Source organism: Podarcis pityusensis (assembly GCF_964106645.2).
Source record: "Podarcis pityusensis genome assembly, chromosome: 7".
NCBI classification, from domain to species: Eukaryota; Metazoa; Chordata; class Lepidosauria; order Squamata; family Lacertidae; genus Podarcis; species Podarcis pityusensis.
Genome location: NC_138031.1, coordinates 69,274,545 through 69,494,335, shown reverse-complemented (window position 1 = coordinate 69,494,335; position 219,791 = coordinate 69,274,545). Strand labels below are relative to the sequence as shown.

General features: G+C 44.4%; 4 protein-coding genes and 2 long non-coding RNA genes across 13 annotated transcripts; 3 read left to right on the top strand and 3 right to left on the bottom strand.

The window, feature by feature from the left end:
• Positions 1-5,395: 5,395 nt before the first annotated feature.
• Positions 5,396-92,671, bottom strand: DROSHA (drosha ribonuclease III). 2 transcript variants are annotated; one of them, XM_081014625.1, is made up of 32 exons: positions 92,562-92,671; positions 90,641-91,515; positions 88,266-88,358; positions 87,304-87,529; positions 85,977-86,118; positions 84,727-84,878; positions 83,181-83,261; positions 82,003-82,089; positions 79,535-79,621; positions 77,940-78,011; positions 73,973-74,054; positions 70,686-70,760; positions 68,911-69,080; positions 66,286-66,410; positions 64,137-64,236; positions 61,979-62,086; positions 59,284-59,391; positions 58,035-58,173; positions 55,638-55,698; positions 54,709-54,768; positions 51,716-51,815; positions 42,693-42,795; positions 36,581-36,651; positions 34,505-34,549; positions 32,395-32,552; positions 30,534-30,639; positions 24,865-25,006; positions 21,067-21,149; positions 20,479-20,582; positions 16,529-16,621; positions 15,632-15,678; positions 5,396-5,831 (listed from the first exon to the last, which is right to left on the bottom strand). In XM_081014625.1, exons 2-32 carry the CDS (start codon positions 91,504-91,506, stop codon positions 5,701-5,703), a joined length of 4,017 nt encoding a protein of 1,338 aa, XP_080870751.1. In that variant the 5' UTR covers positions 91,507-91,515; positions 92,562-92,671; the 3' UTR covers positions 5,396-5,700. The 2 variants fall into 2 exon arrangements, with proteins under 2 accessions (XP_080870751.1, XP_080870752.1); XM_081014626.1 differs by having other exon boundaries at positions 90,647-91,515.
• A 280-nt stretch (positions 92,672-92,951) lies between these two features.
• LOC308481981 (UPF0489 protein C5orf22 homolog) lies at positions 92,952-106,092 on the top strand. The gene is made up of 9 exons (XM_081014892.1): positions 92,952-93,197; positions 94,032-94,177; positions 94,558-94,707; positions 96,247-96,691; positions 99,291-99,353; positions 100,319-100,440; positions 102,589-102,655; positions 103,537-103,676; positions 105,522-106,092. The coding sequence occupies exons 1-9, from the start codon at positions 93,093-93,095 to the stop codon at positions 105,661-105,663; spliced, it is 1,380 nt and encodes a 459-aa protein (XP_080871018.1). The 5' UTR covers positions 92,952-93,092; the 3' UTR covers positions 105,664-106,092.
• Positions 106,093-106,849: 757 nt separating this feature from the next.
• On the bottom strand, positions 106,850-123,979 carry LOC308481994 (N-acetyllactosaminide beta-1,6-N-acetylglucosaminyl-transferase-like). Of its 5 annotated transcripts, XM_081014912.1 has the most exons (5): positions 122,629-123,979; positions 120,881-121,022; positions 117,756-119,040; positions 114,204-114,290; positions 106,850-112,412 (listed from the first exon to the last, which is right to left on the bottom strand). In XM_081014912.1, the coding sequence occupies exons 3-5, from the start codon at positions 118,699-118,701 to the stop codon at positions 112,222-112,224; spliced, it is 1,224 nt and encodes a 407-aa protein (XP_080871038.1). In that variant the 5' UTR covers positions 118,702-119,040; positions 120,881-121,022; positions 122,629-123,979; the 3' UTR covers positions 106,850-112,221. The 5 variants fall into 5 exon arrangements, with proteins under 5 accessions (XP_080871038.1, XP_080871035.1, XP_080871036.1 ...); XM_081014909.1 differs by lacking the exon at positions 120,881-121,022 and having other exon boundaries at positions 117,756-119,232; XM_081014910.1 differs by lacking the exon at positions 120,881-121,022.
• Positions 123,980-133,974: 9,995 nt separating this feature from the next.
• MC4R (melanocortin 4 receptor) lies at positions 133,975-163,757 on the top strand. The gene is made up of 9 exons (XM_081014996.1): positions 133,975-136,048; positions 136,913-137,010; positions 138,255-138,301; positions 139,278-141,631; positions 141,812-142,167; positions 143,508-143,612; positions 143,959-144,548; positions 160,902-161,070; positions 161,645-163,757. The coding sequence occupies exon 9, from the start codon at positions 162,025-162,027 to the stop codon at positions 163,024-163,026; it is 1,002 nt and encodes a 333-aa protein (XP_080871122.1). The 5' UTR covers positions 133,975-136,048; positions 136,913-137,010; positions 138,255-138,301; positions 139,278-141,631; positions 141,812-142,167; positions 143,508-143,612; positions 143,959-144,548; positions 160,902-161,070; positions 161,645-162,024; the 3' UTR covers positions 163,027-163,757.
• A 5,900-nt stretch (positions 163,758-169,657) lies between these two features.
• On the top strand, positions 169,658-172,519 carry LOC308482166. Of its 2 annotated transcripts, XR_013989107.1 has the most exons (4): positions 169,658-169,709; positions 169,850-169,970; positions 170,774-171,939; positions 172,388-172,519. It is a non-coding gene; the product is annotated as an uncharacterized lncRNA (long non-coding RNA). The 2 variants fall into 2 exon arrangements; XR_013989108.1 differs by lacking the exon at positions 169,658-169,709 and having other exon boundaries at positions 169,756-169,970.
• Positions 172,520-182,315: 9,796 nt separating this feature from the next.
• LOC308482160 lies at positions 182,316-193,586 on the bottom strand. 2 transcript variants are annotated; one of them, XR_013989100.1, is made up of 3 exons: positions 192,799-193,586; positions 187,227-187,348; positions 182,316-182,350 (listed from the first exon to the last, which is right to left on the bottom strand). It is a non-coding gene; the product is annotated as an uncharacterized lncRNA (long non-coding RNA). The 2 variants fall into 2 exon arrangements; XR_013989101.1 differs by having other exon boundaries at positions 192,809-193,586.
• Positions 193,587-219,791: the final 26,205 nt, after the last annotated feature.

The following is a 219,791-nucleotide window of genomic DNA, read 5'->3' as shown; positions in this document are numbered from 1 at the left end:
TGGATTGCAGTATGAATTCAAAACAAAACAAAACAAAACCCTTACCTGTTTCGTTTGTGGTGTTGTTTCTGTGCGCACGCCAAAGAGCAGTCAACCACGTGAGCTGCCACCTAGAATCAGGAGTGATTCTGCCCATTTTCCATTTACCCATTCCATTTGCCCATTCTACCATTCCATTTACCCATTCTACCCATTCCATTTACCCATTCCATTTACCCATTTTCATTTACCCATTTTCATTTACCCATTCCATTTACCCATTCCATTTACCCATTCTACCCATTCCATTTACCCATTCCATTTACCCATTTTCCATTTACCCATTCCATTTGCCCATTCTACCATTCCATTTACCCATTCTACCCATTCCATTTACCCATTCCATTTACCCATTTACCATTCTACCATTCCATTTGCCCATTCTACCCATTCCATTTACCCATTCCATTTGCCCATTCTACCATTTGAGCACCACATCTGGTTCTCAAGCACCATTTTAAGTTCAGTTAAAAGTTCAGAGCGCGTACTGAGCAAGTGGATTTCGCCGTACTTGATACAGCAGTAGAGAAGCGCATTCGGCAGAACGTCACCGCAGCTGATGCTCCCCTCCTGTCCTTGATCTCCAGTATTAACTGATGCTTCGCCCTCTCCCGTACGCTCAACTGGTAGAAGAGGTCAAGGCTTGCTGCTGCCATAGAGCTGTGGTGCACCATTTCTTCCCGGAAAAGACCGGGGCACCGCAGTGCTGTGTTCAGTTTCACAGAGCAGAAGCTTGAAAGAGCCAGGTCGGCCTTTCCATTACATGCTTCTCAGTGTCCCCAGATGAGCAAGGGAGTTTCTGTTGGGATTCTGAATATGTGCAGCTTCACACAGAGTCAATCAGAGTTGGCCAACAGCCAAGGCAATGTAAAGGAGTATAATCTGCCTGGTGATACAGAGGCATGGAGACAGCTCCATGATTGGTCAAGCTCTCTCATGGGAATAATGATTTATGGCCTACTCACTGGAATGTGGTAGTTGGAGGCGTTGGAGGTTGAGAGTTGTGAGTCGTGTAAGAGAGAGCTAGTCGAAGATCCGTGTTCTGTTATGTTCCTGTAAATAGTCCACTGTATATAATAAACACCTTAACTACAAGTTACTGGTTCCTGCTTTGTCCATCCTGTCTGCAGCCGGTTGCCAATTGCTTTCGTGAACTCTGCGTATACTCTGCTAGGTCTAAGGTCCTGCAACAAGTCAGAAAGTTGCGAAACACCAATAGTTTCAAACGGTGCAGCCAACTGAGCAGCAGGATTTTTGTTACGTTTCATGGTCCAAAGACAAACGAGCCAATATAAATTCAGTGTACAGAGGTCTGGAGGGTGGCAACACGAGAATGGGCCTTCTCTGCAGTGGTTCCGAGTGTGTGGAATGCTCTCTCCAGGGAAGTTCACCTGGCACCTTCATTATACACCTTTAGGCGCCAGGGGAAAATGTTCCTTTTTAACAAGGCCTTCAGTTGATTTGATTTACAACCTATGCCCCTTAAAAATGTGGGGTTTTTGGGGGGGTGTTATTGGGTTGTCGTTTTTATTTTTATTATGTATTTTGCGGTTTTATATCTTGATTTTATTCTGTGAACTGCCCTGAGACCCCCGGGTATATGGCAGTATATAAATTCAATAAATAATAAAAAGAATAATACAGGCAGCCGGGCAAAAAACATGGTTGAATTGTTTGTGCCCCCATGAGCAAGTTGGTTTCTTTCTAGCCAATAACCACACTGACCATGGGGTTAAAAAAAAAAAGCAGGGTTTGCTATCAAAGGATGTGTTTTAGGCTCCCCAAAAAACTTATCCGCCCGGTCAACTTAAAGAGTTTGGCGCCATAGCTACCAGTTTTGATGTAAGTTGCAAACATGGGAGCGCAACATGACCGGAAAGTTCCAAAACATTGACATACATCATCTGGGATAAGTCCTGGAAGACCTACTCCCTGCCTTACAGGTCTTGTTTTATACCTAGCCTGGGACTGACTCCAGCCACAAAAGCTGAGGCCGCTGAACAGACTGGGTGGGGTGCTGTTGAAGGAGGAGGTTCTTGCTGGTTGGTTTGGTTTTTTTGGAAGTAATTTTTATTAAATATTTTCTTAAAATCCAAAAGAACGTGCAATGTCTCTTGTCCTTTTCCAGATCAGTGTCTCTCAGTTACATTCTTTCTTTCTTTTTTTTGCCAGTTACTGTAGCTTTTATTTTATTTTTTCATAATAATTTTTATTAAGTTTACATTTTGCCAAAATCACAATCCATGACATAATCTCATCTCCAAAAAACATTGCTCAAACTGAGCTTCGATTTCCCCCCATCCCACTCTCTGGCTTTCATAAATTTTCACTTACATCTTAGCATTTCTATAACCACCTATTTACATTCTTTTTATCTTAATAAAATTTACCTCATTAATTGTAAATCAGCTTCCAATATTAACATTACAAAATATTTTAACTCAAACCTATAAGCGTTTTCAGATAGTTTTGGCCCAGAAATGGAAGCAGCAGGAACTTCCAACACTGGAAGAATGCCAGACCAAAATGATGGAATACGCAGAATTGGCAAAGCTGACAGGGAAGATCCGAAACCAGCACGACAAACTGTTCGAAAAAGACTGGAGTAAATTTATACAATATATGAAAGAACATTGTAAATGTCTCTCAGTTACATTCAGCGTAAGACAATGCTGTGATGTCTTCATTTTCAATTGGATGATTTATGTGGAAATTATTCCATTTGGCTGTGTATTACAGTGGTGCCCCGCAAGACGAATGCCTCGCAAGACGGAAAACCCGCTAGACGAAAGGGTTTTCCGTTTTGGAGGTGCTTTGCGAAATGAATTTCCTATGGGCTTGCTTTGCAAGACGAAAATGTCTTGCGAGTTCCTGCGGTTTTTTCCCCCTCCCCCCCCTTTTCCCAAGCCGCTAAGCCGCTTATCAGCTGATCCGCTAAACCGCTAAGCCGCTTAACAGCTGATCGCTAAGCTGCTTATCAGCTGATCTGCTAAGCCGCTTGACAGCTGATCCGTTAAGCCACTAAGCCGCTTATCAGCTGATCCGCTAAGCCGCTAATAGCGCTAATCCGCTAAACCGCTAATGGGCTTGCTTCGCAAGAAGACAAAACCGCAAGACGAAGAGACTCGCGGAATGGATTCTTTTCGTCTTGCGAGGCACCACTGTATTTGATGTTGTATTTGCAGTTCATTACTACTTTTGTTGTTGTGCATTTTTTAATGTTGCCAGTCGCCTTGAGCATGGTTTGAACCAGGGGGCCCCAACTTTTCACACCAAGTCGTCAGCAAGAGCACTTCAATATGGAACCCGCGGGCCACACCTTGCCTTACAGCGTGTGGGGAGGAGAAGCAAGACCAAACTTTGAATTCCCCCGGATAAGCCAGATCAGCAAGACGCCAGGCTTTGGGAAGAAGGTGCAAGGCTCGGGCAGGGTCCTAGAGTCCTTCCACCTCCTTCCTCAACCGGGGAAAGTGCTAACTGGTACGGTTACCAGATTTTTTTCATTGAATCTTGTTATGCCTATCGGCGTGGTTGCTCGAGAGCGAACAGGCAAGATCCCCACTGGTCTTTTCAAAGGCTTTCTTATTGGTGCAAAAACATCTACAGTGCAGAATGCCTCAATTCCATGTCTTGCTCAGTCACTAGCAAAATCTGAGAGTGGGCAGTCCTTAAACTTTCCCCAGCAGAGTAGTCTCTTGACCCCCATCTGACGCCTCCCCTCTCTGCGCGAAAACCTAATGCGCAGGGAAGGCTTGGGTAAAGGGGGACCTCCCCCCCCCCGCTTTGCTCATGCACGGTGTCTTGGCTCTTTCTTGCATCCTCCAAGCCCTGCATCTCTTCCCCACTAGAGGCGGGGCTTCCCTCCTCCGCTGAGGAAGTGCTGCTTCCCACGATCTTTGGAGGCTCTCTGTAATCCAGCTGCCCTTCCACCTCTCGCCTCTGAGCTGATGACAGTTCCCTGACAAATCTGGGGACACTTTTTTATTTATTTTTTTGAAGCTGAGTAGCAACAGGTAGTCAGTAGTGGGGATGGTGAGGCAAAAGACCCTGGGCCCAAGCACACATGCATATTGTATAAAGGTGCAAAGCCCTTCTTTCGCACCCTGTGAAACATAAATGCAGTTTTTAAAAACTGGGCAACGGCGGGCTGCCCGCTCATGACTCCCGGGCCTTCCCCAATCTCCTTCCCTCTTTGTTTTGACAGATCAGGGGAGGCTTGGGAGACACAGGCAAGTGGCCGTTGCCCAGGAGGGGCCAGCCTGGTAGTGCAGTTGGTTCTGGCTGGCTTCAAGAGCTGCTCGCTGCTTTGGCGCAGGAAAAATGGCAGGCACCACGGCAGCGAGCAGCTCCTGAAGCCAGCCAGAGCCAACTGCGCTAACAGGCTGGCTCTGGGCTGCTGAGGCTGCCGCTGCCACGTTTCCTGGGGACAGATTTGCAAATCTGGGGACATTCCAGGGACGGAATTAGTCTGGGGACAGATTTGCAAATCCGGGGACTCTCCTCAGGAACCGGGGACGTCTGGTAACCCTATCTCCTCACCCCTCCTTCCCAAAACCCAGTGATTACCTGGCTTTGGGAAGGCAGTGTGAGGGCTTGGGGGGGAGATGTTGCCAACGGCCACCGGAAAAGGCATTGAGGAACACATGCAGCCCTTGGACTGAGCGTTGGGCCACTCTGGTTTGAACTACATACAAATAAAATTACAGTCGTACCTTGGGTCCCAAATGCCTTGGAACTTGAACGTTTTGGCTCCCGCAAACCCGGAAGTGAAGTGTTCCGGTTTGGGAACTATTTTTGGAACCTGAACATTTGATGGGGCTTCCGATTGGCTGAGGAGCCTCCTGCAGCCAATCAGAAGCCGCGCTTTGGTTTCTGAATGTTTTGGAAGTCAAACGGACTTCCGGAACAGAATCCCTTCAACTTTCAAGGTACGACAGTATGTATGTATATATGTACTTATGTACTGATTGTGGAAATACCTTAAAGAAAATACAGGACAGAGGATACACAATCTGCACACTGTGCACATTATAAAAAACTCTTCTTTTTTAGATTTCGCTTACGGATGACGCTGTTTATGGAACCCAGCGTTTTGGTTCATCTCTTGTGAATGATGCTTAGATTTTCCTCATTTATCCTGTTGTCAGGTGCTGTACTGAGGAAACATTTCTGAGCTAGATCATCTCATCTCCCTGGATCCAGCCCCAGCACAGATTAACCCACGTCTTTCCAGTGGTAGCACAACCCAGACAGAGATCAAGGCGAGATGGTGGAAGCAGCATCTCATTTCTGCCTTATTATTTCCCATGATTAAAGACTCCGACGAACACAAAGCTTTTCCCTTTTTCAGAGACGGTTACCCGTTTTGAAATAAAACACTTTATTATTCCGCAAACTCAAGATGGAAAATAAAAAAGCACAATTCTTCAGAAAAAATGCTAAAAGAAATTGTTTCGTCAAGCCTCGTGAATAAAACTTTACTAGCTAAAAATGGAATAAAACACATTCTTCTTTTTTCATGTAAAAAGTAACAATTAACATGAAACATGATTTAATGAGCAGACTTCGTTCATCCTTTACGCAAAACTAGGCTATGTCTCCACAGGCCCACATCAAAGTTATTAAGCAGGCAAATCCACCGTTTGCTTCCATGGCCTGTACTTATTTCCGGATGTCGTCCGCTTCCTCCAGCTCTCTTTCCTGATGCTCTCGTTCCCACCTCATTTCTTTAAGCTCTTGCCTGTACTTTCGTTCAATGAATCGTTTCTGATGGGCCATCTGAGGAAAGTTATCTGAGGCAAGAAGAAATGTTTCATGCGTTAAAATAAAGGCCAGGCTTTCCGAGTGTGCATTATTCTATTACACCAGGCAGGATAAGGAACATTTCCAGCTACGGTCATGTAATACGTTTACCTATCACACTCACGGTCAAAATTTCTGTCAGGGTGCGGAAATAGGAGACTTCACCCAAGGCTTCCCAGAGAGTTTCATGAATGAAAAGAGCATTGTCCCCAGCCAAAACGTCCCCCAAATTGTACTTTGCCAAACCTTTATTAAGCATTACAAATACCTTGGAAGTCGAACGGAATCCGTTCCAGAAGTCCGTTCGACTTCCAAAATGTTCAAAAACCAAAGCGTGGCTTCTGATTGGCTGCAGCCAATTGGAAGCCGCAGAGTCCCCGTTGAATGTTCGGCTTCCAAAAATAGTTTGCAAACCGGAACACTCCTGGGTTTGCGGTGTTCAGGCGCCAAAACATTCGAGAACTAAGCTGTTTGAAAACCAAGTTACGACTGTATAAAAAAAAGGTAAAACTAAAGGGAACCCTGACCATTAGGTCCAGTCGTGACCGACTCTGGGGTTGCGGCGCTCATCTCCGCCCAGCTCCGAGGACCTTCTGGCGGTTCCCTCACTGCGAGAGGCCAAGTTACAGGGAACCAGGCAGAGGGCCTTCTCGGTAGTGGTGCCCGCCCTGTGGAACGCCCTCCCATCAGATGTCAAAGCAACTACCTGACATTCAGAAGACATCTGAAGGCAGCCCTGTTCAGGGAAGTTTTTAATATGTGACATTTTAGTGTATTTTTCATCTTTGTTGGAAGCCGCCCAGAGTGGCTGGGGAAACCCAGCCAGATGGGCGGGGTACAAATAATAAATTATTATTATTATTATTATTATCTTGCTCTATAGGCCGAGGGAGCCAGCATTTGTCCGCAGACAGTTTCCGGGTCATGTGGCAAGCATGACTAAACCGCTTCCGGCGAACCAGAGCAGCAAACGGAAACGCTGTTTGCCTTCCCGCCGGAGCGGTACCTATTTATCTACTTGCACTTTGACATGCTTTCGAACTGCTAGGTTGGCAGGAGCAGGGACCGAGCAACGGGAGCTCACCCCGTCGCGGGGATTTGAACCACCGACCTTCTGATCAGCAAGTCCTGGGCTCTGTGGTTTAACCCACAACGCCACCCGCATCCCATTACGACTGTAAAGGCCATCATAAAACATCCATATATAAAAAAAATTAAAAGATGTGTGCTGGCTGTGTCAAAATGGCTGGGAGCCAGTGAATTAACAAACACAGGACTTTGCCTAGGGACTCAGCGGGCAGCGCTGTGGTCTAAACCACAGAGCCTCTTGGGCTTGTTGATCAGAAGGTTGGTGATTCGAACTCCCACGAATTGTTGTTCTGTCCCAGCTCTGGCCAACCTAGCAGTTCAAAAGCACACCAGTGCAAGTAGATAAATAGATACCGCTGTGGTGGGAAGGTAAACAGCATTTCCGTGCGCTCTGGCTTCCATCATGGTGTCCCGTTGCACCAGAAGCGGTTAAGTTATACTGGCCACATGACCCAGAAAGCTGTCTATGGACAAATGCCGGCCCCCTCAGCCTCAAAGCGAGATGAGCGCCGCAACCCCATAGCCACCTTTGACTGGACTTAACCATCCAGGGGTCCTTTACCTTTACCGTACAGCTGCAATTATAATGTTTTAAGTGCATTATACACATGTGACCCTAGATGGCGCTGGTGAGCTAATGGCAAATTCCATATATAGATTTTAAATTTTTTTTAAACATTTTCACAGCTTTTTGTATATATGTGTAGCTTCAACCTAGGTGATGCTACTTCAGAGCAATGCTATACCCTGGAGACAAAAGCAGAGCCAACTTATTTTAGTGCTGTATTTTAATCTTGTTTTTAAGTTGTATTTTAATCAATTGTTTTGATACCTGGTGTTAGCAGCCATGAGCCCAGTCTTGGCTGGGGAAGGCGGGGTATAAATAAAATTTATTATTATTATAATGAAAGCTGTCTCCAGGATCTTTCCAAGTCAAACAATGGGTGAGTGGGAAATCATGTTACCCAATAGCAATGGTTGTGTATGTGTGTGTGTATATTTATGTATATATCAACAATTTGAATCTGGCTATTTATTCCTCCATTTGAAGATCCTACCCAAATGTACTTATTGAGCAATTTGCGAGCCTCTAACATGAAACATTTTAGCCAGGGGGGGAGGGGGGGCAGAATGGAGTATCCTTATGGAAAATTTGTAACAGATCAGTGAACTATGCTGGAAAAGTCTCCGTACTTTGGGAAGATATCCTTTTTCATCAAGGACAAGAAGGGCTCCATCTGGTGCTAATCAAGATAATCTCCCCCATTACCACCATAATGGGCATCAGGGAGGGGCGGGGGGAAAAAGCTGTTCAGCTCTTAAAAACCAATATATACAATTGAGAAGCCAACAGGAGTTAATATATACTGCTCGGCAAGAGCGGTGCAGAATAAGGTAGACAAACACATCATCCATAGTGGCGATGCCAGGTGGAAGGTCGCCGGCGAAAGCGTCGCCTCCGTCAGATGTGGTGCCAGATGAGAAATTGCTCTTTGTGATTGACTTGCTAGTGCTGACGCAGAAACAGCTGGTGTCCTTGGGAAGATGAGGCTTTCAGGGACATTATAGGAAACACAGCTGATGCAAGAGGCTGAGGAGGAGGCTTGAATGAAGGGCTCAGCCACTTCTGAACCCAAGGCCGTCTCCATAAACAAACAACCTCCTCTTGCAGAAGCGATTCCATTCTCTCTCCCTCCCCTTCTCCGGGTCTCTCTCCTCAAAAGATTGGAAGGTGCCGCCAGCCGCTAAGTCTCTGGTACCGCAAAGGCACTCCTGTGCAAAGTGTGGTCCTTTTGTACTCTTCTTGCAGATCTGATGTACCAAACTAAGTGCCACTTATGGACGACAAAAGTTCGGTGAAGTCTCCCGCTTGTGTTTTCCCCAGAATCGCTTGAAAGCCCTTGTCCTCGTAAGATCTGAGTCGCCCTGACACACACGGCGGGTTTAAGAACCTCTGATGGCTTTAGACGGAAGTTCTTGTGGGGGAGAGACTGCACCTTCTGCTATTTCGTCGTTTTCCTTTCCATATTTCGGAGGCTCTCATATTAACTCAGGGGAGTACAGAAGGTGAAAATCTTGCATGTGGGGCAGAGAGGTGAGACTTCACATGCCACATTGGTGCTCCGTATTCGTACACAAAAGGAAATAATGGAAAGAAATCATACCGTAAAAATGGACCTCTCTCAAAAGCGCACATTTTAAATGCACCTGTTTAAAAAAATGATATTAATTCTTCCAAGACAGCGACTGAAGGCTACCGACTGTTTGGCTGATGTAAGCAGATGAGCTCAACTCTTGATAGATAAAAGTACGGCGACTTTTGCCAGAGATTTCAACGAGATTAAGAGTTATCTGGGGTTGTAGCACAAAGATTTAAGTCCCTGTTTGGCAGCAGCTTGCGGGTTTTGCAATCAATCCTGCAAGGTGAGCGCTCTGGCTCCCATCTAGCAAAGCGCCGACTTTATTTTAATCACAATGCCTAGATCATGAATGTCAGTGGAATGACTCGTGTGCCTGAATTTAAGCATGGGCTTAAGTGCTTCGCTGGACCAAGGCCAGAGAGCTCAGCACTTCACTTGACCGACTCACTGCCAACTAGGCCTGAAATATTGTGACTTTTTGGAGGGATTATGCTTACAAAGGGGGAGAGGGCTAGACACATAAAGGAACACAGAATGGAAAACCTGCCATCACTTTGCTGAATTTTCAAGGCTGAAACTGCACGCTAAATCGCTTTACCTTGAGCTAATATGCTCAAAGCAAACACTTGAGGGCCAGTTTTGCGCTTACTTGCTTACTGCCACATCTCTCCTTGAGCCTACGCAACTGACACCACATTCGTTTAAGGCCAAGAGTGTAAAGCGCAATGCGCTCAGAAACTACATGACCTGAGGTCCCCTTACCACAAATAACCTTCCAACTTATGTCCATATCAGAGAGGGAAAGAAGGACCATCACTGCATTTTGAAAAATAAAAATGACCCGCACAGACTTCCTATATGTTTAATTATAGGTTTCTGAATACCCTAGATGATTATGATATTATTATTATTATTATTATTATTATTATTATTATTATTATTATTATTATTCCACCCATCTGACTGGGTTGCCCCAGCCACACTGGGCAGCTTCCAACACACATAAAAACATAATAAAAACATCAAACATTAAAAGCATCCCGATACAGGGCTGCTTTCAGATGTCTTCTAAAAGTTGTATAATAATAATAATAATAACAATAATAATAATAATAATAATAATAATAATAATAATAATTTATTTATACGTATGGTTCTTTATCCCCTTGACATCTGATGGGAGGATGTTTTACATTGCTGAGAAGGCATTTCCCTCCAAGTTTCTTAACACTATTATACAACTCCATTGTGTGACCACATCTGGAATAATGAGTACCGTTCTGGTCACCTCACCTCAAAAAGGATATTGGGAAAGGTTTGGGAAAGGGCAAACAAGATGATCAAGGGTCTGGAGCAACTCCTCCGTGATGAAAGGTTACAGCAATTGCGGCTTTTCAGTTTAGAGGAAAGGCAGGCAAAAGGAGGCACGGAAGACAGAGTGCAGATTTTTGCGTGGCGTACTTTGGGAGAAGTGTTTCCTTCTCTCTCTCCTAACACTAGAACTTGGGCATCATCTGGTGAAGCTTGACATTAGACAATTCAGGCCAAGCAAAAGAAAGTTGTTGTTTAGTTGTTTAGTGGTGTCCGACTCTTCGTGACCCCATGGACCAGAGCACACCAGGCACTTCTGTCTTCCACTGCCTCCCGCAGTTTAGTCACACTCATGCTGGTAGCTTCGAGACCACTGTCCAACCATCTCGTCCTCTGTCGTCCCTTCTCCTTGTGCCCTCCATCTTTCCCAACATCAGGGTCTTTTCCAGGGAGTCTTCTCTTCTCATGAGGTGGCCAAAGTACTGGAGCCTCAGCTTCAGGATCTGTCCTTCCAGTGAGCACTCAGGGCTGATTTCCTTCAGAATGGAGAGGTTTGATGTTCTTGCAGTCCATGGGACTCTCAAGAGTCTCCTCCAGCACCATAATTCAAAAGCATCAATTCTTTGGCGATCAGCCTTCTTTATGGTCCAGCTCTCACTTCCATACATCACTACTGGGAAAACCATGGCTTTAACTATACGGAGCTTTATTGGCAAGGTGATGTCTCTGCTTTTTAAGATGCTGTCTAGGTTTGTCATTGCTTTTCTCCCAAGAAGCAGCCGTCTTTTAATTTCGTGGCTGCTGTCACCATCTTCGCAAAGTGCATAGTGAAACAATGGATTTTGCTCCCTCAAGAAGCGATGGCTGCAAACTTGTGGTAGCCTTAAAAGAGGACTAGACAAATTAATGGAGGGTGAAAATACTCGCTCCGGTAGCTGTGATACGTCTCTAATGTCCAAGGGACATGGGTGGCGCTATGGTCTAAACCACTGAGCCTCTTGGGCTTGCTGATCAGAAGGCTGGCGTTTCGAATCCGCACGATGGGGTGAGCTCCCATTGCTCTGTCCCAGCCCCTGCCAACCTAGCAGTTCAAAAGCATACCAGTGCGAGACTTCCGGGTCAGCGCCATCGGTGAATGGCGGAGTTCCTCCGTTCGGAGGAACGGGCTCCGTGGAAACTGGGTCTTCCCGCCGCGGCGAAGGTGGGGACCCGCTAGAAATCCCAGGCGGAGGAAGCCTGGGAACGTGGGGTTCGGCAGGGCACCAGGAGCGCCCCCCTACTCGCAGGGAATCCCATTTAGGGGCTCCGGAGCGAAGTGGGGTGAGAAGCGCGGTGCTGCGAACTGATTGCTACTTTCACGGAGTGAAGCCGCACAGCCATTGCGGAGAGCGCTGACTTTTTCCTGTGGACAACTGGATTTAAAACAAGTACCCGTGAGTAGAAACGGAAAATTGGATCAAGAAATTTCTTAATTTGGTAACGAAGCGGGAAGGTTCAAAACAGGAAGTCTGCCTTCCGCTTTTTGTATATAGACTAAAGCAAAAACTTTGTAAGCTAAAGCCTGGAAAGCTGTCAAAAAAGTCTAAATTTCCTTCATTTAGAATTACTGAAACCCCCTTGGAAGCAGGAGAAAAGGGGGGGAACTTTGTTCAACCCTAGCAGGAGAGGGAGTGAAGAAGGATAAGTTTCCACCGTCTCTAACCTGGGAATGGGGTGTCAGAGACAGAAATTGTTGGAGAGGTTCATTGACTGTCAATGGACTATTTTGACAGATAGCTAAAGAAGAGAAACAAGCTGACTCCAATGTTGCCTTTTGCATTTTAAAGAAACAAAATATCTGAAAAATATCTGAAAAATGAAAGTAATTTTCCTTTGTTGGACTTGCCTAAAAAAAATGGATACAAACAGAAATTGCCTCCTCTAGAGGGAGCTTGTCAAATTGTTGCTGCAGTACATTTGAGGGCTCAACAGATGTGAGATTAAGACCGTGGGAACAGGCTTTTCTGACCTTGACTAAAGATGAGTTGGAAGGAAGAATGGGTGCTTGCCTTATGCAAGACAAGTGCCCTGCTGGAACAGATGCATGAGAAGATGGACTTGATGAATGAGAAAATGGATTTGACTGTTGCAGTTAATAACTGTGGGCAAATAGGGAATATTGATACAGAAATTATCCAGGGACCAACTCATGAATCTGTACTGACTGGGCAAGTGCAGAAGATAATGGAGGAGGATGCGGTTGCACCCCAAATAATACAAATGGAGAGTCCTGAGGCCCTACAGGAGTATGAGCCGTTGTCATTGAAGATTGAAGTTGGAGTGGGCCAGGGGGCGTCTGGAGTTGAGGAGGTTCCCAACGTTGGAGAGACCTCGGAATATGCTTTTAAATACTTTTTGGACTATATTGAGGATTGTGGGGAGTGGGACTGCGGGGAATGGGCGGGTTTGATGAAGGGAGATGGAGACAATTTTGGCTTGGAATCCCCCAGAGGCCTACCCCTCAATGAGAAAGGAAAGAAACTAAGAAAGAGACCAACAAAAGACAAGGAAAAGGGCAAGTATAAACAAGAAGAAGAATTGCAGAAGGGACATGGAAGAGACTTAAGGGCCTCGGACATAAGGCTTCCAGGTTGATGGACTAGATGGAATGGACAGTAAGGACTGACACGATCCGAGACCAGGAAGAAGGGACGTTGGATGAAGATTGGAAGAAAATTTATAAAGAAAATTTTCTATTTGGGGAATTGGCTAAAAATTAATGAATACTAGGGAAAATGTTGGAATGAAACTATATGACTTTAGCAGAAATGATATCAGGAGTAATGTATATTTGATAACTAAGATTCAAGCTTTAAGGTGTTTTAGGGTAAGATAAGGTTAATTAAGGTAATGTGAATAATAGAATATGGGGAAAGATGGAAAGGATTGGTTGAGTTAATTATTAGATTAAATTAGGTTAGGATAAATTTTTTAACAAAAATTGAGAAAGATGGAAAGAATTTGCTGAAATAACTAATTAAACTAGAATACAAAAAGGGAGGTGTGAGGAAGTCAATGAAACAAGCAAATGGAAGTTTTAGATATGTAATCTGGGATTTGTGTTGTTTTCTTTTTTCTTTTTATCTTTTTGCTGTATTGTTGTATTGGTTTTTGTGTTTTTTCCTTTTTTTTCTTGTCTATTACAGTGTTGCTTTTTAATGTTTTTTCTTTCTTTTTATAATTCTGAAAACTACTAATAAATATTATTTTTTAAAAAAACCCCAAAAGCACAGCAGTGTAAGTAGATAAATAGGTACTGCTGCGGCGGGAAGGTAAATGGTGTTTCCATGCGCTCTGGTTTCCGTCATGGTGTTCTGTTGCGCCTGAAGAAGTTTAGTCATGCTGGCCACATGAGCAGGAAAGCTGTCTGTGGACAAACGCTGGCTCCCTCGGCCTGAAAGCGAGATGGGTGTCGCAACCCCATAGTTGCCTTTGACTGGACTTAACTGCCCAGGGGTCCTTTACCTTCTACCTTACTGTTCAAGGCAGTCTGCCTCTGCACATCAGCTGCTGGTAATCACAAGTGGTCAGATTGCTTTTGCACTTGGGTCCTGCTTTTGGACACATCTAGACGTATCTGGTTGGCCACTGTGAGAACAAGATGCTGGACTAGATGGAGGGGCCACTGGCCTGATCCAGAAGGCTCTTCTTATGTCCTATCATTTATTTATTTATTTTTAATTAATATTTATTAAAGTTTCAGAAAAGAAATAAAATCACATTAATAAACAAGAAAAATTTAAAAAGAAAAAAGAAAAATACACAATACAAAATAGAGAATACAAAATACAAAAAGATAAAAAGAGGGGAAAAAAGTTAAAAACAATTCCGTCTTTTCATAACTTCTTTTACATTTACTTGTTTCCCGGACTTCCTCATACCTCCCTCTTTTGTATTCCAGTTCAGTTTGTTAGACCAGCAGTTTCTTTCTCTCCTTTTTAATCCCAATCCTTAATCTTAATATATTGTGACATTAGATTTTTACCTATTTAAAACCAATTTTTCCATTCTTTTAACCTTTTTAATCCTAATCCTTAATCTTAATATATTTATAACTTTAAAACCTGTACAGCTAGAAGCCACTTAACTTCAACATTTATTCTTGTCCAATTGACCAGGTAAAGGAACAGGATATTTGAACATCTGGACTCTCTGGGGTGCATATTAAAAAAGCAGAACTGATTTACGGATTGCAATGCTATCTATCATCTATCTATCTATCTTATTAAATTTTCTGTTTTATAATTTAAAGTACTCATGTTTACATCCTTACAATATCAATGACTTTCCTTCTTCTCTTTGCATGGTTCATTTTGCATATCATAAATCCCTGCATATTTTACAAAAACGATATTCCATTATTACATCCATCAAGATTTATTTACACTGTTGAATTTATCCTAATGCTGCCAGCGTTTTCAGCTGTACGCACTTATTTCCCGTATGTCCAAGAAACATTTTCCAATCTTCTCTAAACGTATGCTCTTCTTGTCCTCTTATTCTATATGTTAAGTCTGCAAGCTGTGCGTATTCTGTCAACTTAAGTTGCCATTCTTCTTTGGTTGGGACTTTGCTCGTTTTCCATTTTTGTGCTAACAAAACACGGGCCGCAGTAGTGGCATATATAACCTTTTTTTGACACCTGAGAATTTCAGTCTGAATTATTCCCAACTGAAAGGACTCTGGGGTTTTTTTCTTTGGGGGGGGGGACAGATTGCAATGCTTTCTTGGCTATCCGAGTTGGGTCATAACAGAGTCTGGTTTATTCTCTACCTGGAAATGCGATCTCTCATTTCACAGGGCGCCACATAGCCGTATCTGCTTCTAGCCCAGAAAATATTGTCACTGTGGTCTAATGATAGAGCGATTTAAAAGACCCGGCCATTAAAAGAATAATAATAATAATAATATTTCCACGGCTGGCTTGTTGAGACCCACTTGCCAGGAAGCTTGTGTAATGGCTCTGCCTCACTGGGGAGGGGAACATTTTTGATTTAATCCAAATGTGTGTGTTATGTAAGCAAATTTTCAATTCAAAATCATCTAAAATGGAGGGGGAAGGTGGATGGGGATGCTGGTGCTGACTGCCATTTGCTTGTTTTATGTGTACTTTCTCTCTCTCTCTCTCTCTCTCTCTCTCTACCATAGGTAATGCTTGCACATCCCCTGTCCCAACCCCCAGAACAAAATAACCCAAGAAAGCCTCTTACATTTTTCCAAGGCATCCATTGCTGCGCACATCTCTGCTTGCTGAATGCTGTTTTAAAAAAAGAAAAGAAAAGAAAAGAAAGGAAAGGGGGAGAAATCATGGCAAATGTATTTATGGGGTAAACTACAGCTTCCGAGAAGCAACCACTCTGATGGCTCTGCTGAGACTAATTCTTCAAATAATCATTGGGCACTTGTTCCCATAAAAACCTTTCATGCACAGGCACACACACAAACCCGTTCCAGCGAGTTGTTTTTAAAACTTCAGATCAATACTACTAAGATCTTCCCCTTTCATAATTCTTCGGCGAATTGTTTTAATGAAAATATTAAATTTAAAACCGACCGACCAACCAACAGGCAAACTCTACAGCTCTAGAAAAATGGATGGCGATATTACAGCAAATAGAACACTTTCCCGCTAATATTTTATTAGGAATTATTTTTATCTTATTCTTAGAATCAGTGCAGTCTGGACAAGGAGGTGATCAATGGAGAAGGAAAAACTCTTTAAATATTATTTATCATGCAGCTGGCACCCTCGCTGTGCAGTCCCTAAGATGCTTTTCTCATTCATCTTCAATACAAACCTACAAAGTGTGTTGCTGTTCTTCCATTAATGGAAATGCCGGCTGGGAGAGACTAATCTGTCTGAAGGCTGCTCAGAAAGGCCATGGCTGAACTAGAATTCGAACGCAGGCCTTCTGTCCCTGGCACTCTAGCCATGGAGCTATAGAGGCTCTCTGCAACATCTTATTTTGGCCAGATACAGACTTAAATGGGAGTAGTGGGAATTCTAGCATTCGCTTTCTTAAGGAGCACCATCTAAATCGCCAAGGGATTTCCCATAGCTCTCAAACACCTGTTTAAATAAACGTGTATTCAAAAATTTACCATACCTTGGTCCTTTACCGCATCCTATTCTTTCGCCTTTAAAATAAACAGCTACGGTGTATGTCCTGGCATGAGAGGGTCCGACTGTTTGCAGAGTCCTAAGTCCCAGGAAAGACAGTAACACACAAAAAAGGTCACACTTTTGAAAGCAGGACTTACTAAGGCCTCTTAACAGAAATGCCCCCCTGTCTGCAAAGATTAATCATGGGATTGCAGACAAACAGCACTTTATGGATTACTTTACAAGGCACTGCAAACACGTCATTGCTTTAAAGTGAAGTATTTATGTACGCTTGGTGTAGAATTATAGGCATTTACACTTTTTGGCAAATTCAGATCTTCGGGATAGAAATATAAGGTACTGTGACAAATGCTGTCGCTCTAAATGGCAACTACTGCAAATTGCCCCATCAGTAACGGAAAGTTGCAGGATCTGTCACTACTAACCAGGCAGCTTTCCCTTTGGACGAAGAGTTTGATATAAATCTGCAGCCATTTTAAGATGAGACACGAGTTCTCAGACAAACGATAAATTTGCTTCTCTTTCCCGTCTCCCCCTCCGATCCATCTCCAATGTCACGCTGAGTATTGGTTCTACACAGTATCAGCGGTTAAGGTACATTTAGGAAACGCTTTACAGCGGAAATAAACAAATGGCGGCTTCAAGTCAACCAAACAGCCCATCCCAAATTGCCTATGGATCTAGACATTCTTTCCGCCCGCCACGAAACAAGACGATCTGTTGCAAGAGAGGTGCCGGACCATTCGAATGTCAAAGTTTCATTACTGAGCTACACTTTAAAACAGTTTACAATAATCCTTCCATCCGTGCCAGATCCCAATTTTCTGTCCCTTTCCTGTGGCCACGAAACAGAGTCCAAGAGAAAATGGTACAACTTAAAAGGCGGGATGGATGGATCATCAAAAGATGGAGTCACCAGTCTCATTGCATCTCCAACACTTATCTGATTCAGTCTTATACATCTTAGCAAGTCTACTCGAAGTTAGAGACCATCTGTAAATCATTTTCAGGTAGTTCTCCTTCAAGGAATAACATGATGTAAAAATTTCAGATCGTTTCCCCCACAGAGATTAAAATCTATATTGTGTCCTATATCTATTGCCCAGCGTGTCATGGAGACTTTGACAAGCTCGTCTTTTGTTTCCCATTCTGATAACGTTTTAGATAAAAGCTTTTCTTTATTTTGTAAAAGTTCTTTTTTCAAATTGTGAGCTTTGGTCCAAAAAAACCAGTTTCCCTGTTTATTTTAAACATTTCATGTAACTGATGATATTGTAGCCAGTCTGTAACATGGCTCCTTACACTTTCCATTAATCCCAGTTTAGGTTCCCTCTCTGTAAAGTATAGCAATTCCCTGTAAGTTGTCCACTGTCTATCCTTATTAATTCCCTTTATTGTAATAGCCTCAATAGGAGATAGCCACAAAGGTGTCATCCTTTCCAGCAGATTTGTACATTTCTCCCAAACTCCATACAAATTCTTCCTTGGAATATGGTTTGTAAAACTTTTGTAAACTGTCGCCTTCCCATACCGTAGACATACATGCCAGCCAAATTTTAAATCGTGGCCTTCTAGGTCCAGGATGTCTGCATTATCCAATGTAATCCATTCTTTTAACCAACACAGGCAGGAGTCACCAGGGGCTCAGAGCAGCTTAGGGCAAACTCTAGTGCTGTCCTTAAAGGCTCCCTTCCTTCCGCCCCCCCCCCCAGCCTTCTCCAAGATGGGGCTCCCCAGATATGCAGTGGTACCTCGGGTTAAGAACTTATTTTGTTCCAGAGGTCTGTTCTTAACCTGAAACTGTTCTTAACCTGAGGTACCACTTTAGCTAATGGGGCCTCCCGCTGCTGCCACGCCGCAACCGCGCAATTTCTGTTCTCATCCTGAAGCAAAGTTCTTAACCTGAGGTACTATTTCTGGGTTAGCGGAGTCTGTAACCTGAAGTGTTTGTAACCTGAAGCATCTGTAACCCGAGGTACCACTGTAAATGATTACATCTCTGACTACAGTCCATGCTGCCTGGAGCTAATGCAGGTTGTGATCCAAAATGTCTGGAGGACACCAGATTTTGGGAAGGCTGCTTTGGGCTCCAGGTGAAGGACTGTAGATCATTCAAATCTGTGGGAAGAAGTCAAGGCTAAAGCCTGTGGAGACTAAAGCTCACCGGCCCTGGAGTCCCGGGTCCTCTCTGGTGGGGATCCTTCTGTGAGGGATATGCACGTTGCAATGCGTCACTGAGTGGCCCACCCTGGCAAGCACGTCCTCCCTGCCTCTGTGCAAACGCTCTGGCATCACACGCCAGCCAAACAGGAGCGTCTCCATTCTCATCCTGCTTCAGCTCAAGAACGGCAGAAACGGAGAACGAGAAGGAAAAGGGGAGGGTTCGCACTGCCTCTTCGCTGTTCCCTGAGTCCATCGAGAGATGAACACCTGCTGCACTCTGGCTCTCTTTTCCCTGCGTCAGAATATTCCTCTTGCCCGCTGCAATGGGCGCTCTGCCCCAGGAGCAGGCAGAAGGTAGATGTGGAGATCCCTGCCGTTTCCAACGGCCAAACAGCAACAAAAGAGCTCATTGCACCCCACAAAATTAAGCTGCCAAAATGAAGAAAGATTGAGGTGGCCGTGAGTGGATCTTTGGAAAGGCCTGTGTGCTTTCTTCCATTAAGCTGGAGTGTGGTGCTGATAATGCCAAAGTTGCAGGTTCGATTCCTGCATATTCCTGCATTCCAGGGGATTGGACTAGATCAGTGTTGGCCAAGCTGTTTTGGGACTACAATTCCCATCATCCCTGACCACTGGTCCTCTTAGCTAGGGATGATGCAAGTTGTGGTCCAAAAACAGCTGAAGGGCCAAGTTTGGCCAACACTGGACTAGATGATTCGCAGGGTCCCTTCCAACTCTGCAATTCTATGATAATTTTCTCCTTCTCTCTCACACACACATATGCTATCTCTAGATTCCTGGGCTCCAAATTCTTTAATATGAAGTGTATGTCTAAATCCTTAAACCTCTTCCTCACTTCCACTGTGTATTCATAAGGGAATTGATGCTTTTGAATTATGGTGCTGGAGGAGACTCTTGAGAGTCCCATGGACTGCAAGAAGATCAAACCTCTCCATTCCGAAGGAAATCAGCCCTGAGTGCTCACTGGAAGGACAGATCCTGAAGCTGAGGCCCCAATACTTTGGCCACCTCATGAGAAGAGAAGACCCTGATGTTGGGAAAGATGGAGGGCACAAGGAGAAGGGGACGACAGAGGACGAGATGGTTGGACAGTGTTCACAAAGCTACCAGCATGAGTCTGACCAAACTGCGGGAGGCAGTGGAAGACAGGAGTGCCTGGCGTGCTCTGGTCCATGGGGTCACGAAGAGTTGGATATGACTAAACAACAACAAATGTCTTTTGCACAACTTCTAGTTGGAGGATCTCAGGGACTGAGTTAGAAAAAACAACACCCAACAAAGCAGATCTTGCAAGCCTGAAGTCTGCCCACTCTATCAAACATCATGCTTTTTGAAGACAAGCAGCGACTCTGCTACCAATCCCAAATGACTCCGGAGAGTTACACTTGCAGGAGTTACAGAGTCTGCTTAAAGCAGCAGTTCCCACTCCCTGACGTGCGAAGGGAGGCACTGAAAATATTTTGTGGGTGGGCGAATGCGAACTTATCGGTGAGGATCAAATGATCACCCATCCACTGAATTAAGAGCCATCCCATCTTCCACACGCAGCGGCTCTCGTGACTACATTTGTGGCGCTTGAAGCTGAGTTCGAGATCGAAAAGGGGAAACGGCAAACTAATCCCTTCTTTAAACAAAAGGCAGAGGGTGCTTAATCCGAGTCATACGGATATGGAGACAAAAATAAACGCCAAGTGTGGAGCTGAAAATGAGAGATCGGCTCACAAAGTTATAATGAGAAAGGCTTCTTACTTGTAGAGAGGGATGTCTGGCTCCTTCCCTTCTGTTCGGAGAGTTAAGCAGCATTGCTGGAGCTGGGATTTTGGATCGTTCCAGTCCTGGTTTAAAATGAATTCCTATAATGCAGAGAAATAACAGCAGGCTCCAATTAGAGGAGTAGGAAGAGGCTGGAAACAGGGTTAAAAACAGGAGTTTTGCCCCAAGTTAATGTTGTTGTTTTTTGAAGTTTATACCAAAGTACATGCATGCAACAGAAGGTAAAGGTAAAGGGACCCCTGACCATTAGGTCCAGTCATGGCCGACTCTGGGGTTGTGGCGCTCATCTCGCTTTCTTGGCCAAGGGAGCCGGCGTACAGCTTCTGGGTCATGTGGCCAGCATGACTAAACCACTTCTGGCGAACCAGAGCAGTGCACGGAAACGCCATTTACCTTCCTGCCGGAGTGGTACCTATTTATCTACTTGCACTTTGACGTGCTTTCGAACTGCTAGGTTGGCAGGAGCATGCAACAGAACAAAGGTTTTAATTATCATAAAGATGGGACTCTGTGGCAAACCCAGATTTGTTGCTGCGTTACGTACAAAACTCCAAGCTGTCCTACCTTTAGTCGTGGGAAAAAGCAGACATTCATGAAGGTGTGGACGTATTCCAAGTCCTTGTCTATGTACAGAGCAGCGATAAAGGCTGGAAGGGAGAAAAACCAAATATGCGAGTAATGTTATTCGCTGGGTAAAAAGAGTTTACACTTGCAGAGAATCTCTGGTGTTCTCAAGGTCTCTCATGGCAAATATTTCTGAGCTAAGAACCCGGGCTGCTCAGCTGCTTGAGTGCGTCTTAAGGGGGGAAAGGTGACTTGGCAAACACAGTTTTTGACCACTTTGGGAACAAGGTGAAAAACATAACGAAGAGTTAGGAGGTCTGTTAAGGCCCCAAGCAGAGAGGGCACCCAAAAGGTGAGAGTCTCCAAAAGGGAAAAGAAAATGAAATAACAGAGGGCTGGACCACCGATTTTCTGTATCATCAAATAACACGGGTGGAATGGGATTCAGTCTGTGAAATTGCATGTTCTGGGGCGAGCGGAAGGAACTCAACCCAGTCCAGAAGCACATAAAAGGCTTAGGGAGGTCATGTTGTAGAGGGTGTGATTCTTCTAGCCACTTCAACGGCTGCGAGGGTCAACTGACCTCTTTTGGGGAAAAGGTTCCTAAGGGTTATAGTTCCACGAAAGTGTCTCTTGCTTTTAATTCCAAAGTGGGAGGTGTGGGCTGGCCACCGTGGAGCAATCTCATAGCAGTGTTGCACTGCCGCATGTCTAATCTGACAATTTACAGCTTCCATCTAATGTGGGATGAAGGCACGAGGCCACATCAACAAGTCTGCGGTCGACAAATAAGCACATCTGATGCTCAGAGCGGCACGCACCCCCCTCCACATGCTGGCTTGTTAAGTCGGGAATTGGTTATGTGAAGTAGGTCACATTCCCAACAGCCTCTCCCTCCTAAAAAAGGTAAAGGGACCCCTGACCATTAGGTCCCGTTGTGACTGACTCTGGGGTTGCAGCGCTCATCTCGCTTTATTGGCCGAGGGTGTACAGCTTCTGGCGTACATGTGGCCAGCATGACTAAGCCGCTTCTGGCGAACCAGAGCAGCGCATCGAAACACTGTTTACCTTCCCACTGGAGTGGTACCTATTTATCTACTTGCACTTTGACGTGCTTTCAAACTGCTAGGTTGGCAGGAGCAGGGACCCAGCAAAGGGAGCTCACCCCGTTGCGGGGATTCGAACCGCCGAGCTTCTGATCGGCAAGTCCTAGGCTCAGTGGTTTAACCCACAGCGCCACCCGCGTCCTCTCCCTCCTTAAGACCCTTTAAAGTTGCATTACGCTATGGGCGTCCTTCGTACAGTTGAGCAGATGGTCGTCGCAGGGTCTCACCAAGAACAAGGTTGTCCATCGATTTACATGTGTCCACTCTGCCCCCCCCCTTTGCTTCTGGGTCGGTGTTCAAACTCTCAAAACATAAATCCCTTGGGAGACCAGACTAGAATTAACAATGTCATGAGTTTTGTTCATGAAAAATGGAAAGCAAATAAATATTAAGCTACGTTTCTTGGTTAATGCAGAATTATGGTATGAACCCCTTTTTGTTCGTTGTTTCTGTTGTTTATTTATTTATTTCCCACCCATCTGGCTGGGTTTCCCCAGGCACTCTGGACCGCTTACAGGATATATAAAAATAGAACATTAAAAAACAGAATATCCTACACAGGAAACCAACCAACCAATAAATCAATAGAAAGCAATAATATGAACAACAATGCTGTCCTTTTTATGAAACAGGAGACCTCATCTCCTCGACTTACTCCTAAGAACCCCATTCACTCTCTTCCCCAACCCCAGACCCACTAAATGCTTTAACTGGACAGATCCCAATTGCTCCTTAAAAGCAATTGCTCCTCTAAGAATTCCTTTCTTTCCTCATGCAGTTCACCACAGTTGGTCTAATAGTAATAATAATAATAATAATAATAATAATAATAATAATAGACAATCTGGTCGTCCCCCCAGATGTTGCTGGACTACAAAACCTATCATCCACGGCCATTGCTAATCCTGGCAGAAGCTGATTGGTGTTGTATTCTAGAAAATGTGGAGGACACTGGGTTGCCTATCCCTTCTCTAGTACAAGGTCACTGAAGAGCAAATCCTGGGCTCTGCCTGTAACCTCTCCTTGACAAGGGCTGAAAACTGAGTCACTGAATTGTCAAAATCTGAACAAATTAATGAAGCATTCTGAAGAGCTGGGGACAGAGTCTGGACTTCTAAATCCTGTGGTTTAGCCAGCAGACTATAACTTCTAAGAAATAAATCTCTGCAAAGTATACACTCCCAGTGCTTCGGATATCAATCACGATTGTTTGTGAACAACTTCCATTTACTAAAAGGATTTGGCAAGAGACACGCGACCTGCTCAACTCACAAAATGTATTAAAATGCTCTGGATAGAGATTAACTTCCTTGGCCTGTTATTTATTGCCACTTCACTTGCACTGGAAGCAGAACCTTAAAAAAACAAATAAACTTTTCAAAAAAATTAGCTGAAAGGGGATTTAAACTTCACTATGGGGGTTTACGTTACCGTACCTTCAGAAGCAATGCCATTTATGAAACTGCAAATTGACTGTATTTAAAATAAAATAATAAAGAACTATTTCCCCTTTATTTCTGTACTTGCAAAGGGGCACCTAAAAGCAGGTGTTACTGAATGTTTGCTGTTCTGCCGCATGCTATGTAATGCTCATGATCTCTTTAAGATGGGGATAACCCAACATGGTGCCTGCACTCCAGGTGTTGAACTACAACTTCCAGCACCCCAACCATTGGAAATTCTGGCTAAGACTAATGGGAATTGTAGTCCAGCAACATCTGGGGAGCACCATGTTGGTTGCCCATCTTAAGAGATCAAGAAAAGGTGGCATAATCACATGTTCCCTCTTTCCAATCCTCCTTCCCTCTGGTGCAAACTCCTGCACAGTCCTTCCCCAATGTGGTTTGCTATGGCCAAAGTTCTTAGTAATGATAATGATAATAATAATTATTATTATTTATACCCCGCCCATCTGCCTGGGTTTCCCCAGCCACTCTGGGAGGTTCCCAACAGAATATTAAAAACACAATCAAACATCAAACATTAAAAACCCCCATAAACAGGGCTGCCTTCAGATGTCTTCTAAAAGTCAGATAGTTGTTTATTTCCTTGACATCTGATGGGAGGGTGTTCCATAGGGTGGGCGCCACTACCTAGAAGGCCCTCTGCCTGGTTCCCTGTAATCTCACTTCTTGCAGGGAGGGAACCTCCAGAAGGCCCTCGGAGCTGGACCTCAGTGTCCGGGCTGAACAATGGGGGTGGAGACGCTCCTTCAGGTATACTGGGCTGAGGCCATTTAGGGCTTTAAAGGTCAGCACCAACACTTTGAATTATGCTCGGAAATGTACTGGGAGCCAATGTAGGCACCAACATTGAATAACAGGTGCCGTAACTTGATGAATTGATTAAATGTAAGTAAGTGAACAAACACATGCCAATACCTCAATACAGACACACAGCTCAATATACCTTTTGGGGAACGCAAAAGAAATGCAACAGAACCACAGTTTAAAGAAACAAAATCTCCCTCCAAGCTGCACCTTGAACTAACGCCATGTGCATTCTTGATGGATTCCACAATCCACCAAACCCACTTGGTGTTTTTTTGGGTTTTCTTTGTTTTTTTAAAAAACCCAGTATCTCTTATAGCACAGAACCTTGCCTAAGGACTTTCTCACTTCTGCTATCTGCTGTCCCCTTTAGCGTCACCCCTGATTTGCTTTGGGAGGAAACAGAAGATGGTGGCACTCACATTCCAAAAGATCCGCCAGCGTCTTCGTCCGTAAGGCCACGGGGCGCTTGGTTTTGTCGTTTGTAATGGCGAACTCCTGCATGCCCAGTTCTTCGGCGACTTTGGCCTGCGTTCTGTTGTTGACCAGGGAGCTCCGCAACAGCTACCGACACAACAGAGAGTGCTCAGGTAAGAACATCCCCAAAATTCTTGAGAGGAACCATTTCCCCAGCCGTTGCTTGGCAAAACAGAAGAAACCAAGTCACCTCTGCTAGATTTTGTTCCTACGCCAAGTTGCTGCTCATGCTAACCACTTAATACCAGGGATCTTCTTCTGATGCTGATCTGTATGACCCACATGGTCAACTGCTCAGTCCCTCAGCCCCAAAGTGACGCAGGAGAAGAGTTTCTCATTCTCTCCCCCATGTTCCTGCGCCATGTTCCTGCCGATCAAATGGCTGCTTTCAAATGGGAGCGAGGGGTGCATGTTCCTCTAATCTTTTTTGGTAATAATAATAATAAAAAAATGTATTTATACCCTGCCCTCCCCAGCCAAGACCGGGCTCAGGGCAGCTAACAACCAATAATAAAAACAAGTTGATTGAAATGTAACTTAAAAAACAAGATTAAAATACAACATTAAAACATTAAAATGCAGCCTCATCACAGGAGGAGAAAGGAAAAAAGAAAGAAAGAGGGGAAGGGAGTCAAATTGATTCTAAGCCAAAGGCCAGGCAGAACAACTCTGTCTTACAGGCCCTGTGGAAAGAAATCAGATCCCGCAGGGCCCTGGTCTCATGAGACAGAGCATTCCACCAGGCCGGAGCCAGTGTTGAAAAAGCCCTGGCTCTGATTGAGGCTAATCTAACTTCCTTAGGGCCCGGGACCTCTAGGGTGTTGCTATTTATGGACCTTAAGGTCCTCCGTGGGGCATAACGGGAGAGGTGGTCCTGTAGGTACGAGGGTCCTGCTACAGGAATTTGGAGATCACTGGAGCACCAGGCAAGATTAGTAGTTAAGCATGACTTGCTGCAGCCCTTATTCAAGAAACCTGGGTGGCTGGGAAGTCAGAGGAAGAGCTCAACAAAGGCATTGTCGGTGAGAATAGTAGATGGGTGTTGAAAGAGGTTTCTCACCTGGGCACTTAGGATGACACCCCATAAGGAAGACACCTGGTGAGGCACCTACCAGAACAGGACTAAGAACATGGGTGAGAGGGAACAGCCAGTGTGGTCTGAGTGTTCCATTTATTGCATGGTATATATTTCATTATAGCCTACCTCACAGTACAGCCTACCTGGAGTACAGAGGAGGGACCACCATGTTGTTCTGAGCTTCTTAGAGGGAGGGCTGTATGGAAACCAGATTGATGTTCGGTGGGGTGGGGATCCAGAAGTGATCCACTACCGCCTCATTTTGGGGAAGAGGGGTTTAGACACAGCTGCATGCTTTGCATGCAGAAGGTTCCAGGTTCAGTCCCCATTAGGGCTGGGAAATCCCATGTCGGAAAACACAGACTGAAGCCGCCAATCAAAGTTGGTGATGCTGAGATGGATGGACCTGGCTTGACCTAACGCAGCTTCTCGTGACTCTACGGCTCCCCCTACAGAGCAGGAGCGACGGAAGGAGTCTCAGAAAGATGTCTATGACAAAAGTGTCTCTCGCCAAACGTTAACGAACTGAGAAAATGACTATGAATTGAAAGTGGAGACAAAAATGTACCTTTCCCTTTTGATCTGTTTGCTTTATAACACACACAAAAACTTTAATAAAAACTAATAAGAAAGAGGAATGCAAAACACACCAAAGTGGTTCAGATGTAACACCAAAACATGGGTTAGGGTTACATAAATGGTACCCAACGTGTTGTGTAAGGTAAAAAGGCAAAGGACCTCTGGACTATGGGGTGCGGCACTCATTTCTGCTTTCAGGCCAAGGGAGCCAGCAGAAAGCTTTCCAGGTCATGTGGCCAGAATGACTAAACCGCTTCTGGCACAACGGTCCACCATTACGACTGCCAGAGCACATGGAAATGCCATTTACCTTCCTGCCGAAGTGGTACCTATTTATCTACTTGCACTGGTGTGCTTTCGAACTGCTAGGTTGGCAGGAGCTGGGACAGAGCAACGGGAGCTCACCCCGTTGTGTGGATTCGAATCACCGACCTTCCGATCGGCAAGCCCAAGAGGTTCAGTGGTTTAGACCACAGCGCCACCCGCATCCCTGAAATGTTGGGTGCTCCTTCCTGTCCACAGCTATCCTCTCCCTCCTTTCCTAGCTTGAGGCAATCTGTAGTTTATCATTTGCTGCAAACTGGCAAACCACAGTTTGCGCTTATCCTAAGATTATACTACAATTTGTCTTAGGTCAGAAGCACCCGACTCGTGTCCAGCTTCCTGTTGAAGCAAGCTAATGGGCAGAAAATATGCCAAGCTCAATTTCTCTTGCCGACAGAAGTATGCTCTTGCTTCCACTGTGCATACAAAGCAGAGAGAGCTTCTGTGTAACTCGCTAATGATGGAGGTGCCTAAGGTGCTGCTTACATATAATCCTCTCCAATTGTCTAAAGGATGTTGCAAGAGCCGCGGTAACAGGCGGTCGATTTATCGCTCTCATCCTGGATCCGTGAATATTACTACGGCTTCAGCCAATTTAACGTAAATAGACTTGGCAACATATAATCCTCTCACACCAGGCAAAGCGAGCTGGTCCCCAATGTGTCCGTCGCAGGAGGACTGCAGTGTTAATTGTCAAAAAATGCAGCCACCTGTGGCGACGAAGAATTAAGTACTATGAGAATCGAGAGCCGGTTGACAGGAAGAGAGGAGCCCAGTGCTTTAATTAACAGCAGCCACTTTCCAAAAGAACAAGCACGCAACTTATTGTTGGGGCAACGTCCGCAGCGAACCAGCGGCTCGGAAAGCAGAACCTAATGGCACACTGCAATTTGCATAGGATGCGAAGGCTGGGTGAACAGCAGAGGTGAAATTTCTGTGAAAGATGGAACGATACGGGCAGGGGCTGGCAAAGCACGAGAGCGGGGCGAAACGAAACGTTAACGCGCGCCCGAAACATAAAAGCAAGTTTTGAAAGCTTATTTCAGTCTGATCAGATGAAAGGGAGCTCGGGAGAGGGGGCAGGCCCGCTGATAAGGAAATTTAACATGTCATATTTATTCATCAGAAGACAGAAGGGAGACAGGCTCAAATTATGCTTAAGAGAAGGTCTCGGGCAGAAGGCAGAGGAAGGGGACCGAGGGAGAAAGCGGTGTGGAGGGAAAACGCGCTCGCTGCTTAAAACGTAACTTTGGTTAAACATTAAAATGCCCTGCCACTTCAGCAGCAAGTTCAAAGAGCACTCGGGTCTTTGAAATCAGGGGTTAGCCTTCCTCGGAGCTACTGGCCGAGTGGAAATATGCAGAAGAGAGCAAAGGAGAGGGGGGAATGGAAGGGATGGACAGCATAAAGTCAAAACTGGATCTTTGTGCTGCAGAACCCCTAAAAAAAAGATTCATTTGCATTCGGAAAGAAATTTCTAGGAGAGGCTTCTCCTTCTGGCTAGCACAAAGGTGACTGATATAGCATCATTATATGTCAATAAAAGCGAGTTTCCTGGATTGTAGTCGCACTCCAGTCAGTGTAGCAAAATGGCGCCCTAACTATGCAGAAACTCAGATGTATAAGCTTGGCGCCAAAGGATTCCTTAAACTGGGGTTATAGTTGCCCAGACAAAATGCCTGGTTGCCATTCTGGGGCCAAGCAGTTCAAAAGTCGTGTTTTCCAAGACAACCTTTGGGTTCCTTAAATTCATCCTGATTGCGCAGCTAACATATAACGGATAGGATTCTACAGGGTGGGGTATCGGTGTGTGAAAACACTCAAGATCCAAGGATCCCCAGGCACGCATCTCCAGATGGTGGAGGCGACTGGTGCCCTCCTGGCCAATGGGCATCTTCGCTTACTCGCAAGTGGTCGATAGCCAGGTGCAAAAAGCCCCTGGCGAATTTCGAACGCTGCAACCATGGCTGACCTTTTTCTTTCTGGCAATGCACAGGCACTGATGAGATTATATCATTTCTAGACTGAGCACTGAGATGAAGTTAGCTGTGTTTCGTCTTATCTCTTTGATTTGCCCTCGCTGGGCTGGATGAATCCCTAGCCTGAATTAAGATTGCTGGAAGAAATATCAACAACCTCAGATATGCAGATGACACAACCTTGATGGCAGAAAGTGAGGAGGAATTAAAGAACGTTTTAATGAGGGTGAAAGAGGAGAGCGCAAAATACGGTCTGAAGCTCAACATCAAAAAAACGAAGATCATGGCCACTGGGCCCTTCACCTCCTGGCAAACAGAAGGGGAAGAAATGGAGGCAGTGAGAGATTTTACTTTCTTGGGCTCCATGATCACTGCAGATGGTGACAGCAGCCACGAAATTAAAAGACGCCTGCTTCTTGGGAGAAAAGCAATGACAAACCTAGACAGCATCTCAAAAAGCAGAGACATCACCTTGCCAACAAAGGTCCGTATAGTAAAAGCTATGGTTTTCCCAGCAGTGATGTACAGAAGTGAGAGCTGGACCATAAAGAAGGCTGATCGCCGAAGAATTGATGCTTTTGAATTATGGTTCTGGAGGAGACTCTTGAGAGTCCCATGGACTGCAACAAGATCAAACCTATACATTCTTAAGGAAATCAGCCCTGAGTGCTCACTGGAAGGACAGATCCTGAAGCTGAGGCTCCAATACTTTGGCCACCTCATGAGAAGAGAAGACTCTCTGGAAAAGACCCTGATGTTGGGAAAGATGGAGGGCACAAGGAGAAGGGGACGACAGAGGACGAGATGGTTGGATAGTGTTCTCGAAGCTACCAGCATGAGTTTGACCAAGCTGCGGGAGGCAGTGGAAGACAGGAGTGCCTGGCGTGCTCTGGTCCATGGGGTCAGACACAACTAAACAACTAAACAACAACACATAACAATGGTACTTATTCAAAGATTGGTTTGTCGTGGTTTTAAGCGGCTTATTGTGCCATGCCCTGGGACCACGTGTGATAAAGGGGGGGGGGGAGCATCAGTAGGAAAGCCTTTCTATGGTGGGGGGTATTCGGCTAGGGTAGAAGGATTGATTCTAAAGGGCTCCCATTAAGTTCTATGGGTCACAGTAAGCAAGTTGCAATAAATGTCTAGTTGAACAGTCGAGAGACCACCCGACACTTGCGTGTTACTGAAACGAAGCAGCTATTCTTCAAAAGATAGGCAAACTTGATTTGTTTGTTGCTTTGAGCTACCTATTAGCCCTGAAACCGCCCCCCCCAAAGCATTCCTACAGACCTCATGTTCATAGTATCTGTCTACCCCAAGTGCTTGCTAATGAAACAAGCGCTACTTGTAGTTTTGAGGTGGAACAAGTTAATCGCAGCGGTTATTAATGCTATTGACCTGCTTTAAAGAAGATAAGACATCATGCCTGGGTGGCATGAATCAAAACTTTGTTGATTGCAGCTGGATTCGCATCTTCAAATTAACAGAACCTTATTAAGAGCAGGCAGGGCACTGAGGTTGTGGATCTTCATTAAGCCCAGAATAAGTCACTTGCTGCTTCTACAATTCCTCTTCTCTTTCCCCCTGCCCTCTGTCTCTCCTGCCCCCTCTGACTCTGCTCTCGGAGAAGAGTGACAGGTGGCAATCTCACCGTTAGGTGGCCTTCATGATGATCCGGGAAATGTATGAATAAATACTCCGTGGCCACCAGCTGCATTATGGAATCCCCCAAGAATTCCATCCTCTGATTGTGGCCCCTGAAACAGAAAGTGGTAGAAATCAATAAAGTTGATAAGATAGAAAAACAAGCCTTTCCTCGTTACAGAACTACATGTGCGTTGGGCTCGCTTTGGCAGCACGTAAGCTAAAATTCGAAGGATTTAGCATGGCTCCTGCACAAGGCATTTAAAGAGGAGTGGAAATTTTTTATTGAGTATATGGGAAGCAATTGTGTACAGTTGAAAACGCTGGCAGTATTAAAGTAAAATTGACAGTATAATAAATATTGAAGATAGGAGAACAGAACTAGATGGATATATCAAAATATGCAGGAATGGTGGGAAAGTGAAATGAACGTTGGAAGGGGAGGGAAGTTGATAAATGTATGGTAAAATAAAAAATGTTTAATTTGTGATATAAAATTTGAAAATGTAATAAAAATATTTTTAATATATAATATATAAAAGTATACATAATTATTATAATTATATTACATTTAATAATAATAATAATAATAATAATAATAATAATAATAGAATAATAGAATAATATCACAGTTGTACCTTGGAAGTCAAATGGAATCCCTTCTGGAAGTCTGTTTGACTTCCAAAACGTTTGGAAACCAAGGCGCAACTTCCAATTGGCTGCAGGAAGCTCCTGCAGCCAATCGGAAGCCACAGAAGCCGCATCAGACGTTTGGGTTCCAAAGAATGTCCACAAACCTTTTTTTTTTTTAAATGATATTTATTAAAAGTTTAAAAATTACAGAAAAAAGACAACAATACAAAAGAAAAAAAACATAAAAAAGCAATACAACAATACAGCAAAAAGAAACAAAGAAAAAAACTAAAACACACATCCAATATTCCATATCTTTACTTCTGGGTTCAGGAGCCAAAACGTTCAACTCGCAAGGCTTTCGGGATCCAAAGTACGGCTGTATAATTATATTATAATATATAATATAATTATCTATAAAAAGACCCCTGTGTGTGTGTCCCCCCAAAAAGCACTAAACAGGTGAGTCATTTCAAATAGGTTTCAAATATTTCTACAATATTTTTGTCCTCTTAGATCATCATTCCTGTCGCCCAACATGACTTGTGAGGGTCTCATGGTGGTTTCCCTCGCATTTTATTAGATCTCTGACCTTCCCGTCTCCACAAGAACTGGAGTCTCCCCACTTCAGGAAGCCACCCCCAACTCATAGAGGGTGACAAGGACGAAGACTTGAGGGAAGAGGGAGAAATGGTCCATTTGTTGGCACAGCTCCTTCCTCGGCAGTTTGACCGCCTCGTTCTGCACCGGCTGGCACTTCCGGGCAGCGTGTTACAGTGATCTAGTCAAAGAACGTGTGACAGTGATCCAGTCACGAGGTTGGTCTACCGTGGTCAGGCAATCCCTATCCAGGAGCATCCACAGCTGGCAAACTGGACAAAGCTGCCTGTTCGGAAGAGAATGCCTGAGATCTGTTTTAAAACTTTTCAATGCATTCTCCAGGCCTATTTTACAGTTTAGTTTTCCGCATTTTAATTTTCGTCAGCTGCTGTAACTGTTCTGTTTCATACACCATATTTATTCAGGTGCAATGCACACCTTTGGGGGGCCAAATTACGCCTCGGAAATTAGAGAGATTTGATGGCGCCAGTCAATACTTTTCTGGGGTTTCAAGGTTTTGAAACTAGAGGTGCACCTTAGATTCGATGGCGCATTAGATTCGTGTAAATACGGTATGTTCTAAAATGAAATAATCATAAACTTTACCGGGGGGGGGGAGCACCCAACAAACTCACAGGGTTAGGTGGTTAAATCCGACAGTTCTCAAAGTGAAAGCCCGGGCCAGAAGCCGCACATGAGTGAAAATTACTCCGATGGCTTCCTCGAACTCGGTCAGTTTCTGGAGCACAGGAGATGTCTCAATCAGCTGTCGGTCAGTATTGGACTCTTGCAGCTGTACAGAAATATGAACGCAGAGGAACAGCGTGAACTTAGAAGAAAGATTTAAGGCCCAATTTAGGAAGCTGGAGCTGACAAAATAATGAACACTGTGATTTTTACTTTGCAAATTACCGAGGAGACATAGGGCCGAAACACAACAAAGCAGATTTTCAGTGGCTACTGCACATTACCTTAACAAAGCCTGGACCACAATTTTATTTTTTAACAGGCTGAAAGGCAGCAGATAATTCTGAAGCAAAAAGATCAACGTCACTAGAGCCTTTGAGCTCTCTGGCCTTTACTGCATACGTTCAACAATGTTATTTTTTATTAGCTTTTCTCAGTTGATTGATTACACCTTTTGCTATTTTAGTGATTTTTTTTATTTTAAAAAACTGGCCCTATTCATGTTTTCTGTTGTTCCACTGTCCTGACAGCAATTGTATGCTGAGGATTAGAAGGAGATAAACATAAATAATAATTTTTTAAAGGAAAAGTCTTGGTTCAAATGTTTCTTTTATATACAGTCATACCTTGGAGCTTGAATGCCTTGGCTCCCGAAAAAATTGGCTCCCGAACGATCGAAACCCAGAAGTGAGTGTTCTGGTTTTCAAACAATTTTTGGAAGCCGAACATCCGAGCTTCCTGCAGCCAATCAGAAGCCGCCCTTTGGTTTCCGAACGTTTAGGAAGTCGAATGGACTTCCGCAACGGATTCCGTTCGACTTCCAAGGTACGACTGTGTGTGTGTGTATAGCAAGTAACTTCAGTATTTCACTATCAACTCCTCCCCCTTCTTTCTCTAATTTAGTATTTTCAAATTAAACTATTTCAGCGAGAAGCTAGCAGGAACGCTGGCTAAATGATAATACAATGCTCATATTTTGGGGTTTTGCAGGAGCATAATTAACATTTTTCAAAAGGGTTTTGTCCTCATTTGCTGAGAAGTAGTTTTTCTATGGGCAGATCCCGAGTACAGAGAATTCTTTCAGCCATCATTTAGATTGAGTTTTTGCAACGGGAAAAGGTAGAGGATTTCAACTTCTTTGTGGCCCTTTCACAAGACTGATAAAGTCATATGTGGACCACCTACACAGGTAGTTTAGAACGGTGGGATTTCAGCATGAATCACTTATGGTACATGCTCATGCCACTCATTCTCACAAAAATACTGAAAGTACTATTCGTTTCTAATACTATTTGGAGTTGGAGGAAGAGAGACCACTGCCAGTGCTTACAGATTTCCTGGTGACCTCCATAATGTACGTGAAGGGGATGGAGGCATTCAAAAAATATAAAAAATATAAACACCAGATGCATTATTTAATGGTGTTGTTGAATTTGAGATGATGTCACCCTTGCCATTATGCTCAATGAATAGGCATTCTTCCCAGGAAGCTTACTGTCAAAAGCAAGGATGACTTCAAACTAGGAATCCCTGTGGTCCATTCACTACTAGGGCTGCTGCCCAGGGAGAGAACTGGATCCCAGGTTCACCTGGGAGAGTCACTACACAGCCCAGAACGGTCCTGATGCTGAGAGGAATCAGGAAGTAAGAGGCCGACCACGTGATGCTGTCTGCTAAAAAAGCTCCCATTTTTGTTGAACTCTTCCACTTGGGGAGATTTTCTAGCAAGGAAGATGGTCTGGTTATTTCCCCCCCTTTTGCCACCAGACTATAAATCTGCCACTCACCTGTCCTGTGTCTGCCACCCACCTGCCAAATTACTCCCTGCCTGTTGCCTGAGGTACTCTGAAGTCCCTGCCCCCCCCCGGCCCGAGCTCTCGACAGTTATTAGCCACAAAAGAAATTCACAAAGGCCATGTGCCTGCTAGCTGTTCAGAGATGTCAGCGCAGCTGAATGCTGCTAAAAAGGCATCCTTGGGAACGGGGGGGGGGGGGGAGGAGAGAAAGAAGAAGAAGAAAAGCACTCTGAAATTCCTTACGGAAAAGGGAGACACTTACTTGAAGAGGGTGCAGCGGATAATTAAGCCATACTTCCCGCAGGTCCTGCAAACATCGAGAGACGCTTTTAAAGCTCACGGGAGCCGTTTAACAAATTCCACATTGCTAAATAAAATGTCATTCTGCGAAGTACTGAAATGGGCTCAGATGCTGACTCTGCTTTTTTTTTTTGCGATTTCAATAGTGCCGGCAAGCTAATTTTTTTGAAAGCGGGCACTCTCTGCTTAAACTGCCTGTAGCGCATCCATTTAGTGCATATCCATTAGGTGGAAGGAGAAAACGAACACACACACAATTCTTGAACTATGTAACAGGTTACCTTCTCCCCCCCCCCCTTTTTTTTTTTTTGCTTAAAAGTTTAGTAAAAAGGATAAGAGGATAAGAACCCCAGCCTGAAAGGGACATCTTACATCTGAAAGGGAGGGGAAACCTCAACACAAACCCAAAGAACGTGACCACATAATACAGTAGGATTCTATTATACTCGAAGGCAGATGCATGCACAAAACCAATTACATCTTAACACTTATGTTTCAGGGCTGGGATGCAGGCAGCTGAGTCAGTGAACAGCAGAAGCTGTGAGCCCTGGCAGGATCAGAGCCAGGGTAGAGCAGTGGTGAATTTTTTCGGGGGGGGGGGGGCAAAAGGGCAGTCACCCCGGGCACAAAATTGTTGTTGTTGTTTAGTTGTTTAGTCGTGTCCGACTCTTCGTGACCCCATGAACCAGAGCACTGCAGGCACTCCTGTCTTCCACTGCCTCCCGCAGCTTGGTCAAACTCATGTTAGTAGCTTCGAGAACACAAATTTCGAGAACAAAATTGTTAGGGGCGCCAAATTTCAACACCTGGTGCTGCCTCGATATAGCTGTGCGCTTCCGACACTGGGATCTGCTGAAAACATCTTCTGCGTGTGAACCAGGAAGTGACCTCTCCAGGCAACTGAACAGCTCTTCTTTTCTTATATTTGTGCCTGCAATCTCTTGGGTGGCGCATGCGTGCTTTGTCCATTTCTCTCCCTCCCATCCCCTGGGCTCTGGCAACCCATGCTACACCACTGGGGTAGATGAGAAGAACTGCATGTATGTGTTGAGGAAGCTCAGGAAGGCCGGCTACTTGAAGGGTCTTGCCTCAGCTGATCCATCTCCTTCTCCATGCCTTTTGCTTTTCACTTACAATCACTGTCGCCTCCTCGACTTCCCCCACTCCTAGACACTTTCCTACCCCAAATGACCTTTAAGGTCCTTCGCAGTTTGGGACCAGAATACTTTTCCCCCTTCACGTAGATCTGTTTGGAATTTTAGATCTTCTCTGGAACCCTTTCTCTGAGCATTCCCACTGAGTTAGGGGCAGGGCAGGGCCTTTTTCAGTGTTGGCTCCCCAGCTGTGGAATGCCTCCCCAGAGACGCTCACCTTGAGCCTGCCTTGGTGTCATTCGGGTGTCACACAAAGGCCTTTTTATTCTCCCAGGCCCTTTAACCTGTTTATAGCCTCTGCAACATGGGTTCCTATGCTGTATTTATGTTGTTTTTACTGTCGCTGAATATTAAATAGCTTTATTTCTGGTTCTGATCCCACCCACCCCCGGTGATAACTCCATTATAGGGTGGCATTTAAATACTCTTCAGGGTTTTCCAAACTTGGCTTCCCAGCTGTTTTGGGACTACAACTCCCACCATCCCTGGGAGCTAAGGATGATGGGAATTGTAGTCCGACAGCAGCTGGAGACCCGAGTTCGGGAAACCCTGCTCTAACCAATTGAACGAATGACTGAATGGGTGTTTGCTGCAGCAAGCGGGGGAAAGAAAAGCAGGGCATGGGGCGGGGGGAGAAGGGACAAACACTCCCTGTGCTGCTTCTGAAAACCACCCCGCGCATCCCTGTTTTGCTGCAGAGAACACTTAATGACAATAAAAAAAAAAATGTTGCTGTTATATAAAGCCAGGATGTTCTGAAAAGCAGGAAGCCTTTCTGTTTTCCTTTGAAACACTCCCTTTAATGAACCACAGCATAACTCAAATTGATTCTGTAAGCAAGAGACGTGTCGGAAGGCGCAACGAGGCTATGGATAAAGTCATACCTTGCCGTTGAAAAGCAAGCGTCCAAAGAGCTGCTTGGCTTCCTCCAGGCTGCCCTCCAAGTAAACCGCCCCTGCATGACAAAATTTGCCGTAAGATGCGCATTAACATTCAAGAGACTGCCGGTAACGCAAGCTGTGAGCCTGAGCCAGGAAGAAAGAAAATGCCTAGATGTTCTGGTGAGAGCAGGAGGACAGAATGAGATTATAATTATTGTTTCTTGAATTTATATACCGCCCTATACCCAGAGGTATAGAGAGTGGATTTTTTTTCTTTCTCTGTGGCAGGATCCACTGCTGGCTTGAGCCTTGTCTACAGTCATCAGACAAACCCTGACAGAATTACCCCCAATGGATTACCCCTCAAAAGAAAAAGAAAAAAAGGTTCTTCATACCTGCTGCAAAGGGAATATTTAAACAGCTCAAAAAATAACCAAAGACTAACCATTTTTAGCCGATCCTCTCTATCTCATCCCTATCCGCTGTTCCCTCTATCTCACCTCCCTGCTAACGAACCGTCCCCCTTAAGAAACAAAGGGATTTAGACCCAGACACACACATAAGAACGCACAGTGGTACCTCGGGTTAAGTACTTAATTCGTTCCAGAGGTCCGTTCTTAACCTGAAACTGTTCTTAACCTGAAGCACCACTTTAGCTAATGGGGCCTCCCGCTGCCGCCGTGCGATTTCTGTTCTCATCCTGAAGCAAAGTTCTTAACCCGAGGTACTATTTCTGGGTTAGCGGAGTCTGTAACCTGAAGCGTATGTAACCTGAGGTACCACTGTACTTGAGTGGCACTTCCTTATTATTCAGTCCTGGTTTGTGAAAGTCTGCTGCTTTGCGACGACCCCTACAAATGCCAAACGAAACGCAAGCTTCCCTTTGCTATGCTTGGGGCCGACGCTCCACCACAGCCCCACGTAGCATGATGCATAGGTAAAGGTAAAGGGACCCCTGACCATTAGGTCCAGTCGTGGCCAACTCTGGGGTTGCAGCGCTCATCTTGCTTTACTGGCCGAGGGAGCCGGCGTACAGCTTCCGGGTCATGTGGCCAGCATGACTAAGCCGCTTCTGGCAAACCAGAGCAGCGCACAGAAACGCCATTTACCTTCCCGCCAGAGCGGTACCTATTTATCTACTTGCACTTTGATGTGCTTTCAAACTGCTAGGTTGGCAGGAGCAGGGACCGAGCAACAGGAGTTCACCCCGTCACAGGGATTCAAACCGCCGACCTTCTGATCGGCAAGTCCTAGGCTCATGAGGCATACAGACGACCAAAATTAAAATTAAAAAACCACACACACACACACACACACACACACACACACACAGACAAGATGCCCTGGCTTCCCTTTGCCAAATAAATGGCAGCTAGATCCTAGGAGAGACAAAAGTCCCAAAAGTGCTGGAATCAAACCGCTCTCCCCCCCCCCGTCCCCTTTATTTTTTTAAACGCTGAACATCAAAGCGTGTGTAAGAAGCGAAGCAGAGTTGGAAAGCACAGCTTCCCCCACCCACAACCCCCTTATCTTGATCTGACGAAACGCAATATAGCCCAAGGCAGAACCCAAAGAGCTAGAATCTATTTTCTAAGGCAAGGCAAAATGCATAAGGATGAGATTCAGGCGGTTCTGTTCTGTGTCATCCCATCGCTTGCGAGTTTTCTTTTCTTTTCCACCCCTCTTTCTCCTCGTCTCCCTTTTCCTCCAATTCCCTCTATCTCGTCTCCCTGATGACTACCCGTCCCCTTGAGGAACAAAGGGATTTAGACTGATATTACCCTTGCTGGTACCTTTCCCAGGAAAATCAGAGGCTCACTATGTCAGGTTCCTATTGGAAGACTGGACAAACGCTAGAACATTAGCAGCGGCAAAGTTTTTATCGGTGGTTGCAAGAACCAATCATCCCTATCTTTAAGTCTGAACAAAATGCTTGTTTAACCTGGAGGTAGGCTGTCTGAATTGTGCATTGCTTTGCAACGATTTCTTGGGTCTCTGGACTGTAATAAAGACTGATTGATTGATTGATTGATTTAGACTAACAAGAGGTCCATAGAGCATCAAACTAGGAGGCCAAGACCAGAAGACGAGGACCGAGTGGATCCAGCTGCTGCTGCCATTATTACTAGCAAGGGCAAGGTGTGATGGGGACAGCCTCTTCCAAGACAGAGTGGCGGTACAGCAGCAGGCGCGGGGGTAGCTGATGGGGTGCCCTCTGGACGTCATTGGGCTACAACTCTCATCATACCTGACCATTGGGCTACCTTGGTTGGGGCTGATGGGAACCTACCCAGACCCTGAGATCATCTTCTGAGGCCCTTCTTCATGTGCCTCCTTCTTGAGAGGTCTAGAAGAGGGTGGCAACATGAGTCAGGGCCTTCTCCGCAGTGGCTCCCCGCCTGTGGAATGCTCTCCCCAAGGAAATTTGCCTAGCGCCTTCATTATACACCTTTAGGTGCCAGGCAAAAACGTTCCTCTTCAACCAGGCCTTTGGTTGATTTGGTTGACATCCAATGTGGCTTTTTTGAGGGGGGGAGCGTTATTGGGTTGTTGTTTTTATTGTGATTACGCATTTTGCAGTTTTACATCTTGATTTTATTCTGTGAACCGCCCTGAGACCTCCGAGTATAGGGCGGTATATATACTCAATGAATAAATATAACATGAAATTTAAAAATCGGACACCTCCTTGGAGAACACCATCATAGATGTCATCATCAGACACAACGAGCCCCTTTAGGAAGGCAGCAAGGCAAAGTATCATTTATCAATTGGCATTCGAAATATACAATAATAAGAGTACATTCATTTGTAAAAAAGGAATATACAACAGGATAGACAGGAAGTCCAAAGTGTTGGTACATATATGATTTTGGAATAGGTTTTTGTCCTTGTTTCCTTGTTTCTTTTCTTTAGGTATATAAACTTTGTATACATGCTGAAAATTATATTATAATAAGCCTTGTAATGTAATAGGATAAGGTTTACCGATGTAGCATAAGAACGTTAATAAATTAAAAAAACTATATATATAAATTAGCATTCACCATTTATCAATTAGCATTTCCCCCCCCTCCTACCCCCTTCATTATTCTGACTGCTTTGGAATCCCAGGGTGTTCCCCCCCCCAACACACACTTTTCACTATTTTAGCAGTAATGGATCCATTCCGTTTCTCTTTCCCTTTGTTGGTAAACAGGGTACTCCCATTTCTCGACAACGCTGCAATGCTAATCTCCCTCCCCCTCCTTGTGTGGCGTCTTTCCTTCCTTGCACTTTATTAAACCATCGCCCTGCAGTTAATAAAGCTGTCGTACTTAATGATTTTGCTATCTCTCATCGTTTTTCTTGTTTTGCTCTTATTGAAACATGGATTTCCCCATTAGATGATGCTACTCCTGTGGTTCCTTCATCCAATTCCTTCTTCATTTCCCCACTCGGCTTAACCAATTGGTTTCCAGCAGCAGATATGATAGGGTTTTTATTTCTCCCCTCCCATTTGTCTGTTTCTTCTATACTTGTACTTTTGTTGTTTTTTAAAAAAAACGGCATAATTCGTCTTTCCCCCTTTCAATCTCCACTTAGATGCCCTGCTTCTTTTTCCTCGTCTGCTGCCGACTCTCTTTCTCTAATCTTCAATACCTTTGATTCTCGCTGAATCACAGAATTGTGGAATTGGAAGGGACCTTGAGGGTCATCTAGCCCAACCCGCTGCAGTGGAGGAATCTCAACTAGATCATAATGACAGACGCTACCCCACTCCTGCTTCAAAAACTCCAAGGAAGGAAAGCCCACCACCCCTCTCTCGCAGGAGTCTGTTCCACTGTTGAACACTTGCCATCAGAAAGTTCTTCCTGATGTTTAGTCCGAATCTCACTTCTTACAACTTGAAGCCATTGGTTCGAGTCCTACCCTCCGGAGAAGGCTAAATCAACCTTGCTCCATCCTCCATGTGACAGCCCTTTAGATACAGTGGTACCTCGGGTTAAGTACTTAATTCGTTCCGGAGGTCCGTTCTTAACCTGAAACTGTTCTTAACCTGAAGCACCACTTTAGCTAATGGGGCCTCCCGCTGCCGCTGCGACACCGGAGCACAATTTCTGTTCTCATCCTGAAGCAAAGTTCTTAACCTGAAGCACTATTTCTGGGTTAGCGGAGTCTGTAACCTGAAGCGTCTGTAACCTTAAGCGTCTGTAACACGAGGTACCACTGTATTTGAAGATGGCTATCACTCCCCACTGAAAGTTTTATTTCCTTCTTTCTTTCTTTCTTTCTTTTTGCTGGCGTTCCAGAAGATTTTGTCCTTAACTCCCAGCTATGTATTTACCTTACTTCTGTCAGACTCCCTTACTCGTTCCTTTAGTGCTCCTTTTTCAAGCTGGTAGCCTACAACTGCATTTTCCCACTCCCAGCTTCTCTTTCCCAGTTTAAGATCTCTGCCTGCCTTTCAGCTGTTTCTTAATGAACGATGCCTGCTCCTTTTCTGAAACTGAATTCATTTAAAACTGAATTTTTGATTTATCCTTTGAGTTCTGGCTCTCATCTTTCCTCTTTATTGGTTCTGTCTCTATTTCTCCTGAAGAAGTATGCACTGGAGGCTTCTTTTCGACTGATCTTCCTTGTCTTTTTGCTAGAGCTAATTCTCACCGGTCCCAACATTTAAGCATCTCCCAGCATTCCTTTATTTCCATTGCTACTACAAATACCTTGCCTACTTCTCTTACCGGAAAACACTTGGTCATCCTTTCTCTTAACTTTGGCCACTCTCATTTATTTTACATCCTGCAGCTCCTTTGCTTTTTACCAAGGGTTTTCATCACCTTCCTGATCTAGCCTAAGGCCTATAGGGAAATGGAAGCCAATTTAAACTTCTTTTTGTGGATGTTTCCATGCTACGGCTCCATCTCATCTTCCTGCTTCTCGTTCCTCTATACTCTTCCTTGTTCTTTATGTTCTAAAGGCACTTTCCTCATCAAACCCAAAATCTCAGCAGTTTCTCCTCACCTACACTGTTTTTCTCGTTATTCCAGATCGTTGCAACGCCATCCCTCTTGTTGCTAGAACATCTCCATCAGATGTCATTTTTTAAATAGCTTTTCGAGTCAGGCGTGCTAACCTCTGGTCTTTATCCATTAGTTAATCCCCTCCCCTGTCACAGTTTCCCTTCCTATTATGTTCCTCCTTCTATAATGTCCAAGAGACTACAAGCCGGCAGACAGGGCCTACTTAATTCCTTATACCGAACAGCACTTAGCTTTAAAACCAGTTTGGAAACCATTCCATTACTGCTACTCAGAATAACAAGAGCTTAAACAGAGGTCAGCAGAGCCCAAATCCAAATAAACATGCATTGGGCTTGTAACCTTAAATCCCACCAGCATAATTTAGTTTAATTTTGTTCAGTTTAGCTCATAAATGTTTTGATGACCTGGTATTTGTACTTATGCCAGAAGTCAGATGCAATTCCTCACAGTAGGAACCGGAGAACTGACTTGATGGATCACAGCACAGTCATACTGGTCCATATTCTGTCTCAGGTTGGACTTTCTTTCCTGGCTTCATAAACCACAACTTATGTGGCTGGGAATGAGCACCACTGATTGCTCCTCCTTCATCTCCTCCCTTCTCTTTTCCAAGACAGGCACTGACTTCAACGTTTCTGACTGGGAGTGGCTGCCAAGACCATAGAACACCAGTCCTGAAAGATCTACATTGGCTCCCAGTATGTTTCTGAGCACAATTCAAAGTGTTGGTGCTGACCAAACTGGCTTAGTCAACAAACTAGGCTGATAAGACGTGATCTGATTCTGTTGCACGAAGTGAGAAGCGCTTCGCCTCAATGCTCATTCCTGGCTTCATAAACTGTGGCTTGTTTGAACCGGACTTCAGAGTCCAAGAGAAGCAAGTCGCAGGTCCTGGTAACCACACAAACAGAGCACAAAGATGACATCCTGTCTGTTAAGTTTGTCTTGAGAAACTGATATTCATTTTGCTACCACGTCGAAGAGCCATTTGCGGACTTATTTCCAAAGCAGAAATTCTTACAGATACGGGGAATTAACACTGGACAAAGCACACAATTAGCATGACAAAAGCCGCAGCGAAGGTATCTCACCTATCAACGCTTCAAAGCAGTTGGCCATTGCATGACGCAGATCTGATTCTCGACAAAGATCAGGCCCGTGAGCATAAAGCATAAATCGATCCAGCTCCAGCTTCTACAAAAGACCAAGACAGTTTCTGTAAGATGAAAGAGGCCCCAAACTACAGACCAAACACACTGTGGAGAAAAACATGGAAGACACACTGTTAGGGATATGTAAACGTTAGGGCATCTTCGGACAACTTGTTTAGTGCTGAAGGTCAAATTGGAAACACACAATGGGCTGGAGAGCAAAGCTAACTGGCCAATTTACTTGCACATAATTATTATAATTTGCATGACATTTTGATGAATGTAGTAGATGCCAAATTATAGTTGATGGAAATGTTGCATTAACCCCACAGTACTCACACTCTGTAGAACGGTATCCTCAGGAAGAAAATGAAGCCCAGCCTTTTAAAATGTCTTTAGTGTTAGAAACTGAGATACGAAAGCTAGGAGCTAAAGGGCGCCTTAAACAGGGGTTAAGAGCACAACAACGAAATGTCTAGGCGCGCTTTTTTAATAACAAGAATACAAAGCTGAAAATGAACGAACTGCAGCTAAAATATTATGTTCATTTTTCACATGGTCTAGTCCTTACCCTGCCCACTCCCCTAATATTCTTAAGAGGGTCTCTTCTCCTGTCTTCAGAGAGTAGCTGGAAGTGGGGAGGCAGAAAAAGGTCCTCCTTTCCTTCCACTCTGCGGTTTTAATCTGAAATTTTAGGCACAGTCCTGCGCCCAGAACTCAGAAACCGCTCACATTGATGAAATTCCCTGTTGCAAAATGCACCTGGAACAATGGGAGTTTCAAACGCTGGTCTTTAGAAAAGGATACAGAAATTGGAAGTTGAAATGTATTTCATATAAACGTATTTTGAAGTTGCCTCCCGGGTTCTGATGTTAATCCTATGCAGATATTCTCTACGTGGGTAGAGAATCAGGATCACACCATTCTGCCCCAATCACACTCCCAGCATACCCACCCTGTTCCCAGACCTTCCCAACACCCATACTTTGGGTGCTACGTACAATAGACTCCAGTATCCCAGACCCCAGTATCTACATCACTATTTGCACATACACCAATGTTTATTTATTTATTATTATTATTTCTTGAATTTCCATACCACCCTATACCCAGAGGTCTCAGGGCAGTTAACAGAACAAATTTTTACGGGTAAGAACTGCACAGATCGTGGGTGGCACTGTGGGTTAAACCACAGAACCTAGGGCTTGCCGATCAGAAGGTTGGCAGTTTGAATCCCCGCAACGGAGTGAGCTCCCGTTGCTCAGTCCCTGCTCCTGCCAACCTAGCAGGGCCGTCAAAGTGCAAGTAGATAAATAGGTACTGCTCCGGCGGGAAGGTAAACGCTGTTTCCATGCGCTGTTCTGGTTTGCCAAGAGCAGCTTAGTCATGCTGGCCACGTGACCCGGAAGCTGTACGCCAGCTCCCTCGGCCAATAAAGCAAGATGAGCACCGCAACCCCAGAGTCATCCGCTACTGGACTTACTAGTCAGGGGTCCCTTTACCTTTACCGTATTAGTCCTACTGAGTGTAGACTCACTGAAATTAATGGACACGACTGTTAACATCAGTTGGTCTAGTCTGTGTGAAGATTAGTTAAATACAACCCATGCACATATTTGAAGCTGAGCTGACACAAGTCTTTTTCCTGGGCCTCTGTCAACACTGAATGCCTGCAAAGGACTTTAGAAAGCTTTGAAATCAAAATCCTTTCACTTATCCGAAAAAGAAAAGAAAGCGAAGATCTTTTCCCAAGTTATTTTTTATAGCTTTGCTCTCACAGGCCATTTCGGTTGGGATGGGTCACGTTTTACTTCAGAACAGTCAAATCTATGTTGGTCTATTTCAGTGCCAAGTCACGCATTTAGAAAACAACACACTGCTTCCATAGCGATTTGGCACTAGAAAGAATTTGCATTCAACTGTTATTGAGTTTAAACTATCACCCCTTTTTTAATAATAAAAAAGCCTGTATTTTTTCAGTAAAGTTCCATTTATACTGAATTTTACTGCAGCAATTCAGACCTGAGTCACTGAAAGAAAACAACAAGAGGTACATCCATATAAAAAGTCTGAAGAAAATGTATCCACAGAACTACCCAAACTGTATAGAAATTTATTCATATATGCTACTACAGTGGCAAGAAAGTTATTTGCCCATAAATGGAAAGAAGAAGAAATCCCGACAAAAGAAGAATGGATACCGAAACTTATGGAATATGTAGAAATGGCGAAACGTCCCGGAAAAATCAAGACAACATTTTTTATATAGAGGAATGGAAATGGTCTATTGAATATTTACAAACAAACTGTAAACAGAGAAGAACATTGGCAGGGTTATTGTCAGGGTTATTGTAATAAAAATGTACACATTTAAAGGAGATGGATAAATGATTCAGTTCAGCTAATTTGTAATAGGCAGGAAATATAAAAAAATAAATTTAAGGAACCACAGGAAGAGGGGGAAGGAAGTCACGTTTTGAAAAGTTAAAGTGACTATCGGAATGTATAAAATTGAAAATCGTAAATGAAAAATTAAAAAGGAGCAGAAAACATGTCCAGGCGCCCAGGCTTAGTACAGACTGGCTGCTTACAAAAAGCACTGCGTCCGTGGAATGAAATGAATTTGCACACCATGGTTATGAAGAAAACAGCCTCGGGGGGAAGCCAGGGCTTGCGGTGATAGGGATGTAATGTGAAACCGTGTGTGATATTCTTTGCAGGGCTGCAGGGTTTTCTCAGTTCTCTGCAGGCCAAGAGCTGTTTTTTGACCTAAAATGCCCAGCTCATCATACAGGTCAGTTTTCCCTGCTCTGCAACCTCAGACTGTCCTCATGATCTTTCTTTGTCATGCCCTATGTCCTCCCCCCCACCCCATTCTTTGTTTTTGTTTTTTCCCAATTTTTTTTATTAATTTTCCAAATTTATAACAAACATAAAGAAAACATTACAACATAAAAAATAAAAAACAAACAAACAAACATTTATCCTCACTATTAAAATCCCAATTTTGTTATCATTGTTAGATGACTTCCTCGAATCCCCCTAGCTGAGTTTCCATACAGCTCATTGTAGCAGTTTGCCAATACAGTGGTACCTCGGGTTACATATGCTTCAGGTTACAGACGCCGCTAACCCAGAAATAGTGCTTCAGGTTAAGAACTTTGCTTCAAGATGAGAACAGAAATCGTGCTCCGGTGGCGCGGCGGCAGCGGGAGGCCCCATTAGCTAAAGTGGTGCTTCAGGTTAAGAACAGTTTCAGGTTAAGAACGGACCTCCGGAACGAATTAAGTACTTAACCCGAGGTACCACTGTACTACTTTCAAATAAAATTAACTTAATCGATTAACATCTGTCTTTCTTTTCAAATTATCTTCTATCCATAATGTTATACAATTTAACATACTTAGCTCCTAGGCCAATTTGGTACTTACAAGTAGTTCTACTTATATTATCTTAGAGTATTTAGCTAAATAGTCCTTAAATTTCTTCCATTCTTCTTGGTACTCCTCTTCTTTCTGTTCGCGGATTCTTCCAGTCAGATCAGCCAGCTCCAAAAAGTCCATCATCTTCATCTGCCATTCCTCCACTGTTGGTATTTCTTGTAATTTCCAGTTTTTGGCTAACAAAATTCTTGCTGCAGTTGTGGCATACAGAAACAGTCTAACAACTTTTCCAAACCCCACCCCACTCTGTGTTGTCTCTGTGGCTACTAACTCCTCTCTCCACAACTCTGTTCTTTGAGCCCTGCAATCCCTCAGTACACCTGGGCCAGCTTCAGAAACCGAGAAAGCTAGGAGCTAAAAGGCACCTTTAAAGCGAGGTTATAGGTGCAACCATGGAATGCCCAGGCACACTTTTTTAATAGCAAGAATAAAGGTAAAGGTAAAGGGACCCCTGACCATTGGGTCCAGTCGTGACCGACTCTGGGGTTGCGGCGCTCATCTCGCTTTATTGGCCAAGGGAGCCGGCGTACAGCTTCCGGGTCATGTGGCCAGCATGACTAAGCCACTTCTGATGAACCAGAGCAGCACACAGAAACGCCGTTTACCTCCCACCGGAGCGGTAGCTATTTATCTACTTGCACTTTGATGTGCTTTCAAACTGCTAGGTTGGCAGGAGCAGGGACCGAACAATGGGAGCTCACCCCGTCCCGGGGATTTGAACCGCTGACCTTCTGATCGGCAAGTCCTAGGCTCTGTGGTTTAACCCACAGCGCTACCCGCATCCCTTAATAGCAAGAATACAAAGCTGAAAATGAAGGAACTGCAGCTAAAATATTATGTTCCTTTTTCACGTGGTCTAAGTTCTTCCCCTGCCCACCCCCCTAATATTCTTAAGAGGGTCTCTTCCCCAGCCTTCGGAGAGTGGCTGAAAGTGAGGAGGCAGAAAAAGGTCCTCCTTTCCTTCCACTCTGCGGTTTTAATCTGAAATCTTAGGTGCAGGACCGCACCCAGAGATTGGAAACCGCTCACACTAATGAAATTCCCAGTTGCAAAATGCTCCAGGAACAATGGGAGTTTCGAACACTGACCCAGGCCTGATTCTAAACTGCGGGTGCAAGGAATGTTGGGAAACAGAGCGTCTCCTTCAGCCTCATCGCACCGTGGTTTGGTCCTGGGAAATGAGAAGGAACCTTGCTTGAAAAAGGAGCAAGGAAGGAGGAGAGGCTCGTTCAGATTTGAAAACCACGGTTTGCGGGGAGCCAGTGACGTGGCTGCACAAGGCCCCGGACGATTAAGGATGCAAAGAGAGGAAACTGCCGTTTAAACAGGAGAAGGAAGGAGCAAGCTTAGTTAGAATAATGTCGCCGGAGTGCAGGTTTTTGTTTTGCTTTAACTCCTGAAGAAGAAGAAACAGAATATGCACCACAATGGAGGAATAAGGAAAAGAGGGAAATAAGCAAAATCTAAACAACGCCCTATTGCATCTGTAAATTGTCCCTAATGATTTTATTTCCCTCTGCCCTAACAACACGCAGCAAATTCAAGCATATGCCTCTGAGCACAAGAGAGGGGGGGGGGGGAGACCGCGTTTGGTTTCTTACGCCACAGCTCCACCTAGCTTTTCCAACATGTGAATGTCCTCACATCAAGTCATCTGCTAATCTCCTTCAAGTCTTAAAATCAGAGGCGTTATGTAATGCATGCTAATTCTGGGGTGGAAATACATTCCAGAGTTATTAGACTTCCCCTTTTAATGCATTCATTCTGCTTGGCAGAAAGCCGCTGAGGAATTTTCAAAGCAAGGCAGATTGAAGAAGAAGGGACAAGGGAGATTTGTGTAAACCCCAGTTTGTTTCCGGGGTGCATCAGAAAAACCCGTTCTCTACCCATGGAGACTTCTACTGACCAATCTCTCCTTTATTTCCCCATCCATTCCCCTAGATTTGAAAAACAGCAACAAATCCTGAAGGAGACATTTGTTGAAACACCTGTACACTGTGTGCAGCATAAATACATTCGCCTATTTTGTTAATTACAGACAGAAGCTAAGGATCTCAGGGAATCATCCGTGTTCAGAATTATGTGTGTTTCATGTTTTATTTAAGATTTCTGCCGATCCCACAGCCCATGAGAGGCCACGTAATATATTGGACCTTCCTCTCCAAAGCTTCACGCACAGAGTGGCAAAATAACGGGATTATTTTCTGTGCCACCATTGCTAGGAATGGTAGCTGGGTTATCAAGTCCAACTCACAAACAAGGTTTTCCCTTTCCACATCCCAAATCAACATTGAGCGGCTTTGAGAAAGTACTTCAAACGAGCCAGAAAGACAGACCCACAAATTCTACAAAAAGCCAGGAAGATATCTGTGCATTCTCTCTGCAGGGCTAAAGCAACAAACAAGAGGCAAACTAAGAAGAAGGAGGAGGAAGAGGAGGAGGAGGAGAGGAGGAGGAGAAGGAGAAGGAGAAGGAGAAGGAGAAGGAGAAGGAGAAGGAGAAGAAGAAGAAGAAGAAGAAGAAGAAGAAGAAGAAGACGACGACAACGACTCTCTGGACTGCAAAAGCAATTCATTAAGATGTGCTACTTCGGACCACAAGACCAAATCCTGAATTTGGGGGACGCTTCTGTCTCGAGAGCTTTTTGTAGCTGAATTGGAGGGGTATAAATCCAAAAGGGAAAGATAAAAAGAGATGACCAGACCATGAGGAAATGTAAACCTGCCTGCTTTATATTCATGGCTCGAGAGACATCCAGAGAATGATGGCCCAGACGTGAAGCTTGGGTGGGCATTGTTGAGGTAAAGAACAAAAAAGTGTGAGCAACAGGACAATTAAAATGGAAGGAGAGGGACTTTTGAGGTCCCCAAGAAATAAAAGGGAGGGGAATCCATGAACGATGCATCTTTGGGAGCGTTAAGTGGCACTGGTTAAAGGAAAGTAAATTGAAAGATCAATCGGAAGCCTCGGGGCAGTAACTAAGTCACTGCTATGTTTTCAGGAGCATCTAGCACACCTGTAAATCTTTCAGTAGTTTTAAATACGAGGCAGGCTCTGCTTTATGGCTGCGTTCAGAAGCAGCGCTGGCGAGGAACAATTTTTAAGCATACAGTGGTACCTCGGGTTAAGCACTTAATTCGTTCCGGAGGTCCGTTCTTAACCTGAAACTGTTCTTAACCTGAAGCACCACTTTAGCTAATGGGATCTCCTGCTGCTGCCGCACCGCCGGAGCACGATTTCTGTTCTTATCCTGAAGCAAAGTTCTTAACCGGAGGTACTATTTCTGGGTTAGCAGAGTCCGTAACCTGAAGCATCTGTAACCTGAAGCGTCTGTAACCCAAGGCACCACTGTACAAAAGAGAGGGTTACAAACAGAGGTCTGGATTCTATTTTTCAAAAAACAAAAACAAAGCTAAATTCATAAACGAAGAAAAATAGGGGCATACATCTCAAACTATCTGGGGTGCAGAGCTCTTATTTAGTTAAGTGGAGCTTTGCCTAACATGGTGATGGGGGGGGGAAATTCCCTGCTAAACTCCAGATAAAGCTGATCTGAGTTGGCTGGCTGGGGAGGACACACAACGTCATTGCATAAGGTGAAAAAAAGATCTAAAATTTACAGAAAGCACTGGCTAAATTATTATGCCACCAACTAAACTGTGCAAAACCAGCAAAGTAGTCAACTTGTGGCAGCTAATTGGTAAGAGAAGCCTCTTTGTATGCTTCCTCTGAAGCCTGAAATATTAGTCATTGTCACCAACAGGGATGACTTTCCTATTGCCGAAACCCATTGTGACGGTTCTGACCTTCTCAACCTGATCTGCTTCGAACAGGTCTTCCCTTCCGACGTGCCACGACTGCATTGTTTTGCAAGGTTCTTTAAAACCATTGTTTACTTTCACAAGCCTGTGATAAAAGCAGGTTGCAGGTAGCCTATTTCGGAACAAGGACCCACCTGTAACCTTAAGCCACATTGACATCCTTTTACTGTGCAATGACCATTTTTGTCTTTCTCCCACTTTCTACATTTTTTATTACAAGCCTCTTTAAACTATCAACCCTGAACGAGTTACGCATCCCATTTTGACATAACTGAGTTGGCAGAACACAAGAGACTCTTAATCTCAAGGTCGTAGGTTTGAGCCCCACGTTGGGCAAAAGATTCCAGCATTGCAGGGGGTTGGATTAGACAATCCTACTGGTTCCTTCCAACCCTGCAGTTCTATGGCTCATAATAATAATAATAATAATAATAATAATAATATCCCACCCATCTGGCTGGGTTTCCCCAGCCACTCTGGGTGGCTATATATGTGGCATATTGTATAAATAATTAATTTTCCCAATGGAAGACCAACTAACTGCGTGAGTTCATTTCCCCCCAAGAACTCTCGCAATATTTAAATTACATTTTAAAATATATTACTATGTATAATGAGTATGAGTTACTCGTGCGTAAACTGGTGCCTCTCTAGGCTAATTTGCCTTGTTAAACCTTTCTGACTGCACAGCCCTTTCTAATTGTGACTGCCTCAGTCACTGGCAGAATCCGTCAGTGGGCGTTTCTTGAACCTCTTCCAACATAAAAGTTGTTTGACACCCAGTCTCCTCCTCCTCTCACTGCGCGGGAGTCTTCTGCGCAGGGAGGGCGTGGGTAGCGGAGGACCTGTCCCCTCCTCACTGAGTTCCAGTGAAGCGTCCTGGAGCCCTCTCTCCAATTCCCCCATCTGCCCCCCTTTATCCCTGGTGTTGCGCTTAAATGCTTCCCCCTCTACTGAGCTGTTTCTCCCCCTGCTGCTGGGTCCTTCTCCAGCATCATCTAGGAGCCTCCCCTTCGCCTCTCGCTCCGATGTCAGTTCCCTGACACTATGTCAGCCCATGTTTTTAGGCTGAAGAGCGGAGGGGGAAAATGTTTATTTAATTATATAAATAGTAAACAGACACATAATCCTGGGCCAAATGCTTCCCCCCCCCCTTTTTTTGCCCTCCATTGTCTATCTGCTCCGGTCCACTTTCTCTACCATGTTACATAGACGGAACAATTTAGTTGTTAATGCCCCTTTCGTAAGTTGGGTATAAAAGGTGACATACGTAAAGTGAATTGTGCTGAAAAGAAAACGCTCCATGTATATTCCGAAGCATAGTCGTCTCCCACTGAAAGCTCCTAATTAAACTCCTAATTTAAGTACATTTAAAAAGAAAACATCTAAAGCATATTGGTCACCACCCAGACAGATTCTTGTAGTACATTGCAAGGCCTCAGAAGCACAAAGCGGCGTTTTCTGCCCCCCAACCCTAATTATGGCTGCATTTGGAGGCTGCTTCTCAAAATATCTTGACACCAAGGCATGCCCAGTTGGGTCCTGTTTCTAATAAGATATAAAACTCTTCTGCCTACAAGGAGATTGCAGTGCGGCCCCAAGAAAAACACAAGTGTGGATCGCCCACCTTCACTTAATTAATCTATCTTGGTAATTCAAAGCCAATTCAAACTGTGGGGGACAAAATTTGTTATGTTACCTTGGCCAGCATGGCAAGATGTTGGTTCTGAACGATGGCAGTGCGGTATGTGGCTAAGCCCCCTTCCTCTAGACTTGGAAACAGGTAGTATAAATGAACACTGGAAAGAAAGGAGAAAAGGCACATCAAAACCCGTAAATCTCTCAACGGCAGAGACACTTAACAGGTTATTTCAGAAACTGTCTCTCCCCGCAAGAAACCATCATTGTCAGCTCTTATGCATGAGGCAAAAACATTTTCATGAACCTAGGCGTTTGGTCCTTAATATGGCACAGTTGTTACTGAACTACAACTCCCATCAGCTCCCGCAAGCAAGGGTGATAGGCAGGGAATGTGGGATTTATAGTTTATCTGATGTAGGGGATACTTACCTACTTTTCCGTGTATAAGACGAGGGTTCTTGTTGGTTTTTTTACTATAAAATAAGGTTTAAAAACTAGGGGCGTTTTATAGATGGGTAGTGGGTGGGGTGATGGGTGATTTGTTGGGTTGGTGAATTACTGCATCCCTAAAAAAGCTGCACAACTCTGGGTCATTTTCTTTCCCCAGAAATACTGAGCGTGTTATACATGGGGGCGTGTTATACATGGAAAAGTACGGCAAGTTATTGGTCATATTGGTCATGTTTACAGCAGACTCAGTGAAATTAAGAGACATGATTCATTTAGCTTCACTAACTTCAACAGGTCTACTCTGAATAAGGTGCAGTTGAATACAAAGCTAGGTTGACGGCCTCCTTTTTGTGTTCATCCTTTAAGTTGGTTATCTTGGCCGCACTTCCATGGAAGAAGGGCAGCAAGTTTCACTGGAAAGCAAGTTCTGCTGAGTTCATCCTAGATTTACCCAGAAGTAAATCCAACTAAGTACAACAAGGCTTCCTCCGAGATAACTGTGCAAAGGATTGCAACCAAAAGGTGCAATCCTAGACAGGCCCCACTGACTTCAACGAGGCAGACTATCTCTTTTGTGCAAACTCGCACAAAGACCAAGGCGTTTTGGCTGCCAGAACTGCCCCTACGAAGAAAGTTCTATGCTCAGGGTGCCAATTTTCGAGCCTCGGAAAGATTACGTGTAAAAATGCACTGCGGAGGTTTACGTAAATAGAAGTACTCAGAGAGCTTGTTTTTGAGCATTAAATAAATCTGTCCTCCTTCAGCCCCTGCTATTTTCAGAGATAAAAGCCCACATACGGTTTTATGCAAACCAAACAATGCAAAAAGCCGCTCATCTCAAAGTAGTTGTTGGAAGGCACCGATGGCATTTTCCTTTTCTTCTTCTGTAACATCTTAACACTTTTGGAGCCTCTCTCTACATAAGTAGACCACTTTTCCCATTACAAACGGACACACCTGAGATCTGGAAATGAGCTTCAAATCTCCCACCCTGGAGTTTTGGGTGCTGCCTGCTGTCACAAATGACACTTACCAAGGAAATGGCTGCTGTTTTCACTAGGCTATAAAATGTCAATTTTACATTATTTTTGTCGGGGTTTTTTGTTTCTTTCTGAGAAGAGCCTATGCAGGAAAAATGAAAGCCACCTTCCATTAACTGGGAATATGTTAGTGATTTATTCCAAATACACGAGCACGAAACTGCAAACTACCGGAAGGCAAAACGCCAAGTGCGCCATTATGAAGTCGGGATTAATGAGTAATAACCCCACACTTGGGAGAGAGAATTGGGTGGGGGTGGGGGGTGGGATTCAAAGTTTATTTGCAAACACACTTTTTGCTTGAGATTATAGCCGGAAAGATGAAGGAGCTCCGTGACAGGAAGATGACTCGTTCCAAAATGATGTATTCCTTTTATTTGCCGGCTATAAACTTTGAAGCGTTTGGTCCTAGACTAGCCATTCTCCAGAGCTGTTATGAGCAACTCTCAATTACATCTGACAGGACACAGTCATCAGCTTTTCATCTCAGAGTATTACACTTTAGGCCCTCGGCTTGGAATGAAACTTCAAATGAAGACACGAGGCAGGGGAAACGGACTTGGCAGACCAAAAACCTTTTGCATCTACTTTTGGGGTTGCTGACAAACTAGAGAGCAAAAGGTACCAGTTGATGACAGAATATCTAGAATTGGATCTGGGTTCAATTCTGAGCTTAAAGGTAAAGGGACCCCTGACCAATAGGTCCAGTCGTGACCGACTCTGGGGTTGCGGTGCTCATCTCGCTTTACTGGCCAAGGGAGCCGGTGTACAGCTTCCGGGTCACGTGGCCAGCATGACTAAGCCGCTTCTGGCAAACCAGAGCAGAGCACGGAAATGCCGTTTACCTTCCCGCAGGAGCAGTACCTGTTTATCTACTTGCACTTTGATGTGCTTTCAAACGGCTAGGTTGGCAGGAGCAGGGACCAAGCAACGGGAGCTCACCCCGTCGTGGGGATTCGAACCACCAACCTTCTGATCTGCAAGTCCTAGGCTCTGTGGTTTAACCCACAGCGCCCGCGTCCCAATTCTGAGCTTAGTCCTAAGCAAACTGAGATACAGACAGGAACGTGCTTGAAGCATTTTAAGCGCTATCTAAATTACTTCTTGTTTCTTTTTCTTTTTTAAAAAAGACTTTTGTGTGGCCTATTTGAACAACAACAAAGCCAATAAATTAGTTTTTTTAAAAAAAAAGAAAAGAAAAGAAAAGAAAAGAGACTTGATTCTCTAAGGGCCTCTCTTCCGCATCTGTAAAGCAGGAATGACGCCAATTTAGCTTGCAAGAAGAGAAGGAGATGGAAGAATTACAGATTTCGGCATGTTTAGCACACTGGAAGCGACACATAAATGTCTACTTTTGATTTTGATTTTTTTTAAAAGCAGCAGAGGTCTTTGGTGTTTCGGAAGAAAAATAAATAAATGACATCGGAGTTTTAATTGGCAGAATACCCTTTCAACTGCCTGATAGCCCGAAACAAATCAGGATATTTTTAAATGTTTTATTTTAATGAGTAAGGTATGATTTTATAGCAGAAAGTGCATTAGGAGTGAACCGAATACTCACCTAGTTAAAAATTCAACCACGGCATCTCCCAAAAATTCCAAGCGCTCGTTGTGGTTGATCCTGCAAACAGACAAATGCAGGGATTGTTACACATGATCCCTACGCATATGAGTAATTAGCAATGGATAAACAACAGCCGGCCAATTCCTTGGGGCAATAAAGCAAAAAAGAGTTAGGCTCCCACTGCTTTCGGTTTTCAACGTGCAATCCTCCGATGCCCAACAGTGGATATTTGGGTTTCTTCTGTGCGGCACAAAAAAACCACAGGCAGCCAGAAAGGTAATAAGGCTGATCGTAATGTTGTGTCAACTTATTAACCAAAGGAAAAGATAATGATGTGCAATGGCATGCTGAGACCAGCTTCCGCGTGCCCTGCCATAGCCCTGGATGATTTAAAGAGAAGCCTCCTCCTAGGCCATCTATAGGCTTTTGGCACGGTGCCATGCAAGAAGAAAAAGAAAGCATCTTGCAGGGAGTTCAAAATCCTCTGCGTGGTACGGGCATCGCGACCCCTCCTGCTCTTTTCCTGCGCGCTCTTTCGGCACTGGCACGGAAAGAGGCTTGCCGGGAGCGCTTGGGCATTTGCCGGAAAGCAGGTAAGCCGAGTGTGTTTTTAAGGCTAGAAAGAAATCACTAACAATCAGCAGAATTCCAGGTGGGTACTGCAAAGAGGCGAAAGGTGCAAAGGCCACAAATAGGTTTACTGGGAGCAGTTCCAACTATTGCTGGAAATGCAGTGTTTCCCCTAACTGAAAGCTGGGGAAACCCAGCCAGATGGGTGGAGTATAAATACAATTATTATTATTATTATTATTATTATTATTATTATTATTGTCATTAACAGTTCTGTTCTGATCCCACTTACTGCAATGGGCCAGCGAGCTCGTAATTGCAACAACTACCACCCAGAAATTATGTTGTTTGCGTACCTGGAAGGAGTTGGATCATCTTGCCCAAGACGTGACATGATATTGATCAAGGTGTTTATGCCTGGGGGGGGGGGGAAATACAGACCATGTGATATTTAGAAGGTAACCCCATTTAAACAGGTACGTTTTCTTTTAAGGGTTCAGCACAAAAGTAACCTTCCAGTAATTTGAATTATGTATTGTCATCTGAACAGTAAAAGGGTGGTGCTGTGGTCTAAACCACAGAGCCTAGGGCATGGGTAGGCAAACTAAGGCCCGGGGGCCAGATCTCGCCCAATCACTTTCTATATCCGGCCCGCAGATGATCTGGGAATCAGCATGTTTTTACAGGAGTAGAATGTGTCCTTTTATTTAAAATGCATCTCTGGGTTATTTGTTGGGCATAGGAATTCATTCATTTCCCCCCACCCCCAAAAAATATAGTCCAGCCCCCCACAAGGTCTGAGGAACAGTGGACCGGCCCCCTGCTGAAAAAGTTTGCTGACCCCTGGCCTAGGGCTTGCTGATCAGAAGGTCAGCGGTTTGAATCCCCACGGTGGGGGGGGACTCCCGTTGCTCGGTCCCAGCTCCTGCCCACCTAGCAGTTTGAAAGCACATCAAACTGCAAGTAGATAAATAGGTACCGCTCCGGCAGGAAGGTAAACGGCGTTTCCGTGCGCTGCTCTGGTTTGCCAGAAGCGGCTTAGTCATGCTGGCCACATGACCCGGAAGATGTCTGCGGACAAACGCCAGCTCCCTCGGCCAGTAAAGCGAGATGAGCGCCGCAACCCCAGAGTCGTTCGCGACTGGACCTAATGGTCAGGGGTACCTTTACCTATCTGAACAGTAAATGATTAAGCTTATGACATACGTTTGTAGTAAGGTTAGAGCTTATTGGGAAATGATATATAATGAATTGAAAAGGATGTTGAAAATAACGTTTGTTTTAAAAAAACAAACCCAGCAGCTCTTCTATTGGGAACGATAGGGACAGAACTACCTAAACCATATAGAAACTTATTCACTTATGTGACCACAGCGGCAAGAATGTTACTCGCCCAAAAATGGAAAGAAGAATAAGTCCCAGCAAAGGAAGAATGGATACAAAAACTTATGGAATACGCAGAAATGCTGAAACTTACCAGAAGAATAAGAAATCAAGATAACAAACTTTTAATAAAAGAATGGAAATGGTTTATTGAATATTTGCAGATAAATTGTAAACAGATAAGAGCATCGGCAGGATTATTGTAATAACCTGCAGTTTCATAAGAGTATATATTTAAAGTAGATGAATAAATGAGTAAATTAAATTAATTAGGATATGCAGAAGATATTAAAAATAAATTTAAAGAACCACAGAAAGAGGAAGTCGTTTTGAATTGTTAAAATGATTGTGAAATTAGTGAAATGTATAAACCTGAAAAGAAAAAAATTTGAAGGGGAAAAAGCTTATAACATAGGTTTGTATAGCAATAGCTACCTCTGTATCACAATAGCCAAGTACCTCTGTAGAATCAAAATCCACCTGCAACCTTATTGGCTTTGGGCATTCACCACGTGTAAAGCCCATCGTCTCCACACCTTAGTCTGGAAAGTCTCCCTTTTTTTTTAGCAAACTATCCATTCAACTCAGATGACCATCTTAACTCCACAAACTTGGGAATATGCCCCATTGAATTCAATGGGATTTACTTTCGCAACCACCCTGCAGCTAGTAAAATAATGGGGACCGAACTATGCAAAAAAAGTTTGGCTTGTAAACCTAGATTTCTACATGCAAGCAGCAAAAGAACTCTGCCTACTTTTGCCACCTCGTTGCAGAACAGCAATTGACATTCGGGCGAAGAGAACACAACATGTGAAACGGTCTTATGAGAAGGCATGCTGGCTCTGATCAGCACCAGGATGCACGACCACCTGGCAATGACACATAAGTATACCTGAAGGATCGTCTCCACCCCCATTGTTCAGCCTGGACACTGAGGTCCAGCTCCAAGGGCCTTCTGGAGGTTCTCTCACTGCAAGAAGTGAGGCTACAGGGAATCAGGCAGAGGGCCTTCTCGGTAGTGGCGCCTGCCTTGTGGAACACCCTCCCACCAGATGTCAAGGAAATAAACAACTATCTGACTTTTAGAAGACATCTGAAGGCAGCTCTGTTTAGGGAAGTTTTTAATGTTTGATGTTTTATCGTCTTTTTAATATTTTGTTGGGAGTTGCCCAGAGTGGCTGAGGAAACCCGGCCAGATAGATGGGGTATAAGTAATAAATTCTTTCTTTTCTTCTTCTTGTTCTTCTTATTATTATGCCTTGGGTTCCTCAAGGGAAGAAAGGTGGTATATACAGTAGAGGAAAGGAAGTAAAAGAGATGAGGAGAAAGAAGTCAGAGGGGGAAATCATGACACCAGCAAAACGTACCTTTTTTCCTCATATGCATATGGTGGACTTTCCTATCTCCATATTTGGGCTGCCGGATGCCGCAGTTGGACAAAGAATTTCTGGCATGGTCTGGATTCATCCCGAAGTTTAGGTGATGACTTGGGTGAGTCATGGCCAGCTGTAAAGGCGGCAGAATCCCAAAGCAAAGACAAAACAGCCCCGTAAGCCAGCACTGCTCATTCCAGTCGCTGCAAATCTTTAAAACGGACGGCTGCCGTGAAATTTCAGCAGCGCAGAACCACCCCCAGTTTTCACAACCGAGCAAGCAACTTCAGAAGTTTTGGTTGTTCAAATCCTCAGTGTCAGTAAGCGCCAATAGCTAAACGTTGCAACTCAGTTCCAAAGACAACTTATAGTCCAGGAACACGAGAACGGTTAGAGGCAGAGTTCGAAGCTCCCATTGTTCCGGGCGCGTTTTGTGACAGGGAATTTCATGAGCGCGAGCAGTTTCTGAGCTCTAAAATTACAGATTGAAACTGCATATTGTGGGGGAAAGGAAAAGGCGTGTACTTTTCAACGCTTTCCATTTTTACTCTATTTGTTCACTTGAAAAACTCTCAGTAATTAAAAAAAGGAACAGAAAACTGAACATGAGGATCTGATTGCTGAAGCCAATAACCATGTAAAAATATAAGGCATGATAAAATCTTTGCTCTTTAATAGCATATTGTCTGACACCTCTGTTTCGTATTCACAGGAATGCAGGTAGACTAGATCTAGAATACTTGGGTTACCTCCACCTTATAAACATAAACAGTTCCTCCGTCCTTCTCCTTATATTCCACCCCTCTCCATTCTTTCATTGACCCCCCTCCAACCAACTCCCTGGACTCATCTACATGGGTCATTTAAAACGCTAAAAAGACGTTATAAACATGTGACACCAGAGGGCGCTGTAGAGCAATGGGAAATGGCACTGAGAGCTATATTGCTTTTTAAAAAAGTGTTTTTACAGATCAGTACAGATCCAGCGCCTCTCTCTGCTCCAGCCCCAACAAGGTTCTCTGCGCACCATGTGCTGCCAATGGCCGGTGCTTCCGACTCATTCTTTGGCTCCCTGATTGGCTGTCTCCATCAGCCCCCATCTCCAGGTCGGCCTGGTCAGTTCTCTGGCTCTGCTGCCCGCAAGCTAATGCAAACTTACCAGCACATCTATTCCCTGCTCCTTTTTCCCCAGCCACATTGCAACTTCAAACACATGGGAGCGCATTTCGGTCTATGTCCTTACCTGCAATAAGCAGCGATCTTTAAAAGTGTAGCCTATCAGTTTATCCAGATGCATCAGACATTGATGGTAGCGGATGTGATGAGTCAGAACAGGGAGCATCATGGCATGCTAGGAGAAAGAATTGCCATTATTTATTTACCTGGAACTTTTAGCCCTATGTTTTTTCAAGTATTCAAGAAGTGGTTGAAGTGCTGGACTAGTCCCTAGGAGACCACGTTCAAATCCCCGACATTGCACATGAGCCACTATAAGAATGGTCTACAAGAACAGTAGATTGATTTTTAGGTTTACGCAGCAGGTCATGCAATAAGATTGGATCTGCCCGGCTAATTCTTTGATGATGTAGATGATGATGATGATGATTTAAACAAGCAACAAGCAAGCAAAGAAAAGTGCATACAGTGTCTCCACTTTCAATTCATGGAGTCTTTTTGGCAACTTGCTTACATTCGGTATGAGACACTGCTGCAGATTATTATTATTATTAATGTTGTTATTATTATTATTATTATTATTATTATTATTATTATTAATAGAATTTATATACCACCCTATACCAGAGGTCTCAGGGCGGTTCACAGAATAAAATAAAAATGTAAAACCACAAAATGCATAATCAAAATAAAAACAACAACCCAATAACACCCCCCCCCCCAAAAAAAATCCCTACATTTTCAAAAGGGCATAGGATGTCAATCAAATCAACCAAACGTCTGGTTGAAGAGGAATGTTTTTGCCTGGAGCTTAAAGGTATAGAATGAAGGTGCCAGGCGAACTTCCTTGGGAAGAGTGTTCCATAAATGGGGAGCCACAACAGAGAAGCCTGTTTTCATGTTGCCACCCTCTGGACCTCTCAAGGAGGAGGCACATGAAGAAGGGCCTCAGAAGATGATCTCTGGGCCTGGGTAGATTCATATGGAAAGAGGCAGTCCTTGAGGTATTGCGGTCCTGAGCCGTTTAAGGCTTTACAGGTCAAAACCAGTACCTTGAATTGGGCCCAGAAACTAATCGGCAGTCAGTGCAGTTGGACCAGGATCAATGTAATATGCTCAAAGCGTCTTGAGCAACCTGGCCACTGAATTCTGCACCAGCTGAAGTTTCCGAACCGTCTTCAGAGGCAGCCCTACGTATAATGCATTGCAGTCATCTAAACTTGAGGTCACCAGGGCATAGACAACAGCAGTAAGGCTATCCCTGTCCAGTTGGGGGCGTAGCTGGGCCACCAGTCGAAGCTGACAGAAGGCACTCCGGACCACTGAGGCCATGTGCATTATTACTGCGCCAAGCAGGTTTTCAAATTCATTAGAACTTTTTTGGGTTCAGGATTGCTTCACAGCGTCCTGCCCGTACAATGCTTCTGTTTGGACAATAGCAGGGAAGTGGTCAACCCCTACTGTGTGAAATGCAATGGTTAACTCGAAAGCATGGAGAAGAAAGGTTGGGTGAGGATTTGGGGGAGACACACATGCGCTCGCAAACACATGTGGGTAGTAGAAAACAGGGAGATTCTTCATGCACAAGGCTGTGCACCCATCCCTTACGCGGATCATGCCCAGTGCCGGATTTACGTATAAGCTAAACAAGCTACAGTTTAGGGCCCCACTCTCTTGGCGGGCCCAAAAATATTAAAGGAAAAAAACCCGGATGTACATTTCCAAAATATAAGATAAAAAACAAATAAAATAAAACCTACATACAGCAACAGTGTTTTGTGTTGTGTGGGCCCCTATGATATAAGTAATGGGCCCCGCCTGCTCCCTAAAATATCACTGGTTTGCTCATTTCTATATATAGGGTGCCAACTTTCTGCATGGACTAGTTGCATGGCAACATGTGCAAATGGCTTTCGATACATATTAAGTCCATAAATTACCATGTAGCATATATTCAACACAAAAGAGCAACAACTTGTTGTTGAAAAAGGACAGTTGGACATATAAAGGGCCCCATTACCTTCAGTAGCTTAGGGCCTCATCAAACCTAAATCTGGCCCTGATCACACCCCAGGAATCTGCTGCTCCCCTGTGGGGCTTAAGAGTGGGGCTAGAGCAGCCATCCTCAACCGGTGGCCCTCCAGATGTTTTGGCCTACAACTCCCATGATCCCCAGCTAACAGGACCAGTGCTCAGGGATGATGGGAATTGTAGTCCAAAACATCTGGAGGGCTGAAGGTTGGGGATGCCTGGGCTAGAGCCATAACTCCAGCCCTGCTGAGCAGGCTGGCCAGCTCAGAAAGGGAAGGGGGCAGACAGATTATTGTGCCCTCGAGCCTGATGCCATCAGCAAGGCTGGATTCAAATTCAAGGGGCCCAAACCAGTGCTCCCCAGAATGCCCTGGTTGCTGCCAATGGCAGTTTTTTCCTGCCCAACCATTCAGCAGGCAAAAGGGGTGGGGGGCTATAACACAACTGAGGGGTGTGGCGCAATGCAAAATGGCCACCATTTCTAAAAGAGCAGGGCATGTCCCTTCCCCCTCCCACTGCCAACTTATGCACTGTGGAGTTTTAAGGGAATATAACAGAGGTTCTTGAGAGAGAGTTGAAGGCCCTTGGCTTGGAAGATGGCAGCAACGCCGGGGGGGGGGCTCCCTCGCCACCCCTATCCCAGCCGCCTCATCCGCATGCCTCAGATTTTACACACATAAATAAAATGCATATGCTTCGTTCGCTAGGGATACGGAAAGGTATCCACTCACCTGACAGACATCGGAGCGGATGCCCGTTTTCCAGAAGCCTTGGCTGCTCAACTCGACGGTCACCTCACGACGCATGGTGTTTTTCTGCCTAATCTTCTGAAGCGCTTCCTTTAAAGCAAAAAAACAAAAAGGGGGGGGGTTATCTCTGTAGGACCTGACCTGGGATAGCTCAGCAGAGCAACCTAAACTGCCCCTACGTGCATTCAGAAAAGAGAGTCTTCAGTCAATGGGGCTTCTCTCACTCGCTGCTTGGGACATTGGAGCAAACACGCCATAAGAAAACGAGAATAGCCACCCCCCACCCCCTATGCCAAGGGTCAGCAAACATTTTCAGCAGGGGGGCAGTCCACTGTTCCTCAGACCTTGTGGGGGGCTGGACTATATTTTGAAAAATAATAATGAATGAACTCCAATGCCCCACAAATAACCCATTCTAAATAAAAGCACACATTATACTCATGTAAAAACACCAGGCAGGCTCCACAAATAACCCAGAGGTGCATTTTAAATAAAAGGACACATTCTACTCATGTAAAAACATGCTGATTCCCAGACCGTCCATGGGCCGGATTTAGAAGGCAACTAGGCCGGATCTGGCCTCCGGGCCTTAGTTTGCCTACCCATGCCCTATGCACTAGGATAGTTCAATGGCCTTTGGATCCTAGTGCTTGGCCTTAGAGTTCCAACGTCTTTCTCACACTTAAATAATACCATATCAATCTGCTCTTCCACTCCCAACCTGGGCTTGTATCAAACCTGAGTATTTCCTGTCTTGAAAACCTAGAAAACTTCTGCTGATCAATGTAGATGGTGCTAAGATGGACCGACGATCCACCTTGATATAAGGCACGTTCCGGGAAAATGACTACCAGGTTTGTGCAAATAACACACTGGAGGTGTGGACAGGAACCACACGCAACACCTGAGCAGTTCCTCAAAGGCCTAAGATCATACCAACACAGAAAGCGCCATGGTGTGTCAGATCAAGTTTCACTAAGTCTGGCATTCTTTTCAAGAACTCCAGAATCTGAGGCATCTGTTTGGCCATTGTGATAACCGGACGCTGAATCTGACAGGATTTGGCCGGATCTGGCAGGCCTCTTCTTTTTGCTTCTGTCAGACCCAGGGCAATCCGCCAGAAATTGACCGTTGGTCCAGAAGCTCGGCCTTCTGTAGAGCTGGCCGATATATTGATAAATCGGCGTTCAGATTGCGACACCCGTTTCAGGCCATTTGAGCTGGCAATATATTAAAGGTAAAGGAACCCCTGACCATTAGGTCCAGTCGTGGCCGACTCTGGGGTTGCGGTGCCCATCTCTCTTTATTGGCCGAGGGAGCCGGCGTACAGCTTCCGGGTCATGTGGCCAGCATGTCAAAACCACTTCTGGCGAACCAGAGCAGAGCACAGAAACACCGTTTACCTTCCCACCGGAGCAGTACCTACTTATCTACTTGCACTTTGACGTGCTTTCGAACTGCTAGGTTGGCAGGAGCAGGGACTGGCCTGCAAACGCTGTCTGCACCTTTGAGGAAGCCCCATATGCTCCTCGCATGAGACGGAGCAGTATGGGGCTCGCTCAGTTGAAGGCCACCCCCACAACTGAGCAGTTTAATGAAAACCTGGTGCCCCTCCAGTTTGCATGAGCCAGAGCAATATCGGGCCTTGGTAGGGCTGGACAATGTATTTCGGTTGCTTCTTGCTCCCCTAAAGTGGGGAAGAAGAGGCAGCCAGGATACATTCCTGACATCATGATATATCGGCATACCGCACTATTAAGCTACTGATCTATCACAATATCGAAAACCAGATATCGCCCAGCCCTAGTCTTCTGTCTCTTGGGTCTGTTGTTGTTGTTGTTGAAAAAAAGGAAAACCTATATCTGGAAATCTGTGGCAGAGAGCATGAGGCAGAGGAAAGGAATAAATTAAAACGCCAAAGGTCTAAATTGCTTTGGAAACAAAGCAATGATGCATTGACGCTGTGCTATTTGCAGAGAACCGTGGCGATATTTTCCAACACGCTCTTCAGCCTACGGTTCAGGGTTCAAGTCTGAGCAAAGGCAACAGCAACGTAAAGAAACAAACCATGGTATATAGACACACAGAGAAATTAGGGCAGGAATAAAATAAAACAAAATAAAATAAAATAGCAGCATACTTCTCTTTGCACAAGTTTCTGCTTATCCGCTTGTTTCACTTTGGGGCTGTTAGCCAGCAGGTGGCGCAATTTCACATAACTCTTCCAGAGTTTTTGGTACCTGAGAATTAAAAATAAAATAAAAAGGAAGTCGAATGGGAGATAAATCAGTCTTGATCCGTTTCCTTTTTGTTTTTAGTTAAGACAGCTGCCTAGTAATTCTCAGGTTCATACTGGAAAGAAATCCTTTCCTATCCTTATATGGAAACTGGCATTATCTTGAAAAGAGAGCATAGCCAACATTTCCCAGCTAAACAAAGGCTGACGGGCCTTGTTTCTTTACAATAGGAAGAGCGCATCGTTGCTTGGACCACAGCCTATGGACTCGGGCCTTTGGAATGCTCCCAATACCAGGTTTTTTCCTTTACGTGAGGCGAACTACGAGGAGTTGCAGGAAGAATCAAGGAAGGTGGTGGGAGATTTGCTATAACAAAATGCAGAAGTGATGGGTAAAAGCTTGAATGGCAATGGGTAAAAATCTGGGCAGCCATTAGAAAAATGTACGGAGGATAAGGCTATCAATGGCTACCAGGATGGCCTCAGTATTAGGAATGGGCGATATATCACCTCAAACTGGGTTGAAGTCCCTATCGTGATATCAGTTTCATAGTTTTTGACCTGGCAATATATTGCGATTCAGGATGTGTGCGCGCTATGCAAAAATCACAATGTGCGGAGAAAGGTGAAGCCAGCCAATGCCTCTACATAGCTCCATCCTTATGTTAGACATTGTGATATATCAGTATATATATGTTTCGCCTGGGATATGTCACGAAGTTGAAAACCAGCTCCTTATTTCAAATATTGTGATATATCAGCATACAGTGGTACCTCAGGTTAAGTACTTAATTCATTCCGGAGGTCCGTTCTTAACCTGAAACTGTTCTTAACCTGAAGCACCACTTTAGCAAATGGGGCCTCCTGCTGCCACCGCACCGCCGGAGCACAATTTCTGTTCTTATCCTGAAGCAAAGTTCTTAACCTGAAGCACTATTTCTGGGTTAGCGGAGTCTGTAACCTGAAGCGTATGTAACCTGAAGCGTATGTAACCCAAGGTACCACTGTACTGCAATGTTTAGCTGGTGGTATCTCACAAAGCTGAAAACCACCCAATTTCAGACATTGTGATATATCGGTATACAGTGGTACCTCGGGTTAAATACGCTTCAGGTTACATACACTTCAGGTTACAGACTCCGCTAACCCAGAAATATTACCTCAGGTTAAGAACTTTGCTTCAGGATGAGAACAGAAAACGTGCTAAGGCGGTGTGGCAGCAGGAGGAGGCCCCATTAGCTAAAGTGGTGCTTCAGGTTAAGAACAGTTTCAGGTTAAGAACAGACCTCCGAAATGAATTAAGTACTTAACCCGAGGTACCACTGTATATCACACTGTTTAGCTGGTGATATCTCACAGTTGAAAACCAGATATTGTCTAGCCCTACTGTTCACCTCTAGCCTTGTTCCATCATTATTTCAGACGTTGTGATATATCGGTGTGCCATGATGTTTAGCTGGTGATATATCGCAAAGTTGAAAACCAGATCTTGACCAGCCCTACTTGGTATACCAGTTCCTGGGGAACACAATGGAAAGAGAGTGCTCATGTCCCAGTCATGGACATGCCAAAGGCAACTGCTTGGCCCATGCGAGAGCAGAAGGAAATGGTTCTTAAGACAATAAGAGTGAATTGACAGTCAAACATTTCGCAGATTACTCCCCAGGGAACAAAACAATGTTAATGATCCACCATGCAATGCGCAAAACATAAGGGAATTGAGTCTTTAGGGAACCCACAGGTCTACGGTTTACAATATAAGAATTTCATTTTAAAAGGCATGCACGCTTTTGAAACAAAATTAAAGGAATGCAGAAGGGAAAACCTTTTCACTTAAGGGGGGAAAGAAAGCATTTCAGAGTTCAGAATTTTACTGTGCAGCACAGAACAATGACTGATTTTTGCTCCCCCACCCTTTCCATCTATTCTCCAGAGTACTATCCCAGTGGGTGTTCGTAACTCCTTTAACAGAAGCAGTTGCTTCGGCACCTGCCCATCAAGAGCAAGACTGTTAAGACTGCATTCAGCCCCAGGCTTGACAATAATTGCTTACTGTGGGTCTCCAGCATAACTGAGTTGAGCAGGTCGTATTCCAAAGTGGACAATAATGGGGAAAGTAATCACATCAGGGTTGAACTGCTCACGATCCAATTGATCAATGCGAACCGAGCTGGGCTTCTGGAGCAAGTGGAGGGAAAAGATCAAACAATTAAATTTAGGTAACAGTGGCTCTATCGCAGGCATATATAACTTTCCGAAAATGGCCTCTCCGCAGAGGAAGAGCCGGCCCCGAAGACAGCAGCTTCCACCGTCTCGCCTCCACTTGGCAAACGAATCTGAAAGCCAACCGTGGTTTCAAATCCTAGTAAAACGAGAAGTCAAGCCAGATGTGGCTAAGGGAAGAGGGAGCACGTTTACCGGAGACTGGCTCCTGATTCGTTAACCACTGAACGGACCTGTTATGGACGAGCGGGGAAGAGAGAGTTCAATGACCACACCTAGGCTCGTACGAAATGCAGCCCCCTTGCTAGCTGAAGGATTTCTGTGCATGCAACAGGACTTTCCTCCAGTGACGTAGCGTGGGTTGCTGGAGCCCGGGGCTGCACAGAGCGGGGTGGTGGGAGGGAGGGGAATGGATTACACATGCGCATTCAACCGCCTAATGATGACTGCGTCACCCGGGAGATCACAGCCGCAGAGATAAGAAGAGTTGTTCCGTTGTCTAGAGAAATCACTCCCTGGTTCTGAGGGAGAAGTCGTTTTCAAGGGAGCCCAGCGACAGAAGTGCGCAGCTCTATCGAGGCAGCACCGGGGGTTGGAATTTTGCGCCCCCTAACAATTTTGAGCCCAGGGAAACCACCGCTCTGCCCCTCCCCACATTACGCCAATGTTTTCCCTTGCCTCCTCTGACTATCTCGCTCTGCATGGGATGCAATAAGACGCACACCACAGACGACAATTTTCCCACTTAGAACTTCCCTGGAATTAAAAGCAAAGTCGAGAGACAACAGGAAAACTGTCTACCAATGATTGATTCCACTGTTTACGCTGCACATCTAAGTGTTTAAAGCGAGAGTGAATTGCTAAGGGTTCGTCACTGCTAAAAGGAGGAATATAACTGAGGAAATAAATCCATCACACAAAAATACCACACTCCGGTCAGCTTTTTCTCGTGCCACCAACCCAAACTCTAGAGCGACAAGGTAGCCAACGAAAGGGGTGTGTGCAGAAGCACTGTTCGAAGTGTGTGAAGGACTTCACAGAATTTAAAGGTATTCTAAAAACATTTAAAAGGTTAGGTACTGCAAGATGTCCCTTCTCCTTCCTGAGCCTTCGCTCAGATATAAAGAACCAGAAACCCCCCCCACACAAATATCTCTCTTGCTATTTATTAAAATGTGCCCTTGTCACGGAACGAACGAGAAAGAGGGGGAACAAGCAAACAGTGGCCATTCTTCTCCTTCCTCCTTGACTTACTACTGACAAAGAAAGCTGTAACTACAAAAAACACCAATAAAACAGCTCTCTCATAAGCCTCTCCTGATCTTTCTCTATTGTGCCAAACGAGAGCTTTATTGCTGAGCTCAACAATCACAAGGCGAAACTTTCAATGGCAAAACCCAGGACATTCCTATCATTCCAAAAGAAAGAAGGAAAAAAGTTGCGGCTATTGTGCAGTGTTACAATGGACACCAAGCCCAATCTTCATAGAATAAAGTGAGCAGAATTGTGTGTACATCTGCTTCCTGGAGGATTTCTGGCATCCCTATGCAGTGTTGTTGGAGAAGGAGATGGGGAGGACGACAGTGTGGACAACCTTAGTGACACCCAAGACACTAAAACCTTAGGTGCCAGGCAAAAACGTTCCTTTATAACCAGGCCTTTGGTTGATTTGATTGCCATCCTATGCCTAAAATGTGTGGGGGGGGTGTTGGGGGGGATATGGGGTTGTTGTTTTTATTTAGATTATATATTTTGTGGTTTTATATTTTGATTTTGTTCTGTGAACTGCCCTGAAACCTCCAGGTATAGGGCGGTATATAAATTCAATTAATAATAATAATAATAATAATAATAATAATACAGCCGTACCTTGGATCCCGAACGCCTTGGCTCCCGAACAAATTGGCTCCCGAGCGATCGAAACCTGGAAGTGAGTGTTCCAGTTTTCCCTCACTGTGAGAAGTGAGGTTACAGGGAACCAGGCAGAGGGCCTTCTCAGAAGTGGCGCCCGCCCTGTGGAACGCCCTCCCATCAGATGTCAAAGAAATAAACAACTATCTGACTTTTAGAAGATCTCTGAAGGCAACTCTGTTTAGGGAAGTTTTTAATATTTGATGTTTTATCGTGTTTTTAATATTCTGTTGGGAGCCACACAGAATGGCTGGGGAAACCCAGCCAGATGGGTGGGGGAATAAATAAATAAATAAATATTATTATTATTATTTGCACCCACAGATGCCTTACGACCCTAGATTACTACCTTTTATTGTCCTGCAATCATCACTGCATCTTAATGTTTCGTTGTCCCTAAGACGCCCAAACAGTGCACTGCTTTCGGGCAGCTGTCCCAGGCCGCAAACAAAATAAATAAATAGATTGGGAGAGATGGAATTGATTGTGGTTTGGGGTTTGGGCACAGCACAACAAAACTCAATCTGAGAACATTTGCAGTTACCATGCCAGGGCTGGTGACGATCATCCCCTTGCACTCCTCGGCATATTTCTGCCACTCCAACTCCTCCCATTGTAGCATATTGGCAATCTCCTCTTCCGGCACCAGCGGCTTATTGCAGCGTAACAAATACAGCAGTATCTGGTGCATGGACAGCACTTCTTTCCCTCCATCTTCAAAGAAAAAAGAAGAAGAGAAGAAGAAGAAGAAGAAGAAGAAGAAGAAGAAGAAGAAGAAGAGGAGGAGTTTGGATTTTATATCCCGCTTTATCACTACCCGAAGGTCTTTAAGCAGAGGCTTGACAACCATATGTCAGGAGTGCTCTGATGGTGTTTCCTGCTTGGCAGGGGGTTGGACTTGATGGCCCTTGTGGTCTCTTCCAACTCTATGATTCTATGAGTCTCAAAGCGGCTAACAACCTCCTTTCCCTTTCCTCCCCCACAACAAACACTCCGTGAGGTGAGTGAGGCTGAGAGACTTCAGAGAAGTGTGACTGGCCCAAGGTCACCCAGCAGCTGCATGTGGAGGAGCAAGGAAGCGAACCCGGTTCCCCAGATTACGAATCTACCGCTCTTAACCACTACACCACACTGGCTCTGATCCCAAACATTGTTTCTAGAGGAAGAAGAAGGAGGCGTCAAAAAGAAGCAACAGCAGTCAAGGTCGCAAATGGCTCTAACGAAAGGCAACGGCTGCGATCCCAAACATGTCCTATTCATTGGGATTTATTCCGAGGTTGGCGGGGTTAGGATTGCAGACGGTAGATGGATACAAGGCCACCGGCACGTTCAGAAATTGGTGGGAATTAACTGGAGGCTCTGGTCTGACAGACACTTTTTTTTCTAGATCTCAGCAGACTCACAAACTTACCAGAGTCCTTGCACGCTCCCAAATGCCATTTTGTGGGGGCTACCAACAGTTTGAACCTTAGGTGAGACTGTCAATCTGACCACCATGCATTATTACAAGTTTGGTGTGAATTCTTTCACACTGCTCAGCTGGCCGTGGCACGGATGGCCACTTTCGATTTAAAATGCGCAGGAAGTACAAAGAGAAATGTGTCGGCTGCCAGCTTGAAATTCTGCTTTCAAGCTTGGGGGTATCACTTTGCGACATGTCACCGACACACTAGTTCACAAAACCAAGGGTCAAGGAGTTACTGTGTTAAATCAGCCCAATTTTAAGAGTACTTTCTAACTACGGCATGAGCACATGTTGGGAGAAAAACGCAAACTAAAGGCAGCTCCATTTAAAAAGAAAAAAGGGAGTCTACCCAATATCTGAAGACAACATCTAAGGATGGAAACAAAACTTGATTATAGTCATAGCTTGGATCCTGAATGCCTTGGTACTCAGACGTTTTGGCTCCCAAACACCGCAAACCCAGAAGTGAGTGTTCCAGTTTGCGAACGTTCTTTGGAACCTGAACATCCAACAGGGTTCCGCTGCTTCCGATTGGCTGCAGGAGCTTCCTGCAGCCAATCAGAAGCTGCGCTTTGGTTTCCGAACGTTTTGGAAGTCGAACGGACTTCCGGAACGGATTCCGTTCGACTTCCAAGGTACGACTGTATTGGGAATGTGCAACATTGGTCATACTGAGAGTGGTACCAAAGCAATCAACGGACCTAAGTGAAGACATTTCCTTTTTATTTGTTGGTACGAAGGAACATTCCATTGTGTCAACTTCCTGCCTGCAATCTGATGACATGATACAGCCCATCTGACCATCCCAGCAAGAGCTGCCTGGCTGCCGTACCAGTAACAACAAAAAAACTTACCTGGAAGAAACCTGACAAAACGAGGCATGAAGTGAAACCGGGGACAGGAAGCATCATTGTTTTCTAATGAAGGACCTTCAACGAGAAATTAGAAGCAATTCAAAACACAAGCAACACATTTCACAAGTCTCCATCTTTGGTATTCTGTTTTTTTAAAACATATATCTTTATTAATTTAAAATAAATACATTTATGAAAAAACAGACATACATACAAGTAAACAAACATACAATCAAACAAACAAATAACAGAAAAATCAAACAGACCACCACATTATAAGATACAAGAAGATTAATATAATTATCATCATATATACTCCTGATACTGAACACAATTATAAAACTTATAGAGAAGAAATTTAAAACTGACTTCGCATTAATCTCACTGTATTTTATCTATCCATTACAGTTAGATATTTCTTATATAATTTCTTTTTACCTCCCTACGAACTTATATTTATACAATACAGGGATCAGTCTAATTCTGCCACTATGGTTCCTTTTATTCCATAGTTTTCTAAATATTCTTTAAAGATTCCCCAATCCTTATAGACTTTGGTATTCTAATAAGACATTAAAGTTTATACAGAGCTGGGCATATTCCACGACTGCACTGCAAATGCAACGGTTTGGTATTTAGGGTGGATAGTTAATTAAAAACAAAGCAAACTTCTAGGCCTCATAGGTTAAGATAGGATTAATAGTGGGTGAGATTCCTGTTTGCCTTAAAATCCAGCACATGGCTTAGCGGTATTTTCTGAGGCTGTGGTGCAGGCTCCTTCCCATATTTAGTTTATGCATGCAACTTTGCTTAATTTCTGCAGGTCAGGAGGATTTTTCTCGGTGCACAATTGGCCGGCCTGGTGCAGTACACACAACGCAAGGCATATACCTGCTGTCTTCCTATGTTATAATTCTCATTAAAATCTCCATCCTCCTCCACCACCCAGGACATGGAAGGCACAATTCTCTACTGCAGATCTGCAATGACAGATACACCAACCAAACACCTGAAATACACCAGAGGAGCCTTGGGGCAAGGAAGACGCGCTGGTGGGAAGGCTGGAACCGACTAGAGTCAGGAATATTATTTGTTCACAGACTTCCTCCATGTTTTAGTGGCATACAGGTATTATCACCAGCAGCTCCAGATTGGATGCCACTGGTGGCATTTCATGATACAGTGGTACCTCTGGTTACGTACTTAATTTGTTCCAGAGGTCCATTCTTAACCTGAAACAGTTCTTAACCTGAGGTACCACTTTAGCTAATGGGGCCTCCCACTGCTGCCGCGCGATTTCTGTTCTCATCCTGAAGCAAAGTTCGTAACCCGAGGTACTATTTCTGGGTTAGCAGAGTCTGTAACCTGACGCGTATGTAACCTGAAGCGTATGTAACCTGAGGTACCACTGTCTTACGCTATTATAATGAGCATACAAGATAGCACCGTCGGAATGTGCCTTTCCAATTTTGTAAAAAAGAAGAAAAAAGGAAATAAATCTCATCATCATTCATTCTCACTTGGAGCTAGGGAACGTATTTTAGAAAACCAAGGGAAGCACACAAGCAGAACTCTCAAACTCATCAGATTTCTACATTACAAAGACTGCATTTCCTTAAACCGAGTCTTCGGGGGCATATCAAACTCCACAAGAAGCCTGTATATCTCAGCTCAAGATTCTTCTGAGAAGCCCTTGGCTTTTTAAAACAAATTCTTCCTCAAGGCTCAATGGGGGGGGGGGGGAGAGAGAGCATGGATGCTTTCATTTTGACCACACCACAATCCAAGGATGATTTCCAACCCCCCAAAAAGGACAGCTTGCCACCTGCGATGTTTGCTACAATTTTTATTGCATCGCGCCACAGCCACATGCTCCTGTCTCCTATAAGCTACACGGTGCCAACGTTTTTGTCTGGTGCTACGATCACAACTCATTGTGCACACCTTACGGTAATTAAAATCTCAGACGCACGCATCCCCCAAGAAACAAAGTCACGGAGAACAAGCGAGATTTACAATAAATTTGTTGCGGTGCTCAGTGCTCCAGCAAACCCGTGCTTTCTCTCAGGTTACGCCATTTCATACTCCAACCCCAAAGAAACATTATGGTGCTGGAGGAGACTCTTGAGAGTCCCACGGACTGCAAGAAGATCAAACCTATCCATTCTTAAGGAAATCAGCCCTGACTGGAAGGACAGATCTGTTGAATGGTCACTTTAAAACGTGAAGGTTCATTATTGCTTCACAAGTTGTGTATGTCTTTAAGGGCCAGGGCCAAGGCAAATAACAAGACCCAGTCTTACAGCTGTGAAACATAGCAGGTGCTGCTGAGTTGTGTTAATCAAGCTGTGTCAGCAATTGGGTATAGTATATAAGGAGCAGCACCTAGCTCTCCCATTACCCTGGGGGATGGGTTGGTGGTTGGGTCTGGTTTGTTGTTGATGGATTTAGTGTACAAGGAGTTTTTGTTATTAAAACCTTGTTTAAGTTATTTTTGAGTCCCTTTTTAATGCATGGTCTCCTCAGCAAGCTCTCTGCAGCGCTACTAAACTGCAAATAGCCAACAAGATCCTAAAGCTGAGGCTCCAATACTTTGGCCACCTCATGAGAAGAGAAGACTCCCTGGAAAAGAGAAGGAAAGATGTTGGGAAAGATGGAGGGCACAAGGAGAAGGGGACGACAGGGGACAAGATGGTTGGATAGTGTTCTCGAAGCTACCAGCATGAGTTTGACCAAACTGCGGGAGGCAGTGGAAGACAGGAGTGCCTGGCATGCTCTGGTCCATGGGGTCACGAAGAGTCGGACACGACTAAACGACTAAACAACAACAACAAGCATGCCCAGTTTCCATTAAGCTGACTTTTCCTTTGGAGAGATGCCTGTCTTTTTTCCTGATTCTGTAAGCCTTGAGAATCTACCAAACATGCCTGGACCTCCATGCAGTCTCTTGGTAGCTCCAATTTGGCAACAAAGCCATCCTAACTCATCGCTTGAGTTCACTATCAGGACATACGATGATTTACAAAAGATAGGCGAGCGTTGTTGCTTTTTAACTTCATAAGCCCAGCTTGTTAAGTACAGCATTCTCTCGTACACCAAAGAAATGTCCTGGCGTATGTTTCGGTAAATATGAGCAATGAGATTTGTGTGTCGCTCAGTCACACCCAATGGTGTGTGAGATTCTGACCACCGGGATAAGTACTGAAAGAATGCTCTGAAATACCTTTCGGATTTTCATTTAATCCCCTGCTCTCATCCACAAACACATTCTCAAACTCAAAAGTTACCGGTAAGATTCCAGTCGTAGAGTTCCAGGATATCTTTAAACAGGTAGGAAGAGAACAGCTCCAGTCCTCGTACGCAAAAATTCTGGAAAAGGAAAAGGAGCCAATGTTAATGTCAATGATCAATGTATGAGCAACATACCAATACCCCAACAGCGTGGTTGGCGAGATTACAGGATATAATTTGGCAATACAGTGGTACCTCAGGTTAAGTACTTAATTCGTTCCGGAGGTCCGTACTTAACCTGAAACTGTTCTTAACCTGAAGCATCACTTTAGATAATGGGGCCTCCTGCTGCTGCCGCGCTGTCGGAGCACGATTTCTGTTCTCATCCGGAAGCAAAGTTCTTAACCTGAAGCACTATTTCTGGGTTAGCGGAGTCTGTAACCTGAAGCGTATGTAACCTGAAGCATATGTAACCCGAGGTACCACTGTAGTTCCTACGGTTGCTGCTTTAGGCATACTTGAGAAGTTAATGCCAATCAGGTTCATAAAATACACGCAGATCCTGCGTTCTGAACACTCGTTATGCAGAAACACATTTATCCAAATGCGACAAATTAGTACCCAAACCTCGCTATGCAAACTACAGATGCAGGTATCTGTAACAGAGAGCTTTTTTTTTTTTTTTTAACTTCCTGGTTTGCCTTTTGCTGGTTGGCTGAGGGTTTTCAGAAGGTTTTATTGCTTTCTGGGCTTCAAATTCCATGGTTGAGAATGCATTAGAAATTTCCCCATAGGAAGCAATGGAAATTGTTGGTTTGTTACGCTTGATGCTTGCCTAACAGACGAGGGAACGCATTGTGTTCAGATGGCGGGATGTTATTACATATTATTATAATATGTAAATTATAGCACATACACTAGTAAAAAGAAACCTGGGCTGGGGTGGGGGGCAAACCCACAAGTCCCATTATGGTGGAAAGAATCTAAACCACAGGATTTTAATGTGTAACTTCTTCTTCTTCTTCTTCTCAATTTATTTACCGTATTTTTCGCTCTATAAGACGCACCAGACCACAAGACGCACCTAGTTTTTGGAGGAGGAAAACAAGAAAAAAAATATTCTGAATCTCAGAAGCCAGAACAGCAAGAGGGATCACTGCGCAGTGAAAGAAGCAATCCCTCTTGCTGTTCTGGCTTCTGGGATAGCTGCGCAGCCTGCATTCGCTCCATAAGACGCACACACATTTCCCCTTACTTTTTAGGAGGGAAAAAGTGAGTCTTATAGAGCAAAAAATACGGTATATCCCACCCATCTGGCCCATATATATAACTTGTGGGCAGTGCCGGATTTATGTATAAGCTAAACAAGCGATAGCTTAGGGTCCCACTCTCTTGGGGGCCCCCCAAAAAAATTAAAGGAAAAAAAATGGATGTACATTTCCAAGATTTAAGATAAAAAACAAATAAAATAAAACCTACATACAGCAACAGTGGCAAATGGCTTTAAATACCTATTAGGTCCATAAATTGAGGGACGCGGGTGGCACTGTGGGTTAAACCACAAAGCCTATGGCTTGCCAATCAGAAGGTTGGCGGTTCGAATCCCCTGCGACGGGGTGAGCTCCCGTTGCTCGGTCCCTGCTCCTGCCAACCTAGCAGTTTGAAAGCACGTCAAAGTGCAAGTAGATAAATAGGTACCGCTCCAGCGGGAAGGTGAACGGCGTTTCCATGTGCTTCTCTGGTTCACCAGAAGTGGCTTAGTCATGCTGGCCACATGACCCGGAAACTGTCTGTGGGCAAACGCTGGCTCCCTCGGCCTTTAGAGCGAGATGAGCGCCGCAACCCCAGAGTCATCCGCGACTGGACTTAACAGTCAGGGTTCCCTTTACCTTTACCTTAGGTCCATAAATTACCATGTAGCATATTCAACACAAAAGACCCGACAATTTGTTGTTGACAAAGGACAGCTGGACATATAAAGGGCCCCATTACCTTCAGTAGCTTACGGCCTCATCAAACCTAAATCCGGCCCTGCCTGTTGGGAATACAACACCCATGATCATTGAATACCGGCAATGTAGCTGGGTCATACGGGAACTGCAGCGGACATCATCTGGAGGCCCCCCACCCCTTGCTGTCTCTGGTGTTGGTAATATTGAGTCGGACCAACAGTTTGACTGGGCGTAAAGCTGCTTCCTATGTTATGTTTGTATGCCAGTGTTAGCCGTCACTGCAGAAAAGCCATTTTAGCACTGAACAATTCAAGCATGACTCGCTGTAGGCGGGTGAGCAGTACAGCCAAGGGCTTTTCAGCAGCAACCTGGTTTTCCAGCAGCCAGCCACCGACAGGCGAGTACATTTTGAAGTCGCTGGCAATGGAATCTGCTGCAAAAGGGCAAATTTGCCAGGAAGAAAACCCCCACTGCCAATATAGTGTATACCTGAAGGAGTGTCTCTACCCCCATCATTCAGCCCGGACACTGAGATCCAGCGCCAAGGGCCTTCTGGCGGTTCCCTCACTGCGAGAAGTGCGGTTACAGGGAACCAGGCAGAGGGCCTTCTCGGTAGTGGCACCCGCCCTGTGGAACATCCTCCTATCAGATGTCAACTATCCTACTTTTAAAAGACATCTGAAGACAGCCCTGTTTAGGGAAGTTAATGTTAATGTTTAATGCTGTATTGTGTTTTTATTATTCGATTGGGAGCCGCCCAAAGTGGCTGGGGAAACCCAGCCAGATGGGCGGGGTATAAATAGTAAATTATTATTATTATTATTATTATTATTATTATTATTATTATTCTGGGGTGTGTTCCTTATTAAAAGCCTAACTCTAGACTGGAAGCAAAAATTACGAGCTCAGGGCTACGCCATAACTTACGGAGTGCCAACAGCCTTTCACTTGAATAAGCAGAAGAGATGATATATGTGGAAAGGAGGACCTCTCCCATAATTCTCGGAGGCTGCCACGTTCTAGCTAAAAAGCTGATAAATCACTGCTGTCGTCGTAACAAGGCGTTTTTGCAGTCACTAATCAGCACTTCACAAACTGGGGATTATTGTCCTTATGAACGGGCCGGGGAAGGAAATAAATAAAAGCAAAAACCCATGCACCGATCTAGAAATAAAGCGTTCTTCATTAAAACAGCGTCTTTCCCCTCTAGATGAGACGGGTGTGCCGCTCCGAAGCAAAAATACGAACAAAGGGAGGGTTACAGATAACACGCACATATCCAAAGGCCGCCGTCCTGAAAGTCTGGAGAAGAGGTGGTCTCAGAGGGTACGCGCATGATTTAAAGATGCGAGGCAGGGGCGAGAACCTGGGGGGGGGGCTACTGGGTTATTGTTTTTATTATTATTATTATTTTATTTATTTTATTTATTATGTATTTTGTGGTTTTATATCTTGATATTATTGTGTGAACCACCCTGAGACCCCTGGGTATAGGGGAGTACAGTGGTACCTCGGTTTAAGAACAGTCCGGTTTAAGGACGATTTCGTTTACAAACTCCACAAAACCGGAAATAGTGTTCCGGTTTGAGAACTTGACCTCAGTGTAAGAACAGAATCCCAATGGTGGAAGGGCACCGGCGGCAGAAGGCCGCATTAGGGAAAGCGTGCCTCGGTTTAAAAACGGTTTTGGTTTAAGAACGGACTTCCGGAACAGTTTAAGTTCGTAAACCGACGTACCACTGTATATAAATTTAATCAACAATGACAACAACAATATTGTTGGACAGTTTTAACAAAATACTACTCTCCCCCACAGCAATATTCACTTAGTGGCGCTAATAGACAGATGGCAACAGAGTTTACTTTCACGGGAACATTTGCTTAATTTGTTTTACACCTTTCATTAGTATGTTTTCATATCGATATTCCAGGACTGTACACCTTTAATCAGAAGCGCTCATCCAGCCATACAGTACGAACTATTTCGGAATATGCATGAACCAACGAGCTAAACTTTCTCGACGCGCCACAAAGCAAACAGATGTCGTGCATCATCGTTCCCATAACTTACTTCGGGTATCATCTCCTCGATGAAATGAATTGTATAATCGATGTTAAATCGGATGACTTTGCACAGAGGAATCTGGAGAGACGAGAAGGAACACATGCACGAGAGAGGTTGAGTCTCAAAGAGCGATGCAGGCAGCACCCTCCCTTCATTCTCTTGCTTTCTTCTGATCCAAAATTAAAAGGGGGGTTGAAATACATAAACCTTGAGACAGCCAGCTAGGAAATAGCATGACAAGCAAGGCATGTATGACATCTGCTGGTAGAGACTGCCATCTGCTGGAGGCCCGACTGCACCGAGCACAGATTTCACAAAAAGTAGTGCATCAATGGCTACATCGGGAAGGCTTAAACCTCTTTGGGACAAACTAGGGTGGATAAAAATCAATGGTTTTCTTTATAAAAAAAAAAAATCAGATTTTTTTTATTTAAATTGGGTTTTTTTTAAATTTAAATTGGATTTTTAAAATAAAATGCTTTTGGAGGAAAAATCTTTCTAAAGATAGTTTTCTAATTACCGTATTTTTTGCTCTATAAGACTCACTTTTTCCCTCCTAAAAAGTAAGGGGAAATGTGTGTGCATCTTATGGAGCGAATGCAGGCTGCGCAGCTATCACAGAAGCCAGAACAGCAAGAGGGACCACTGCTTTCACTGTGTAGCGATCCCTCTTGCTGTTCTGGCTTCTGAGATTCAGAATTTTTTTTTCTTGTTTTCCACCTCCAAAAACTAGGTGCGTCTTGTGGTCTAGTGCGTCTTATAGAGCGAAAAATACGGTAATTTACATTATAGTCCAAAGGCTATTCATCAGGAGATAAGGATTTGTTTTAAGATTTTCATGTGTGCTAAAACTCAGTCTTAAGGTTTGTTTTTTAAAAATTGTTTAACCACATCAGTTAACAAACAATGGATACATATGCTATAATGTTATTGTTTTAGTTATACAAATTGTTTAAATTGTTATTAAGGAAATGGTTATTATTTTTCTCCTTCCAATAAAGAACAGCAGAAAAGTTGTCCAAATATAAACAGTTAACTTATTAAACCTCACAATAATTTCATAATTATCGGTATATGTATTTCTAATAGCACAACCAAATCGGTAATATTTGGTATAACTGCAAAAACTACTCTGAAAATTTATTATTCCAAAAATGAAACCTTCATCTGGCTGTAAATATTAAGATTATACCAGCAAGAATGAGTCTTTCTGTAAAAAAAATATTATTTGAACCAAGTCTTACTAACTAGTGATTTAAATCGTGATTTAAATTTGATTTGATTTAAATCAAATCCACCCTGGGACAGACCATCTGAATAGGTCAATTATTGTCAAGATAAGACTATGCAGAGACTGAACAAGCCGGGATCAACTATGCCTTGTGTTAGGAAACATTTTTAAAGTAAAGTTTAAAAGGCAGGGGCACCTCATTTCCAAAGAACAGACAAAAAAAAAATGTTTAAAGGGACAAAGATTTCACAGGAGGGCTGCTATAGGTTTGATTTTTACTACAGAGAAGAAAGCTAGAATACACAGAAATTTTAAAGGCCCCAGTAGCCATCCATAAAACTAGCTGGGCCAGGAAAGAAAGGCGACTTACGTTGGTGAGGGGAGCATGGGCAAACATGGAAAAGCCTTCGAAGATGTACTCGTGGTCATCGTACTCGATCACAGTTGGCCTGTCTGTCTAAAGAGATAAGGGCAAAAGCCGCAGGTCAGACTAGCCTTGCAAATAAGGCTAAGCTCTTGAAAGACCTACACTGGCTCCCAGTACGTTTCCGAGCACAATTCAAAGTGTTGGTACTGACCTTTAAAGCCCTAAACGGCCTCGGTCCAGTATACCTGAAGGAACGTCTCCACCCCCATCGTTCTGCCCAGACACTGAGGTCCAGTGCCGAGGGCCTTCTGGCAGTTCCCTGGCGGCGAGAAGCCAAGTTACAGGGAATCAGGCAGAGGGCCTTCTCGGCGGTGGCACCTGCCCTGTGGAACACCCTCCCACCAGATGTCAAAGAGAAAAACACCTACCAGACTTTTAGAAGACATCTGAAGGCAGCCCTCTTTAGGGAAGCTTTTAATGTTTAATAAACTATTGTATTTTAATATTCTGTTGGAAGCCGCCCAGAGTGGCTGGGAAAACCCAGCCAGATGGGCGGGATATAAATAATAAATTATTATTATTATTATTACAGAAGCTAGTTTATTGTTATTGTTATTACAGAAGTTAACAGCCTGCTGAAATGCTTGCTGGCGTTCCAGGGACTAGCAGAGCAGCAACCCAAACTTCTGTTCATCCTCCAACAGCTTGCTGCATTTCTATGCTGGACGACGGGGCTGGCCCCATAGCTGTCAGCAGGGTGGGACGGTGCAGACCTGCTGACACAGGGGTCACCATGGTTTACCATGAGGTTGTGAGGAGGAGTGTGCGAGGAGGCATTGAGCTGCTGGTGAAACGCAGCTGGGAGGTCAGGTAAGCACCTTGGTGACTGCACCTGGGCTTCCCTCCCCTGGTAGCCCATAGTTTCCGTGCTAGGGGCAGAGAAGGGATGGACCAGTGTCTGGCCTTGGTGATGGACTGGCTGGAAGCCAATAAACAGAAACTCAATCCAAATAAGGCTGAGGCCCTGTTTATGGCATCACACTCTCTCTGCATATACAGCTGCTGGATCCATCGGTGTCGCAAAATTGGACGGCCAGGTTGCTCACTGGGGCAGGACACACGGAGCATATTACACGGATCCTGGCTCAACTGCTCTGGCTGCCAATTAGTTTCCAGGCCCGATTCAAAGAGCTGGCTATAAAGCCTTAAACGGCTCAGGGTCGCAATATTATTATTTTCATGTTTATTGGAAGTTGCCCAGAGTGGCTGGGGAAACCCAAACAGTTGGGCAGGGCAATAATAATACAGTGGAACCTCGGTTTTCGAATGTCTCGGAAGCCAAATGATTCGGAACCCGAAGGCCAAAAACCTCGAAGCAATTGCTTCCATTTTCGAACGTGCCTCGGAAGTTGAATGGTTTCCAAGCCACATTTCTCCCATTTTTTTCAATGGATTTTGCTGACCGCACATTGATCCTCGGTTTTCAAACGTTTTGGAAGTCGAACAGTCCTCCGGAATGGATTATATTCGAAAACCGAGGTTCCACTGTACAGTCATACCTCAGGTTACAGACGCCTCAGGTTGCATTTTTTCGGGTTACGGATACGCCAAAACCCGGAAGTACCGGAACAGGTTACTTCCAAGTTTCAGCGGTCGTGTAGGCGCAGAAGTGCTAAATTGCGCAACCCGAGCGTCCACTGTAGTAATAATAATACAGTGGTGCCTCGCAAGACGAAAATAATTCGTTCCACGAGTCTTTTCATCTTGCGATGTTTTTCGTCTTGCGAAGCACGGTCCGTCGCAACTGCGCCTCTTCAAGCGGCTTTAAAAAAAAAGCGCAAGACGTTTTTGTCTTGCGAAGCAAGCCCATAGGGAAATTCGTCTAGCGAAGCAACGCAAAACCGAAAAACCCTTTCGTCTAGCGAGTTTTTCGTCTTGCGAGGCATTTGTCTTGCGGGGCACCACTGTAACTATTACCTCAAGGACCACCTCCCTCTATGTGAACTGACCCGGATCCTGCAATCATTATTTGAGACTCTTCTTCATGTTCCTCCTCCACAAGAGGTCTGGAGGATGGCAACAGGAGAACTGGAGGTGCCTCCCCATCTGTGCAATGCTCTCCCTGGAGAGGCTCACCGGGCGCGTTCATTACGTACCAAACAAAAACACTCCTCTCTAAGCAGGCCTTTGGCTACTGAACAGCCTTTTAGAAGCGTGGGGACTGTTATTATATTTCCTGCAATCGCTTTATTGCTTTTATTATTATGATTCTACGTAAATCACATTTTTAATATAGTACACTACCCTGAGATCTTGGGGTAATAGGCAGTATATAAACTGAATCAATAAATAATAACCACAAATAAATATATCCAGCTTGCTCCTATGTCACCTATGTAAGGGCTTAAAAACAAGAGCTTCAAATAAAAACAGACAGGTCTGCTGCTTCCCCTGCTTCATATTATACTTACTAAAAAGTTTGTAGGTGGTGACACTGTGATGCGGTAGTGGAATAATTTCCCGGCATTGTTGGTCATGGGTCGGCAGGGCTTAATAGGCTTTAAGAAACGAGAGAGGAAATAAGAGGGGCAGGTGATTAGGAAAGGTGAATGCTAATAAAAGAAGAGAAAGCAGTCTTCAGCAACCTAATGTTTTCCTGATGTTTTGGACCAAACCATCTTAAACCGAGGTTATGGGCACAACAACGGAATATCTCGGCGCGCTTTTTTATACAAAGCTGAAAATGAACTGCAGCTAAAATATTATGTTCGTTTTTCACATGGTCTAGTCCAGGGGTCTGCAACCCGCGGCTCCGGAGCCGCATGTGGCTCTTTTACACCTTTGCCGCGGCTCCGGGGCGGATACTAGTGAGGGGAGGAGACGCATTGTGCGCCCCAACACTCCCCACTGTGGCGGGCGCTGTACTGGCTGTGACGTCGCATGGGGGCGGTGCGTGCGTTAGTCACGCACCGTCCCGACGTCACCTTCCCGCCCGCCCGCTACATTGTAAGGGCATGTACGCTGGTCACTGTTTTGAAGGGGAGTGAAGAACACACACACACAAAAAGGTAACTTGTTAATTTAACGTTTATTTCTATGAGGAGGAGTAATTCTGTGGGGTCAAACAAAGAAATAATAAAAAAATGACAAAAAAGTTATTTTTATAATGACGAGTTTTGCGGCTCCCAGTTTTTTTTTCTTCGGAAACAGGTCCAAGTGGCTCTTTCTGTCTTAAAGGTTGCAGATCCCTGGTCTAGTCCTTCCCCTGCCCACCCCCCTAATATTCTTAAGAGGGTCTCTTCTCCCGTCTTTGGGGAGTAGCTGGAAGTGGGGAGGCAGAAAAAGGTCCTCCTTTCCTTCCACTCTACAGTTTTAATCTGAAATTTAGGCCCAGAACTCAGAAACCACTCACACCAATGAAATACTGTCACAAAATGCTCCTGGAACAATGGAAACTTTGAACACTGGTTTTAGTCATAGCTTGTTATTGGATTTTAATATTTTGGGGCAGATTGTTTTATGGTTTTTTTCTATGCTTATTTATTATTAAGTGGGTTTCCCACCCCCCACCCCATCATACTGTATTTTACCTGATAAGATGCTTTGAGATCCCTTCAACTGTCCTAAAAGCATTTTAAAGAAATATTACCTCTTCCCCGGGATAGATTCCATGTCTTATTCCCGTTCGTCTGGCTTTCGCACTGCATTTGCACAGAGGTCCATCGTTCATCTGTCAAAAATGTTAAAGGAGGCTATTGAGTTGAGATGCTTAAAAACAGGAAGAGGCAGTCTGGTTCAGTGCCTGAAAGGTAATGCCTTTAAAAGCAAATTCTAGGCAACACGATGACCATGTACATAAGCAATAGACAATCTTACAAAATTTTACACACAAAAAAAATATTTTCAGTTTATGAAGCAATTCTATATCCTCCCACTATGCTGACGAAGAATTCTACGAAACAGTAGTCAATATCCGGAATCACTGTTCAGTGTTGGACATCATATTTGCTGAATACACAAAGCTTCACAGCTTGTCTTTCATCGTACAAAGTATGGTACTTCGCTTCATGTAAAGATTTTCAGAGACTTTATTTAAAGATTTTCAGAGACTTTGAGACTAAAGATTTCATTTTGTACTTGTTATGGTTTGAAGGAATTCTATAAAGATTGTCTATTGCGTATGTACATGGTCACTGTGTTGCTTAGACATTGCTGACGTTCTCTTTGCAACACAGGGGTTTGTTTGGTTATTTAAAAGCAAATTAGCATACAAAAGTTAAGAATCAATTAAAAAAAAAAATTAAAGCACGTGGACTGAAGTACCTTAATAGACCACAGTACTTCAAAAGTGTGTCTCTGAATACTGCCTGATTCAAATATTCTTTACCCACGGAAAGTATTTTTGCCTAGGTTTCACCAGTCTATCACCAGCCATACACCAAGACTTTTTGAAATGTACAGTGCAGCCCTCTGTGTCTACTCATATGTAAACCCCACCAAATTCAATGGGGCTTGTGGAAAAGTACATATGCATAGTATTGGAGCCGTCTCCTGAATTTTGGTAGTTGTGTTTTCGCAATTTCAGGTGTGCACGTACACGGCCACAAGAACAGGATTGAGAGAAGATTGGTTTGTGTAAAGTACAGGGTTGGTGGTCACTGGTTTTGGCAAAGTGACTTGATCTTCAATACGGAATAGCAAATTATTATTATTTATTGAATTTATATACCGCCCTATACCAGAGGTCTCAGGGCGGTTCACAGAATAAAATCAAAATGTAAAACCACAAAATGCGTAATCAAAATAAAAACAACAACCCAATAACACCCCCCAGAAAACCCCCACATTTTAAAAGGGCATAGGGTGTCAATCAAATCAAACAAAGGCCTGGTTAAAAAGGAATGTTTTTGCCTGGCACCTAAAGGTGTATAATGAAGGTGCTGGGCAAACTTCCCTAGCGAGAGCATTCCACAGATGGGGAGCCACTGCAGAGAAGGCCCGTTCTCGGGTTGCCACCCTCTGGACCTCTCAAGGAGGAGGCACATGAAGAAGGGCCTCAGAAGATGATCTCAGGATCCGGGTAGGTTCATATGGAAAGAGGCGGTCCTTGAGGTATTGCGGTCCTGATTTCAAGTCACCAGCTGCATAGCCGCGATGCAAATGTTTAAGACTGAGCTTTTTTTGGCATGTACTACCTGTCCGGGGTCGTTATACCACAGCTCCTCGTGCAGCCGGTCTGGGTGAGCCTTCTTCCGCTTAATTTCAGCAATGACGTCAAACACCTCCGAATCCGAACTGCTGGAGCAGCTGTCGTCATCCGAGTCGCACTCCGAGTCGCTGGAACTCCCTGCGTTCCCGAAAAAACGTAACACCAACTTGCCCTCTCTAATCTCCCACAAAACTGCGCATTCACCTCTGACCTGAGACTGGAGTGGCGAATGCCCCAGGGGCATGGCAAAGAGCAAAGTTTCTCTACTTATTCCTGGCAACACCTCAAGAGTAAAGAGTGCTGTTCACTAGCATGCAAGATATAATTTTCTAACTAACCCCGCTGCTTCCCTGAAATCAAGCTTTTTCTTCAGACACACAAGTTCCATCTTAGAGGGGGCTTTCACAGAGAAGAGAACAGTGGTGGCACATAAAAAGGGAAGGTTAGGCCACGGGAAACAGATAAAGGGCACTTTGCCTATGCTTCATCTTAGAAGACAGTGGTGCATGAATAGGATCAGGATAGTGGCAGGGAATCTTTCAAGGGACAAATGGCATTTATAATAAATATAATAATAATTTTTTTTTATACCCCGCCCTTCCTGGTTCAGAAAAGCGGGCTGAGGGTGGCTAACAACAAATTTAAAACATTTAATTGATGCAACAAAAAAATAGCATAAAATACAGTATAAAACGTGAATAACAATAAATTCAGAATTCAAAAATCAATTTAAGGGGGAAATCCATCCAATAAACATTAGATGATCACCAGGGCTAGCTGGCTAAATTAGTCCTATTTGGGCCAGCGAGGAGACCATGGGAGAATTAGCTGTGGGATTCCAGAGCGGGGTAATCTTCATAAAAAGGGGAAGGGGAGGAAAGGACGGGGAATAAAAGATCAGGCTAAGTTCAAATTGAAAGCCAGGCGGAATAGCTCTGTCTTACAGGCCCTGCGGAAGGAAGTTAAATCCTGCAGGGCCCTGGTCTTATGGGACAGAGCATTCCACCAGGTCAGAGCCATCACTGAGAAGGCCCTGGCCCTGGCCCTGGTGGAGGATAATCTGATTTCCTTAGGGCCCGGGACCTCTAAACTATGATTATTCATGGACCTTAAGGTCCTCTGCGGGGCATATTTGAGGGCCAGATTTGGCCATTGGGCCTCCAGTAGCGGATCCCTCCTAGAAAGTGGCAAGCATTTATTTCTGGGGTGTGTCGCGTGGGTCAGAGCAGTCCTTACCGACATCCTCATCCAGTTTGGTCTTGGGGGGCTCCCAGGGGGGCCTGGCAGCTTTGGCTTTGGCTTGCCGCTTGCCCAGCTCTTCCTCAAACTTCTCATATAAATCTCGGAGCCGGCTCGTTCCGACGACAGTGGAATCGCCCTTGCCATTGCAACCAAACAAAAGTTAAAAGGATTTCAGAAATCAAGAACAGGTAGGTAGCCGTGTTGGTCTGCCATAGTCAAAACAAAATTTAAAAATTCCTTCCAGTAGCACCTCAGAGACCAACTAAGTCTGTTACTGGTATGAGCTTTCGTGTGCATGCACACTTCTTCAGATACCAAATCAGGAAGACGAACATTTTAACAAGGAATGGGGGGAAATTATAACTTAGCTTAAAGACCATTGTAAACAGTTAAAATCGTTAGTAGGATTGTAGTTTAAGGTTGAATTCCAGACATAATGGAAGAGGTAAAGGATTTGGATTATCATAAAAGATGTGGGAGGAAATGATTAATAATAGGACCCACAAAGAGGAGGGAATCTTGGAATCTTGTTATTATTTATGTTTGACATATCTCTGTAATTATTTAAGTTGAAAAACCAAATAAATAATTTTATTTTTTAAAAAAGAAAGTTAAAAGCATATTCTGAATTGAAAATATTTTGCAACGTCAATTTGCAGTCGTGCTGACCCTCAGGAGTGTGTTGCACACACTCACAAATGCAACACATCGATCACATGGGACGATTTACCAGAGATGATATAACAAGTTTTCGTTTCTTCTGGACATTCAGAAAATGAGACAGTGTGTAATACACACAAACCTAGATCACACAGTAATCATAATTCTTCAAGTGTCAGTGCTTATGTAGCCAAAACAGTATCATCCTTATACCAGAGGCATCAACAGTTTTAGAGAAACTACAAGGTTTGAAGTACCCAAAAATATTCACAGATAATGCCCCATGCCACCCCCCAAAAAACACCCCCACCCACTTAACTAAGAAATGAGCATACACATTGGCCACAGAATGTTGACTGGAGGTTTCAGGATGGGGGAAAAAAAATAGATTGGGTCCCAAGGTAAGTTAACTTAAATTGGGTAGAAGCCTATGCAATTTGGGGCAATTCTCCCCAGGCACTACATGATGCAGGAAACCAACCCCTTCCCCCTAGAAGGGTCTTACAAGGCGAAAGGAGTGAGGAGGAGAACTTCATTAAGTGATCTTGGTATAGCTCAGTCGGTAGAGCATGAGACTTTTAATCTCAAGAGTTTGAGCCCCACCTTGGGCAAAAGGTGGCCTTTCTGGTCCCTTCCAACTCTAAACAGTTCCTCAACGTACCACTTGATCCATGGGGTCGTTTGAGTAGTAGCTTTCTGAGTGGGTGCAGCGGACCCACACAGGCTTCAGCAGGTCCTCGTCATCTTCCTCGTTCTTTTCGACGACGGCCTCATCTGGCTCTTTGTCTTTGATGGAAGTATAGCTCTTCTCCCTGCTGGCGTTTTCCGACCACCTATCCCGGTCGTCTTCCCAGCGAGTTCTCTTCCGGTCTTGCCCGGGAGACTGACTGCACAAGAAGACAAGGGAATAAACAATTCATCTTGGGCTGCGAGGCTGGGCTCAATTGTGCACAAGGAGGAGAGATACTCATCAAAAGTTTGCTGCAGCTCATGCATGAGGTCGTGCTGAAAACTGGCTACGTATCCAGCCAAACCTTGTCTTAAAGGTAAAGGGGACCCCTGACCATTAGGTCCAGTCGTGACCAACTCTGGGGTTGCAGTGCTCATCTCGCTTTATTGGCCGAGGGAGCCGGCGTACAGCTTCCAGGTCATGTGGCCAGCATGACAAAGCCGCTTCTGGCGAACCACAGCAGCGCATGGAAACGCCGTTTACCTTCCCGCCAGAGCGGTACCTATTTATCTACTTGCACTCTGATGTGCTTTCAAACTGCTAGGTGGGCAGGAGCAGGGACTGAGCAACGGGAGCTCACCCTGTCGCAGGGATTCGAACCGCCAACCTTCTGATCAGCAAGTCCTAGGCTCTGTGGTTTAACCCACAGCACCACCCAACCTTGTCTTACCTTCTCTTTACACCATCCCCCAGGTCGGAAGGCGCAGTCTAACACAGGGTTTCTTAAACTTGGGTCTCCAGCTGTCATTGAACTACAGCTCCCATCATCGTTGACCATGGTCCTGCTAGCTAGGGATGAGGGGAGTTGTAGTCCAACAGCAGCTGGGAACCAGAGTCTGAGAAACGCCAGCCTAACAGCAGCTGCCCAGCGATAATCAACTCCCTCATCTTACCTTCCTGTCCTCTTGTGGTCTTTTCTGTAAGATCTCTCAGTGGATGGCGATCGCCGGCTGTCGCGGTGCCTGTGTCTTTCTCGTTGTCGTTCCCTTTATAGAATTAAAGAAGATTTAGGCCGAGAGTAAATTCTAGTTTCAAAACAATAGAACCAGAAAGCTGAATAAACTGCCGAGAGCCCTGAGAGTCATTACGGAAGAGAAAGGAAGTGCCGCCATATTCTCTACCATGTGCTCATGGTCAGAGGGCAATATTGCCGCTGCCAGGCCAGGAGGAACCAGGTGACCTGCTTAGTCAATAGGGTTCCATCTGCTCTTATAAACCTGACTCTGGCTTAGGTTTTCAGTCTCAGCATTCATAACTCAAGTATAGGCTCAGCTACTCTGCCCATCTCTGAGCACAGATTTTCCCCCAGACTGCCCGCTGGGACGTATCTGGTTAGTGGTGTTCTCCAAGAATCAGTTGAATAACAAATAGTGGCTTCTTTCTTTATTCTGGCTATTTTCTCCATGAAAATAAAATATAACAACAACAATAACAATAATACCAGGAGATAGGGAGACCAGGAGATAGAAAGTACATCAGCAAATGTTATGCAACCTGTCCTCCTCTTCTGGTACATTTTCTCCAGAAAACAATGTTCTCAATTATTTCTCTCAACTCATCATTTTTTAAAAAAAATATCAATGAAACAATTTCACAAGAAGCAACAATCAACGCATTTGACTCAGACAAGGTCAGGCCCCTTCAAGGCATTTTGCTGCCCGAGGCAAAGGGCAAGTTGAGGAGGCCTCCTCAGTCTGTTTCATAGTAGGGCTGGCCCTGGACAAGTGATGTTTATAATGAAACAAGCTGAAAAGTGGTATTATTTCTCAAGCCAGTCACAAGGGATCATCAAAGGATTTCCCACAGGTAAACTGAGCTCCTTCAAACATGCTCACATTTGAAAGAGACCACAGAAAAAGGCAGGAGACTTAAGGCAAACATGTGAAACGAACTATTCATTCTCAATTAAGAGCATCCTAAAAAAGCTAAAATTTTCAGCGGAGAATATTCTTCTGAACTATATACCTATTGTATTGGAAGTTAACAACTGGACAACAAAAATGGGATTCTATGTGCTCTATTGATGAATGGGAAGAATAAAGATATGACCCCCTTTAATAAAAAGGTTAACAATATGATAGCATTTGCAACTTATGAACAGACTGCTTGCAGACAAAGACTTTGTTTGTACACATTTGACCATATTTGGAATGAGTTCATACAAAATGCAGTAGACTATTCGTATTTATATATGTATTATGATAATATAATCAAATTTATTGAAGAATGTATGAGGTAGGGTATTTTTCAACTATTGCCAATACTCGTATATTGTTTCTTTCTACACATTTTTATGCCTTTTTATTTTACTTTTTAAATCTTTTTCTTTGCATCCCTTTATTTCTTTATAATTGAAACCTTTTCAATAAAAATATTAAGACCAAAAGAACGCCGTAGCTCAATTCTAGTCAAGTGATGCTACATATAGCACAAAATTCCAGCTAAGCATTTTATATCCAACAGCCAAACTCATGGTAGCTGGAAGCAGGGCTTTTTTTCAGCCAGAACTCACCGAAACTGAGTTCCATTAACTCTTTGGTGTGTTCCGGGACCTCTTTGTAGTGTACCAGCCAATGCTGTTCAGGCGGAGAAGCATTGTCCCACCCCCCAAAAAAGTGTTGTTTCCCCCCTAAAACAACTTTGGCTCCCCCATAAAAAAGGTCAACAACTTAGGGTTGTCTGTCAAAAAAAAGGGGGAGTTCCCGCACCTCTTTCTGTAGAAAAAAGCACTGGCTGGAAGCATGACTATTATTATTTTTCTAAAGGGAAGGCAATCTCTTGACTTCCGATTTCCAACCGAATAATACACCAGCTGGACTGCGTAATACAATACAAACCATGAGTAAACCTATAGATCAGGAATGTCCAAAGTCCATTCTGGGGGCCTAATTCGGCCTCCCAGCCTAACCCTAACAAAAGCTCAACAAATTCAATCCTGAAAAAAGCTTGACAACTTTGGTCAGCCCTCACGCACATTCACTTCATCAAATCTGGCCCTCTTTGAAAAAAGGTTGGGCACCCCTGCTATAGACAGACAACTCTTCTTGCTCATGAGAATAATTTTTGGAACCCTTCTCTATATGCAAACGAGAGGGGTGTGCCGGAAGTGAATGTTGGGACTTGACGGGGAACCTGGAGTGCAATTTCGGCTAAGCAACAAAGCTCGGCTCGCAACTACGGGCCAACCGTTTCCCGTCGAAAGAATTGCCTCCACGGCCGAACACACCCTACCAAACCTGGCCTCCTGGCAAGAGTCCAACTGGCTGACCTGTACCATTCATAACTTCTGGGACGGGGGGGCGTCCGCCCCCTGACGTAATCCGACCGGTGCCGACTGCTTTCTTGCCGCCGCCTGTCAGGGCTCCTCCCTCGATCCCGCCGATCGCCGTGATTGGTGGAGCGGTGCCTCTCCCCGTGCCCGTGGTCCCGGTGGCGATGCTCCTCATAGTGTTTACTTCGCTCCGGAGACCTCCGTTCAGGCTGGGACTTCTCGATCGGATACTGACTAGGGTTGCGGAAATTGCCACTGTTGTTGTTGCTGCCGCCACTGTTGGCATTGTTGCCGCCACCCTGGTAAGAGTTTGCATTGTGTGGGTAGCTGTTGAAATTCGGAGGGGGGAAGGACTGCTGCGAGTAGGAAGGGGAGTACATGGGCTGGTAATTAATCGGCTGAGGCATAATCGGAGGCGGCAGAGGATGTGGAACCGACGGAGGAGGCATCATGTAAGGAAACGCGTTCTGTCCCGCCGCACTGGTCGAAACGGAAGGGTTTCCGGGACTGGGGGCGGGGGGCGGAGTCGGCGGAAAGCAAGGAGGGAGAGGGAAGGTCTGCTTGACCTGGTGGCCCGTGAAAGGCGGCCTCAGGGGACACTGGGAGATGGCGCTCTGCGGCGACGGGGGCATGGGCGGCGGGTACGGGACAAAATCGGGCCTGGAAGGCATGTAGCTTGTGGTGGGAGGGCTTGCGTAAGCCGCCGTGGTCACCGTCGGCTGGTCGTACTGATACTGAGCTGAAGGCTGCTGCTGAGGGTGGAGCTGCCTCAAATTCTGGGGGCGGAAAGTCGGAGTCGAAGTTCGCGCCGCGGCTCCTCCTCGGCTGCGGGGGCAGCCCCCTCGCCCGGAATGGAAAGACATTGTCTATCTCTGAAAAGAAACCAAAAAGGGAAATTAAAAGACTGTGCACCATGGATGTCCCAAAGAATTCTCACCACAGCGCCATCATTCCGCGTCAACTTCCCAGGGAAGGGCTTTTCATTCCCAGTTATTTCAGATAAATTAATAATAATAATAATAATAATTTATTATTTGTACCCTGCCCATCTGGCTGGGTTTCCCCAGCCACTCTGTGCGGCTTCCAACAAAGATTAAGAATACATTAAAATGTCACACATTAAAAACTTCCCTAAACAGGGCTGCCTTCAGATGTCTTCTAAATGTCAGGTAGTTGTTTATCTCTTTGACATCTGATGGGAGGGCTTTCCACAAGGCGGGCGCCACTACCAAGAAGGCCCTCTGCCTGGTTCCCTGTAGCTTTGCTTCTCGCAGTGAGGGAACCGCCAGAAGGCACTCGCCGCTGGACCTCAGCGTCCGGGCAGAACGATGGGGGTGGAGACGCTCCTTCAGGTAGGGCTTTAAAGGTCAACACCAACACTTTGAATTGTGCTCGGAAGCGTACTGGGAGCCAATGTAGGTCTTTCAAGACGGGCGTTATGTGGTCTCAGCAGTCACCAGTCTAGCTGCCACATTCTGGATTAGTTGTAGTTTACGGGTCACCCCCATGCACGTCTGAATTTGCTTCTGGCCTCAATCCGCAGCAGGGGAGGGGATGAGCAGGACCAAAATCCTTAACTATGAGCTGAGCGGCTCTATTCCTAAAGCATTCCAGGGAGCAAGAAAAGAAACCCGTCTATGAAACGCATGGGTCGCCTCTTTCCAAGCAGAAAGCAGGTAGACCGCAGCCGAGATCCGAGAGCACCGCATATCCATCAGGGGCGCAGCCAGGGTTTTTGTTGGGGGTGGGGGAAGGTGCTGGCCTTTTGTTGCGCGGGGAGGGTAGAACCTCCGTTAGCTATGTATTTTTATTGACTTTTATTGATTTAGGGGAGCTGCTTCGCCCTGCCGCCGCCCCCCGTTTGAGTCCGCCCCTGATATGCATGTCTCTTCTTTGCAAACAAAAGCGTGAGACTTACCTGGAAATAGTCGCTTCCTCGCTCCAAGACTTCAGGCACCGGCTGAGCAGCCCAGATCTAGACGGGTGGGGGGGAAATTGTGGGAAACCACGCGCACCGGAAGAGAAAAGTTAAGAGGAGGAGCAAAAGCGAAGCCGGAAAGGCAGTTTCGAAGAGATGCCTGCTGGCGACCAGGGGAGGAAACTCGGCTGGTTGGGGACGCGGTGGATGGTCCTGTGCACGGACTGGCGAGAGCATCCTGGAGATTTTTCCCGGCCGGCCAATGCTCTCGCTATCGGGGTTGCTTGCGACGCCGGTGGACTCTGCTCCTCCTCCCTTTCCCGCCATGCTCGCGCATGTCACGTCGAGATGTGTCCCCCCCCGCCCCGCGCGCGCGCGCTCTCCCTCCCTCTCGCTTTGGAACGCCGCGGTCGCCGGAGTTCGGCCTTTGGAACGTCGCGCTTGCCGGAGTTCGGAGGCCCGAACGTTGCGAAAGTCTTCGCGTTCGCTTTCGGAATCCTGCGCGCCTGAACGTTCGGTGCCGCTCAAGCAATGAGCAGCGACGGCGGGGCTGCGGAGCGCGGCGGCGGCGGGACCGCCGGACTCCTCCGTGCGTACGCGGCGCTGCCTGTCTGGGTGGTGGAGGATCATCACGAAGTAAGCGGTCAGCGGGCGAAAGGGGAAATCCGATGCGTAGCTTTCACTGCTGATGGTGCGATCTGAAGAGGCGCAATTAATCGGGAAGAGTCAAGGGAGCTCCCGCCTCCGAAAAATCAGTAACAAAATATAAAGCTAACAAGTTCTGTCCCCCCCCCCCCAGGACTGCCCCCCAACAAAAACATTGGCTACACCTATGCCGTCCCGCGTATAAATTTTTGGTCCATCTAGTTATTTGTACTGACAGGCAAGCTCTACGTGGAGACAATCCTGCGTGCCGGGGGTTGAATAATCCTGCATGCGGTGCACTATGGAGTCCATAAAATCACAGGATGGTAGAGTTGGAAGGGACCAGGAGGGTCATGGAGTCCAGCTCGCCTCAATGCAGAAAATCTCAACACACGGGCCCCCATCCAGTGTGAAACCATACCTGACTCTGCTTAGCTGTGTAAATGTGTTAGCGGTTCTGTTGCAGAGACTATCCCCATAGGGCCCTTTCTGCCCCTATAGCAATCCTAAGCATTAGGTCCATTAAGAGGTCTGGTGCTTGAGCAACCCAGTCAGATGGGTGGCATGTAAATTGTGGTTATTACTGCAGTGCCAGCCTTACCTAGAAATAAGAGCTGTTAAACTTGTGGAAAATGCCTTTTGAGTAACTCTGTGGTTGCGATAAAGGCAAATGAGTTAGCCACAAGTTCCAGCTATCCTTTTTTTAAAAAGAAAGCCAAATAGAATTTTCTGCATGCTTGCAGAACGACAACGTCTGGGTGTTTTGCAATAACTCTGCACCCCAGTCTTGCTTTCCTGCAGATGCTTCTATTCCTGTTGTTCCAGGTTCTTCCTTTCATCTACCGAGCCATCGGTTCGAAGCATCTTCCTGCCAGTGACATCTGCTTTGTCCATTTGGATTCTCATCCAGACCTCCTTATACCCGTGAACATGCCTGCGGATACAGTGTTCGATAAAGAATCTCTGTTCAGGTAGGATCGCACAATCCATCTCCTTGAGGAGATGCGGTTTTCATTTTGCATGGGAGCCGGAGTGTTGTCCAGCTGCTTCCTGAACTTTGGGATGCTTTTGTCTTGGTGGGGCAGGAAATATAACATGAGAACAAGCTCACCCAGTGAGCATGGCGGCTGAGAGAGGAGGAGAAGGGAAGTCATTGGATATTTTAAAGTTTGGAAAATGTTTATTTTGAAAGGTAAAATTGAAAGCTTAATAAAAATTATATAAGGAAGCATTCTAAGTAATGTTCACTTCTTAACACAGGCTGTGTCTCACCTTTATTACAACGGCATTTGTACGCAACCTTTTCAAAAAGCAGCAGCTTTCTCAATCCATCTTTCTCCCCCTCTTGCAGTGAGCTAAGCATTGAAAACTGGATTATGCCTGCCGTCTATGCTGGGCACTTTTCGCACGTCCTGTGGCTGCACCCGCCTTGGGCTCAGCAAATTGAAGAAGGCACCCATCGTTTCTTAGTAGGTAAAGACACCTCCACGACGACCATAAGGTAACTATTGCCGGCGCCTCTCTAAAGCTGTGTTAGATACAGAGGCTGCTGATATGTGGTTCCATCTTAATGGCCTCGCGTTAGAGCCAGTGACAGGCAGATCCGCACTCTGATTTGGTTGCAAGAAGTTTGGAAGTCAGGGAGTTGGGAACTGGCTGAGGGCCGACTGAGTGTGATGGGGCAGTGCCCCATTTGCCCCACCAGATCAGCCTTCACTGCTGGTATGGAATTATAGAATTATTATAGAATTGGCAGGGATGTGGGAATCTCTGCACGCGGTCTCCCATCCAATTTGAAGCCATACCGGACCCTGCTTAGCTTTGTAAATGTGCCAGCAGTTTATTGCTGTGCCATTGGAATAATAATAATAATAATAATAATAATTTTTTATTTATATCCCGCCCTCCCCAGCCAAAGCCAGGCTCAGGGTGGCTAACAACAATAAAATAATACAACATTCTAAAATCATTTAATTCTAAATTAATTCAAATCAAATTGATGGCAACCATTGGGAGGGAGTCAGGTGGAGTTCTGTGAAGATTGCCAAAGGAGGGAGTCAGGCTGTGCCCTGGCCAAAGGCTTGGTGGAACAGCTCTGTCTTGCAGGCCCTGTGGAAAGATGTCAAGTCCTGCAGGGCCCTAGTGTCTTGTGACGGAGTGTTCCACCAGATCAGAGCCACAGCCGAAAAAGCCCTGGCTCTGGTTGAGGCCAGCCTAACCTCTCTGTGGCCTGGGACCTCCAAGATTTTTTTGTTTGAAGATCGTAAGTTCCTCCGTGGGACATACCAGGAGAGGCGGTCCCGTAGGTACAAGGGTCCTAGGCCGTATAGGGCTTTAAAGGTTAAAACCAGCACCTTAAACCTGATCCTGTACTCCACCGGGAGCCAGTACAGCTGGTATAGCACCGGGTGAATGTGATATCGCAGCGAGGACCCTGTAAGGAGTCTCGCCGCGGCATTCTGCACCCGCTGGAGTTTCTGGGTCAGTCTCAAGGGCAGCCCCATGTAAAGCGAGTTACAATAATCCAGTCTGGAGGTGACCGTCGCGTGGATCACAGTGGCTAGGTCAGGGCGAGAGAGCTAAGGAGCCAACTGCTTAGCTTGGCGGAGATGAAAAAATGCCGCCTTTGTTATAGCTGCAATCTGCACCTCCATTGAAAGGGAGGTGTCGAAGATTACACCCAAACTCTTAACGGACGGTGCTGGCACTAATTGCACCCCCGCAAGAGATGGGAGTTGGGTTATGTATGGAAGGGTTATGTATGGAAATAATTTCATTCTCGGGCACATTCCAGACCTGTTTTTTATTTTTATTATTTTATTATTATTATTATTATTATTATTATTATTATTATTTCACTTGTTTATTGAATTCCATTTATGAATTGCTTCCTGTGAAACATCTTGAAGCAATTTCACAGTATTTTGGCTACTTTGGGAAAGGGAATGCTAGTGTACATGGGGCCCGCTGTTCTAGCAAAGTATTTCTCGCATTCTTGCATCCTCATCCTTGCTAAGAATCGCTGTCGTCGCTATTCCAGGGTTACTTGCCCAGACGATTACTTCCTTTCCGACGGTCTGTACGTCCCTGCCGGCCAGCTAGAAGGCGAGAAGTCTTTGCAGCTCAGCGTCTGCCTCGTGGATCCTTTGGAAGCTGCCGGCACCCGGGAGGAAAGCCGAGCTGTGCCTTCTGCTAAGAAGCTCAGGTTGAGTGGGGGCGATGCAGCAAACGCCTCGGCAGCCTCTTCGTCGAAGGACGTTCCTCCCCTCGCCCACAGCTGCGCAGTCGAAGAGGCTGGAGGATTCAAAAACAGAACCCCTGTGCGGGAGACAACAGACAGCCTCCCGGGTCGAAAGGATGGCCACCCAGTGCCAGAGCTCCTTGAAGACATCCTCCAAGCGATACAGAAGGGCTCTGCTTATGTTCTCGATATTGACTTGGATTTCTTTTCTGTCAAGAACCCTTTCAAAGAAATGTACACACAGGTAAAACTACCAGACTGCAGCCTTTGGTCAATTAACCTTGTTAGAACGATGGAGGAAATACCTTTAAAAGCACCCAGTGTTCAATTATGGTTCCCTCTTATTTTTGCTGGGACGCGGGTGGTGCTGTGGGTTAAACCACAGAGCCTAGGACTTGCCGATCAGATCAGAAGGTCGGCGGTTCGAATCCCTGCGACGGGGTGAGCTCCCGTTGTTCGGTCCCTGCTCCTGCCAACCTAGCAGTTCGAAAGCACGTCAAGTAGATAAATAGGTACCGCTCCGGTGGGAAGGTAAACGGCATTTCCGTGCGCTGCTCTGGCTCGCCAGAAGCAGCTTAGTCATGCTGGCCACATGACCTGGAAGCTGTACGCCGGCTCCCTTGGCCAATAAAGCGAGATGAACCCGCAACCCCAGAGTCGGCCATGACTGGATCTAATGGTCAGGGGCCCCTTTACCTTAACCTTAACCTTAACCTTTACCTTATTTTTGCTGCTCAGGTACCACTAATTGTGGGGGCAAAGCAGTACGCAAGAGGGGCGGGTTGGCAAACTCTGGGAGACGCCTGAGTTTGCAGAAGTCCTGAACGTCAGCAGAAGGGGGAGGGGGAAAGTAACCCCCCTAAAACCCTCCTGAAGTGTGTTCGGGGGTGACCGCCGAGGGGGGCAACAGTAGAGTATTTTGGAGGGGCTCCATTTGCAGGGCTTCCTCCGCCTTAGCCAGTACAGGGGGCGGACGAGTTGCCTCTTTCTTCCAGGAGAAAAAGACATCCCATTCACCCGCTCCCCCCCCCCAAAAAAGATGAAGGGGTCCCTGCAGATGGAGCCTGACCTGTTCCGTTCGCAGGGCTCCCTCTAGTGAAACACAGCCGCCCGATCGCTTCTGGCTTGCGGGATGGGGGCTCCTTTAAACTTATCTGTTCAGGGGTCCGCAGATGCCTGCCCCTCAACGGAGACATAGGGCTCACTGTGATGGGGGGGTCGGGAGAGAGAGCTGCAGCAGTTTCCCATGGGTTGGGCCAAGGCAGCTTGCTTCAACATTGTACTGTATCGCCGGATTGCTAGGTTCATCTGGTGATGCATCGCGACTTCAAAAGCTGAACGTCACCCAACCCTTGTCTCTTGCTTCTTGGCTCCTCTCCTCAGCCATCCTTGCTCGTACAGTGGTACCTTGGTTCTCAAACTTAATCCTTTCCAGGAGTCCGTTTGACTCCTGATACTGTTCAAAAACCAAGACGCAGCTTCCGATTGGCTGCAGGAGCTTCCTGCACTCAAGCAGAAGCTGCGTCGGACGTTTGGTTTCCGAAAAACGTTCACAAACCAGAGCACTTGCTTCCAGGTTTGCGGCGTTCGGGAGCCAAAATGTTCGAGTCGCAAGGCGTTCAAGAATCAAAGTACGACTATATATACCGTATTTTTTGCTCTATAAGACTCACTTTTTCCCTCCTAAAAAGTAAGGGGAAATGTGTGTGTGTCTTATGGAGCGAATGCAGGCTGCGCAGCTATCCCAGAAGCCAGAACAGCAAGAGGGGTTGCTGCTTTCACTGCGTAGCGATCCCTCTTGCTGTTCTGGCTTCTGAAATTCAGAATATTTTTTTTCTTGTTTTCCTCCTCCAAAAACTAGGGGCGTCTTGTGATCAGGTGCGTCTTATAGAGAGAAAAATGCGGTGATTTAGAACCTAGAGTGGGTGGGGTTAAAGCTAAGGACAGTGGGATGGTCTGGGTGAGACCAAAAGATGCTTCCCTCCCTCACAGTTTACAGTCTTGTAACAATTCCTGCACTGCAGGGAGTTGGACGAGATCCTCCTCAGGGTCGCTTCCAACTCATGATTCAATGAATGCTCAGATAAGACTCCTGGGAAAAGGTAAAGGACCCCTGGACGGTTAAGTCCAGTCAAATTTGACTACGGGGTGCAGCACTCATCTCACTTTTCAGGCCGAGGGAGCTGGCGTTTGTCCGCAGACAGCTTTCCAGGTCATGTGGCCAGCATGACTAAACTGCTTTTGCTACAATGGGACACCTTGACAGAAACCAGAGTGCACGGAAACGCCGTTTACCTTCCCACCACAGCAATACCTAATTATCTACTTCCACCAGCATGCTTTTGAACTGCTAGGTTGGCAGGAGCTGGGACAGAGCGACGGGAGCTCACCCCGTCGCAAGGATTCGAACTGCCGACCTTCTGATTGGCAAGCCTGAGAGGCTCGGTGGTTTAAACCACAGCTCCTGGAAAAGCATGGGTGAACTGGCAGGCGAAATACAGCCGGGAAGAAAAACAAGCAGAAAATAGATAATGGTGTTTGAAAGACTATATCTCATCTTGTTTGTACCATATGTAGAGATTTGTAGCAGCAGCTGCTTAAAGAAATCCTTAGTGCCACGCTGTCTTAATATTCGCTTCATATCTGGGAAGCAGACGTTAGCCAAAAGAGTTTCACTTGCTTGATGGTTGTGCTTTCTCTTCGGGACGTAGAAATGTTTAAGGTGTGAAAGGAAGGTGCTAAAGGCAAAACTGCTCTTCACATTACAGCAATAACAGCAGAATGGTTCTATGAATAATCCCCCCGCTCTTGTTTTTCCCCCTTTCCTTTCCTTTTTTAAATAGGAGGAATACAAAATCTTACAAGAACTGTACAGTTTTAAGAAGCCTAACAGCAATTTGTCAGAGGTATGGGCCGGCGATAGCTCAGTGGGTAGAGACTCTGAATCTCAGGGTTGTGGATTTGAGCAAGATTCCCACATTGCAGGCGGTTGAACTCAGCCTTTCTCAACCTGTGGGTCCCCAGATGTTGTTGAACTACAACTCCCATCACCCCTAGCTAGCAAGGCCAGAGCTCAGGGATGATGGGAGTTGTAGTCCAATAACATCTGGGAACCCACAGCTTGAGAACCACTGGACTACATGAACCTCATGTTCCCTTCCAGTTCTGTCATTCTGTGATTCTATGTATGGTTCTATCCAATGCATTCAAGGAGGAGGAGGGGTGAAAGGCAGTTTGTATCGTTTTACCTCAGTTTATAAACTGCGTGTTTGAGAAAGACAGGAGGGGAAATTACTTGGCAAACTTGGGCTGCGATTATGCCAAGCTGACGGCTGTGAAGCGGGGCCTATGAAACGTTTTCCTCGCAAAATGTTTATTCAGTTTTCACAGTTTTGCCGTGGCTGTGAGTTTAATCTGCCAAAGTCCGTTTGCCAAGGGGAAACAGATAAAGAGGCGCCTTTTTAATTCCCGCACGCGCAAGGCAATTTCTCTCCCGAATTGCTTTGGATTTTGAGGCATTTTTATTTATTTGTGTAAGGTTTATGTTCAATTGGGTAGTCGTTTATTTGAGGGCATTCCCGTTTCAGGAGCATTTATAGGCCCCTCGCGGCCCCACCCCTCAATAATTTAATTTCTGATTTCATTTTCAATTTCCGCACCAGGGAAGCCAGTTATCACTTCACCCCTGGCAGGTGGTTGGTAACTAGGGGAGCAATCCTGCCCATAAGAAGGTGGCAAAATACAAGCCAGCATAAATTTACACCAGATCCAAACAAGATAACACTTTTCTGAACCATCAAACTGGCGCTGAAGTTGAGTCGCCAGTGAAGAGTCTCTGTCACCCAATGTTGTTCTGTTTTTATATTTAAAGGAGGACTTGCTAGACTGCGTTGAGAATCGCGTCCACCAGCTGGAAGACCTTGAAGCAGCTTTTGCTGACCTGTGCGACGATGACACGGAGGAGAACCTGCAGAGATGGGCTTCAAGTCCTGGGTAAGGGAGCGAAGAGAGTCGCTTCTCTTTGGGTTGGCAGATGAATGGAGAAGGTTAAATAAGAACTTTTTAAAGCTGCCAGGGCTCCCCCGGTCGCAGATCAGAGTTAAAAGATGGGTTGCCAGTCTGAAAAAGGCTCAAAGGGCAGTCTGTCCACAAAACATGATAGCTATCTAGTGGGATAAGATGTTAGGACACAACTTACATAGGCATTTCTACCCCATCTTTTCAGCCAGTCCCGCAAGTTGGCTCACACAGTGAGCAAGGCCCGACGCCACTTAACAGGGAGTAAACCCCATTGAATTCAATGGGGCTTACCTCTGAGTAGGCACAGGTTGGCGTTCTGCTGGCAGGTTGGGGGAGAATGACTGAGAGGCATTCGTTTCCAGAATCAGCATGAACGGAAAGAAGAGTCAAGAGTTTTGGCTGGTCGTTGAGTCTATTATAGTGGGCGCTAGCTGGGGGAACTTATCTTTGGACGTGCACAGTTCCTACAAGAGACACAGAGAGGTGTCCAGGCTGAACGATGGGGGTGGAGACACTCCTTCAGATATACTGGACCGAGGCCGTCTAGGGCTTTAAAGGTCAGCACCAACACTTTGAATTGTGCTCAGAAACGTACTAGGAGCCAATGCAGATCTCTCAGAACCGGTGTTATGTGGTCCCAGCGGCCACTCCCAGTCACCAGTCTAGCTGCCTCATTCTGGATTAATTGCAGTTTCCGGGTCATCTTCAAAGGTAGCCCCACGTAGAGCGCATTGCAGTAGTCCAAGCGGGAGATAACCAGAGCATGCACCACTCTGGCGAGACAGTCCGCGGGCAGGTAGGGTCTCAGCCTGCGCACCCGGTGGAGTTGGTAGACAGCTGCCCTGGATACAGAATTGACATGTGCCTCCATGGACAGCTGTGAGTCCAAAATGACTCCCAGGCTGCGCACCTGGTCCTTCAGGGGCACAGTTACCCCATTCAGGACCAGGGAATCCCCCACACCCACCCGCCCCCTGTCCCCCAAAAACAGTACTTCTGTCTTGTCAGGATTCAACCTCAATCTGTTAGCCGCCATCCATCCTCCAACCGCCTCCAGGCACTCACACAGAGACTCTTACATGGGCTTTAAGCTCCCCTTTACTCTTTTGGAATGGAGTATCAGGCCTGTCCAACTGGTCAGTATCGTTCTACCGGTCAATCGCAGGCTGTCCATGGTTGGTCCTGGTGATCTTGAGCGACGGACACCCCCCCAAAGGGGGGGGGGGAGGAAGCACAACAACTCTGTTCTCTCCCCCTAAAAAAAGCTCAACAACCTCAACAACTCAACTCTGGTCAATCCAATGAGTAGATCATTTTATAGTGGGAGTAGATTGCAGGCTCTTGGAAGTTGGACACCCCTGCTATATATTGTAACTTAGGCATTTTATGACCGGCTTAAACAACTACTTGGCTGAGATTTATCGCTTCCAGGAGTGTTCTTATTGCCTCTTGTGTGCCACCGATCCTTAATTCGCTTCCAAGATAAGGAGCTGTGTTACTCTGCTGGTTCTGGGCTGTTTTAAAACAACCGCTCAAGCAAACGTGTTGCTGGACCCAGTGATTTATGATCCGGAGATCATAAAACCTTCAGCATGGCGCACCCCACAAAATCTGCTCCAGAGGGAACCCCAAACCTCCAGAGCTGATCTTTCAGGTGCACCTCGGGAGGTTGGGCTAGAGAGGGAGAGGAAGCTTCACTGCAGGCGAAGAAGGCAGGAGAGCAGGAGACTCTTAATCTCGGGGTTGTGAGTTTGAGCCCCACGTTGGGCAAAAGATCCCTGCATTGCAGGGGGTTGAACCTGGACTTGACATTCTTGGAGAATGCAGTGCTTTTTTGGTGTAGTTCACATATTCAGCTGCAAGATGTCAGCGGGCACAGCATAATTCTAAACAACAATTTTACACCCACTGAAATTACATTATTGTGCTTGAGTAATTTTTGTGTGTGTGCTGTTGCCTGGTTCTTGACACAGATATATGGGTGAATTTAGCAATAGTTATCCAGATTCTGGGGGTGGAAATACCCCTGAAATCGAACGACCTTCATTTGTATAATGGCTCATTCTTAGTCTCGTTCATAACATTTGCAGAATATGATGCATGTGTGTTTTGTTATCACAGGATGAAACTTCTAGTCCAGCTTGTGCATAGTTTGAAAAATCGAATGGAAACGCCCGATTATGAAATGGTAAGTCTGTTTTATCAAATTTCAGGGCTGTACTTTGGGCCCATGGAACCAGATAGGGGCCCCAACCTGAAAATCTTAGCTTTTTTGTTAATAATAATAATATATTATTATTATTATTGTTGTTGTTGTTGTTATTGTTATTGTTATTATTATTTATATCCCGCCCATCTGGCTGGGCTCCCCCAGTCACTCTGGGCAGCTTCCAACAAAATATTAAAATACAGTAATGCGTCAAACATTAAAAGCTTCCCTAAACAGGGCTGCCTTCAGATGCCTTCTAAAAGTCTGGTAGTAGTTGTTCTCTTTGACATCTGGTGGGAGGGCGTTCCACAGGGTAGGTGCCACTACCGAGAAGGCCCTCTGCTTGGTTCCCTGTAACTTGGCTTCTCGCAGCGAGGGAACCGCCAGAAGGCCCTCGGTGCTGGACCTCAGTGTCCAGGCTGAACGATTGGGGTGGAGATGCTCCTTCAGATATACTGGACCGAGGCCATTTAGGGCTTTAAAGGTCAGCACCAACACTTTGAACTGTGTTTCATTCGTTCATTTATTGCATTTTTACCCCACCCTTTTCTCCACAATGAGCTCTAGGTGGCATATACAGTTCTTCTCCTCTTTATTTAACCTCACACACCAACCCTGTGAGGTAGGTTAAGCTAAGAGGCAGCGACTGGCCCAGTGAGCTTTGTGGCCAAGTGGGGATTTCACCCCTAATCTCCCAGATCCTAGTCCGACACGCTAACCACTATACCACACTGCCTGGGCATGCAGCCCCTTTGCCCGAATTAGCAAACCAAGTCTTCCGTTTGCGTTGGTATCAGAACTAGTGCCACAGGCCAGCTCAGAGAACTGCGCTGAGCCCCTTTGTGCAATCCACTTTTCAGGTGCACCAGGCTGGGCTCACGTGCGATTACTCCGAACTTCCTCACCACGTCAGCACAGAGCAAGAAATTGAGAGTCTGGTGCAGGCTGTCGAACGTCTCTTGAGGAACTTGCCGAAGCCCACGCTAGTGACGATAGCCCGGTAAGATATGGTGGGGGTACTGTTTTGGCCCGAATCCTGTTGACCCTCGCCCACTGGAGTAGTTTGCTATTAGAATCTTAGTTTGCTATTAGTCCTTTCATACTGCATCATGGTGTGGTATGCTGGTTTGACATCATCTGATAGGAAATGCCTACAGAGGGTGGTGAATACAGCACAAGATATTATGGGCTGTCCTGTGGATCCGCTAGATGAAATAGTGGAAGAACGGTGCCTCAAGAGAGTGAGGAAAATTCTCAAGGATGATTCACACCCTGGCCGGCACTTTCTTGATCTCCTGCCCTCAGGCAGAAGATATAGAAGCAGGATTAGTCGCACCAACAGGGTAAAGAACAGCTTCTATCCGTGGGCTGTTAGGCTGCTGAAGGAAAAGATAACAACAGGGCAACTGACTTTCAGGTTTGGTGGGTGTGCGTCAGTAAACGAGGGGAATTAAGACTAAGAGAGCCGAGTGGGGGGTGCTTGTGTAATCTCACTGTATACAAGTTGTACAAGGGACAATAAAGTATTTCAATTCAATTTCAAAGAATGAGTTGTGTCAGGTCCCATAATTGTCAAGCTTCAGGGAATCTGATCCCTCCCACGGTAGCAGCCAAGAAGCAGAGAAACAATAAAAGTCCCTACCACATAATTTGTTAGCATTCACAGAGAGAGACGAAGGAAGGTCGACTTCCCTGAATAATGGTGGTTGCTCTGAGTAAAGCCCCTCCATAACTTCTCTTCTTTGTCATCCCTGCATCGGCTAAGCTGAGTTTTCTGCCTCTGAGCTTTCTGCTCTATCACCTTCAACGCCTGCCTGGTTCTGGGAGAGGGGGGGTCAGGAATGCTTTCCAAAGACACTGAGTCTTTTCAACTGTCTCTCCCCTGCTGCTGCTTGCTGCCTCTCTCCCAATATTTCCCAGCTTCTCCCCTCTGCCGCCTCTGAACTATGTCCTTCTGCAAACCACTCTTCTAAATCTATACAGTGGTACCTCGGGTTACATACGCTTCAGGTTAGAGACTCAGTTAACCCAGAAATAGTACCTCGGGTTAAGAACTTTGCTTCCAGATGAGAACTGAAATTGTGCTCTGGTGGCGCAGCGGCAGCAGGAGGCCCCATTAGCTAAAGTGGTGCTTCAGGTTAAGAACAGTTTCAGGTTAAGAACGGACCTCTGGAACAAATTAAGTACTTAACCCGAGGTACCACTGTACTGTCCTCCTCAGGAGGGTTTGGGAGAAGGGGGGCAGTCCTCACCATTCCTCCTCAGTCCAGCCCCTAATAATAATAATAATAATAATAATAATAATAATAATAATTTATTTATAGCCCGCCCTCCCCAGCCAAAGCCGGGCTCAGAGCGGCTAACAACAGTAAAAATAGCACAGTTTACATAAAATCACAATCAATTAATTGAAATACATTCTAAAATCAATTCAGAATCAAATCAATTCAGAATCAAATTAATGGCAACCATTGGGCTAGAGTTCTATGAGGATCACAGAAGGAGGGGGGTCAGACTGTGCCTTGGCCAAAGGCCTGGTGGAACAGCTCTGTCTTGCAGGCCCTGCCGAAAGATGTCAAGCCCCGCAGGGCCCTATTCTTTTGTAATGATCGTTGGTTCCCAAATGTGCAATCTTACTGCATGTGTGCCCAGAAGTATGGGCCACAGAGTTCACTGGGGTGCACGCCCAGAAAACCATGTGTTGGGGTTATGGTCCAAGTCACCTTGGGGAGCAAGGAACGTTAGTGCGAGCGTTGAAATTCTGACTTGGAAAAGAGACCGATGAGAATGGGATGATTAAACGACAACACTGTGCCATGCAATCCCTCCTTTTTTATTATTGCAGATCTAGCTTAGATGACTACTGCCCCGCAGAACAAGTTCAGCTCATCCAAGAAAAGGTCTTGAATGTTCTGCGCCTGGCATATGGCAACCTGGAAGTTCATTTAGAGTACTTGGAAAATCCCTGTCCCGCTGGAACAGCATGATCAGTTGAAGCAAAAACAACCGAAATAGTTTCTCTCTCTGCGCCATGGGATCCGGTTGGAAGCAGACAAAGGATTGCTTGTGAGGTTGGGTTGCGCTTGTGATAATCTCCATGCAGATCATTTTATTTTGGTGTGTTTTTTTCTCAACACAATTTTCTGCTGCTATGGATCCTCGCGTTGATGCCTTTTGGGTTTGCCTAGAAGAAAAATGACTGGGAAATTGCTCTTCCTATACAGTATTCCTGTAGGAGTCTCTCTGGACTGAGCCAGCCTAGCGTTTGAGGAAGAGATTTTGCTTTAACATACTTGAATTCATTTCCCCATTCAGTTGTAACCGAAAATACTCCTTCAAGATAAATTGCCATTTGTTTGGAAGTGGTGACCATCCTGGCTGTGTGCCTCTGTTCCCGTTAGAATAACTTAACATAGTTTCATATTTCTGTCCCATGCTTTTTCAAAGGATCTCGGCCTGGCCTTCATGAAGAGGTCCTGTTTTACTCTGCGAACAACAGCCCTGTGCTGTAGGTTAGGCTGAAATAATGTATTGTCAGAGGACACCCAGTTGAACAGGATTTAAATCCAAATGTCTTAAGTGTAATATCCCATCCTCAAGTTTTTTGGCATCTATGTTTTCTGGAACCCTAAGCATTCATGCTAGGGACATGGATGGAGCTGTGGGTTAAACCACAGAGCCTGGGACTTGCCGATCACAAGGTCGGCGGTTCGAATCCCCGCGACAGGGTGAGCTCCCGTTGCTCGGTCCCTGCTCCTGCCAACCTAGCAGTTTGAAAGCACGTCAAAGTGCAAGTAGATAAATAGGTACCACTCCAGTGGGAAGGTAAACTGCGTTTCCGTGCGCTGCTCTGGTTCGCCAGAAGCGGCTTAGTCATGCTGGCCACATGACCCGGAAGCTGTACGCCGGCTCCCTCGGCCTATAGAGTGAGATGAGCACACAACCCCAGAGTCGGCCACGACTGGACCTAATGGTCAGGAGTCCCTTTACCTTTACCTAAGCATTCATGCTAGGAGGCAAGGCTTTGTTCCTAAATATTTTGAGGGCAGGTTGCAAAGTGTGGCAGTAAACTGCTATTATTTGTGGCGAAGACGTATGGTTCTATTTTAGAAGTGTAAAAGATGCCAACGGGTAAGTGCCTCTTATTTACATTATAGAATATTTTTTAAAAAGAAGTTGCTACTCCTGTGTCATTAATTTATTTGTTTACCGCATTTATAGGCAGGCTGCCCAGTAATATTCTCTGGATGGCTTACAGTATCAACAAAAAGTTACAACTACAAAAAAGAACCCAATAATAACACTGAAGTTTTAATTTTTTTAAAACGGGTAAATAAAAAGCCAAGCTGCTGCTCTCTCAGTCTAACAGGCAGATAAGGCTCGTTGGCATCTTTCCTTGACGTCAAAACGACTCCAGATTAAGCGCCAGGCGAAGTTCCTCGCTTCTGCAACTGCTCGATTATATTTCTTGGAGAGAGTGATTCTCTCCCGAGCATTCGATAATAATAATAATTTATTATTTATACCCCGCCCATCTGGCTGGGTTTCCCCAGGCACTCTGGGCGGCTTCCAGCAAAAGATTAAACAGACATGAAAATTTAAAAAATACATGAAAAATACATCATCCATCCTCTTCTAGGAACTTTGGGTCCAAAGATTCTCCAATTGTCAGAGACAGAGAGACAGAGCAGGTGCATTAAGCTGGATGTTCGGCGTTTATCATGAAGTTTGGAAGAACTCAAAAGCACTTTGTCATCTCTGTAATCAAGGTGTGGTTATGGATACGTAGTCTTCTCATAAAGAAGGACCTCCAATGATGGTTGCAGTGTTTGGGTTGGTTCATAAGGGGAGAGGTGTTCCTTGAGGTTTTGCGGTCCTGAGCCAGATTGGCTCTGGTTCTCTGTGCTTTCAAATGGGAATCTTTCCCAGCCTTGGCTGGAGGCTGAATTTGAGGATTTCTCGTGGAAGTCACATACTGTACCTCTGAACCCTTCCTTTGCATGCAAGTCTGGAGACATCAGGGACTTGCCCACAAAATAATAGTTGCCGTAATACTTGTTTCAGGAGATCAGTCTGTCCTGAGGTCACTTTCCCCCTATGTTAAAAAGAAGAGAAAATCAGGCGCAAGTATTATTCGCCTACGGCGCTGAGGCTACTCCCTCTTCCTGCTTAGTTGGAAACAGGAGGGAAAATTCTTCTTTTAAAAAACAAACAAAATGCGATGGTCCTCGAGCATTATAATTTCAGAATGATGGAATTGCAATTCTTTATCAGTTCAGCAGGTGGGGTGCTTTACACAGGTTATCGATTTGCGCCATCTCTTGGGGAGCGATGAGGTGCTTTGAGAAAGCACCATTATAACTGCCTTATGTTCTGATTTAAAAGAGATTTGTAAGAACTACGCTGCGAATGAAAGGAGCAGTCGCCTCCCTCCATTTAGAACACACAAGCTGCGCAAGGAGAACATGGCCCACCACACTTGTACATTGCAGACTGTTGATTGCTTGCTAAATATACTTGCCTTCTTTTATTCTGGGGAGGTGGGGAAAAAACAGGTTGTATTGGCAGGCACTTGGGTGAGAGGGTGGATCTGTTTTACTTGGAGATCCAACTTTTAGAATGCTGGCAAATGACATGTTCACTTTTGCATTGAAGCTATTTGTTGGTTAAAAACTTGGGAAACGAATAAAAATTATTTGGCATCCATTTACCGGGATTTCAAAGGCGGAATTGACATCTGGGGGGAATCTCCAAAAGGTGGTGCTTTTTTGTCCTGGATCTTAGCCAAATCAATCGCAAAATTGTGGGGTTTTTGGTGGCTTTTTAAATATGGCAACCCTAGGAGTACATATTTCTTGCAGAATCTCTGGGAGTGATTGCTTAACATTTTATTTTTGCAGCCACAGTTTGCAATGTATATCAAAAGTAAAGAGGAAATGGACTTTAGCTGCAGCATTTCCCACATGCATTGATTAAAACGTTAATAGACTACCTTTCAGCCCCATATAAAGGGCCTCTCAGATTGTCAGCGACGGTAAATCTCTTTGTGATTTTTAAAATAGCTAGACTGTTAAGCCCAGCGATTCGCTATAGCCCTTGTCAGGCATTCAGTATCCACAAATAATGAACAAAAATTGTTTGAAGATGCTGGCTGCTGGCACCCTGCCATACCTTCAGACGGAAAAGCTATTTTCTCGCCTTTGGATGGATGTGTAGAATTTGGGGGTTTCCAGAATTGGAAAAGGGGAAATTGTTCCAACCACAGAACTAAGACAATGGCCTGGTTTGCACTTTGCTCATGGCTTACTAGTCATCTAAACCTAGGCTTGTCGTTTGCTTTGCCCCAGGCCAACCAAGAGCCGTAAACCCCCAAAGCGTAAAGGCTGCCCTTGTGGGGAAACTCTGTGTAGCTGGCAAAACTTGCAGGTCCCATTTGCAGGAAACAAATTTTACCTGCATGAGGTTTCTTTGTTGCCAATTATTTTTGATTTCCCATCATTTCTAACAAATGGTCACGAAATTAATACAAATTCAAATACAAATGGAAAAGCTGACTTCCCACCCTCCCACCCCAGATGCCCCCTCTATTTTCCTCCCTCCTTTTGTTGTTGTTGTTTACTTGTGTCCGACTCCTGGTGACCTCATGGACCAGAGCACGCCTGGCACTCCTGTCTTCCACTGCCTCCTGCAGTTTGGTCAAACTGGTAGCTTCGAGACTGGTAGCTTCGAGAACACTGTCCAACCATCTCGTCCTCTGTTGTCCTCTTCTCCTTGTGCCCTCCATCTTTCCCAACATCCGGGTCTTTTCTAGGGAGTCTTCTCTTCTCATGAGGTGGCCAAAGCATTGGAGCCTCAGCTTCAGGATCTGTCCTTCCAGTGAGCACTCAGGGCTGATTTCCTTCAGAATGGATAGGTTTGATCTTCTTGCAGTCCATGGGACTCTCAAGAGTCTCCTCCAGCACCATAATTCAAAAGCATCAATTCTTCGGCGATCAGCCTTCTTTATGGTCCAGCTCTCACTAAAGTAGCTTTTTCCAACCATCATTTCTAAATACATTCATCCCTTCTCCCTAACATCCCCTGTTCAGTTGCCAATTTCTGCTAAGAGGATTCTGTTGTGCAAACCTTTTGTTGTTTGGGCTGTTGGAGTGGAAGGCACCTAGAGTTGCACCGTAGCATGATGTGCATAAATCAGCATATTTACAGCCCAGAGAGAAGCATAACCACCTTTTTATTCATCGTGCCAAGCTGTGGTTAAGGTAAGGGTGGGGAACCTCTGACATTACAGATGCTATTCAGCTACAACTCCCATCATCATTGGCCATACTAGTGATAAGTGCAAGGCTGATTGACAAGTTGGTAACCATAACATTAAACCAGCTCGCTCAGGTTTTACATGTTAGATTTGCATCCACTTATTCCAAAGAATGAAAGATAAGTGCCATATATCTTTGCTGAAAATAAACCACATGTCAACATTAGCGGGAACATGCCTCATTTAATTCAGTCAACTTTTCCACCTTAACAGAAGGTGGTTCATGGTTCATGGTTAGGTTTGTAGTGGTTGTTTTCTTGCTTATTCAGTGATGGATTATGAAACAACAAACAACAAGAGTTTAATAAAATTTGGGCTTTGTGTTCAGTGGACCTTTGCATTCTGTGTTTTTGTTTTCTCTTTAAAGGAAAAAGAGGCGTCTCAACATTGGTAGATTTTGTAGTACAGAAAGCTTGCAAAACCTATGAGCAAAGATGACGTATTACAAAATCAGAAAAATAATACAAACCTTTTTTTATTTTTGGCATAGACATATTGTTTGCATCACCAAGGATACTAACTCATCCGGTGTTTTATTCCTTTATAGGAGCTCAGCATTGCACCTAACTTTGCTGTTGTCTTTCTCTGGCAGACCAATCCAAACTTGATTGCTGTTAAGGGCACAGCTGCAGATCTGTTTGAAAAGCTGGTACCCTTAATACAAATTCTGATACCCTCAATGCAATTCTGAAGTAAAGGAAAATGATTCAGTTTCTTTTAGTTTTATTTTAAGAAAACAAATTATTTATTTACTATTGAATTGTTACAAAAAGAATTACAATGAATATCTGCAAATCTGTTTGTTTTTCTAAGAAAAAATACTCTTCCACTTTAAAGTACAACACTTAACAGACCAAAACTGAAACATAGGCAACATGTTTAACAGCAAGGGCCTACATGGAAATGAGTCACGAAACGGAGGGCTGCGTTAAATGTCCATAATTCATTGACATACCAGTTCAAGCTCATATTTAGCAGACCCATTTTCATGCTTACGGTAGATGCCAAGAAAGAACTGGTGGACATTTCTGCACGGATGAAACCTTTCTGTATAAAATTTCAGTCTCCATTTAAAAAATAAATAAATGGTAAAACAGGGAAAGAAGAAAATGCTGCTTTTTAATTTTTCTCCTCTGGACTTTTAGCAAATATTACAGGGATAGTCAACATGGTGCCCACTAGCTATTCTGCAGTGCAGCTCGTATCAGCCCTAGCTAGCATGTCCAACGTTCAGCGATGATGGAAATTTTAGGGCAACAACATCTGAACGGCACCTCGTTGGCTACCCCTGACATATGGCCATCACTTTTTCAAACCATCTGAGGTGAATGAAGATTTAGATGGTGCACAGAAATTATTATTATTATTATTATTATTATTAAGATGGTGCACAGAAATATGGAAATGATTTGCCGTTAATCAGCATAAGCAGTCCCTCTGAAAAAAACTGGTTCAGTTGCACCTGAAAAACCATCTCTTTTTTTAAAAAAAAAACCCTTATGTGTAAAGATCTTCTCTTTGTTTTCAAGAGATACTGGTTTTTTTTGCAGTTAACGTTTTGCTCTTTTGCGGCAATTTTGAGCTCCCACATTATCTGTGGGGGCACGTGTGGCTCCCATTATAAAAAAGGGAAAGGGATACTCATGTACATTATAAAAAAGGGGGGGGGAGGATACTCATGGAGTTTTTTCTTTCCGTGGGAGATAACAGAGGAATCCTGGTAGCCCGTATATCTGAATATCGGGCCTTAATCTCACTTCAGAAACAGGTACAATATTTGTGCGCAGACACAAGTCCTCCAGCAAATAACAAGGCCCCTTAGTAAATATTGTATCTATATGTAGTCAGTTTTAATCCAGTCGTCTAGACTACCACTTAGTGAAACCTGACTTGCAACAATGATCAAAGTCTAATTCAACCAGCTTAAAATATGAATTCACTGTCTTTCTTCCTGTTGGTCAAAACGACTTCCCAAAATATTAACAAATGATACCCGAGTTCTTTGGTGGGTGGGAGAAATGGATAGTAACTCTGTTCCAAAACAGGATGCAAAATCCTAAAAATAATCAAGTATATCAAATAGCAAAAAATATCAACCAATATATCGATTGCCCTGAATTTTGACAGTGCTATGATGTTCAAGATTGGAACATGCATGGCTTCAAGCTAAACTGGCTCTTCCAGGATGTTGGCTCTGTTCATCGTCTTAAAGTAAACCATATCGGTTCCCCTAAAGGTACCAACTTGGCTCCACAGGTATTTCACTCTCTTTCAGTGCCCTCTCCCGAACGGCCAGTTCCAGGCATTCCACAGTAGGTGGATATGTTTCAAGTTCAACTTTGTTAGCAAACAGTTGTGTACCGGATAGCAGCCACTCAAGGTCTCCAGTTCCATAGACACAAATGTCTCTTTTATAGTGACCTGTCAAGAGATAAAAGTACTTTCATCGGAAATAAAGAAGGTCATATAAAGAAGTAATTAGAGAAAAGAATAAAGAGTGCAAAGTCAACTTAATGGGGAAATCGTATTAAATGTGATGTAAATTGGTATTGATTAAAAAATTTGTAAAACTAATAAAAATGATTTGGCATACATTATTTGTAGACCATTGGGTTTTTAAAGGTGGAATTGATGTCTGGCTAAAAGCTCAACAATTTTGGGGTCTTCCTAAAAAAAACTTTTTGGGAGTCCTGGTTGTGGCAACCCTATAACCCTACAATATGGCAACCCTATATTATGTGGGAATTAAACTCAAGGCGAGTTTTGCAGACAATCCTGAATTGTCTGCACAAGGCACTGCCTGTTAAAGTTTTAAAAAACAAATACCTTAATTTTCGCTCTGTAAGACTCACTTTTCCCCTCATAAAAAGTAAGGGAAAATGTGTGCGCGTCTTATGGAGCGAATGCAGGCTGCGCAGCTATCCCAGAAGCCAGAACAGCAAGAGGGATCGCTGCTTTCGCTGCGCAGCGATCCCTCTTGTTGTTCTGGCTTCTGAGATTCAGAATATTTTTTTCTTGTTTTCCTCCTCCAAAAACTAGGTGCGTCTTATGGTCTGGTGCGTCTTATAGAGCGAAAAATACGGTAGCTTTTACTCAGCGGACTTGCAGTTGCAGACTAAATATATGATGCAGGTAGGTGAATTAGGGGTGATTTAAGGGGTTTCCTAAAAATGTTGGCGTCCTCCTAAAAACATCTCAACAGCTTTCGTGGTGTCCTGGTTTTTACTTTTTGAAATATGGTCTTGACCACTCCTTTCAGAAGCAGCGTTTTTCTTCATGAAAATACGTCATCAGACCACTTCTACCACAAGGCTTGGCTAATTACTATCTTTATAATATAAGATGCAGCTCCCTACCTTCCTTATTTACATTGACTTGTGAGTTCTCCAAGCCACTAAGGTTGTAATTCTCAAGACCCCGACTGTGAAACATTATTCCATGAAAGTCAATGAGAGACGTATGGCAGCCAAAAAATGAATGCAGAGTAACACTGTACATATATTCCCCCTTTCATGCAGGAATTGTTTGTATGCACTTTAGTGCACAAATTTGGGTGCAAATTTGGTGTAATCTGCAGGTTCATAACCTTGAACAATCATGCAAAAGGAGCCCCATTCAGCTTTCTCTCTGCATTTAATAATAACAATAATTTATTATTTCTACCCCGCCCATCCGACTGGCTCTCCCTAGCTACTCTGGGCAGATTCCAACAGAAGGTTAAAAATACATTAAAGCATCAGTTATTAAAACCTTCCCTAAAGAGGGCTGCCTTCAGCTGTCTTCTAAATGTCAGATAGTTGTTTATTTCCTTGCCATCTGCTGGGAGGGCGTTCCACAGGGCAGGCGCCACTACCAAGAAGGCCCTCTGCCTGGTTCCCTGTAATTTCACTTCTCACACTGAGGGAACCACCAGAAGGCCCTCAGCTGGAAGCGTATTCTCCAGATAGATATTAATAATACCCAGCTGATGGTTTCTGGAACTGCGCACTGCCCAGGAAAGAAACAGGACCGTGTCAGTGCTGGTGTTTCTGAGCCTACGTGCTGCAAGTTCTGAAATGCCACAAGTTTGTTTCCGAACCTCTTTGAAGCCTTCATTAAACTGAAGGGAAAAGAGGACCAGCATAGACAGAGGTCATGGAATAAAAGGAGGGCCCACTCTCAATAAAAGGAGGGCCCGCTCTAGACAGCAGAATGCCAAATCTGTGCATTTACCGTAACATTTCCCAACAGTTCCGTTGATCCATTTGATAGCTCTCAAGCCGCCCTCTCGTGTAGCATTTGGCATGGAGCCAGGGACGTCTGTTATTTGGAGAGAGTGCAAAACCAAAAGATGAGCCTTGTGAGGGCACAGCAGTTAATCTTAAAAGTGCCAGATGGTCTATTGAAAACATGGACATTTCGTCATGCTTTGGGAGTTCTTATTTATCTCAGTTTCTCCCAAGGTAATTGGGATTTCATTTGAAATCCTTTTTTTTTTTTTAAATGATATTTATTAAGATTTTCAAAAATACAGAAAGTAAAGATTAAAGTACATTCAAAGCCTTATTTTCATACATCCACTTTCCGGGACTCCCCCCTTCCCCCACCCCTACCATATTCCCCTTTCATATTATTGGCTCCACAAGCTCTCAGTTCTAATTAAAACTTAATTTGTTTAGACCATTATTCGAATTTAAAATTTATACACTCCTCATCAATACCCTTAATAAAAGACAAAAGTTCTCTCCCCAGGGCCCACCCCATTTTCATTCCACAATTTCCCTTTTTTTAAAGATAAGGACACCCCACACAATAGAAATATAAGAAATAAGAAATAAAAATATAATAGGTGAAAAAGAGCCAGTTCAGAAAAAAAAAAAGTTGACAAGCCTTTGGATTTTAGTTCTCCCCCCCCTGTCCCCGGTTTAATTTCCCCCTGACCACCAAACCATGTTATCTGCCTGGAATTCTTAAAGTCCATAAATCACCTATTTCCCCCAACTCCTTGCTGGCTTTTTCTTTTTATAATTATTTTTTAAGACATTTAACTTCAAATCTTTAATAAAACTCCCCCCATTGTTCTTTCCAAGTTGTAGTCCAATTTCCTCTTGTTCCGCTGCTGAAACGTTCTAATTCAGAAGTTTAGTAACTCTGCAGGGATTATTGTTATTCAGGAACAAAAACTTGCGTTCAGTCCCTTCCTTTCTTCAATAGAAAATTCTATTGTCTCCTTTAACTGAACACCCTGTAGACAAAATATTATTTCCGTTTTGCAGCTTTCCCAGAAGATAACCAGTCCTGTAAAATTCCAATGGTATTTTTCCACTTACAACCATCTTTGTAATGTCCCGAAACTCCTCTAGGGGGATTGTTGTAACTTTGTTTTCTCTAGTCCAAAAGTCCGATTGTTATCCATGTTTTCGCCATTTTGTATCCAAGTTTTAACGGGTTATAGCAAATTGTAACAAATTTAACCAGCAAAGTTCTCATAATAAAATCCTCTCTGCTTTCCGACTTTGACAGCTACTTTGACAGCTGTCAAAATCTCCGACTCTCTTCACCAGGCTCTCTCTTCAATCACCCCGGTTCCCAGGGGGGGGGGTCACGTTTCCCTTCTCCCTCAATTCTTCCTCCAGCACAGTTCTTGTAGTTCCCCATCGTGGCATTCTTAGTTTTTATCAGCAATATAAATCTTTTTGGACCTTGGCTTCCCCGTCCTTGTTTTGGAAGGTTTACAGTAGGGAGGGGGACTGACTTCCTTTTTGGATCCCCCCCCCCCGCTCGTGTCCAATCCGAAAAAAAAAAAAAAATTTTCTCCTTTTGAACCCGGTTTCCAAATTACTCACGGGTTGTTGTTAAGAAGTCCGAATTTTCAATAGAAGAAGTCAGCGCTCTCCGCCGGATGGCATGCGGCTGCGCTCGGCAGGGATAGCAGAGGACTCAAAGCACCACGCTTCTCCCCGGCACCCGATCCGTAGCCTTTAAAAAGGCTCCTTCACGAGTCGGGAGGGCGCTAGCGGTGCCAGCCGAGTCTCCATGTCCACGGCCTCCGTGGCCGTGGTTTTTGAGGGTCCCCGCATCGCCGGTGCGGTAGGACCCAGCCCCTGCCGAGCAGGCTCCCTCCGGAGCTCGGAGGGAGTCCGCCATTCGGCGATGGCGCCAACCCGGAGGGATTTCATTTGAAATCCTTCCGTTTTGTCTGCATCATCTCGAGGGGGGGGGGAGAGAGAAACAAACCTGTTTAATAAATATTATAAAAATTATTTTCCTAAATTCCCAGGTGTACAAGCAAACCCTCTAAGTGCCCCTATTTTCCAGGGACGGTCCTGGATTTACAGAAGCTGCCCTGATTTACGATTTGATCCCAGAATGTCCCGCTTTTCCTTAGGAAGTTCCTATTTTCATCAAAGAAATGTTGGTGGATATGGTAGGTAGAGAATATACCGGGTGGTGTCTAAATAGTAAAAGTATTATTATGGGTTAGGATGTCCCCGTTTGCATCGGAGAAATGTTGGAGGGTATGTGCAAGCAGTTTCTGTTTTGTCCTAATGACTTCTGAATCCAGCTGTTAAACGAACAGGAACATCCCAGTAAGAGAATGACCCGGAAAGAAATAACATCTCTGGCCATCGTGCATGTAGGTTTGAGGGATGATGCCCCACGTCCCTTGCAATTCTTGGCCCCCTTTGCTGTTATATAAGAGGAGTTTACTGAAATAGTCAGACCAGTTTCTTTGTAAGATAGTGGCCTTAGCTGGCCACTTAAGTGTCTTCATCAACATCCCCAAGGAGTGAGCCAGGTTGCCAGAACGAGAAATAAGCGAGGGTGTCCCCTGAGCAAGTGGATGGCCTTGGCTCCCACTCCCTTAGCTGTCCAGAAGGGAGAACAACAGGAGTGTGTAGCATGCAAGTGCTAGTCAAAACAGGCAGAAAAGCAGGAGGCACAAGGTTTTTTGTGGCAGCCATGGAGCGTTGACCAACTAGAGCCAGGATGTGGTGAAGGCATCTGTGATGGCCTGGGATTCGGACTCGGAGGCTGAACCTGAGGAATCCCAGCCTGCACAGGATTCCCCGCCTCCAGAACCAGCTGAGCCAGGGCTGGGGCTTGAGCCTGAAGGGTCCTCACCTGTGCTGGATCCTCAGGTGCAGGCACCAGCTGAGTCTGCTCTGGCTCCTGAGCTGATGGAGGACCCATTGCCTGCAGATGCTCCACTCTCAGCCCCGTCAGAGGAAGCTGAGGTTGCCTCTGGGTCTGGTAACCCTCCAGCCTCTCCTGAGCTGCAGAGGCTCAGGGCAGAGAGACGGAGGGAACTAAGTTCCCACAGGAGGAGTGCTCACCTCCAGGCCAGGAGAGGCAAGTCTCCTGAGGGCCGGGGCCGCCCTATGCCTCGGGGCAGATAAAAGCCAACCAGCCCCAGTCCCAAGTTGCGGGAGCAACATTGTTGGTATCCAGTTCCTGCCTGCACCCTGTCCTGCCGGAGCTCCTGACCTCACCCGACTCCCTGCCTTGGACCCAGCTTCAGCTTTGACGGACTGCCTCCATACTGCACCCTCAACCTCGGACTGGACTCGGACCCCGCCTCACGGTTAACCCATGGAACCAGCACAGCATCACTTGAAAGGGTGCAGGAATATGCAGCTGTCCCATATGGGGATCGAACCGGTAACCTTGGCATGACCAGCACCACACTCTAACCAATTCATCTCCTTGAGAACCTGTGCAACTTTAGATCCGACAACAAACCCCAGCCAACAAAATCAGAACCGGTTGGATGTTGCTACGTACCTGGTATCCTATTGAGTGTCGTCCAGTATTGTTCGTCTGGACTAAAGGTGTCCTGGGACCATTCTAGCAAATCGAGGGCCCGTTCATCGGAGAAAATAAATTCCACAAAGGGCCTTGTTAGGGCAACGTATGAAGAGCCACGGTAAAGAGTCAGATTGTGGGGCACTTCTGATTTCAAATACGTGGTGCTTAGCATTTGAATTGGATATTCTCCGTCGTGATCTCCAAGACATGGTTTGAAAGAATATTTGGTCCTCACGGTATAAGGATCTACAAGGGGAATGCCAGGTGTGATGTTTTTCCCGTTAAACTTTTTCAGCTTCCGGACAATTTCCTTGTTGGTTTTCAAGGGGAAGTCTTGGCCACAGAGGTTGAGGAGGTACTTCCACTGAACTGTGGACCTCAGGAGGTCCTTCATGCAGTTCAGGTCAGCCTGGAGCCTGGTTATCCCCGTGTAAATGACCACCTCTGCTTTGGACACGAGGAAGGCATTGGGAAAGCAATCGACCAGCTTCTTCACATCTTGCTGGTACCCGTCAGGTGCCTTCTTATCCACGTGGATGCAGTAAACGTTGTGGGGCATGTAAATGGCTCGGAAGACTCGTTCAAAGGTACCAAATTCTTTGTGGATGGTGATGGCGTATGCTATGGGGAAGCCAGCTTCCTCCGCAGACAAGGTTTTCGTGAGGTAGTGACTGCTGGTGACGTAATCTTTGCAGGAAGACGACTTCCCGAAAGAGGTGCGGAAATGCTTCCCCCAGATAAACGCTCTGTCCTGCTCTGCCAGAGACCTGCAATGATCCCGAAGGAAATCAGCTTCCCGAGACTTCTGCGACTGCCACCGTTGTTTAGAGAGAAGGGGAAGCTGGTGATCCAGAACAAGCAGAACTGCCAAGCCGCTCAGGGAAAGAACGGCAGAGATGCAATGAGCCTTCCGAGAGAGCATTGTCTCTCGGGAAATTAATGCTGCTTCTGTCGCAGCGACCGCCAGTGGAAGGTGTTCCCCTCAGAGTTGTTAATTTGGCAACGTGCTTCTGCTGCCCTGCATCGTTTTGTTTCTGCCCACCGCCCCAAGATGGCAGGGCAGCTTTTGCCTCAGCTGGCTGCTAAGCAAGCAGCTCTACTTGCCTATCCACAGGGATCTAAGCAGAACACACCATTGATCTGAGCAGAGCACACCATCAGCCACAAAGGCTGGAGGGAGAGACTGGAACCCTCCTCAGTTCTTCAGTTCTTCCTCCAAAATTCAGTGACTGCACCTCACCCGTGAAAGGGCACTGCGCTCCTGAGTTATGGGACAAAAAGGAACACAAACCAATATGAAGTCTTGAAAATGTAGGAAGAAGATGGGGTGGGTCAGAGAATAGAATGAAGAAGCAGTGGGGTTCCTCTGAAGCAAGGGTGTTGGAAGAAAAGCTTCTGGAGCAATTCCTTACTTCATTTTTTTGGGGGGGTGGGGGACAGAGAGAAAATACTCCTGTGGCAAAAAACAAAAAAGGTAGAATTTGCATGTTAGAACAAAGATTGGCAAAACAAGGATGGGTGCTGTGTCTTAAAATATTTTGGCGCTGCCCTTTAAAGTCCTAAATGGCCTCGGTCCTGTATACCTGAAGGAGCGTCTCCACCCCCATCGTTCAGCCCGGACACTGAGGTCCAGCGTCGAGGGCCTTCTGGCGGTTCCCTCACTGCAAGAAGTGAGGTTACAGGGAACCAGGCAGAGGGCCTTCTCGGTAGTGGCGCCAGCCCTGTGGAACGCCCTCCCATCAGATGTCCAGGAAATAAGCAGCTATCCTATTTTTAAAAGACATCTGAAGGCAGCCCTGTTTAGGGAAGCTTTTAATATTTAATGCTGTATTGTTTTTAACACTCGATTGGGAGCCGCCCAGAGTGGCTGGGGAAACTCCTGGCTCAGAAATGGAAACTGCAGGAACTTCCAACATTGGAAGAACGGAGGAGTAAGATGGTGGAATATGCAGAGTTAGCAAAGCTGACGGGGAAGATCCAGAATCAGCGCAACGAACTGTTTCAAAAAGACTGGAGCAAATTTATATTATATATGAAAGAACATTGCAAACATCTGAAAATGTTTGTAGGTTAGAGTTGAAATGTTTCGTATTGAGAATATAAGGAACCGATTTACATTTAATGAGGGGAAATATAAAAATAAGAGAGAAAGTAAAAAAGTGGTGATAGAAATGCTAAGAAAAAAGTAATTATGTATGGAAGTGAGAAAGAGGGGCGGGGGAGGTCGATGCTCTGTCAGAGCAATGCTTAAACTTATTGAATTATGTGTTGAAACTGTGATTATGATAAAACTGAAAATGTAATAAAAACTATTATTATTTTAAAAATTGAAAATGATAACTTATCAGTGTTCCACATCAATTCTAAGTTCCTTTGGGCTTCAGAAAATAAAATAAAATAATACTCCAGTGAGATGTGGAAAGATACAACACAGGACAGAGTGGGTCACCTCAGACTGGAGTTGGGGGTGGGTGGGTAATGCAACCGTTAAGGCCTCTGTTTCTTCCTCCCCAAGCCTTGCCCTCTTCTCAGGGCCACATCTGTCGCTGGGGCCCACCCTGCGCTCAACTCCCCCCCCACCCCGAGTGAAACGTATGTTTTGAACTGTGATCCTGCTTTTTACTTGCTTTTCACAGAGAAATGGGGAGGAGGGGATACCTCTGCCTTTTTCAGGGCTGCGCAGCTTAATGTGCACAGGGGAAGATTTGCATCCATTGCTCTGCCCTTAATAAATCCATCCACATGGGACCACATATCCACCCCTGTGCTGCAACAGCAGCAGCCACCAAGACCTCACTGGAAGGCTGCACACAAGGAAATGCAGTTTGGTGGGCTGAAGAAGGTTATCACTGGTCCAGGAGAAGAACTTTTAAAGAAGAGAGGGAAAGGGGGAGCTTGCATTTCAGCAAAACAAAACTGGTTCTCTCACTTGGGTATCTGCAGGGGTGGGGAACCAGCCCAAGCGTAGCTGGAAAAGGTTTTTGCAGGTTCCAAGGATCCCAGGACTGTGTCCAGGGATGATCCTAGGGGGCAGGCAAAAAAGACATTTCTTACACACAGAGACCTATGTCCTCTCCCCCCACCCCCCACCCCGAACTTACTGCTGCAGGGAAACTGAGCAGTTCTAGCATGCACACAAACAGCAAGGGATTCTCAAAAGAGACGTTGGAGGCTATTCCCAGCAGGGAAACTGGCTGAAAATCCTTCTCTCAGGCCTGGACTCCTTTCAAGGAGCTGTCTTAGCTGTAGGACACGTTAAATAAGTTGGAGTTCTTGTTATTAAATATACCAAGAAAAAAGCACACCAAGAACTCAGGCCAATGTAAGTTTCAATAGTGGGAGTGGTCCCTACTCGCAAATCAAGAGTGAATAGTAACAAAAACTAATCCATTCAAAAGTATGTATTCTGACAAGGATTGCAAACTCAAATAGAGGTTACCAACTCTAACAGAGATTACAAACTCAAACTCATAAAAATATGTATAACACAATAATTCATTACAGAATTAGAGATAAGAGTTTATGAGTAGAGATGAATTCATGTTAGCCCAGATTCGTTGTGGAGGTCTTAGTTTCAATCATTGAGCAGAAGTCAATTATAGATTAGAAACCAGGACAGAGTTCTTGGTGTGCTTTTTTCTTAGTTGTAGGACACACCTTGCCCTGAGGCTTACAATCGAAAAGACATGGTGACACACAAGAGGGAGAAGCAAGCTAAGGCATCATTTCTTAAAGTTGAGGTGGGAGCATCATATATATACCGTATTTTTCCGTCTATAACACGCCCCCGTGTATAAGACGCTCCCTATTTGGGGGGACTCAAAATTAAGAAAACTTAAGAAAATGGGGGGAGATTGCCCCCGTGTATATGTCTAGCACCCCTTTAATATTATTTTTTAGTAAAAAAAAAAACACCACGGAAAAGTCTTATACACGGAAAAGTATGGTATATGCATACTCAAGAGGGTAAGTCGATTACAAAGTGGAATGGGAAATGGAAACCAAAAAAAAGGGTGGAGGGAAGTCAAGGGATTCAGAGAATCCTAAATGCAAGGTGACTGATATGTTTTAACTGGAATTTATTATGTAAAATTTGCATATATATGTGTATGTATATACACATATATATGTATATATATATATATATAATACACACACACACATATATATTGCCCCTTGGGTCAGCTTGCCTGTAGCCATGTTAACATGTAAATTTTCCCCACTGACCCAGGATTTAGAGGAGACAGTCCAGGAGCTGGGAAAAGGAGAAAGAGAGAGAGAGAGAAAGAGAGAGAGAGAGAGAGAGAGAGAGTTAGCCCTGGGGCAACGGGGACAGACCAGCACTGGGCACCAGATAACATAGATTTGGCCAATATTAATGCCATCTTCCCTTGCATGTTGCAACAACGCAAGTGATTATGTTTGCACTTACTGAGCAATTACCTAATTCCTACTTCTTGGACGAAGACATGAAACTGAAAAAGGTCTTGGGCGGCCGGCAGCAGCAGTTGTTTCCTGAATGCTGCAGGTTCAGCACACTCGAATCCTGGATCAGTTTGCAGCAAATAATAAACCACGTGATTTGAGCATCTCGCAGATAACAGGCGTTATCTCGGCAGTGGGGCCCTCCTTGCGGACGGCCTCCCATCAGATGTCAGGGAGGCAGAGAATTACACAACTTTTAGAAAGGCAGCCCTGTTCCAAGTTTTGAATGTCTGACATTTTATTATTTTTAATATTTTGCTGCAGGCCGCCCAGACTGGCTGGGCGGTGGAAGAAGAAGAAGAAGAAGAAGAAGAAGAAGAAGAAGAAGAAGAAGAAGAAGAAGAAGAAGGAGTTGTTTACTCACTTGTGCAGGCCTCAGGTTCTGGATTCTCGCTTGAAAGACAATAAACACAGAACCGAACAGGGGAGCAGAAGCCCAAGAATACGAGGGCGGAGTCTTTAGCTGCAGGCTTGCAAGCCAAAGCAGTGCAGAATTGAACCCCTTTCATCTTTCCATTGCTACAAATCAGCACAGCGGTTGGCCCTAGGCACGCTGCAGCTGCAGAAAACCGGTATTGGGAGGGGATAGGCCACGCCAATATTGATCGGGTTTGAGCTGGGGCAATGGCACTGAGGAAGGGGTTCAAGCAGAAGTAAACAAATCACACCCTTCTCAAGTGTTACAAAAACCAAACACCGCAGCAGTTTGCACGTTAACTTGGCTGAGTCCTGCTTTTTGCCCCGGGGAGCACTGTGCATGATATGCCAATATCTATCATGCATTAATAATCTGTACACGCCGCAGCTTTGAGTCAGACCTTGGTGCTTCAATAATTTAAGCGAGTTTCATTCTGCCTGTTTGTGAACCCCTGGTGATGTTTCCTGATGCTTCTTCGCTGCTATTGATTTTGCCATGTCTGGAATACGTATCTGGGCATTCTCTTAGATGAGCCAGAAACCGGCCGACTTTGAAGAAGTACCTTAAATACCTCCCGATTTAATTACACGGCAAGAGGAAATGTTTTCTAGAGGAAACGAATGAGGCAAGACTTGGAATAATGAAGATGTTTCGGTCAGCTCGCAAGCAAATGCTTTCTTAGCTTGTTCTCAAAAACCCCCCACAATATTTCTAAAGGTCAGTTTTCCTCACTGTGCAACCAGGACTGAGCTCTCGGATGAATGGAGCTTCCCTCCAGCCACCTCCAAGCATACAAAAAGCTATTTAATATGAAAGTCATACTGCAGATGATAATATTACACAGTTTGAAGTGACTGGAAGCATAAGAACTGACTCCTTTTGGAAGAAATTATTGTCCAGGCCCATAAAAATATTATTCAAAGTTTACTTGCAGAACTCTTCAGGAACATCAAATGATACATCCAATAATGTCCATGCAATATCTTCTGCTGTCCAGCACAGGCTCAGCATCTTAGAAAATACTAAATAACCCAAACAGACCTTCTCTACATTGCTTGATCCCACACTACCTGCAAGGGTGACAAGCAAATTAGTCCTAAGACTTTAGAAAACCTGGGTATTTATTCCCCCCACCCCGAACTAAATGCAAACAGTATTACTTAAACTGGTTATAAATCTAAACATCAAGTTTCTCTTGCTGAAGGCTTGCATTTGAAAGGAAAAAGGAACCCCTGGATAAATAGGGTCAGCAGAAACTCGTTTTGTTTTGGTTTTAAAAGGATATATAAAGCATGTGCATTATAGTATCTCAGAACGATGTGCAGAAAACAAAAAATAAGTATAATAAGTTACTAGGATCCGGGGGGATTTCCAAAAGTTGGTGCTTTATCCTGGATCTGAGGCATCTAATCATAGCCTGCATTTTTATCAAGGCTTATAGTTTGATTAGGGTCTGTATTTTAAAATGAGCTTAAAGATTTTCAAATGTTTTATGCCAGGCAGAAGACCAGCTGCCTAAGTACTTTGGCAAGATGTTTATCCTCCTGGACAAGGGGGCCCCCTGATTTATAGCAGAAAACAATTCTCAAAGTCGTAAAAGGGAATTACAGGCTGAGAGCAAGGTTACACCACCCTACATAATTAAGAGTTGGTAAATAGTAAAACCATTAAACTTGAGCCATATCTTTCTAAGGTTAAAGGCCAAGAGCAAATGGAAAAGAAAACAACTGGCTGGAGAAGGGGAGTGTAAACAGAAGAAGAGGTTTTTTTCCTATTTTATTTTGAGGCTGTAAACTGATTCCTTCCTGTTACTTTGAGAAGGTTTATTCTTCTAAAAAGCTATCTATGATAATGTATGAAATATACTGGCTTAAATGTAATTATGCAAAGGATCTAGAAATAAATAAATGTTAAATTCTTATTTCATAGAGTCATATTGCTGTAGGAGACCAGAGGGGCAAACGAGCCCAGCCCCCTGCCAGACAGGAGACGCCATCGAGCACTCCTGACATATGGTTGTCAGGCCTTTGTTTAAAGACCTTCAAAAAGGAGATCTTTCATTGATGATGCATGAGAATGTGAACCCAAGATCTCTGACATCTGTTTAAGATAAAAATTTAAAACTATTAACCATCTGTTTTGGAGGGCAATAGGGCAAGGAGGGCAAGAGGTGAGCTGGTAATTAAGGTTCCTTGTTGAGACAAATGTAAGATATATGACTGCTTATTTGTCATTTATAGATAGAAGAATATATAGCTTTTTGTATCCCATAAAAGGCAATAGGAAATGGGTGTATCTTTTAGGATTGGTTATAGCAATCAGCCAATAGGAAATTCAACCAGGCTGATTGGACAGAGGCAGCCAAAGGAGGAGCAAGGGGGCTGGGCTGAGGGAATATAAGTGCTGGCCATAATGGCAGGAGGCCAGGCCAGAGCTTGGTAACCATATACCACTGTGCCTCTCATTTATTTGTCTGACAAATAAATTATTATTTTAATTTCTCTATTGCTGCGTTGAATATTTCATTCCAGCTAAGCGTTAACCACAAGCAGGGTGCTACAGATCTTAAGCAAGGCAATCAAAAATTCGCGGGGGGTGGCATTTTGGTTTTTTAAAAAGCTTCACAACTTTGGGGTTTAAACCATGAGAGCAGCAAGAATGTTGTGTTGTGCTGCTGTCTGCAACAGATTAGGTAAAGGTAAAGGACCTCTGACAGTTAAGTCCAGTCGCAGACGACTTTGGGGTTGCAGCACTCATCTCGATTTACAGGCCAAGGGAGCCGGTGTTTGTCTGCAGACAGTTTTTCTGGGTCATGTGGCTAGCATGACTAAGCCGCTTCTGGTGCAACGGAACACCAAAACCAGAGCAGCGCACGGAAACGGTGTTTACCTTCCTGCCAGAGCGGTACCTATTTATCTACTTGCACTTTTTGCCCTGCTTTCAAACTGCTAGGTTGGCAGGAGCTGGGACCGAGCAACAGGAGCTCACCCCGTGGTGGGGATTCGAACCGCCGACCTTCTGATCAGCAAGCCCAAGAGGCTCAGTGGTTTAGACCACAGCGCCACCTGCGTCCCATCTGCAACAGTTTAAACTGTGTAAAATGTACTAGCATTCACTTTTTGAAATGGGCAACCCTCCTAGAAGATGATCAGTAGATAATATTTAAGAATTTCATGCAGAAAATACTTGGGCTTGTCGAAGCATGTTCTGCCTCATGTTCTTGTAGAAGGAAGAGTCCTGAGAATGTATAACTTGCTGCTGAAATGGAACACTCAGGATGAACCGGTAAAATCGGCTATGATTAAATGGGCACAAGACGTTGGACACAACATTATGTTCGCTGACTGGGAACAGTTATGGACCACAGGTATGAAATTTACGGCATGTAATGCCCTAAGAGAGAATATTATGAAAATGATATACAGGTGGTACATAACTCCAGTCAAGCTTGCAAAAATCTATCATTTGCCCAATAATAAATGTTGGAAATGTAAAGAAACTGAAGGTACATTTTTTCACCTTTGGTGGACGTGCCCAAAGATTAAGGCTTTCTGGGAAATGATATATAGAGTTAAAAAAGGTATTCAAATATACCTTTCCCAAGAAACCAGAGGCCTTTCTCCTGGGCATAGTCGGCCAAATGGTGTTAAAAAAGGATAGAACTTTCTTTATGTACGCAACAACAGCAGCAAGAATACTTATCGCAAAGTATTGGAAGACACAAGAGCTTCCCACACTGGAGGAATGGCAGATGAAACTGATGGACTATATGGAATTGGCGGAAATGACTGGCAGAATCCGTGACCAGGGAGAAGAGTCGGTGGAGGAAGATTGGAAGAAATTCAAAGACTATCTGCAGAAACATTGCAAAATTAAAGAATGTTAGAGTGATGTTGGATTGAAAATAAGTGGCTTCTAGCTGTACAGGATTTAAAGTTATATATAGATTAAGATTAAGGATTGGGATTAAAAAAGTTTAAGGAAATGGAAATTTGGTTTTTAAGAGGTAAAATTTTAATGTTATATAATATTAAGATTAAAGATTGGGATTAAAACAGAGGGAAAGAAATTGCTGGACAAACAATTTGAACTGGAATACAAAAGAGGGAGGTATGAGGAGGTCCAGAAAATAAGTAAATTTAAAAATGGAGATGAAAAGGTGGTATTGTTTTTAACTGTTTTCTTTTTTGTCTTTTGTCTTTTGTTTGTTTTTTTCCTTTTTGGATTATGTATTGTGTATTTTTGAATTGTGTATTTCTTTTTTATGTTTTTATGTTTAATTTTTTATTGATGTGCTCTTTTTATTGGAAATCTTAATAAATATCATTAAAAAAAAAAAAATAGAAGGAAGAGTCCTGAAACAATTCACATATGCTGCAAACATCTGACTACCTGAGTCCTGCTAATGAATCATACTCCATTGTACAAAAGGAGGTCATAAACGAGACAATATGGGGAGGGAGATGTTCCTGGGTGACAGGAAACAGAAGGGCAGTTTGCTTTTTGTGTTTTGTAGTAACTACACTGGTGGCCAAAATTGTGGAAATCTTTTGGAAAAGGTGTATTTCCGAGGTCTGATTGGCTCTCCAAACACTCATGCTCATTGGCTACATTCAAATGAAGGAAAGCTACTGCATCTCAACCTAAGCAAGTTGTGCTTCCCTTTTCTGGTTATTTGGCTATAATTTTTGATAGAATACAGATAACTGAACAAACTTTGCTGCATTACATTCTTCATTAAATTATTTTTCCATTGATATATAATTTTATAGCATTACTCCCCCCAAAAATGGCCTTATGAGCCATCAAACCTCAGAAACACACTTTTCCCAAAAGGTTTCCACAATTTTGGTCATGAGTGTTGGAAGGTAAAATGTTTGAGAGGCCTCACGTCAGCCAATGTATTATTGTTTTTGTTCTGTTATTATGGTCTGTATTCTTGTGTTTTTATACCCACACACTCACCTATGCCGGCTGCCACCTGAAGGCACACCTGTGGACCCATACAGGGTGAAAAAGAAGTCAAAATTAGAAATTATAAAACATCTCATTGACTGAGACAATTCTACCTGCTGCACTGAGCGAAGAAGAAGCCCATTCACAGGGAGAAGATCTCATCCGGTGCTCACTACTTTATGGAATTGTATCATTTTTAAAAAATGGATCTGTTGTCGTTCACTTTATTTATACGCTCCTGTGTTTGATATCATAGTGATTGCAGTGCTTGTTGTTATCTCATGCTACTGCGATTATTGCGAGTTGCTTTGAGCTCAATGTTTGTTGTCATTAAAACGGATATTAAATCGGATCTGAATCACAGGAAATTGTGCCGAATCTTGATCCTCATGGCGTTGAATCTGTGTTGCTGGAAGAACCGCAGTCAAAACGTTTCACCTAAAAGTATGCCTCACCCGTTGGCCCCGTGTTCTTTGGCCTTGGGTCCCCAAATGTTGTAGGGTTACCGCCTCCCATCATCCAAAGCCAACAATCAGAGATAACTGCGGTCGTCGTCCAACGGTGGTAGGAGACCTAAGGTTGAAGAACTCTGTCCCAGCCAACACCATCAAATTTAGCAGTGAGTTGTGCATACAAATATAATGGTATACATTTGCTAACCTAACAGCAGGCAAATTAGAAGAGATTACAGCATAGCAACTGGGGGGGTTTATATGTCAAGCCGCAGCAGTGTTATGTAAAATTGCCACTTGGAAATTACCAGTTCTTGAACGGCATTTTGGATGGAACTTTTTGTCATTTTGTGGGGTTTTTAGTACGATGTTAAGGGCAATTTAACTGCTGGGTGCTGCTTTTCAGCTTTATAACAATCATATGAACTTTTATCTCTGATATGTAATTATTCTACTTGAGCACAAATGGAGGAAAGACATTTGCAATTCTGACAAAATCTTTCAGGCCGGGTAGTCTGCCTACAAATAATAATAATAATAATAATAATAATAATAATAATAATAATAATTTATTATTTATACCCCGCCCATCTGGCTGGGTTTCCCCAGCCACTCTGGGCGGCTTCCAAAAGAATATTAAAATACTGTGATACATCAAACATTAAAAGCTTCCCTAAACAGGGCTCATACATTCATATGAGACACTTCAAAGCTGCTCTTTATGTCATTAGTTAATGTTCTTAATGCAGAAGGTGATTCCATTTTCCACTCCAACAAATGCAGACCTAACATTCAGGATTTGACTTGCATCTGCCTCAAAGCAGCAAGCTTGGCAGCACATTAAAGGGCAGCAAGCCGTCAATTACTTAATAAATTAATCATTTTTTTTACTATGAGGAGAGCCCGTCGTGTGGATTTCATGCCTCAGTTGCCAAAATGCCCTTGACTTTGCCCAGTTAAAATCCCGTAACAAAAGTTGGTGATAATAATAATAATAGATTCTGAAATGCCATGCTCCAGAAACTACAGTGTAGAAATAAACAACCCCTTCATAACTTTTTCCCAGTCTGTACAGCATGTTCTCTCTTCACACATGCGCACACACACACAGTGAAAAACAGGCTGACCAGCTTCGTTCCTAATGTATTATAGCCTTTTGCTACATGAAAACAATAATGTAAGCTATTTTGGAAGGGCTGAAATGTACTTTCTCGTTCAGCTTCGGTACAAATGGGTCACAGTGCTCTCACACTTCGCCCTTCTATTTTTCAGCACCGGGTACATTTTCAGAAATGTACACTCCACCCCACAAACACAACACGGCTACCAGAAAACAGCAAAACCTTGCCAATCTTTATTTCGGACGTATCATTAAAAGACATCTCATTATACTCCTTTGTGATAACGTTACTGTTAATTTTAAAATATTGATTGATTTTCGGTGTGGCTGTTAGGAATTTCTGATCAGATCTCCACATTTCCAGTATATGGCCTGGTTCTACAATGGAGCTTTCCAGATTTCTGGTGTGGGTGACACACATTGTAGACATGCGTCATTTTGCGACACAGTGATTCAGGTTTACTAGGAAATTGGAGGTTAAGGAATGCAGGGGCTTTTGGGTGGCAAGGCTACCTATTGCAGCTGGCACGCTGATGTGTCGCAACACACAATTTGGAAAGCTCTGTTCTACAGCAACCAACCTTTTCTAGGATTTTCAATTTTATACATTTCAATAATTTTACAACCATTTTAACATTCTGAAACTCGACTTCCTTCCTCCTCTTTCTGCAGTTTCTTAATTTTTTTAATATATATTTTCTGCATATTCCAAATTAACTTAATTTACTCATTTATTCATCTACTTTAAATATATACTCTTATAAAACTGCAGGTTATTACAATAATTCTGCTGATGCTCTTATTTGTTTACAGTTTATTTGTAAATATTCAATAAACCATTTCCATTCTTTAAAAAAAGTTTGTTATCTTGATTTCTTAGGTGGTGGTCTTGTAGTAAGGTTAAAGCTTACTGGGAAATGATATATAATGAATTGAAAAGATATGTTTAAAATAACGTTTGTTTTTTTAAAAACCAGACAGAATCTTTCCTTTTGGGAATTATAAGGACAGAACTACCTAAACTGTATATAAACTTATTTATGTACGCTACTACAGTGGCAAAAATGTTACTTGCCCCAAAATGGAAAGAAGCAGAAGTCCCAGCAAGGGAAGATTGGATACAAATACTTAGGGAATATGCAGAAATTGCAAAACTCACCAGAAAAATAAGAAATCGAGATAACAAACTTTTTATAAAAGAATGGAAATGGTTTATTGAATATTTACAGATAAATTGCAAACAGATAAAAACATTGGCAGGATTAGTAACTTGCAGTTTCATAAGAGAGAGAGAGAGAGAGAGTATTAAATGAGCAAATTAAATGAATTTGGATATGCAGAAGATATTTAAAAATAAATTTAAGGATTTGCAGAAAGAGGGGGAGGAAGTCACACTTTGAAATGTTAAAATGATTGTAAAATTAATGAAATGTATAAATTCAAAAAGCATAAATGAAAACTTTAAAAAAGAGAAGTGTGATTGGAACATGTCTGGACTCCAGTTCAGGCGACAGATTTTGATGACTGCTCTTCTGCAGACCAGTTTTCAAAGGGGGGGGGGGAGTGAAACCTATTCCGTAACTTTATATATAACTGTTTCCCCCCTCTTCAAACTACATAATAGTTTTACCCTCTCTACATGCTCTTTCTCCAGAGAGAGATAGCACACCTTTTTCACAAATTGCAACTAGTTAGCTACAACAAATGACATCTTTGAAACTGCATTTACGTTCTGAGCTCCTCCTGGGTTTATTCTGGCTTCTCTTGGATTAGAGAGAGCGAGAGCTTTTAAGAGAATAAATGTGGCTGTTCTTGATACCCGCTCTAGCACATTAAGCCACAAAGCCATTCTTTCTCCCTTGGAGTGTTAGATCATAATGGTCTGGGATGGCACCTTCCGCTTGGTGAGGTTAGAACAAGAAAATGGTTTCTTTCGAGTTTTTCTGTGAACTTTTCTTCTGCCACGGAAAGGAAGGGCTGAAATAATACTATTATATGCCTCCTCTAAAAAGAGAGAGAGAGAAACTTCTTGGTAAAGAGGAGACTGAAAGGAGGTATGATAGCCATCTTCAAATATCTCAAGGGCTGTCAAATAGAAGATGAAACATGCTTGTTTTCTCCTGGTCTGGAGGGTAGGACTCAAACCAATGGCTTCAAGTTACAAGAAAGGAGATTCTGGCTAAATAAGAACAACTTTCTGACAGTAAGAACTGGTTGTTTGACAGTGGAACGGTCTCCCTCAGGAGGTTGTGGACTCTCCTTCCTTGGAGGTTTTTAAACAGAGGTTGGATGGCCGTCTGTCATGGATGCTTTAGCTACAGTATTCTGGATATATTCAGGAAATTCTGAACGTATGGCAACCCTAAATAGTCTATGTAATAACATTCAACTGCTTTTGCTGGGTTATCGTTACTGTTTTTTTTAAAAGCCACCTGTTCTCAATCTTTCATCTGATGCCAAGACGAGGCTATTGATTTCGGAACTCTAATGAATTTTAGTTTATTTTCCCTAAACTATTAATGATGTTTTGTTCAGGAGTTATTATTGGCTTGAGTGGCAAACTGCTGGTAGCATTTTTACAAATCCAACAGGCATGCTGAGCACATTCTGAAGTGAGTTAGAAAAGCCAGCTGAAGCACTGAAAACTCTGGTATATATTTAGCTTCCTGCCAAGCCTGTTAGGAAATTAATAGGTTGGAAGGGTAAATTGCCATGGTCAAGCACGATGACTAATAATCCAATTATTATTTCCTTTCTGGGTAGTTCTGGGTACAGCAACACAGTGAATTATTCTAAAGTTCTATTGAAAAGACAGCAGGTCAGGTCAGAAACAAAAATCTATACCGGTGTCTGTCATGATGAGACATTTAAAGGTTCAACAGGAAGACTATAGCTACTTCCTCTCAGGATTTTTTAAGGGAAGGGCTAGCATTTGCAAATCAAGATGCAGAAAGGTATATTTTCTTTTTCCCTTCCCTTTTGGGAATGCACACACACACACACACACACACACAATTTGTTCTTATTTGCATTAACAATTACCTGTTTAAATCCTAACTGCTATTTTATTCATATGTTTTTCTTATGCTGGTCTGTAACTGTAATAAAGTTTATTCATTCAATGTACTGCAGTCACACTATCAATCAATCAATCAACCAATCAGTAGCTTGGGTTCCACACAGTCACGAAAACAAAATAAAAGAGCCGCAAAAACAAAAACACAAAATAAATAGAAAAAACATACAGACCTCAGCAAAACATTCAAAACAGAAGTGTGGCACTCAAAACAGAAGCGTGGCACTCAAAATGGAGCACCTTCGGCTTCCAAAAAAAGTTCACAAACCGGAACACTTCTGGGTTTGCAGTGTTTGGGTTCCAAGTTGTTTGAGAACCAAGACGTTTGAGAACCAATGTACCACTGTATTATGTTTTTATATAAGCTGGAAGCTGTCCAGAATGGCTGGGGCAACCTAGTCAGATGGATGGGGTATTATTATTATTATTATTATTATTATCATGGAAGAGCACATGCCTACTTTCATCAGAGAAATGTTGGAGGCTATGTGCTATGATGCGCCAATCTGGCATAAACTATGGGTGCTGAATACAAGTAAAAGAAATGGTCAGTATCCTATGCTATTCTGTTTTGCCTATTTTTGCTAAGGGATGCACTATGTGAATGCATCACACACACACCAATTAACAATATGAAGTTATAACCTCAGCGCACCTGCGTGTGTTTGTGTGGAAAATGCTCTAATCCTCTAACTCAAGACCATGATGATGGCACCAACGCCACTTTGCCTTTGCTGCGCTAACTCTCACTCGAATGGAAGGGACATTAGAGGTAATTTGTAGTTAGAGCATTAAATCAGTCATTAATTCCTTTGTGAGGATTTTTTTTCTCCTCTTGATGGCTATGTCTCATTCCAAGAAATAGTCTTCAAAACTCTTCATTCCCATAATTCAATGAATAATTATGCTCTTCACAGGCTTTAATCACGGTCAGACCATTATCTTCCTCCGCCTCTTAACTATTTTTTATAATTTCAATTAATTCTCCACTGTCAGCTGATATGCTTCAAGAGTCTCTTGTGGAAACAGGCAGCATGCATGTCAGGAAACTTGATTAAGACTGTAGCATCATCACAAAGCTCAGTGTTTTTGTTTTGTTTTAAGCTTTTTTCTGTAGTTCTCCAGTCTCTTTCCTAAGGTTGGTTTTCTTTCAGCACTAGGGGAAAATTTCCAATGTCCCTTGTGCAGGAAGTTCTCTAGAATGTGGGCTGATCCTCATCTTTGCATATAAAGGTAAAGGGACCATTAGGTCCAGTCGTGGCTGACTCTGGGGTTGCGGCGCTCATCTCACTTTATTGGCTGAGGGAGCCGGCGTACAGCTTCCAGGTCATGTGGCCAGCATGACTAAGCCACTTCTGGCGAACCAGAGCAGCGCACAGAAACGCCGTTTACCTTCCCGCCAGAGCGGTACCTATTTATCTACTTGCACTTTGACGTGCTTTCAGACTGCTAGGTTGGCAGGAGCAGGGACCGAGCAACGGGAGCTCACCCCGTCGCAGGGATTCGAACCGCCGACCTTCTGATCAGCAAGTCCTAGGCTCTGTGATTTAATCCACAGCGCCACCCACGTCCCTTATCTTTGCATATAGGACTCATTAAATTACACCACAATGTAACAAATGTGAGTCCCTCTTAACAGTGTGAATAATTTCAACAGAACAAAGTAAGTGAGATGAAAGAAGAGGAATGTGATTCTCAGGCTGGAACTTTACATTCTGTATTGCATGGGGTTGTCATATTTCAAAACTAGGACCAGTTGCTGAGCTTTTTAGGAAAACACTGAAATTGTTTATCTTTTTTTCTAGAAAAAAAACCCAAGTCCCAGTTATGTCCTCTCCTCTACACTACAGACACCTGGTAACATTGAATAGAAAGACAATGGCCAGCCCAAGACATTTTAGCACCTGAGGCGAACCACAAAATGGCGCCCCCCTCCCTGGTAACAGAACAAGGACCCTTTATCTTACCCCACCTAATGGAATTGCACTTTGATCGTATCCCTCACCAGCAGAGCCTCACTTCAGTTTTCTTTTTTTTAAGTTTCTCAGCTTTTTAGTATTAAAACTATGAAAATTGAAGACGGATTAGAAGTCTTCCTCTTCTCCTTTTACACAAAAATACATCTATCTTGTTCAGTCAGCTCTGAAGTGCATCCGGTCATCATTACCCTTAAATGTCAAACCAACCTTCCTCTACTATTTAGTAATGATATTTTTACTCAGCTGCTGGTGTGGGTTTTTTTAAGCGATACTGTGATCTCAACTGGTAGCAGGAATATGAGGGCATCAAATGTTTTCCTAGCAAGTATCGCCTTCAGAAACTTACGTGCGGCGTTGCTTTAAGGGGGTTTTATGGTAACGCAAACCTGCCCAAAAGAAAACTTCTTTGGTGTGCATGGACGCATACTGGATTGTGGCTAAAGTTTAGCTTCTGCGATCTGGAAATACTTCATTTAGGTCTTAGAATGGGATTCCCAATTTAGGACTGCATATAATTCTATAGAGACACATACAGAATCTCGTGCTTTCCAAAGGTTGCTAGACTGTGGCTCCCATAATTCTCTAAATGGGCACCAAAAGTGTTTTAAATATATGGAGTGGATTTGCCCTTAGAAAGTGTAGCTTAGGCTCTCCAAAATGGAAGAATTTGTACACATTTGTCTTTTACGTGAGTCATGTGGAGCAAACCCCTGAGCATATTTACTCAGAAGCAAATCTCACTACATTCAAAACCATTCACTTCCTTTTTACTGTGCTTAAAGCTGCAGCCTTAAGATATCGAAACTCCTATGCATTTTGCATTACTAACTGGGGTAATTATTTCTCAATACTAACTGGAGAAATTAAAACCAGGCATCCTCTGGCCCTTCAGATATAGCTGGGAGTCAGTCTCAGCCTGCCATTTAATACCTACCCTAGAAAACACTATCCTTTTTGCCTTTGCTCTTGACCTGCACATTTCTATTTCTGGTTCTTTTCTTCAAACATCCTCCTAGATTAGTCAAAACATATCTTTCCATTCAAAAAGTACTCTGATTTATGGCCTTAAACAAACTGACCTTGACTCACCGCATTATGAAAAGGGCTGCATTGCTTTTTCTCGCTTATGTATTTTCACTCTAATAAACATCTTACTGTGTTTTCAGACGCTGACTCATTTCTGTTTATTAGTTTGATTAATAATGTGTTCTGAGTGCAAATGAACTATCACAATTTGCAGAGTAGTTCTTGTCATGGCACCACCACCGCCACTGTTGCTTTTTCTCATTTCCCAAATTTTAATTCTTACTAAGCTGTAAAGGTAACGTACCTGTATTTACCGTACTCGAGTCTAATGCGCATCTCTCTCTTTTTTTGGCCAAATCACGTTGCAAAAATTAGGGTGTAAATTAGATTTGATGGCGTATTAGACTCGAGTAAATACAGTATATATTTATTAAGGGCTATGTAAAGTATCCAGACATGGTACTTGTTGATGTATGAGTTGCAGCAGGGTTTTCCCCACTTATTCTCCTCAAAGCTTGAGTCATGAACTCGGCTCTAGAATTGATCTGGGGAACGGCTGACTTGCACGTCCGTCTGTCCTCCATTCATTCCAATGGGACTTTGTGCTGGAGTTGCAGGCAGGCCCCATTGGAATGAATGGAGTAACTGCTGCAGCTGTGCAGTTAAATTCAGTTAGAGAGACCAACTGTCATTCTTGCTTCTTGCCTCGTTCTTGCCTCATGATGTTGTTCAACTTTCTCTGAGACAGTATGTTGTGGTATGACCATTTCCTTTATTACTCAAGCTTTGTTTTGCATTTATGTGAGCCGCTTACTTTTCTGAAAGAAAAGAAACTCTGCGTAAGAACGGTGGAATATCCTAAACGGAGTTATGATTAGGATACGTTGAGAATTTCCTGGGCATATTGTGAATACTGCAGACGCAAGCAGCCCATCTGGACGTATGGCAGCCCATTTTTGGCAGTGTCGTTTTCCCGTCGAATTTCTTCTCTATTTTGCAAAAAAAAAAAACCCAACCCAAAAAACACTTTGGACAAAACTTTAAAAAGCTAAACAACTTTGCCCCCCCCCCCCCCAGCAGCTCAACAACTTTTCTGTTGTTGCTGGAATTTCATTTTTTGAAATATGGCAACCCCAGTTATATTCTGCTCTAAAAAAAGAACATCAATGTTCTGCAAAGAGAAAAAGATGGAAATCTGCCTAGATTCCCTGAGTTGGCACAGTGAGGAGAGGCCTTCCTGGTTTCTTATTTGATCTTGTAATGTCCCACTTTTCCTTAGGATGTCCCTATTTTCCCCGGAGAAACGTTGGAGGGTATGGAGTTATCCAACCCCCGAGCCGTCTGAAGGCAATCCTGTGTTGGGAACTTTTGTTTTAACGTTTTATTATGTTTTTATATATGTTGAAAGTTGCCCAAAGTGGCTGGGGCAACCCAGTAAGATGTGTGGTGTATAAATACTCAAATTATCATTATGGAAAGGGGCTTCCCTATTTTCACTGGAGAGAGGTAGGAGGGTGTGGAGTTATCTGACCCCAATCCATCTGTAGGCAATCCTGTATAGGGAAGGGGTTTTTAAAACAAATGTTTAATGTTTTATGATGTTTTCCTTACATCTTGCAAGCTGCCCAAAGTAGCTAGAGCTGCCCAGCCAGACGTGTGGGATAGAAAGAGTAAAATCATCATTATGGAATGGGACGCTCCTGTTTTCACCAGAGAAAGGTTGGTGGGTATGAAAGAATCCATTAAAAGTTTAGAAAATCAAATATCACTTAAAATGGCTGCCGGGATAATTTAGCATTTTGCTAAAGGAGGGGCGGGTCTCTCTTAGCAGGCAGTTTTGATTCCTCTCTTTTGGCCTCCTGCCAGTGTAGTCCAAGTTGCACTGACAAAGGAACGAAGGCTGCTTATAGCCAACCAAAATACAGGCTGCAGGAATGAGCCATGTTGTTTCTAACCTGGGCAGCAAATTCTCCCAATGCGGTAGGCAGCCATCTTGCTGCAGCCAGGACTCTTTGCAAGCCTAATGCATCTTGCTTTTTTGTTCTGTTTTGAGACTTACCATTGTTAGAGGGAAGCAAAATGTGGGCTGTGAATCCTAGGGGACAGGGTGAGTATTGTCCTGGCCAGGTTTGGGCCCTAGACTTTGTGTGTGTTTAAATATTTTCTTTGAATATGTCGGGGGGGGGGGAATAATGGGTGCATGCCCTGTTTGGTTTCTGCCAGCTTAGCCCCACAAGCTGTGGGTGCCATGCAGCGTGCATTGGCCCTGGCACCAAAATTTGTGGGTGCCCTTTATGGGGAATTTTGTGGGTGCTCGGGCACCTAGGGCCTCAAGGAGCTGGGACTTAGGCAACAGGCAGAAGCATAGCTGTCAACTTTTCCCTTTTCTTGTGTAGAATACTATTCGGAATAAGGGAATTTCCCTTTAAAAAAGGGAAACGTTGACAGCTATGGGCAGAAGGGTGGGGGTGCAATTTCGTGGAAGGGTTGTGGTATTTTACACTGCAATCCTAAGCGTGCCTACTCAGAAGTAATTCCTATTGCGTTCAGTGAAGCTGACTCGCAGGTAAATGGGGTTAGAATTGCAGCCTTCATTGTGAAAAGCAGATGGTGTTGAGGGGAAATCAGGACTGGGTTTTGAAAAGGGGGGGGGGGGAATTTTATGCCTGGTCAAAACTTAGTTCAACCCTTCCTCTTATCCCCGCTTCATTTGTATGCTGCTTTTCCAGAGCTCAAACCATGCTCAAGGTGGCTTGCAAGAGGAAATGATTTACACAGTCGTAAACATAACAAAAGTAGTCCTAAACAAAACACATTGAAAAATGTGTTTGAAATGATTTCCACATTTAAAAATACAGATACAAAAAATTAATAATAACGGCAACCAGTGTGGATTTGATTTAAATCAATCAATTTAAATCACTAGTCAGTAAGACTTGATTTTTTTTTTTTTTTTTTTACAGAGACTCCGTCTTGCTGGTATAATCTTAATATTTACAAGCAGAGGAAGGTATTGTTTTTGGAATAATAAATTTTCAGAGTAGTTTTTACAGTTATATCAAAAATTACTTATTTGGTTATACTATTAGAATTACATAGACAGATAATTATGAAATTATTGTGAGGTTTAATAAGTTAACTCTTTATATTTGGACAACTTTTCTGCTGTACTTTATTGGAAGGAGAAAAATAATCATTTCCTTAATAACAATTTAAATAACATATTTAACTAAAACAGTAACGTAATAGCATATGTATCCATGTTTGTTAACTAGTGTTGCTAATTTTTATAAAACACAAACAAAACTTAGACTTGAGTTTTAGCACAAATAAAAAACTTAAAACAAATCTTTATTTCCTGATGAATAGCCTTTGGACTATAATGTAACTTAAATAGAAAACTATCTTTAGAAAGATTTTTCCTCTAGAAGCATTTTATTTTAAAAATCTGTTTTAAATAAAATAAAAAATCTGATTTAAATAAAATAAAAATTGATTTTTTAAAAATAAAAATCACTGACTTTTATCCACCCTGACATCAACAAAAAACCCTAAACAATAGCTCTTCTCCCTTGCTTTTGTTTGTATACCTAGGATGTCTGTTTGAAGAGTATTTGCTTATTACTGGAAGAAAATAGCTATAAACCGAATTCTTAAGAGTTGTGTGAGGGCTGATTGGAGTGAGGCAGCGGTAATGAAAAAGGTGTATTGCAAACACTTGTTGGCTCTCTTACTGCATCAAATCTCAGTTTCCACGAGCTTTCCTTACAATGACAGCTGTAGCAACGCTCAAGCTTTTGGTTAGGCAATTATGGCAGTTAGAAAAAAAGTTTGTAAGAAATTTAGGCATTGATGGGAAGGCATGAGAAGGACAAACTCCATTTAGCTGACTTGAAACTGACCCTCAGTTAAGGGGGTGCCTTAATGCACTTGCACTGATTTTCTGCATCTTCAAAATTCCCGACATTTTGTCCAGTATTTCTCAGCATGTCTGTATTCCAGGCCATCTGTAAACTTTGCTTCAACAACACAAGAAAGGCTGTAAGTCCCATTGAACTTCTGAATAGACATATATGTAATTGTGTTATAAAAGGCGTTGGGAATCTGGATCACTTTTTTATTTGGGGGTGTTGGGTGGGGGTGGGGAAACTCCCCAACTTTGGGGTTTCAACAATTTCGGTGGTTTCCTGGATTTTACTTTTTGAAATATGGCAACTCTGCACTTATCGGTAGTTGAATACAGTAGTCTTAACTGTGAGGGCAGCAGGTATGTTGTGTTGTGCTGCTGTGCGCCCCGGAGACAGTTAGTCTGCAGCAGTTTAATCTGTGTAAAACCTACTAGCAAATTGAAAATTCCCTGTGGTCTAAACCACTGAGCCTCTTGGGCTTGCCGATCAGAAGGTCGGTGGTTCGAATCCCTGCGACAGAGTGAGCTCCTGTTGTTCGGTCCCACTGTAACTTAAGTTCCTCAACGCGTCTGTTTCCCATTGACATTTCTTCCCTTGGCATGCTGTTCAAAATTCCTAGTGGCTTGGCACCCTAGGCTTAGGTATGAGATTGACACCAACCCTGGAGGTAAAGGGACCCCTGACCATTAGGTCCAGTCACGGACGACTCTGGGGTTGTGGCGCTCATCTCGCTCTACAGGCCGAGGGAGCCGGCGTACAGCTTCCAGGTCATGTGGCCAGCATGACTAAGCCGCTTCTGGCAAACCAGAGCAGCGCATGGAAACGCCATTTACCTTCCTGCCAGAGCGGTACCTATTTATCTACTTGCACTTTGATGTGCTTTCGAACTGCTAGGTTGAAAGGAGCAGGGACCGAACAACGGGAGCTCACCCCGTCGCGGGGATTCGAACCTCCGACCTTCTGATCGGCAAGCCCAAGAGGCTCAGTGGTTTAGACCAGAGCGCCATAACCAGGATTGTTTATTAAAGGGATATTTTGTACGTAAGGGAATACTCATATTTACCTTGAGTGCTATGTGAAATTCAATGTATTTTTCAAAACGTTTTTTAAAAAAGCATTTTCACAGCATTTTTTATGTGTATGTAGATACTGCCTAAATGGATTTTACTTCAGGACAATTTTTCCAAATCTCTGCCCCGGCCAAATTTAGTCCCACCCAGTTTTAAGTACTAGGTGCAATTCATTTCTGACCCGAAAGCTCCACCAGCTGTATTTCTGACTGATCGTAACCCTCGCCCCCCTGCTTTTCTGACCTCTTTTTCCAGTATGGCCTCACATAGGACAGCTTTTTGGCATAACCCAGCCACCAACTCCCCTTTTCTGACTTTACTAAATTTACTCCACCCAAGCCATGTCCAGAAATATTAAAACCAATGATTATTTTATTACAGTTATTCTTTATTTAATTTGTATACAGTACTGCCCTTCATTCAAATATCTCAGGGTGGTTTGTGGCATAAATACAAGATAAATGCACAAAATACGTAATGGTTTCTTTCTCCTTCAGACCCTGGACTCAGCTTAAAGGTAAAGGGACCGCGACCATTAGGTCCAGTCGTGGCCGACTCTTATCCAGCTTCAAATAAAAGGTGCTGTAAAGTGCAGTGTACAAATGTGACAGTAGATGGTGATGGTGAGCTATGGCAAATTCAATGTATTTCCCCCCCCCCCCCCGAAAAAAAAACCATTTCACAACGTTGTGTTTTTTTTAATATGTGTGTAGATTCCACCCAGTTGCCAGAGCTCATTGTTGAGGAAGGTTGCGAAAGTCACTGCGACATGTGCTCCATTGTGACACGTCCCCTTGCTGGGTGACTTGCCAGACATCTTGGGCAAGAGGGGAAATAAGGTGAGAGAGTTATTGAGTTAGTGAGCCATTTTCTTAGGGGGTTACTTTGTCAGTCAGAGTTAAAGCGTTAGGCAGTTGTTGTGTTGGTAAGAGAGGGAGGGGAAGAGATGCAGAAAGCCACTGTGATTCTGCCACTATCCATGAAGATTTAGCACCACAGAGGACATTCCCTCTCCAATCATGGGTTGGTTTTGTTTTGTTATGTATGGTGTGTTTTTATATTTTATATGGTGGTTTTATGTTGTGAATCATTCTGAGACCTGCGGGTATAGGGCAACATATTCTTATTATTATTATCATCAAAAGATTAGCCTTGTAAAGCTTATTATTATGCTTCAAGCAAAGTGCCTCATCTTTGCAGTTCAAAGCAAGGTGTCTCCCAAGTTTCCAGGGCCTTTTGAGAAAGATGTTCTTGGTGTAAAGTCCTTCTGCTGGCCTGGAAGATGGAGGAGCGGAAAATCCTCGTGTTTTTTCGAGCAACCCAGTGTTCTGAGGACAGATGGGACTCACTCTTATTCTTCAGGTGAGCAAACGATCCGTACTGGCAGGGAATTGTTCTGAGGGCAGTGAGAACCTGGCTAATGGGTTAAGAAGGAAGTTGATCTCTCCTTTGAGGAGACTTCCATGATACCTCTTTCAAAGAAGGGAGACAATCATTTCTCTCTTTTTTTACTTCTGCCCTTTCCCGTTGTTTCATCGACAGGGACTTTCCATTGTGGACCCGCTCGCAGTGAACCCCTGCTCTCTGGGAGCAAGAAGGACAATGTTCCGAGATTTTAAAAAACTGGCCACAACTTTATTGATTCCTGGTGTAGGTTGGACAGGATGCAGCTTAAAGAGTTGGCGAGGATAAAGAGTTGGCAAGCTTTCCTCAGTTGCCAGCCTAGGAGTTCCCCAACGACTGACTGCCTAACCCCAGGCGTTGCTCCTAGGGGGCAAAGGTGTTTGGAGCTACGGTCTGCAACAGCCGCCCACCCTGTGACTGGTTGAGGAGCCAATACGCCTTTTTTTCCCACGGACCCGAGAACAAGTCAGCCCTCAAAGGCTGATGGAGAAAAGGTATTGCTCCTACCTTCCTCGCTGCTTTTGAAGTGGAAGTCCAACACTGAGCATCAGTGTGGCACCTTTGGGCTCACCTGTACCTGCAGAGGCCTTTTCTGACACCCACAGGGACCTTTCTCCAATCCTCCAGCCTAAATTAGGCTCAAAACCAGCATTCCGACAAAACCAGCACGCTCCAACTGCCTGTCAATCATTCTGTCTCCAAACGAGACTCCATCACAATTCCTCTGCTGTCCAGCATTCTGCTCCTCTCTCTTTTTTTAAAAAAAAAATATTTTTATTAAGTACAAATTAGAAAACATACATATTCACAACAAAAGAAAATACAAAAGAAAAAGAAAATACATCTAACCAAGGAAAAAAATTAGAGAATATTTTGTCTCTTTTCATATTTACAGTTATTTATACCTCTATAAAATGCTATTCACAATAAAGCAGTGAAATGAAAGATAAGATATCAGAAAAAAGAAAAAAAGAACAAAGAAAGAATAAAGAAGTAAAAGAAAAAGATCATAAGTGAAAAATTTTCAAAGTAGATAAGTACTCAAAATACATAACAGTTTCCCATCTATATTTATATTCAATTGTATAATTTCATCTTGTCCTTATCTACCTTAAATAGTGTTTGTTTTAAAAAAACCTTCCACCGTTTACCTCACGTGTTTTTAATAATCCATTCGTCAGAACCTCTGTTCTTCATATTTTCCCTTTGGATTTCCTTAATGTCTCCCTTTGTATTTTTTATATTACGCACAAGATTATTCTAAACACAACCAGATTTTTGTAGTTGAGCCCTGTTTTGTAAATAATCATTTAAGAACTCCCATTGCTTCATAACCATAGTTTTGGACTTTCTCCTTATTATAGCCGTCAGTTTTGCTAATTCCAGGTACTCGCAAAGTTTCCCCAACCATTCTCTTTTTGTTGGGATGCTGTCTTCTTTCCAATAGCTAGCAATCAAAATTCTTGCCGCTATTGTCGCGTATAGAAATAAGTTAGTTTTATCTTTTGGGATATCGTTATCTAGAATTCCTAATAGATATGCCTCTGCCTTTTTTGTGTGTGATGTCCTTATCAATTTTTTTATTTTGTCGTGGATCATGTCCCAAAAGGTTTTAATCTTTGGGCAAGTCCATTCTGTTCCTCTTTAAAAAAAAAAGATTGTGCTGAATGCTGCAAATACTTCCCTTTTCTTTATTTCATGGGAGGGAATATTCCCCTATGTCACATCAATCAGTGGCCGGGCAGCATTTCCATAGGCTGCCTTTTAATATGTGATTTTTAAATATCGTGTGTTGTTTTTTAATCTGATTCTGAGCTGGTTCTCCCTCTCACAGGAACCGAGAAGTTATATTTCCATTGAAAACATGAATGGCAGGAATCAGGCAGCCAGCAGGACCTGTTCACTGCTGACAAAGGCAGCCAGACTCCTCAATCTGAAGGTACATCTCTCACATGTATTTATTAATTTGGAAAACAAAACGTTCCTCTTTCTAGCCCCAGGAGGCTCTCAACTAACGTGGTCCCAGGAAGATTCAGGTGGCATTTCCTATCCTCTTCCTCAATGCTGCCTTTCAACCCAATGCCTACTAGGTTGCAGGTCCCAGTGATGTCCTCTGGGACAAGAGATTGGAGATGAGCATCTCACTCCACCTGAGTTGCAAGAAGGTCATCTCATGGCATCCTTACTTTGGCTTGCTTCTGCTTCTATGTTGTACCCATTATCTGGAGTGCATTTTTGGCAACGCAAAAGGCATGTGACTTTGCCTTTTCTCATCTCTACTGCAGGTCATTGTCTCTCCGGAGCTGTCTGACCCACACCATAGATTCAGAGGAGGTAACCTCCAAACCATAAAAGCAGAGAATGACCCAAGACGACTCACTTTCCATATTAAAGCCATCACCTGTAGCCACAACTTAGCTGCAACATGAGATGAGATATGAATCTCCAGGCTGAATCCAAGTGTTGTGTGGCAGTGATGGAGGGACCACAATTTGTTGATTTTGTTGTTCTTGTTAATAGTTACTGTTTTCAGAGTTTGTAGGGATGGTTTTTTAGGGCTTGTAGTTTTTCGTATTCTATCACATTTTTCTCTTGTGGGAACACCCTTTGAGAGCTATTGAGCTGTGAATAATGAATTTGCAATAAATGAATGATGAATAAACCAATCTCTCATGGCTGATTGACTCTAGGAGTATAAGAGAAGGGATCTATCGCTGAGCCATGGTAAAGTCTGTGCTCCTAATGCCTCCAAGTTTACATGGGATCACTCTTTGCAACCCAGATACATCTTTAAGGTGAGTAGGCAGAAAGAAACTTGGATCGATATACGGAGAAATCCAAGTGTTCAGAGCCAGGGTGGAGCCAACCATGAAAGGTAGATAAGAGTCTTGATTGCTGTATTCCACTCTTTTACAGGAAAACACAAAAGGCAGTTTGCTAACGTTGATCAACAACGACAAATTCTTTGAGCGTTTGCACCGACATATTTTGAACTCACTTTTTGCAGACTTCCTGCATTAGTCAGCCACCAACTCTCAGCCTAACCTTGCTCAAATGGCTGTCGTGAGGATATAGAATAGGACTGCCATACGTCTGGATTTTCTTGGACACTACCGGGATTCGGGCAGCAGAATGGCATCTGGGCAGACTTCTGCTGAATCGGCAAAATGTCCAGCAAAACCCCGGAGGTATAGCGAGGGTGTGTCATTTTTTATTTTAAAATCCATAAAAAATAAAAAAAGCCACCAAGCTTAATAATTTGACCCCCTACCCCAAATCAAATCATTGAAGGGGGTTGGATGAGATAACCCTTGTGGTCCTTTCCAGCTCTACAAGATAGTGATTCTGTGAAAATCAGTTTAGTTCCAAGGCATCAGCCAGTTTCAGTTGGGCTGATCATTGCATGTTTATTTAGATGCATACGTACCACTTAGGTTCAGTTCAGCTTCCTCCCTAGTTTAGTGTGGACAGGGGGGAGTAATTGATTCCAAAAAGAAGTTATTTTAGGCCTGTAGCTACTAGGGTGGTGTTTAAAAAAGTTTTTAAAAATTAATCCAGATCCAGTCTTCATTACTAGGCAATTTGAAAACAAAATATTAAAATTGCAATTACATAAAATATTGTGGGGAGGTAGGAAATGCAAAAGTGAAAAGCTTTGGTTTTTTAAAGAAAGCATTAGTTTGAAAAGTGTTGGTTATAAACAGTTGCAGGATGTTGAAACATTGCTTGGTTCAGGATATGATTGGGGGCAAGGGTGGAGCATCTTATGTAAGCTTTTAGTCTGAGTTTATTGCTGAATCAACAGCTCTTACCCCTGGTCCTAGCTACAGCCTTCCTGGCTTGGGGAAATGGGCAGGGGCTCAAGGAACAGAGCCAAGCTATTGGCAAACAAACAGTTTGATCGGCTCCCACTTCTTCCTTTTGAAAACTTTCTTGACTTGAAGTTTCCAGCACGCACACCTTAATATATTTTTGGCAAGGGTTTTTCTGTTCATCCTGTCTTATTGATGCCGTGATGTCATGTTTTAAGCTTGCTGCTGAAAGGATTCCATTCCCTCCAGAATTTCTCAGAGGAAAATAGGGACATCCTCTTCAACAACAATAATTAATACTTTTTATTATTTATACCCCACCCATCCGACTGGGTTGCCCCAACCACTCTGGGTAGTTTCCAACATATAAAAACGTAATTAAATATTTAAAAACTTCTCTACATAGGGCTGCCTCCAGATGTCTTCTATAGGTTGTCTAGTTACTTATCTCCTTGGTTGGGGTGGGGTGGGGAGTCGCATAACTCCATCCCCTCCAACATTTCTCAGATGAAAATAGGGACCTCCTACCATACCCTCCAGCATTTCTTCAACGAAAATAGGGACGTCCTAAGGAAAAGCGGGGCATTCTGGGATCAAATCAGAACTTGGGATGGCTTCTGTAAATCCAGGACTGTCCCTGGAAAATAGGGACATTTGGAGGGTCTGGGATTCACTGAGACGGCTCTTGCGCTTTTATGTCAGTGGATATTGTTACCATAAAGCACCAATGCTGCAGCAAGCAAAGGCTCTAGCAGCTCAGCCAGCTGCTTGTGGCTGGAAAGCCAGACAGGATGTTTGTGACTGTTGCCATGGGAACAAAGGGGCAGTCCATTCTGTACTGAGCACCGGATGTTAGCTCAGTGTGTGTGTGTCATATGACCCGTACTGGATGTACTTGGGAGGAGTTTCTTCTTGCTGTTGTTGAGTGCAGACATGATTCTCTGTACTGATGTAAGAGGCAGAAATAAATGATGTAAATAGTTTTCTGTCTGCTTCTTTCCCCTCCCTGGGGACACCAAAGGGGAGAGAGGAAGAACGGTGTGTTCCTCTCATACATCTGAGAAGAATCGCCGGACCTCGCCTGCTTATCAGCAGAGTGAAGAGACGCGGGGAGGTCGACAGGAATATCTGCCGGTGCCTACGCTGTGGCACATTCCTCTGACCCAGGCAGAATTCCAACAGTGGTAGCCTTCGGATGGTTGCGATTCATCGAGCATCTGCATGAGAGGCTGGTGGATTGTCCTCCTCTGCTCCAAGGAGGAAGAGAAGCCAGAGGCTCCACAGACAGCTGGTGGAAAGAAGAGGTGTTTTCCAAAGCAACAAAGTTCAAGGTATGCTGCATTTCGGGCTAAAAGTGTGAACGCAGGAAGATTAATTCCCTGGTTCACGGAGCTGCGTTTCAAAGAAAACAAAAGCTCCGGAGGAAGAGGCCTGCAGCTTGAAGGCTGAAGCCTGCATTCCACAAATTTTTGTGGTAGATAAGATGTCCTATTGAAATGCATTGTTGCTAGGTAACGGTCCTGGAAAATTACTGGCAAAGGGGCTGGACTCTGCGTGTAAGCCTGGGAAAGCGAAACACAACCAGAGAATGTTTTGGCTACAAGGTTTACGAGCTCTTGGAAGGGACTTTTCGATAGCAGCCTGAGTCTAGCTGCCAGGTGCAAAGAGCGTAAACAATTTGCAGTTTCCTGCGTAAGAAAGACAAAAACAACTGTTGGATTTTACAGTTTGTTTGACAGTCTGAGCTGGAGGCTTGGCTTCAAGATGGATGCCAAGAAAGGGGGAGGTTTGCCTTGCCCACCTCCCTTAACCAATGACAATTATTCATCTTGGTCTGTAAAGATGAAGGCCCTGCTGCAGAATCAGAGGCTTTTTGATGTAATTGAAAACCCCATCCCTGCAGCACCAACCAGAGGTTGGGAGTCACAGAATGTAAGGGCCAGGACTGCTATAATTCTGTGTGTCTCAGATGATCAGTTGGTGCATGTTCAGCATTTAGAAAATGCGAAAGAGGTATGGGACACGCTGCGTACAAAGCATCAGAGAGATGCTGGTTCTTCAGCGTTGCTGTATTTTGAGAAATTGACCAATCTGAGACTTGCGCCTGATGGAGATGTTCAAGCGCACCTGACAGAAATGAAGTTTCTGCGTCAACAGATGGTGGAACGCAATTTCCGTCTTCAGGAGGAAGTGTTTTGCTTCATGATGATAAACAGCCTTAGCCGCACCTACAAGGTTGTTGCCAGTCAGCTTGGTTCCCTACCGGCCGCGCAGCTGACCGCGGAGAGAGTTTGTGCTGTGGTCCTGAATGAACACGACAGACTTGCTGCACTGGAAGAAAAAGACAGGGGGAGGGAAGAACAGAGTTCTAATTCCCCCACTGCTGATGCTACAGGGGAGCATGGTGTAGCATTGAGTGCTGTCCGATGCTACAATTGTGCACAGACTGGGCATCTACAGCGAAACTGTAAGAAGCCGCGCCAGTCAAGAGGAGCAAAGAGCAGCTCTACGAAGCCTCAGGCGTCAGGCGAAAGCCGTACCAAGTGCCAGGTGAAACCTGCAAAGGCTATGATGGCGAAAGGAACCACGCCAGATGTTGGGAACTCGTTCATAATAGACACGGGCGCAACGGTTCACATGTGCCCGCACAGAGGACTGTTTTCGACGTTGAAGAAGCAAAGCTTCACTGTGAAACAGGCCAACGGTCAGGAGTTGGAAGCGACTGGATTTGGGACTGTGTATCTTGAGAGTCTGAACTTGACTATAAGTGATGTTTACCTGATTCCAGAACTGAGATTTAATCTGCTGAGCGTGTCGCAGATTGCAAAGAAAGGACTGAAACTGTCCTATGATGCTAAAAGCTGCAAGATCTACAAAGATGGAGAACTGTTTCTTACTGCCAAAGAGAAAGATGGACTGTATTTGTTGACTTTTGATCAAAGTGATTACATGAAATGTAATTCTTCTGTTTCTAACGAAATCTCTCTTGCAGGTGTGACCAGTGTGAGCACCAGGAAGGTGACCAAGACCAAGAAGGTCGACAGAGCATTTCAGCGGGTGTATGCTGATGTGATTGGTCCTCTAGAACCATCTAGAGGCGGTGCACGATATTACCTTTTGTGTGTGGATTGTTTCACTAATTATTCTTGGGTTTATATGATGGAGAAACCGCAAGAAACTTTAGAAAAGTTTCAGGAGTTTTGTGACAAGGTTAAAAATATGCATGATGCTAACATTGATTGTCTTTTCACAGATGAGAAGCAAATTTTTCTGTTACAGAAGTTTCAGAAGTTCCTGGATGGAAAAGGGATAGACCACAAAGTGGCAGTTTCGCAAGAAGCGTGGAACAGGGGGGTCTGTGTGAGAGTGAACAAAGAATTGCAAAAGGGGATGAATGCGCAATTGCTGAGTTCACATTTGCCACATGAATATTGGGCCGAATCGCTAGCGTCCTATCTTCATGTGTGGTTGAGAAAGGTCTCAACAGAGTTGGGATGTTCTCCTTTTGAGAAGCTGTTCAATAGAAAACCTGTTGCCTATTTTAAGGTTTTCGGGTCTCATGTGAGAACAGAAGCTCCAGGTGGAGTAAAGAATGCCAGAGGCATTTTTGTGGGTTATGAAAAGGGTCTCTACAGAGTAATTTTGTCTGAATCTGGTCAGGTGATTCTCACAAAGTTCCTAGAGAGTGCTCCAAAGCAAGAGCGGATAGTACAGACATTTCCCACAGGAAACGGTTCAGATGATGATGATGATGAGTTTGATCTTATTGAGTTCAGTAGTACTGATGATGACAGCGATAGCTCAGACAGCTCAGTTGTCACAGTCATTGAGAGGAAATCTCACATAATGACTAGACCCTCAGAAGAGGAGGATGAACCATTGATTAAGCTTAGTACTGGTTCTCCAGAGAGTTCAGAGGCTGAACCAGAAAGCAGAGAAGAGCAGCAACTTTTACGTAGGTCTGAGAGAGCAACGAAGGGTGTACCACCCAAGAGGTATTCAAAGGAGTTTGCTAACCTTGCATATGTTGCTATTGTAAACGACCAAGGACAGATTGAAGCTGTGTCTGAGTCAGAGACAAAGGCACAACAGAGAGTTGTTAACCAAGGTAATGCGAAGTCACACAACCAGAGAGGTACATTGGTTAAACCAGTGGCGGGTAGTTCCAAGGGTGGAACTGAAACAACAGGGGAATGTTATAAGTATAACAACTGTTTGTTTTCTTCTCTGGATGACGCTTTGCTCGCAGCAGGCATTGATACTTTAGGGGGAGTATGTTACCATAAAGCACCAATGCTGCAGCAAGCAAAGGCTCTAGCAGCTCAGCCAGCTGCTTGTGGCTGGAAAGCCAGACAGGATGTTTGTGACTGTTGCCATGGGAACAAAGGGGCAGTCCATTCTGTACTGAGCACCGGATGTTAGCTCAGTGTGTGTGTGTCATATGACCCGTACTGGATGTACTTGGGAGGAGTTTCTTCTTGCTGTTGTTGAGTGCAGACATGATTCTCTGTACTGATGTAAGAGGCAGAAATAAATGATGTAAATAGTTTTCTGTCTGCTTCTTTCCCCTCCCTGGGGACACCAAAGGGGAGAGAGGAAGAACGGTGTGTTCCTCTCATACATCTGAGAAGAATCGCCGGACCTCGCCTGCTTATCAGCAGAGTGAAGAGACGCGGGGAGGTCGACAGGAATATCTGCCGGTGCCTACGCTGTGGCACATTCCTCTGACCCAGGCAGAATTCCAACAGATATGTCACACTATTCTGCCTCACTTACTGATTTTTAGTGTTTGTATTCCGCTAAACCATTTCAGTAGGTCATCGCTCAGAGAACATTGTTATAAAAAACATGCATATGATTAGTAACACCTAAACAGGTGTTATTATAGCATTTATTCTTTTAACCAGGCCAAAGACCAACATTACTCAGGGCCATTTGTAATCATCTTTTTTAAAAAGTTGGTTTTCCAACAAAATCTGAACTCTGCAAACTTTATATGGTATCCAAATCCAGCCACTTTACACAGCTTCCTCTGGTTTTGCTTAATGTTTTTGGCTGCGCTTGAAGTTTCCAAAATGTAATCACTGTAGAAAACATTAAGCAAAAAACCGAGAAATTGTGTAAAGTGTTTTGGACTTGCATAATATGCACATGTTGCAGAATTCCTTTTCTGCTTTCTCTAGTCATGGGGCAGGACATTTGGGTACAGAGAAAGCACTAAATCCTCTGAACAATAGGAATATTATTTGGCACGACTACTGGCTCCTGACATTTCATTAAGCAGAAGTGGAATGGTCTGAAGCTTTCTTTTCTTAAAAAAACGAAACAACGAATCTTAGGATATGAAATCTGCAGATACTTTCCATCCCTTACAAACACCTCTGTGAATTTTGAACATATACCCAGCTCCAAAAAACATACCTAATTTCCACATGTATCTTTGATTTGGTCCTTCTGCCAGTGTTACAAATTTGTCCTCTGTCAGCACGGGAATTTGTCCTGCTAAAATGAACTAAATTTGCTATGTGATGTTCATAGGAAGGAACAAAATTTGCCTGAGAGCACATATATTTTTCACCTTATACTTGCACAGGGCTGGGGGTTGGGGATGGTACGAATGGACAGTAAAATCTGCCAAAAGAATTCTTACACTATGTCAGGAAGCTAACCATGGTATGAATTATTAATGTATTTAAACTAGGGTGGCCATATTTCTAACACTGAAAATCCAGACAGAAAAGTTGTTGAGCTTTTTCAGCTATTTTTATGGGGAAACGGCAAAAACGGCACTGCCAACATAGGGGCTGCCATACCTCCAGATTTCCCCAGATGTATGGCAACCCTAATTTAAACCCCTACCCCCACTGCCTCATTTGCTATGGCAAGCTAATTGTTGAAACAAATTCTTTCTACACATTTCAATGACTTATATCCAATTCTTTAAAAAGAGCTATTAACTTTGCTTAATGAAGCTTGCGCAAGTTGTGTCTGAAAGGACGCATAATTCAGTGTTTTTTACCAGAAGAGGCAGAATGAAGCTTCTAACTGTCTCACACAAATGGTGATACATATGAATATTTGCACGCTAAGTAATTAGTCTAAAAGCTACTGCTTTGCAAAAGTACTCTGCCTGAAACAAACAAACAACAACAACAACGTACTCTGCTTGAAGAGCTGGTGTTCTTTTTTTTAAAAAAAATAACATGCACCAGTGGGCAATATTTCAGTATTTTCTTGTTTGAAGCGTGCATTATATCAGACAATGTTAATGTATTCACAATGAATTCATTTACTGACCATTTGTACCATCCCCAGCAGCTGCCTTACACTTTGACCTGGACCTTAGGAAAGCCAATTGGAAAATCGCGACTTTTGGGCAACTTGGGGGTTTGTCTAAAATAAGATCAGCAATTGGGAGGGGGGGGTCCTTTAAAAAGCTCAATTTTCAGAGTGTCCATGTTTTTACTTTTTGAAATGTGGCAAACCTAGCCCCCTGGGAAAGTATGAGGTGTAAAATGTGTGTTGCCATGCAAATCTCGTTCCCCCTATGGCCACACCAATTTGTGCATCTTTAATTTTGCCAAGGTTGGGGGGGCGGGATTCACTAAAATTCAAGGTCTGACTACCAATCCCATTTGCAGATGGGAAAGAATCCCATCCCCGCCGTCCTGGTTAGATTAGCTAGTGACCCTTATGTGTTTCGCCTTATGTGTGTGGCTTGTCGGGTCATCTCTTTCGTCATCTTTGTGCAACGGTTTTCCTGGAATTCTAGGAGCAAGTGAAGATGTGGCAATACCACAATGGACGGAAGCAAGACATTCTGGCCTACTTAACATGAACAAGGTGCTCCTTTTAATTGGGCCCTCTGTGAGAACCACTATTTGTGCTTCCACAGCTAGTGTATATTTTCTTCTCCCTCTAAAAACAAAAAAATAAGTGGTACTGACTCCTCTTTTTACAAAAACGCAAAGAAATTGAACGTTTTGGAGCGATCTCTGAGGTAAATCAGCAAAAACGACATGGGCTGCCATACACCCTGATTTTCCTGGACGTTTCGCAGATTTCCGCTCAGACACTGCTTGTGGCTGCAGTATTCTGGGTATTTCCTGGACCCTAGAAAGGTCTTGAAAGTAACATTTACTAAAAAAAACCCAGAAGCTTTTTGACTAGGCTTAACAGGAGAAGAAATACCAAGAGACCTAAAAAGACTATGTATGCGACATGAGTTTGACCAAACTGCGGGAGGCAGTGGAAGACAGAAGTGCCTGGCGTGCTCTGGTCCATGGGGTCACGAAGAGTCGGACACGACTAAACAACAACAACATGCGACAACAGCTGCAAGAATGTTGTTAGCCCAGATGTAGAAGGAAGAGAAGGTCCCAACAAAAGATGAGTGGATAACCAAAATGATGGACTGTGCCAAAATGGCAAAGATGACCATGAAGATCAGACACCAAGATGACAAAAAATAATAATCAAGAATGGGAAACATTTGTAGAATACCTTAAAAACCACTGTAGTTACTTAGAAACATTAGCAGGACTGATATAACATTTATGAAGTAAAATGAACTAAAGTACAAATAAGGAGATGAAATAGAATGGATAAATATAATTATATGCAAAAAAAGGGGGACACGTGGGGCGCTGTGGTCTAAACCCCAGACCCTGGGGCTTGCCGAATGGAAGGTCGGCAGTTCGAATCCCCACGACGGGGTGAGCTCCCGTTGTTTGGTCCCAGCTCCTGCCCACCTAGCAGTTCGAAAGCACATCAAGTGCAAGTAGATAAATAGGTACCACTCTGGCAGGAAGGTAAATGGCATTTCCGTGCGCTGCTCTGGTTTCGCCAGAAGCGGCTTAGTCATGCTGGCCACATGACCTGAAAACACTGTCCGCAGACAAACGCTGGCTCCCTTGGCCTGGAAAGTGAGATGAGTGCCGCAACCCCAGAGTCGTCCGCAGCTGGACTTAACTGTCAGGGGTACCTTTTATGCAAGAAAAGAGGGTAAAATATGGAAACCCGGGGGGGGGATGGGGGAAGTCCGAGGGGTTTGTATAATCCCAGTACTGTATATATGAAAAATGTTTGGAGTGTATGGAAATAATGTTAATAAAAAACAACACCTGAAAACATTTTTTAAAAAAAGTCTTGAAAGACTCTGCTGTGTTCCAATAACATTGGTCTCCCAACAGGGCTGGAAACATACATTTTTTGAAATAGGGGAGAAAAGAAAAGGGGGGGGTGTTTCAAAAGGGTAAAGAACCCTGAGGTTCTGAACTGTTTGCTTTTGCACTTGAGTTGCTCTCCTTGGGATAATAGCAGCCTCTCAAATCGTTACACACAGCTCACCGCCTGAAGTGGGCTGGGGAGAGATGGAGGAGAAAAACAGCAGAGCGTATGGCTTCAAGGCGAAGAAAAAGAATCCCAAGAAAGAGCGTATCATTTATTTATTCTAGTTGTGTAGATGGAATTTAACATCCACAACAAAGGGGAAGCAATATAGCAAGTTAGCCAGAGAAAGCCCAATTACGAATCTAATGAAAAGCAAGCTACGAAAACCCTCTCTTGAAAGCTGAATTGCTTTAAATTGCTTTACCACATGTCCTCTTTCCCCCGGATCTTATCCAAGCTACGAAATCAAGATGAATATGCTACAATCACCGGTTTCCCAACCCGAACTCCACAGAGCAATTTAACCTTTACCAATCTCCTGTAAACATCTGCCGACTTTAAGAGGATGATTAATTTTAAAAGCCGGCTATTGCCAACACGAAGATAGCTCTCTGAGTGTCAAGTAGAGATTAATATTTTAAAGGGGAAATAAATAAGTGGATAAGGATAAAAAGAACCGTTTCTGGCAGGCGAAAGCTCCAAATAATTTGTGACACCTAAGGGGTGTACACACAAATCTTGCTCTGGGATTGTTTTAGAAAGCAACCAAGTGTGTTCAGAATATAAGATGTCCTCACTGCCCCTTTTAAGAGATACTTATTTCCGATCACAGAGAAGAATGTATATTATAATCATTGCAAAGCTTCTAATTGAAAAACATTGCAAATAAGGGCCCCCATTCTGCAAACCAGTTGTCAATCATACGTATATAATCTGTCTGCGTCCCCAGTTCTGCCTTCTGTGAATAGAAAGGTCCTTTGCTTCTCTCAATGAAACATTGGATTGTTACATTTCAAACTTAAATTAGACCTCCATACAATATTCTCTTTTTTCAAATCATTTTCATTATTTTTCCAAATTATTGCACATCAAAATAAATTAATTTAAAATCAGGTCCTGTTGAAACATATGTCCAAGATACACACACACCCCGTGTGCGCTGCTTCGTTTCTGATTTAGTGTTCCTCCTTAGAGACAGCACCTCTGTTACGTCTTATAAATATAAAATTCCAGTTCATATTTTAGGTTTAAGAGTCAGAAGGTTGCAATCTGGAAATGTGCATGTATTTGGACCAGATGGGTCCCTCTGTACTCTACAGTTGTTTCCTGTTTTCATTGGGATTTTAACGATCCTTTGCAAAAAGATCACACCAGTCTTGTAAACTAAGTAACCTCACAACTCCAATTCAGAGAAAACCAGTTGCTGTGGAATCTGAGGCAACTAACTCCCCCCCCCCATCCTCAAGGCTGTGGGAATGTTCAGGGAGGCAGGAGAGGATATATTGTTTGTTAATATCCTTCCTAATTTGAGTCTGCAAGCTCCTTTACTTAGCAGAGTTTACATTCCCCTTTTAAATGCACAGCGGATAGCTGGTTGCAGGCTTGTGTAAGCCTCTCACTATTAGATTCCTGGTAAGTTCCCTTATATCCCTCTTAAAAGAGTAAACACACAACAATCTTATTTAAAGTCAATACAGTGGTACCTCGGGTTACAAAGGCTTCAGGTTCCAGACTCCGCTAATCCAGAAATAGTACCTCGGGTTAAGAACTTTGCTTCAGGATGAGAACAGAAATCGTGCTCCGGCGGCAGCGGGAGGCCCCATTAGCTAAAGTGGTGCTTCAGGTTAAGAACAGTTTCAGGTTAAGAATGGACCTCCAGAACAAATTAAGTTCTTAACCCAAGTTACCACTGTAAAAAGAAGTTTACTCACATCAACAGTTCACAGTTGGATCCGTGAAGGCAGACTTAGTTACAAAGTTTATACATGTGGATCTATTCCATATGGAGATAATTGCAGTGTCCTCTGTTTTAGCTAAAAAACCCCTGCTTCAACATATGGAGGAAGTGAAACTCTGACAAAAGGCCCCCTGTAATGTGCTTTAATTATTTTGTTTGCAGGTTTTATAGATGTTTATATAAATATAACCTGTTACCCATCATTCTTGTCTTGAGTCTTTTTGGATGGGTTGGCAAACTTCTCTAATTCATTCAGGTCCTGTTGTTGTTAGCAGCCCTGAGCCCGCCTTCGGCTGGGGAGGGCGGGATATAAATAAAATTTATTATTATTATTATTATTATTATTATTATTATTATTAAAATCCTTGGTGATTTTTGAAGTGAATCAGATGGTGTTGGGTTTTGGGGGTGATTGCTCCATTTGTGGGGCAGGGCAAAATGCAGGGTTTTTGCTGCAAAACGTTTGCCAAAGTTTGGCACCAGTTTGGAGCAAATCGGACATTGTTGAGTTTGGGGACTTTAACTACGAACCCAGTTTGGATATATCAATTCCTCTGTGGAGTGCTGCAAACACGGGGTTTTCTCTGCAAAATGAATGCAAAACTATGGCACCAGTTTGGAGGAGATCCCAGATTTTGGGGTAGTTCATTAAGCTGAGATGTCCACCCCTACAAAGGAGGCCTAGTGGCTACCCCAAGTTCCACTTCAGAGTGTGAACGAGATTGCAACTTCTGCAAATGCAGAACTGAGGCTGAGAAGTTGCTGCTTGCCTATGAGCTTCTAAAGACTTTCCTACCCTGTTTGTAACACTCAAGCAAAATATGGACCCCATCCCGGTCTTATTTTGGACCTTTAAGTGCAGATCTGTGAGTGTTTCTTTTTTATCCTGGCCATTTCAGACTTTACAAGGATTGAAAAAGTCTGCAGTTGAAAGGGAAAAGGTCTGGGACAACACTGGGCTGGGGAGACAGACCAGTCCAGATCCATATTTTGCTCTGAAGAAGAGTTTGGATTTGATATCCCGCTTTATCACTACCCAAAGGAGTCTCAAAGTGGCTAACATTCTCCTTTCCCTTCCTCCTCCACAACAAGCACTCTGTGAGGTGAGTGGGGCTGAGAGACTTCAAAGAAGTGTGACTAGCCCAAGGTCACCCAGCAGCTGCATGTGGAGGAGCAGGGAAGCAAACCCGGTTCACCAGATTACAAGTCTACCACTCTTAACCACTACACCACACTGGCTGTCTGCTGTGGACAAGCCCTTTTAGGCCGAGAAAAAAGGTTGAAACAGCTTGGGCCTCTGTGGTGCAATGGACCAGTGCTGCCGGCAGTTAACCAGAAGATTGATAGTTTGAGCCCACCCAGAGATGACTATGGGCAGGATTCCTGAATTGCAGGGGGTTGGCCTTGATGACCCTCTGGGTCCCTTCCAACTTTGTGATTCTATGGAATACCAGCTATTATATACAGACAACAATCTATTGTACAATTTGTTGATTCTGTGAGCAGATTTGACAGGACGAAGAGGTGACATTTGGTGACCTTGACATTTTACTGCCATTCTCTCGTTCCTTATAAGCATAGATTGTAGAAAGTTATGTAATGCAAGAGAACAAAATAGAAAAAAGGCCACACATTCAGTTTATTTTGCTCATTCTTGTGAAGAGCGGCTGAAATAATTGCATACATTTGATGCGGTGTATCCTTTTTTTTTCCTCTTTCACATCTGCTTCATTTGTTAGGTGATAGGCAGGCTGAAATTAACAGTCAAGGTGAAAAATAAAACAGCTTTGAACACAGATGAATTAAAAAAACAACTAAAAAACTGGATTCCAGGGAACAAAAACATGCCTTCCACAAAAGTAAATCAAGCAGGAATGGTACATCTTTACGAATATTCTCTCCAAATGTGAACATATGATTTTACACTTGTCCCTCTCTTTTTTCTACGTGCAGCTATTTACCAGTTTTAATAATGTATGTCTGCAAGAAGCAGGTGCCTTGGCCATAAGGCAATAAATAAAGGCATGCTTGCGTACGTTGCAAAGGGTTTTAAGCTCTATTATCAGGCAAAGGTGAATGAGAAAGGTTTGTATATTCTATGCCAGGGGTGAGCAAACTTTTTCAGCAGGGGGCCAGTCCACTGTCCCTCAGACCTTGTGGGGGGCCGGACTATATTTTTTGGGGGGGAATGAACGAATTCCTATGCCCCACAGATAACCCAGAGATGCATTTTAAATAAAAGGACACATTCTACTCATGTAAAAACACTCTGATTCCCGGACCGTCTGCGGGCCACATTTAGAAGGCGATTGGGCTGGATCCGGCCCCCCAGCCTTAGTTTGCATACCCATGTTCTATGCTAAAAACAAAATCCCAATTCTGCCCAAAGCTGCTCCTTGAGGTCTAGAGCAGGGATGGGAAATCTGTAGCCCTCTGGAAATTGTATGACTCCACCATTCATAAGCAAGAAAAATGAACGGTTGCCGAATAGATCTAGCAAGAGGACAAACTTGAGAAAAGATCTTGTTTTCAGCTCTGTGCTGAGGAAGAGCTCCAGAGTGGAATTTTAATGGCGAAGACTGGACATATACTCTGTGGGTTATTTATGGTCGCAGCCCGTATGCTAGTTGGTGAACAGCGGAAGGCATGGAATGTGACCTTGTACCATCCAGATAAACACTGCAAAGAACTGAACAATGGAAGATAGTACTTAATTCTCCCAGCACACCAGGTCTGAAACAACAAATGTATATGAAGGACTACACACATGTAATGGATTTTATACTTATAAGATGTAACAGAGGTGCTGTTTGTAAGGAGGAAAATGCGGTCAGCTGCAAGAATAATGTAATGAAGATTGACGGATGACAACTGAACACTAAATAAGAAATGATGCAGCTATGGGAGGAAACAATCGGCATATGTTTGCAACAGGAGCAGGGAACCTGATTTTTAGGAAATTGTATTCAATTAAAGCAATTTGGTTGGATTTGTACTAATTTGGAAAATTAATAAAAATAATTGGAAAAACACAAAGTAAAAGCTGAGGCTGCTAAAATAGGGCCGCCATATGTCCGGGATTTCAAAGGCAGAATTGACGTCCAGAGAGCAATTCCGAAAGCTGGTACCTTGTCTTGGTTCTTGGGCAAAAAGCTCAACAATTTTAATGGTTTCCTGGTTTTTACTTTTTGAAATACAGCAACCTTAGCAGAACAGATTCTGGAGTTGGGGTATTGTTTAGGGGGTTAACTGTTTTTAAGACGTGAGGTTTGTTGTTTTTTTGTTTTGCTGTTGTTTTTTATTGAGGGAGGGGAGATGTGTCTGGGAGCAGAGGCACTGGGGAGAGCAGGAGGGGCCAATCACAGTGGTTCAGGGTCGGAGGAGGTATGGGGAAGTGAGACAGGCTGGGTAAAGGCCATTAGTGACTGTCTCGTGGGCCAGCCCCTCCTCCTACCTGGGGAATTGAGGTTGCCCTTGTGGGATGTAAGAATCAGGTGCAGTCAAACACAACATTGCTAGAGTAGACATGAAGGTTGTCTCAGTCCTCCAGCCGAAACTTCCTATGTGTAACTTGAGATGGGCGTTGCCTCTCCTGAAGTAATGATCCAGAACCACAGGCTGGCAACCATCTTGTCTCTCTTGTCTCTATTGATGCCATCTTAACAACAGCACTACTAAGATGCACCCTTGGCTCCAGGCCAAGAGAAGAAAAGGGGGGCTTTCTCCCATAAGGAGATGAAGGTAAGGGGACCCCTGACCATTAGGTCCAGTCGTGACCGACTCTGGGGTTGCGGCACTCATCTCAGTTTATTGGTCGAGGGAGCCGGCGTACAGCTTCCGGGTCATGTGGGCAGCATGACTAAGCTGCTTCTGGTGAACCAGAGCAGCACATGGAAACACCGTTTGCCTTCCCACCAGAGTGGTACCTATTTATCTACTTGCACTTTGACATGCTTTTGAACTGCTAGGTTGGCAGGAGCAGGGACCGAACAACGGGAGCTCACCCCATCGCGGGGATTCGAACCGCCAGCCTTCTGATTGGCAAGTCCTAGGCTCTGTGGTTTAACCCACAGCGCCACCCGCGTCCCATAAGGAGATAGTCAATAGTCACCACATTTAAACTATGTTCTAACCTTTTAAGTCTGCCTTCTGGGAACCTTTGTGAGAACAGATGATTACTTGTGACTAAATGTTTTATACTTTACGGAAGACTGTGTAGTGTCTTATTTTAGGAGGGATTAAACGGGGAAAATACCAGGAAATATTTACAAAGACTCTAATGAGTCTGAGCAAGCTATCTGCTGTGTGTGTGTGTGTGTGTGTGTGTGTGTGTTTTTAAAAAAGGGGAATGTTAACTCTGCTGATTTTGTTGAACTTGTAAAGACAAGTTGGGATAGGATATCTTAGACAATATATCCTCCCCCGCATCCCTAAAATTTCCCACAGCCCTATCAGCCAGCCCTCGGGTCTGTGGCTGCTGTTGCTGAATGCTAGGTCGACTGAGTAAGACCTCCATCATCCATGATCTGACTGTGGATGAGGAGGTCAATCTGGTCTGTATCACTGAGTGGGTGAGCAGGGTGGAGTTGGTCTGACCCAGTTGTGCCCACTTGGGTACTCGGTGCAGCATCAGGCCAGACTTGGAGGTCAGGGAGGGGGTGTTGCTGTGGTCTAAAGAGATTCCCCTCTCTTCTCTCCTCAGGCTCTCTGTCCAGGTGTGTGCGACAGGAATCCACAGCGTCTGTTCCTAGCATTGGACAAATGGGAGATTCTGCTGGTTTACATCCTGCCTCGCTGCCCAGCGGTCTCCCTGCCTGAGCTGACAGAGCTGGTCTCAGCGGCGGTGTTGAGGACTCCCAGACTGCTGGTTCTGGGTGACTTCAACATCCATGTCAAGGCGACTGGCTCTGGGGTGGCTCAGGACTTTAGGGCTGCCATGACAACCATGGGGCTGTCCCAATATGTCATTGGCCTAACGCATGTGGCAGGCCACACTCTGGACCTTGTTTTCTCAACTGGGCAGGAAGAAGGTGATTTCAACGTGGGGGATACTGACATCAGGCCCTTGTCATGGTCAGATCACTTCCTGTTGAAACATTTCCCATCATCCTTAACCATTGTCCATGCTGGCTCGGGCTGATGGGAGTTCCATAACAACTGGGAGAACCACAAAGCTTCCCAACCTCTGCGATACAGAATACAACTATGTTCTACATTTCACTTGACCATAATGAAGATCACTTATTTCAAATATCATGATTCCAGTTCCTCCCCCCGCCCCCCCAAGATGGTATTATGTCTCAAGGCAAAAGAAGAAGAAGAAGAAAAGCATTAAGGGCATCTCTACAGCTCCTACTTAAACGGTTTGTCATTCCCACTCTTCAGAGTACCATGGCGGACTGTCAGCGAGTGAACAGAGCTATATAGCATATTTGAAAAGAGAATTCTGAATACAGGTACTTGAACGCAGCACAACTGAACTAACTCTGGGAACATTGGGGGGGGGGGGAATCAAAGGCTGATGTATTCCGGAGTCATTACTTCTTGCACTAAAAGCTTTGTCTGATCCTGGCATTCTCAATCAAAACAAAGTAAATTCAAACAGAACAGCAGCATCATTGAATGATCATAATACAAAGCCCTAACTTGTAACATCATGTATATTCTTAGAATTTAATTTCCACATCCCATGGAGAATGATGCTGATACTGTTATAAAATCTCAACAAAAATCTATGGCAGCAAATGAAATTTGCTGTGCTTTTCTGGCGTCTCCCGTAGCTTTGGGGAGCAGCGCAACATCAGAAGCTGTTTTGCCGAGCTGTGTAAAATCCTGAAATGTATTCAGCATGTCCAGCCTTCACACATCCCTTTCTCTCTATTGGCTGATCAGTAAATCAGAGGAGGGGCATGTCTCTTACTACCTTTCCCCCCCAATACAGTATAAGAAGCAGTAGCAGCCGGCAGGCAGGCATTGCACAGAAGGCTGAGTAGTAGTTATGGTTTTCAATGATGTATCTCTCTCTCTCAGTAGCAGGGACTAGCGCACTCTAGCCTTGTGCTTTTATAGAGAACAACAGAAAAGTAATTCTTGACGCTCCCAGCTTCCTTGAGAGGGAGGCAGCATTCAGCTACATCGTTCCCAGCGGGTACAACAGGCGATTGCAGAGTTGGATAAGCCAGCAATAATTGCAAAACACTGCAGCTTTACCTTGTCTATCAGAGTCTGCTTTCCTGCTGCTGTACACCATCCCACTCTTTGGAAACGGCATTCGACCAGTTCTGCAGCTCCCCAGCCAGTGAAAAACCCCAAAGAACTATTCAAAGAGGAGAAACCACTGACAGGTGAATTTCATTTTCAAGCAGCAAACTGGCAAGCCACCACCTGATTTGGGACCAGCGCTTTGTGAGATGAACTTCACACAGCACTATGGAGTTCACGAACCTCTCGGCTTGTGGAATCGCAGTTACGGACTACGTGGCGGAGGAGGCACGAATCGATCCCTGGGGAAGGCTTACTCTTCGGAAGGCTGCTACGAGCAACTTTTCGTCTCGCCCGAAGTGTTCGTCATGCTTGGCTTTGTCAGCTTGCTGGAGAACGTGCTGGTGATTGTGGCCATCGCCAAGAACAAGAACTTGCATTCGCCAATGTATTTCTTCATCTGCAGCTTGGCGGTGGCCGACATGCTGGTGAGCGTCTCCAACGGGTCGGAGACCATCGTCATCACCCTGCTGAACAACACCGACGCGGACGCGCAAGGCTTCACCGTCAGCATCGACAACATCATTGACTCGGTCATCTGCAGCTCTTTGCTGGCCTCCATCTGCAGCCTGCTCTCCATTGCTGTGGACAGGTATTTCACCATCTTCTACGCTCTCCAGTATCACAACATCATGACTGTGAAGCGTGTGTTCATCATCATCACCTGCATCTGGGCTGCTTGCACCATCTCGGGCATTCTGTTCATCATTTACTCCGACAGCAGCGCCGTCATCATTTGCCTCATCACCATGTTCTTCACCATGCTGGTCCTCATGGCTTCTCTCTACGTCCACATGTTCCTGCTGGCCCGGCTGCACATTAAGAAGATTGCCATTCTCCCCGGCAGTGGCCCGATACGCCAGGGCGCCAATATGAAGGGGGCCATCACCCTGACCATCTTGATTGGCGTGTTTGTTGTGTGCTGGGCTCCGCTCTTCCTTCACTTGCTCTTCTACATCTCCTGCCCTCACAACCCTTACTGCATCTGTTTCATGTCCCACTTTAACCTGTACCTCATCCTTATCATGTGCAACTCCATTATCGACCCTCTTATCTACGCATTCCGGAGTCAAGAGCTGAGGAAAACCTTCAAGGAGATCATGTGCTGCTGCAGCTTGCGAGAGCTCTGCGATTTCTCTGGCAAATACTGAGTGGATGTGGCTCAGCTACCACACAGACACACACTTGCCACTTTTAAGGCTGTCTTGGCTACATCCATAACAACGAACCTCTTCCAACTATAGTTATTAGTTGCATCTTTCCTCCTTCTCGCTTGTCATGCTTCAAGTGCAATTATTTCAATGTCAAAGCAGTGGTGGTGATTGGAAATGTTCCGACAGACTGCAATTAAAGGAACAATGTCAACTTATTTTTGAAACTGCCAGACACCAATAAATGGATGCTGAGGATTGCAAAGAAACAGTTGCCTTATAAATGCACGTAACTGTGCAGATATAAAATGCACACAGTCGTGTTCTTAGACTTGCTCCATTACACTGCATTTGTTCAAGAGCTGGAGCCGGTTTATGCCTGACACACATGTTGCTAATTTTAATTAAATACTAGTGGGCGTTATTACAGGGCTCTGTTTTTATTCCACACTGAGCTCAAATGTATATTAAAGAGGCATTGTTTAATGGCATCAATCTAGCTAAAGTTAGATAGAACTAGCAACCATTGGGGTCACTGAAATTGGATTTTTGGGAGGGGACTGTAAATTATGCTGTAAATGGTGTTATGAACAATGTTTTGTTTCCCTGAAAGTGTTCATATTGGATTGTGATAATAAGAAATGTCATTTGTATTTATTTACTTGCTTGATTTACTTAGACATGTTTGCTCAAGGTGAAATACAGAATTAAAGCACACCTTAAACACAGAATCGAGCAATTAAAGTCACACAGCTTAAAATGTATGTTAGACGCGCTGTGATTGTTGAATGAAGGGTGGTATATAAATTTAACAAACAAACAAATCATTTAAAAGCATGTTTAAAATCACATAAAGGAAGGGATAACAGCACTCTGCATTAAATGTTGGATCAGGTTAGCTCCAAACTAGATGTTTAGCAGCAGTCCTAAGGGGTCAGATCTGGCCTCCGAGGAAAACATTGCTCACTGCAGCTGCCACATTGTTGGAAGGGTGCTGAAGGAAAAGCGAGCAAAGACTTTGAGTGAAAAGACCAAGAGGAAGGAAGGGACTTTGCCCTTTGCAACTGTGCAGCAGCCTAGAGACATTGTGGAGAGCACCCGTCCTGTAACCTCTCCCCAGAACCCACTTTGTCACGGCACAAACATCCTGACACTGGCGATGCTCCAGGCTAGCCCCCGTGGTGCTGGTACACCTGCATGTGATGACTGAAGGGGACAGGCAGACACACAGCTCTGAGAGATGGCATGTTACTCTATGTGTCAGGTCCCAAAACCTCCCGGCGTGGCCCTGCAAAGGACATAAGTGGGGAGGGGGGCTTGTAGCATTCCTGGTCAAGGCTTAAAAGTCCTAGGTCCTTTTTAGTACTCCAAGAGGCCTGAGCGTTTAGCACCCTTTCCTTGTCACTATGCTGCCAAGGGGAGCAAGGGAAATGTAGCGTCTACAAAACTGGGCAGATCCAATGTAAAAACAACTCTGAAAGTGTATACAGTCGTACCTTGGATCCCAGATGCCTTGCGAGTCGAACGTTCTGGCCCCTGAACTCCACAAACCCGGAAGTGAGTGTTCTGGTATGTGAACGTTTTTTTGGAACCTGAACGTCTGACGGGACTTTCATGGCTTGGTTTCCGAACATTTAAGAAGTCGAACGGACAACTGGAACGGATTCCGTTCGACTTCCGAGGTACCACTGTACTCGATTCTGACCAAACTAAGCCTCCTGAGGTACATTTTGCTCTACGAGACTTGGTTTAGCCAAAATCGAGTACAGTAGTACCTCGGGTTACAGACGCTTCAGGTTACAGACTCCGCTAACCCAGAAATAGTACCTCGGGTTAAGAAGTTTGCTTCAGGATGAGAACAGAAATCGCACGGCGGCAGCAGGAGGCCCCATTAGCTAAAGTGGTAACTCAGGTTAAGAACAGTTTAAGGTTAAGAATGGACCTCCAGAATGAATTAAGTTCTTAACCCGAGGTACCACTGTCTACACTTGTAGAGCTAATGCTAAATACATTACTTCTAGTAAATGAGCCACCATAGCCACAAGAGGGCCATGAAAACTTGTGTCCCAGGCTTTTTAGAATCGTCTACCCATGTACTGTCTGAAACCAAAGGGGTGCATGTGTTGCCAGATGTGAAATATATTGGCTATTTTTCAGCTTTTCTACGTCACTAATCCTGAGCCCTTTATTCCCCCATCACAATAATTTCTGCAACGGTGTTCTTTTTCTGCCTCTCACAAATTTTGACGCCTATAAAATAAAATGCTTTATGACCAATTAAAGCTGGAATTAACAGGCCTGTAAGTGGTTGAAGGAACATGCACTGTAATGAGCACCACAGTTATTTTCAAAGCAAGCGTCTAGCCCTGGAAAAGTACAAGGAGTGTTCCTATTAAATCTATAAAAGAACATTTTGGATCCCCCAAACTATGACTCAGCTAAGCTGGGTCACCATGATACGATGCCTTTAATTACAGGATATCTGAGATAGTTTCAGCTGCGACAAGGTGACAGACACATATTTTCTGAACTCACACAAAGAATGAAAAGCAAGATTTGAGGTTTTCGTCATTCCCTCCCCTCCTTTGATTTATGCTTTGTTCAAATATGACAATTCACTCAGCAACCAAGTGCTCTCTGTGACGTGGCACAGACATTGATACAAAAGAGCCTTATTTTGAAGCAAGTGCAACTGCTGCTCAGAAAGTGTTTGAGCATTATCTCATCTGGAGGTTTCAGGAAATGAGAGGGAGAAATCAAGGCTGCAATTCTAACCTCAGATCTGGGCTGTTGGAGCAGGTTAGGAGCCAACAGACACCCTTGTATTGCCAGACCAGATATGGGCAGTAGGGGATGCTTCCTGGTTTCAACGTTTAATATAGCTTTAAATCTTTATATATTTATCCAAATAATGAGGGCCTTGTCATATAGCCAACTTACAATGAGGAACTGGTGCTAGATGCTGCTATATATCTGTCAATATAATTAGAACTATGTATGATAAGGGCTTGGCGATCACTTTGTTACTTAATGAGAATTTGGCCTGTCTAGTTTGACAAGTTAACATGCCCGAGATGTGAACTCAGTGCCGGATTTACGTATAAGCTAAACAAGCTATAGCTTAGGGCCCCACTCTCTTGGGGGCCCCCAAAAAATTCAAAGGGAAAAAACACCCCAGATGTACATTTCCAAAAATAAGATAAAAAACAAATAAAATAAAACCTACATACAGCAACAGTGTTTTGTGATGTGTAGGCTCCTATGATGTAAGTAATGGGCCCCGCCTGCTATATAAAGGGCCCCATTACCTTCCGTAGCTTAGGGCCTTGTCAAACCTAAATCCAGCCCTGCGTGAACTGTACTTGGCTCAACCCGAGGGACAGCTGATGTCATGAACCCTAATTGATCAGAGATAAGGTCGGCACGTGCGTTCACTCCCAAGTAGAGAGGAAGGTTCACATAATGTAGAACACCTGCATAGCCTGGTATCACGCCCTTGCAAGGGCTATACAAGCTTCTAACGTCAGAAGCTGAGTCGAGTCTTCATGTTTGAGTTCTACCAGTAAACATTGGACGTTGGTCCCATCAACTGAGTGAAGGCTCTGCTGCTCCTGGGGACTCCGCAGCAGTGGAAACCATGAATTTCGCCTTTGCAATTATCTCCCTAATACCCCTTTGAGCTTGTATCTTAAGTGCCACTTGTTAGTGAGTACGAGATATAACTTCTAGACTGCTTCTTCTGTCTTATTGTCTACGTATACCTGAAGGAGCGTCTCCACCTCCATCGTTCAGCCCGGACACTGAGGTCCAGCTCCGAGGGCCTTCTGGCAGTTCCCTCACTGCGAGAAGCCAAGTTACAGGGAACCAAGCAGAGGCCTTCTCAGTAGTGGCGCCTGCCCTGTGGAACGCCCTCCCATCAGATGTCAAGGAAATAAACAACTATCTGACTTTTAGAAGACATCTGAAGGCAGCCCTGGTTAGGGAAGTTTTTATTGTTTGATTCTGTTTTTAATCTGTTGGGAGCCACCCAGAGTGGCTGGGGAAACCCAGCCAGATGGGCGGGGTATAAATAATATATTGTTGTTGTTGTTGTTGTTGTTGTTGTTATTGTCAGTCAATAAACCATTTTCTTCTTCATCTAACCGTCTGCCAATCCTCCATCTGCTGAGATCCAAAAGAACTCCTTGCTTGCTCTAACTCCTAGGCAGCATAGCAAAACAAGCCCCATCCAGCAATCCTTGCAAATGCCCCTGTTTGTGAGGCCTGCTCGCGAGCTCTTGGTCACAAACTCCCAAAAGCTGCAATATCATGGCGCCATAGATCTGGATCTGTCCATTTTGGTCCTCTCCATTTCTCATTTTTCCAATCATCCATTCAGTTCTCCACATTTTGCAGCCATTTGCATTTTTTAAAAAATCCTCGTATGCTAATCGTCATTTCAGTGTGAATTTCTCCCGATAAACACATTTTTATATGCAGTTGTGACTAATGCACATTTTTCATTTGAAAGGCAGTGTCTTTTAAAATGTGATATTCACCAATAGCTTCATTTTTATGCGCAATTTTCAAAAGTAGAATAAATGCAAGCATCAAAGGATAGCTTTGTTCCTGTTCACGTATCGTTTTGGAAAGAGCAAATTTGATAGATTTAGCTTTTACTGTGTACTGAACTGATTGTCTCCTCCATTGCTACACGCACTCATTACTCTTACTAAACATTAGAGGGAGAGAAAGTGGAACTGGACGTGGGTTTGCTATTCTCAGTGTTGACTTGTTATCCGCATCACATCTTGCTCTGCCCTTAGAAACTGAACAGTGCTGGAGATCTCTTGCTCGGAAAAAAACAAATAAGACACTTACAGCATGCACACAATCCCTTGGGCAAACAAAGTTGACTACAGGCTTTAAATGTTTGTCTTTGATGCTATGGTGTGTCCCAGCACCTCTTCTGGAAGCTAGTAGAGCAGAAACCATTTTAATTACATTATTGAGCAAGCCAACCACAGGGTCAGCACATTGGACAGGGGCAGCAGACCAGTCACAGTTGCATAAATGAGCTAAGAAAGAATTGTCCTTCCATACAGATTAGAGCTTTTTAAAATGTGCCCCCTACCCCCATGATGTACAGAAAACATATTATCAAGGATAGGGTAAAATGAGAGTATATGAATCCTGATAGATGTGGAGCATGGTTTTTAATCTGTGTTTAGTTTGGATTATATTTCTAATTAAAATACGCTTGGAAGAAACAATTGTCACATTACACAAGGTTATTCCACATCCAAAGGGATTGTTTCCTCATCTCCTCTTAGATAAAAAACGATGAAAGGAGTAGCATAACAAACACTGCAGAGTTGTCAAATACTTAATGGGATGACTCCATTTCCCCCCAAGAAGCGGGGAGGAAAGAGAAAATGTAAACAATATATTATTTTCTGAAAACGATTCTGATTGTTTATGTCAATTTTAATCTCCAGCTTTGTTAATATAATGACTTTTGTGGTTCATCTTATCTGGCTTCCAGCTTAGTTGCCAGAGTCCTCTGAGATAAAGTTGGAGAAATTCCATAGTCTGGTTATTTGTATTTTCTCCCTGCAATTTTTCTCACTCTCCCTAGTCTAAGGGCTTGAATAAGCTAAATCCTCTGTGGACAGAATCCACTGTAATTAAATTAACACCCTTCTGGATGAAATATCCCCTTCCCCTTTTGTTTTGAAGAGTTCCAGATTCAGCTAAGTTAACCTGATCCATTGCTTTACATTCTGTCCTCTATTTATGGCAAGTAATTTTGCTGTTGATTCTATGCAGTTCACCACCATGACATGGTGATATTTAGACATTTTTGCAAACAAACAAATTGGATTAATTGTTCTTTAGGTTTCAAAGTTAAGCCTTCCCTTTTTTGCCCCACCTCTGCCTCATGGATCCAATAATCTATTTAAAATTCAGATTAATATTATCAACATTTATTTTCGACAGCAGGGATATATATATATATATTTGCTCCAGAACTGGAAAACCATGGATGTTTCTGGCTACCAGTATAATTTCATTTAACATTTATAACAGATTAAAAATATGATAGATTCAATGGACAATTCTACATGGAAGCTGCCTGTACAATGAACCTTTCTGTTGGAGGTTGATGCCCTGTTTCTGAAGGTAAGCAGCTTTTGAATGGAAAACTATCCCCTTAGACATACAGCAGGTTGCAAATATTAAGATGTGATTTAATGAACAACTCTGCACGGAAAATTCCAAGGACAGACTGGAATCGGACCGTTTTCTGCAGGTAAATCAATTCCTCAATCTTTAATCTCCAAAGAGCATTGGTGTGATTAATTTATCTAACTACAGAAGTACACTGTTTTGCTGCTATTTCTTTTTAATTCAATGAGGATCCTAAACAATGGAACACCCCGTCCAACAGCTACCAAACCTAGGGCAATGATTATTGTCAGAAGATTTCCCGTAAAGTTACCATTGGAGCCAAGTGAAGGTCACTAGAGCCAACCTCGAGATGCTGAGGATGCAGGGACCTCAGTTCAAACGGTCACAAGCTCCGTTGCTAGGCAACAGCCGTTAATAACATGGAATACACGGCCATCATGCCAAGGTTCTAGGAGAGTCAGTGTGGCCTAGTAGTTAGAACAATGTTAATTCCATGCAATTCAAGGGTGGTGGTATATATATTCTTTTAAATGTACCATTTATTTATTTATTTATTATTATTATTATTATTATTATTATTATTATTATTATTATTCTGCTTTCCAGACAGATGTTGTTTCCTAAAGCACCTGACTGATTATTATTTTTAAAGGTGAGACAAGTCCTGTCCTCAGGTATGGAATCTCAAAAAGGCAAGACACCCAATGCAAGGGATGTGGAGGAACAAGGCACATTTCTCAAGGCCCAAGGAAAGGCCTGAGATATGTCCACAGGCAAGTCCTGTCCTTCTGGGGCCAAGCAGCCCTTCCCCACCCACAGCTGTACTTGGACAGAGATGCAGCAACTGACCCTGTAGCCCTTTGTGCCCAACTTCAGGGGGGGCTGTGGGGCTCAAGCCCCTCTCAGATCCCCCTGGGGGGCTTCTCTGGGCCCCACAGGCTGCAGGCAGTGCCAGGCAAAAGCACAGGCTCACCTGAGGGGCTCAGTTGCAACCACGTTATACTATAGGATTGGGTGTGTGTGTGTTTATTGAACCTGCCTCAATGGGCCCATTGCCCTCACAAAGGGTCTCCCTCCTGAGCCCTGAGGGAAGAGAGGTGGGTTCCAGCAAGACCCAAGGCAGCGATTCGGCTTCAAGGCTTCATTGATGCCTCTGGAGCAGATTGGGGAATACAATCTTTCAGATAGCTTGCACCTGAGCTGTGTAGACAGCACCCTGTTGGTTCAGTCCAGAGGCTGGTCCTCCCTTCTGTTCTTACCGTGATCTGACTAGATGCCTAGGAGTAGCCTGCAAGCAGGACCCAGGTGCAACAACCTTCTTCCCAGCTGGGAACTCTTGAGTGCAGCCGAAAACAAGGCTTGCCATTGGCACCTCTCAGCGGATCCAGGCCAACTGCAAGGAAACACTGTACTATACCTAACGCTGTTCTCTAGATCACTTACGTGCTTCGATACCTGATTGTCCCTTGGGCACCTTGCAGGGTGGGCCTGGTAGGGGCAGCCTGAAGGCTTTGACATACCTGCATGGTTGCAATGATTCCTTTCAAGAACTCACACATTCCTGCATCTTCTGCAGGAGGTCAGAAAGATCTTGCAGAGCTTTCCTTCAGACCAGCTTCTTCTGACTCGTCATTGTCACAATGACGGATGTCAGTTCAGCACTCAGCTTCTCCTCGCTTAAGCCTTCGGGAGCAACATCAGCCGCATCCGACACAGTAAAGTGTGTGGTTGGGACATTGAGGGGAGAGAGGAATGGCACTTTTGTTTAAAAAAATGGTTTTGTTATAAGCAACAGCTTCTCTGTAAGAAAAGTTTGACGTGTCACGTGGCCTAATTGTTTTGATTACTTTAAGGATTTTATACCATTCTGTTTGTTTACAGTATTCATTGCCCACTTCTCATTGAATAGTAGAACTGAAACAGGGCTGCTTGTGTCAGAAGGGAAATGGCTGCCTTCTCACACCCACAGTTGTGATCCCTCAATTCTCTGGAAGTCCTCAGCAGCTTCTCTTGCCTCCTTTCCTTCAGAAAGCCCAAGCTTCACCACCATAAGCAGGCTTTTGAAAGCAAAAGGAAGATTTCAGAGATTTCATCTTCATCAAAGTCAGTACCCTGTTCATGAGAAAACAGAGCAAAGGAACAGGAAGTTCAGAGACTGGGGAATGGATCAGGCCCTCAGGCAGGGATGTCACATTTGGAACGCAGATTTCTCTGATGTATTTCTAGATATGCTGATGTGTACACTGGGATATGATATGTAAGCCCAGAGAGGCTTACATGAAATCAAAAGCAAGATACTCCCTATTCGCAGGCTTATATTGTAATAAAAAAAGCTAACAAACAGAAATACAACACACGAGGAAAGAAGGCAAGGAGGGCTGAGGAAAAGAAAATTCTCCCACTGAGGCAGCCTAATGAAATGGCTGCTGCCAGATGACAATTGAGGGAGAGGAGGTTTGAGGGAGCTGGCCAGTCTAAAGCAGAGCCGATGGCGCTGTTTCTCATCCCTCCTTCCTCCAGGTGTAGACCTCCGCCAGGCCTCCTCTCACTCCCTTGCCTGCACCAAGGTGCAGCCCTCCCCTCCAATGGACTCTGTGGGCAGCAGGGCTCCCTGCATCAGCTCTGCGGAAAGACCAGCTTCATCCAGCACCTCCTTCCCCTCCACTGGTCCAGCCGTTCACGCTATATTTTCTTCCGTTTTTCCCTTTCCCTTTCAAACCGTAGTACAAAACTGATACAGTGGTACCTCGCAAGACGAAAAGAATCCGTTCCGCGAGTCTCTTCGTCTTGCGGTTTTTTTGTCTTGCGAAGCAAGCCCATTAGAGGTTTAGCGGCTTAGCGCTACAGTATTAGCGGCTTAGCCAGCTTAAAGATCAGCTGATAAGCGGCTTAACGATCAGCTGATAAGCGGCTTAGTATCAGCTGTTAAGCGGCTTAAAGATCAGCTGATAAGCGGCTTAAAGATCAGCTGATAAGCGGCTTAGCCATCAGCTGATAAGCGGTTTAGCGGCTTGGGAAAAGGGGGGGGGGAGGAAAAAAACCCCGCAGGAACTCGCAAGACATTTTCGTCTTGCGAAGCAAGCACATAGGAAATTTGTTTTGCGAAACACCTCCAAAACGGAAAACCCTTTCGTCTAGCGGGTTTTCCGTCTTGCGAGGCATTCGTCTTGCGGGGCACCACTGTATCCAGAATGTAGAAATATAAATGAACCCTCTCCCAGATTCACATATGCATATAGCAGAAGGAAGTGCTTTGTTCAAAATAATATTCAATCGACTGCAGTATGGAACACTAAATTTTCCTTTACAGCATTCATTCTCCCCTTCCAAAAACTTGATACAAAGCTCAAAATGCAAGTAGATAAATAGGTACCGCTCCAGTGGGAAGGTAAACGGCGTTTCCGTGTGCTGCTCTGGTTCGCCAGAAGCGGCTTAGTCATGCTGGCCACATGACCCGGAAGTTGTACGCCGGCTCCCTCGGCCAATAAAGCGAGATGAGCGCCACAACCCCAGAGTCGGTCGCGACTAGACCTAATGGTCAGGGTTCCCTTTACCTTTAAAAGACATTCATTTTCAATGCCCTTCCTATGTGATATGTCTACAGCCCACTGCTAGCCACATAGGTAAAGGTAAAAAAAGGTAAAGGACCCCAGGACAGTTAAGTCCAGTCAAAGGTGACTATGGGGTTTCAGCGCTTATTTCGCTTCAGGCCAAGGGAGCCAGCGTTTGGCAACAGACAGCTTTCCAGGTCATGTGGCCAGCATGACTAAACCGCTTCTGGCGCAATGGGACACCGTGACAGAAACCAGGGCACACGGAAATGCTGTTTACCTTCCTGCCACAACAGTACCTATTTATCTACTTGCACTGGTGTGCTTTCGAACTGCTAGGCTGGCAAGAGCTGGGACAGAGCAATGGGAGCTCATCCTGTTGCGGGGATTCGAACCACCGACCTTCTGATCACCAAACCCGAGAGACTCAGTGGTTTAGACCACAGCGCCACCCGTTCCCCCAAGCCACATAGGTAGGTGCAGTTCAGACTGGGTTATACACCCCAGGTTTGGCATTTCTAGCATTGACGCTTTCGTTGGAAATGGAATATGTCAAATTAACTCCTAAAAATATGATGAATTTAAAATTGTATTTATGGATCTGAATGGTCCCCCCGTTTGCCAATTATTCAGCTGTGAAAAGTCAGGCTATCTAGAGGGGTCCCCCCCATCTCTATGCCAAACATTTTTAGGGTAAAAGCAACAATCTCCATTGGCCACCTTATTGACAGCCAGCACCATTCTCTTCAGCACTCAGTATTTGGCTTCTTCACAATCTTTTTGGATGCCCCAAAGTTTATGTCTAAGGTCTTATCTGCATTACCCATTTAAAGCAGTATCATGCAACTTTAAACAGCCATGGCTTCCTCGTAATAATTCTGGGAAGCGTAGTTTGTTAAGGGTGCTGAGCAGTGTGTCTCTCTCCCCCCCCCCCCCGATCTACAATTCTCAGAGTGGTTTAATGGTCAATCCCTTTCCCCAGGGAATCTCTCCTAAGTAACTCTTACCAGTAACCCAGGAAGAAGGCTGGGAAGAGCATCAGGGTAGTAGGGTGGTGTGCTAGGCTTGGGGGTAACCCGAGCAACGTGGACCAGGTCCAGTCCAGAATCTGAAGGTTCCACTAGGAGTCAGTCTGACAGGGCCAAGGAAGGACACGAGGCAGGAAACCAGGCAAGGACAGGTACAGGATCTCAGGCAGGGTCTGGCATATAGCAATGTTGCTCCTGCAACCTGGGGTGGGGTCCGACAGCCTTTTATCTTTGTCAGGGTAATAGCCGGTCCTGATCCCCCGGCGACTCACCTCCCTGTTTTGCCCAAAGGCGAGCACTCCTCCTGCGAGTACTCAGGTGTCTCCTTCTCTCAGACCTTAGTCTCTGCAGCTCGGGAGATGTCGGTGGGTTACTAGACCCAGAGGCTACCTCAGCCTCTCCTGACCCAACTGGTAGTGGAGCAGCTGCACGTGATTGCCCAGCAGAGGGCAACGAGGTAATCCCCGCATCTGGAGCCAGGGCAGGCTCAGGCCCCTGACTCGGCCCAGCTGGTGTTCGTTGCAGGGGCACCTGTGCAGACTGGGACTCTTCAGGATCAGGCCCCAGACTTGGTTCAGATGATGCCTGAGGCAAAGGATCCGGTGCAGACTGAGACTCCTCTGGTTCCAAGCCCGAGTCCCAGGCCATCACAGGTGGGCAGATCCTTGCCTTCTGCCACGCCAGACCCCAAGGCACTGTAATCAATAAAGTTTGGGCAATTTTTCACTGATTTGGGGGCTCTTCTTGTTTATGGGTTTATGGGTGCCATAAAATGTGCCCGGCACATGTCATGGTGGCTTATGAACAATATCCATCAATTGATGGGGCGGTTTTCTCTGTCTCTCCTTTCTTCATCTGTTTTCTTATCTCTGGCTTACAGATATATTTCTCAGCCAAAGGGAAGTACAGATTATTTGCTAACTCTGTTAACGATCTGAGCCTTTGGAGGGAGATTATTATATCCCCCAGTGCCTGATTTAATATAAAGCTCTTCTTACATTACTTCAATGATTTCACATCCACGGATGAACCAGGATTGAAAGTTCACACCATAATTTGTTCCCAACATAATGGAAAAAGAGTCTCTGGATCACAGGTGCATTTACAGTATTGAATGTATTCAGCCACATGTAGTCAATTCATCTGATTAAGAGTGTTGGGAAAATCCAATGCTAAGCCATCCGACAAATATTTGTTTCATTCTCACAGAATTTTCATGCTGCCCCTGTCAATACCAGCTCAGAAAGGTTTATAGGAATAAATTGTCTTTCTTTCTTTCTTTTTAATCCAACATGGTAAGAAAGGCACTTAAAAAAACAACACCCATTGATCTTGAGACCTAGAATTACAGGTTCTATTTTGCCTCAAATTGTGCTTCAAAATGCTATTTATGCTTTCCATTTTCCACAGTACAACCATTAACAGTTTGCATTTAACATGTGTACAATGAGACACACTCCCAGGAATGTCAGGCTGCAACCTAAGGGTACAATCCTGTCCTCAACTTCTGCTGGCTGAGGGGCTATAGCAGAGGTTGGAAACCTCAGGCCTGAGGGCCAAATGTGCCTGCCCAGCCGCCCCATTTGCCCCATGAGGCAATTTCTCTAAACCACTGCCCCCTGCCACTCACCTGATGTCTTATGAGACTTCTAGTCTGGTGCAGGTATCAACATGACGGCAAAGGAACAATCAGGAACTTAACGTGAGCTCCTGATCTTCCTTTGCCAGAGCAAGGCACGCTCCCACCTGATGAGCAGGGGGAACATGTCTTCTTCCGATATCCCCAAGTGGTTTGCATTGAATCTGCTGCTAAAATGGAGGTGGAAAGCTCTGTTTCAGCAGCAGGCTCAGTGCAAATTGCTTGGTGCCACAGGAAAGATGCTAACACTGCAGTTCTCAAGTGGCTAATAGCCCTATGGCTGTCAGGTGTTTGGAAACCACCTCCTTTGGTACCTCCATTATAATATTTTCATCTTATGCTGCAGACACACGTGGGTGGCGCTGTGGGTTAAACCAAAGAGCTTAGGACTTGCCGATCAGAAGGTCGGCGGTTCGAATCCTGGGTGACTGGGTGAGCTCCCGTTGCTCAGTCCCTGCTCCTGCCAACCTAGCACTTCTAAAGCATGTCATGTGCAAGTAGATAAATTGGGACCACTCTGGTGGGAAGGTAAACGGCGTTTCCTTGTGCTGTTCTGGTTCACCAGAAGCTGCTTAGTCATGCTGGCCACATGACCCGGAAGCTGTACGTCGGCTCCCTTGGCCAATAAAGTGAGATGAGCGCTGCAGCCCCAGAGTCGGTCACGACTGGACCTAATGGTCAGGGGCCCCTTTACCTTTACCTTGGCACAAGAGACATATTTTTAGGACCCATTCCAGTTGCGTTTTTTTTTAAATTGTGCATTTTACGTTGCTATAAAGCACCCTGGGACTTTCTGGTGAAGGGCAGGAAATAGATCTAACAAGAACAGCATCACATTGTGGCTTTATTCATACCCTCTTCCTTTTACCTCTCTAGTCGGTCAAGATTCCAGCCTCCTCCTCTTCAAATGTAATTCATAGCTTCATACCCTTTACTACTTTTTCTTTTATCCCAACCTGTCCCCAAGGAGCCAACACAGACTGAGGTCTGAATTTGTACACGTCAGTTGCCTATTCAGTTCAGTGTTGAACTAAATAGGCAACTGACTTACTAAGGCTACAATCCTATACAGTTGCACCTTGGTTCTGGAAAAACCTTGAGATTCAAACATTTTGGCTCCTGAATGCCGCAAACCCGGAAGTGAGTGTTCTGGTTTGCAAATGTTCTTTGGAAGCTGAACGCCCAACACGGCTTCCGCAGCTTCCGATTGAGTGCAGGAAGCTCCTGCAGCCAATCAGAAGCTGCGCCTTGGTTTTTGAATGTTTTTGGAAGTTGAACAGACTTCCTGAATGGATTCCGTTCAAGAACCAAGGTACAGCTGTAGCTGTATTCACATACTTGCAAGCCCCTTTGAACTCAGTAGGATCTCTTTGGGATAATGCTGTGTAAGTTTTTGTGTTTGTGTTTTTAAAAAAGCTCTCCCTCCGGTCCCTAGAAGATCTCTCTCTCTCTCTCTCTCTCTCTCTCTCTCTCTCTCTCTTTATTAAGACTTTGCATATCAAAGAAAAAGAAACAAAGAAACAAAGAAACCCAGAGCACATAAAACTACTCATACCTGCTCTACAAAGGTTCTGTGGTGGCCACAGGAGAAAAGAGATTCTAACCCAGGAACGCATAGAGATTCACCTTACCTTACCTTACCTTACCTTACCTTATCTTAGCAGAGATTTCTTTATGACTTGGGTTTTCTCTTTGTCAAATATCACCTTTAGGAGGGATAGATATTAAATGTCACAGAGCCGGTCTAAGTGGATGAAACTTTCAAAGTTATTAATAGACAAAGAAATTTCTATCCGGAGTCACGACTTGCTTATTAATGTCATCTCAAAGAAAGAAACTTTATTCTAGTGGGAATAATGAGTCTCTTTGGGCAGCAGTTCACATCAAGCGCATTGAACTGAAGCATATTAAAACATGTTGATTTGCTTAGGTATTGCTTGCTTCACTCAGGAATCAAATAGGATTAAATATATCCTGGCATCAAATGTAACTTCAGCTGTATTACATCAAATAGTAAAAAACCCATCACAGAAACCCGAGCAGACTTGAATAAGTAACACAGAATACATTCAAGTCAGGAACCCCAGCAAACACTGGCAGAAATAGGAGAGCCTTCACTCTCAGCTGAGATGTTCAGCAGTGCACACACTAAGGGAACAATTCTATGCATAAGAAGCTGGTGCGAAGCAAGCTGGTGTAAATTAAGATGGGCTAAATCTGTTGTTGTTTAGTCGTCTTAGTCGTGTTCGACTCTCCGTGACCCTATGAACCAGAGCATGCCTTGGAGAAACTCACTTTCCTCTCAAAGCTTCTCCTTTTTTATGTCCATGGAGTTTTCTTGGCAGAATAAATCTACATCAGATTTGAGCCCTGTTCAGCAGCAGGGGCTGCTTCTCTGCCTAAGCCTGGAAGATGGAAAACCAGCCTTTGCCACAGTGTTCTACGTCAGGTTGCCAGGTCATATGACTGAACCGAACAGACTTAGGATCCAGCCTAAGTTCCCCCTCTTTGGTTTCGCACCTGCCACACTTCTGGATTACCTCTTTTGGGGGAATTAGACCAGACTCAGCTCAGACAGATGCAGCTCAACTGGCTGAGCCAGAATGAATAAGTTATGCTGGTGTTATCTTTGGCTGAACCATGGGTGGGGAATCAGCCAGCGGATCCAGAGATCCGCTGCATCCTAAGCTGCCCATCCCAGCGGATCTTGCCATAGGATTGCCCGCTAAAGCTCAGACATCTCCGTAGCACATCTCTGTTCACAAAGCTGCCTTCAGAAGTGTAGCCTATAATGAAGATTTGCTTTTGAAAGGTTAGATCTAATGAAGATAAACGGAATGACTTACACAAAAGGTCAGATTTGGAGGCCACTCTGCGTGATTTGCCTCGCTGACTAATCCTCACCTCGCTAGATGAGAAAATGATTGCTAACTTGGCATTCGGTTTTAATGTTAACTGTGTAATGCAGAGCACAGGTTGCAAAGGGTGCTCTCGAGTCTTGTACAGTGGTGCCTCGCAAGACGAAAAGAATCCGTTCCACGAGTCTCTTCGTCTTGCGGTTTTTTCGTCTTGCGAAGCAAGCCCATTAGCGGTTTAGAGGATTAGCGCTATTAGCGGGCTTAGCGGATCAGCTGATAAGCGGCTTAGTGGCTTAACGGATCAGCTGTTAAGCGGCTTAGCGGATCAGCTGATAAGCGGCTTAGTGGCTTAAGGGATCAGCTGTTAAGCGGCTTAGCGGATCAGCTGATAAGCGGCTTAGCAGCTTGGGAAAAAGGGGGGGGAGGAAAAAACCCCCGCAGGAACTCGCAAGACATTTTCGTCTTGCGAAGCAAGCCCATAGGAAATTCGTTTTGCAAAGCACCTCCAAAACGGAAAACCCTTTCGTCTAGCGGGTTTTCTGTCTTGCGAGGCATTCGTCTTGCGGGGCACCACTGTACAATTTTTGCTTTCGCAAAGAAACCACTGATTAAGGCAGGGGTGGCATTGCGGGACTTCCTCTGCAACGGGCCCCAGCCAGCATCACAAAGGGTGAGGGATGCTGGGAACTTTAGTCCAACAACTTTTGAAAGGCCACAGGTTGCCCCCCCCTCCAGCTTGGAGTAATGTCCCTTGCTGACTCGCAACGACTTTAGAAGAAAAATTGGCAGGGAAAATATTGTAAGCAAAACAGACACTATTCTAAAGCTGCCTTGTTGAAACTCTTAAAAACTGCTTTACTTTGCTCTGCAACCCCCCCCCCCAAACATCCCCTTCTGCTCTGAGTGCACGCGCTGTAATTTATTCTCTGCAAATGCAGCCGCTAAACCTTTTGCTCTCCCTGTCATTGCCTTCTTGCTGAATCTCAAAACTACGTACGTCATCCTGCACCCATTGCTCAACAGAACTCCAAACAAAGAGACAGAAAGCTCAGTTTTATTGAATAATCTTACAAGAGGGCGCAGCTGTGCGGAAGTCTGGTGTCTGACTGTCATGATGGGTCTTTGCCCTCTTCTAACTTTGCCACTACACTACAGACAGACCAAAAGGGTGATGTAACTCAGACCCTATTTTAAAGACTTGCTTTCCCTCTGCCAGGCTTAGGCTGGCTCATCCAGGAGCAGTCTCACTGTTGACCAGAGGTTTGATTTGATATACCGTATTTTTCGCCCTATAGGACGCACTTTTTCCCCCTCCAAAAATGAAGGGGAAATCTGGGTGCGTCCTATGGGGCAAATGCAGGCTTTCGCTGAAGCTTGGAGAGCGAGAGGGGTCGGTGCGCACTGACCCCTCTCGCTCTCCAGGCTTCAGCAAGCTATCAGCAAGCCTGGGGAGTCCGCGGGAGTTCCCGCAGGGCTCCCTAGGTGCAGATAGCAGCCTGCTGCCTGGCGCGCGGGGTGCCCTGAAGCAGAGCGCCTCGCGCTTCGGGCAGACATCGGGCAGCCCCACAAGTTTGGGGGACAGCGGGGAGGCGCAGCGCCGCCATCCTGCTGTTCCCCGACCTGGTTTGGATTCCCCGACCTGGTTTTGGGGTGAAAATAAAGGAAAACATTTTTTCCTTTATTTCCCCCCCAAAAAACTAGGTGCGTCCTATGGGCCGGTGCGTCCTATGGGACGAAAAATACGGTAAATATATGCTTGCCTCATATACATCGGTTTGCTGTACAACAGTTTTTTTGTTTTTTTTTAAATGATATTTATTAAAGTTTCACACAAAAAAGAATCACATTAATAAAAAAGAATTTCAGAATAAAAAAAATACACAATACCAAATACAAAAAGAAAAAAAGAAAAAACAGTTAAAAACAATTCCGTCTTTTCATTACTTCTTTTACATTTACTTGTTTCCCAGACCTCCTCATACCTCCCTCTTTTGTATTCCAATTCAGATTGTTAGTCCAGCAATTTCTTTCCCTCCTTTTTAATCCCGATCTTTAATCTTAATATATTGTAACATTAAATTTTTACCTATTAAAAACCAATTTTTCTATTCTTTTAACCATTGCTGCTAGAAACCGCTTAACTTCAATGCGTCATCATTCAAACATTCATTAATTTTACAATATTTCTGTAAGTAGTCTTTAAATTTCTTCCAATCTTCTTTCACTGACTCTTCTCCCTGGTCTCGGATTCTGCCAGTCATTTCCGCCAATTCCATATAGTCCATCATTTTCATCTGCCATTCCTCCAGTGTGGGTAGATCTTGTGTCTTCCAATGCTTTGCAATAAGTATTCTTGCTGCTGTTGTAGCATACATAAAGAAAGTTCTGTCCTTCTTTAACACCGATTGGTCGACTATGCCCAGGAGAAAGGCCTCTGGTTTCTTCAGGAAGGTATATTTAAATACCTTTTTTAATTCATTATAAATCATCTCCCAGAAAACCTTAATCTTTGGGCACGTCCACCAAAGGTGAAAGAATGTACCTTCAGTTTCTTTACATTTCCAACATTTATTATCGGGCAAATGGTAGATTTTTGCAAGCTTGACTTTTGCAGATTTTTGCAGAGGAACTTACGGTCTTCAAATAAAAACATCTTGAAGGTCCCAGGCCTCAGAGAGGTTAGGCTGGCCTCAACTAGAGCCAGGGCTTTTTCGGCTGCGGCTCCAACCTGGTGGAACGCTCTGTCACAAGAGACAAGGGCCCTCCAGGACTTGACATCTTTCCGCAGGGCCTGCAAGACAGAGCTGTTCCACCAGGCCTTTGGTCAGGGCGCAGCCTGACTCCCTCCTTTGGCAATCTTTACAATACTTTAGTTTATGGTTGCCATCAATTTTGATTTTAATTAATTCTTTGATGTTTTTATAATGTTGCACTATTTTAGTGTTGTTAGCCGCCCTGAGCCCGGCTTCGGCTGGGGAGGGTGGGATATAAATAAAATTTATTATTATTATTATTATTATTATTGACTGGGGTTATGTACCACCTGTATATCATTTTCATAATATTCTCTCTTAAGGCATTACATGCCGTAAACTTCATACCTGTGGTCCATAACTGTTCCCAGTCAGCAAACATAATATTATGTCCAACATCTTGTGCCCATTTAATCATAGCAGATTTCACCGTTTCATCCTGAGTATTCCATTTCAGCAGCAAGTTATACATTCTTGACAAATTCTTAGTCTTGGGTTCTAACAGTTCTGTTTCTAATTTTGATTTTTCCACCTGGAAGCCAGTTTTCTTGTCCAAATTGTATGCCTCCATTATCTGATAATAATGAAGCCAGTCTCGCACTTTATTTTTTAGTTTTTCATAACTCTGCAGTTTCAATCTATCTCCATCTTGTTCTAAAATTTCCCAATATTTCGGCCTTGAAAAAACAGTTTTTTTGAGTATTGCATTGCTCCCTTATAATACGCAGTTGGCTGACTGTTGTAACTGGTGGGTTGACTCTCATATATATGGGGTAGCCCCATGGCTGTCATAATGTCCGTAGCTGTTTGAGACAGCATGAATGCTGAAACTCCCTAGCTTCCAAAGCCTGGGGGAAGTCTAAGACCACCATCATCAGTCTAGCCAGGGAGACAACTTTGGACAGGAGACAACTTTGGACTTTGGACGGGGTAGCTTTAGGGGCAAGGATGCCTGAGCCAGGAGGTGGCACAGACCATTTTTTAAAGACCAGTTTTCATGGGTGGTTGAACTCAAAGGGCACTTTTATGCCATGCAAAGAGGCACTTTTAATGCTATTCTTGATATACACATTTATTTTGGGAACAAAGTATGATGCATGCACCTTCATATTAAACAAGAATTGTTGTTTCAAGAAACTGATCACTGCTCGAAAAACAGCCAGAATTCTGCAATAATGTTAAACATAAAATCCCACTGGTATAAATATCTCATAAACTTGTACATTAAGGATAGTTTACTCACATCTTACGAGGGCCTGTGAATTCAGCAACTGAGATGTGTGTTTATTCCCTCTCCTGCAGCCAATTGGCTTTTCTGTTGACTCTAGCATGGGCACAGAAAATATCGGCATGAACTTTAGGACTTGTAATTCTTCAAAGACCATATCTCATAGGGAGACGCCACTCTGCCTCTCAAACAAGAAGTCTTCAATGAAGAAAGACCATTGCTTCATGCCAGCCTTCACCAACTTGTTGCTCTCCAGATGTTTCAGCCCCAGCCAGCACAGCTGGGATGGTTGGGAACTGTAGACCAAATCAATTGGAGGGCAACAGGCTAGCAACAGCTATTCCATGTCGATTGAGGGGGCCCAACAGCCTGAGGTTGCACACGCAATGTGACAAGGAGCCAGGGGGTGGAGCCAAACATCTTCTAAACATTGAGGAGGTCCGGCCCCCTAAAAAATATACAGTGGTACCTTGGATTACAAACGCTTTGAGTTACAAACACTTCAGGTTACAGACTCTGCTAACTCAGAAATAGTACCTCGGGTTAAGAACTTTACTTCAGGATGAGAACAGAAATTGCGTGGTGGCAGCGGGGCAGCAGTGGGAGGCCCCATTAGTTAAAGTGGTACCTTAGGTTAAGAACAGTTTCAGGTTGAGAACAGACTTCCGGAACGAATTAAGTTCATAATCAGAGGTACCACTGTATATTGATGGGCTCCCGAAACTGCCTCAGCCCCTAGTAATTTGCATGTATGGTTCCATGTAGATTAACTGGTTCCATGAAGATTAACTTGCAGATTTTAAAAAGTATAAGTCAAAAAACTTAGAGTGTGCAACTGTCAGGAAAAACTCAGAGAAAAGCGGATTTCAGATTTGGGTGTTATTTAACTTACACTATTAAAAAACTGTAAATTAATCTTTTTTAACTAGTAAAAGTCAAACACTTAAGAGCTGGAGAAAAAACAATGAAAGTTAAAAATTAGCCATTTCTTTAGCCTTTTAACTAGTTTGTGTCCATGACTGCTCGCCACTGATACTATATGTGGAACATAAGGAGGACACATAATCCATTTTTTAAATAAAAGGTTTGCAGTGCTCTGTGAGTAAATAACTCTGGTATGATTACCTTTATCAAGCCCAATCCTCTGTTGCGGCATGAAATGAAAGTAACCTTTCCAAGCAACTACCTAATCATATGTTGTTACTTACAAAAGGAACACAGAAAATATCACCTAAGCTCCTAGTGATATTTTCAAATTATACCCCCTTTCTCTCCCTGTATAGCGTAAAGGTCAGGGCTGGTAGTAAAGGTAAAGGATCCCTGGACAGTTAAGTCCAGTCGAATTTGACTATGGGGTGCAGCGCTCATCTCCACTTTCAGGCCAAGGGCGTTTGTCCACAGACAGCTTTCTGGGTCATGTGGCCAGCATGACTAAACCACTTCTGGTGCAACGGGACACCATGATGGCAGCCAGAGCACATGGAAATGCCATTTATCTTCCTGCCGCAGTGATACCTGTTTATCTACTTGCACTGGTGTGCTTTCAAACTCCAGGGTTGGCAGGAGCTGGGACAGAGCAATGGGAGCTCACCCCGTTGCACAGATTCAAACTGCCGACCTTACAACAGGTAAGCCCAAGGGGCTTGGTGTTTTAGACCACAGCACCACCTGCTCCCTACTCAGGTCTGGTAACCACATAGCACAAGGCAAAGGGAAAGCGAGCAGGATCCACATTTGCATTAATGGGTGTTGTGGTTTGACCCCATGTTTGATTGCTCATTTTCTACACATCTTTCTGCCATTGACTACTGATTTTTTAAAACTTTTTAAGAATTAAGTTTTGGTTTCCAAACTTTTCCCATAAAACAGCTGGGAATTGGGGTAGACATTCCCTTCAACAAGTAAAAAAACCAAAGTAAAAAACCTTCCTTCTTAGAGAAAGAAACCTAAACTCCACAGTGGAAATAAAGAACTAAAATGTAGAAGTGCCATAGCTGAATATAGCACAAGTAAATCAAAAAGCTTTGGATTCCAAGAGCTTTGGATGGTATCCAACTTGTTTTGCATCAGTAGCATCCATCGGTGGTTTGAGGCAGGAAAACCAGTTGTTGTTGCCTCCTCAGATAGGAACACACGCACCCACTCCAGAGGAGCATGATTTGCAATCCTAGCTTTTCCACAAAGCGAGTGAGTCTCACGAGTGAGCGCATCATGACTCATCTTCAAAAGCTTGCTGGGCAGGGCTTGGAGACTGTAGGGACATCTTCATTGCTTCTGTCCAGTTCCAAACATCTCGCTTGATTCCTGAACTCCTGAATCATGACTCCTCAACTCAGTGGCTGTTGCCAAGCTTGTGCTGTTTCTCGATGAAATGAAGATCTCTTTCTTGCTTGTACAGTGGTACCTCGGGTTAAGTACTTAATTCATTCCGGAGGTTCGTTCTTAACCTGAAACTGTTCTTAACCTGAAGCACCACTTTAGCTAATGGGGCCTCCTGCTGCTGTCGTGCTGCCAGAGCATGATTTCTGTTCTTATCCTGAAGCAAAGTTCTTAACCTGAAGCACTATTTCTGGGTTAGCGGAGTCTGTAACCTGAAGCGTATGTAACCTGAGGTACCACTGTACATAAGAGCCGGTCTGTATAGGTTGGGTGTGAGGCAGAACAAACAGAGGGACACCAACTTTGTTGCCTTGAGCTTCAATCAGAAAATGTAACTAAGCATTCACAGAACCATGAACTTTGTCCATCTAAGATGTAAATCTTGTTAGGCTTGTGTGCAATTATTGAACTTCAAATCTCTCAGGATGAAGTTAGAGGCCTAAGCAAATTTTCCCCATGTTTTTGGGTTTGTTTGTTTTGTTGTTGCCTGATCTTGGCTCAAATGGTAACTTTACGGGAAATCTTCTGATAATACTCATTGCCCTGTGGCTAGTAGCTGTTGGATGGAGTGCTTCATTGTTTAGGATGCTCATTGAATTAAAAAGAAATAGCAGCAAAACAGTGTGCTTGTGCAGTAGTATAAATTAATCACCCCGGGGCTCTTTGGAAATCAAAGATTGAGGAATTGAATTATGTGCAGCAAACGGTCTGATTCAAGCCTGTCTTTTTCATGAGGGCAACTTAATTAAACTTGGAATTTTCCATACAGAGTCATGAAATGAAAGCAGCAGAAAGGAAAAACACCTCTGACGCATTCACCATGAGCTATGTTTCTCTGCACAAATAGTTGTACTTCGGGTATGCTAAGACCGCAGCTGGTGTTAGTCACTCTTCAAGACCACAATAGAGTTTTGGTAGACCCTATTCCGGCAGTTCATTTTCCTCCAATGAGTGGGCAGGACAAAACAAAACAGTGCACTAGTGTTAGCTGCTGAAATTATGACTCCTGAGTGTAACATTCACAGCTGCAAACTTTAGGAAGGAGCTGCAGTATGGAACTATGGAGCGGTACTATTTATAACTCCTTAGCAATGTTCACATAACAAAATGGCACTGCTCTGGGCTTCTTTTGCTTAGAGAGTGTCACAGAGAACCATTATTCTCACTGCAACAAATCACGGAACACTTTGGCTCCCTCTTTGAGTTGCATATCACTACACAGCGGAAAGCATGTGTGGGTATATCGGCGAAAGAGATGAGGTTGTGGAGAGTGTATTGTCTTTTTCAGGTCTTATGAGAACTGGGCTTAAATAAGTCATGTAAGGGTTGTGGGTTTTGGCAGGCACTGCCCCTGCCTGCCAGTGTCCCTGTTGGTTCCACTTCCAGTCTTACCTTTGATTGGCAAAGTCTTCCATATTTTTAAGAGAGCATTTTGCTGTCTCCAGTTTGTTTGTTTATTAGATTTATACACTGCCCTTCATTGTAAGATCTTAGGAAGGTTCACAGAATAAAACAGAGGATAAAAACAAGTAAGCAAGTAAACCAAGACAACAAAACAATAACCCCCGCCTTCCCACAGAAGCATTAAAAAAAGCTGTACAATATTAATCAGCCAAAGGTCTGGTTGAAGAGGAATGTTTTCATCTGGTACCTAAACGAAGCTGCTAGGTGAACCACCCTGGACAGAGAATTCCACAAATGGGGAGCCACTATAAAGAAGGCCATGTTGCCACGTGGAGGAAGCACACAATGAAGAACCTCTGATGATTGCAGAGTCCGGGATGGTTCTTCAGGTATTGCGGGCAGTTCTTCAGGTATTGCGATCCCGAGCCATTTAAGGCTTTATAGGTGAAAACCAACCCTCTAAATTCAGCCCAGAAGCTAATTGGCAGCCAGTGCAGTTGGACCAGGAATGGTGTAATGTGCTCAAACCGTCTTGTCGCAGAGGGCTTAGGAAAATTGCAACTCCACTCTCCTGTGAAAACTGCTCATCCAGCTTCTCTTTAAAGGTAAAGGGACCCCTGATGGTTAAGTCCAGTTGTGGATGACTCTGGGGTTGCGGCGCTCATCTCGCTTTACTGACCGAGGGAGTCGACGTTTGTCCGCAGACAGTTTTTCCATATCATGTGGCCAGCATGACTAAGCTGCTTCTGGCGAACCAGAACAGTGCACAGAAATGCTGTTTACCTTCCTGCCAGATTGGTACCTATTTATCTACTTGCACTTCGATGTGCTTTCGAACTGCTAGGTTGTTAGGAGCTGGGACCAAGCAATGGGAGCTCACCCTGTTGTGGGGATTTGAACCACTGACCTTCTGATCAGCAAGCCCTAGGCTCTATGGTTTAGACCACAGTGCCACCCATGTCCCTTCAACTTCTCTTTGTCCGAAGCCTAATGCTTGTGTACGCACATGCATGCACACACATACATTTTGAAACTCTTTGTGAAGTTCACTGCTTATCAGAGTTCATTGCTCATCAAAGATCTGTAGCAGTTACAGAAAATTGCCTTCCCAATTCCATGTGATGATACATTATCATGATGATATTTGAAATGACTGTTCCTAAGAACAGAACAGTGAGCAGCAGCTTACCTGCTCCTCCTTTCCACCAGATATACAATTTTCAACCGCGTTCCAGCTTGATTTATTGCTAGTGTTTTCTAGCTTTCAGGCTCTCAAGGATAGTTTAGGATAGTGCAATGGAGATCCTTTTGCTGGGAAATAAAATGAGCACAAGAAAATTCACCATTGCAATACTGTCCACATCTCCAGGACTTTTTTTTTAAAGGACGAGAACTAAAAGTTGATGAAGAAAATTGTCAGTGCATAGAAGCAAATGAATTTAGGAGTTGTGGAAGCCTCTCTTCCTTCTGCATTCCTTTTCAGGCGCCAGCTTCCACAAGGAGCGCTGCCCTGGCAAAGGTGCAGACCAAGGAAGGCAGGCAAGGGGTGACAACGGCCCAGCCCAGCCCGGTGCTCCTCTCTGTGCAGGATTCACCCACCAAGGCCTGCATTGGCACCAGTCAGTTTCCCCCTCTGGTGGTGTCGGTGGCTTACCCACCGCGGGTGCTGGCAACCCACGCTACACCACTGGAGGACTCTCCCTCATTCTTAAAAAGAATAAAAATAATTACCATAGTGTCTTGAAGGAATACTAAGTCATATTCAGAGTAGACTTATGCCAACCAATTTCAGTGGGTCTGCTCTGACTAATGTTGGATATCACCGATTTGTATTTCCCTTTCCTCACAATAAGCTCGAGTAAACTAACAACAGAATCAAATCATAATTTAGCAATGCAATTATTATTTTTTATAAAACATGTAAACACCATAAAGCAACAGAAGCAGTGATCCCTCCCTCTGATCTCTTGCCTCCCCCCCATGCAAGCACTGCCACCCAATGTTCCTCCTCCTCTGGCCCTGCCTCAGGGAAGGGGGGTTCGTCTATCTCAGCTGCTTGACCCACCTCCTTGATCTTTGCCCCTCCACCCAGTGGGGAGAGGAGAGGTTGAGGAATTGGCAGGGGTCCACCCTCCTTCTCTACCTGGGCGTGCCCATGCCCCATTCCTTGCCCTCTCCTCAATGATGGACGCAGCTGCCCTCAGTCCCTGCTGACCCACAGAGACCCTCTCGGCTACTGTGCTGTGCCCCATGGGGCTGGATTCCTCTGCAAATGGGGGGGTGCCCTCCTTGGCTTCACCCCCCTCCCCTCCCCAAAGAGCAGGTTTGTTCTTTTGTCTGATGATGGTAGCAATAAAAGCATCCTTAAAAAGAAAAACAATGAATTGTACCTTGGTTTTGTGTTGTTTTTTTTTGGGGGGGGGGTCACTCTGCTGTGCCAACTCAATCTTGGTCTCTTCCTCATTAAACCCAATGCATATTACTGAACATCACCAAAAGCCATTGCAGTGAATTAAGCAGCCGGATAATTTGTCTTTGCCAGCATTCATTTGAGTGTCTTCCCCTCTTCAGTACAGTGGTACCTTGGTTCTCAAACTTAATCCGTTCTGGAAGTCCATTCCAAAACCAAAGCGTTCCAAAACCAAGGCATGCTTTTCCATAGAAAGTAATGCAAAATGGATTAATCCGTTCCACTTTTAAAAACAACCCCACAAACAACAATTTAACATGAATTTTACTATCTAACGAGACCATTGATCCATAAAATGAAAGCAATAAACAATGTACTGTAGTCACACAATTAGTCAATCAGTAGCTGAACTGGGTTCCACACAGTCACCAAAACAAAAACAAACAGCTGCAAAAACAAAAACGCAAAGTAAATAGCAAAAACAGACAGACCTCAGCATAACACTCAAAACAGAAGTGTGGCACTCAAAACGGAGTATATTTGGCTTCCGAAAAAAGTTCACAAACTGGAACACACACTTCCAGATTTGCAGTGTTTAGGTTCCAAGTTGTTTGAGTACCAAGGCGTTTGAGAACCAAGGTACCACTGTATAGGAAAGAGATGTGAAAAGATGCACCTCTTTGGTGCATTATTGCACATCAGTTTCCCTGTAGGGAAAAAGCCATTGCTCTTGTTGTGGGTGATGGAGAAGAGAAATTCCTGTTCTCTCTCTCTCTCTCTCTCTCTCTCTGTCTGTCTCTCTCCCCCTTTTTAAAAAGCACGAATGATTGCAGCAGAAAGAAAAAACATCTTAGCCATGAGCAATTTGGAGGTTGAAAACATGAGTTTTCAATTGCTTGTCTTGATCACAACCTGTGGCTTATTTCCACGCAGCTATTTATCATTTCCATCTCTCTCTTTATCATTCTTCCATTTCAAAAAGGAGGCAGAAAAGATTCATTTTGCTAATATGCCCTTTGAGTCAGCTTTACATAACAGCACCATAGCATTTCAGCCAAATGAGTTTCTGCCTTCAAGAATATCATTTTTGCAGCACAGTTCATTTCAGCTGGATCTATTTTTTTCCTGCCTTGATCAAAAAATAATAATAGTAATGGGCTTCATTCAAAATAATGGTTTTCCTGCATAAGTTACATTGAAATGAATGAGAAATGTGGAAGAACGTTACTCTGCAACTGGAATCTTCCTTGAAAAGCGCCTCCTTTAAAATGCACAGCCCAATACTCGCTTGAAGAGCGAAGACAGGTGGACTGAGACTATACAGCCCATTGAGATTCCCTGGTTAAATATGCTGTTTCAAATGTCCATTTTATATCTGACTTCCTTTAGTAACGTTTTCTTTTGAAATGTTGTTGGTTTCTTTTGTTAACTTTGCTGCATTAAATGTGCACTCTGCAGTTGATATCCGCTGTAATGTTTTATTCTGAAATCTTTAACGTTTTTGTTTCCTGTTAATAAGTTTGCTTTGAATGTATCCTTTATAATTTGACTTTGTTCTGAAATATTTTCTTCTGCGTTGTTTTATTTCATGTGTGAATGTAGCTTGTAAACTGCTTAGAGGTTTTTTAATGAAAAAATATAAAGTGGAATGAATATGAAAATAATAATAATAATAATAATAATAATAATAATGTCCCTTTGTGCATTTAACGTGCCCTTGTGCAGCAAGAAGCATCAGTTATCTGTGGAGGCTTTCTTCATGACTGAGAACCCTGGAAGGTTTGATTCTCATTTGCCCAGAGAGCATGCACTGATTTTCTGTGCTTCCAAAGTATCCGAAAGGAGCTTTGCAAACCACCTTTGACCTAGCCGTGTGTTTACTTGTCCCATATTTGACATCACACATGCCATCATGTGTCGAGCAGATAGGTGCATTGTGTCCAAAATAGCCCAATGATGCAAATCGGGAGACTCAGTGGGCCAGAGGATCTGCACCGCTGCCAGGGTCGGATTTAGATGAAAAGAGACCCTAGGCTACTCCACTTGTGAGGCCCCACCCAATCCCCCACCCTCACAACTAGAAGAAAAAAATCAGAAGTGAACTGTACAAGCTTGGGCAAGAACTCAATAAAGGTCTGACTTCTGAAGGGCTTTGCTGACCTTGTGAAAATGACCTAACGCACGGGTCCAAAAATGCAGCATAAACACAAATTCCAGTTCTTCCATTTTCTGCAAAAGATGGTTAGCTTGAAGCCTGGTTTCCCCTTCCCATTAACATCAGAGTACAAATGACTGAGGGTATCAATGATAGCGCTGTAACTTTTCAAAACAGCTTCTGTGGCTTTTGCATGTGCATTGCGTCCCACCTGTTGTTGTTGTTTAGTCGTTTAGTCGTGTCTGACTCTTCGTGACCCCATGGACCAGAGCATGCCAGGCACTTCTGTCTTCCACTGCCTCCCACAGTTTAGTCAAACTCATGCTGGTAGCTTTGAGAACACTATCCAACCATCTCGTCCTCTGTCGTCCCCTTCTCCTTGTGCCCTCAATCTTTCCCAACATCAGGGTCTTTTGTAGTGAGTCTTCTTTTCTCATGAGGTGGCCAAAGTATTGGAGCCTCAGCTTCAGGATCTGTCCTTCCAGTGAGCACTCAGGGCTGATTTCCTTCAGAATGGATAGGTTTGATCTTCTTGCAGTCCATGGGACTCTCAAGAGTCTCCTCCAGCACCATCATTCAAAAGCATCAATTCTTCGGCGATCAGCCTACTTTATGGTCCAGCTCTCACTTCCGTACATCACTACTGGGAAAACCATAGCTTTAACTATACGGACCTTTGTTGGCAAGGTGATGTCTCTGCTTTTTAAGATGCTTTTTAAGATGCATCCCACCTAGTGACTGACAATTATTTAGGCACATTAGACTGAGGTGGCAAAAATGATTTTAGAACTGCCCATCTCTTTGTGGAGGATGAAAAGAAGGAATAAATTTCGTTGATAATGCCAAAACAGTTCACTGCATCAAGGCAGCAATCCACAGCTGAATGGCCCACCAGATTTAACGAGTGACCTGCCAGCTCTTGTTGCTTCAATGAGTGGTTGATGCACGAAAGCAGTGATTGGTCTTAACTTCATTACCATAGCATTTTCGAGTCTCTGTCTCTTGTGCTTGCTAGCACCATTTTCAAATCTTTTTTCTCATGCTTAGATTAGAATCTAAAATTAAACTTGGGCTTATGTCACTCTTCAGTAGCTGCCACCACTCACTGACTTCCCTATGCCTTTGAGGGGTCTGACTCTGGCTGACTCCTGGGGTTTGGAGATGAAAACCCCTAACTTTGGGTTCCTCCTGGAGGGTTGGCACCTGCACATTTTTGGGCTTTTCCCCTCCTAGGACCCTTCTTAAGGCACTAGTAGTGGGCAGAGCGTGGGAGGCTCTGTGGTCACAGCACCAGACTGGGCTTTTAAACAAATAACAAATATTTTCTTGACTTTCTACAAGTATGGTGCTGGAGGAGACTCTTGAGAGTCCCATGGACTGCAAGAAGATCAAGCCTATCCATTCTGAAGGAAATCAGCCCTGAGTGCTCACTGGAAGGACAGATCGTGAAGCTGAGGTTCCAATACTTTGGCCACCTCATGAGAAGAGAAGACTCCCTGGAAAAGACCCTGATGCTGGGAAAGATGGAGGGCACAAGGAGAAGGGGACGACAGAGGACGAGATGGTTGGACAGTGTTCTCAAAGCTACCAGCATGAGTCTGACCAAATGACGGGAGGCAGTGGAAGACAGGAGTGCCTGGCGTGCTCTGGTCCATGGGGTCACGAAGAGTCGGACACGACTAAATGACTAAACAACAAGCAACATCTACAAGCAACAGGATTTTAAACACAAAAGGCACTTTAAACGTAGAAAAGGAAAACACCACCGGGCACATATAAAATAAGACAAAACGCAGTTCCTCTGACCCTGAACTGATCCCTATACTTATTTTCCCTCGGGATGAGGTCCAGTTACCAAGCTACAGCCTGGCCTCCTGCCTTCTACAGTTCTGGATCCCTTCGAGGATCCCTTCCCACTGCTGCCTTCCCTGGTCCCCAAGGCCACTCTCTGCCAGTGGGCAATTTACAATGCATGCTGCAGGCACCAACAGGGCTTTGTGAAGTGTGAAAGATAAGACTTCCCTGCCTGGGAGGGGTGAGGCCAGTGCCAATCACATGTGCTTGCCTTGGTCTGTTCAAGCTAAGGAGGAGGAAAGGAATGGAAGAGACTTGGGAGAGCTTGCTTGCCTGGTCTATCTGTCCCAGCCGCCCCCCCCCCCACTCGCACTCTCCCACTGATTAAAGTGCAGCACGTACCACTACTGACCTGACCCTTGAGCTGGAGAAGGCTGCGTAGCTGGTTGTTGACTCTGGGCCTACAGGCTCTGGATTCTGAGATGGAAAATTCTGGGGTGAGAGGATACTCAACAGTTCAGCTCGTCGGGGTGCAAGTCCCTGCGGGTCTCTGTGGTTAGCAGAAGAAGGAAGTTCCAGCCAAATACAGGAGCAAAACAGTGGTCAGTAGATGACGATCTTTGTTGTTGCGCAACAGGTCGCCATACAGAGTAAGAACCCCAAACATGGGTTACAAGCTCTTTGAAGACCTTCCCTCCCTACCAGAATACATGTCCAGAACCATCATTGATACATCACTGATACATCATCATGATGTCACAAGGAGGGAGGGGAGTTGTGAGGTTACCCAAGTTCATCAACTTGCCCCGTGTCATGAATGAGCCAGCCGCCAGGGAAGGTTTGCAGCCAGCTCCCAGTGAAGGAAGTAGCCAGGAAGAAAGAGGGTTAACTGCCAGACAAGATGAGCATAGTCTAGTGCCAACTTCCCCATCCTTAGGACTGGCAGTTGATAAGAGAAGGACACAGGCCTGGCCAGGACACTAAAGGCTTGACCAGGATGAAGAAGGGCTGTTGAGGCCCCCTAGATTTAGAGGCCCTAGGCTTCAGCCTAATTAGCCTATACATAAATCCGGCATTGACCGCTGCAATAAAACCCTCAGACACCGCTGAAGTAAGTTATTTTGGGGTTCAGTTTAGAACTTCATTACTACGAGATATCCAGATGAAGACTCCACTCTCAGACAAAACTTATCCATTCTTTTTGGTTCCTGCCCAGTTTGTTTCATCAAAAAATAACCCATTTCCTTTCCATTGTGTATGCCACCAAAAGTCATCCCAATGTTTTCTGTACATTCTGGTGGACAGTGCCTGATGGGATGTATTCATGCTGCATGTTGCTGTCCCCTTTTCTCAGTTAGTGCTTCCCTGACCACCAGAAGTTCAAGAAACCTGAGGTCCATAGTGGACATGAGTGTGGATATTTGTTTAACTGTGTGTGTACAATTTTTCTTTAAAAAATTTACACACACACACACAGAGTGGTGCCTTGATTCTCAAACTTAAACCATTCTGGAAGTCCGTTCCAAAACCAAAGCATTCGAAAACCAAGGCGCACTTTCCCATAGAAAGTAATGCAAAACGGATTCATCTGTTCCAGACTTTTTAAAAAACAACCCCTAAAACAGCAATTTAACATGAATTTTATTATCTAACGTGACCATTGATCCATAAAATGAAAGCAATAATCAATGTACTGTACTATAAAATAAATAAGACATTCTTGTAGATGATTAAAAAAAAATAAAAAATGTCTCACCTGCACTGATGATGGTCATTGTTTGGATGGGGGCTTTTATCCATTTCCGCAGTCATGCAATCAATCAATCAATCAATCAATCAATCAATCAATCTGTAGCTGAACTGAGTTCCACACAGTCAAAAAACAAATTAACTGAAAAAGTCTCAAAAACAAAAACACAAAATAAATAGCAAAAACAAAAGCTCCAAACTTAATCTATTCTGGAAGCCTGTTTGACTTCCGAAATGTTCAAAAACCAAGGCGCAGCTTCTGATTGGTGCAGGTCTCCCAGAAACAATAGCCGACAGCCACATCGGACATTCGACTTCTGAAAAACATTCAAAAACACTTACCAGAAAACAACCAATTCATTGTGGGCACACTTACAGGTAATTGTTTACCTGTGTGCATATACACATTTAATTTAAAATGTAATTTAATTTAATTTATTTTAAAAACCCACAAGTTTCTCACTCTACCAGATTTGCACAAAACAGCAGCCTTTCTCTTTCTTTTGAAAAAGTGTGTCGCTCCAAGCTAGGCAAGGATTTGTAGTCCCTTACATCATAGGTGCCATCTTGCTCCAAAGATTATGAGTGCCCGCAATGAAGGGCTTCAACTTTGCCCCTTGACTTTGTGGGGGCCCAGCCCCACAAATATATTATTGTGGGTACAGAAGCATCCATGGCCCCCTGGAGTTGGCTCCAGTGCCTTAATTGAAAGCCTGCTTCTTTCTTTCCTCCCTGCCTTCCTTTCCGTCCTAAAGGAGCACTTTTTGTTTTCAATGCAACAGTTTTGTGCAAGACGAGCTCCGTTTTCAAAATACAGCAGACGTGCTTCCGGTGACAGCTGTCAGAAAAGGGCAGGCTACATGCTTTCCTTAGACTGATGGAGAAAAAATGCATGTGAGGCTAGAAGGCACCAAGCAAAATATCCCCACACGAGTTAAAAAACAACACACACCTCCCCACACAATGAGCTTCAGTGCATCCACAGTTATACAATCATACCTCATGTTACGTCCTTTTCATGGTTACGTTCTTTCAGGTTACGTCCCGCGGCGACCTGTAAATACTGCAAAGGGTTACTTCTGGTTTTGCCGCTAGCGCATGTGCAGAAGTGCAAAATGAAGTCAGGCGCATGTGCAGAAGCGTCGAATTGCAACCCGCGTGCGCGTAAACAAGCCGCTGTAGGTTGCCCTCTTTTCATGTTGCAAACGGGCCTCCGGAAGAGATCCCGTTCGCAATCAGAGGTACCACTGTATCAGATTTTCTTCCTTTATCCAATGATCTGTGGATTGGGAAGATCCAAATTTCCCAGGGAGGAAGTATTGGTTGCTGCCTGGATAAGGATGTCCTGTGGATGTCACAAAAAGCCAGCAACAACCCAGATAGCAAGTAGCTGAAAATCCACATTAAACTCCAGTGTGGATGAGCTTATAATTAATGTAAAGGTAAAGGATCCCTGACAGGTAAGTCGAGTCGCGGACAACTCTGGGGTTGTGGTGCTCATCTCACTTTACAGGCTGAGTGAGCCAGCGTTTGTCCGCAGACAGTTTTTCCGGGTCATGTGGCCAGCGTGACTAAGCCACTTCTGGCAAAACCAGAGCAGCGCACGGAAACGCCATTTACCTTGCTGCCGGAGCGGTACCTATTTATCTACTTGCACTTTTTGCTGTGCTTTCGAACTGCTAGGTTGGCAGGAGATGGAACCAAGCAACGGGAGCTCACCCCATCACAGGGATTCGAACTGCCAACCTTCTGATTGGCAAGCCCAAGAGGCTCAGTGGTTTAGACCACAGTGCCACCCATGTCCCTTATAATTACGTAATATAGATATGTGCTGTATTGCCATGTCTGGCTATCAATGCCAGTTGGGCTGCCAGAAATGTAAACAACTTGCAACAAAGGGAACTGAAAGAAGCTAAAGGACACCAGTCAGTTCTCCAGCTTTTCAAAGGAGGTCAGGGTTTTATTTTCAAAACAGACCAGTAATTGGAGGTTGGGAGGAGGGACTGTGTTATGAGATTGCACCAGAGATGCAGAGAAATAATGCATGACCACGGACGGCAAAGGAAGTAAAGCAGTAAGAGGCATTAAAAATAAAGGGGGAAAGTAGTCTCATGAGGCCAGAAGCATTTAATGGTCTAGCATTCAGTAAGAAGAAGAAAAGGTTTATGGCTATACTGCCAACATCCTTTTCAAGGACCAGACTTGCTCTATTATTTCTTCAGCAGAGCATCTAGCTGAATCCTTATTTGCTCATTTATTATTTTGTGTACCGCATTCCCCGCTACAAGCTAGATTCTGACTGCAATTTCTGAGAAATGTTTTCATATAAGGACCACGTGACGATGTTTATCTCAGCTCCCGTTTGCAGGAACTTTCTGTGCAGTGCCTTTCTGAGCCCGAGGTCATGGGCTCTCCTGTTCTGCTCTACTTTATATCTTTGATTTGTCAATAAAAGAGTAATAAATATGTGCCAGTACTTTCTCCCTAGCTGCTTCCACAGAATAAAAATCTGCCCCCCCCCCCCCAGGATAGTGCAACGATCTGAAAGGCCACTCTGCACGCTCAGGAAAAGCAAATGGCCCAGAACTTTTGGGCATCGTGCTGTCAGGGAACTGCCATCAGCTCAGAGGCAAGAAATCGAAGGGCAGTTGTGTTACAGGGAGCCTCTGAAAATCTTGCGAAGCAGTTCCTCTTCCGGGGAGGAGGATAGCCCGACCTCCAGTGGGGAAGAGGTCAAGGACCAGAGGATGCTGGTGGGAGCCTTAACACCGCTCCTGGGCAAGCCAGACAGGAGGGAAACACGCCCTTGCCATCGCCCATCCTGCACAGTAGCCTAAGGCGCAAAGAGGGAAGGAGAAGGTTGGGGGTAAAGAAACTCTTATGTTGGGGGAGGTCCAATAAAAGACCACTCCCGGATTTTGCTAGCAATTGAGCCAGACATGAGCTTTGGGGCTCTTCACTGTAAGTAGTTTGCACCAAAATAAAGCCTATAAAAAACAAGTTGGAGTACTGCCTGGTTACTCTTGAGCAACCGCAACAGGCACCTGACACGTGCCATCTTAAAAAGCATGACCTCTTTCCTGGGTCACAGCTTGTTTTGGATTTCTCACCTCCTTATGACAAATAGCTAACAACAGCCACTTGCCAGAAAGAGAAAAGTTGAAAGGGGAGTAGTATTATATCGAAAGAGAGAGGCTGATCGCTTTGCAGCTTCTCCATTATTTTCTTATTATCCAAAAATTGACTTGAACATCACTATGACCCCTTTTGACTGTTGGGTGGAAAGAAACTTCATTGGCAGGAAATGGCAATGTTAAAAACATCCAGCACTAAGACATGGCATAGATGCATCCATCCTTCATCTACATATTGCAATATTATGCATGAGCCCCTCCCGCCAATCCACTTGTTTTCTCACTTTCCTTCCAGCCACTCCCTTTCTTCCTGAAAGAGGAACAGCAAGGTTAGGAGGGAGAGGGATCTCTCAGGCTGGATCTACACAGCTATTTAAAAAAGCTCTGGAAACGCTCTGGGGTGGGGGTGTGGTGGGAACGTTGTAAAGCTTACAATGGAAAATTTCATTGTGTTTCAGCTCTACAGCACCATCTGGCATCCCAGTGTTATAATGCTATAATTTTACTAATGTAGCTGAGTTCCAGGTCTATGAACTCTTAGGGAAGGCCATAGATCTAAACGGGGTGGAGAGATGAGAGGATGAGTTAAACTTGATAAGGAAGGAGGTCCGACAAGATTTAAGATGGTTTAAGGGCCTCCTGCCATCCCAGGGACCCACATGAATGATGAAGACCCCTTTTGAATACTAAGGGACCTTTCCTATCTTATCAGAATTGGTGCTCCCAGACTAATTAGGGAAATGATTAAGAGCTAGCCATTCACACATGAGCAAGTGAACCTTGACTTGCATTTTACCGCATTAAAATGCAAGTGGAGGTATACGGGATGGATGATTCACCCATACAAAAATAAGCAAAGTATTCTGGTCACACACAAAACTAGATGTCAGGGAAGGTCTATAAATATTTAGACTTTTCTTCAGCTTACCTGTGGGACTGCTGAAGTGAGGGAAAGATACTTAGGCTTCTGCCATGAAGAGAAGGCCTGCAGGAGAAGTGGGGCTTGGAACGTCCTCTGTCTTGTATCTTGAAAGTCACTGCTAGTTGGTGTTGATGGTACTGAGCGAGATGGACCAATTGCTGGACTCGGTTCCCGCATCAAGGAGAAAATATAGGTTGCCTGGTGCTGAGTAGTGTTTTGAGGTTTGTTGTCTAGCAGAAGCTCATAATCAGGCAAGAGGCAGCCAAGCAAGAGTGTTTCATTCTTGTGCAAGAATGGTTTCTCATCCACTTCATGGTGCAGACAAAAGGTCCTGATTACAGGTCACACAAATGATTTTATAGTTTCACTTGAGCAGCTTGAAGCCTCATTCCTTTGCAGCTTGTCCCACCTTTATAAACCAATCATCACTTTTGATTAGCAACCTTAACTACACATTTTGGAGGAATTCCCACCGTCTCCCTCTGTCCCTGCTAAGCCCTTTCCAATTTCCTGCATTCTTCTACTTGCAGTTAAACTTGTTTTTTCTGCTGATAATTCCAAGCTTTGACACCTGGGTTAACCACAAGCTTCATCTCTTAAGAGAGTTCCCTATTGTTGTCTGGAACAAGCAGGGGCGGACTTTGGCAATCTTTGATAAGATGGCATCCTGAGTCAAGCCAAAATTTGGCGCCCTAAAATGGACCTTCACAATTATGAATCTTCTCAATTTTTCACCCTCTCAGCTTGGCACCCTGTGCAGGGGAACCACCTGTCAATCTGGCGCTGGGAACAAGGTACTACTCAGACATACTACTGTTAGAAGCTGACAAGCAAGCATTTCATTTTCCAGAAACAGGCCCTTGATTTGCCCAGCTCACTTAGCTTTTATACTTAGCTACATAATTGTTGCTCTTTGCTAAGCCAGAATAACTCCATCGTTTAGTACAGTTGTGCCCACACAATAACAACCCCAGCACTGCTGACTGTTGTAAACTATCTTGGAGATATTTTTTATAGGAAAGATGGAGGTAAACCTTGAACATTGATAAATAAGTAGTAACAGTGTCACGTGACTGTTATTTGAATTGGTACAGCCCAGAAACAGGATTAACACTTCAGTGTGGGTGAGGCCAAGGAAACTAAAACAGTACACAGAATTAAAAGGTAAAGGGACCCCTGACCATTAGGTCCAGTCGCGGACGACTCTGGGGTTGCGGTGCTCATCTCGCTTTATTGGCCAAGGGAGCCGGCGTACAGCTTCCGGGTCATGTGGCCAGCACGACTAAGCCACTTCTGGCGAACCAGAGCAGTGCAAGGAAACGCCATTTACCTTCCCGCCAGAGGAAGCACTTTGACGTGCTTTTGAACTGCTAGGTTGGCAGGAGCTGGAACCAAGCAATGGGAGCTCACCCCGTCGCGGGATTTGAACTGCCAACCTTCTGATTGGCAAGCCCTAGGCTCTGTGGTTTAACCCACAGCGCCATCCGCCTCCCTTGTACACAGAATTAGGGTTGCCATATTTAAAAAAGTAAAAACCAGAACACCCCGAAAATTGTTGAGCTCCCGCCCCGGCCGGCGTCAATTCTGCCTTTGAAATCCTGGTAATGGCCAGGAAAATCCAGACATATGTCAGCCCTAACAGAATGTACCTTCTTGCTCTCTCAACTTGCTTTGAATGCTTAAGAGGAAGATGTCTGGAAAGAATAGGAAAACTCTGCTGAAAACATGCAATCTCTTCTCATGCATTTGGAGACACAAAAATAAAATAAAGTCGGGGCACAATTAACTTTCCACTGAAACAACAATCAAGCTGAGAGAATGCTTTCCTCCTAACTGCACACATGGTGGGTGTTTTGATTAGAACAACAAGCTTCTGCCAGTGTTGAATAATGAATTTCACTCTAAGGGCAGCACTGTGTGAATATTCATACAGAACGGTGTGAAAAGATTCTGATGCAGCATTTTTTTTGGAACACCCTCACTTTTGGGTGAAAAGTGCCTGAGCCATTTGATATCGGGGGACAAATAATTCTAACCCAGAGCATAGTTTGAAAGCAGGGCTGTAACCAGCACTCCGCAAAAGGTGGGATCCCTAGGTGGGGCTTCAAAGAGAAGAATGGGAAATCAGTGATTTTTCTCATAGCTAACAGGAACTTTGACAACTCTTTCACCAACCGGAAAGATTGATGTGTATTTCAGCACTTTCTTTTCTTTTCTTTTTTGATATATTGCTTGGCCAGAGAACTGCACTGTGAAATGTGGGCAACGGTGGACTTTGATGGGTGGCTGTGTTTCAGTTTGCATCTTGCTTCGGGAATTGCGAATTAGGTAGGCTTGCCTTGAAATGGGAACCAGTCAACATTCTCTCCCAGTCCTGCTTCTGAGAAGCAAACACTCTTCTGAGAGCTCTTGGGCAAAACATTCAATGAGATCAACAACCACAGAGTTGTTGTGGGTCTCACTTTAAGAGAAATGGATGAGGCTGTTTTCTTTCATTATGTCCTATAAAAATTAAAACCAACCTTGCTTAAAGCCCTTGCTTTAAGCAAATCTCAAGTGTTGTATTCTGAGTTGTGCTTTCGTTGCCTATCAGTGTGAAGAATTCAGCACCAAAGTGAATCACCTGTCAGATTTTGGTAATGAAACAACATTCCCACATCCACAGGAGCCTAGAAATATCAAAGCACGTTGCACTAAAACGAAAACAAACCAAAATTTTTGAATACTGGGTTTCACTCTCATAATACTCCTATATGAAATTTTATTGGTGAATATTCAGCATGAAATAAAAGTAAAGTCTGCTGCAATTTTCCATTAAAAAAGAGACAATCTTCCTGTTTTACATATACATCCGTGCCAAATGGAGTGGGTGGCGCTATGGTCTAAACCGCTGAGCCTCTTGGGCTTGCAGATTGGAAGGTCGGCGGTTCGAATCTGCACAATATGGGGAGCTCCCGTTGCTCTGTCCCAGCTCCTGCCAACCTAGCAGTTCAAAAGCATACCAGTGCAAGTAGATAAATAGGGACCGCTGTGACAGGAAGGTAAATGGCGTTTCTGTGCGCTCTGGCACTTGTCACAGTCTTCTGAGCATCAGAAGCAGTTTAGTCATGCTGGCCTCATGACCCGGAAAGCTTTCTGTGGACAAACACTGGCTCCCTTGGCCTGAAGCAAGATGAGTGCTGCATCCCCATAGTCACCTTTGACTGGACTTAACCATCCAGGTGTCCTTTACCTTTTACCTTTTACCTTTACCATGCCATATGCAAATTCATGGGAAAACTTGAACAAGACACCCTCACAAAGCCCATTAAGAAACCACTTACATCAGGCTTCCTCAGCCTCGGCCCTCCAGATGCTTTTGGCCTACAACTCCCATGATCCCTAGCTAGCAGGACCAGTGGTCAGGGATGATGGGAGTGTTAGGATATTTCCGTTCCACCTTAAAAGGGAGCAGGCTTTGTGAGTCAGAGTCTGCGCATGTCCTGTTCACAGGATGTTTATGTTTGCTATTGCTTTCATTTCTCTCTCTGTGTCGTAGACACTAAAGCAGGCAGTCATGTTTTTCTGTGTTCTGATCAACGCTGAATAAACTTGTAAATAATGCTCTCCTGAGTGCGACTTTGGCTGTGCATTATCTGCTGATAGAGTGTGCATGAGCTCTGGAATGTGGCAAGCTATTTCTAGAAACTCATGTCACTAATTGCTGATACTGCGTGACTACGGGAGATCGATGGATCGTCCGGCAGCCGGCTTGGGGGCCATGATGGACTTTGTCTCCCTGGCAGTATCCCAACAGGGAGTTGTAGTCTCAAAACATCTGGAGGGCCGAGGTTGAGGAAGCCTGACTTACATGGTGGTGATGCACAAAAGATATCTTTGTGGTTTGGACAAATGGCAAAGCAGATTTAGAGCAATTCATAAATTACATCAGCTCTGCTCATCCAGCTATCAACATTCAACAGCACCATTGATAATCCATTCATCCCTTCCCTCACTAATGAGGAACAACAAAATGGCTGCTGATCTCTACAGCAAACTCCCTGATGCTCATACCAACCCAGACTGGAAATCCTGCAATCCAAATTGTATAATGAAAGCCATTGCTTACAGCTTATCTGTCATGATCAAATGCATTTGCAAACAAGAAAGATAAATACCAAAGAAGGGTCAGTGAATTTATAGAAATCCTCCATGTTTTTGTTTGTTTGCAACATTCACTGGGCTTCCACCCTCTTTGCTGCCCAGCTGTAATCTCAACACAGATCCATTTCTCTTTTGCTATTTGCATTGGAAGAAAGCTTCCACTATAGTTCGAATATACTTAGCAGACACATGCCTCAGCTTTGAATTAAGACCATACCTGCTATTTACCATGGACAGAATTACCAATTGCATGAACGTCATCTCATCCAGTCTGGCTCTTAGTGAGTGGTTGCTATTCTCACTCCAAATAATAAGTGTGGACATGCAGTTGCCCATGTCTCCAGACACTGGGCAGCCGCTGCTGGATCCTACAGAGGTTAGGCACAGAGGTCACTGGACTCCCCTATGAGTCTTTGGAATATTCAAACAGACACATCCACCCCATCAGTCAACATTTTGCTAGTAACAGAGACTCGTCAGATAAATTTCGCCCGTACCTCTGACCTGACACCTTGAGATAACCAAGTACAACAGTGCCATCTGCTTGCCATTAGATGTTCCAGCAATATACCAAGCTTATGTTTTTGGATGGTGCTGTGGGTTAAACCACAGAGCCTAGGACTTGCTGATTAGAAGGTCAGCGGTTCGAATCCCCGCGATGGGGTGAGCTCCCGTTGCTCGGTCCCTGCTCCTGCCAACCTAGCAGTTCAAAAGCACGTCAGAGTGCAAGTAGATAAATAGGTACCGCTCCGGCGGGAAGGTAAACGGTGTTTCCGTGTGCTGCTCTGGTTCACCAGAAGTGGCTTAGTCATGCTGGCCACGTGATCCGGAAGCTGTACACCGGCTCCCTCAGCCAATAAAGCGAGATGAGCACCGCAACCCCAGAGTTGGCCACGACTGGACCTAATGGTCAGGGGTCCCTTTAGCTTTTTATGTTTTCGGATGGCCCATGTTGACTCCTAAAAAGAAGACAGGCAAAAGGCATGAAATACCTTGCAAGTTTAAGGACTTACAAGGAGCTTTAGATGGACAAGGAAGAACAGGTTCATCAGTTGCACTTTTGCTTTCCCTGTTGGCTTAAAACAGTGGTTCCCAAACCCTTTTGGGCCACCGCCCCTTTAGTCCCATAAATTCACCCCCTTACTCACCGTCTTATTCCACATGTGCTCAACCAATTCATTCAGTGGAACTGGTACTCCTACAGGTGCCACAGAATACCCATTCCACATTGGCTAGAACTCGATCGTTCAGAGTAGCAACACCTGAACTTCGGAACTCTCTGCCTATTGAGAACAAGCAGGCGCCTTCACAGTAGTCTTTTCAGCGCTTGCTAAAAAACATTCCTATGTTGCCATACGTCCAGACATTACAGGGATTTCAAAGGCGGTATTGACGTCCGGGAGTTGGGGTGGGGGAGCTCAACAACTTTTGAGGTGTCCTGGTTATTACTTTTTGAAACATGGCAGCCCTAAGAAAAGCCTACCCAGATGCTCAGAAAGTTGAGGAATTTTAAATCTATTTTAGTAGTTTAACTTTTGTATGTTTTAAAGTGGGCTTGTGAATTTTTCTCAATTTTACTGTTTCATTTTTTTGTAAACAGCTTTGAGGGTTGTTGTTTTTTACAGCCAAGAGGTGTATAACTTTTATGAAATAAGAAATAAAAAATGAATGAATTAATGAAATCCACACCTGCAGCATCCTACTGCTGCCCCCTTGCTTCTTAGTGCCCCCTAGGTAATCACCCCCAGGGGCAGTACCACCCACTTGGGAACAACAGGCTTAAAATGCCCACTGCTTAAGCCCACACAGTTCTTCCCAGGAATGGATATCAATTCCAGATGGATGCCAGGATGATGAATCCCATCAGTGGAAACCCTGTGGAAGGGTTTTGGCTTGTGCAGTGGGATTTCCCCCTCTTCTCTTGGTCCTACTCCCCCAGAAATGGGTTCCTGGAAGGTTGGAAGAACTGCCAGAGTGGTATGCCAGGGGGGAGGGGAAATGGGAATGTCTGTTTGACCAGCTGATATATGGTGGTACCTCCGGTTACAGATGCTTCAGGTTACAGATGCTTCAGGTTACAGACTCCGCTAACCCAGAAATATTACCTTGGGTTAAGAACTTTGCTTCAGGATGAGAACAGAAATCGTGTTCTGGCGGCGCGGCAACAGCGGGAAGCCCCATTAGCTAAAGTGGTGCTTCAGGTTAATAACAGTTTCAGGTTTAGAATGGACCTCCGGAACGAATTAAGTTCTTAACCCGAGGTTATGCTAGTGCAAACGGATTGCTTGTAATATTGAGGCACCGAATTCCGTCCATTTCTATTTCTGAGGATTTCTGGTGAGCTGAACAGATGAAAAAAACACGACCCTCTGGCAGGATAAGCAAAAGGCAGGTGACTGTGAAGAGCAGACCTTTCCTCTCTTTCTGTTAACACCACGTGCTTAGGAGTTGTTGGAGAGGAATGATGTTTTGAAAAAATGAAGTTCGGAATGGAAATCTCAGCTTCTTTGCTTGCTGTTAGAGAACACAGCCCTCTGCTGGCTAAAGCTGACACATCAACCGAGACAAGTTGCCTTGAAGGAACATTCGCTTTGTTGTAGCTTGCCTCAACCAATTTAATTTAGCCATGCACTACTTTTCTTTCCCCAAGAAAGGTAAGAACAATAACTGCCACCCCCAAGGAGTTTGTCCAGCTGCTGCTACTTAATGCTCCTCTTCCCAAACATACCCTTGCGATGGTGGAGAGCATTTTCTGTAGACAAGAGAGGCTTTGTGATAGCAGGCCAGATAGCTCAGTTGGTTAGAGCGTGATGCTCATAATGCCAAAGTTGCAGGTTCAATCCCTGTGTGAGACAGTTGCATATTCCTGCATTGCAGGGGGTGGGACTTAGATGATCCTTAGAGCCCTTCCAGTTCTATGATTCAATGACCTTTCTTGTTGGGCTGCATGGGAAATACAATACCCTATGACTCCTGATTCAATGCATTGGGTCAGGATAGCTGGTTGGTGGCATAGCTGTCAAGCGTCCCTTATTTGAAGGGACAGTCCCTTATTCCAGCGCCATGTCCCGTGGCTGTCCCTTATTGATGGATGTCCCTTAAATGTCCCTTAAAGGATGTCCCTTAAATTTCAAAGGAAGCAGCTCCTCTCCCTCCCTCCCTGCTGGCCAGGGAGGAGGGAGGCTCCAACTGTGTTGTTTGGCTGTGTTGCTCACCCAATAAGAAGTCTAAGAACGACTGGGGGGGGGTGGAGCTTGCATGCCTTGTGCTGATCAAATCAGCTGCGTTGCCTTTGCTCAGTGCTTCCCAGCGGAGAGGCGATGGTGGTTTTCCTTGAGGCTTCGTTTGGCTGCTGGCTGGGCTTTCTGCCTTTGGCTCAGAGGGGCTCAGAAGTTGAACATACCTGTGCTGAGTGCTCGGATCAGAATCGGATGGATACGTCATCGACGGCCCACTCACCCTTGCTGGCAAAAAGGTCTGTCTGGAGTGGGGGCACATGGTGGGGGGGAAAGAAAGGAGATCTCATGGGAGGGGGGGAGGCTGTGTGTGTGTGGCTAGTTAATGCAAGCTGAGGGGTTTTTTGAATGCTGGATGCCATTTTGTTGCACGTGCTGCTGCAAACTTTGCAGTGCAAAGCCAGGCCAGGGAGCCATCTTAAGTTGAGGCTGCATAGGCCTTGTGGTGCATGTGATTCAGATTCTATTCAATTGAACCTCTGGTTACAAAGTTGGTTGGACAGTGTTCTCGAAGCTGCCCAGCATGAGTTTGACCAGACTGCAGGAGGACAGGAAGACTGGAGTGCCTGGAACAGGTGAGGCTGCTGGTCCCTTATTTTGGCTGCTGATCCCTTATTTTCAAGGCTGCTGGTCGCTTATTTTCAAATCTGTAAGTTGACAGCTATGGTTGGTGGCAAACTCAACAGGAAGCTGAGACTGAATTTTGGAAGCAGTTTGAGTTTTGCTCAGATTTGGGGGAAAGATTTTCAGATTCCCCCAGTTCCAGATTTGGCCCCGTCACAACACACTGGAAAAGTAAGAGTGTTTGTTTTATTTGTTTTTGTTATAGAAAAGCAATAAAAAGTACTTGGGGGGAATTATTTACAGGTATAACTAAATAAAATAATAATGACTAAAAAAGAAATGTAACAAAAAGAGACATTGCACATACTTTTGCAAACCAAGAAATCTTCAATAAAAAATACATTTTAAAAAATAGAGTTTTCTTGTTCTGTCTTTTTGCAAATGTGCAGTGACACATACCTATCCAATCTTTATTGCGCTTTGCTATTCAGGGTTTGCATTTGCTGATGCATGTTGTAGCTCTGCACATCAAGCGTCCATTTTCCCAACATTCAAGAAGGAAACCTCTGGAGTGAGATCCTATTTCGTTGGGTGTATGAAGTGGTCTATTAAGAGTTAGGAATAAGCATTTTTTGCTTCTTACGTTTATGTTTTAAGACATCTGATTTACACTTTATTCAGAAGTCATGCTGGCTGGCACATACATTAAACACTGCAGGTGGGGAACTTTTTTCAGACTGTGAGTCACATATTTCAAAAAGTGAAAATCTGGACACAAACGTCATTGAGCTTTTACCCAAACTTGCACTGGCAATTCTTTTGTTTTGTTCTTTTTTATTATTAAAGATTTTCTTGTTTTACAGAAGCATGTGCAATATCTCTCGTATTTTTCCCATGTAACATTTTTACAAATCAGTTTCATTTGTTGAGACGTTTTGGGGGGGGAAGGGGTGGAGGGGGGAAGATGGGGGGGTTGGGTGGCGATGTTTCTATTTTGCTTAATGTATGTAGGGTTTGGTGTCAGCGTTGCTTGTGCTGTTCATTTGTGTTTCTTTGGTGGTGAGAGAGGTTGGGGTTGGCCTAGGGTGTGGTTGTTTGTTTGTGCTTGGCTGTGGTGATCTTTGTTTTCGTGTGTGAGTGGGGTGGGTGGGTGTTTTGGATCAGGTTAGCCATATTGATTTGTATGCTGTTGGTGGATTATTGTAACTGGAGATAATCGCACAGTAACTGCAGGTGTGTGGCATCATCTTCTCTGATCACCTGGCAACCAGAAGTACAACCTGTTGTCATGTCTACCAGTTGCCCAGCACATGACACAGACCACAAAGACCATTCATATGTGTGACCTGTAAACAGCGGAGCCATAAGCAGAACAAACTGCCCTGCCCCATTAACATGTGTTTTTTAATGCGTAGCACTGACAATTTGACAATCTTCTGTGATGAATAGATTACTGGGATGAATAAATCACCATGTTGAGCTGGCCTCATACAAGAGTTGCACACAATGTTGCTGCGGCTGTTTCTTGGGCAAAGATGAGGGAAGCAGTAGACTTTAGAATGTAATATTGAATAAGTGAAGAAGAAAAAAGACTTGTTGCTATGGTGAAAGCCAGGTGGGCAGCTGCTCCCAGCAGAGGTCCCTTCACAATTTCTTCATTGCTTCAAGTGAAGCTTCTGTGTTAACTATAAAGCTTTTATCTCTTCGGAGCACGAGAGGAAGCAGTAGGATATTTGTCACCATGGAGAAGGACTTATTGCCTTCCAACGTAGCCATGACAAATTTCCCCATCTCTGAGTAACTGCATCCATTGGGCTGACAGAGCTTCAGGATTAGACGGATTCTCGAAGGTCTAGTAAGATATATAAATCAGGGTAGTGAATGGAATCTCCATGTTCAGAGGCAACAGATTCCCAATGCTGGGGACAAACAGACTGGAGTAGTCACTGTGCAGATTCCATGCTTCCAAAAGCATTTGGCCTGCAAATGTTGAAAGCACAATTCTGGATAATCCAGAATTTTGATCCAACAAAGTGCAACCAGAAGAGGATCTATAGGGATATAAAAAAAAACGCTGCGAAAATGCTTTTTAAAAAAGTTGTAAAATATACATGGAACTTGCCATTAGCTCATCAGCACCATCTAGTGTCACATTTGTATAATGCACTTAAAACATACATAAAACGTTATATTTGCAGCTGTATAACTACGTCCCAGCTTAGGGATGGGGCTTCCAAGGGTGTGATGAGCATCAGCTTCCTTGTCACAGAATCATAGAGTTGACCTACGCAATGGTCAGGAATGAGGCTTCCAAGGAAGTTATGAGTATCGGCCTAGCCAGGACAAAGGCCTGTTATATACTCTGGGCTTTATGAGCTATACGAGGCATCTGACCCCCACCTGAGACTTCTCCAGCTGAGGCATCACACACCAAGCTAAAGCCCCACCTGGGCTATTCAGGGCAACTTTACAAGGTTTAATTCCATTCCTCTCATCAAACCTTTCTTTGGCAGGTCTGCTATAATCCTGATTCTGTATTATAATCATTAAAATTACAATTATTATTACTATTAAAATTTGTATACCGCCCTTCATCCAAAGATCCCAAGGAGGTTTACAACATCAAGATGCAAAATGAGAACACAAAATGCATAATAAAACAAAAACAAACCAATAACTCCTGCTCCCACAAACATATTTAAAGGCCATAAAATGTTCAATCACCCTTCTCACTAGGAACGTCCAGAATCAGCCTAAGATCATCTGATCCTAACCCTCACATCCTGTTGGATCTTGGTATTCGATTGCTCCCTTGATGCATTGAAACATTATGTTGTTATTTATTAAGTTTTCCCTGGAAGACAGCGGTTAGATTTTAAAAAACACAGAACAAAAAACACCCAAGAACCCATAGCTTTTATTTTTTATCCAAACAAAAAGGCATAGGCAATAACCATTCACGAAAATGAAATGTCAGCTGACATTGTTTCATAATTCGTCTTCCAGGCTCCCTTGTTTTTCCTGACAATGATATTGTTCACGTACCCAGAAATACTCTTTAGGGTGACACAGAGCAACTCAGACCAGTTTCTCCAGGCTTGTTGTTTAGGCACTGTGACAGTGGCAGAAGTTTGTCATCATAGGCCAAGAAATCCGCCCTCGACGCCTTAACCTGCGGAAAAACTTTTTTTTGAAAAAATCCCTAAGACGTGGGGTCACAATTGCAGCAAAAATCTGACGTTCTCCAATTGACTATAAATGGTGCCAAATGATTTCAAATGCTCCCCAGTAAGGTTTGGCTGTGGAAAAAGAAGGCAACCATTTGGCACCATTTTTGACTGAATTGGAGAAAGTCAGATTTTTGCTGAAATTGTGACCCCGCGGCTTAGGGATTTTTTTAAAAAAAAATCTTTTTCTGCAGGTTAAGGTGTCGAGGGCGGATTAATTGTCTGTGTTAAAAAGCCTTCTGTTTCCACCGCTAAACCTTTCAGGGGAACATTTGTAACCGTTTGGCACAATTGTTGAGAGAATTGGATAACAACAGATTTTTGCTGAAATTGTGACTCCGTGGCTTAGGGATTTTTTTAAAAAAATCTTTTTCCGCAGGTTAGGGTGTCTGCGGTTAACTTCTTGTCCTGTGATAAAAGGCCTTCTGTTTCAACTTCCAAACCTTTCAGGACAGCATTTGCAATCGTTTGGCACCATTTTTGAGTGAATTGTAGAACGTCAGATTTTCACTGAAATTGTGACCCTGCGGCTTAGGGATTTTTTCAAAAAAAATCTTTTTCCACAGGTTAAGTTGTGGAGGGCTGACTTCTTGTCCTGTGATAAAAGGCCTTCTATTTCAACTTCCAAACCTTTCATGAGAGCATTTGCAACCATTTGGCACCATTTTTGAGTGAATTAGAAAACATCAGATTTTTGCTGAAATTGTGACTCCGCGGCTTAGGGATTTTTTCAAAAAAACCTTTATCTGCAGGTTAAGGTGTCGAGGGCGGATTAATTGTCCTGTGATAAAAAGCGTTCAGTTTCCACTGCGAAACCTTTCAGGGGAGCATTTGCAACCATTTGGCACCATTTTTGATTGAATTGTAGAACATCAGATTTTTGCTGAAATTGTGACCCTGGGGCTTAGGGATTTTTTCAAAAAAATCTTTTCCCACAGGTTAAGGTGTTGAGGGCAGACTTCTTGGCCTGTGATAAAAAGCCTTCAGTTTCTACCGCCAAACCTTTCAGGAGAGCATTTGCAAGTGTTTGGCACCATTTTTGAGTGAATTGGATAACGTCAATTTTTTTCTTAAATTGTGATTTTTTCAAAAACATCTTTTCCCGCAGGTTAAGGCGTCGAGGGCTGATTTCTTGGCCTATGAAAAAAAGCCTTCTGTTTCCACCGCCCATCCTGCATAACGTCAGATTTTTGCTGAAAGATTTTTGAGGAGACCGCCATAATTGTAAGCATATTGTATATGCTGCTTTGTATAGGTGTAATACAGACATGTGAGTGAGCTCTTCATTTGCTCCTTGTCATGGGGAGGAAAACTGTGAGCTTCAACATTTATGTGCACAGTGTTTCCCTTTCATAGCTAGTAGCAACTGCAGGAGACATAGCTTTCAACATTTCCCCTTTTTTACGGGAAATTCCCTTATTCCGAATAGGATTCCTCACAAGAAAAGGGAAAAGTTGACAGCTATGCCAGGGGAGCAGTTTGGATTGGGGCTGTGGCACCGTAAGAATGGGCAAGTCCTCCTTCCCCATCCCAGGTTTTTTGCAAATATAGACCACCTGACTGCTTTTACAAAGAGAAAAATTACATTGGTACCCTCGGGGCAACCAGAAGAGGCTTCCCAGATTGGGTGAAGCTGCTACATTAGCTTTCTGGGACGTAGTGGGGTGATTGGCATGACTGACAAATGCATTGGCAGGATCTGTACCATCCCTATCACCTTGGCCCCATGTCTCCTGGCAAACAGGAGCAACTCAGCTGTCTGGAAGCAAGTGCAACAGCTCCAACCTGTCAGGCAAGCCGCTTCTGAGTGTAATGTGTAGTTTAGCCCTGAACTATGAATTTCATCTGGGTTAGGCTTCCTTGATGTCATCTGATGCCCTCCTGACTCATAGGACACATAGTGTGCTGCTTCAGGGTGGCTATGTCTCCTGTTTGAAGGGCTGTTCAGTTCTAGCCTGGTTTAAAGATCATGGACCATAAGAAGTGTTGTATTGCGTACAATAAAACACAAGGGCACTTCTGCTTTCCATGGACTCAGCTGTGCAGCTGCAAATAATCATAATCATAATCATCATCATAATATGAGCAGGGTTGGCCCACCATGAGGCAATGTGAGACGATGTGAGACTCACCTCAGGTGGCAGATCCTGTCTCTTCCATGCCTGCCCCCCCAAACGATCCCCCCCCCCATTTAAAGCTAAAGAACACGTCGGTCAAAGCTCATTTTCCACCAGCAGGGATGAAATCTTCCTTGTCAAGTTTTTGAAGACAGACTGGAGTGGAATCTAGACACATATTAAAAACACTGTGAAAATGCTTTTTTTAAAAAAAAGGTTTTGAAAAATACATTGAACTTGGCATGGCTCACTGTCGCTACCTAGTGTCACATTCGTATATTGCTCTTTACAACACATTTAAAACGTTTTGTTTGCAGTTGTATAGCTGAGTCCTAGGGGGAGTCTAGAAGAGGGGGAAGAGCTGTGTCACAAGCCGGACACTGGAAAGAGGGCTCTACATCAATCAACGCTCGAACAGAAACTATGACATCTGTTCTCTCTTTTGTGCAATAATCTTTTGCTCTCAAAACAAACACCTCCTGCCTCACTGTGAGCGCATGGCTGTCTTGGGTCACATCTGCAGGATGCTTATTTAAAGGATTGGATGCGTGTGCAGTAAAGTCCCCTTGCACTGGGAACTTCAGCCCATGCTGATCGCCCTCCTGCCCACTTGTCCAATGGGAACCATTGTTAGACTGATATAATCCTGTGAAATCTTCACAGCTGGCTTTCTCGTGATGGCACGGACATGTCCACAGGGCGGAGGGAAGGAACTGCCTGGCTTTAGAGGGAGATTCCCATGCTTTCCATTGCTGCTGAATCAAGAGTGTGGGCAGCTGCTGTGGAAACGTACCCTCAGGGAGGCCAGATGTCTCCTATTATAGAAGGTCACGACTTATTCCAGAAGATCAAAGCACTTGGCAACCACTGCTTCACTTTGTTTTTCATGTTATGTAATGCATTTCTCAGGATACAAACAGCAGCAGCAGCAGCAGCAGCAATGCCAGAGACTAAATTTGGCTCCTACAGGGACACTCACAATTTGTTCTGCTTGCAATTTAGATCCACAGCTTGTTCAGTGTAATGTGCCAACCCAAGTCATCTCTCGTTCGTTTTACTTACGGCTGCCATGCATCCGGACATTATTGGAAGGCAGAATCAACGTCCGGGAGAATCTCTGAAAGGTGGTGCTTTGCCCTGAATCAATCGAAAAATTGTGGTTTTGGGGCTCAACAAACCCCTCAATTTTGGGGTTTCCTAATGTCCTAATTTTGGGGCATCCTGGTTTTCCCCCTGGACATTATCAGAAGGCGGAATTGAAGTCCGGGGGGAATCTCTGAATGGCGGTGCTTTGTTCTGGATCAATCAAGCTCAACAATTTTTGGGTCTTCCTGTAAAAAGCTTTCGGGGTGTCGTGGTTTTTACTTTTTAAAATACAGTGGTACCTCTGGTTACGTACTTAATTCGTTCCGGAAGTCCATTCTTAACCTGAAACTGTTCTTAACCTGAAGCACCACTTTAGCTAATGGGGCCTCCCGCTGCTGCCGTGCCGCCACTGTGCAATTTCTGTTCTCATCCTGAAGCAAAGTTCTTAACCCGAGGTAATATTTCTGGGTTAGCGGAGTCTGTAACCTGAAGCGTCTGTAACCTGAAGCATCTGTAACCAAAGGTACCACTGTATGGCAATCCTAGTTTTACTTCTCTTTTGCACTAGGATTATTTAAGTGCTGGGCAGACCAGATGTGTTTACTTTCCGCCATGCTGATGAGACAGTGAGGGGAGATTGGGAAGACAGAAAACCCTAGCTAAGCCACTCTAACAAAAACTATAATAATTTGCCCTCAAGAACAAAAATAGGAGCAGTGACAAGAATCAGAAAACAGTGGTGGTTCTTGACAGGGCGGGTCCAAAACATTTTGCTGTCTGAAGTGAAGGACAAGATGGTGGCCTCCCTCTGCTCTGGACTAGGAGCTGGATCTTGCTTCAATGCTGAGAGGAGCAGGCTAATTTTTGGGGGGGTGGGCACAGAAGAGGTCCATGGCACACGCAGGCCTAGATGTCAGGGACTGGGTGGAGGAAGAGCGGTGGAGACTGCGGCCCCATCCTGATCCTTCCAGGGAGGAGGAAGACAGTATAGATTTACAACAGGAGTTTGAGGGAGGTAGCAGCTCAGAGGCAGATGAGGGGGGAAAGTTGGGAAATTATGGGAGAGGAGCAAACAGAGCCAGAGCAGCAGCTGGCTGACATGTTGTCACTAGAAAGCATTCCAGACCCTCCATGTCCCAGAACCTGGCGAGCCTTAAAAGTAGGAGAGCAAAGAGCTTGAAGACAGAGGGTACTTAGTGGCACCGTAAAGGAGGTGATGATGACGATGACGAATGAGGAAGTGGGAGAGAAGGGGGTGGAGATTCACTCGGGACAATGCCATTATCCAAGAGGCTGGGTTCTATGGCCTCTCTCTGTAAAGTTTGAAATAAAAAAGGACTGTAAGAAACTTTTCCTTGCCTTTATAATTTCCTGGGCAAGTAGCTCGGAGCCGCTGACAGCGTCCTGACACTATCCTCCTGGGATGGTGGAAGTGGTGGGGCTTAGGAAGAACAGCCAGGGGGCTCCTGCTACCACCTCTCTGCTTCCATACCCTCCAACATTTCTCGGATGAAAATAGGGATGTCCCATTCCATAAAAATAATTTTACTATTTATACCCTGCCCACCTGACTGGGTTGCCCCAGCTACACTGGGCAACTTCCAACTTACAAACCCTCCAACTTTATCTGATGAAAATAGGGACGTCCTAAGAAAAAGGGGGACATTCTGGAATCTGGGATCAAATCAGAAGCCGAGATGGTTTCTCTAAATCAGGGAAGTCCCTGGAAAATAGGGACTTTGGAGGGTCTGTGCTTCTGCCACCTCTGTTTGCCTAATGATAGGGCAGGCCCTCTCAGGGATAGCTGGAGCATATTCAATGTATTGGTGAGAAGATTGTGCTCACTTGTGCTCCAGATTACACTATTTATACAATATTCAGTGTGGTGCTAAATAGTTTGTTCCATCAGGGCAACCATTTGGGCTTTTGGACAGAAATATCCTTCCCTCCTTTCCCCCACATGCTGCTCTGGGGGGTTCAGAGCCAATTTCAGGGGTTCAGGTGGCACATAGGTGGGAAAGAGCCTTGTTTTGAAAGTGGAAGTCCTTGTGCAGGGTTTCCACTGATGGATCTCATTAGCTGAATCCTGAACGTTGTTCTGCGGGGACCATTTGGAACCAACCCAACTTTGCCTGCGGAGCTCTGATGTTTCGCCTGCATATTACAGGTAGGCCTGAGGGAGAACTTTGATTCAGGCAAACCTACCCAATTCACTCTTTCCCAAACAACAGGTGCATCAAAACGCCAGCCATCCTTCAAAATGTGTACTCCTTTGAATTTTGCTGTGCAGTTCTCCAGTCCAGTCATGTGTATATACTGGGATAAGGTGTTCCTAATAATGCATCCATCGGTGGAAAATGTACAAAACGCATTACATCAGGGGGAAACTGGCTTGCAAAAAATGTGCACAGAAAAATATGTATATTGGGATGCATTAGCCCTGAAATGCTGATAAATTCTCATGGGGAGGAGTATTCTGTATACAAAGAAAAATCACAAAGTGTTGTGGGAATGTGGAGAACTGAACTCCAGCCTGGGAAGAGGAGAGACCAAGAGAAACCGAAATTTACAGGTGCGACCATCCCTTCTTGATGTTCTATTGTTTTGGTGTAACCGATGCCTGGGAACTGGATATGCGAGTGTCTGATTACCTATGAATGTCCACATTGTTTCAGGTTCTTTACTGTTACTTGGGAATCATGATAACAAAAGCTGTATAGTTTCAGGGCGAGGCAAATGTTTATCTCTCCCTTCAAAATGCTCAGCACAAGTGGAAAGGGTGGTTACCTGTGGCAGCCAAATACCAAGGATTGAAAAGCAATCAGCAAACTGTTTCATTCAGGGGTGGCAGATGGATAAAGGGTAACTTTGCTTACGACCTGCACACCTTCAATTGTTCCTTTCTTTCCTCCCCTAGCTTCATATTACCTCACCTCAGCTTTCTATTGATTGAGTTTGTTAACATTTGATACATTTCGCAGATTGTGGAGCTGTGTAATTTGACAGAAGTGACTCACCGGATGGAAAACTGCTACGCTAGCGTCCTGGCAAGTGGATCACGGCTGCTTACCAGGACAGGGAAGATCAGTGCAATGCAAACATATAATCAGGCCCACCGGATAGCTTCCCCCATTCTAGTAAGCAACAGCGACCCCAAGTTGTTTTCTTTCTGTAAGCTGTGTATCCTCTCCTTCTATTGAGTTTCAATTTCTACCCTCTGTGCTACACTAGAGCAGTGTGTCAGAATTGGCTGTGTCCTGAACAAAATCAGGCCTGTTTGGAGCAATCCAGACATCAGTCAAGTCAGGTGGAGACAGTCCTGGATCGCTACAGGTGAGGTTTGGTTGGACCACAGTGATTTAGGGCTGTCAGAGTGGTGGAGCATCAGGCAGGAAGGTGCAAATCAGACGCCGCTAGTGGAGACACCTCTGCCATCCCTGAGGAGTTTGAGACACTGGCAGTGGTACGAGCAAACCTCTCAGGCCCAGCCCACTCATTTGCCTGCCAACTCCTGGGACTAAGAGCTGTATCTGTCCTGCTCTTAAAAGGAAGATGCAGGGGGCAAGTCACTTGTTGGATCAATGTCTGTGCTTGTGCCAAGCCATGCGTCTAAACCTTCTTTGCACCTCCTATACCTTGGGACCACTGCCTTATGTACCAAACTTGGTTTATGCATTGAAGACTTTAGCAAACGTGGAGTTTGAGTTCTTTGTCCAGTAGTGAGGGCACTTCCCACCAGACCCCTCCTTACTGCCCCCTGAAGCAGCAGGATTGAATCCTGCTGCTTAGAAGCTGGAAACCAGATGCATTCGATCCTGCATGGTCCTGCTTGCTGCTCCTTTGTGAGTGGCTTCCCACCTGCTCTCATATGGTGGAGGGAGAGAAAGAGATGCTTGATCTCCTACTCTGGCAATATACTCAATACCTTAAGGACCACCTCTCTCCATATGAACCTACCTGGACCCTGAGATCATCATTGGAGGCCCTTCATTGTGTGCCTCGTCCTTGAGAGGTCTGGAGGATGTCAACACAAAAACAGGCCTTTTCTGTGATGGTTCTCCCCAAGGAGGCTTACCTGGCACCTTCATTAGACATTAGGTGCCAGGCAAAAATATTCCTCTTCTGTCAGGCCTTTGGCTGATAAACATCCAATACACTTTTAAACATGACATGGGAGGGCAGATTGTTGGTTTGTTCCCCACCCCCTTATTTTTCTTTTGTGCTTTGTGGGTTTTTATATTGCATTTTTAAAGAAGGCTGATCACAGAAGAATTGATGCTTTTGAATTATGGTGCTGGAGGAGACTCTTGAGAGTCCCATGGACTGCAAGAAGATCATACCTACCTATTCTGAAGGAAATCAGCCCCGAGTGCTCACTGGAAGGACAGATCGTGAAGCTGATGCTCCAATATTTTGGCCACCTCATGAGAAGAGAAGACTCCCTGGAAAAGACCCTGATGTTGGGAAATATTGAGGGCACAAGGAGAGGGGGATGACAGAGGACGAGATGTTTGGACAGTGTTCTCAAAGCTACCAACATCAGTTTGACCAAACTGCGGGAGGCAGTGGAAGACAAGAGTGCCTGGCGTGCTGTGGTCCATGGGGTCACAAAGAGTAGGATACGACTAAACGACAACATTTTTATGTTGCGAATCACCCTGAGATCTATGGATGAAGAGCAGAATGTAGATTTCATAAACAAAGAAATAAACTCCTCCCTTCACCTCCTGTCCCCAAATTGCTTCAGAGAAGATCCTGGGCAAGGTGGGTGGTCCCTGGATCAACCCAGAGTGGGTCAGCCTGACTGGGGACCCCTGGATCAGGACTGAAGGGCAGATTAGCAGGGGGGAGGGCTGATGTATGCTACACACAGTGACAAATGTTGGTGGATTACTGTTAGGGCAGATTCTAATCCCTCCATTCATAGAAGCCTTTGAAAGATGCTTCAAGGAGTCTCACCTTTCAGCAGTGCGGGAGAGATCCTTAAAGAAAAGAGAAGGAGGAGATAGTCACTTACCAAACTTCAGGCTTATTCTACTAGTGGTAAGCCCGGTTTTCTGATGGAGACTGTTAACACGCCTTCATCATAAAGGAGAAATTGGGATCAAACTGCTAAGAAATGTGTATTGGGTCTTACTTCTGCCTCTCGTAGAGTTTTATTAATACTTCTCTGAGTCAATCGGCTCTCTGGAATTAATTAAACAGAGTAATAAAAATGCACTTTTATTAACTTTCTCGTTTTCTTTGTGCCCCAAGGAAGGGTAAACTTATTTAATTATCACCTCCCTCATTGCCTGGGTAAGAAAGAAATTCAGGGAAGCTTATTACAAGCAATAGAAGATTAATTTTGCCCCGGTGAGCAAGAAGCTAGGAGCAGAGCAGCTGTTCCAAGGCAATTAGCTTCCCAAATGCTTCTCTTAGTTAGGTCTCGCATCAGTTTTTATATCTATACATATATGTGTAGATCTAAAGGAGGACATCTGGTCTAAAGTAAACCAAAGTTACCTCTAACCAAAATTATTGGGGTGACTAGTCTATGGAGCTACCTGCCTTCTGTGGGGCAGCTAAATACATCTCAGGGCAGGTCTTCAGAGCCCTGCAGCTTAGGAGGTCACTGAACAGCCACGCAAAGAGCATCTAGGGTAGCATTCACATGCTGTGATACTATGGGGCTGGGGCCTACAGCATCCTTCCTTTTCAGAAACATTTTATAGCCAGGGGGTACCCAGCCAGGCACGACAGATGCTCATTTTATTACTATTTTTTTCCCTTAAAAATATGTTTTGTCCTTTTCAACAATGGTGCATCATCCCATGGGAATTGTGCTGGTTATCAGGGCAGAAGAAATGGGCCCCGTTTCACTTCTGGTAATTATGCTATGATTTAAGTGAGTTTAGAACAGGAAACGGCACATGCTGGGCGTGTATCTTTTTCCTCAAGGTGTCAGGGGCTGGCTAGATGAGATGGAGTGGTGGAAGCTGCCTGACCAAGAGCCAGCCCCCCCCCCCCGGGAAAGCGCAGAGGGAGAGAATTTTGATCCTGGTGGTGGGAAACCAGCCACACCCTATAGGAGGAGCTGGGAAGTACTGGAGGCTGGGAGCTTGAAGGTTGGTGAAGAGGAGGAAACAGGCAGGTGCCCCAGCACAGGGCAGGGACAGGATTCGGACTTAGCAGTTCTCCCACAGAGGCACTCCGACAGCCTCTCTGCAGCCCCCCTACAAGAATGAGGCGTTTATTTCATGTTGCCGAGCAGAGAGTCAGGCAGACCCAGAGAGGGTTCCTTGGAGCTCGCCGTAGACAGAGCGAGAGGCCTGACACAGAGGGCTAGGGAGTGAAGGAGGAGCTACAAGCCAGTCCAGGCAATTGCTTTGTCCAGACAAGTGCAACCTTTAGAAGTCTCTGTGTGTTCTTTGTCATGCTTTCCTTAATAAAGAAACTAACTGTAAGGTAGTCAAGCGTTTCACTCTCTTTCTCTGATCTGTGAATGACCTGCCTCTCCTTGCCGGCTTCTGGACAAGATGCTTCATTCCAGTGATATCATGTTCTCCTTGTCAGTTTCCTAACACAGGGTTGGAAACTTTGTGGTTATGTGGTTTGTTTGCTTGCTCTAGAATATCAGGGGTAGGGCTGTAGCTCTCTCCCTGTCATATCCGGGTTCCATCCCTGTCATATCCGAGTAGGGCTGGGAATGTCCCCTCCCCGAAACCTTGGAACATCACTGCCTATCAGTGCAGACAATGCTGAGCTACATGGTCCAAAGGCCTGACTCATTATAAGTCAGCCTCTGTGTTCTCCTAGGCTACGTAGAAGCAGTTGTGAAACAGCAGGGCATGGAGAAATGTTAATTGTGTACTCTGCAGCTGAAGTAATACACATGGTTGTCTATATCTCCCCATTAAGCCCAGAACCTAAGATTACTTAGCTGCACCATTCCCTTCATTGACCGTCTTTGGGGTTGGTAGCCATTTGGGGTCCACGTGAACCTTTTCAAACTGGAGAAATTGTTGTCAGCACAGTGCACCCTGCAACCACATGGACCTACCCAGACCCTGAGATTATCATTGGAGGCCCTTCTTTGTGCACCTCCCGTGAGAGGTCCAGATGGTGGCAACATGAGAAAGGGCCTTTTCTGAAGTGGCCCCCTGTTTGTGGAATGCTCTCCCCAGAGAGGCTCACTTGGCGTCTTCATTGCATATCTTTAGGCACCAGTCAAAAAG

Coding starts and splice junctions, on each gene's coding strand:
- DROSHA (XM_081014625.1), bottom strand. CDS start 91,506: ATGTCTTTCCATTCCGGGCGAGGGGGCTGCCCCCGCAGCCGAGGAGGA. Junction 62,087..64,136: donor AGAAACTTGTGCAAAGAGAA/GTATGCTGCTAT, acceptor TTTGCTTTAAAG/GAAGCGCTTCAGAAGATTAG. Junction 15,679..16,528: donor GGATGCGGTAAAGGACCAAG/GTATGGTAAATT, acceptor TTTTTAAAACAG/CATTCAGCAAGCAGAGATGT.
- LOC308481981 (XM_081014892.1), top strand. CDS start 93,093: ATGAGCAGCGACGGCGGGGCTGCGGAGCGCGGCGGCGGCGGGACCGCC. Junction 102,656..103,536: donor AAACGCCCGATTATGAAATG/GTAAGTCTGTTT, acceptor TCCACTTTTCAG/GTGCACCAGGCTGGGCTCAC. Junction 103,677..105,521: donor ACGCTAGTGACGATAGCCCG/GTAAGATATGGT, acceptor TTATTATTGCAG/ATCTAGCTTAGATGACTACT.
- LOC308481994 (XM_081014912.1), bottom strand. CDS start 118,701: ATGCTCTCTCGGAAGGCTCATTGCATCTCTGCCGTTCTTTCCCTGAGC. Junction 114,291..117,755: donor GACACTCAATAGGATACCAG/GTACGTAGCAAC, acceptor TCCAAATAACAG/ACGTCCCTGGCTCCATGCCA. Junction 112,413..114,203: donor AACTGTTGGGAAATGTTACG/GTAAATGCACAG, acceptor ATCTCTTGACAG/GTCACTATAAAAGAGACATT.
- MC4R (XM_081014996.1), top strand. CDS start 162,025: ATGAACTTCACACAGCACTATGGAGTTCACGAACCTCTCGGCTTGTGG.